Source organism: Siniperca chuatsi, linkage group LG21 (assembly GCF_020085105.1).
Source record: "Siniperca chuatsi isolate FFG_IHB_CAS linkage group LG21, ASM2008510v1, whole genome shotgun sequence".
NCBI classification, from domain to species: domain Eukaryota; kingdom Metazoa; phylum Chordata; class Actinopteri; order Centrarchiformes; family Sinipercidae; genus Siniperca; species Siniperca chuatsi.
The window spans coordinates 20,356,889-20,605,432 of record NC_058062.1 but is presented as its reverse complement, the minus strand read 5'-3'; the positions used below and the strand labels follow the sequence as shown (position 1 = coordinate 20,605,432).

The 248,544-nt window shown below is 40.1% G+C and overlaps 11 protein-coding genes and 3 long non-coding RNA genes across 21 annotated transcripts; 4 read left to right on the top strand and 10 right to left on the bottom strand.

Annotated features, from left to right (window-relative positions):
• Positions 1-7,489: 7,489 nt before the first annotated feature.
• LOC122869520 (macrophage mannose receptor 1-like) lies at positions 7,490-13,885 on the bottom strand. The gene is made up of 5 exons (XM_044182628.1): positions 13,672-13,885; positions 12,604-12,990; positions 11,306-11,644; positions 11,065-11,156; positions 7,490-7,630 (listed from the first exon to the last, which is right to left on the bottom strand). Exons 1-5 carry the CDS (start codon positions 13,784-13,786, stop codon positions 7,490-7,492), a joined length of 1,074 nt encoding a protein of 357 aa, XP_044038563.1. The 5' UTR covers positions 13,787-13,885.
• Positions 13,886-20,052: 6,167 nt separating this feature from the next.
• LOC122869247 (all-trans-retinol 13,14-reductase-like) lies at positions 20,053-34,693 on the bottom strand. Its single transcript, XM_044182043.1, has 12 exons — positions 33,932-34,693; positions 32,884-33,066; positions 29,959-30,097; positions 29,369-29,471; positions 27,665-27,860; positions 27,388-27,585; positions 26,287-26,406; positions 26,043-26,181; positions 25,603-25,712; positions 23,568-23,734; positions 22,242-22,401; positions 20,053-22,150 (listed from the first exon to the last, which is right to left on the bottom strand). The coding sequence occupies exons 1-12, from the start codon at positions 34,095-34,097 to the stop codon at positions 22,008-22,010; spliced, it is 1,824 nt and encodes a 607-aa protein (XP_044037978.1). The 5' UTR covers positions 34,098-34,693; the 3' UTR covers positions 20,053-22,007.
• A 4,371-nt stretch (positions 34,694-39,064) lies between these two features.
• Positions 39,065-54,216, bottom strand: mpp2a (MAGUK p55 scaffold protein 2a). Of its 3 annotated transcripts, none has more exons than XM_044182059.1 (14): positions 54,108-54,216; positions 50,509-50,557; positions 49,650-49,750; positions 49,325-49,480; positions 48,921-49,091; positions 47,169-47,276; positions 46,322-46,441; positions 45,994-46,125; positions 45,722-45,824; positions 44,716-44,784; positions 44,366-44,527; positions 43,971-44,173; positions 42,810-42,938; positions 39,065-42,646 (listed from the first exon to the last, which is right to left on the bottom strand). In XM_044182059.1, the coding sequence occupies exons 2-14, from the start codon at positions 50,537-50,539 to the stop codon at positions 42,470-42,472; spliced, it is 1,662 nt and encodes a 553-aa protein (XP_044037994.1). In that variant the 5' UTR covers positions 50,540-50,557; positions 54,108-54,216; the 3' UTR covers positions 39,065-42,469. The 3 variants fall into 3 exon arrangements, with proteins under 3 accessions (XP_044037994.1, XP_044037995.1, XP_044037996.1); XM_044182060.1 differs by lacking the exon at positions 54,108-54,216 and adding an exon at positions 53,901-54,075; XM_044182061.1 differs by lacking the exon at positions 50,509-50,557 and having other exon boundaries at positions 54,108-54,180.
• Positions 54,217-62,292: 8,076 nt separating this feature from the next.
• LOC122869288 lies at positions 62,293-62,899 on the bottom strand. Its single transcript, XR_006376281.1, has 3 exons — positions 62,807-62,899; positions 62,608-62,704; positions 62,293-62,445 (listed from the first exon to the last, which is right to left on the bottom strand). It is a non-coding gene; the product is annotated as an uncharacterized LOC122869288 (long non-coding RNA).
• Positions 62,900-64,100: 1,201 nt separating this feature from the next.
• LOC122869286 lies at positions 64,101-65,728 on the bottom strand. The gene is made up of 2 exons (XR_006376279.1): positions 65,409-65,728; positions 64,101-65,110 (listed from the first exon to the last, which is right to left on the bottom strand). It is a non-coding gene; the product is annotated as an uncharacterized LOC122869286 (long non-coding RNA).
• A 1,290-nt stretch (positions 65,729-67,018) lies between these two features.
• pyya (peptide YYa) lies at positions 67,019-75,224 on the bottom strand. The gene is made up of 4 exons (XM_044182111.1): positions 75,073-75,224; positions 72,458-72,645; positions 67,521-67,601; positions 67,019-67,429 (listed from the first exon to the last, which is right to left on the bottom strand). The coding sequence occupies exons 2-4, from the start codon at positions 72,643-72,645 to the stop codon at positions 67,405-67,407; spliced, it is 294 nt and encodes a 97-aa protein (XP_044038046.1). The 5' UTR covers positions 75,073-75,224; the 3' UTR covers positions 67,019-67,404.
• Positions 75,225-93,048: 17,824 nt separating this feature from the next.
• On the bottom strand, positions 93,049-95,047 carry hspb9 (heat shock protein, alpha-crystallin-related, 9). The gene is made up of 2 exons (XM_044182099.1): positions 94,625-95,047; positions 93,049-93,793 (listed from the first exon to the last, which is right to left on the bottom strand). The coding sequence occupies exons 1-2, from the start codon at positions 94,846-94,848 to the stop codon at positions 93,337-93,339; spliced, it is 681 nt and encodes a 226-aa protein (XP_044038034.1). The 5' UTR covers positions 94,849-95,047; the 3' UTR covers positions 93,049-93,336.
• Positions 95,048-97,445: 2,398 nt separating this feature from the next.
• Positions 97,446-112,446, bottom strand: LOC122869245. Of its 2 annotated transcripts, XM_044182041.1 has the most exons (8): positions 112,314-112,446; positions 112,051-112,086; positions 111,637-111,945; positions 108,110-108,403; positions 106,246-106,551; positions 103,181-103,504; positions 99,350-99,484; positions 97,446-99,187 (listed from the first exon to the last, which is right to left on the bottom strand). In XM_044182041.1, exons 1-8 carry the CDS (start codon positions 112,351-112,353, stop codon positions 98,664-98,666), a joined length of 1,968 nt encoding a protein of 655 aa, XP_044037976.1. In that variant the 5' UTR covers positions 112,354-112,446; the 3' UTR covers positions 97,446-98,663. The 2 variants fall into 2 exon arrangements, with proteins under 2 accessions (XP_044037976.1, XP_044037977.1); XM_044182042.1 differs by lacking the exon at positions 106,246-106,551.
• Positions 112,447-124,671: 12,225 nt separating this feature from the next.
• Positions 124,672-136,959, bottom strand: LOC122869244 (deleted in malignant brain tumors 1 protein-like). Of its 3 annotated transcripts, XM_044182039.1 has the most exons (10): positions 136,412-136,959; positions 135,642-136,210; positions 135,498-135,533; positions 135,075-135,389; positions 134,163-134,471; positions 132,789-133,085; positions 129,586-129,873; positions 127,829-128,152; positions 125,368-125,502; positions 124,672-125,256 (listed from the first exon to the last, which is right to left on the bottom strand). In XM_044182039.1, exons 2-10 carry the CDS (start codon positions 135,682-135,684, stop codon positions 124,937-124,939), a joined length of 2,067 nt encoding a protein of 688 aa, XP_044037974.1. In that variant the 5' UTR covers positions 135,685-136,210; positions 136,412-136,959; the 3' UTR covers positions 124,672-124,936. The 3 variants fall into 3 exon arrangements, with proteins under 3 accessions (XP_044037974.1, XP_044037973.1, XP_044037975.1); XM_044182038.1 differs by having other exon boundaries at positions 135,642-136,959; XM_044182040.1 differs by having other exon boundaries at positions 125,126-125,256; positions 125,341-125,502; positions 135,642-136,959.
• A 3,573-nt stretch (positions 136,960-140,532) lies between these two features.
• On the top strand, positions 140,533-142,539 carry LOC122869279 (protein IQ-DOMAIN 14-like). Its single transcript, XM_044182104.1, has 2 exons — positions 140,533-140,555; positions 141,217-142,539. Exons 1-2 carry the CDS (start codon positions 140,553-140,555, stop codon positions 141,844-141,846), a joined length of 633 nt encoding a protein of 210 aa, XP_044038039.1. The 5' UTR covers positions 140,533-140,552; the 3' UTR covers positions 141,847-142,539.
• Positions 142,540-142,683: 144 nt separating this feature from the next.
• On the top strand, positions 142,684-144,642 carry LOC122869276. The gene is made up of 2 exons (XM_044182098.1): positions 142,684-143,471; positions 144,141-144,642. Exons 1-2 carry the CDS (start codon positions 143,039-143,041, stop codon positions 144,398-144,400), a joined length of 693 nt encoding a protein of 230 aa, XP_044038033.1. The 5' UTR covers positions 142,684-143,038; the 3' UTR covers positions 144,401-144,642.
• A 22,727-nt stretch (positions 144,643-167,369) lies between these two features.
• Positions 167,370-174,568, bottom strand: LOC122869278 (deleted in malignant brain tumors 1 protein-like). Of its 3 annotated transcripts, XM_044182100.1 has the most exons (5): positions 174,495-174,567; positions 174,263-174,298; positions 173,922-174,047; positions 167,955-168,089; positions 167,370-167,783 (listed from the first exon to the last, which is right to left on the bottom strand). In XM_044182100.1, the coding sequence occupies exons 1-5, from the start codon at positions 174,535-174,537 to the stop codon at positions 167,470-167,472; spliced, it is 654 nt and encodes a 217-aa protein (XP_044038035.1). In that variant the 5' UTR covers positions 174,538-174,567; the 3' UTR covers positions 167,370-167,469. The 3 variants fall into 3 exon arrangements, with proteins under 3 accessions (XP_044038035.1, XP_044038038.1, XP_044038036.1); XM_044182103.1 differs by lacking the exon at positions 167,955-168,089 and having other exon boundaries at positions 174,495-174,568; XM_044182101.1 differs by lacking the exon at positions 174,263-174,298 and having other exon boundaries at positions 174,495-174,552.
• Positions 168,096-172,618, top strand: LOC122869287. The gene is made up of 2 exons (XR_006376280.1): positions 168,096-172,451; positions 172,538-172,618. It is a non-coding gene; the product is annotated as an uncharacterized LOC122869287 (long non-coding RNA).
• A 44,209-nt stretch (positions 174,569-218,777) lies between the features above and the next one.
• On the top strand, positions 218,778-237,223 carry LOC122869255 (retinoic acid receptor alpha-B-like). Its single transcript, XM_044182064.1, has 9 exons — positions 218,778-220,099; positions 229,551-229,705; positions 230,195-230,336; positions 231,670-231,830; positions 232,009-232,185; positions 232,351-232,555; positions 232,799-232,866; positions 233,940-234,030; positions 235,732-237,223. The coding sequence occupies exons 1-9, from the start codon at positions 219,901-219,903 to the stop codon at positions 235,995-235,997; spliced, it is 1,464 nt and encodes a 487-aa protein (XP_044037999.1). The 5' UTR covers positions 218,778-219,900; the 3' UTR covers positions 235,998-237,223.
• The last annotated feature ends 11,321 nt before the right edge of the window (positions 237,224-248,544 follow it).

The following is a 248,544-nucleotide window of genomic DNA, read 5'->3' as shown; positions in this document are numbered from 1 at the left end:
ATTTCTAGGCATGTACAATATGAAGCATCATATGCGATCTTCAGTATCTTTTTTATACATTTGAAAATGAAATTGCTGAAGTATTTTAATAAAAGTAAAGTTTGCAAAAGTAATCCCCTTTGTTTTTTATTATGGCAACTTCTTTATTTAAGCAAAAATGTAAAGCTACACTGCAAATTATTTATTATTATTATTCACTGTACATTTACAGTAAATTTCTGGCTACTAGTTGCATTACTTTCACAGGAAGTTACCGTATGTACATTTATAGTAAATTCCTGGCAACTGGTTGCATTACTTGAACAGTAAGTTACTGTATAATTTTTACAGTAAATTATTGTGAAATGACAGCTTTAATGTTCATCAGATTACTGTGATTTAGCAGTATGCTGCTGTAGAATTACAGTGTAAACTGTAATAGTAATACTGTAACTATTAACTCAGTAACCAGTGATGTGCTGTAAATTTGTAAAATACTGTAAATTTGATGTTTTCATCATTTTAATCAGTTAATCCATCAAAAACCTAAAACACTGAAAAGAAAATATAGCTGCAAGTGGCAATTCCGCGGTCCAAGCCAACACAGACCGTTACAAGTTTAAAGATTTTGATCTGGACCTGGTCAAATCTGGCCTTGACGTGAAAAAAGCTGTGAAATCTCCCTTTTTTGCATTTTCACAAATACAATGAAGAAAACAAACAATTTCTGATCCATAGTCTGATTTGTCTCATGCCACGAACATTTTTTGCCCTTGTAGCTCCCCCTAGCAGTTGATTTGAAGGAAACGTTAAGGGCATGTTTCAGGTTCTTATGTGGACATATCCTGGAAGTTTTGTGATGAATGGACAAACAATGCCTGATTTATAGTCTGATTTGTGTTATGCCACACCCAATCTTTTGCATTTGTAGCTTCTCCTAGTGGTCAATTTGAATGAAACTATCAGGGTATGTTTCAGGTACTTATGTGGACATATCCTGTAAGGTTTGTGATGATTGGCCAAGCTATATCAAGCTTTATACAACTTTTGATAAGCTCAAAGCTCATGGCGAAACATTGACTTTTCGTGTCGTTTGCTGTTGCCAGTAGGAGGTGCTATGACTATGAGTGAATTTTTGCATGCAGGGTGGGACTCTTATCAATCATGTGAAGTTTGGAGCAGATTTGTCCATCTACAGTGAAGTTACAGCAACTTCCTTTTTCATGGTGAAACATCAAAGTTCGACACCACGTCACCTACATGCTCTTCAACGAAAACTCACAGTTAGCACAACTTTTCATCGCGAAGGTCTTTAGATTGCACTGCGAAAATTTGAAGTTGATCGAATTAATTCTCTACGAGGAGTTTGTTAAAGTACGGAGCCTGTAAATGGCGAAAAATGGCAAAAAAGTGCACATTCAATTCAAAATGGCTGACTTCCTGTTGGGTTTAGGGTATGGCTCCAAGAGGATTTTTTTTTTGCATGTTTTTAGGGTGATACATGTACCTCCATGTTTCCTACCCGTAGGTGAAACGTAGGCTGGGGACTGCTGTTTCAATTTTGTATGGGGCGCAATGTACGCCCATGTGCAAGACCCACAAAATACGTAAATGTTGGCCATGAGCCAATGTTTGGTTTGTCCGTTCTGGGCTACTGTAGAAACATGGTGCTCCCTCTGTAGATATTAAGGGCTTATTCTGAGGTAATGAAAACACAACGATTCTTATTTTCAGCGGATAATACTGTTGGAATAATGCACATAAGTTATCTCATATTTTCTATATAACTTTCTTATGTTTTCTACTATTGATGTGTGTGTGTACAAGAGACTGTCTGTGCAGGACCACAGCTGCGTTGTGCTACCCTGCAAGAGGAAGTTGCACTCTGTCTGACACATGCACCCTGTCTGACACATGAATATAAAGAAGTTGTTGCTGACAAATAACAATATAAGAGGTTGTTGTTGAAAGTTGTGAGACCAAGCTCGTGTGCAAAGTTGTTGCTGTTTGCTTCCTCTTCCTTATGGCAGCAACAACCATGTAACCTAGGGAACGCCCTGAATGCAATAAAATAGAGGAGGCGGCTGGATGTTTCTCAGAGCGGTAGGAGATTGTGACTGAAAAGCATCTCAGTCCGTTCTCCTCATGAGCAAATGATAATTATCGACTCTTGTCTTTCTTCCTTTGTGTATGGTTTAAATGTTTTAGGTGTCTTGAACCTGACAAATACACTAAAGAAAACACTTTTAATAATATTCCATTTCTGCCATAATCTACAAAAAGAGCCCCATAAATCTAACACACTGCTCCTGTAGCATTAGATGAGAAGATCAATACCACTCTCTGTCTATATGTTGAATATGAAGCTACAGCCAGTAGCTGATTAGCTTAGCATAAAGACTTGAAACAGGGGAAAACAGCTAGCTTGGCTCTGTGTTAAAGAAACAAGTGTGTTAAACTGGCACATTGTTGTTTTATGTTCTGGACTATTTCAGCTTCATATTTACCCTACAGTCTCAGACATGAGATTGTTATAGATCTTCTCATGTAAATCTCTGCAAGAAAGTGTATTTTTCAAAATGTCAAACTCCAAATGTCTAAATATTCCCTCAATATAGGCTGTTTTATACTGTATCAGTATGTTTACTACCATAACATTATTACTATTTTAAAATTCTAGGTAGTATTTGCATTGTGCTCCCCCCCCCCTTTCCTCTCAGCCAACCCCTTCTCTCTCTCTCTCTCTCTCTCAAAACCTCTCTCTCTGTCTCTCTCTCCCGCTCTAAACCTCTCTCTCAAAATGTCTTTCTCTGTCTCTGTCTCTCTCTCTCTCTGCCTCTCTCTCAAAAATCTCTCTCTCAAAACCTAACACGGCAGCGGCGGATGGCCGCCCACCTTTGAGTCTGGTTCTGCTCGAGGTTTCGGCCTCTCAAAAGGAAGTCTTTCATTGCCACTGTTGCCAAGCGCTTGCTCATGATGGGATTTGTTGGGTCTCTGTAAATAATATTATAAAGAGTACGGTCTAGACCTGCTCCATAGGAAAAGTGCAATGAGATAACTTCTGTTATGAATTGGTGCAATATAAATAAAATTGAATCCCAATTCAAACAAATCCCACCATGAGCAAGCACTTGGCGACAGTGGCAAGAAAACACAATGTGGTGCATACACACTGCTTACACACTACATTGACATCCATTTAAAGTCGATGAGTTTGGTTGATATGTCCTCTCTGCCTCTTTGACTTTGTGCCTGTCTCTGGATTAATGCACAAGAAGCACCTATAAGCAAAAAGGCTGAGAGAAAAGCTAGTTTCATTCAGTGGGATGAAAAAGATGTAAATTCCCAGTCACCACCGCTTTCAGTGAATCACTGCTGTTGCAGTACAGAGCATGTTTGAGGATTTATGTATATTATTTCATGTTTTATTTTGAAAGACTCTACTATCTCTCATTTTTCTTCGTGTCTTTGTTTGCTTTTCCCACCAGTTTTGATTGTTTGCTCTGCCCTGATTAGTCTCACCTGTGTCTCATTGTCTCCCTTCACCTGAGTGTATTTAGTCTGTTTGCTTCCCTTGTTTCTTTGCCAGGTCGTCAGCATTTCCATGTCAAGCGTCCCTGTCTTTGTTTCGTGAGTTTTCTTTTGGATTCATCTTCTGTTTCTCCTGAACCTTACCTGGACTTTGGATTTGGACTTAGCTTGCTACCTGTTGGATGTGTTTGCCATTGTTTGGACTACTACTCTTATTTTGACCCCTGCCTGCCCGACATCGGTGTAAGCTTTTGTATTTGATTAAATCATTGAACTGCACCTCCTCTGCCTCAGTGTCTGCATTTTCTGTTCTACCACTGTTTTCCTGGTTCACCTGCTTGACAACCATAACAGTTAGCTCAGTTTGAACAAGGTGACATTACTGTGGTTCAGTTACACAGCAACCATTTAAATAACAGCAACTGAAAAACATTTCCATCATAAACGCAGTGCAGTTTTAAATACATTCAAGAAAATGACATATCTTGGGATATTTGTTTAACCTAACTACCTAGTTGTGCAGTTAACACTTTTACTTAACATCAAGAAGGTTCCAGGTTTCTGGAGACGAAGGTCACTGTGCGCTGGATTCAAATTGCCTACCTGCACACAGGGGATTCAGAGGAAACTCTGCAGCATGTAATCCAGTTTTAACTGTTTGTAATTTTATCTCACTAATATCAGCCTCACTGTTTACTGCTGAATCTCCTACAGATGTATCAGAGCTGGATTAAAGTTGTAAAGAATTTCACTGCTGGTTAATTTGGCGACACTACTGCAAGGGTAGTTTAATACTAAAGACTAAAGACTAAATACTTCCTTGAGCGGCTACTTTTTCCAAAAAACAAAACAAAACAGAAAAGCACCTGGTGTGTCTATCTATAGTGCAGCCAAACAAACATATTTGTTTTAATACGTAAGGAAGTCAGTCAATAATTGCAACCATGAACTGATTTTTAAGCTGTGCACAGTGCCAGAAGTTGTCCATATGTCAAATTGTATTCTGGCCATAGTTAGTTGACCTGCTGTACACTGGCTGAAAGACTCTAGGTTACAGTATGTGAACTTATTACTTAGTTGGAATTTATGGTAACACTTTATTTGAAGGTGGCTTCATAAGTCTGACATGACACCGTCATGAATATGAAAAAGTCTTTATGAAGGTTAGTTTGTCATTCGGTCAACTATGTCACTTTTAATGCAAAGTTGACATTGTTTGACATGTCTTTAAGACAACTTGCTATTAATCGTGACAAAAATGTCTGTCATGCCAACTTGGGATTAACCAAGAAAACATAACCTGTCAAACATGTAATAGCAGGACTAGTTATCAAACTTAAACTATTTAGCTTTGTGTTAACATTACACTGTCATATGTGCTTGGTTTTGACAACTGTCATGAGACCATTATAAGTGTGTCATGACCTTGACCAAAGTGGAACCATTTGGTTCCTCATAACGTCAGTAATGTTATGAGGGTGGTTTGATGACAGAGTACAGTACCAAGATGATTTATGGAGTTTCCTGATAGACAGATAGCTTTACTTGTTGCTAATGTAACGTTAGCTAACCTAACCACATTGGTGGTGGTAGTTGAGGTGAGTTTCCCCTCTTCACTGTGAAGCACGTTGGGTATCAAGATAAAACTCTAATGTTACATAAATGTAATCCAGTGTCAGTCTTTTGAACCCACCTTCAAATAAAGTGTTAAAGAAGTAATCAAATGGACATGTACCAATCAAACACTGTCTCTATGTTACCTGCAACTGGTGCTAAATGACATAGTTCTTCAAAGGAACCGTCCAAGGAAATTATTAGGAATTTACAGACCCAAGTGTTACTAAATTATCCATTACATTAATTACATTACTTTAGCTGTCGCTTTTATCCAAAGCGTCTTACAATAAGTGCATTTCAACCATGTGGATACAATCCAAAAACTGCAAGAATCATGCAAGTACATCAACTTCATCATAAATGCATGAAATGCTTAAAGTACTACATTTAGAAACAATAAGAGGTTGAGAAAGGTTTTTCAAATGATCTCTTAAAAAGGCAATACAAAATCAAAAGTACATAAATAACTCATTGTTCATTGACATTGTTGCAAACACAATATAGTAGCATTGTTTTCTCTGCCTGCATCATGTTTTTACTCTGTTACCATTAGTTCACTTAATAAATGTTTTTGATTTTATTTAAATATGTACAATATCTCTATGTTTCAATTTCCCTACCTGCTTTATACTTAATTGCTCTGTAAAACCTCTCATAGTGATAGTGTCACAACAGGGTCATGTAAGATGAAGAGTTCTCATTCTATATTCTGAGTAAATGAAAGTAGCCAACAACACCTTCCTTTTTTCCATTTCCAAGAAATAAAATCATGAGAATGAATGGAATGTGGTGTGGACACAGTGTCTTCTTATAGTACATTATTATTCTCAGGGACTTGTTTTTTCTTTGATTGCTTTTTGACACTGTGTAACTCTCATCAGCAGGCATGCATTATCCAGTTATTAAAGTTTACAGTCACAGGACTTTAACACCAGAGACCGGGATCTACTTCCTGAGTCTTGCTTGTGGTTAGGTTTAGACAACAAAAGGACTTCAGTTAAGGTTAGGGAGAGATCATGGTTTCGGGTAACGGTTAAAGGAGTACTCCACCGATTTAGTATTGCACTCCTATAACACTGTCAGACTCAGAATAGACAGTAAAAAAAGGATGAAAATCATTGCAGCAGAAGAGATGTCATCTTTTTATTACATGCATTTTATTTCTTTGTCAAAACCTGCTGCCTACATTACCATAATGCAACTTGACCGTTGACAGTTCGGTCGGAGATTCTGTTGCTAATTTAAGCTGCTAATGTGGCCTTGAGCCTCTAGCCTCAAGTGAAGATAAGGATCTACAGAGGTCTGGTAATGTCACTTCTTTCTAACTCCACACCCCCAGATTTTTTTCATTTTCAAACTTAGTCTTCAGCCCCAACCGACGCTGACTCAAGTGACATCACTTGGGGCAAAGATTTCACACAGTTCCCTCTGGAGCCACTAAAGACTTTATACAACTTTTTTCACACATGCAGTAGAACTCATCAAGAGCTGTAAACAGACTTTGATGTGTAAAATCAGTGGAATTCCCCTTTAAGGACTATGCTTCCTGAGACCAAGAAAAACCCAACAGAAACTTAACAAAAAACAGACAATAAATAAATTAAAACCAAACAGTCCCAAAAAAGTGGGTAAGCCGCACAGTTAACCGAGCTCCTTACTGTTATTTTCATTTAAACTGGTGTATTTCCTGCCTCAGATTTCACATACATAATTAAATAGTTGCAAATGACTAATATATGCACAAGTTATTTATGCAAGGGCACAAATTACTGACTTGAGCGCACAAATTACCAGAACCTTACCCCTGATACTAGCTATGCAGAAATGTTATTCAAGCTTAATGTAATAAATATGAGTTTCAAAAGTGTCATGTCTGTCTTAAAGGGGCAGTTCACCCCTAAATCAAAAACACATATTTTTCCTCTTACCTGTAGTGCTATTTATCCATCTAGATTGTTTTGGTGTGAGTTGCTGAGTTTTGGAGATATCAGCCGTAGAGATGTCTGCGTTTTTTGAATATATGGCACTCGCCTTGTGGTGCTTAAAGCGGTTTCCAGAAACCATGACCTGGTTACTCAAGATAATCCACAGACCTTGTTGTGAGCAGTTTCATATAGGAACAATTTTATTTCTACTGAAAGTTCCAGAAAAATCCATACATCTCTACGGCCGATACCTCCCACCACTCGGCAACTCACAACAAAACAATCTACAGTAGATGGATAAATAGCACTACAGGTAAGAGGAAAAATATGTATTTTTAATTTTGGGTTGAACTGTCCCTTTAAGTAGGAAATGTGACAAGTTGTATCTCTAAATTCAGTAAAAATTCCACACAAAATTGACCAAATAAAAAATAAAATCATTTCAGGTTGTAGCTGATCTCCTTTTTCTCCTTCCTCTCCTCTTTTTCTTCCAAGTAGAAGATCTTTCCATCAGGTTGCTTCCTCCATGTCAGCTTCAGGTCTTCACTCGGGGCGTGGTCCTTCAGTGTCTGACGGAACTGAGAAACACAGACATTCTTTATTTATTCATTATTACAAAAACGAGCAGAGGGGAGAGAGAGAGAGCTACAGTGAGTATATTATGCTCAGTGCAAGGTACACTGAATATTTTTCCCTTCTGTGGTTTTGAAAGATGTCTGTTACTGTTACTTACTGTAGCCTAATTTAGAATTATGTACAGTAAATGATGGCAGGCTCCCACTTGACCTCTATGATGAACCCATTTTACTCTAGTTACCTTTCCTGAGAAGTGCAGAAGTCTTTAGAGTTTACTGGCCAGATTGCATTGTGTGTGCTACAGTACCACCTACTGACTGAAGGGGGATTTGAAACCTATTTACCAAATCTGAATCCTCCAATATTACGCATTTAAAAAAATATTTGTGTGTCCATTTATTTATGCATAAAATGTATATACAAATTATTTATAGTCACGGGTGTCATAAATCTGCAATGCTAGTTGTAAGCAGCTCACTTTGTGCAATATTGGTGGCAGTGGCTTAGAGGTAGAGCAGGTTGTCTAGTAACTGGAAGATCAGCGGTCGATCCTGGCCTTGTACTGATTGGCAGTTGGCACCTGTCACCTGTGTATGAATGTGTGTGAATGGGGTGAATGACATATAGTGTAAAGTGCTTTGAGTGGTTGGAAGACTAGAAAGCGCTATACAAGTATAGTCCATTTACCACACCACGCCCACATTTTATTTGTCTTCTTATAATGTACCTTTTTCAATTCTCATTTCAACTTTTTGTCATTGTAACATTTTCTATTTTTATTATTCAAATTATTTTCTGTATGTTTTTTTTCACATACATCACTGCACACAGACATAGCCACAAACCAGATACCTATCCGTACCTGTACTTATCAGATCATTGGTCAGAGACTGATACATAAGAGCAGCCATTGCTGTGCTCTCAATTTACTTAATTCGTGCTGTTGAATTAATCATTTGTGGTGGTAACCACAGTGTGGTTAACATTTATAACAGGCTAGGCTACACAGTGGTATATGTGCACCTGATAGCAACTACAACTGGCCGATATTGCTGAAACAATGCCCAATGCAGCGTCACAACAGTGACTAACAATCTGCAACGTAAATCAATTAACTTTTAAATTCTGGTTCAGTTGTGGGTGAATTCAACAACTATGGTGCCATGTTTTGTTCTCAACTGTAATGACGTCTTTGAAATTTGCTACTGCTGATTCGCGCCTCTGACTGGTCTCTTCTGCAGGGCAACAGCGGCCGAGGCATATGGGTATTGTAGTATTCAGAGTCCATTGTGCCAAAATGACAGACGAAACATGATTTCTCTGAACTTAAGTTGAAATATTTGAAACTGGTGGCCACAACATAAACCTATATGATCCTTACATCATTGATAATGTGATTAACATTGATATACTGTATGTACTGTAGTCAATGTTTGAATTGTGCCATAAATTACACGTTTGTCAATTTAATAGATCATTTTACATGTCAAGAGAGTCACAGTTTGTTATAAAACTGTTGTTGCAAGTATAAGACTGTGAAAATACATAATTAAAAGGACTACACACCCAAAAGTGACGTCATGACTTTCTCTCTCCACAAGCGTCCAGAGCTGCTGAAGCTGCGATTCCTGTGTGTTTTGTACATGGATGTATAAAGTACCATATTTAGTCACACGAGCAACAGATCTTGCTCGTTCTTTCACTTCCCGGCTGATAAAAGGACCAGGAGTCGCAGGATAAAACACATCAGGTAAGCTAACGTTACACGGGACGGCCATGTTGTTGTTGGTGACGTATATTGTACGAGCGAGAGATGTGGTTCACTGAGCGGTTTCACACAAAACTAAATCGTACTATGAAAAACCTATGACATACAGACTTTCTTGACTAGCAAAATTATCTTTTAAATTGACAAACATCATATGTGTAGTTCATGGCACAATTCAAACGGGATAAAAACATTTTTTGTCTCTCACCATTGACTACCGTACATATTTTTTCTGAAATAAGGTCCCATGGGGGACACCGGAAGGGGAGGGACTTCACCTCTAAATTGTTTAAATAAAACATTGAAATGGGAAGTCAGAATGGGGAAGAACACTCCCAGAACCCGCGGCCCCTTCCACCTTGCAATTCTATTCATTCCTTCAATTTTGCTTCCTAAACAACATTAGCTGTGTCTCAGTTCAGGGGCCGCATCCTTCAAAGGCCGCATTTGAAGACTGTCACAGCGGCACGACTAGGCTGTCCCATTTCAAAGGCTCCTTCAAATGCCATCGACAAATGCGGGCTTCCACCTGCTGGATCCTTCTCAGCCCACGCTATCCCAAGATGCATTGCGTACTGGTGATGAATATGGCGTCCCCAAATGTAATGTTGACAGCGGCTGAGGAGGATTACACTTTTGAATGTAAGTAATGGGTTTCATCTCACTCAATAATATGTAACAATACAAATGTTAAAAAAAAAAAAAAAGAGACCGAGAGATAAAACCACAAATTTTATAAATAAATTTATAATATAAATTATTATAAATTATAAGTTACGTGACACTGCACTTACTACAGCTCAGTTTCCCACAGCTGAACTAAGTTAGAGCCTTTGAAACCTTTAAAGCCTTCACTTGTAAACTTAAGAAGTTTGGAGGTTGACTTTTATATATTTATAGATAGATTGATTGTGGCATAATTTATGAGTAATATTACGTACTAAAATGGACCAATGTGGTTGTGAACCCTGGTGTTCAGAGAGTTGAGTATCACTTTCAAAGTTCAGTAACTTACCAACGCTGGGATTGATTACAGGGCTAACCTGAACCTGGTTATTTTGCTACTTAAGCTGCTTTCGTTTGGCGTTTGAAGCAAAACTTACTCTAACATGTCGTTTTGTTTTAGAAAACAAGTTTATTAAAATTTGCTGCCGTTGTTGTGAATTGCCATGACTGATTTTCTCTGCCTTACAATTGCAAGTGTCCAGGGTCAGGAGAGGGCGCGAGTGGGAAACAGCGGAGGATGACCAGGAGGAGGAGGAGGAGGAGGAAAGACAACAGACCAGTTAAGATTTAGAGAGGATGAGCTTCTTCAGCTCTTGAACATGAATTTCTACTATTACTGTTGCTGAGAAGTTCACCTGCCATCTGCTGGGGTTGTAGTTGCGACACTGATTCAATAAGCAACTGTACAGTGGATGCCTGAAATGGGTGTTTTCCTTGGATACCTGTCTAGGACCGTCACTTGGTCACATGTTCCATATCAGTGAATACATACATAAAAACTACTATCTGATGCTACATCTTTTCTCCTTGCTCTTGTTTTTCACCTGTGTACCTCTGATGATAAAGGAATGTTAACTAATCCACCTGTTTGTGGTTGAATTGCTAACTAGAATATCTAATTATTATTATTATTTTTTTTTTTACTAAACTCGTCATTATTACCTGCTGCAAGAGGGCTTCCGCTGCATCCTCCAGGTTCACAGAGGAACCGTTTTTAGTTATTTTCACCATCACCAACTGCTGCTTCACTGGCACTTTTAAAGGAGGAAATATATGCATTTAGAAATCTTGCAATACATGTAAACATTTAAGCTAGTGAGCAAAAAATGTCTCTGAAGTACTGTATTCAGATATTAAAAACAATGTGACACATTGTATCTCAAATTTGTAGCTTAAAGCTCACCAATATGACAGACAAAGTGTAATGTCTTATTACATTCGTGGTCTTCCCATTTCCCTTCATGTAAACACACACAGGGAGTATTGATGTTGCCATTTGGTTCATTATAATTCCAATTTCTGATTGAAGTGGGGCTCCCATCTGACCATTTCCACGAGTCTCTGTAGAGGCCGAGCCATATGGGTTGGTTCTGGGTCATCGTCTTCACCTTGTCATTCTCAGATTGGTTCCTCACACTGGCCAGGTCAGTGTAGTGCTCCCTGCAGTAGCTCTGAGCCTCGCTCCAGATCTTGTACTCATTCACAAAGAAGAAGCTGGAAGAGGTCACTGTCTCCACATTCCCTAAGAATATGTTTCAGTAAAATTGAAAAACGTTAGCCATGAACATGAACAAATATCTAAACGATGCTACTTCTGAAAATATTTGCCATTTTGGTTTACATCCATTCAGTAACATCAACTGTCTTCTTACCATCAGCAAATTAGGTTGACACATTAGAAATCACTTAAGGCTGCACTAAACAATATTTATATATTTTAGTTGGCGTTGCATCATTGTTTGGTTTTCAGGCCTGCAACTCTGCTTTCATCAACCTCATTTCCAGTTGTCTTCCACAAAAAAGCTCTGATAAACCCAGCAACAAACAACGGACAGACAAAGTTGGACACTAGCAGGTGAACACAGTGGAGCATTTAGCAGCCAAAGAGTCAGATGTTCCTCTCAGGAGCTGATGGAGACCAAAGCAGAGCTAAAAGATGGGTGGAATCAAACATGCATTTGTCGGGGGGCCAGAAGCACAACTTCTAAATTCTAATGTGGCTGAATGTCTGTTGTATTACTGCTGAGCAGAGTGACATAGACACTGTGTATTGCTTTTTCAGCTAAACTAACCATGGTAACTGTACACAACAAAGATGGCAACAGCTGTAGCCTCAAATGCTTATGACATAAAAATAAAAATGCAAGACAAAAATAAGACTAAAATTTCATTTCACTGACAACGACTAAAATGTGTTTAGTTTTTTTTTACTAAAACTAACAAAAATCAAATGACTCAAATTTGACTAAAACTAAAGACTAAAACTAAATGATGTGCTCAAATGAACACAAACCTAACAACTTTATATGGTGATAATAATAAATATGTCAGTGATGTGTTGTAAATGTAAAGACACTGTATGGTGTGAGGATGAGCCAAGTGTTCCTGAACTTTACTTTTGTGTAGAAGTAAACATATCATGCAGCTAGCAGCAGGTAGCCACTGATGTTATTGTAGTATTTGCCAGTGTGTTTTTCTTACCATTGTAGCAGACAAACTGTTTTGTAAGTGTGCAAGGCAAATCATTCCATAAGCCATCAGCAGTCATTTCTGCACAGGTCTCATATCCCCCAAAGTTATTGGGTTCACCACTATTCCACATCCTGAACTCTGCCTCTCCTTCACCATAATAACCCTCCTTCTTCAGTGACCACCTCCAACTGTTAATGTCATCGTACAGTCCTATCCAGACCTGACCATTGTAATGTTCTTGTGCAGCGGCAACCAGCTTATCCAACTCTTCCTTGTTTTCAACCGTGGCCAGGTCGGTGTACTTCCACCTGCAGTAGCTCTGGGCTTCAGCCCAGGTCTTTGCCTTTTCAACAATGACGTAGATACGGGCAAAGCAGTCAGGTAGGAAAACCAGTCCTGTGGTAATGAAAAAAGATATTTGATGGCTTTAGCACTGAATGTATGAATGTAAGGGGAAAACATCTCTTTAGTCACATTAAACAAGACTGTAAGACATAAAGGCACAAAAGTGGAGGCCTGATTAATTTTACTCCCATGTATGTCAGCCACAGTAACAAAGTCATTATCAAATTGTTGATTAATTTATCTATTTGTTTAATCTGTCTCTCCATAGTTTTCTTCATTGACTTTTTAACACATTGAATGTTGTGTGTTTTTCAATTTGTTATTGATTTGAATTTATTCTAGGGTAGGTAATGTTGGAGAAGCTAGCAAGAGACAGCTAGATTTTGAAAGTATCCAACTGAAAAAAATCCCACCACCTCAGGCCTCCCTCCAAAGCCACTCGCCAAAACACTTGTTCATGCACAATGAGTGCATGGGCAGAGTGCAGGTAGGCAGGTAGACAGCCAGGCAGGCGACAGCCACAGGCACTGGATTTTTTTTTTTTTTTCCCCAAGAGCATTTGATTCATTGATTGCTGTAATAAAGTGTAATGTAAACTACAGCAAATAGCCTACTGATGTTATACTCCTTCTTCAAATTTGCGGGCAAGACAGTTTTCTTGACTTTAGACATTGATATCTCCACAGTGGCTCAACGTATGTCAGAAAAATACCAATATTAAATTGCACTAACCTGATAAGACCACAAAAATAAAAGTCTTCCCCTCCATGGCAATGCTTGTGCTGCTTCCTTTCACTGTTGTATTGTTACGCTGTGAGAGAAATATAACAGCATGATTCATTGACATAAGTTTCTGTGTTTACTAAAGCCATGTCCACTGGTCCACACTAACCCCAAAGAGATGGGTTGTTTCTGATGTGCCACACAGGCGTCCCAGTGGCCTAACTGTCTCTACTGTACGTTAGAACCAGTAAAGTAAAGATAAATGGAAGATTAAGTTATCATTTTAAGGTAGATTGGAAATATTAGACTAGAATTTGGAACACATTTTCTCAAAAGCAAAACTGTTGATAAGATTGTGAAACTGATCTACACATTGTAATAATTACAAGAAAGACCTTGAGATAAGTTAGTATAAGGTGATAGAAAATGGCTGTATCTTCTTCCTTTTCTTTCTGTTAGAAAACAACACACCTGTGCATCACAGCTCTTGTGAGAAATCTGACAGAAAAAGTCCAGTTCCTCCGCTTAAAGGTGGGCTATGCGATTCTGGAGAAATCCAATTCCATGACAAATATCATGATATAGAGCGAACAACGACACAGCAAGTAATGTAACTAACGTTAGCTAGGTTGTGGGTTAGCAAACTGTCCCTACTGTTGCTGCTGCGAAGCTAACAGCCGGAGAGGACGAGACGGTTTCCCAGAGCCAGCACAGCAGCTCCAGACAGCGACGCTCACAACTCTCCTGCTACTATGGCTAACATCACAACAGCATATCTTACCAAACTAGAAAGTAAGCTGAATGTCCTTGGGCAAGTCACTTAACGTTACCTGACACACAAATCATGGCTGGAATGGCTGAAATAGTGTTGTGAGGCCCGGTCCGAGCCACTTTGTTTATTTCCCATTTACTGAGCCAGGGCTGTGTACAAACACCAGAGGGTTTTTTTTCAGCGCACAAACAGAACAGACAGCTAGTGGACCATGAGGAGATATTTGCTGAATTTGACAAAAAGACGTGTATAGGATTGGAATCGCATACCCCACCTTTAAGCTTGGAACAAGATGGTTTCCACCAACTTGTACAGATTTGTTTGGTCTTTGACAGTAGCATAAACCTTACAACTGAATAAATACACCAGACAACACACTGAACCACTGGTCAGTAACAACTGGAGATCTGGAGTTAGACAACCTCGCAAGAACGTCGATTGTCACATGGACAGCAACCAGCAGCTTGCACTGTTTATATGTAAAACTAATCATATTCATAATCGGCTCAACAGACACAATATGTGTCCCTGCCTCCTGTCTTAAACTTTTCACCAAGACAAACAGTAAGACAAACTGAGCTGATTTTTGGAAAAAGCCTTGGTTTCCCTGTCTATCATTTTGGGTTGTAAATTTTTTTATGACTGGAGAGCCAAAACAGGGAGGAAAAGCAAGCACAGTTTACAATATAAAACACAGGCTAGTCCACAAACATCTTTCAGTCAGCACACATATATACACATATGTATGTGTGTATATATATATATACACACACACACACACACACACACACCTCATGAAAACTTAAAAGGAAATGGCGTTCCAACAACCTGGAGGAATCTCGTTTAGTCTGGCAAGATAGTCTTAAAACATATAGGAAAGCCCTTCGTAATGCCAGAGCAGCTTACTACTCATCATTAATAGAAGAAAATGAAAACAACCCCAGGTTTCTTTTCAGCACTGTAGCCAGGCAGACAGAGAGTCATAGCTCTACTGAACCATGTATTCCTATAGCCCTCAGTAATAACGACTTCATGAGTTTCTTCAATAATAAAATTCTAACTATTAGAGAAAAAATTCATCAAGTCCTGCCTTCAACCGGCACCGACTTATCTTTAAACACAGGAACCTTAGAAACAACTGTAAAACCTGATATATATTTTTACTGCTTTGCTCCCATCGACCTTCTTGATCCCATTGGACCGATTCTATTCACCTTTTATATGCTTCCTTTAAGCAATATTATTAGGAAACACTCCATAAACTTTAATTGTTATGCAGATGATACCCAATTATATCGACCTCCGGAGCTGCAGAGTCTGTATCTGTGGCTGCTCCTGTGTTCCTGCTCGACAACTGCTACTACAGTTGTTATTATTAGTCTTATTACTATTATTATCAATATTATTCCTATCACTATCATTCCTATTATCATTACTTTATTAATGTTAATATTACCACTACCATTTCATTATTATTATTTAAATATTCTAGGTGGAATTTGCATTGTGCTTTCCTCCCCCCATCTCTCTCTCATCCCAACCGGCAGTGGCAGTTGGCCGCCCACCATTGTGTCTGGTTCTGCCCGAGGTTTCTGCCTCTTAAAGGAAGTTTTTCCTTGCCACTGTCGCCAAGTGCTTGCTCATGGTGGGATTTGTTGGGTCTCTGTAAATAATATTATAAACAGTACGGTCTAGAACTGCACAATAGGAATAGTGCAATGCAATAACGTTTGCTATGAATTGGCGCTATATAAATAAAATTGAATTGAATTGAATTATCATTTTCACGTCTGATGGTAAAACCATTAAATGGGTGCCCTCATAACATACTTAGGTATATTGATGGGTGATAAGCTTTTATTTAATGTACAAATTGCTAATCTAGTTAGAAACCTCAAAGTCAAGAGGGGGGGGCTGTTATTTTAGAAATCAATTTTGCTTCACTTTCAATGCCAAGACGAATCTTGTGGAAGCTACTTTTCTGTCTGTGATTGATTACGGTGACATATTGTATATGCATGCAGCCTCCTCTATTTTACGGAGCCTTGATTCAGTATACTATGCATGTTTACGTTTCATTACAAATGCAAAGTCCCTTACTCACCATTGCATTCTTTATGATTTGGTAGGTTGGACATCACTGACCACTCGCAGACACAGCACTGGTACTGGGTAAACTTCCAGCTTACCTCTGTTCTCTGTCCCAGCTATGCTCCTCCAAGAGGTTGCTTTTTAATGTATCCTGGGGGAAAACTGTATTGTCCTACTATGCACCGTGGGCATGGAATGATTTCCAAAAAGATCTAAAGTTAGACAGATTTATGTCCATTGATGAATTTAAGGACATCATAAAGAATGATGTGATGGAGGCATGTGGTTGTTTTTCTTGAGAGGCCACTGTGTTTGCTGATAGCTGTTCTTTTGTTTTATTGTGGATTTTGGATCTATATGTCATGTTGTATATGTTGCTACCGTGGCCAGGTCTCTCTTGTGAAAGAGATTTTACAAGAGACTTCCTGGTAAATAAAGTTGAATTAAAAATAAAATAAAATATTTGTAGAATAGAGTTCTATGAAATTAATTTGATGTCTTTTTTTTTTTTTTTTTTTTTTTTTTTTTTTTTAGGAGCTTTGCTTAATCTTAATCAGCTGGTAAATACACCTCAATGGCTATGAATTGACAACCTCAGAATATTTATGTTATACACAACATACAATACTTTTAGCAATTTTAATTTTCTATACAAAACTTCACTTTGTCAGTATTAAGAATTTCCATGATATTATCAGTAGCTGAGTCAAATAAAATCCAGGTTTCGAATATTTTTTCAAAGAAGTGATGTCTTACCTGTGATGGGAGAGCAAACGCAACCACAGACAAAGTAAATGTCAAGTACAGACATAAGTGCAGTGATGTTCTGCTGATATATTCAGTGTAACTTTAAATTTAGCCACAAATTTATCTTAATCCCCAATTTGCATTCTATGCAAAATCATGAATGAACATATTATTTGCATTGTGCCTCAAAGAGTGGGGTTGACTGGGGTTGGGCCCAGGTCTTTAGTAGATTTCCTTTTTTAAGTCAGCATTTGTTTATAGTTTGTGAACCTTGTTGACCATTGTCATTCCCTGTCACATTACCTCCACTGTACTTACCTATAAAAAGGCATAAAATACCCAAATGATTTACTTAAATACTTACTAATAAACAGTTCAATCATTTGCTATTTGAAGTAATAATAATGTTTTCTGTGGAGCAACCTTTTGGAAAAATGCCACCAACATTTGCACACCCAGAATCTAATTTGAATTAAAGCATAAAGCAGAAGTGTACCTGATTAGCATGTGATTGGCGTGACCAAGGTGATAATACACTCTGATAGACTTTGGGCAGATTGAATCTCAGACCACCATTTCTGTTCAAAGAGGGGTTCTCTTTTTTCACAAAAATGGCTTCCTTGACACCCCGTTCAAACTCTTCTCTCTACTTAGAATCTTCACCTCGCTGTCTTCGAATGTGTGGTTTGTAGCTTTTAGATGCAAATGCACGGCGCTCTGTAATCCTGAGTTAGCATGTCGTCTGTGCTGATAAAGTCTTTTGTGAAGTGGCTGTTTGGTCTCACCTATGTACCGTTCTTTGCAGTTTTCCTCACTGCACTGAATGGAGTAGACAACATTGCTCTGTTTCTGTGTGGGTAACTTGTCCTTAGGGTGAACGAGTTTCTGTCTTAAAGTGTTCTGTATTGTTGAAACTGTGTGAAACTGAAACTGTGTTGTACAAATTTCACATGACTTATACTGGTATTACCTTTCATGCCATGAGTGCAAATATGCATACATGTCCTGGTTTAGTATGAGGCTCTGATCATTAGTTCACTGGAAAATCTCAAACTCTCAATACATCTACAAAACCAGCCTGTTTATGTGTGTGTGTTCATGAGCATAATGTTGAACTGTAAGAAGTGTAAATTTGGTCGGTCAGTATCAATAGTTACTGCCTATGGGAGGATGGTTTACCTTGGCTTAGCAGAAATGGCAAATTAAATCAATATTCAAATATTTTCATTGCTTCTATTGTTTATAATTGAGCAATATTGTCAGTTCATATAACTGTATTATTAACAAATAATAACAATATTATGATAGATAAATACTGCAAGTTCCAATCTCTAAATTCTATTTTAGGTCAATGCAAGTCAATTTTCATTTCAAGTCTGCTAATGTTTAACCAAACATGTCTGTCATTTAGTTTCCTTGTAGCACTTTGGAGTGGAACATCCAGATATGATGGTTCTTAACATGACAAAATCACACAAGGCCAGATATGAAGATTAAAACTGTGGTTAGCAAATGTTTCCAATTTATGTAATACATGTGCCAGTAAGTCTGCTGACTTCAGGTCGGATTATCTTTATTAACTTTGTTAACTTAAACATCATATCTAAAACGGTGGAATAATTTATTTTGAAAAACTACCATTTATGTAAGAAGACCTAATCACTTTTGACAATTCCACTTAATCTGAAGATATCCATTCAAGGAAATTCTTCTACAGAACAATTTCCCAGTTCAGAAATGAGTCAATATCACATTTTCCGAAAGGTTAACATCGACTGATATCTTAAAGGTGAACCTCATCCTTTCCCTGGTGAAGTATTCCAACCAGCAACCAGTAAAAATTTGTGAAATATCCACTTTCAGTGAAATCAGGGAACTTGCCAAGTCCACTCCCAGAGGTAGCAGAGGGTAAGCATTAATAATGATGAATAAACAACAAAACAACAGTGCTTTTGCTAGTTATGAACTGTATGTGGTAGGCTCAAATGGTGGAGGAGATTCTTGTAGTTGGATGAATTCCAAATGAAACAAACTATAATGAATATATGAAGATGTGATTGGATCAAATCCAAATATACAGACAGAAAACAATATAAGTGAAAGAGAAAGATAGAGGCTTCAAGATGACATGCCAATGATTGTTGTATCTAAGCTCTGCTCACCCCATTTATGAAACAAGACTAAGGCCCTGTTTACACCTGGCATTAACATGTGTCTTGGGTGATCCGATCACAGGTGGTCAGCTCCAAGTATGTCAGTTCACACCTGGCATCAGAATGTGCCTCCACATGGGTTTAGATCAGGGCTATTCAATTACAAAATTCAGTTGGGCCAGATTTTAAAACCAGGAAATGTAGATGGGCCAGACATTTTCAGCAGCCTATTTAAAACCTTTTTTTTTTGTTTTTGGTAATGACAAATTTTAAACAAATGCAAATGAATGTAATAAAAAATAGCAGGCATTTGAAGATAAATAAAATAAACAAATACTTGCCAGTCCAGGCAGGGTTAAACTGACGGTTTTCATTGTTAAATTTACATTTCAGGGTTGACAGAGACATATGTTCAGTAGAGCACTTCCCTACTTGTGACTGTCAATAGCCAGATGTTTTGAAAAACTACTAAGCGTGGTCGGAATTCACATGAGAAAACGTGGATTTGTGAAAGATATGATTGGCGGCGGTGCTACATCCGTAAACATCCTTCCCCATCCAGACTGCGCATGTGGAACTCTCAACAGAGATGAGAAGGAAGCGAGATGGTTCACTTGTTAGCTACTTCCATACACTATATATGTAGTTTACTTATTTTGTCATATATCAGATTTATGTATGCTGGGCCACTCGGAGGTTGCTTCTGGGCCGGATGTGGCCCGCGGGCCGCCAGTTGAATGGGCCTGGTTTAGAGTGACCACTTGTGATCTCACTTCCTCGCTCTATATGCAAATAAACACATACATCATTTCCATTTCCAAAGACCAAATACATTGTTGTTTTTAACCTGAATGTACTTTTTATTAGACCACAAATGAGACAGGAATTAGGTTGGAAAAACGATACACACTGTTTCTGTGTTTCTGGGAGCAGGGCCTCAATGATTACTACAACTTACAACTTTATTCACTGATTTTGATGAAACTGGATCATATTTTAATGGAGAAAATATTTTCTGGTTTCCCTCTGATGTCCTCTGGCAGCTCTGCCTCAACTCTCTGTGATTTACAGAGTTTCCTGATGGACAGAAAGCTTTACTTGTTGCATTTTAACTGGTGATTTTAACATACATGCAGATAATCTGGCAGATACCAGAGCCAAATAGTTTTTAGAATTTTTGGAATGTATGGCTTTTAAACAGCATGTTAACATACCGACTCACAAACATGGACGCACACTTGGATTATATCATGTGGTCTGAACATCAATACATCTTCTGTCTTTCTCTGCCAAGTACTACAGAACATAATGTCAAAAATGTCTTACCGTCATCCTGTGAAGACTTAGTTCATGATTTTAATGATAAAATGAAAACAGTGCTTGACGCAATAACTACAAAAAAGGTTGTCCCATGCAAAAATAGTCAAACCATGAAACTAAAAAGAGACTGCAGAATTGCCGAGTGGTAAATCCCACAACTAACTACAGTATCAAGCTTCCATGTTCTAAATGTACAAAGTTTGCTGGCTACTTCAGGGAAAAAATAATCAACATTAGATCTGGTATCTGCCAGCAGAACAAGCACACTGCACTTTTACCTATAACCTGTGTACAGAGTGATGTCACATCATGACCTGGTTGAAAATAGTAACAGAACTGAAACCCTCTACGTGTTCACTTGACCTGATTCCTACCTCCCTTTATAAAACTATTTTTAATTCTGTATCTGAAGACATCCTTGCCATAGTAAATCACTTCCTACAGCTTGGTGTCTTCCCCACTTATTTTAAAACTGCTTTAGTAAAACCTCTTTTAAAGAAAGGGAACCTGGATATTTTAACACCCAGCAATTTTGGACCAATGTCAAATCTCACATTTTTAAGAAAAGTTTAGAGAAACTAGTTTTTAATCAGCTAAGTACTTTTTTAAACTCAAACATTAAATTGGAAATGTTTCAATCAGGATTTAGGACACATCGCAGGACAGAGACAGCCCTGCTAAAAGTAGTGAACGATATCAGAACAAATCTTGACAACAACAAGCTTTCAGTTCTGGTGCCACTTGACCTGAGTGGTGCCTTGGATACTGTGGACCACCAGCTTCTTTTAAATAGATTAAGTGAGCATGCTGGCCTGTCTGGAATTGCTTTTAACTGGTTTACCTTATTTCTTTACAGAAGAAAATCTTTTGTATCTATAGATGACCACTCCTTCAAACACTATGAGGTTACCTGTGGGGTACCACAAGGATCAATTTTAGGAGCGTTACTTTTTAATTTGTACATGCTACCCCTGGGCAGTATCATCAGGAGGCACGGTATGTCTTTCCACAGCTATGCTGATGACACTCAGCTTTATGTGGCCGTGTCTCCTCATGACACTGGGTTAACAGAATACAATGGTACTAACATGAGGATACAGTGTTCCAACAGAGAACAAAACAAATTTACAACAGGAACTGTGCGAGAGAGCACAGTTTGAATGCACTATTGTGTAAACGCTATTTATATTTATACGAATTTGATGGCAGGTAAACAATGTTTACACGCATTTACACTCCACTACAGCCCTGTCGCTACCAGGTCAGTTATGACTGGTCTGTTTGTGTTTGAGGCGGGTCTTCAGGGCTAGAAGGTCAATGTAGAGGATCTGATTGAGGACGGCAGAAGCGCAGAGCAATCCACCATGCAGTGCCCCAGCCATGCCGTTACAGAATACATCCTGACCTGCACACACACAAACACACACACATTAAGCAGGTGTGTCAGTATCAGTCTCTGTAGAAATCAGACCAGATGAGACTGTCAGTCAGGTCACCTGTTAGGTAGAGTCCGTTGATTGGTGTCTGTGGTCGTGTCCTAGCAACCGTTTCTGGGGTGAAGCGCTCCAAGTTGTGTTCAGCGCCGTACATCTCACCTCTTGAAGCCCCCAAATAGTGAACATTAGTTAGTGGAGTGGCTGCATCCACCATCACCACCTGAACACATACACATTCCATTTGTAGACAAAAGTACAATCAACAGTAGATAATGTCTAATATAAAAGTGTATAAAAGCCATTTTGCAGTTACAAAATATTTTGGAGGCACAGCAATATTTTGGACTGGCAGTATGTAAGTACAGGCAGATTATATAGCAAATACTTCTGTTATACATCTGTGAAAAAATACTTTCGCCGTATCCCACTACTTTCTACACAACATTGACATATTATCACCCTATGAAGATGATTTAGTGAACGTGTTAGCAAACAGTTAACAGCAAACAGCCTATTTACACATTCAGCAGACACAGAGCAACATTAGCATTTATTTTAGGACATGTTTCTGGTCACCTGAGGATTTTCAGTCCAGTTTCTTTTAACTCTGTTTTGGTCTTTACCAACTTCAGAGAAACATATCTGGCCCTTTAGCTACTTGATGCTCACCTATGTTTACTAGCTTTGTCTGTCTGCTGTTTGATGCTGGGCAGGTAGTGTACAGTTGGTTTATCAGAGCTTTTTTTTTTGCCTAAAACAGCTGCTCTCTACTGCTGGAAATGAGATTGATTAGTTTACAAAATAGGCTAAATGCTGTGTAAAGCTGAGGTGAACTGCAGGCTAGATTTCTCTTTGGGTTTGTCACTATGAGCAAACCCTTTCACATTAGTCATTAAATCCATTGTTGATTTCAAAGTGTAATTTCTGCTCTATCTAAACAAGCTAATTAAGCTAAATACTCAGCAAGCTAATTTAACAAAGCAACCAATTTTAATGTGAACATGCAACTACAAACAACTACCTTTGACCCCATAAATCTAGGTTACCTTGTAAACAGATAAACAATGCTATGTTTAGATATAGATTTGACATTATTGAACTCACTCACAAACTAAATTCTAATAATTCTCATGGAAACACTACTCTGTTTAGAAATGCAGCCATATCTAATATAGCCACCACATGAGAGATACGTACGGTACCTGAAAGCTGACAATATTGGTTGGAGGCTGCTCATATTTGTTGTTACTGGTGACTTTTAATCAGGTGTAATCAAGTGTAAGCTACATCTACTGTTCTGCTGAGTGTTGTCATGGATATGTGAAATCACATAAATGATACAATGTAACTAACTGTATAACTGTATAAATGCACAAGCAAACAAACCTTGTCTCGCAATTGAGGGAAGATTGTTAGTGCCCAGTCCAGAAGCTCTTGGGCGATGCTGTTTTTCAGATCCAGGTAGTCCTGTCCCCTCTTGCCAAGCTTTGTCCGCTCCCATTCCTCGAACCACTCATAGCGAGCCATGGTTAGCAACGTCATACAGGACTTTCCTGCAGAAAGATAAGAAGGGGAATGAAGAGAGAGAGTAATACAAATGTTTCCGTTCATTAAACTTCTCATCTTCTACTACTGGGTTATCCAGAAAAAAAGTTGATTATGTCACAGTTTGCTCCTCAGTCCCTCTCTTCAGCCCACGTGGCAACCTCTGGGGCTGAAAAATGAAGCCAACTCTGAAGTGCCAAAAACTGCAGTTCATCGAATAGCCACTTGAGGCTGGCTCAAAAGGAAGTCAATCCCCATAAACCCCCTGGTTAAAATGCCCAACTTTACAGCAAAAATAAACATGTTTACAGCCTGGTACAAAAAAATGGTTTTGGTCTATATAGTTAATTTCCCCCTTCATGACAACTGTGAGGGGGGTGAATTTTTTTCTAACTCACCCACTTAAATTATATTAAGGCTTAAAGTTCTGCATAATTAAGGGCGGGCTGCTTTGAGTGACAGGTGGAGGGTGCCAATGCTGTCACTGCAACGGTCTGCTGTCTGCTAGCCCCCTGTCACGGGTCACCGAACTTGACCTCTCTGCCGTGTTAGTGCCTTTTTTTCATGAAAATATCTGAAGAATAATATGGCTTGCTATGTGGTTAATTGTACCAACCGACCGTCCAAGAAGTCTGTGCTCCAGTTTTTTCAGTGAGTGAAATTCTAGAATTTTATTTATATGTTAGCAATAATTAGCAGGTATCGGTGTCTGCTCTCACCATAATGTTACATGGCATGTTAGTTTATTAGCTAATTAATTAGCCTTTGGTTAGCCTTCGAGCAAGACGTTCAGCTGTGCTAACGATGCTAACTTAACGTTAGGGCAGAGTGATAGCGACGGCTGGCGGCGCCCATTTTGAGCTTCAAAACAGCTCCTATAGGTGATGTCACAGACACTACGTCCATGTTTTATACACCACACCAGTGCGGCCCATTTCATGTTTTTGGCACAACGCTATTTTCAGTCAGGACACAGAGAAAGATTAGGGAACCACTGATTGTCCAAAGCCACCAGAGAACACCGTTTTATACCAAATTGCAACCAATGGGGACTGCACAACTTCTGTGGCCATTTGTTCAAAATGTTTATGCGTAACATTAGTTTCACAGAGTGATTGGGCAAGCTATATCACAACCCAGTCATATGATGGTATTTGAGTTCCATATATTGTACGATGCCAGCAATATATTACTGGAATAACATCAACTACAGTGGCTAGGGCACATCATCGGGATCCAAGACAAACCACCCTTTTAGATCTGTAACAGGCATCTGAACCCTGCAATTCATTAGCTTAGCAACTGTAACTATGCACAGCTTGCTATGGATATGATTACCATCAGAATGCTGACTTTTTCCCGGGAACATCCAGCTTCATCCTCACACTTTTAATATTTTATCATGTATGTAGCCATCATGTGCATATGTAAGACCTATTTTACTGGGTTGTTGTTTTAAGTGAGTCAGCTGGAGAGCGTTAGCATTAGCCTACACAATCTAGCTACAGCTGATAAAATCTGCTAGTGACAGTCATTTCAGCTTTGAAAATCAATGGTTGTTGTCTAGAAATGAAAAGCTGCTTTTTTTTACTTCGAAGATCCATTGTTTAAAAACATTACTGCCAATTTCGAGTGGTAAATCCAAAGCTGTCATTGTGAACTGTGTATGTGCCATGCTAGAATGGATAGCTTGACTTAGCATCCCACCCAAGAACTTGGAATTCACTGTTGCTGATCACATGATTGCATATCTGCCAGAATAGAGTACAGAGGCTTGAGGAGGACAGATCAAAGATAGCAAAGGGGTCACTGAAGTGGAAGGCGGTATCCCATTTGATGGCAAGTATACATTTGCATACATGTGACTGTGTGTTACCTGGGTATCTGATGGTGGCTGTAGGATCTTTAGCGGATGGGAAGGTGATGAACATCATGGGAATGTTCCCCAATACCTGCTCTCTGCTCAGTGAAGAGTATCGCTCCATACTGCATGCAGAGTTGTATGTACACAAACACACAAACTTATTAAGCAGAACATCAGCTACTAAATCTATAAAATAAAAAATTCAATAAAATGGAGACAGGGATGTGTAAGATTTACAGATGATGTGTTGTTAAACTGACATGGAAATTGAATGATGAAGAAATTGAAATGAAGAACAAGTTAACTCTTTGAGATTGAGTTAAATTTGGCAATAAAACTCAGTGAAAGTCAGTGAAACGAAGATGAAGAGAACAATGATACAAAGAGAGGAAGAAAGAAAATATAAATATAATATGAAACCTACATAAATATAAAAAATATAAAAAACCTACAGTGAGTCCAAGTCATTGTCTTTATACATCCAGAAGTTGGTTGAAACAATGCCCAGCTCCTCTTTGGTTCCATCCAGACCAACAAAAACCAAGAAGGAACCCATACCATGACGCACCATACGCAACAGTGACCGGATCTCTACACACAAACATGTTACAGGAAATATGCAGTCGAAAAAGATGGCAAATGAGAAATGTAAAGTTTAGTGGCTGCAGTCAAATGATAGTCCACATATTATGTTACCTTGGTTTTCCTGTACGTGCTGAGGCAGAAACTTCTGGAAGGTGTTGAAGATTCCAGCGTTGGAAATGACAACAGGGGCATGGACCTCAATCTCTTCTTGTCCCTTAAGTACTGTCACACCTGAGACACACACACACACACACACACACACACACACACACACACACAGTGTTCATCCCAAGGAAATATCCAGCATTGCTTGGTAGGAAGCCACATTTGATATTAAAAGCACACATAGAAGGTCTAAGGTCTATAAGGTCTTGTCGACAAAGTTTACCACTCCAAACCCATGCCTGAACAGAAACATCTCATCACAGCCATCCAAACTTCAGTCAATGTTTGTTCTCATTACTGAAAATTAGTGTGTCTACTCAGGTGTCATGTTTACATCACTGCCGATTGAAGCTGAAGCCGATAAATACCCGTGTCTACTGCAGAGTTATTTGACCAATTGGATCCTTTCACACTGACAAGTTGTCATTTATTCCTATTGATTGGTTGTCAACCATCAAGAAATTCAGGTCTTACCTAATATGAGCCTGTCGGAGGGCAGATAGAGAAGTGAGAGAGGAAGAGGAAAGATGAACACAAGAAAGGTGGCTTTGCCGCAGATAGCAATGTGTCTATATGTTAACGTAAATTAACTAAAAAAACTGAGCTCAGTGCACGGTTAAAGACAAAAGAAGACGACTGAAGCTGCCGGCTTCTTGTTGTTTGCAACCAAAGGTATTCAGTGTATGTTGTGGCCTTTTTAGTAGCTGGTACAGCCATAAGGCTTAGCGGTAACTGATTCGCCTAGACCTAACAACAAATCATTTTACCAGTACCTGTGCCATGACACTATTAACACAGGTTTGAAAGGGAAATGTTCAAATGCCGTGTCATTTCACTGGTCAGTTTTTAGAGACCTGGAAGACATGCAAATGTGTATGAAGGCTTCTGACTTGGACTTGCCCCAAAAGACTCAATAGCTCTTCTTGAAGGGCTAAATAGGGAAAGAGTGTCTCACTGTGGACGTCCACCATGAACAGAACAAGCTGTGCACACTTGCATGGAAAAGGTCACTACATCACAGAATCAGTCTCCCCCTCTCTTTCTCACCGCAGGCCTTCCCTTGCTGGTTGAGCAGGATGCGTTGTACAGGAGCCCTGACCAACACAGCACCACCTGCCTGCTGAATGACAGGGATGATGTGAAAGGCAAATTCACTGGAGCCCCCCCGTGGGTAGTAAGCACCACGCTTGTAGTGGTGAAGAAGGAGAGCATTGATGAGAAAGCTGGACTCTTTAGGAGGCACACCTAAAATGACATAGAGCATTGAAGAGGAAATACAGAATGTGTGGGATCTATGATGCAAGTGAGTGTGTATGTCCATCACCGTAAAACAGGTAGGAGGACAGTGCCTGCAGGTCCTTGTTCTGTGTGAGGCTGGACATAATTTCTGAATGGTTGGTTGCTGCTAGGCGGAACACTGAAGATATGCGATCTAGTAGGCCAGTCTGAACCAGGAAGTTAACCAGCCAATACGGTATCATCTTCAATATGGCGATAAGCGGTGTTCGCCGTGAGGCTAGCTGCAAGAGGAGGACACACATGCACATTTATTAATTACAGTCAACAAAACACTTTACTTATAAAGCACCTTTGAGAATTGCAATTTAAGTGTTTTGCACTAAAAGGTGCTTTCAGACAGGTTGTGGCTGCCACGGCCCTGAACTTGCCCAACTCTTTGACGCTGCATTCGAGTTTATGATGGTTCAACTTTTTCAACTTGCTGCAGAGGCTCGTTGCGTGACCATGGCAACCACAAAAAGCACAATGAAGGAAACGATACAGGAGCTGATTTTACTGGCATCTGAGTTTCCTGTATGTCACCTCTTCATCAGCAGAGAACAAACATCAATGAAGAGAGCCAGTATTGGAAGAACATCCACTTCAAAGTCTGATTATCCAATCTGGGACAACAAACTATGTTTATGATACTAGTTAGCAAAACTTTCTGTATTAATTGTGTCATATTGCTATCTATGTTAAATTACAACCCGCTCTATTTAGCTGAGTGATGATTATACTAGGTGAATAGCAGCAGCTTATGGTGTACAAGCTGGTATGATCGGAGGTAAATGGGAGCCACAGCAGATTCAAAACACAGAACAATAACACAGCAGTGGCCGCGGTGGCAAATGCTCAAATGCTTTAATGTCTGAAAGCAACTTAAGGAAAAACAACATCAAAATAATTAGAAAGGGATTGTACATTTAATATTTACGTGGACCGTAGAGTCAAACTCAAAGAGAAAAATTGGCGCTAAATACAAGTTCTCTCTTTCTTTCCCCCTGATGCAGTTGGATGAAGTGCATTTTTCAAGTCAGTAAAGTGGGCCAAGATCATCAGGAGCAACAGCTACAGCTGCATAGCAGTGAAAACCAATGCTGCGTTTGCAAATGACCACTAGTGGTAGCATGAAAAGTCAAAAAGTAGTGGATTCAGGCATGAGCCTTGTGGCACTCCAAAAGTTAATTTTGTCAAAAGAAAGTTTGCCAAAGATTTAAAGGTGCTATTGATAACATCTAGCCACTAGATGACGCACTCTCCCTCCCCCTTTCCATTCTATTGGTTGCCAGTTTGTTGCACAACCTGCATATTTCATGGTCGAGTGGAGTGAGAGTGAATCTTTCGTGACAGAGTAATGAATTCATTTAGCAACGTATAGCTATACATTAGCTATAGATTTAGGTTACTTTGTGTGGTGGTGTTTCATGTAATGTTATCTATGGTAATCTTAGGATATGGCTCGCTAGCTTTAGGTAAACCTTTTTTCCCCATCATTTAAAAATAATAGGGGGCCTATATTGCAACACTTACTGTAAAATTACATTTTAGTCATCCTTACACTATAAGACATTAGGTATTTATATACATTTTAATCCAATCAAAGAGTACAGTACAGTGTTATCAATATAACCTTTAACTTTACAACCTTATTCATTTATTAAACTCTGTCTACTGCCTTGTTTCATACCTTCTTCCCCTTCTCATCCATCATTCAATCATGATTATCATTACTTCCCTCCCTCTCTACCTTCATCAATCTCATGAACTCATCAATGGCCTCCTCTTCTCCTGGGAACTGCTTCTTCAGGCTAGCTGCCATCTCAGTCTTCCCTGCATGGATATGGTACTCCCTGAGAATGACAGAGAAGTACGGTAGATCAGAGATGGTGGGAAATGTTGTTTTGATTAGTTCAAAGCCAGGTAGGATACTCTGTGGAAGATAGGATATTATGTGGAAATATAAAAACATAAAAAAAAAATACAGGCTTGCTTAATATTAAGTGGTGCAGACAACCGAGGAAAAAATAACAAGGCATTCCGTCTTCAGATTAAATAATATAAATGTATTCTTCGAGCATATAGGCAATCAAACAGACCAATGCGTATCGACTCTAGGTCTTCAAAACATTTAAATATGGATGAATTATGAGCCTTGAAAAGTATTAGTAAGAAATATACAGTAGTTCATTGTCCGGCTTTGTTTGTTGTTTACTCCTGGTAATGAGCTAATAGTGCTATGCAGAGCAAATAAAGAAACCTCCTGCAGAAGAAAGAGTAGAAAAAATAAAGAAAGCATTTAACTGTACAATGATTATGATGTAATAAGACGTGCCCTACCTGCGCTGGTCAAGCTGACCCAGGACCAGTGTGTCAAAGTGCTGCTCCAGCCGTGTGAACTGCAGCTGTCCTTCTGTGATCTGATCCAGAGCAACCCTCAGCAAGCTGTTCTCATGAAGCTGGCCCAAGTAATGAATACCTGGTGGTGGCAGTGGTGGGGTTAAATCAACTTAATTTATATAATGCTTTAAAATGTAAAACATAAAATAACTTTGTCCCAAAGTGCATAGCACTAGAAATCATTCTTACACATGGAGAGGACTAAGTATTTAAAAGTGAAGCAGTACTCTGGTATTTAAATAATCACACACATTACATTGTATCAATTTCCCCTCACGTGTCTAATATGGCATCTGTCCTTCTGCTTTCTTCATTGTCCATTTTTACCAACATTCCTAAATAATATTTGTGTTTTGTTTTTAAATATAGCAGATAAGCTGTTGTAACTGTCTGATGTGTAATGACAGGAGAAACACTATTAGTCATGCTCTTGAATTGGACTTGATTTTTACCTTTAAAGATGTTTTGATTTGCCCTAACCACTGGTACTTACAATGTACGACAGCCAATCACAATGCTGATTTTGCCATGAGAGTGGGTTCACTGGGAGATTTGCTTAGGGTTCTTTAACTTTTGCTGACAGCTGTGAACTATTAATTATGGATAGATCCAGAAAACAAAAAAAATCTGCCACTTTTTTTTGGACTGCTGAAAAAAAACCAAACAGCTGGATAACATCAACAACACTAGAACTTTAGATAACAAATGCAGCAGTGGAGAAATCAGTGATATCATATCATATTCTGATCAATACTGTATTGAAGCAGAGGGAAGTGAGGATGAGGATTACTAATTTATGGAGCCCAGCAGGTGTCATGAAGGAAAAAGAGCTAATACCTTAATAAACCATGCTCTCAAATAACAAAAAAAGTTTAGTTTTAGGTTATTGCATTGAATACATTAGTCTTTTTTTCTACAATTCTTTTTGATAATTTTTTTTTTTTGCTATACGATAGGACTCAATTTCATATTCAGGATCATGCATTTTATTTTACCTAGCCTCACCAAGAAAGTAATCCTCAATATGGGTGAAAAGACGACCATGACCCAGAATCCCAACTTTAGGTATGACGACTGGGGTCTGACATTTGCCTATATGTATGTTGCCTCTTATAGTTTGGGCTGGCTTCGGTGAGTCCTGAACCATCCCTTATTTATGCTGCTATAGGCCTAGACTGCTGGAAGACTTCCCATGATTCACCTCTTTCCTACCTAACCTAAACCTAACACGGCAGCTGCGGATGGCCGCCCACAATTGAGTCTGGTTCTGTCCAAGGTTTCTGCCTCTTGAAGGAAGTTTTTCCTTGCCACTGTTGCCAAATGCTTACTCATGGTGGGATTTTTTGGGTCTCTGTAATTAATATTATAAAGAGTACGGTCTAGACCTGCTCTATAGGAAAACTGCAATGAGATAACTTCTGTTATGAATTGGCGCTATATAAATAAAACTGAATTGAATTGAATTTCCTCTCTCCTTCTCTTCCTCTCTGTCTGTATGCATTTTTATCCCATTACTGCATGTTACTAAACTCGACATCTTCTCTCTCCCGTAGTTTTGTGCTTTCTTGTTTCTCTCCTCTCTCCTTCTGTCGCTTTCAGCAGGGATTTCTACCTCCGGAGCTGCAGAGACTGGATCTGTGGTTGTGGGCCACCTGCTGCCCCCGTGTTCCTGCTCGGCAACTGCTACTGCAGTTGTTGTTGGCTCTGTTGCTATTATTGTCATTATTATTCCTATGACTATCATTCCTATTATTAATATTACCACTACCATTATATTATTGCTATTTTAGACCTGCTCTATAGGAAAAGTGCAATGAGATAACTTCTGTTAACTTAATTGAATTAATACAGTTGTGATTCTATTTTAATGAAACTTTGTTTCAGTAGTACTACATATACATACTAGACATACTACTGTGTTGCCTAATGTTAACGTAATGTTAATGGCCAATCTAATTATCTACTATAAATGAGCTACTTGGACATATTGCAGTGTTGTTGATATGTACCTCAGATTTTGCCTGTTTGCCTGCTGAACAATGTTGTATCTTTGCCTCTAACATGTCAAATATCATTTAACATTATGTTCTGTTGTGTACACAAATGAAGTACTTAAAGAGCATACATTAGTGATTTGAGCCCATGAATTATTCATTTGAGAGCACATTTTTTTATTTACCTGCTGGACTATACTAATTAATAAGCATGAATTATGAACCAATCACCACTGAAAGGGTTCTGTAAATTGGTGTTTCAAAACCATGTTGCTAAAAACAAGTCATTAATCCTAAAAAGCAACTTACAAATCAGATAGCTCAATTGTATAGATATCCACACCCAGCCAACTGCTGCAGTTGATTAGAAGCTGTACTCATGTTTTAACAAACACAGCTCTGTGTGACTGTTACAGCTCAGTCCGATTTGGTTCAGACAGAAACAGGGTGGCTTTGTTTGACATTAGCTTTGCCATTACAAATAGATGAAAGTACATGAAATCGTTGGACATGATAGTGGGAGCACATATTTGTGGCTGATCAACTATGCCATGGTCTTCCAAAGCATTCATCACAATTATGGTTCATTATGCTCAGATATAACTCACCACAATGGTGTATTTGTTCATGTTCAGTTTCTCTTTTAGTTAATGATGCTTTGAGAAAATAGACTTAATGTACTGAATACATTCATTTTATTCACCTTTTTCAATGTGAAGCTATGGCTGGGCTTAATATTCAAACAATGAATCTCTATATAAAAACATTTTAATGATCTTTAACCAGTTGGAAGAAAATCAGAAACTGCGAGTGAATAGAAAGGTAGAAAGAACATGCACCTGTGCTGGTGTGTGTTTGTTCCTATTCTTACCCACGTCAAACTCAAATCCCTTATTCTGAAAGGTGTGTGTGCAGCCTCCAGCCTGATCATGTTGCTCCAGAACTACAACCCTCTTCCCAGCTTTGGACAAAAGCGCTGCTACTGTCAAACCTCCCACACCGCTGCCAATCACCACCGCATCCAGAGCAGGGGGAACGCGGCCCACACGAAACCCTGTAGAGAGAAAGCATTGCATTTTCGAGAACACTTTCTTGGCATCTTGAACATAGATATAGAGGTGGCTATGTACAGATACTGAGTCCAGGTCACATCAGCCTGTAAATCTGTGAAATCTGGAAAGTATTTCTAAAAACAAATATGTACCTGTGCACAAAATTGAAAGAAATAAAATGTCCCAATATGGTTATGAGAAGGAGGCATGATCAAAAAATGGATCTTTGCGTGTAGTAAATACTAAGCTTTCTACTGTGAGCATGCACATGCAGTGATACAATGGGCCCTTGGGGGACAGAAACACAATTGCAGAGAGGCTGTCTAAACCTTAGTGAGGCTTTCTGCCACAGCAAATCAGCATATTATACACAACACTATACATTAATTTATTTAATTAAATGTAGGCTTATTGTACCCTACATTTGCACTGTGCAGCTGTGTTATATTGTAAACAAAACAAAACAAATATAGCTAAAATAAGACGAAGGTCTACAGCCATGCTAGTGGCCTTGCTACTTAGACACAGCAGGGCTTTGACCTAAATGCTAACATCAGCATGTTAACATGCTCAAAGTGACACTAAACACAAAGTGCAGCTGAGGCTGATGGGAAAGTCATTAGTTTTGCGGGTATTTGGTCATAAACCAAAGTATTGGACAAACAATACTACCAACAATAATTCAAAGGATTACACTTGGTTGTCAAACATCTTGTGATTTGGTCAAAACTCTTAATTAGATGGATGTTGAAGGATAATACAAAGCTCTGGTAGACAGTACAGCATAGGCCAACATACAGTATTTGCCAATCATCAAGAGACACACAGACAGATTCAAGAGCTTGTATCAGAAACATCCTTTCTTACCTCTCTTCAGCCTGTCGTCCCTCTGTCTGCTGTCGGTGACCAACGGTCCTGGTGGCCTCAGACACTTCTCGCTGAATACCTTGTAGCGTTGCCCAGTGGTCAGGAAGAAGATGACGACCACCACCAGCAGCCCGCAGCTCAATACACCTAGCAGCCACCACCACATTGCAGAGGAAAGCTAAGTGCCTACTATACAGCACTGAACACAGAAGCAAACACTGAGGTAGACTGAGAGAATAATCCAAATAGAGAAGGGATGAGGAGAAAAGTGGGTAAGAGAAGAAAGATAAAAAGCTATCCTCCAACAAGGCGTTCCCTCACAAAGAGCACTAAACTGCAGAGGAGATGGTTAAAGTGAGGGGTGGAGAGAAGGAAAAGGAGGATAGATGCTTATTAAGGTTAAGGGATCAAGTAAACGGACATATAACATGTGACATTTTGGAAATTCTGACTACACAAAGAGCAGAAAACATTCTCTGCTCCAAGGACATGAGACTAGCGGAGAAGAGAGAGCTGATTGTTTATCACCTCATCAGACTTCATGCACTGGGGGTTCACACCCAGCCCCAATTTGTTGCTCGTTACCAAACTGCCTTTAGGATGAATATTTTTTTACAAAAATCATACTGTATAGCCCTAATCATCGTAGTTCCACTAAATGATTGTGAACAAAGATGCTTTCAAAGCTGAGATGCTGTGAATGGGATACATTTGGGCCACTTGGCTTTCTGGGCCAATGGGCTGAGGTGCATGTATGTGTTAGTAAAGGTTTATGACTATGTTCATTCAACATGTGCAGTGAAATGCAGTGTGGCATACTCTTGATGCTGTGCTACAAAGACAATAAAGAATAATAATTACCATAAAAGTTAGAACAAAAATTAGAAAAAGTATAATATGTAGGATAGAAATTCAAAGATAAAAAGTTATATATATGTACTGTAATGACTCAGAAAATGCAGGTTTAGACCCAAAAGCACAGCCCAAAGACCAAGCAGATAAATATAAAAGTTTGTCTTCACTCGATGTCACAAAACAGGCAGGGAACCAGGCAGGCAAACAAAGAAAAGCAAACTTAACCAGGCAAGGGGCAGGCAAAAAGGCAGAAGATCTAGCTGGCGGGGAACAGGCAGGCAGATGAAATTACTATTTACTTAATTTTTCTTAACAGTAAATGATTCTATTGTTATTGTCTTTGGATACGAGACTTGCATTGGCTAATGTCTGATATGACTTCCCTGTCCCCTTCCCTAACTTTTTTGTCACTCATTTTCAGTGCCCATCTAGCCTCGTTTCAGTTTTTTGCCAGTAGTTTTTTTCTATTTTCATTTGTAGTATAATCTGTGGTTTTTGGTATATATTTGTCTCATTTTAAGGATGTTTTCATCAGTTGCCGATGTGTGGTGTTCAAGATATGGCTTTTCTTTTATTGGTGCGAAAACAAAACCGTAGTGACTTTACAGATAGATAGGTAAGTGATTGATTAACATCTGTAAAATGAATGTACTTGCATCCAGGAGTTGCTACCATGATTACAAGATATTTTTTTCCAATCTTGGACCTGCGGTGGGAGATTGTTGTCTGTTGTGAGTGGCTATGAGTTTGAGTTGACAATGGGGTCAGTTGCAAAATTTTGTTTGAAATGCTGATTTTTCCATTTAGACAGTGTTTCAGTTGTGAATATTACAAGAAGCTGTTACCATCGATAGTATATCTTTGTTTTAGTGTTTCATAAGGTATCAGTGAGCCGTCGTCAAATACTAAACTTGATAAAAACTCTGATAATTCAGATAAAAATTCTGAATAAGGACCAGGAGCGCAGTACACTATAACAAATAGAATTTGCTGTTGTGTTTTCCAGGTCGGTTGTGAAAGACTTTCGAATTAGTTATAATTTAGTTTAGGTTTAGGGTTGATGAATAGGCTTGAGTCGAAGATGGCTGCAACTAATTAATATGACTGGGCGGAGTGGATTCATTTAGGCTAACATATTCTTCATGAGCCAGCCAGGTTTCAGTTAGACAAAATAAGTCAATATGATACTCTGGTATTAAATTGTTCCCTAGTACAGCTTTAGATGACAGAGATCTTATGTTTAAGGGTCCACATTTAATTCTCCTATTTTGTTGTGCTATTTCAGCGTTTTGTTTAGGTTTTAAGTATGACTCCTCTTCTGTTAACTTTTGATTTTATTAATTTAAGTGGTCGGGGGGCAGACACCGTCACTAAGGAGTTTTTGGAGGGTAACTGCTCTGGAAGCGCAGAGAAGCGTGTAGGACTGCAACTCTGCCTCCTGGTCTTAACTCTGGTTTTGGTCCATTAATAAACTCAGCCAGATTTCTAGATATGAGAGCTGCTCCATCCAAAGTGGGATGAATGCCATCTCTCCTAATCAGACCAGGTCTTCCCCAAAAAGTCCGCCAATTATCTACAAAGCCCACATCGTTTGCTGGACAGCACCTCGACAGCCAGTGGCGGAATGAAGACATGCTGCTAAACATGTCATCACTGGTCAGGTTTGGCAGGGGCCCAGAGAAAACTATGGAGTCCGACACATGTACAAGGTCAAGAACAAATGTGCACATATGCAGGGCAGTGCAAAGGATTGACAATGGATAATGTGGCAGAGGATATGTAGAGTTAAGAAGACAGAGTTCACCATGCTGATGATCCTGAAAGAAGCCTTTTTCCCCAAGTCTCTCTGTGTTGGACTACAAAGGATTTTCCTTGAGTATAGAAGCTGAACTAGTTAGGGCTGAGTATTGGTACTCGATACCTTTAAGGACTGAAACAACCCAGTACCAAGTAGTATTGAAACATCTCCAGTGAAACGATACCTAATTTTTTATCCTTTTGTATGGTTTTGCTTGCAGCTAATCACTGCAAGCGTTCTTCGATTTAATGCGACGTGTTATTGACCCACTACTGCACCAGCTACATACAGGGGGCTGCCCCTCCACACACACTGAGCACTTCCTCGCCCCGTTCTCTGGCGGGCTGTATTCGGACCCAGCTCCAGATCAGTGTGTGGAGTGCTGGCAGAGTGTGCCAGTGTGTGGCAACCTGCCCTGCGGACACCCGGCCTCCACTCTGCCTAGCCCAGAGATACTCCAGCAACAAAGTGGGCTCCGGAGGAGAAGTGACTGCAAAAGGAGCAGCAGGTAGGGACTGTGACAGCCAAAGAAATAGGTGTGTTTACTGGAGAAACTACTACTGATATAGCTCACAATCCACTGTATCAGCACAATGTTCGTCTGCAATTTTCTGTAGTGATCCCAGTAATATTTGTTCTTAAGGTGTACTGAAGTAGCATATCACACGAGACAAGCAACGTTTGAGTAAATTAAAATTGTATAAATGCAGCCGCAAGAAAAATACTTTCCACTCATCTTAGGCCCATCTCCAACCTTTCCTTCATTTCCAAAACTCTTGACCGGCCGGTTGCCACTCAACTTCAGTCCCTTGACTCAAACAACCTCCATAAACCCTTCAAATCTGGTTTCCGCCAACACAGAAACAACTCTGGACTGCTCGCCATCCTTATCCTCCTTGACCTCACCTCCCACCCACTACTCCTGCAGCACCTGGCTGACATTGGGATCACTGGTGTTGCACTCTCGTGGTTCTGTCAACCTTGAACAGTATGTCCAATTGTGGAACCACAGGTGAAGTGTGTTCTGCTGTTCCACTGGGTGTCCCCCAAGGGTCATTACTGGGCCCACTCCTATTCATCATTAACCTCCTTCCCCTGGGCACAATCCTCCGTCACCATGGTGTCAATTCGACCACATCACCCCCACTCTCATCCAACTAACCTGTCCAATACCGGATTGACTATAAAAACCTTCTGCTCACCTTCAAAGCCCTCCACAACCTAGTCCCCACTTGTCTTTCTGACCTCCTTCAGGAGTACACCCCCTCCCACTCCCTGTGCTCATCCTCAGCTGGTCTCAGCTGGTCTGACCATCCCCATCTCTCGTCTCAGCACCATGGATGCTAGGGCTTTTAGCTGCACTGGTCCCAGGCTTTGGAACTCCCTGCCCCCACACATTCGACAGTCTGACACCATAACAGCAGTCAAATCCCACCTCAATACTCACCTGTTCAAACTGGCCTTCTCACTATAATAATCATTGTACTGTGCATTTACCTTATATCCTTACAGTGTCACTGTTTTATCCCCCCACCTACACGTGTCTGCCCACTTTGTCTCCTGTTTTGTTTTGTCTACGTTGGTGTTTTGCCATGTTTTGCTGTTTTTATCTGTATGAGTTCTGGTTCTTTTTATGCCTTGTAAGGCGACTTTGAGTGTCTTCAAAAGGCGCCCACAAAAAAAGTATTATTATTTGTTATTATTAAAATGTTTGAGTTGAAAGAGAACTTATTCTAATTCTAACTATTCTAATTATCTCTTTACTCCCTGTGCTCTTTCATTCATTTCTATCTGCAGAATATATCTCATTTTTCAATGACTCACTATGTATTGACTGTTTTGTCAGAGTGATTGTTATTTGGGGCCTCTGGGTGCATGGAGAGCTGTTTTCTCTCCCACTCTGCTGGACTGTTACAATGCGTAACCATCGTCTCCATTTCTCACAGCAGTAGGTTTTATGTTCCCTCATGGTGAATATCAGGTAGCCTTTTGTGCTGTCTGTGCCATCTGTGCGCATATCGGAATTTAGAAGTCCTCGTAATTTATTACCAAGCATTCGAACAAACTTTGCCACCTATTTCATCTACGTCAGAACGTCCACATATCTTTCCACAGCTTTGTTGGCAGGGCAGCCAGAGCGAATTTTGACGCTCAGTAACTGCCTGTGGCAATTAGCACTGGTGTTTGTGAATTGGACTGTTTTTTTCAGTGAAGCTCTTTTGCACAGAAAGGGGCCAATTTTGCACCAAATGTGTGCATATTACCTAATTTAAATATGTGCAAATTGCTCTGGAGCACCGAGACGCTTATTTGCTTGGCAGTGCAGTTAGGGGTTCAATTTCACCCTTTGCAGGTGGTTTGAGAATTACACGGTTTCTTTTTGTCATTGTAAAGGTTTATTGGCCGCAAAAGCCATGCAATCCTTTTGTGAATTCGCCCCTCAGTCTACAGAACCCCCTCCCACAGAAAATCACAAATGATTTCAATCAAATCAATACTTTATTCAGTATAGACAGAAGCATGAACAATGTCTGATTACACAATCATCAGTCCTACAGCAAAATTACAAGGTTCAAGCTTGACTCACTGTCCATTGTCTAGAGCCATGTGTGACTGCAGAGATTTTGTTTAAGGATTTTATTTGAGTATTTGAGTTATCGGAGAGATGCTAGTGAGTTGCATAATGGGAAATGTAGGATTCAGGGTTTTTGGGAGTTTGACCATACAGCTAATACAAGTCAGGATATCTTGTCCAATGCTGCTTCAATTTTGACCAGTCTTCTTTTGTAACATGTCTCTTGTGAGTTTCCCAACTTTATGGAAGTGCAATACTAAATCACTGGAGTACCCCTTTAATTTAACTTTTTATTATCTAAAATTAAATACTAGTTATGTATCATTTTGGAATGAAACGCTTCAATAATGAGTGTTCTTTAGGAGCTGAATAAAAATTGGTAAAGCCAAATTACCAGTTACGGTTGTACTTAGATGTACACTATTAAGTAAAGATACAGTGACAAAAATGGTTTTATTGCATTCATGAGATTTCATAGAAAAAGGACACAGTGAGGTTTTGGAATGTCCTCGAGAGAGCAACAAATGTGGTGTATCTCAAGACCAAACACTCCAGAGATCCAAATATAGCTGCCAGACAAATATCTGCTATTTTCAAGCCACTTTTAAAAACTAGAGCATAAATATAAATGTAATTTTTCAAAGAATGAGCCACTAAAAATAACTCCTCTAATACAACTATTTTTCTAATTTATCGCTGAACAATTAATTGTGCATCAAAAGTATTCAGTAGCTGCCACAATAAAAGATCTGAGTACAAACAAGCTGCTCAAGGAGCTTTCTGCAGTTGGCACCATGAACAGTGTTACATGTACAGTGGCCCAAGAGTGCACAACACAACATTTTAAGATAAATGTTTCAAATATGTTGAAATTTAAAATGTCTTCATATGTTCACACTTTTATTTTGAAGTGCTTTGGTTTTGTCCGGTTTCTGCCGCTTTTTTGTTGTGTTGTTCACTCATAGACTACTGCATTCATGTCTTTACTGATGACATTCTGAAAGTTATCACTAAAGTGTCACATACTGTAAATACTAGGCAGGAATACCTACTACATCAGTATCTATTATATCATCGTGTATCTACATGCTATCTACAAACTGTTTACAACTGAGTTCATAAATACAACACAGGTTTTATTTTAAATTATAAATACTACCAAACAAAAAGTGCAAATTAGGAATGACATTATGAGTGTTGAACAGAATTACCCATTCTTATGAAATACAATGAACAACGTTTTCTATGTGTGTGTGTGTATGTGTGTTTACATGTCCAGGGGTTTCAAACTATGTAATGCCTCTTCTGTCAACCATATTAGGAATCTTTAGCTCTTGGGTGACACTGGCTATGTTCATGATCAGTGTCTGACTGACCTTTTTTCAACTAATATTTGACTGATTTTGTGTAAATATTCCAAGCTTGTAAGTTGCTACATAACGTCAGCATCAACTGTTCCACATCTGATAGGTAGTTTTGTTTCAACATGTTGTTGTTTGATTGCTTCATAATAACAGACATTTTTCTGATTGACGCTGTGATTGACTGCTCAGCATCAATAACATAACAAGGATGCTGGTGGAAGGCAAATGCCATGTGAAGTTACTATTACTTAGGAGAAAACTTTGTATTCCATGAGTTACTCTCTAATATACATTCCATACGTGAAGCCTTTGCTAACAGTCAATTAGCAAACTCTTGGCCTAGCTTGTTAGTCTAGCTCAGTCGCTAACAGGACAATAACCCCCTAACAGACCCTCCGATTTGTCTTTTAACCCCTTATGGGGTCCTGACCCACAGGTTGGGAACCGCTGGCCTAAGGGATGGGTTGGCTATAACGGTGTCAACTAATCATCACTGTCATCAGCACATTTAATTTACACATTAGTTGACATATTTAGCTGGAGGTAGCTGTAGTAGTTGCTGTTGGCTAGTAGTTGAATATCACTCAGTTGTTATTATTAAATATTTTGAGCTAGCTAGCTAACAATGCAAAAACTGACTAAATCTGCAAATAACTCAGCCTAAGTAGACTTTCACACTGATTTAATTATAAGTCTGATTTTCTCAGGTCCTCCACTGTGGCCTGGTTGTTACATGTGATGACAGTACTTACATAAAACCAATTCTCCATTGGACCCCCAAGATGATTCTAGATGTGGCTTTTTCTTTCTTAAACTACTAAGATGGCATATATTAATGTGCATAATGTACGGCTTTCTGTGAGTGTTTGTAACAACAATAAATAAAGAACAAGATAAGAAAGGCGGTCTATGCAACACACACAGACAACAGATGGACTGTGAGGTTTGCTTGCCGTTGTCGGCCCTCGATCACACATAATTTGTCAAGTATAACATTCTCCAATAAAAAACGAATTTGACATGAGGAAATCTGTGGCTTCTGCATTATTGAGCTTTACACAGCAACTCTACAGTTGCATGTGTTAATCAATCATAAATTAATTAATTAATGACAATAATAGAAATTGCTTGCCTTTTTCATTTCATGTTATTGTAAATTGAAAACCGTTGGGTTTTGGACTGCCAGACAAACAAATAAGCAGTTTTAAGATATCTGTTTGGTCTCTTGTAAGTTGTGATGGGTGTTTGTCATTATTTCCAACATTTTAGGTTACATTTTTGGTCAATTAAACGAAAAAATATCAACAGAGCAGGTTTTGCTAATACGTTTTATGACCCCTCATAGCTTGCAGATTAAATGTAACCATCAGTACTGATCTCTCGGATCATGAAATGTAAACAATGACGTCTGCTGATGATCATCAGTAATGGCACAAATCATTCAAAAACATATAAGTCTTTGCTCTAAAATCCATGCACAAACAGAGACACATATACACACCTGCGCACGCGCGCGCACACACACACACACACACACACACACACACACACAGTCCTTGATGTGTCCAGGTAAAATCTGTGAATTTGTGACATTCAGGATTTCTGAATGTCTTTTCCCCCTCCTTCTTTTTTCTTTCTATTCCCTCCTTCCTGTCCTCACTGCACAGGAAAATATAATCTTGTTAAAATAATAGATGTCTTATTCACACACTTTCAAGATAATATCCTGTAAGTAATGTAATTTATCCTGCAAAGCTGTTACTTTAGCAAGAAAATACTTTTCTGATGCTAAGATATTGCTAAAGTCAGATTTAATCTCTGTGGAAACTTCACAAGAGAGTCTAAATAAGAACTTCCATTATTTATACACCATTATATTTTCAGTGCCTTTGTTTTCTTTCTTCATCCTTACGTTCCCTCCCTCATCTGCCCTCCACAGCCTTGTTCTAGAAAACCCAGGTGACAGGGACCCACTGGGGGTTTTTAGAAACCGTTTCCAGGGCGGCCTTAACGGTGCGGTAGGTCTCGTCCAGGTTGTCGTTGATGATGCTGAGGTCAAAGTAGTGACCGTAGGCTGCCTGGATTTTAGCGCTCTCGTCGAACGTCCTCTGCAGCTCTTCATCCTGAGATGGAAAACATGTGACTTGGTTTTGCATGTTCTTATTGGATTCTTATTGGAATCACACGACCTCTTTGAACTATTTCCAATTTATACTAAGATCTACGCTGCTTCCTGAGCTGAAAAATGTTATTTTTCTCTACATGTGTATGAAAAGTGTTTCTTACCGTCAGTGTCTTAGTAACTACCCCTGCCTCTACAGCTGAGTGGTTCATCGCCTTGAGCACCTCGAAGTCTGGTGACTGAAGGAACACCACATAGGGCAAGAACTCGGAGGTCCTCAGCAGTTTGAGAGACTAGAATGCAATATGAAAACACAAATACATTCGATTTGGAAGAGTGTCTTAGAGAGTTTACACAACTGGGTTTAGATTCACCAAGTGCCATGATAAATCATTTTTTTAAAAAGAACAAACTCATTTCTTAACACTGCATGCACTAATCAATATTTTATATTAAAAATTGATCAAATGGCTATGTGGAATGTCTATAGTGATGAACCCACAAAGAATTATCATCCAACTCTCCAGTTCCCCTCAGCCTTATGAAGCATTTAAACCTTTTTGAGCCTCATGTTTTTCTTTTATGGCCCACAGCTTTACTGTTTTGGTTCAGTCTCACTGCTCTCACAGCCTTGTTTTCGCCCACAGCAGGCAGCTGCTTTCAGTGAAAAACCACTTTACGCTACCTGCTCAGCAGCTAACAGCAGACAGATACAGTTAGCGACTAGCTGGTGAACACAGTGGAACATTCAGCAGCTAAAGAGTCAGATATGTCCCTCAGGAGTTGGTAGAGACCAAAACAGAGCTAAAAGGAGAGTGAATATTGGACTTATATTTGCTTTATAGTAGCCTTTTTACACATCTGCTGGATGTGTAAAAAGGCAACTGTTTGCTAACAAGTCCACCATAACGACTTCATATGCTGATAATATGTCAATGTTGTGTTTATAAATGTAAATATAAATGCAGCTTTAAAGACATATATGTAGAATTTTAAAGTGTTCAACTTTAGTGCCTTTGTCTTATATCTTAAAGAGTAATTTAACACTTGATCCACTTTTTCAAGTTAGTAAATTATGTGTACAGTTTTTTTATTACATTGTAGCATTTGTTACAACAGAAGTTATTTTCATTTTTCCAGAGAGCAATGATCTGACAGTGCTGTGAAGGGGGTGGGAGTGTCAGCGGTTGTGGGGTAACTGCAGTGGTGGGCATGTTTGAGTCTGGGTTTGAATGCATTTTTTTAAATTGTGTATGGGGCGTGGTCATGCTAAAACAGGGTGTTAAGTTGCTTCTTAATGTGTTTGTGGTGGTACTTGTGTGTACCTGAGGGTCGGCGTCCAGAATGCAGATGCGTCCTGCCTCCACCACCTCATGTATGGAGTCGATCTTGATTCCGTACAGGTTGCCGTCGTACTCGCCATGCTCAAGATAGCGCCCATTCTTGATGTCGGTCTCCATCTTGCCGCGGCTGGTAAAGGCGTACATCCGACTCTCACGATCTGCCTTTTTAGGCTTTCTGGAGGTGTCTGGACGGACACAAAAACCCAGTCATGTATGTACACAAATGCATTTCCCCATCCCTTTTGGTTTCTCTTAAGAAGCTTTTAGTTTGTTAAAATACTTTCAGAATCACACTTATTATCTGTATCAGCTTGTTCCTGCTCTCAATTAATTAATGTGCCTAGCAACAGACTACTTTAATATATCAGATTTCATACATGGAATGGTGGTGCCGAAGAGAAGTGGATCCCTCAGCAGAAGCTTGTTCTTCAGTCTCCGCCGCCCCACACCCTGGGCACCAATCAAAATTAGAGTTTTCCTCTTGAAAGGCGGGACCTTGGCCACCTCCTCGTAGAGCAATATCTCATGTCTGTCGAACTCTGAGAGAGGAAGAAAGAGAGGAAGAAATAAAGGATGGAAAGTAGGGACGAGGGGAAGACAGATGTGAAAGAAAAGAAGAAAACAAGGGAGGAAATAAGAAGGGAGCAAGAAGTGTTTCACAGAGGAAAAATGGAATAAGGACTATATTTAAATAAGGACATATGTTTTACAGGACAGGCTTTCTTACCTGCATTTTTGGTGGTCACATACATCATTTTCTTCTTCTTCTTCCCTCCAACACCAGTACAAAGATTTCCTATCACATAAATGGAGCATAGTGTTTGTTCAGGCACAGAAGTCAGACTTGCATTATGATTGTGACTGATTGTCATCATTCATGCTTCCCAATCACTGTCTCATTCATCAGCTGTTTGGCTACCAGTTGACTAGTAACGGCCCTTCATATTCATGGAGGGGTAGCTCACACGTCTCACCATTTCTCTGCTCATTCCACCAGCCCAACCTCCTCCCTATGTGCAAAGCTTTTGGTATTGTTGATTTAACTAAGATTTAATGTTCATGTATGTGCTTATTAGGGAGAATTAGTTCTACCAGCAGAATCTTTGTTGCTGCTCAGATTTTTTTAAGAGCTCCTTTAAAGAGTGGAGCCTTTTCTGCCAAATCTAACTGTATAACCATTTGCTGTAAATCGTCGCTTCTTTGACATAAGGGCCTCTGAATGAAACAGAGATTCATGGAAAAGTCTAAGGTTATTAAAGTAAAAGTTCAACATTTTGAGAAAAATACATGCATTCGCTTTCTTTCCGAGAGCTTAGCAAAAAGACATTTCTATAACCCTTGGGTTTATTTAAGCTGACATTTATTTGCAGACCTGGTATTTCACCACCAGATGGCAGTGTAAAACAGCAGAAGACTGAAGATGGCAACAATGGCACATAACGTACAGTAAGGAAGGTATTACAGTAATAGAACATAGACAATTGCTAAAGACATAAGCAACACCTTTGACTCTGAAGTGAACCAATTTGCCCAAAAATCCCACTTAAAGCTGTAAAGGGCTTGTCATGTATCACTCATGCATGAAATCAAGAATTACAAGGGTTTACTTCCTTTATACTGCAATCTGCTGCCATTATGTGCTTTTTCACTTTTATTTTTATTCATTAATAATTATTCTTTCATTGATCTTCACCATCTTTTCTTTGTTCTCATTATTCTTTTGTTCCAGTTACCTGCAGGCGCCAGTTCCACATCTCTCTTGACAAACGCTTTCCTCTTCTCCTCCAGCATCTGACTGGGGATCAGCCCCGCGCTACCACCCTCCACATGACGGGCCTGTATAACACACACACACACACACACACACACACACACACACAGAATATATACATTCATAACAAAACCTACTCATGGTCCTGTGGCAAAAATCTGAATTTGGACTGTCTGCTATAGAATCAGCAGAACACAAAGAAGTGAAATTTTATGTACACATGCAGTACTCCACCTGCCACCAGTTGACGTCATCCTGGTTGACTATCTGCAGGATGTCTCCTGTCTCAAACCTTAAGCCTGCCTCCTTACAGGGAATCAGGTTGTCATTGGCTGGGTCGTAGTCATAGTGACACTTAAAGAACACCTAGAGAAACACAGATGTAGACACAGGTCTTATGCACTTTTATCTGTTTTTGTGTCCTCAGTGATGATTTTGACAAGGTATGCTGTTGATTTAATATTATTTCTGGCCATTTCATAATCCACAGCAACCAACAACACTTATTACTGGTAGTATGACCACTTGTGTCTACTCTGCGTGTAGTGTTTGTATCTGTCACCTGTCTTGGCCGTATGGTTTCATGGTAACTAGGCAGTATCTTCAGAACTACACTTCCACTGGCTGCTTGCAGTTCCTCCTGCAGCACTCTGGGGTCCTGGCCCACCTCTCGTCCATTCACCTGACACGACATTGGATAAAGGAAGTCTCTCAACTGACACATTAAGATCATTTGTGGCAACTTTAATGGAAGATGATCATGTTACCAAGGAGTTCACAAATATTATAAGAGCTTGGTGAGCCAAAAACATTAAAATAGAGGACCCAGAACAGAGCCTTGAGGCAGGGTTCAACAATAAGGATTGTACGATTTCCCGCGGTGAGTAAAATGCCACGTCGGGCTAGTAAATCTAGCAACTCACTTGCCCGATTGCAGTTTGCCGCAAGTTTGAGAGCAAGGCAGATAAAACGGGGTCGTTTTTCAAAGGCATGTCAAAATTGATAACTGCTAATAAATAAAACAATTTGTATAGAGGCTGGACAAGGATAAGCAATTATGTTTTTGTTTTTTTTAACCTTTGGAAAGAGCCAGGCTGTTTCCCGCTGCTTCCAGTGCTTTTTTGCTAAGCTAAGTTGCTGGCAGTAGCTTCATATTTAGGGTACAGACATAAGAATGTTATTGATCTGCAGAAAGCGAATAAGCATATGTCCGCAAAAAAATAACTATTCCTTTAATGAACACTTTAGTTAGGAACATATAGTTATTCTGGAGAGATCAAAACTTTCAAAAAAGTTTAAAAAGTCAAGGAACAACTATTTCCCAACTGGAATTTCACAGCAATCCCACTATAAATCAAAAGAATGGAAGGGGTCAGTAAATGTCATACTTATTTAGTGGTCTACCTTACCTCTTTGATGATATCTCCGACGTGCAGCAGTCCTTGCTGATCTATCATCCCTCCATGGAGGATGCGGGCTATAATCAGCTCACCACCCTCCACCTTGAACGTCACACCCTGAAATTTTTTTTATGTAGGTTATTGTTTCATCAATGATAATAAGACCAGAATCTACAGTAGTAAGTAAAGCCAAACTACACATGACCTACTGTTCTGTACTGTTTTACTAAAAGGACAACAGGGCTGGGGCAATTCATTGACGTGATCGACGTCATTGATTACGGAAACAAGTCGATCTGCATGTCAGTGCGTCGCAATGAAGTATGGCTGCACCTGGTCAAAGAATGAATTCCCCAGGAGAGCAAGCTGCAAACCCCCCTCGCTCTACCCCTCCCGTGCAGTCTACTGACAGTCGCAGGAGAGAGAAAGACAACACAGCTCCAAGAGAGAGAGATGCCGTTGTTTTGTAAAAACTAGTAAATGCACCTGTTGGTGCCGATGTCATTCGGTACCACTAGGATTGGACGATGTCTACCAAATAGGCATATGATGATGTCCTACAGTGAAACATCGTGGACGATGACATTGTTGTTGCATTTGAGCCCATTCACAGCCCATTCTCACCTACTCACTCGGTCTTTCTTTACTTTTCCTCCCTAGTTGTTATAAAAGTAGTGTGGCTCCTTAAAGGAACGAGGCAGTGCCTAGTGAGTGTGTGGACGAGCGAGAGAGAGTGACGGTGACTGCACTCAGAGCAGACAGGTGTTGGCGATCAGAGCAGAGGGAAAGGTTAGCAGTGATGTTGCCCAGTGGCAGTAAATGTACAGTGTAGGTTACATGAATAAACGCAGCAGCTTCTCAATACCCAAGACATTCCTGTGTCTTGCTTCCCAGCTGCTGGGTAAAAGTGAAGGTTGGTAGCCCCGAGGTTAGCATAAACTTCAGCCCTGGAGGAAAACAAAGCGTTCCCTGTGCTTTCACTTACCACTTTCGGTAGGCTACCTCATTAACAACAGGCCTCCTCCACATGCCGCGGCCCACCTGCTGCTGTGAAAATGGAATCGCGAGTGAAAAAACCCCAAACACGAGTTGTGGTTTTTGGGCCAACAGTGAAAAGAGCAGGCACAGAGACAGAAAGAGGTGGGGCGGGGCAAGCCGATGTGTGTGGAGGTGTAGGTGTGTGCGTGGGAAAAAGAGAACTGAAGGGAAAAGCAAGGTGAGCAGATTAAAGTAATTTGTGAGTAAACACTAAAATAAGGTGAAGAATTAAGTAGAATTATAATGGTGAAATGTATTCTTTCAAATATTATAATATTTTCAATAGACAAATATATGTGCGGTGCATACTTTGTTTTTTGTTACATTTGTTTGTTTTTAAATTAGAATTATTATTGAATAAAATATTGAAATAGTAATGAGACAAAGTTTTGATATTTATTTTTGGTAAATTAATTGTTAATTGATCGAGTAATAAAAAATAATTTTTAGAATAATCGATAAATTAGTCGTTAGATTAATCGACTAATCAAAGAAATAATCGATAGATTAATCGATAAAAAAGTAATCGTTAGGTGCAGCCCTAGAGTACAACATTCAGAAATGAGGAACTGGTGCTCCGTTTTTTTAATACAATATCAATATTTTCACTGCATCTTAGAATCACTGATTAAATGCCTTTATAACTAACACTAAGAGAGCTTGGAGCAGAAAATGGAATGAACTCAGCCGTGTCAACTGTGTTTATGCTTTAATGTTACCTACCAGATGCTCCCCCGCCACTTTGCGTATGCCCACCATGCGGATTGCGTCAGGTGGCGGGTGCAGGTTGTGTTTGTGGCCGTCCTCCGGCTCATGATCCACAAAATCACATGGGCTGGGGGGTGGGCTATCACATGCCTGGGACGCCACTGAATCATGAGTCTCCAGTAGAGACTGACAAGCCAAAAAGGAAAAAATTCCATGTTAGACATAAAATATCAAAATATGTAACACTATTTGCTTTTTTGTCAATTTCTGATTCCCTGTTTAACAAAATTTCAGTTTTTTCATTTTCAGCAAAACAACCAAGATAAAGTTATGGTTTTATCATACAATCAAAATTAAAGACATTTTGACAGTGGACTATATTTTTCACTGTTTTACATGTGTATGTCATTGTTCTACACCTGGAAGTGAGGCTGTGTGAGTATGAGGGCGAGCTCAGCTGCAGTGTCGGAGCGGTTTGTGAAGGGATCCAGGTCTCTGAGGATCTCCTGCAGGAGCTCCACGTTGTTCTCCCTTACTGGCGACAGACGCGGCTCCTTCAGGCTCTCCTCTTGCTCCTAACGCACAAAGACACATACAGACACATAAGAAATGGATACACATACACACAACAACATGATAGGGATGCGTCTTTACAAGTGTGTGCACATAAACAGATGCACATACACATAGGTCTATTTTAATCATCGATGTAATTAAAAGTGCGTGCGTCTATGTATACCACACCAGAGGGCTCTCCATGATGCCTTTGAGGTAGATGAGGTCCAGGTCATTGGCAGTAGTGGAACTGGTAGTGCTGTCACTCATTGCGTCCAACACCTGGGGCACTATTAGCACACACACAAACACAGACACATACACACACACAAACACAGAAGAGAGACAGAGGGATAATAAGAGGGAGAAACAAGGAAAAGTGACGTACGAGACAGAGCCTTTCTGGCTGTAACTTTAGGACTGATTTAAAGGAATACCTAGCATGGTACATATGAATCTTTTTGGCTTTATTTATACTCTATGATATAGCTGTTTGGCCTCTGGTCATTATAGGGGGAGTCATCATTGTGATGAAGCCACTGTGTGTAAAATTTGTATGTGATTATAGCATTTTCTACATTATTCTGATGACATGTCTGCCACTCTTTTTTGATGCTACCACTGGGATGTTCCGGAGTCAATTTCAATTTTCAAAACCTACACATAGGGGCTTTAACTAACTTGTTTTTTTGTAAAAAAAAAAAAAAAAACCATTCTGTGTATTCTGTAGCTAGATACTTTTGAAATGCCAAAAAAAAAAAGAAGCAAAGAGTATCCTGCTGAAATGCTGTTATTGCAGTCAAAACAGCGATATCTGCAGCCACTATTACACGGGTAGTTCTCAACAGAAACCCTACTCTATTTCAGTATTATTTAAGTGAAACATTATTTTTACTTGAATCAGATATTCTTGTACTCGTATTGCTGTTTCTACCCATTGAAGAGCCCTTTTGTAAATTGCATGTGAAGGGAGGACACAAATAAAGAAAACATGGAGAATTGCCATATGGTGATGGGAGCTAATGGGGTGGAAGGTGTCTGGTCTCACCAGGCTCTGTTCTGGTGGAGGCCACAGGCATGGTAGAACTTCAGTCAATCTGAGAGAGAAAGAAAGAGAGAGAGAGAGAGAGAGGGAGTGAAGAAAATAGTCCATCTTTTACAGTGTGTCCAAATACAGAAGGAGAGGGAAGTTCTTAGTTTTAGCAACCGAAAAGGTGACATTTTCGAAATACAAGGATTTAGTAACCATGTTAAGTCAAAGTCACACTCGTTTGGTGAAACTAAAGGAATAGTTCGACATTTTGCTTATTTGCTTTCTTGCTGAGAGAAATTAAGGAAAGAAACACTGTCACAGACCCTTCCCTGAACTGTAGAGGTGCTCTTAAGCAAGACGCTTAACCCTCACACTGCTTTAGTACAGCTATAGCACCCAACAATAGAAGGCTGTGGTTGCAAAAAAAAACAACCCAATTTTGAAGGAAACACAGTTAAGCGAGTGGTTTGTTCAAAGAAGTTGAAGAAATAGTTCGACATTTCTGGAAATGCGCTTATTTGCTTAGATGAGAAGATTGATACCACTCTTGAGACTGTACCGTAAAAATGAAGCTACAGTCAGAGGCCGGCAGTGTGTGTGTTTGTATTATTGCCCTACAGCAATCATATGCAAACTCCTCCTTTTTCCATCACAACCCGGCACAACAAACACACACATACACATACACAGCAGCCAAGTGACGTCAGCAAGGGAGGGCGGAGCTCCAGCGATTGTTCTGGAATTGAGCATCAATACCAAAAGAGCAAGAGAGAGAGACGAGCGAAAAAAGTAAAGAGCGAAAGAGAGAGAGAGCGGGGAGGGGAATATGGGCGTAACTAATCTATACATTGCCATGACAACCGACACAATACAATGGCAATTTGGGGAGTGAGAGGAGAACAAAGAGGCACACACACCCTTTAACTATATATGCAATCACTTCTACATCTGCATAGTTAACACTATCTATCTATCTATCTATCTATCTATCTATCTATCTATCTATCTATCTATCTATCTATCTATCTATCTATCTATCTATCTATCTATCTATCTCAGTGTGTTGCTATGACAAAGCTGCTGCTACAGCCCATGGCTGCCATGGATACCTGCCCTTCAGTTTTTCCTTTACACACACTTCCATTGCTGTTTATGCTAGAGTAGGCATTACACAACACCTCAGGCAAGAGCAGCAGAGAGTGGAAGAGAAAATGACGTAAAAAGAAAAGCTGTAAAGACTTACTAACGTGAAGAGGAGGCGAAGATGGAGGGATGACTGGATGTAAATCAAGACATCTGAAAAATGGGATTTTCATCCACCCACTATTATTTATCTTTTTCACTGATTTTTATGCAAGCTGATGACAGCAAATGTGACTGGAAACACTACAAGATACTAATTCTGGGTACAAGTCCAATCCAGTTGTAGAAAGATGTGAGAAATGTTTTTTTTTTCAGAATCAAGGAAACTTGATCAAAGAGATGCAACCTGACACAGGACAGGAGGAGGAAGCTGGCCAAAACAGGATATTTCAAGACATTACCAATATCAATATAAGAGTTTAACAGTTTTATAGAGAAAAATATACTTGTAAGTGCTTTATGGTTAACACTGTTTCTGAATTACCTCAAACATATCTTAAGAATTTCTGTACTGCAATTTCTTACATATGAAAAACACGTAAAACATATATTAATTAAAACATTAAAACATATTGTGTCTAGCAATTCAGGGTATTAACCTTGATAAGAATATTTCTTGGTCTAGTCAAATGGTTGGAGCAATATCTGCTATTTAAAGGTGTCACGCATGTCTCTCCCACAACATAGAAATAAAACTTTAAAGAAAACTGTTCTGTACAGGGCAGCTATTCAGTAGAATAATTTACCATAATTTATCAGAAAGTCCCTGAATAAGATCACTGAATAGCGGAAGAGAGTTCTAATGGGGCTATTCGGACTGACACAGGGTTTTGACAAAACTTACAGAAATATAATACAGAATGTACTGTTCTTTATTGCGGATCTTAATTGTACATTTGATTGCAATGTGTATGCTGCAGTACTGCTGATTATATTACAGACTAGTACAGTAGATTGTTTTATTTTATTTAATTACCTGTTTTATGTGTATGCATATATGTATTTATATGCACATGTATATGCATATGTATCTAATACTATTTTCACTTAAGTTTGATTTACATAATTAAATGAAAGTGTTGTAGTGGGTCCCAGGAAGAGTAGCTGTTGCACTGCTAACAGTTAAGGGCGACCCAAATAAATAAACAAATAAACAATTCACTGTTGGTGAAAATGATATACAGAGTAGAGAGAAATAGATAAGAATAAAAAAGCTAGCTCAGCTACTGTTCACATCAACTACAAAACAGCCAAATATACATACACTAATTACTGATCTCACACTGCTGTGAACTCCATCTGCAACCCTCTTCCTCCTCACCTTGCTTCTCTGGCTCTCATGCCTTTCTCCCTACATCCTCATAACCCCCTCCTCATCTCTCCTCACTGTTTTTTCCACTTGTCTCCTCCTTTTCTCATCCTCGACCTCATCAACTCCCCCCATTGTCCCTCACTCACATGCCCCCTAATGTTCCCTCCTTACTCTCCTCTCCTTCTCCTGACAGCCTCCACTCTATTACTCCCTTATTTATTCCCCCCCCCCTCCTACATCACTGCCCTCCTCCCTCCGTCTCCCACCATCATCCATCTGCTCAGCTGCGCCAATATGTAAAGAAACAAATGTTGCCAGGTGCACACACACACACACACACACACACACCAATACATACATAAAACGTGTTCTTGGAGTGTCTTGTAAACATAATAACCTGGTTTTAACTGAGTTGTTGCCCTCTATGTATTAAACTTATTTTGAAATGATTTATGAATTAAGTTGCCTTAATTTGAAGATGCTGTTCTTTTTTCCCCCCATATCTTCTGACATTGTTACATGATTTCAAAAGAAAATGTCCCCAAATCTATAATACAATATCATATTCCATCTTTCAGTGATGTACCATAATCTTAATCGTTATGCCCGAATGAGTGTAATAGGTAGGGTTTGTGTTTGTATGAGAGGGTGGAGGTTGTCCAGTGCGTGGTCACGGTTTTAGACGTCACCTGAACCCCATCAGCACTGTTTGTGAGTGTGTTTCATAGGCCCTTCTCTTTATTAAACCTTTTTAAATGTTAGCTTTTGTATCATTATCATAACTCAAAGTGTATCCCTCACCCAACACACATTAACACACAACACGGTACGCACACAAACGCAGAAGGGTCTTCTTATTAGTCACAGGGGTCACATATAACAAAGCATAATGACAGACATACGCGCGCGCACACAAAATGCTCACACAACAGCACAGTTTGGCTAACGTTACCTTAAATACTGTCCGGGTAGCGCTACTATGATCGTTTTATTACAACCATTACGAGCGCACACGCACGCAATTTATCAAGCCAGCTCTCTTTCGGTAAATCAGCATCAGTGGGAGGAGAAAGAGAAAAAGAAGCACAACATGCTCAACAGTAACTGTAGATGTGAATAAAGCCGCAAGTTTGTGTTGAATTAAAAGCCGTCCACCAACCTTTCAACACAATGAGACAGGCTTCCCGCTATCTGTGATGTCTCGTGCGCTTCTTGTTGTCGTCTGGCTCCTTTTAGCCGTCATCGATACGTGATAGTGTCAAGTAAGCAGGAAAAATGCATGTGACTTCCGGGAACATTTCTGAATAAAACCATATTGGCAAATATATATGACGTTTCAATGACAAACGAAAGTTAAACTCTTATTGTTGTCATGCACGAAATAAAATCAACCTTTTTTACCTAAACTATACGGTATACACTATGACGTAGGTGAGAGTCTACCACTTTTAACATTTAAACTTAATTTTGAAGGCAGTTTTGACATATTTCCGGTTAAATTCAACCTATTCCTGGGCTCTTGACATCTATCGATGCGGTATCTAGTATTAAGTAGTATTAAAGGGCCAGTGCGTTGTTTTTGTTTGTTGTGTTTCCTCTGCCTTAAAAAAATTAACCCCTTAAAGTAACCAGAGTTGAAACTGTGGCAGCTATAACACAGAGTCACAGACTGGACTGATGGCTGGTTGACCACAACCCAGAGAACTGAGTTATAAAACAATAACCTGTCAAAATGAGATCCAAGGCATTAACACTTCCTATCTGTGTCATCCAGACCAGCAGGTTAGATTAGACTCTCTTATGTGACAGGCCTGTGCTAAAATAAAAGTCCAAAGTTTCATGTATGTTCCTCCATTTCTAGCTGTCAGTTGACCCTAAACCCTAAACAAAATGATCAGGAAAAATGACCGTGAAACTCCAAAGTTCTCTTGCAGCGCTGTAGCTGGAAGGATGCTGTAGCAGTAGACATAGGCCTACCACATGTAAAAACAGTGCAACAGCAGCAGGCAGTGGAGAGATTTGAGTATTACACCCGGATTTAGTCAACTTGTATGTCAACTGTGGTGATTTGATGGGGTGAACAGTGATGGGTACATGAGGTTTATTTTCTGTATTTATAATAAGAATCAGAAATACTTTATTGATCCCAGAGGGGAAACTCTTTTGTTAAAGCTGCTCACTATCACGTCAATGCACACAGGAATAGCAGTACTAATGGGGCAAAATATGAAGATAACAATGTATAAAAACATCTCAGGGTAATAATAGGGTAGATGTTATCATATCATGTTAACATTGTGGTAATATTTGTATTTTTACAGAAAATAAACCCTAACATTACCAAGAGATTACCCGGTTATTACTGCTGTAATTACCATATTTAAACCCACTATTACCCTTGCTGATGTAAGATGTAAGACATGTCCCTATTGGCCAGCCTCGATCGGAGTGACAGCTTGGCAACATCCACTGTTAGCAGACAGGAGACAGAGTGAAGAAGACAGAAAATCCTTGCACAGGTATGTTTACACATAACCTCCGTCTTAGTAATAGCAAGAATGTTAGATTGATTTTATTTAATGATCTGTGATATTATAACTGTAATGGGTTAAAAAAATACATATTTTGTCAGGCAGTAAGTTAGCTGTTAGCTTAGCTCAATAAGCTAGTCACTACCGTTATATGCCCAGGCTGCTTATTAGCCAGCATTACGTTGTGCATGTCGTAACTATTCAGTAGAGAGTGAGGCACAATGCTGATACCACCTAGATTTTTTTTTAATAGTAGAATTGTAGTTGTAGTGTTAATATTAATAAATTAATAATAGTAGGAATGACAGCTATAGGAAAAATAATGTCAGTAGGCTATTAGTAACAAAGCCAATAACAACAACTGTAGTAGTTGTTGAGCAGAAACACGTGGGCAGCAGGTGTCCCACCACCACAGATCCAGTCTCTGCAGCTCCGGAGGCAGAAATACCTGCTGAAAGCAACAGAAGGAGAGGGGAGAGAAACGAGAAAGCACACAACTATGGGAGAGAGAAGATGTCGAGTTAGTAACATGCAGTAATGGGATAAAAATGCACACTGATGGAGAGGGAGAGAGGAGCTCAGTGCATCATGGGAAGTCTCCCGGCAGTCTAGGCCTATAGCAGCATAACTAAGGGATGGTTCAGGACTCACCCAAGCAAACCCTAACTATAAGCTTTATCAAAGAGGAAAGTCTTAAGCCTACTCTTAAATGTGGAGATGGTGTCTGCCTCCCGAACCCACATTGGGATGCGATTCCACAGGAGAGGAGCTTGACAACTGAGGCTCTGGCTCCCATTCTACTTTTGGAGACTCTAGGAGCCACAAGTAACCCTGCATTCTGGGAGCGCAGTGTTCTAGTTGGATAATAAGGTATTTTGAGAACTTTAAGATACGATGGTGTCTGACCATTAAGAGCTTTGTAGGTGAGGAGAAGGATTTTAAATTCTATTCTGGATTTTACAGGGAGCCAGTGCAGAGAAGCTAATATTGGAGAAACATGATCTCTTTTCCTAGTTCTTGTCAGTACATGTGCCGCAGCATTCTGGATCAACTGGAGAGTCTTAAGGGACTTATTCGGGCAGCCGGATAATAAAGAATTGCAGTAGTCCAACCTAGAAGTAACAAATGCATGCACAAATTTTTTGGATTTTTGTTTCATGGTGGAGTTATAGGACAAATCCTGATCAAAGATAACTCAGAGGTTCCTTACGGTGCTGCTGGAGGCCAGGGCAATGCCATCTAGAGTAACTATATCTTTAGATAATGTGTCTCGGAGGTGTTTGGGGCCAAGTAAAATAACTTTACTTTAGTTTTGTCTGAGTTTAACATCAGAAAGTTGCAGGTCATCCAGGACTTTATGTCCTTAAGGCATGCTTGAAGTTTAGTTATTAGGTTAGTTTCATCTTGCTTGATCGATAGATATAATTGGGTATCATCTGCATAACAATGAAAGTTTATGGAGTGTTTCCTAATAATATTGCCTAGAGGAAGCATATATGAGGTGAATAGAATCGGTCCAAGCACAGAACCTTGTGGAACTCCGTGACTAACGTGCGTGCACAGAGGACTCATCGTTAACATGTACAAACTGAGATCAATCTGATAGACAGGATTCAAACCAGCTTAGTGCAGCTCCTTTAATGCCAATTACATGTTCCAGTCTCTGTAATAGGATGTGATGGTCAATGGTGTCGAACGCAGCACTAAGATCTAACAAGACAAGTACAGAGACAAGACCATTGTCTGATGCAAGTAAAAGGTCATTTGTAATTTTCACCAGTGCTGTCTCTGTGCTATGATGCACTCTAAATCCTGACTGAAAATCCTCAAATAAACTGTTGTTATTTAGAAAGTCACACAACTGATTGGCGACTGCTTTCCCAAAGATCATAGAAAGAAAGGGAAGGTTAGATATAGGTCTACAGTTGGCTAAAACCCCAGGATCAAGAGTGGGCTTTTTAAGAAGAACTCTCTGTCAGCCTGGCTACAGTGCTGCAAAGAAACCTAGGGTTGTTTTTATTTTCCTCTATTAATGATGAGTAGTAAGCTGCTCTGGCATTACGGAGGGCCTTCATGGGCCTAACTAGTTAACTAGAACACTAGGCTATTTGTGTTCAACGATCTAAGGTTAGTTAATGTTATATTTGTGATGTGCTGTATCATTTTATCAGTATCCATCTTAAAGTTACTCTCTTGTCTTGTGTCACGCTAGCTGAGCTGTCTGGGTTCCATCCACCTGTTTTTATGTGCATTTTTAATAATAGTGGCAGACCTGTGACATGTCAGATCTGTGTGGAGCGATGAGGAGATTGTTTTGTGTATTAATGTGAGGAAGGTTACATTTCCATTGTGTTTTCTACATAGTTTTTTTTCACTGTTTGAGGTTTGATTGACACTCACTCAATTACGTCAACATGTTGTGCCCTCTTATAATGGAAAATTGGCGCCACCTACTGCTTATCTCGATGAACCAACTCCCAATAATAACATTTCGGTACTGGATGGAAACGAAGCATTCAGTCGCATTTTCTTTTGCTGGTTTTTGGCCAACCAACCAAAATCTTACCTTTAGGAATATGGCTTTATGGTTACTTAGCTTTATAAGTATGGGAATGTGTAGTGATACTGTATTATTGATGGTACTGGTGAGAGATAAAATATTACTTGTTGTCCAGCATTGTCCTGCAGAATTTTACAGCTTGTGCATGACCGTAATCATTTGTTAATAACATTCATTGTTTGTTCTGTATGATCACATTACAATGTTCTGCACCTCAATATAAGCACATTGTTTAAAAAAATTATTGATGAAATTTCTTGAAGTCAAATCAAGTTTTATGTCTTTACTGTAGATTGTTTTCGAAGTTGGCACAGAGCCTAATCATTTGAATGGATCATCATGTGTAGCAGACAAAGTTCTATACAGTGCATCCGGAAAGTATTCATAGCGCTTAACTTTTTCCACATTTTGTTATGTTAGAGCCTTATTCCAAAATGGATTAAATTCATTATTTTCTTGAAAATTCTACAAACAATACCCTATAATAACAACATGAAAGAAGTTTGTTTGGAATCTTTGCAAATTTATTAAAAACAAAAAACGAAAAAAATCACATGTATATAAGTATTCACAGCCTTTGCCGTGACACTAAAAATTGAGTTCAGGTGCATCCTTTTTCCACTGATCATACTTGAGATGATTCTACAACTTGATTGGAGTCCACCTGTGGTAAATTCAGTTGATTGGACATGATTTGGAAAGGCACACACCTGTCTATATAAGGTCCCACAGCTAACAGTGCATGTCAGAGCACAAACCAAGCAATGAAGTCCAAGGAATTGACTGTAGAACTCCGAGACAGGATTGTATTGAGGCACAGATCAGGGGAAGGGTACAAGAAAATTTCTGCAGCATTGAAGGTCTCAATGAGCACAGTGGCTTCCATCATCCGTAAATGGATGAAGTATGGAACCACCAGGACTCTTTCTAGAGCTGGCCGCCTGGCCAAACTGAGTGATCGGGGGAGAAGGGCCTTTGTCAGGGAGGTGACCAAGAACCCCGATGGTCACTCTGACAGAGCTCCAGCATTTCTCTGTGGAGAGAGGAGAACCTTCCAGAAGAACAACCATCTCTGCAGCACTCCACCAATCAGGCCTGTATGGTGGAGTGGCCAGACGGAAGCCACTCCTCAGTAAAAGGCACATGACAGCCCGCCTGGAGTTTGCCAAAAGGCACCTGAAGACTCTCAGACCATGAAAAACAAAATTTTCTGGTCTGATGAAACAAAGATTGAGTTCTTTAGCCTGAATGGCAAGCATCATGTCTGGAAGAAACCAGGCACCGCTCATCACCCGGCCAATACCATCCCTACAGTGAAGCATGGTGGTGGCAGCATCATGCAGTGGGGATGTTTTTCAGCAGCAGGAACTGGGAGACTAGTCAAGATCGAGGGAAAGAGCAATGAGACGTCCTTGATGAAAACCTGCTCCTGAGCGCTCTGGATCTCAGACTGGGGCAAAGGTTCATCTTCCAACAGGACAACGACCCTAAGCACACAGCCAAGATAACAAAGGAGTGGCTACGGGACTCTGAATGTCCTTGAGTGGCTCAGCCAGAGCCCAGACTTGAACCCAATTGAACATCTCTGGAGAGATCTGAACATGGAAGTGCACCAACGCTCCCCATCCAACCTGATGGAGCTTGAGAGGTCCTGCAAAGAATAATGGGAGAAACTAGGTGTGCCAAGCTTGTAGCATCATACTCAAAAAGACTTGAGGCTGTAACTGGCGCCAAAGGTACTTCAACAAAGTATTGAGCAAAGGCTGTGAATACTCATGTACATGTGATTCTTTTAAATTAATTTTATTTGCAAAGAAAAACCACAACACAGTTCAGCAAAGAAGATGCTCTGAAAACACAAGCCATAGCTCAGCTTCAAATTCTTAATCAGAAGAGTGAAAGAGTATCATATTTGGGACAACACTCTTCCTCTAACTTTGTCCGGGACAGTCAACCAGCTGTGGACCAACTGCTGCTTGAAAAGCCACATACCAGTTGCTTAGAGTATGAATGTGTTACTGTTAAATGTTGTAGCCACTAATGAGTGATCCTTTAGACAGTGGTGGAATGTCACTAAGTACATTTACTCAGGTACTTAAGTTTTGACATACTTTACGCAAGTATTTCCATTTAATGCTACTAGACACTTCTACCCCACTACATTTCAAAAGGCAAATATTGTACTTTTTAATTCCACTAAATATAATTGACATAAACATGATATGCTGCATATACTCAGTGGTATACAAAGTATCTAAAATTGTTTCCACATTGATGAACTACACCATTAAAATGTATACATTTGTGTTAGTGATAAAAACAGAATATAATATTCTATAATAAAACATGTGCCATTCTGCATACTGAATAATTTTACTTTTGATACGTCAAGTAAATGTTTCTGATAATGCTTCTGTACTTTTAATAATTTTGAATTCAGGACTTTTATTAGTAGTATTGTTAGACTATGGTATTTCTACTTTTACTTAAGTAAAGATTTTGAGTACTTCCTCCACCACTGTCTTTAGATACACAAAAAGTATGAATTCATGTTTGATATGTGTTGACTGATATGATCAACTGTAGGTTAATATAACTAGTGAGCTGAATGCTCATTAGGCCAAGAGCATTTAGTTAGTGCATTTTACCCATTTGTTTACAACTGTATTATATGTAGTTCTGCAGTAATACAAAAATACAGTAACTATACAATTGTGTGTATACATAGAACTTGCCAAGAACAGTCACTCATGTGAGCTAAAATAATAGTTTTAATATTTGTTTCTACATTGTTTAACAAGACCCATTCCAATGACAATTATCTATTTGCTAATACACTTAAAACCCCAAAATATGTCTCTTGGAATTAATTACATGTATAAATATTTACACATATAGGCTCCTAGATATACAGGTAAGATATGTGACATGTATAGGAGACAACTGACCTTGAACCTGCCAGTAAAATGTATGATTTTTTTTGCCTGGTCAGTCACACATTTTCAATTCAATTTTATTTCTATAGCGCGAATAGGAGGGATTCAAGGGCCAAGCGGAAGATCTCAGGCGGACGGGCCAAGGGCAGGACCGGTGTGGAGCTGGGAACCTCAGGCCGATGGTAGGATAGAAGAGCAAAGCAACTCATGAGGTCCGCGACAAAGGCGAACCCTTCCAGAGGCCAGCAGAGTGGCCAGAGAACAAGATCGGGGTCCGGCGACAGGGCAGCAGGCCAGCGACTGAGAGACTGGCAGAGGAAGCCGGTGGAACCGGTGATGCCAGGGAGTCCAGGGGGCTGCTGCGGCCCAACAGAACAGGGGAAGGCTGCCGTGGCCCAACAGGAACGGGGGGGATTTCCAACGCAGGAGGTAGGCATGCAGGGATATCAGCTGTGAACTAGCATGCTGGGAACTAGCAAGCTGGGGTACAGGCAGATGAGCAGCAGGCTGGGGGTTAGCGGGGCAGATAGCAGGCTGGGAACCAAGCTGATAGCTGCAAGGACCCCCAAAAGCCAGGCATGGGTTCGGAGCTGGCACTGGCTCAGGACAGGCAGGTTGCAGGCTAAAGTACCCAAGCCTGACTGACGGAGGGCTAGCAGACAGGGATGCAGGCTGGCGCCTAGCATGTTGGTTGCTTGCAGGCCAGGAATCAGGTTGGTTGCTAGCAGACTGGAGTGATGGCTGGAGGCTTTGCTTGAGGTGGCCAATGACTGCTAAATTCTCTTCCAAAAAGGGGAAAGTGCAAGAGCCAAGGCCTAGACAAAATTGTTCTCTATTAGAGAATAAATGAAAAGTCTACACTGAATGTCCACAGAGCCTTTAATGGATGTACTAAGTCTCTCAATGCTGAGGTCACCTCCCTAAATTCCTCCGTGAAAGATTGAATGTCTCCTGGGTCCATGCTGGTCAGTTCTTACTGTTGTATGGGTGTCACGCAGGGAAACAGGGAGCACGAGGTAATAGGACCCAAACACAGATTTAGGCAGATGCAGTTCAGTAATTTAATGAAAACATGAAAGGTTTACATGGATGTCAGGCAGTCTAACAGAGGTAAACCAATACAGACAAGGAGCAGTCAAAACCAAAAAAACAAGTCCGGTGAAAAACGGTGAGCAGGGAAATCCAAAATCCGCAGCACGACAAACCATGATGCGTGACATGTATACAATGACGAACTGACACTGAACAAAGGAAAAACTAAATATACTTAGGGGAGACAAAGAGACACAGGTGCAACTAATTAGGGTGGGGCAAACAATCAAAACTGGAGGGAAAAGCAAACAAAGACAAGAAGTAAAACAACAAGACATGAGGAGAGGAGAACACTTCAAAATAAAACAGGAAATAACAGGACAAAAACCCCAAACCATGACACCGCAAGGGACAACATTGATGAGTCAAGGAGGGATCCTGAAACAAATTAAGCATAAAAAACCCATAAATGTTGAAAGGACAGGTTATTAAATTCATCGTCCTTTGCACTTTTCTTGCAAGTTCAAATTGGTAACATACAACAATATGATCATGAATACACAGCCAACAGTATGACAGTACAATAATAATTACCATTACCTGTGTATGCTTGATCGAGTATTGATTTGCATATGCTCCTGGCAGATAATTTTGGTTTCTTCACCACCAAGTCCTGAATAGGCTCTGCACAGATCCCCTGAAAATGATATGAACAAGCAGCCATGATAGTAGTAATGTCTTGCTTTAATATATCATCAGTTATTGTCATAGGGTTTTACACAATGTTGCACAAAGTTACCTGTGTCTGTGGCCGATGCCATGTTTGTAGAGTGCTTGTGCAGGCCATAGTGGGTGGTAATTCCTTTACCTGTATCATACTGTAATGGGCACTCTGAAACAGCAGGGCCACATGATGGATGTATAGAACTTTGCAAATACATAAAATACATAAAACTAGATTTAACTACAAGAAATTTCATCGATCATTTTAATAATATTAAAATTTAAAATGTGCATAAAAACAGGTGGATGGAACCCAGACAGCTCAGCTAGCGTGACACAAGACGAGAAAGTGACTAACGTCAAGATATAGGCTGATAAAATAATCCAGCACATCACAAATTTAACATTAATTAACCATAGATCGTTGAACATATATAGTCCTGTTAACTAGCAGCGACATGCAAAACTTAATGCTGGCTAATAAGCAGCCTGGGCATGTAACGGTAGTGACTAGCTTATTGAGCTAAGCTAGCAGCGAACTTACTGCCTGACAAAATATGTATTTTTATAACCCATTACAGTTACAATATCAATCAATAAACAAAATCAACGTAAGTGCACCAGTTCAAACATACCTTTCTTGTTATTACTAAGACGGAAGTTATGTGTAAACATACCTGTGCAAGGATTTTCTGTCTTCTCCGCTCAGTCTCCTGTCTGCTTACAGTGGATGTTGCCAAGCTGTCACTCCGATCGAGGCTGGCCAATAGGGACGTGTCTTACATTTTTCAGCGTAGGTCCCGCCCACGAAAGTCAGTTAACAAGCAAAATCTTTCATTTCAAATGCAAAGCTTTTCGTTTCAGAAGCAAAACCTTTGGTTTCAATTTCTATTCTATTTTTGATTGCATAATAAAGACACAGTGAAGTACCCTCATACATACTCCCTAATTATTTTATCACTGAGCTCTAATGTAAAGTGCCACAGAACAATGACTGTAGTACTTTTATAACAAATAAAAATACATATATTTGTGGTCCAATGCACATTCTAGAAAAAAATATGAACTCATTGCGTCCAGTGATTTATAACAGTTCTCATAGTGACAATCTCTGCACATGTATGTCTTTGGCATACTGAATCTCTACCTCTGAAAACAAAACACAAACAAAAGACCTAACTGGCTTATCTGAAAGAGAACTTCACCAAAACTAATACAGAGATGGCACCGACCAATAATCCTAGTGTTTCTAGACAAAAATTAACTGCATGTGTGGAAAGTGGAAAGGGTATCCCAACTTAGCTAACCTCCTCACCCCTCCCACTACATACATTTTCCTATATTCTTGAGTTGCTCTAACAGTACAACAAGAGTTCAGACAGGGTAAGAGCAGAGAACAAAAGAGTGAACTCTGCATGCTCCTTTTATTGAGTGCCTCAAATGATGATAGGCCAGCCTGAAGTCAGAGGAAACCAATGAACAGCAAGACTGGGCTGCACAGGTGGAAACTAATCAGGTTGTTAGCACCTGGAGAGAAGACAGGTGAGGGGGGATGAGAGAGAAGCAGGAACAAAATAAAAATAAAATACCACAAACACGTTGCCCCTGCCTGGCGTGTAATAGTTAAATACATTCATTTTGTTTGCTAAAGCCATTCACTGACAAGGAAATGTACTGTATGTTATCCTACATTGTGATGTTACTAATGTTATGTTGCTTGTGAACAAACTTGTAAAATTCCAATAATGTGAATCCAAATACACTTTAGGATTTGGACTTGATAGTGCTGCATTTAAAAAAAATAAAATAACCCCCCCCCCCCCATTGTATTTAGCCATGTTTTACAGCTGGAATGTCTTAGACCCCAAACACAATGTCATTCTGTAGCAGACTTCTGAAACAGTCAACAAAATCGTGTTTTAGAATTCCCATAAAATTTAATTTAGTTTTAAAAGCTGATAAAACAATTATCAAGTTTGAGGTGGCAAAGAGGGCCCAGGGTCTCCAGGACCACAAAAATCATTGGTTATACGCTCTGGAAAAATATTGACCATGAGGGTATTTGAGGTTGCTTCTGTTCACAAATCTAGAGACCCAAAAGCAGGACATGGAGTAAGATTTGGAAGGTGAGAAAAAAAAAAAAAAAAATTGATTTAAAGTTCTGAGCAAAAACAAGTCCAGATCTGAATGTCTGGGTGCGAGGGACAGTTGACAATGTCAGAATGGTGGCAAACAGAGGAGATTAACAGGCTGGGCTCCTGTGAGAGCAGAGACGAGGCTTCAGGCTCAGCATGGTCTGCAGAAAGTGTGGAGACAGGCGGTTTAAGACTGGCAAGGAGCTGGTTGGTTAACTGGTTGAGATCCCAAGCAGAGAGCAAACCTGCAAGACAGGCAGAAACAGGGTCAGGCAGGTAAACAAGCAAAACATGGAATCAAGAACTTAAACTTGGCCTTATGGCAAGGACTGGAAAGGAGAGCTGGGTTGATATGCTGCATGGTCTTAATTGGTGATGAGCAGCAGGTGTGCCAGTGATCAGCAACAGGAGGAAAAACCAGAGTGCCATACCCAGACCAGTACACACAGGTAGACAAAAAACACTTAACAAATGAGAGGTACAACTGAATCCTGACATCTTCTGTCTCAGTAATGTTAATTGTTGTGTTTGATTTCTCATTACCCCCCAACATCTCTTCCTCCCTGAAGAACCTAAACATACTGGAACTGATCCATCAGCCTTCGCTTTTACTGTATCAGTTTTGCAGATATAAGCGAGGACACGGTGGCTGCAATCGGGGGTTTCAGGCAGGCAGTGGTCAAAACCAGTGAATAATTCCAACACAGCAAACAAATCCGACAGGGACCAGGCAAAGTTCAAAAATCCATAATCCAGGCAAGGTCCAAGGGAACAAAGAATCAATAAAACAAAACTCAGACAAGAAATACTGGGATGCTTGACACAGGGACAAAGCACAACCAACAATGCACACGACAATAACAACAACCCAGCAATGAACAAAGGAAAAGACCCGGACTAAATACACTGAGGTAGGTGAGACAACGAGACACAGGTGCAATCAATCAAGGTGGGGCCAACAATCTAAACTGGAGGGAAAGCAAACAAAGACAGGAAGTAAACCCACAAGACACACGAGGAGACGAGAACACTACAAAATAAAACAGGAAACCCCAAACTATGACAAAACCCTCATAGCTTGTCCACTGTTTGCTCTGGAAGAAGAGCGCACCTTTTCTTTTATATCCTTGAAAATAACCCAGCAGATGTTCCTGTAGATGCAACACGATGGGTCACAATGTGAAATGCAAGTTGCCCGTAGAGGCTGCCAGTCCTTTCAACAATAATCATGAGTCTCACCTAATGTGGTGATGAATTATTAACAAAGAGGAATGCCTTTTATGTTTTTGAACTGTGAAGCAATATCCCTTCATGCCATAAAACAATCCTGATAAAGTTGCAACCACCACTGTGTTTTGTTCTCATTTATATTCTATATTTTTCTTGTCAACAAAACCCATTATTCCTCTGTGCCGTAGAGCTCCATTGTCCAAAAACTATTAAAAACACATCAATGAGCCACACTGTTGCACTGGGTGACATGTTCCTTCATCACCAGGAACACACACACACACTGTAGTTTATTTTTACTCAATCCCGCATAAACTGTCCTGCTGCCCCAAATACTCTCTAGAGCACCAAATAAGGATTAGTTCGCCACTGAAAATAGTTCCCAACAAATGTGCTATTTCCTCCTGTTTAAGTAACATTTGCTAAAAACTACATTGATCAGCTTTTTTAGGAAGTTTTTCAAAAATGAACCTACATATTTGTGAGCTGAAGAATTACTGCATGTATATTTGTGAACCAGTTTTAATTATTTATGTCTTCAGTAGGAACCAATAGACTGGGATCTGAGTGACACAGACAGGGTAGAGAGATCAGAAAGTGTTGAGAGAAGAACTAACACGTTGTTGGTTTTGGTCTTTTCATGGGATTTGTTGACAGTAAGAAAATTATAAAATAACACCAGCATTATCGTTTAATACATACAGTATGTAAAGTAAGAGTGCCCTTTGTTTTTAATCATACTCTAAATTATAGTCTAAAAACTGCTGTATTAATCATCAGCTGATATTAGTGTGGCATGTTGTAACTTTAATGATCCATTATCCAGAGGGGTACAGATGTAAGATGAGTAAACTCTACATCATGACATTAATCCCCCCCCCCAAAACATTCAGATTCATCAACAAATTTTAATCACACAGAAATGTTTTTATTAATTTATTCTGATGTTACTTTTTTACAGTAGCAACAGTAAAACAAGAATTTCCTCCTCTAAACAGTGTTGGACAGTAGAGGGACGTTAATGCTCACACATACACACAGACACAGTTCCACCTTCTGATTAGTAGCTCTGATCTCATATATATATATATTTTATTTCAATAATAAATTATGTACAATTTTGTTGTAATGAGAGAGATGTGAGACAGTGACAAGAGAGACAGAGAAAGCTTGTGTTCCGATCAGTGATGGTCATTGGTTGGGGTCGGGTTCAGGGGTCAGAGGTGAGAGGCACATGTCGGCCCCTCCAGGTGCATTGTGGGATGCACCCAGAGGGAATGCCTGATGAGGAGGATGAGGGGTGGCGGAGTCACCACATGTAGGAGTCGTCGTATCTGTGAAAGAACACAAGGAAGAACAATGATTAACATTCATTTATCTTCATTACAAATCACTCCTTCAGCTTATGTGTGTGAAGCTCTTTACCTTGATCTCTGGTCTCTGTTGCTGTCGCCACCAAACAGCAGCTCTGCAACCACATCCTCCTGAGTTGAACGTTTTCCATACCTGGGAGAGAGATAAGGAGAGCAGTTTTTAGCTATGCTAGAGGGAAAATTTCTTGACAACTATTAGATGGATTGCCATGAAATTTAGTGCCCTGAAGATTAATCCTACTGACTTTCGTGATCCTCCGACTTTTCATCTAGTGCCACCAGTAGTCAAATTTTTCAGTTATCCAATGAAATATCTCAACATCTGCTTGGATGGATGGATTGGCACAAAATGTTGTACATTCATGGTTCCCAGAGGATGAATCCTAATGACTCTGACGATCCTCTGGCTTTTCCTCTAGCATCACCATGAGGTTGACATTTGTGGTTTTGAGAAAAATGTCTCAACAATTATTGGACGGATTGCCATGAAATTGGGCACACACATTCATGTCCCCCTCAGGATGAATTGTAATAACTTTGGTGCTCACTTTTCATCTAGTGCCACAATCAGGTCAAAATTTAAATTTGTCCAATACTCTGGTTTATGACCAAATACCTGCAAAACTAATGACACTCCAATCAGCCTTAGCTGTACTTTGTGTTTAGCGCTAATTAGCAAATGTTAGCATGCTAACACGCTAAACCAAGATGGTGAACATGGTAAACATTATACCTGTCATTTTAGCATGTTAGCATACTGATGTTATCACCGCTGTGCTTAAGTACAGTATCAGAGAGCTGCCAGACTCTTAGTCTTGTTAAAATGTTGTTACATGTTACATCCCATTTCAGTTCAATAACATCTTAAACAGTATCATCCCAACACAATATAAAATTGGGGGACTCATAAGAGACAGATTAAAAAAAATAGAGAGGTCAAGATATCTTGGATCTTACTCTAATATGGGTCAAACACTGGATCCTACATTTCCCATAATGCAATTAGATACTATCTTTTGATTAGATCTTTCTGTTATAAATTGGTAGTTGCTAAGCCCAAACTGAGATAACCCTGATGACATCATTATGACATTATACAACTGTTTTTACAGGCTGAGTAGAACTCCTCATGACTAATAAACTGAACTTTATGTGTAAAATCAGTTCCTCTTTAAACAAACGACGAGTCTTTGGTTGAGACAAATAAAGCAACACTGGTTTTCAAAACCAAGACTTCTTTTCCCATTAACAAAAAGAACAACACAAGCCTCTTCTTTTTTTTTTGGTGGTCGTGGTGGTTTACAATGTGCAATGAAGCACAGAGATTATGTTAGATATTCTGAGAAATTCAAGACAAATGTGTCTTTTTGCCTTCTTGTCTCTATCCATTGTCTGTGTCCTCTTATCTCTGTCTGCCTTTTAACATATTGGTTCACTCCCACTTACTTTTTTCCAAATGCATTAATTTCACAGCCAGATTCAGAGTGACTGTGTGTTTTAACGCTGGAGTGTGTAAGAGGGTGTCATTTCCAAGTCCGGATGAGTCATATCATTCGCTTGATAAGGGAACCAGGGGTCCAAGAGAGATGGAAATGTAAAACCACAGAGCCGTTTAACAGAAACTTTACTTGGCAGTGTGTGTGTGCTTATGTGTGTGTATATGTGTGAAACAGCACTATTCAACACAACCCCTGCAGAGCGACCTGCGGTTCCTCTGTTTTTCCATCAACCACCTGTTCCACCTCCCCCTATGACCCCAGCACCCAATCTTATGCTTCGTTACACACACAGGAGGTGTGTGTGTCTTGCCCTGCAGGAAAGCAATCAAACAGCTCACATGCTCTGTCTCAGCTGTCACACAGTGCGACACATCAGGATGTAAAATGTTTTCCCCTCTGATAATGACCCATCTGCACCCATATATCTCCCTGAGTCTCCCTAGTTGGTTCTGCTCTTATTTCCTGTCCTACCATCTTTCTCCCCATTTGTCTATCTTCCCTCATCTCTCTGCTTTATATCTGCTTTATCTGTTCATGTCCTTTTCTGTCTTTCTTTCTTTCTCGCTCTCTCTATCCTTTGGTCAGTCTTGCTCTCTCCAATGTACTAATCTGTATCATGGTTTTTAGAAATATAACCTCAGTTTGTGCTTCTCCTGTATTGCCATTACATCAGAGTCACAAAGCTAAGCATCCGATTAAAAAAAAAAAAAAAAAATATATATATATATATATATACCTGGCCATCTTTGCAAACCCAGAGGGAAGCTTAACAACACTTATTGCTGTTCTAAAGGTATTTCCAGAATCCCCAAAGTCGTTTCTAACCATCTGGCTCATTAAATATTCCATATGTGGCACTTCCTATCCAGGCAGCCAGGAATGACATATGTCCTTGCTCTTTTTGTAAAACACAAGTTCAGTATTATTTATGTAAAATATTATTTAAAATATTGGAAAGTTACATCAATATATACCAATACAACTGATAATGAAATTGTTGATTTTGGTGAAGGAAATCTGTCATTAATGGATATAATCTTTGTTTGAATTAGGAAAACGACTTGGGAAATGGGTTAAGAATCTTTTTTTTTATCGTGACACAAACTTTTCATTCAGATGGTTAGAAGAGTCTTTGAGGATTCTGGAATGAACAGTGGTAAGTTTTGTTAAAAGACCTTAAAGTCTTTTTAGGTTCTTTTTAGTTTTTCTTTTAAAACCGGATTATTCTTAGACATTCTTAGTCAAATATAAAAGTAATATATGAGGCACAAACTAGGGGCTATAGAAATTCTAATAAACCTCTAAAATGTTTTTAATTATTTGGATTTTTCATAGTTAGCAGTTATGTTTTCTGCTAATTTTCTGCACAACTAAACTCTAACAAAAATAACTGTCTCAGAACATTGTCGCTCTTTTCTTAATAATTAGTACCACATTACATAGTTCTTTCCAGGAAACTTCCTACAAAATTATTGGTAAATTAGAAATGTACCTCTTTAAATTTCAGTGTGCATGCTAACACTGAAAATAACAGGAGCAAGTAATGTAAAATGTTAAATGTTTGCACGCGAGATGTTGAATGGGAGTTAAAGCAGTTGAAGTGTTAGTTGAAGTTGAAGCACTGTAAGGGTTTTAAGTTTCTTTTGAAGTGTTTGAAGTGTAAGAGCTGAAATCAGTTGAAATTGTGTTGGCAAATTATTGAATCCTGGTAGACTTGAATACTGGGGTACTAGAATACTAGAATCAGCCTTAAAAATGTAAACTGTACAATTTAAACTCCCCTGGGTTGCTAAACCTCCCCACCCTGAAATTTCCAGAAAGAATACAGAGGACATGATCTCAATGGTGGCTACAAATCAGATTTTCATGTCTTTAGTAAAGACCCCAGTATATTTGTCCAGTTATACAATGCTATGAACTGCCGTATATAGCAATACACCAAAGGCACCTGACTGGCCAGATCCATAAATTTTAGTGCCCAGCCTAAAGCACACAGCTATCACATTCCCCAGCATATATTTGATACAGCAAAATGAAAGGACCTTTATTACATCTGATATGTCTTCATCTACAGCTCTCCAGCGAAATGTTAAAACTTTTAACTTGAAACAAATTGACTTTCTATGGCACTAGGAGTCTTTAAACCAAGTACCTAAATATCAATGACCTATTTGGCTTTCATGAATAAGAACAGATAGCTCATGAGCCAGACTGCTTCAAATCAAAAAATATGCCATCTGACAATTTTGTACTGGTGACTTTTATACCTGAGAGCAGCAGGCCTCGGCTCAGGCCCCACTAACTGGATTTGGGATTCTTTCTTGGGTCCATCTGTGTTGATTTTATTGCTCTGGTCCCGTTGATTTGGAGGCCTGGAGGTTTTGGAGAGTGGCCAGTAATCTAATCTACTGAGCTGCTGTTGGATGCGGGTGAAGGGTTGGGGGGGGGGGGCATCACACATCGACAGAGCTCGGGGCTGCTTAAGTATGAGTGGGAAACTCATAGAACTCGGTCGCTATAATGACTTGAATCAAACAAAATGACATCTGGACTAAAGGAGCGAACGGGGAGAAGCAAAAAGGGCTAACTCAGTTCAGCTGCTGTTACACTTTTATTAGCATTACACCTGAAAATTACTTCAGGGAAGGGTTCGTATAATTTTTGGGGATCCACATATGGTCCATTACGCAGAAGGAAGATGCATAAACATACCTTCTTCTATCTTCCTGAAGTCCCTCCATAATTAAGATTTATCCTTAAAGACTGTAGGAAAATGATTAAGGGGGAGGGCTGAACAGGAAAGGAGGGTGGTCTGGCTTGGAGAGCAGGGGAGGGATTATTATTTTTCTAACCCCTAGATTTATATTTTATTGCTGCCTTCTTCAAATCTTGTCAGATTTGTCAGGGAGACAAAAAAGGTTGCCGTGGATCATAAAAGTGCCCGGTTTATTCATTCATATTTATTAATCCTTTATTCAAAAATGAAAAAGCGTCTGAAATATTCACCATTGTGTTTGCCATTAACCTGTAATGTGTCCATGGGTGGCTACTTTGAAAATTCTTAATCAGTTTAGATATTGAGATATATAATGGGTACACACATCTTAAATTTACTATTTTCCTTGATTTGGTATTCTTGGTAATGAAACATTTGGAGGGTCAAAACAATTATTCACATAGTCTGTGGAGGTCCTTTATGAAAAAATATTGTAGTATAATAATATAATAATATAATTACAAAATAGAATATTAAATATAGATTCATTCCTCTTCTCTACTCCAATAATTTTTATACAGTCCCTAATCTAAACCTAACCTAAAAGCTACATCCTTTTTAAGGCAGTTTCCTCACTTTGGACGGTTTTCCTCTGTCCTTATGAGCTCATTGGGCAAAAATACAGAAAAACAAAACTAAACAACAATTGTGTATGTAGCACAAACACCTGCGCCATGTTCTGTGTATGTGCTGTATGTATGTGTGTGTGCATACCTCTGCCTGGTGATCAGATTAATGTAGTGTCTCAGGGCGGTGTAGTACTTTGCCAGCTCTTCGGGTGGGGCGTCTTCACCAGGGTTTTCAGGTTTTGGGGGGTAGGCGTCTGCCAGCGTTCCCAGACACACCAGCACACACAGCACTACGGCCACCAGCACCGTCCATGGTTTCAGCATCACGGCCATCTGTAACGGGAGTTGTGGAAATTAAAGGTCCGAGTTTTTGGATTAACTCCAATACAATAATTACCAGTTTGGATTTCTTTAAAAAATAAATCTCTTGAATATTTGATAGAATTTTTAATGCATTTTTTTTCTATTAATGGTTGATTGTGGTAATTGTAGTTTTATTTTCAATTGTAACAGTGGTCAAAAAGATGAAAAAGTTGGCAATGACAAAGATGAAAAATCTATTATCTGTCTTGGTTTATTAAAAAAATCAATAACTATCCCAAATCTTCTCCTCTTATCACAGACATTTGATTGAATGAATCCCAGGACACTTCAGAAAATTCTGAAGGAAACTGAGAGTGATGGAGGCAAAAGGGCTGATAAAAACATTTTCTCTTTCTTTTCTAATGAGAAAAACGTTTGGTGCGTGTCAAAGCTCTCCTGAGGGGCGCGGGGTGGAAAAACGGTGTCATTTGTTTTCCTAGGAAACATCTGCTCAGGCTAAATTGGCTGACGAGTAAGGAGAGGTGTGTGAAAAAACTGTATGTAAATGTATCATGTAAAGAAAGAAAAAGTCTTCAGGCTGTAGACTGACTTATTGTCAGACTCCGCCGGCTGAGTGTTGTTTAGTTCCTGAGGAGGATGAAGGAAATGGAGTGACTCCAGTGGAGGACATTTCACACATCAGGGAGGCTGTGGGTTTGATGGTGGTTAGAAAATGGACAAAATGTATTTAATAAGCTGCAGCAGCTTATATTCCATTCTAGTTTACTGGGAGGAAGTTACATCTTTTCTTTTATGTTAGCTTTAAGGCAATTATTATTATTATTATTAAGGCTACTACAACTAATAATAATTTTCAGGAATTAAATATTTGTCGCCTGCTGAAATCTTAGTTGTGTTGACTTGCGGGAGGTAGTGGGTCTCACTTTCAGTTAAACGATGCAGAGTAAAGGTTGCTGAGGAGGGCAGGGGGCAATAAAACCCCTGATTTGACATATCTCCAAACCAAAAACACATAACACTCAACTGAAAAAAATCAACTTAAAGAGAATATCATATTCACTGGGCTGACTGCTCTGTGGTTGCAAAAAAACAACATTAAAAATACATAAAAACAGAAATAAAATCAAAGCTTTCAAACTTGACAGTGGATTATAAAAGCACAGTTCATAAAACCAGCTGATGTTATTGTCTGGAAGCTGCCACAACAATAAACTACACATAAACTACACCTCTATGTTCCATGGCTCTCAGTGCTTTACGCCATTCGATCAATTGCTATAATGCTAACTTTGCTGGCTTTTGTTGTCTTAGCCATTTAACTTAACTGAATCTAATTTGATTTGATATAGTGTGATCGCTAAACTAGACAGCTAATGATAAAATGAACACTTGAGTGTCCTTATGTCCATTATTTTAACATTTTGACTACCTAACATTTGCACTTGCACTGCCCACATGCACAACATATATATCTTGCATTATTCCAGTGCACTTTGTCGCATCCTGCTTCAACATGTTTTCCCCTTTTAAGGCTAAAAACGAGAGACGACCCTTTTCATTTCTTTCATTTCTTTTTGCTCTCCGTTTTGTGTGCAGTAATGTCAGAATTCAGCAGGTTGGTCAGGTCAGGTCACAGTGGGGCTGGAGCTGTTTGGGGAGGCGCTCAGTCGCCTGTGCGCTCACCGCGCAGCGCGCAGCGCGCAGCTCCACACGGTGCCTGCAGACCGGGATTTCTCCCGCTCCTCCCGCCACCAGTTACCCAATCAACATTACAATCCGAGTGACAGTGAGCAACAGGTCTACTTCATTGCATTGCTGCCCATCTGCTCTAATGCGCCCTCACAATAATTTCCATTCTTCTATATTAGAGCTGTGCAGGTTCACAGGATAGGATGCCTTTGCGCTCCTGCTGCCTGTGATGTTTGAAATACGAAATGAGGCTCATCTGACTCTGAAGAAGAGCAAGTCAGCTACTGTATATGTCTGCAATAATGCAATGTCAATATTAAACAAGCAGAAAGGACTATCAAGATTGTGTACGCGGATGTGTTTGGATCAGGTTAGAACCCCCGCGGCGCTGTCCATTTATCAAGGCTTTTCATAGTTTGGCTCACCTGAGTTTTGTTTAAGTTTCCTACGCAACAAGCATTTTCTTTTTAGGATAAAGGAATTGGCTAAAGAAACCATTTTGCTCCCAAAAGTTGAAAATGGTCATATTATTTTGTCTGCATGAATTTCTCTACAAAAAACAATACAAAAAACAGTGTTATGAGATAATTGGTTCCAATGTAATTTAACTTCTATTAGGATTTTGCAGCAGATCACCCTATATATCAGTGTCAGCATTAGTCATTAAAACATCCTTATTCGTATAGAAAAATTATAAAAATGGGATTGTTAATATGTAAATGAATAATGAGAGGTGTGAAGACTTACTTTGAGAAGACTTTGGAAGTTACAGGTAGAAGTCGGAACCACAGGTGGTTTCTCACAGCAGCAGAGGTCTTTGTGACTTCGAGGATTATTTTTTTTCTTCTCTCGATCAGTTTGTACACTGCGGGTCGCTGCACCTTGGTTTCCAACTCCGACAGAGGTGATTTATATAGTTTAGCAGCACCGGAGGAGGGAGGGGTTACACCACAGTGCGTGCGTGCTTTCGCGCGCGTATGTGTGTGTGTGTGTGTGAAGCAAAACGGTGGGTGAAGAGGCCGAATGCGTCAGATGGTGATGATGATGGAGACATTACTAACGCGCCGGTCACGCAGTCAGTCTTGTGTTTTTGTTAACAGATGACATTTTGGACCATGACACTCAGAAGTTGCATCAGTGGAGAGAAAAAAAAGAAAAGAAAGAAAGAATGTTTACTGTGATTTCCATCTGCTCCCTCCAGAAAACCTAAACCCAAACTGGGCTTCCGGCCATCATCCACCACGCTGAATTGTCCTATACAGCAAGGCTGCAAATTCCTACCACCCCTGACAGCATCTTGACCTATGACCTCCCTAGTAACAGAGGAGAAAGAGCAAAAAATGTATATGAAAAATCAATGAAATATCACTTTTATCCAAATCAAGCTGAAGATGTCTAAAAAAAGAAATAATAATGTTTTGTTCCTCCATGTTGCATCTGCATGCATCTGTATTTGCTGAGTTGGTGTGTTTTTGGGCAGCACTGCAGCAGGGATGCAGTGGGCAGCAGCTGTATGGAATGAATTATTATCATGTGTTTGTATGCTCAGCTTGATGAAATGTCTTTTTATGAGAAAAATGATTTATTTTTCATTTGATTAGATTGATATGTGGAGACATTCGCTGTATATAGGTGCCTGATTCGTCACATAAGTATGCTAATTGTGTTGAGGTGACATTTATTTTCTGTCACACTCCTAATTGTGCAGACTTATTTTAAAGAAATGATTAAACAGGGTGCGGCAAGCTGGTCTGGTTCCTGCCACTAGGTGGAGCTCTGGTCTTTATGTGGCAATAGTGAGGCTGACAAACAGACAGACAGACATGAAGGCATTTCATTGGAAACTAGTTGTGTCACTGCCAATAAGGTAGTGTGATGACGCAGTGTCTCGGCTCTCCAAAGCTTTGACGCACAAACACACTATATGGTTTCACACATCACATTGTTTCTATCCAGCCTCCGGCAGGTATCCGTCTACCTCCTCCGTCAGTGTGTAGCTGCTCTGATCATCCTCTCTGGTTGCAGGCCTACAGCAGCTTCATGTCCAGCCTGTGTCTGCAGCTCAAAGCCAGATCTGGTGCCACGTGTCACCCCGGAAGGTCACCTCTAAAATCGAATCTGTGATGTTCACCTGGTCGACAAACACTTAGTACAGTAAGTTAATCCACTGGAACCGTCCAACTCTGTAACATCGTTTGACTTCACGCCATCCGGCTCAACCTCAAGGGCGCTTGGGAGACGGGCTTAGTGTCCTAGAGCATGGGGGTCGCGAAGGAATGACACATAAATAAAAAAAAAAGTAAAGTTAATTTATCCAAATGAGGGTCTGAGCCCCAAATGGATCTGCCCCGTCCTGAAGGTCAAGGTGGGTTACATGGCACCCCTCCCAACTGGCCAGCCCCCCAAAGGGTCTGGGCGCAGCCACAGGGACTACTGTGCCTGAGTCCTCCTAAGGAAAGGAGAAATAATAAATTGATAATTGGCTAAGCCCTGCCCCCTTAGTTACTGTTACTATGACTATGATTTCAGATATAGATAAAACAGCTTCTTATTTCTAACTGGCGAATGTCGATTTTGAAACAACAACCGTCTTGGGCAGATTTTATTATCTGTAGCTAGCTATCTAATTAACGTTAGCTCCATGAGTTGATTGAAAACGCTGTCTGCTTTTGGCTCTTGATGTTTACAGCTGACTTGTCTTAAAACGAGAACCATGTTAAAGGGTTTTAAATATGCACTAGATGGCTACATACATTATTTTGTGCTAAAAGACTGAAGCTAAAGCTGCATATCCCAGGCTAAAAGTCAGTATCCTCACCATCTGAAATAAAGAAACAGCATTGATCTCGTATTGTAGAACAACCCTGTTAAGCTGCTTACATACTTGGACAAGTCACACAGAGGTTATATTTAAGCTTCATTGTTTGTATTTTAAAACAGTATGTTTCACCTTTAACGTTACATGACAAAAATGGTTTATGTGTTTGGCGAATGTAACACTATCTCAGGTAATGAGTTCAGCTGTAATTGCTGGAGTGTAAACTACCCAAAAGAGCAGGACAGAGTTGTTAATAATCTGTAACCCTACAAAATAAAGTTAGTTAATGAAATGCTCCTTGGCCATGGAAGTAACGCTGGGTTTCCACTGTAGACAGTAAGCTAGTTACACTTTTGCTCTTCTGTTTTTGGTTTTGGAAAAGCTAAAAAAACCCACCACCCTCCAATCTCTTTATATACGGAGTATCTCTCTTATTGCAGTCCCATGTACACTGCTTCAACATGTGGAGAAATCCAAAGCTTGACATCCCTGCTGTGCCTCGTTACAGTTGCTAAGCTATTATTGGACCCCTGGTAATTATTCTAAGATGAGATAAAGCAAAAATGGAGAAATGCTGGAGAAAAATAGATAACAATAAAAAGACCTTCCTGTCCGGGCCCCCTCTTTGGATCCAGAGAGCGGGAACACCCTTTCTCCACCTCTTCCCTTCACCCTATTTTTTTCTTTCTACAATGTTTTTTTGTTGTTTTGTCTTTCCCTACTACACCTTTTTACTACTTTCTCTTCTTTCCTTTCTTTATCTCTACTCAGACAGCTACATCTCTCACACACTCTACTTTGAATGGTATCACAATAGAATAGAAAACAATGCAATGTCTGCAGCATTGTATCAGAAGGTCTGAACAAGTAACACGGTAGTTGTTGGTTTGAATCCAATCTGCAATTTTCATACTTCCGTACATAGGCTACCACTCAACAAAATTTAAAAAATACAGCAAAGTAATCCAAAGACTTTGAGGTTTCGGGTGTAACTGATAGCAAATACTGGCTTACAACAGCATCATAACCAATAAGTAACACGGCCTAAAATTAATAAAACCACATCAAACCTTTACTGAAAGTACATTTACTCAGTGTTTACTCAAGTCACTAGCTTTTCTGATTTCATATGGATCAAGGTTCAAAACTTACTATGTGACTTATTTACGAAAGATTATAACCAATGAGCAACAACTTACAATAGCAATAGTCAATCATATGTAGACTGACAGCAAAATACACCAATCACTTCACACATAAACTAACATACTCAACTAAGATCCTGTGCCTGAATACGGCCCCACAGAGTTATTGGATGGATTGGCCCAAAAGTTAGACATTCCTGGTCCCCAGAGGATGAATGAACTGACTTTGTTGATCCCCTGACGTTCCCTCTAGGTGAGATGAGGTTGACATTTGTGATTTTGAGTGAAATGTCTCAACACTATTGGATGGATTGCCATGACGTTTAGTACAGACAGCCACTTTCATGTAGCACCCCAATCAGGTCAAATTCTAATTTGTCCAATACTTTATACCTTGAAAACTAATTACATTCCCATCAGCCTCAGCTGTACTTCGTGTTTAGTGCGAATTAGCATATGTTGACATGATAACAAGCTGAACTAAGATGGTGAACATGGCAAACATTATACCTGCTAAACATCAACATGTTAGCATTGTCATTGTGAGCATGTTAGCACACTGACATTAGCATCTAGCCCAAAGCACTGCTGTTACAGCCTCACAGAGCTGCTAGCATGGCTGTGGACTCTTAGTCCTGTTTTTAACTGTTGGGAATACTGGCATTTGGACATTTTCCTGGGTAGGACTGCTAATGAAGAGCATCCATTAGTCTTCCATCTAAATGCGGTCATATTGTTTGAGCAGTTGAAGCTGAAGTTGCAGTTCCCAGATATCCTTTTAGTCAACTTCCATTCAACTCGTAGCTAGTGAGAATAATGTTACACAGACACCTGCTATAAAGGCTGGTACAGTTAGCATAGTTTTCTATCAGGATTGATTGCAATTTGTAATAGTAGTGAGCTATCATATATCTGCACAATATAACTAATATGAAGGATATTAATGATCAAAACCCACCACTCATTTATTATGTAATATGTAATCATCATCTCTTATTGTCATTACTGTGTGGGAATAACATAAAGCTATGGTCTATAAAAGCAAGCACACACACAGACGGTAGATGTGTAAAACTTGACATATGTAACACAACACTGTTCCAATATTAGTAGAGAAAAATGCAATCAGATATCAATTTCCACTGCAAAGCGAGAAATGTAATCATATAAATGTAATTATTCTGCTAGATTATCACACAGCTTTGAAAGAAAATACATACATAAAGGAGATTATTTGCTCACTGTGATGGATAACCTATAAGAAAATTTAAAGTATCTGCAATTTGATTTTCATGCTGTGTTTGTATGAACTGAAACTAGTGGCTGCCTGTAAGGTGAGAAATTCATCTTAAATGTTCTGGTGTTCTTTAGAAAGTAGAGATGTAGCAAATACACAGTCTGTAGTTAAATGGTGAAAACATGCCAACCACAGTATGCTTCTCTAATTAGAGAAATGTTTTTAAATTGTAAAGCTGTATGATGTTAGTGAGCCAGATCAAAGTGAAAAGTGTGACGCTAAAATTTTAACATTAACAATTTTAAATTCAACATCTCAACAAATCAGCAGTCTTTCCCTCTCATTCTGCTCCTCTTTCCCTGAGACACACACAAACACACACACACGAGAAAGATGCAGGCTTGACTTTTTACTAAAAAATAGCTATATAATACTTAATATTTCTTATTTGTTTCAAAGAATCATCCATTCATCCAGCGTAATCTCTCTCTCTTTGGTTGTCTCTTTCTCTCTCTGTATTACACACACTGAAAGTCAATAAAAGTAGTACAAACATGTCTGAGATTAGCGCTCAACCATAGTCTATTCCCTGAGCAAACACAGGAGCCAACTGCACCGCTGTGTGTGTCTGTGTGTGTGTGTGTACTTGGTGGGGAATGTAGGTGTGTTTGTAGAAGCCAACTCACCATAGTTCCTTCCACAAATACTTTTACCTGTGATAATGCTTTAGTAAAAGGGCAATTACTGACTATGGTGTGTGTGTATGTCTGTGTTTGTGTGTGTGTGACTGTCTATCCAAGAAGCCGAGTTTATGACCCTTTTCACTGAGATCCAGCTTAATCTATGAAATGAGACAAATGAAAACGATGGAAACAGATTAGATTTCAGTGGCAGTAAAGAAAAGGGAATTGAATGACACTGAACAGAATAAAACTGAAATGACCTGGAAAATTATATTGAGATGAAAATATACAGAGGGACCTACAAACATACATACAACGTTATTGGCAAAAAGAAGAAGAGCCCATTTTATGGTGAGTGTAATATTGAGCCTGATGAACCGGCTGCTCAAACTGAATGGACCTTTTCCATAAGCTGATATTGATTGACAAGCTAATATTGAATGTTTGCTGATCCTTAGAGTTAAGGTTAGCTGGATGCTAATCAATTCTAATTAAAGTGGCTATAATCAATATTTTTATATTAACAATGGATCACATGACTACTTGAATATGAAAAAAGGTCACTCATAGTGATGAACCGCTCTGTGGAGTGTATTATAATCTTTCAGTTCATTGTTTTGGTTTTAAGTACCACAACTTTACTGCTTTGGTTCAGTCTCACAGCTCTCATCGCATCGTTTTTGGTCGCAGCAGGCAGCTGTTTTCACCTGAAAAAACAAACAAAAAAACTGACTGTACGCTAACTGCCTTCAGTAAATGGCAGACATATAAAGTAAGCGATGAGCTGGTGCCGCAATAGCAGGTATTTAGCAGTTGGTGGAGATAAAAAAGAGTGAGTATTGGATTTACATTCATCAGGTTGTCAGAAATATGTATCCAAATGAATGCTAATGTTGCTCTTTGTCTGCTGAAGGTGTAACTAGGCAAGTGTTTGCAAACACATTAGCTCTATCAACTTTGAAATGTGATAATATGTCGATGTTGTGTTTACGCCTTGTGTCTGCTGCCCCCAAGTGGCCAAAAAAATCTGTAAATGCAGATTTAAACGCGGCTAGGTTATAATAAAATTTGTGTTTACACACTGTCTAGTGAAAGCAATATGGTCAATATGATGCATATCATGCAACTCTAAAGTCATTTAATATAAACATTGTCAACTACCTTTCACAATTACTACCCAGTAGAGTCTTTGGCCACTAGTAGCAATATGGAGCAATGTTTCTATGAGTTTTGTTTGTATCATGCACACGCACTATAGTATGCGGGCAACGTGTTACACATCCCTGCCACTAGTTTAATGCTATTCTGCTGATCAACAGTGTTGGTTTTGGTAACATGCAAAGAAACATAGGAATGCGCTAACAAAGGCTCCAGAATGCTACTGAGCAAACAAGGAATGTAAATAATGCATGATTTAAAAAATTCAAAAACTCTCACTTAGCAATTTTTTTATGAGGAAAGAAATGCATTCAACATGTTTGTTAGACCTCAAGGATACACACAATGAGTTTAGGTAAGAAACAATGAACGTGAACTAATAACTTTTGTTTGTTTTTAAGAAAACTCCACAGGGCATCTTTAATGTTAAAGTATTTTGCATATATCCAAAAAGGTGGCTTTAATATTATAAAGACTATCTATTAAAAACTAAATGATTTTCCTAAATTTTATGAACACCTTTTAAAGTGATAAATAGGACACTTGCCTGGTCAGTTTGTGTAATTAACTTAATGGCCCTTTGCTCTGGTGCATAATCATAAAGTAAATCAGTGCATTTTTAATGTTTCAACTGGCTGCTTATTAATCATTCTAACAGGCAGCAGAAAAAGAATCCATTGAAAATTGTGAGAAAATGGCATATGCAGCGAGAAGTCTCAGTCTCAGTCAGTGGGAGTGACCAGCAATCAACCGATTTTATGATCCAAGGCAGTAAGAATCTGCCTCTGAGCAAACTCCAAGACTGTGATGTCATTGAAAGCTCTGGAAAAAAAGATTATAAGTAGACCTTGAGTTAAGTTTTTTTTGTCAAAGTAAGAAAATTATCTACTGCTCCATTAAGGATGATGCCAATGCATAGTGCTATCACTAACAAATGAATAAAGAAACAAAGATAGAGGCTAACAGCATGGAAATATTGGGGAAATACTGAATCATTTCTTTATTTATTAAAATAACATATTTATTTTGTGAATTAATGTTGAAATCAGTCTTTAAAGGAATAGTTTGACATTTTCTGAAACACACTTATTTGCTTTCTGGTGGAGAATTAAGTGAGGAGATTGGTACCACTTACAAGCCTTAAACATAAGACTACAGCCAGGAGCTGGTTAGCTTAATTTAGCACAAAGAGTGGAAACAGGAGGAAACAGCTAGCCTGGCTCTGTCCAAAGGTAACAAAATCCACCTGCCAGCACCTCCAAAGCTCATTAATTAACATCTCTCGTTTGTTTAATCTGTAGAAAAACCAAAGTGTGAAAACAACAATTAACTATTTTACAGGGGGTTATATGCTATGCTATTTCTTGGCTGGGAGCAGTAACTTCCTGGAGTCTCCACTGGTTGCCTGGCAACTGCTCACAATTGCTAAAATCTCCAAATTTCCTGGAAGATATGAGGAAGCTCCAGCCCTGCTTAAGTATCAAAAATGAAATTGTTTGAGTTCCGATTCACTGTCTTGATAGATGTTGATATCAGTTTTGGTTAACCTGGGTTATATGGAACTCTGATAGTTTCCTCCAGTCCCTCTCCTTTTCCCTTTTGCCTCTATATGTTCATGAAGTGGAGTCATAAAGCCTACAGATAAGCTTAAAAAGTTATATTTTCAACTCATGCAGACCTGTCTTTGCCTAAATTTGAGTGTGTATCATTTTGCACCCACTCAGATCTTTCCATTGACTTTCTATGCAATTCATTTTGCACTCAGTATGAACACGGTAACACCAGAATGTGGCACAGTGAAATTTATTTGGCTGTCCTTGCGAAATATGTGGTGCTGGAAGTTTGGTGACGTAGTGACTATTTGCGCTCTAATCAGAAAGTAAATTACCGCAGAAGTTAAACTTTGTGAAAACTCAGTGTGGATTTACTTGCCTCTGGGAGATAATCCACTGCTTATGGCGATCCCACTGAAATGATTCGATTTCAGTCCAAAATGTTGCTATATAGTTCACAATTCTGAATTCTGAACTAAATTCACAGTACCAAAAAATTAACTAGTTCACGTTAATTTCTTCTGTTTTTTTTTTTTACAAAATGCTGTGAGTTTGACTTGGGTAGAGGAACTTTGCAGCTGTTGGCTTATCTTACCCTGTTTATAATGATTTCTTGTGGTCATCATTCACTCGCAGATACTGTATTTCCCAAGACTAGTCAGATGCTTCAGCTTGCTGTGTCGTTTCAAAAATCTGTGACCCATCAGATTCTGTGGACCAGCACATGGGCATGCCGGGTGCTGTAAAACACAGTGCGTGAGCTTTGTTGAGTTAGCGACGCGTTAACTTAGTTGCAAACGGATATGTACGGTTCACCTTTTACCAAAAACACGAGGGTGTACAATGAACGCCGCTCTTTTAGCATGTTCATGCACAACACTGCATATTTGCCTGTGTACTGTGTGTGTTACCGGAGGATTACACCAGAGTGTGTGCGTATGTGCATCTTGCATTGGTGTGTTTTCTCACAGCAGAGGATGAGGCAGAGTGCCGTCCTTTGTGGGTCTGGATGCAGATTAAAGGTGACAGCTCTTTCTTAATCTTTCTCTCTCTCTCTCTCTCACTGCCCTGAGCTGTCTTGTCTGTGTGTTGTGCAGCACCTGCTGCAGGTCAGCCCCAAGGCAACACACAGACACACACACACACACACACACACACACACACACACACACACACTGTGATGTTTCAAAAAATCACAGACCTACAATTATTCCCTGATGACTATCTAATAAGAAACCATTTTACAGTAACTTTTGATGAATAACTAGTGTGAAAAAGCATGGCAATTGAATACACCTTTACTCTGAATGAATACTGAACTGATTTAGTTAATTGTGTCACTTAAAAATTAAGTTGACCCATTTTCTAAAACTTGGTGTAATTGTTTAAAGGGTCAGTCAGTTCACCAAAATTACAAAAAAAAAAAGATATTTTCTAACTATGCAGACAGTTTATTTGTTCAGGTTTTATATATCTATCTCTGGGATTTCTGCGTCCACCCGAATATAATCGAGGTGAATGGAGTGTAGTTTGTTGAGCTCACAGCACTGAAAAAATACATTTTATTAAGACTAAGAGTCTATAGCCATGCTAGCGGCTCTGTGAGGCTACACTTAGGCACAGCTGTGGTTTGAGAACAATGCTAATGGAAGGGGCGCCTATATCGCACCTTTACTGCACGTCATTCTCTCTCTCTCTCGCCTTTCCTGTCTTTCACTATCAAATGAATGCCCCCAAAAATAATCTTAAAAAAAGCTAACGTGTTCATATTAACAATGCTAACATGCTGATCTTTAGCAGGTATGTTACCATGTTCACCATCTTAGTTTAGCGTGTTAGCATGCTAACGTTTGCTAATTTGCACTAAACACAAAGTACAGCTGAGGCTGATGGGAATGTCATTAGTTCTGCAGGTATTTGATCACAAACCAGCAGCAGCCTTGTAAAGGTTAGAGTCGCCGAAAGCGGGTAGGAAGAGTGGCAGGAAACATTTAACCAGTGCTGATAAAACACACAGTGCTGTCGCTGTCACTGCACGTCACTCAGCATTGCCTCACACACATCCACACACACTCACGTATACACATAGAGCTAACAGGAACTATAAATTCAGGTATCTTGCCACATTAGTAAGCATGTGTACTCACAAAACCAAACACACACACACACACACACACACACACAAATGCTTTTAAAGCCCATCTCGTGTCTTGATGTTCAGGAGCCTTTCGGTGTTTATTTAAGTCTGTGATTCTTGTATCTGTATCTCCGCTCTGTCAGGACAATATGACAGCCAGACTTCACTGATAACCAGCCGTATCAGCACCAAAAACAACACATCACTCTAATGGAGCCTGCTGTGAGTGTGTGTGTGTGTGTGTGTGCCTGTGTGTGTGTGCTCTCACTTTGCCACTTATTGTATATTTTTGCATGCATGTGATTGCCTGATGTGTGTATCTGTCTCGCTCAGTTCCTTCTCTGCACGTCTCTGTTCCTACTGCAGTGATAGGAGCATATTCTAAGTCTAAATCCCAATAATGTGTCAAAAACATGCCTCAACCCCTTTATTAAATATAACTACAGTTAATATCATTGCTAAAATTAATGAGCTCAAATTTCATAGCCATATTATTACACTTTTGTTTTCCTTTTCGTGGAAATGAAATTCTATCTCGCTGCTAACTACATTATCTGTTCCTGGTGATTAAAAATGTGATGTTATCACAGTCTCTCATAGCCTCTCTTAATATCAGCATCTCAACAATTAGCAGCACATGCTCTAAATGAAAAGTACTATACATACTATGGACAGGAAAATTAAAAGAAAACATTCTTCATGTACTGTTTTGACATTAATGCACATGCAAGTTTGGATTACACATTAAACAGAAACTGGTTGTTTCTATCTTACTCAAATAACTATTTCAAAGACCTGTTAATGGACCTCTTTTGAACCCAAATGCCAGTTAACAGCATCCTAATCTGATGATCAGACAAAGGGACTGTTTTTGGTACTGTAAAGGATATGACTGGTGTTAGTCTATATTTTTCTTATTGTCAACCAATCCAATGAAAAGACCAAAACTAACAATGTCCGTCTCTCAATAATTTTGGACTTCCCTACCCTGTCTGTGGCACTCAGACCTGGGACCAGTTGAAGACCCAAATCTTTAAAAATGGAACACAAATATAAAGATTAATTTAAAAAAAAAAAGCTCTAAAACAGCTGGACACTGTAGCTTTTAGCAAATGGAAAGAGGAGTAAATAGTGCCTTTGATAGGAACTATTTTCATCTGTGGAATAATAAACAGATGTGGTGCTCTAGTGAGTATTCATGGTACCAGGATAGTGTACGTGGGGGTGGCTCAAATCACAGTGCCCATGTTTCATTTAATGAAAGAACACACCAAAGCCCATGCCTTTGCCTGTTGTCCGCTTAACAGTGCATCCAACCTCAATTCCTGCCCTGTGGATGGCCGGCCCACATGGTGACGGTTCCATTTTATTTCGCCGGACTGAGCCGGACTGAGCCCAACTCATCAGGGATCTCACTTACAAGGACTAGCACCAGGAGGGGGCCGCGGGATCCCTAATCCAGGTGAGGCTGTTTCATCCAAAGATCCTGGTTCACTCTGGGTTGGGAGTTAAGGCGCTAGTATACTCCAACACAAGTGCTTGACGGATGGTCAGACAGCATCTGAAACCACCTTCCCCACACCTTCCTGGTGTTGGGATTAACACAATTACTTCTGTCACTTTTTGTGCGTACAAATGAGAGAAACAGCTTTAACGCTGTCTTGGAAAGCCAGGTGTCTGTGTATTTGTGTGTTTGCAAAAGAATGGTGAAGACTGAAGAGGCCCAAGGGTCCTTACAGGTTAGTTGTTGTCGGTTGGATGGTGAGAAATACCTGGGAAAAAATTGGTATACAGCAGAGAGAGATCAAATAAACAGAGACGAGGTAGGAATTAATAAAGGCAGGTAACACGTAAAACAAGGCAGAAAAGAACTTGTCAAAAATAAAAGACAGAAACAAGAGAGAAATGAGAGAGGGGTAAAGAAGTGCATAAGGAGCCCCAGGGCTTCACCGTTTGGTAAGCTTTCTTCCGATCAATAAAGCTCATTTCAACCATCGATCTTCCCACATCCTGCACACACCTGTTGGCCTCTTTGAGAAATAAATAAATAAAAAGCCAGACAAGAACAACAACACTTTAAAGACAACAAAAGAAGCAACGGAATAGAGCAGAGGACAGTAAAATACAGGAAGGGGAAGAGAGAAAGGAAAGGAGAAGAATAAGAAATACATTATTAATCCCTCTATGGATTATATAGTCAGGCACCCCGAGCAGTTAGGGGTTCGGTGTCTTGCTTAAGGGCACCTCGGCAGTGCCCAGGAGATGGCCACCCTCCGGTTCCCAAGCAAAGTCCCCACAGACTGAGCTGCTGCCACCACAAGAGACAACTCATGTTCATGGTGTTTTTCTGCCTTCTACCCATTGCATTCTGGGATAGACTCATAGACACAAAGAGAATGTTGGTTTCATGCACAGTATTAGAATAAATGGCTCCTGTTTTGCAGTGTAAAACAGCCCCACACAGTAAAAAGTAAAATGCAGCTTTGATGCCGGTGGAAGCAAACTTTCTTGTTTACATTTTTTCTACTAATGTGGCAAAAGTGACAGTACATGATGCTACATTTGTCACCTTTGATGAATCAGTTGCCAGCATGTCATAGCTCTAATGCCATTTGGTGGACATCTTGATCCAAAATGACTCACAATAGCTGACAAAAGCCCATCCACTTTGGTGGATGGCCCAGTGGGAATCAAATAGATAACCCTGGCAGTGTTAGAGTATCTTACTCTTCCCACACAGTCCTGCAAATAAAACAGCATCTAACCAGACCAGCACTGTGGAATTATCATTCATGAGAAATGAAATCTGTCAAAACTAAGATTAATATTAGTAGTCTGTTTGATTGATTGATCAGGGTACATAAGTAGTCTGTAATAAGTTGTTTTACAGTGAAGTCTGAAGTCTTTCCTCCAGGCTAGCTAAGCTGATCTAATGTTTATTTAAGTCATCAATCAGATTTTGGCAATTTGTGGTGGAGCAACACACACACACACACTGATGTAAGAGTTAGAGTGATGACCTGCTTGTCTTATTGTGATACCTGGAGAGAGAGGAAGAGATCATAAAATTAAGGCTGCAGGACGGATCACTTACCACTACATACACCAATGCTGTTGTGACGTTAGTGCATTAGTCAGGTGGGATACAGCTGCAGGAAGTGTTGTGGCATTAAAACGTAACAGCCCAGAGCTACGCAATATCTGTTGATGAAGAAAAATGTTCGTCAACAACCATGACGAAGACGAGACGTTGATGAGCTAAACATAGATGTTTGACGATAAAAACTATGACGGAATGTATGTTTTGTTTTCGTTGATGAGATGAGGAGGGACTAACATGTCATTCACAAAATGCACGATATTTTCCCCCAATTGTACGCCTAGTCTGTCTGTCATAATGTAAACAATGCATCCCTGTCATTGATTGACGTGTGGTGCAGATTGATGTGACGTGTGCAGATGCTGTCCCAAACCAACAGCGAGTTAAAGAGGTACTGCACACTTAAAGATGTTTTTGAGCTGTAACCTAAATTAAATGACTGTACTGTGTTGAAACACATCAATGCCGGTGTGAATATTGACATTCTTGCCAAATTTATGCAAATCTGCATTTCATGGGTGGAAAATGGCTCAACACGCCATCTACCACCCTGAACCTTGCAAGGCCAATGCTGACATAGAGTCGATCGTTTGGGACAAATTTACGTCATGGCGTTTAAATTTAAAAAAAAAGAGTGTAACACCCTCTAATCAGAGGTAGCCGACCCACCTCCCCCTGCCTTTGACTGTAGTCTGTGAAACAGCTCTCATTTTCAAATATATGCAGATCGAGATGCATCATTCACAAGAGTTTATGCTAGTTTTTGTTAGCCCTTTACTTAGTATTTTTCAATTTTGGTGCAATGATTCGGAGTTTTGACAGCTGTAGAAGCAACACCGGACTTCATTCTTTCCCTTGATGATGATCCCATGATAAACGGCAGGGCTATGGCTACGTACTGACACTCCCCCACAGACACACACTCCCCGGAGAGCCTCTTTGCCTCTCTGAGTCGCTAACGGTTGCTCAGCTACAACACAGGTACCACACAGAAACTTTTACAAAGGAAGCCATGAATGTGCTTCTGACTGTCAAAGCTCCAGTGTGTTTCCAGCGTGGACATGGAGAGTCTGACAGCAGTTGCTCATGGCTGGTTAGCTGTCTGTTGCTCACTCTGGTTGGTGTCTCCTTACGTTACACATGCCCCCTAAAGTGTTTGTCCTGCAGTCCTCTGCTGCATTTTTTAAACATGCTAGAGGGAGGGAGCTAGCAGAATTTGGGGGTGCAGTTACTGATTACTGACAACAACATCGGAATGAAAGAATAGCTCTATGGACACACTTTATTTATAATTTGTCAGAAAGGAAAACACAATGCACTGTTGTAACGGGAGATGGAGAGACGCCCTGTGGCTACAAATTAGGTGGGAAGAAAACAACCAACCTGAAGAGACACTTGAAGTCGCTAACTGTAAGTCCTTATGTTAACTAAGCATATACATTTGCTAACGTTAAGTCAGTGTTACTGGACAGTCTGTTGTGTCAACTTGTGGCAAATTTGCTAGCAAGCCACATTAGCTTAGCCTGTTTTTCTCACAAAAAACGTTTTCAGTTTGCGGTAATAAATGAATGAATTAACCTGACTTCCAAGCTAACGTTGGCTGGGTTAATGTGTTAGCTAACATCAGTTCGCTAGCTTCAAAGCTTGTAAGTGAAACATGCAACGCTTGACAATTAATGTTATAATTTGTCCGAGACAAGTAGACTTTTTGGTTGGACAAGTGAAATGCTTTATCATATATTGTCCTGTTGTTCGAGTGAAACATAGAGAAGACACTTGCAACTAAAAGTTGACTAAAATTTGACTAAACTGTAATGACTTTTCGTCGACAAACGTTTGGAGTTGTCATCGACTAAAACTATGAAGGATAAAAATGTGACAAAAACTAATAAGCATTTTCGTCCAAAGACAAAGACTAAATCTAAAATAGCTGCCATAATTAACACTGGCACATACAGCATGCAGTTTATAATGATGACTGTGGCAGTTCTCAACATTTTTAGTCATTTTTGAAATAATAGAGCTTCACTTTCACATAGAAGTAAATGAAAGGAGGCTCTCATTTCTAGTTGAAGGCTGCCTATTTTGACAACTGGAATGAGGCAAGGAGATTTTTTGAGCACGAGGGAAAGGTTCGTTCGGCCATTCACTCCAGCACAAAGGGCTTTGACATGACCTAACTTGAGATATATTTATGAAATAAATAAGCAAAACAATGGGCCTACAAATTGTCCACTCCTTCGTCACAGTACAGCTCTGCAATGACAATCATTTTCTTTTCGGTAATGATCACATCTCTTGAACATACAACAGATGGCATTTATCAGGTTGAAATGAGGAATTTCTGACAAGTTTGTGCTGTTAAGAGAGTTTGCTGAATCCGACTTGGAACACTCGTACAAACAAACCTCACGGAAAAAAGAAAGACATTTCGGATATGAATAGGAAATTGTTGTTACACAAGCCAATGACTCGCCACTGCTCCTACCCATTATAGATGTCACCAAAATGAAAATAATAGGTATAAATTGGGTAGGCCTTGTGATATCAACCACTTTCTGTAGTTACAACTAACAACATATAAGCCTGTTTTTTTCTTACATATTTGCCAGTATGCCCTTGCTGCTCACATCACTGTCAGCAAAGAGGGTTTTTCACATTTGGTGGGAAATCAACCAAAGGAAATGCTCAGACTGGAGCACACACGAGCACATATCAAATTATTGAGAGTTTTTTTATGTTTAGAGTGAACTGGCTGCCAGTGTAAACAGCGTCCTCCCCCTGTGTAAACAGGAAGTCTGTGTCCAAGAAAAACAAAGTTACCATCTCACTGGGCTTTAGAATCCATCATCATTATGACCTCATAACTGTCACCATGGAAAATGTGCAGTCATTTCCCGCAAGGTGTGTGTGTGTGTGTGTGTGTGCTGAAGTGTTGGTGATGGTGTTGGGGGGCCCAAATCATCACAGCGATGCCAAGGGATCATCAACTGCAAGTCTTGCACGCTTTTCTCCACACCCACACACACACACACACACACACACACACACACTTCTGTATTACTCATTTGACAGTAAAAAGCCCTCACTCTGGAGGACGTCATTCTACATGCATGAGCACATTTGGTCCTTACGACTGTAGCAATGCAAGAACAACACAAATACATGCACAGTCACAATCACATACACCTACACACAACAAACCCCTGTAGAGCCTGTGAAGACATTTCATTCTGGGAGGACAATTACGAAAAGGAAGGAGCAACAGTGGGAGTGAGAAAGAAAACTTCAATCGAAATAAAAAATTTGTGATAATAACATAGAAACAAAAGGGTTTTGAGTGTGAAAAAAGTCCTTCAAGAGTCGATGAATGACATTAATGCATCTCAAAGAATTGGCAAAACTATATAAAATACAATAAAATCATATAAGAATGTATTTGCATCAGAGAAAGAAATACCACATATATTTTCTTCATTTTATGGCAGCCAGTGAGCTGTATTTAGAGCCAGATTTACGAGCAGTCTCAAAAGAGAACAATGAAAAGAACTGCTCATGAAGATAAAACATTAATATATCTTCGGAAAAACAGTTTTGCTATGTTGGTAAATTTGATATTGGCAGCAGGTCCATAGGTGGATGTGACAACTGTAAGTCATTGCAAAATGGCCTATGGCTCCAACTGTAGCCATAGGCTACTCTTACAGCATATAAGATAATTGGCCAAGACAGTGTGGTCACCCTACGATCGCAGTCGGTGGCTGTCGCTGCAGCTGGTGTTTGGCCCTGCTGGTCTAATGATTAGTATTTTCTAATGTACTGGTTTATACATTAGTGTTAGGTTACGGAGTTGTGACACGCAACTTCCCATTCTTCCTATTACTGCAACAGCAAAAGGGGAAAACTTCCTTAAGTTTACCCAAATTACAACAAAACAAAACAAGAAAGCAACAAAAAGAGACAAAAAGCCCCCAAAAACTTTTATTTTAACTTATTTTAACTTAATAATAATTTTAACTTATGTGGTGAGTGGTATTTAGAAATGCAGATAGCTTTGGCTTTATTTACTCATGGTTTTTTTTTATATCTGTTTCGGAGATTTCTGCAATGCAATGGATATCAGTGGAATTGTGTTTGTGGTGCTAACTACACTGAAAATATTTTAATAAATGAATAAAAAAAGGCAGCAATGTCTAGCAATGTTGCTGTTACAGTGGATAACTCACAGAATATACTGTTAACAGCTTTCATAAGGACTAGTTCTCTCTAAAGAAATACGTGCCTATTAAAACTTTTAACAGCATGTTCTGTCAACTATCCAGAGAAACAGGGACACTTGAAAATGGTGCTGCTGTTGAATTTTTTAAACACAGTTTTTCTGTATGTTGAGCGGCACAAACTAAATTCCATTTCCCCCAACTGGCATACCAGCAGATAAAACCAAAACTATTTACACGGCTAGATACCACTAGTGATACGTTTTTATTCTTTTGTAATCTGGGTGAACTAAGTCTTTAAAAACGGTCTAAAGGTTCTCTTCTCTTCTCCTGGCATCTCCCCTTCTTTTCTCCTAATACCTTTATTTCTTCTCTCCTCTGTCGTGACACCCTCAGGGCAGGACTCATAAAACATTAAACTGCTGCTTTAGTTTGTCACCTGCGCGCCAGCAAATAACCTCTCCCCAGGAAATCAAATGTCACTGGAACCTTTTAAAGTTACTAATTTAGTCACCCGAGGGGAGTTAAACGTAATGCTAGCATTCAGGACTCTTCTCTTTTTCTTCTTTCTTTTCTTTCTCTTTCTGTCTACCTCACTCTCTCTCTCCTCCTTGTCCGTCCTCTGTGTAAGTTGGTTGATGGCACCATCGTGTGGTCACAAAAGTCCATAACAAAAGTAGTTATCTGTTTATTTAATAAATCCCTGCACCATGCAGACATCACTGTACGAATAGAATGTAATTTTCTGAAAATCAAACACTTTATTTCAACAGTTCATACAAATTGCAAATAATTATAAAATAAATATTCTCTTCATTTAGTAATGGTAAACTTTACTCATTAAAGACTGTGTGACTGTGAAAGTCTGTGTGTGTGTGTGTGTGGGCATAAAAACATATAATTATTTATTAAAAAATGTGTTTTCATTCAGACAGTATGTGTGGAGTGTGTGTCATGTGTGGATTAGTCTGTGTGTTCCTCCTCTGTCTTGGTAACGGGAAATTCCAGTGATGTCCTGAATCGAATGGGCACCTGGCGCTCCTCACTGATTGGCTGCTTGGCCACAGGGGCATGGATGCGGAGCTGTCCATCATCCATCAGGGAACAGGAGAGGCCGGACAGATCCACGTGAGCGGGCAGGTCGATCTTCTGGACGAATCCCATCTGAGAGGAGGCCGAGGAGCAGGAGGAGGCGCAGGAGGAGGTGGAGGAGCAGGACTGGCTTTCTTCTGCTCCGGCCTGCTTCATGGCCACCACGGCCAGGCTCCGCCCTTCCAGTTTGACAGTGATGTCATTGGGGGCGTAACCGCGAGCATCTAGGGTCACCAGGAGGTCGCCGTTGTTTTCTGTGGCCTGCTGAGCTACCTTGTGCAGCTCTGTGCTGGGAGTCTCTCTTTGCTGCTCTTTACCATCACTCAGCCTGAAAGAGAATCAGAATCTGGATCAGAATCAGCTCGATGACATATATCTGACTATATCTGATATCTGACTTTTACTTCCTAATACACTCTGCAGATACAGATTTCCAAAGTGTGTGAACAGCAAGAAGACTAGCTCATTACCCATTTTGATGGGTAGGAGTATGAGAATATATAATATATAGAATATTTAATTTTATACTTATACCCACTTGGTACTTAATTTATTTTCTGACCTGTATTATAGTGTATTATATTTTTGCTTAGTACTTCTATTCCTGTGTGCACTGACGTGATAGTGAGCTGCTCTAACAAAAGAGTTTCCCCTCGGGGATCAATAAAGTATTTCTGAATCTGATTCTGAATATCTGGGATGATAGTGAAAAGAACTGATGGCATTACTGTTAAATGACTGTTCTCAACACTTGATTTCATTCGTTTGTGGTGGGAACGTGTTCCGACCTCAATCTCAGTTGCTGGCAGCTAGCTGGAGAATGAATCGAGGTCTGATCTGGACTAGAAACAAAGTACATTGCCTTCTCAATATTTGGGCAGAACCTTCTTCGGGATATTCTTCCTGTATTTACTTTCTCGCTGCCGCCGCAGACACGTCTAACCGTCCATCATCTAACGAGCTGAGAGAACATTCTCAGAAGACATTTAGTGATGCATTTTGGTTCGCTTGAAGAAACCGAACCATGGGGAAAACGCATCAACTTTACCAAGTCTTCCCCTCATTCGGACCAGATCAAACCAACTCTAGGTTTGAAAATGCCCTAAAACATAGCCAATCAGGTGTGTCCACTATAAGATAACACAGTTACTGTACATACCTCGCCAAAGTGGAGGAAATTAGGGGCAACTGGCGAAGTTTGAGCAGGTGGGGCCCATCGTGGAGGTCCCTCAGGAGGCTGTTGGCCAGCTTGGCTCTCTGGTTGAAGAAGTCTTGCTGCAGTGAGGAGAGGGCCTCGTGACGCAGTGGCCAGAGCAGCCGCTCCTGGCTGAAGAAAGGGTCATCGCCGAACAAGCTGGTCAAGGCTGCATGCTGGGACATCATGTCAGCGTCAGAGGGTTCCTTGACAAAAACTTGATTTTGTTTATAAGGCGTGTGAGTGATGTGTATCGTAGCCTCTTTGTTTCTTGGTTGCAGATTCCCTCTCTCAGGCTTGATTCCTTTGAAGAGTGAAGAGTGAGAAAGAAGAGTTTCTTCTTCGTGGTAGTGTTCTATCAGGTAGTTTGGGATATTACACAGGACGTCTCTCCTTTATATACCCCAGCTGTCCTGCTCCGTCCCTCCCACCGTGCTATTTACACCCCATGAGCTCACTGCTGTTTGTTAGTGTGTGCAAGCGAGGTCAGGAATGCCCTGCAACTCATCAAAAGACTAAAGACAGCTCATGGTCATATCCTGTTTGGAGTTGTGTGCATGTGGCCGTGTTCACACCGCAGTCATATATCTGACTTTTACTTCCTAATACATGATGCAGATACAGTGTGTGAACAGCAAGAAGATTAGCTCATAACCCATTTTCATGTAGGAGAATATCTGGGATAACAGTGAAAAGAACTGATGGTGTGTGAAATGACTGTTCTTAACACACAAATTTAATGTCACTCTCTTTGTTGCTGCAAGCAAAAACCACTTGAGTGAGAGTAAAAACTGGAAATAAGGAAAATAAAAATGCATCTTAATCCCCTCAGGCTATCCACTGTTATGGACATCAACTATTTAGTGGTTTGAGCCACCAGAAATTTGACTTCTGCCTAGTAACTAGACTCTAACTCACCATTTAATGTCAAGTTTTGACTTACTGGATAAAAAAACCCAAAATATACATATCAATCAACATCGGGTAGAATAATGGGATAATGGTTAATGAAGTTAGGACAATCATTTTTATCATAAAAAATGTTTTGTAAATGAACTGTACTCATATAGCGCCTTTCTAGTCTTTTCCGACTACACAAAGAGCTTCAACTACATATCACATTCAGCCCATTCACACACATTCATACACTGATGGCAGGTGCCAACTGCTCAAAAATGTAACTGAGCTAGCCTTCAGGCCACATCTTCTACATGCGCAACCTTTGCCACAGTCAAAATCTCCTGATCCAGTCGATTTGAACAATTTTGGCTCAACCATTTAAATCAAATCCAATCAGACATCATTCAATGATGTTTCAGCAATAAACTATTTAAAACAAAAATGTAGCAAGTTTGATGGAGCTACCAGCCGCCGCATCTACATGTGCAGCAACGGCCATAGCAACACACGGTTTTTGTATGGATAAAACAAAACAAAAGTGATATAATCATTGATTATTATTTAGTTTTTGAGGTGCTGATAGGTGGATCTTGTTACGTTTGTACAGAGCTAGGCCAGCTGTTTCCAGTCATTATGCTAAGCTAGGCTAACCAACCGCTGACAGCTTTACATTTAACGTACAGACATGAGAGTGGTATCAGTCTTTTCGTGTAGTGTATTTCCCAAAATGTCAAGCTATTCCTTTAAAGCATATGCCGTGACAGCTAGAAGACTGAACAATTAGACAAAATAACTGACATTCACTATTGCTAGTTAATGAGTGCCATAATTAATTGAAAATTGACATACTGTAACTAAAATGTGTTTATATCAAGTGGGAAAAGTGTAAGTATTAGAACAGATGGGTGATCTGCCTTTTCATTGTTTATGTGCCATATGTACACACATACAATATTTTCCTTGAACAAATATAAACTGACAACCGAGAATCAGACTTCAGCAGCTGTTCAGAACTGAGCAAGTAGACCAGTAGTTTGAACAACACTCGTCTTGTCTCAGGTTACAAGGCTTCATCGGTGCTTCTTCGAGGGATGAGCTCAGGGCGCTAACATTACCCAGAGTCTGTCTGCATGTGTGTGTGTGTGTGTGTGAAACCAGTGTGCTAACATTACAAGGAGCCTGTGTCATATCTATTTGTGGCTGTTTAGGCGTCATATTATAAAACTGCCTTCGCATCATTGGCTCAAACAGTGAACTGGCTCGCATGTGATTGGCTGAGAACAGCTGCTTCAATGTGTTATTTCCCACTTCTTAATTGTGTGCTGAGACAAAATAGACACCATTACATCAATCTATTATTCTGGTTATTTATGTATTTGTTTTGTAATTTTATTAACAGTGTTAGTATTGATGAATTTAATGTAATCCAATACAATCTCCAAGCATTTAATACTACTCTTAAGTGTGTTCCGTTTTTGTTGACAGTTTCACAGAGGTGATTCAACTGTGGTCACTTTTAGGCTTTGTGCTTTTGTTGTATTGGATTACATTATGTGCTTATGGTGATTTGGATACACACATTTGGACTGAAGTTGGGTAGATTAAGACATTATCAGACTGAAGAAAAGACAGATAGTAACCCTTACGTCATCTCCAAAAATAAATAAGTGTGCCAGTGAACCAGGGGATGCCAGGGACAGGAATAGAAAGGGAGATTCAAGATGGCTGCCGATTCCTCAGCTCCAAATTACTGGGTTATTATTACACAACCCAGCCCGGTCTGGTCATTATTTATGGTTGTATGAGACCATCCAGCTTAAGACTCCCCATGGTCATATCTGGGTTAAGTGTGCATGTGCAAAAAGATGGGCAAGAATACTTAAAATAAATTCTGTAAGACATTTATTTGAATAAAATATAAGTATGTAAAAGTAGGGTGTATTTTTGACATGAAACACATTTTGCCTTTAAAACAACATTTCAGAATAAATGTACAATTTATTTATATACATTTAGATTTCAATTGCTTTTAAAATAACAACAAATACATTCCCCAACAAAAATTTAAAAACATTTACCTCCAGATGCCTGAACACCTGAACCTGAAACCCTAATAATCACATGCCTCTATCATTTTTGGACATGTACCATATATTTTTGTTGTGTTTTATTCTCACTGAAAATAAAAAATATTGGTCATTATAATAATTTTGTCAATAACAGAGAGGAATAGTTCAACATTTTAGGAAATATGCTTATTTGGTTTCTTGCTGAGAGTTAGATCTGAAGATAGATACCACTGTCATATCTGAATGGTTAATATGGAGCAGCAGGTTAGCTTAGCTTAGCACAAAGACCTGAAACAGGAGGAAACAGCTTCAGCTCTAGCCAAAGGTAACAAAATTTGCCTACTAACACCTTTAAAGCTCACTAATAAACAATATATTAATTAATATCTCATTTGGCTAGCTGTTTCCGCCTGTTTGCAGGTTTTGTGCTAAGCTAGCTGGCAGTAGCTTTATATTATGCATTCACAAATGAGACTTGCCACGTTGCAGCTTCATTGGTGATCCAGCCTTGACTGTACATAAATACTGCACATACAAATGTTTTACATAAACCAACCATCAAAATTGTTATCCACAGACAGATGGGAAATTACACAATGATTTTGAAAATTATGGCATTCTATATGAAAAATGCTAAGGAGTCACAACAGCCCAAAAAGTATTTTTCCCAGTGTTAAAAAATAACAAGACTAAGAGTCTGGGAGCAACACGAGCGGCTCTGTGAGGCTGCTTTGAAGTAAATGCTAACCTTAGCATACCAACATGCTTACAATGACATTGTTAACATGCTCAAAACCAAATGGATTATTTTTTTCTTGTCTAAGTATTTTAAATATTAAGTAACAAACATGATCTACAACAGTGCATGGTAGTTTATGTAGGAAAATGTCAAACCTCAGAAGGTAGAAACCAACTGACTGATCCTACGCATAGCATCTTTCCCTCAATGCCCCAGTCACTGCGAAACATGAACTCTGACAACTTTGGTCATCTTTCTGCTTGAATGCTTTAGGTGACTCATGCCTACATTTACGCTATACTAAATTTACATCCTCATGTTGTCCGTAAATGTCCACAATTTGTTCATCAAATGACTGGGTTACATTTACATAGTCTTTTTCATCATCACTGCTTTCTTCTTCTTCATCATCATCATCATTATCTGGATGGGTTACATTTTCATAGTCTTCTTCATCATCACTGCTTTCTTCTTCTTCATCATCATCATCATTATCTGGATGGGTTACATTTTCATAGTCATCTTCATCATCACTGCTTCCTTTTTCACCATCTTCTTCTTCTTCCCTGTTGTCTACACTGAAACAGACCTCCTTGCCATTTATAAAATTGGCATCGGGGCCCGCTTCCTCATAATCATGATCTTCGTCACTCTCTGGCTCCTCATAATCATTACTCTCCTCTTCTTCCACTCTCCCTGCTTCATCTTTGAGTTTCTTCTTGGTGTATACTGGATCATCAGTATAGTCCTCCTCCTCCTCCTCCTCCTCCTCCTCATCATCCTCGTCATAGTGATAATCGTTCGTGGCTCTGACAGTCACTGAAACATAAGCATCAGGACAAAATGTTGCATGAATATCAGAATCAATTTTTTTTGCAAGCCTTCAAATGCAAATATTGGATGAAAGTTTAGTTTTGAAAAACAAAACAGTAACAGCTAGTCTATTCATGTCATGTACTACGAGTCCTGGTGAGCACACACAGTGAGTTTGGATGAAAGCTCCAGGCTGCTCAGCTCGTCGTCTTCTTCTGAGGACCAGACAGACCACCAGCAAGACCAGCAGGAGCAGCAGCAGACCCCCACCTGCTACTGAGGAGACCAGCAGCAACAAAAGAACTAGGAGAGAAAAATATTTAACAGTTTATTCTGAAGATTGTGTCCATTTTCCTATTGGGATAAATAATATACTCTAATCTATATTTAGATCAATTCTCTCTCAGTGTAGCAGAGTAGCAGTTATTTTTTTACAGCATTTATTCAGTATAAAATAAATTCCTGCTAAGCCAGCCTAAACCTTTTTATATTATTGGATACCTATGAGGAGAACTGGTTCAGGCTCATGTGCACACTTATGTACACAAATGGCTGAGGGGTCTGGGAAACTGCATTAATGTGTGAAATTCATGTGACTGACATTTAACAGAAACATGTCATTACTATTTTTGCAGTTTTATTTTGGAAAAATGTCATTTCTGCAAAGGTTTTATTATATTGCTGGTATTTGAGTGATAAATAATGTGGATATATACATTTATTGTCTACATTGTATCTGCTTAGGCTAAACTACAATGGCAGTGTTACTAAACTTTTCTCAATGCATCTCTTGAACAAAATAACATGACTTTAAACTTGCATTTTCACCAGACGAATTTCACTCATAATACAGCGAACCTGGATTCAAGTATAACAGAGACATTTTCTCAATCAATGTTAAACCCCAGTGAGGCTTTCCTTGGATATCTTCTCAGCTTCCCAAATCAGCAGAATAAACACAGACATGAGCTGGCAGACAGACGAAGCAACCCCCGTTGATGAAAATTCCAGCACTCCTATACCAGGCAAAACAGGCCACCTTGGAACACCGGGAAAAACTAAACAAACTTGAGATTTTGAAAACTGCCAACAGAAGTTGCCAACCTGAAAAACACGGTTACACCGAAACTGAGGGCTGAAAAAAGTTGTTGCTGAATTACAAACTGAAGTGACCAACGTTAAAGAAGAGAACCTTCCTCTGAAGGTTCACTGCTAGATCTACAGTGGGTACGGAAAGTATTCGGACCCCTTTAAATTTTTCACTCTTTGTTTCATTGCTGCCATTTGCTAAAATCAAAAAAGGTAATTTTATTTCTCATTAATGTGCACTCAGCACCCCATCTTGACAGAAAAAAAACAGAAATGTAGAAATTTTTGCTAATTTATTAAAAAAAGAAAAACTGAAATATCACATGGTCATAAGTATTCAGACCCTTTGCTGTGACACTCATATTTAACTCACATGCTGTCCATTTCTTCTGATCCTCCTTGAGATGGTTGTACTCCTTCAATGGAGTCCAGCTGTGTTTAATTAAACTGATTGGACTTGATTAGGAATGCACACTCCTGTCTATATAAGACCGTACAGCTCACAGTCAGAGCAAATGAGAATCATGAGATTGAAGGAACTGCCCAAGGAGCTCAGACACTGAATTGTGGCAAGGCACGGATCTGGCCAAGGTTACAAAAGAATTTCTGCAGCACTCAAGGTTCCTAAGAGCACAGTGGCCTCCATAATCCTTAAATGGAAGAAGTTTGGGACGACCAGAACTCTTCCTAGACCTGGCCGTCCAGCTAAACTGAGCAAGAGCGTGGGAGAAGAGCCTTGGTGAAAGAGGTAAAGAAGAACACAAAGATCACTGTGGCTGAGCTCCAGAGATGCAGTAGGGAGATGGGAGAAAATTCCAGAAAGTCAACTATCACTGCAGCCCTCAACCAGTCGTGGCCCGACGGAAGCCTCTCCTCAGTGCAAGACATATGAAAGCCCATGGTGGTGGCAGCATCATGCTATGGGGGTGTTTTTCAGCTGCAGGGACAGGACGACTGGTTGCAATTGAAGGAAAGATGAATGCGGCCAAGTACAGAGAGATCCTGGAAGAAAACCTCTTCCAGAGTGCTCAGGACCTCAGATTGGCTGACTGACGGTTCACCTTCCAACAAGACAATGACCCTAAGCACACAGCTAAAATAACAAAGGAGTGGCTTCGGAACAACTCTGTGACCATTCTTGACTCGCCCAGCCAGAGCCCTGACCTAAACCCAATTGAGCCTCTCTGGAGAGACCTGAAGATGGCTGTCCACCAACGTTCACCATCCAACCTGACGGAACTGGAAAGGATCTGCAAGGAAGAATGGCAGAGGATCCCCAAATCCAGGTGTGAAACTTGTTGCATCATTCCCAAGAAGACTCATGGCTGTACTAGCTCAAAAGGGTGCTTCTACTCAATACTGAACAAAGGGTCTGAATACTTATGACCATGTGATATTTCAGTTTTTCTTTAATAAATTTGCAAAAATTTCTACTTTTTTTTTTTCTGTCAAGATGGGGTGCTGAGTGTACTTTAATGAGAAATATAACTTTTTTGATTTTAGCAAATGGCTGCAATGAAACAGTGAAAAATTTAAAGGGGTCTGAATACTTTCCGTACCCACTGTACAAACCAGTTCAAAGAGAGACAACCTAATATTCAAGGGAATCTGAGAGAACAATGAAAGGAGGGGAAAAAAACAACTCAGTATCCCAGAGGAGACTGTGAGGTCCATTCAGTTCAAGAAAACGTACATTATTGCACTGCAAATCCCAACAGGATCCACCAGACCCAAGTTTGAACATTTTAAGCAGAAACAATACGTCAGAACTACCCTTATATTGTTTCTATGTTGAGAGTCACTGCATACACTTATATTCTAAAGAATGGAATACAAAATCTCCATAAAACTTGGGTTTGAGATGGACTGTTTTCTACTACTCTCTTCTCACCATCACTCAGAGCTGTGGGAAGTGTGTACATACATACATGTACATACTGGACCTTTAAGTTGTGGGTGCTGTAGTGGGAGATGGATTTTTTGCATGTTGCATGTAGCTCCAAACTCTTAACTCTTAACCCCCAACAGATGCCATCCTGAGAGACCTCTTAAAAATCAAAAGAATGAGCTTGACTAACAAACAAAATAGAATACGTTTTGAAATTCCGTCAGCAACATTTTGAGCTTGATTAAAAAAACTGGCAAGATACTAGCAAACCAACTGAAACAGAATAATCACATCAAGCAGATTCTTCTGGTAACATTATACATGATCACAATACAATAAATACATGTTTTAAAATCTTTCTATTCCAATCTCTACACTGACCATTACTTCACACCAGAAGAAGCTGAAGATTTTCTCAGGAATGTCTCCCGACCAAAATGAACTACAACAGACAGACAACTTGACAAACCTTTCACCTTGGAAGAGCTTTTTCTTATGCCAAATAATCAGTGAACAGGTCCAGACGGCTACCCAGCAGAATTTTATAAACAATTTTGACATCTTCTGTCACAATTATCTTGTCTGTGTGACTGAAACATGTCATCACTCATAGTATTTCAGTCATTTGCTTGTTTTTGCTCCCAAATGTGATTATAAAATTGAATGGACAAACTAAACTGCAGTTGCTTTGTTTGTGGCCATTTATATTTTGCCACAGCATGCTTATTGTGACTTGTTTTGTCTGGAGGTCGATCTCAACTGATATGAAATAATATTATGTTATGCTGTGATAAGGTTCACAATATCTCTATTATGGCTGGCACATGCACAACCCACGCAGCTCATTATTTCTCTATCCACTGCTGTTTTGCTACTCCTGGCTTTACTGGTCATCCCACTGTCTGTCAATAAGCGGTTGTGCTGCTGATGCAGCCATATGCAGTAAGTAGTAGCCTACATATCATGTAGCTATTGTTCATAAATTATAGCAACATTTAGTTTAAATTCTACATTGTACTTACTTTTAATGACGACACTAATCGGTGCAGTCATGGGAGAGGTGTATTTCCGTGTAGACCATGTGACTTCATACACACAGCTGTAGTTGCCCTGGTGTTCATACTCAGCTACAGGGAAGTTAAAGGAGGCCGAGTGGTTGACTGCTGGCTTGGTGTCGGTGATGTTGGAGCCAGAGAAGATGAGAATGAAAACACCAGTGGGATAGTGGGAGGAAGTGGAGCAGGTGATGACAAAGCTGTAACCCCTGGTGACCTCTGCACCTTCAGGACTCCAAGCCAGCCCTCTGTTAGGAGATGTCAGGGAGATGCTGGGCTGCTGCAGTCTCACTGGGTAAAAAAGGCAATATAAAATTCCTAGATTTGTAAATCAGCAAAGATGAGATCAAGATGGATTCCGCACATACCAAAGATACTAATGCACATCAAAAATAATCAGCATTCAAAATTTTCTATCCAGAAAAAAATGTTAGAATAAAGAATTTCAGAGAGAACAAGATTTGATACAATTATTTTGAATTAATCAAAATGTACAGTCAGTGAATGTTAAATCCAAACATTATACACAAGTGTGGAAGTGAAAATAAAAGCAGTATGATTCTCATTGTTTGTATCCTTGAGTCTAACAAACATGTTGAGTGCATTTCCTTCATAAAACATTTTCAAAGCTGAATTTTAAATATTTAAATCCTGTTTACTTCCATGTTTGCTAGGTAGCAGTTTTCTTCTTTCTCTGCCTATGTTGGTGCATTGCTGTGTTTGATGGTGCGTTATGTAACTGCCTAGAGTAGCGTGAAACCACGGCAGGATATACTGTAAATCATGCTGCCTGCGTGCACAAGATGCAAACAACACAGGGGCAGGAAAAGATTTCTCCATAGCGCTAGTGGTGGTCAAAAACTGCACAGGGTACCTTTAATCGATTACTATTTTTCCTGCAACTAGGTCTGCTCTAATTACAAAAAGGTCTGCATAGCAAAACCAGGATTTTAGAAATACTGAGTCCAAATGTTTCCAGCACAACCACACCACATAAATGTTTGACTAGACAACAAAAAACCTTTTTCCACAATATATTTATTGTTTATTTTTAACTGCTTCATCATGATTTCTGTAAATATCTCCCACCATAGTGGTGTAAATGCTGTCTAAAAACAACATTTAAAGACACTGGGCTCTGTTTTAATCGCACAAACACAACGGCAAGTGCAAATGGTAGGTCTCGAGAGCACTGTGTGGGCGTCTCTGGGACACCTGCTATTTTGATGAATTTCTCTGAAACAGCTGAGCCAATCGCAGTGATGCATGACTACAATATCGAAACAAATAAAGTTTCTCCAGGGAATCCTATTGTTATCTGGTGCAGTGCGGCACAATGTGAACACCACAAATCTGCAGCCAGAAGCAGATGGTGTTTTTAACAGTTCATCAGTAAAATAACAACAGAAAGAAATTGTTTTAAAAATTGCTTGGTGAAGCTGTGTGTATGATCGTATCAGTCCAACAATTTTCAGTCTTGTACTTGTACTGCATCTCATGTTGTAAATTATCACATTATATTGTAACTGAGAAACAGCAGCGTTTCTACTGTAATGCATTTACAGAGTAAAACATGACATGCCACCTTTGCTAAAATAATAATAAAAATAACAATGATAATAATAAAGAATAAATAATAATAGAATAGAAATAAAAATGGATTAATGAGCCCCAGTAATCCGACATCTCCTGCATAAACAGCAAAATACTGAGTTATAATGGACCAGTCTGATGTGAGCAGAGGTGCGTGTGCTTATTCTGGCACAGCCTTGCTGTGATTTGCACGTGATTCAATCAAGATAAACACAGTGGATGTCACGACTTCAGCCAGTTCTTAATATTCATTCATTCAAAGACAGGAACCTTAGAAACAGCTGTAAAACCTGACATATTTAGACTGCTTTTCTCCTATCAACCTGTCTCTTAGACCCCATCCCAACTAGCTGCTTAAAGACGTTGGGTCTCTGTAAATAATATTATAAAGAGCACGGTCTGGACTTGCTCTATAGGAAAAATGCAATCAAATAACTTCTGTTATGAATTGGCGCTATATAAATAAGTGTTGAATTCTGTTGCCTGCTTTGTTCACTCTGCCATTTACTAACTCTCCCTGTCATTTCAGATCCTGCCACTCCTTTCTGCCCTGCAGTAACCCCTTTCCCACCATTCCCCTCACCTGACCATCCCCGCTCACTCACCTGCTTGCCATTTCCCTAATCAGCTTTGCAGTACATATACCGTCCCATCACCACTCATTCTCTGCCAGATTGTCTGGTTTGCATCTGCCTAGCTTTCCAGCCTTTGTTGCCGCCTGCCAAACTCCTGCCTGACCCCCATCTGGATGAGAATACCTCTGTTTGGCTGTCTTTCTGGTGTTGACCCTAGCCTGCTTCTGACATCAGAATCATTTGTCCTGTTCTGAGCCCTTACAGTGGACGTAATGCACTTCTCCAATCAGAGGCGGCAGATTTGTCAACATATGTGTCCCGCTGCCTTCAGATGTCTGCAGAGATTTAATGAACAGAAAGAGAAGCTTTTCATATAGTATAAAGCAGCTGTGGACAACAGATACTGTCAGAGTCAAATATCACTCATATATTTATAGTATTTATAAGTGGCAGCAGAGAGATGTTGCACCAGAAACAGACATGGTTCTGCGACATCTATTCTCAGCGCCAAGTCTAAGACCCATTTTCCACCGAAATACCAGCAACTCACTTTGTACTGCCTCATGTGAATGAACCTCCCACCTGCACACACTCTGTGCTGGGCACCAAAATTCCACATAGACAGGGAAAGTGAATTTCAAGGTTAGGTTGGAGCGCTGCTGGAGCTGGTTGTTGGTGCCCACTGGCTGTAATCATCTGAATCTGCCTTTAAAAACCTATCTTGTGGGCAGTATGACCTCTCCTGCTAGATTTAATGGTCTTGCTATATTACTGTACTGTGTTTCTTTCTGTTTTCTTCTTATTACTTTTGCTATTCTGGGTTATCTGTTATATTGTCTTATTTCATTTATTTAAAAGTCTTACCAGTAACAGAGAGTCTGGCAGAGTCACTTCGGGGGGAGCTGAAGTCTCTCGAAACTTGAAGACTTGAAACCTTTGTCTGATACTGACACTGGTACGATCCCTCATTATCAAAGTTGACTTTAGGCATGTTGAAGGTAGCAGAGTTGGTACTTGATGTTTGGGTCTTTCTGAATGAGCCTGAGGTCTGCTGCAGGATGAATGTTCCACCTAAATGCTCAGTTGAGATCGAACAAGTGATGCCGACGTTCTGACCCCAGGTAACCTCACCAGCAGGATTCATGGACAGGCTGGGCTTTGGGAGGGTCACTGAAAAATAACACCATCAGGGTGGTAAACGGATTGACTTTGAACTGAGTTTTTTTTTCTTCTGTTTTTTGTAGTTTGCTAAATTTCCTTTTATGTCAAAAGAATAGTTCACCATTTTGGGAAATAAGCTTTTTCGGCTTCTTGCCGAGAGTTAGGTGAGTAAATTGATACCCTTTACTGCCACCAGATGTATGACCTTTCCTGCTAGATTTAATTGTCTTGCTATATAACTGTACTGTGTTTCTTTCTGTTTTCTTCTTATTGCTATTGCCATTCTGGGTTATCTGTTATGTTGTCTTATTTCATTTATTTAAAAGTCTTACCAGTAACAGAGAGTCTGACAGAGTCACTTCGGGGGGAGCTGAAGTCTCGACTTGAAACCCTTAACTGATACTGACACTGGTACGATCCCTCATTATCAAAGTTGACTTTAGGCATGTTGAAGGTGGCAGAGTTGGTACTTGATGTTTGGGTCTTTCTGAATGAGCCTGAGGTCTGCTGCAGGATGAATGTTCCACCTAAATGCTCAGTTGAGATCGAACAAGTGATGCCGACGTTCTGACCCCAGGTAACCTCACCAGCAGGATTCATGGACAGGCTGGGCTTTGGGAGGGTCACTGAAAAATAACACCATCAGGGTGGTAAACGGATTGACTTTGAACTGAGTTTTTTTTTTCTTCTGTTTTTTTGTAGTTTGCTAAATTTCCTTTTATGTCAAAAGAATAGTTCACCATTTTGGGAAATAAGCTTTTTCGGCTTCTTGCCGAGAGTTAGGTGAGTAAATTGATACCCTTTACTGCCACCAGATGTATGACCTTTCCTGCTAGATTTAATTGTCTTGCTATATAACTGTACTGTGTTTCTTTCTGTTTTCTTCTTATTGTATATTGCCATTCTGGGTTATCTGTTATGTTGTCTTATTTCATTTATTTAAAAGTCTTACCAGTAACAGAGAGTCTGACAGAGTCACTTCGGGAGCTGAAGTCTCGACTTGAAACCCTTAACTGATACTGACACTGGTACGATCCTCATTATCAAAGTTGACTTTAGGCATGTTGAAGGTGGCAGAGTTGGTACTTGATGTTTGGGTCTTTCTGAATGAGCCTGAGGTCTGCTGCAGGATGAATGTTCCACCTAAATGCTCAGTTGAGATCGAACAAGTGATGCCGACGTTCTGACCCCAGGTAACCTCACCAGCAGGATTCATGGACAGGCTGGGCTTTGGGAGGGTCACTGAAAAATAACACCATCAGGGTGGTAAACGGATTGACTTTGAACTGAGTTTTTTTTTTCTTCTGTTTTTTTGTAGTTTGCTAAATTTCCTTTTATGTCAAAAGAATAGTTCACCATTTTGGGAAATAAGCTTTTTCGGCTTCTTGCCGAGAGTTAGGTGAGTAAATTGATACCCTTTACTGCCACCAGATGTATGACCTTTCCTGCTAGATTTAATTGTCTTGCTATATAACTGTACTGTGTTTCTTTCTGTTTTCTTCTTATTGCTATTGCCATTCTGGGTTATCTGTTATGTTGTCTTATTTCATTTATTTAAAAGTCTTACCAGTAACAGAGAGTCTGGCAGAGTCACTTCGGGGGGAGCTGAAGTCTCGACTTGAAACCCTTAACTGATACTGACACTGGTACGATCCCTCATTATCAAAGTTGACTTTAGGCATGTTGAAGGTGGCAGAGTTGGTACTTGATGTTTGGGTCTTTCTGAATGAGCCTGAGGTCTGCTGCAGGATGAATGTTCCACCTAAATGCTCAGTTGAGATCGAACAAGTGATGCCGACGTTCTGACCCCAGGTAACCTCACCAGCAGGATTCATGGACAGGCTGGGCTTTGGGAGGGTCACTGAAAAATAACACAATATCAGGGTGGTAAACGGATTGACTTTGAACTGAGGTATTTTTTCCATCTCGTTATTTTTAGTTTGTTTTCTGTCTTTTTTTCGACAAGCATGTAGTGGTGAGGCAGTATAATGGGAACTCTGATGGAGCATCCATACATATTTACAATAATATTCTATTATTGTAAATATGTATATACATGACACTCCTTTCCCTTTTGGCGTTGTGCCCCTTTACAGAGTTTGACTAAAGGAGTAGTGTTCTTTTGTTTTTAGAGAGTGACTGTAAGAAGGATGTGTTTATGTTCCAATGGGCCTTTCTTTCTTTAATTATACTTTTTTGGAATTACACAACCTTTTCAGTTTCACATGCTTGTTTTTCAAATCTCATTTCTCTGCAGGAGGGGGTCATTAACACTGCGAGAATGAAGAGAGAGAAGTGAAACAGAAACGGAACTTTGTTTGGTAATCACGTAACATAATTCAGTGTAAATCAATGGGGTGTATGGACCTGCATAAACAAACTGCTAAAATTGACAGCCAGGGTTTAATCTGTTACAGTTGTCTCATATGAATGGGTCCAACAAATGTTGAATGCACATTCAGTAGTATACCCCCATAATATCCGAGTCTCCTGTATGAAGGACCTGTATAAGGTGTGCAGGTTTTGTTTCCATTTAAGTCAAGAGATTGGCTCTCTTAGGGCAATTTACTTGTATGATGTAAATAAAATGTTGATGCAAAATAAAGAAAAGAAACAACAGTATGAGATAGTGATGGGCAAAGCACTTCTTTTCAGTGTACTAGAATCATTAGAATCGTTGATTAAAATGATTTGTTCAAAAGATTCGGCCACCGAATCATTCAGTGCTTGACCGGAGCTCCGACTGCGTAGTCCCACTCACTGAACTGAAACACGGCTGAGCTACAAACTGGTCGTTTATAAAGGATAAGCAAGTGAGCTGAGAATTTAGTTGGATAAAGATACTGTTTGCAAACTATCATGTACAGTATGTATATTTTCACGACACCTAATTATTAAATAAAATATTTAGTCCTCCTTCAAGACATGAGAGGGAGGAAGAGGGAGAGGGGCTCATGTTCACTGTGTAGTATGTTCAGTGAACATGCACCGTTCCCTCGTGGTTGAAAGGATCTGAGACAGTCTGACTTTTTCATATTGCAGGTTTCACCACCCATTGTAAACTGTAGTGACACACATACACACACGGGTCGCTGTTTCTACCAGAAAAGGTCCCCAAGGGGTAACAAAAACATGCACAGACAAACACACACACAGTTCAGTGACTGTATCCTTCTAGCTGTCGTCTTTTCAAAACAGTAAGGTTATGTGTGTGTGTTAAACGTTAGCCTATGCATATAATATAAATCTAGATAATGTTATATATTGCAGTCCAATTCCGATGTTGTTAAATTATTGCAGCTAAATGTTAGCAACCTGAATCCCGTGTGTGTTAGCTGTCTTGAACACACCCAATTTCTCCAGCGAACGAATGACTCGAATCACTAACTCTGAGTGTATCCATGCACGCATTGCTCGCATGACTGAGAGGTCAGCTGAGCTGAGAATAGATCGTTTCAGGAAGTGATTTGATTCAGTTCGATCACCCAGAAGATTCGTTCTTTTGAACAAAACGTTTGCGAATGACCCAACACTAGCATGGGAGTAGAAGAGCTGCAAATGCAAACAAAGAGCCTCCTTCTTTCTTTTTTTTTTTTGTATTTGCTTTCTGTTTTGAATGTCTTATTTGGAGCACAGTTCTCTTTCTTGTATTTCTTGTAAGTCTGTGTCCTTCCTTTGTTCTTTGTCAGTTCGTTCCCATTGCTATGTTGGCTCTGGCGGTTGGGCTGGCAGGCTACCAGCCTACCAGTCTACATTCCTGTATCTGCCAGTAAGCTTTCAATAAACCACTCAAGTCATCGTTCTGCTTCTTCTGTCCTTATAGACATGGGTCATTGCAAGTGCTTGAATTTATATATTGTGCAAGCATATAAATAGAAGTTCTTTTATTTTTTTTTAAACTTTTTTAAACTTAAAGTAACATCACTGTAACACAGTCAAGCCACTCTCTATTTTTAATTGTTGGCTGTGAGCTTCTGTAAAGCCTGCTAGTTCTCATTATAAAAATTCTCAGTGTTGACCTTCATCCGTTCCTCAAACCATGCCGTGTTGGGTCCTTAAATTTGAGGGAATTGGGGCTGGAAAGTCCTTGAATTTCCTTCATTTGAAGTTTATTATCTAGAAACAAGAATTACACTAATCTTAAGTAATGTTAATCTTAAGTAATTTAAACTCCTATTATTGAGTATTAATTTGCTTGTAATTGAATTCATTACACCTAACAAGAAGAGACAAACATTTTTTAATTCACCCAATGAAATATCTCTACATCTACTAGAAGGATTGGCAACAGTTTTGTGCACACATTCACATTTCCCAGAGGATAAATCTTAGCACCTTTGGTGATCCCCTGACTTTCCTTCTAGCACGACCAGCATGTTGACATTTGTGGTTCAGACTGAGATGTCTCGACAACTGTTGGATGGATTACCATGCAATTTGGTGTAGCCATTTATGTTCTTTATGAACTTTGTTGAGCCCTTAACTTTTCATCTGGTGCCATCATCAAGTCAAAATTCCTATTTGTCAAAGACTTTGGTTTATCTGTCAGACAGTTTGTTTTTCTTTATAATGAGCATTACAGCCTCACAGAGACTCTTAGTCTTTTAAAGATTTGGTGGGTGTCAGTGTATTCCATTGTGTGGCAATCACCACGTCTCTGGATTTGGAGTGCATTTCCTCTTATTTTGCCTTCATGCGCAACTTTCCTAGGAATGAAATCCAGTTCTTATTATACATCCATGATCAGCATAATTTGAGCCATGTGTTCCTTTTGGCCCCAAAACAGTCACTTTAATGTGAGGTGTAGTAAGTTATGACAATGTGTCCCTCTCTGTTGATCCCACACCCCATACCAGAAGGGGACAAAAAGTCAGTAAAAGAGAAAAAGCTCTAAAACTGAGCAAAACATTTTTTATAACACACAGTCCCAAAAAAGGCTAGTTGTGATTGCCAATTGGGCTGTTGTTGTTGTTGTTGTTGATATTCTGATGATTATTATGATGATGATGATTATTATTAATAGTAGTAGTGGCAGAATTACTGCTATTTACTTAGTAATAACTACATATCAGAGAAATCATTACAAAACTTTACCTGAACAGATCACACCAGCGTCCTCACTGTGTTCACAGTTGTGTCTCCCAAATCCTCTGTGCTGACACTCAGTTAGAGACCTTTCACTTCCTGAACAGGCCACATCATCAAGCCAGATTTTTCCGGTTCCTTCACCAAAGTGGGCCAACTGAGGGGCACCCAGTGCCGTACCACAGCCCCACTGTCTGCACACCACCTCAGCATCACTTAAGTCCCAGTTGTCATCACAGACTGTTCCCCAGGCACCGTTGTAAAAGATTTCAACTCTTCCAGAGCACCGTGTAGACCCAGCTAGTCTGATCCGACCACCTATCAGACAAATAAGACATAACTTACAATGTTTTATTATCTTACACAGAAAGTAAACTGAAAACAATTTTTTTTTAAATGTATGACACAGGAGAATGGACTGACCTTCAACAGGTGACGGTGAGGTCAAGAAGAAAGAGACTATAGAAGAGAAGAAAATGGCATGGCTTGTTACATTCAGTAAGCTGGAAAGTGCAGAAATAAAAGTTGTTTCTGTTTTAGATTCCCTTGTTTATTTCAATGACGAGAAGGATCTTTGAATGAAAAAACATGGTCTGAAGAGACTTCCTTTCTATACAATACAATGAAACTGCTATATTATACAAAAAAGCTGCTTTCCAAATTAAATGTTGTAATGTCTGTCTTACCCAGGGTCAAATAGCAAAGGTTTCTCTGTATGCTTCCCATCGCTTAAACACAAAGTCTGCTCTTTATCATTAATCTGCGACAGCACTGACAGAATACTGAACTAAAAACCGCTGTAAAACACTGAGCTTGCCCCTCCTGGGACACTTCCTCTTTCTCTTTGTGGTGTGTCTTATGCAGCTCTAAACCACCAACCACAGTACAAAAGCTGCAGAACTCAAGACACTCACTAAGTCTTGCTATTAAATTGCTGTTGATCAAGAGAAAGTTCAACAGCTCTATCAGTTTTATCTCTTCCAGATATTTTTCCATTTTTGTGCGACTTTAGCTATTTATTGTTCTGTATTATGTCATCCAATTATTTTCAGAAAATTTAATTAAAGGAGACATTCACTGCCACTAAATGTTGCACTAGAGTACCAGCATCTCAGACCAAAACAAATGAGCGCTACAGCGCACCAGACTCCATTGAGGAAAAACAGTCATTTTTACCTCCTTGTAAAACACGCTTCATTCAACTGGACAGAAATGAACAGAAAATAAAACTCACCAAACCCGTCTTTGTTAGTATTTCCACAGCTCCTACAGTCACCAACTCTGGTTTGTTCAAAATAAATCCTTAATTCACCGAAATATTCTGTCTCTTAGCCTCCGAGGGCAGCCACGAAACGGGCTGCAATGGCTGCTGTGGACAAAAAGTATGACCACTTAAAGAGCTGATAAACTATCTGATATTATTATAGAAAGGATCACTACAGAGCTAGACCTTTTTGTTAAACAGTAAGATCCTTTTTATTTAACCAGAAACTCTCTCGCTCTTGTTTACAACCAGACTCCATTGAAAAAAACAATAATTTTACCTCACAGACCATACCACTGTCCACATACCCCTTACATTTAGAGAAGGGTACAATAATACATAGTGAATCCTAAAATAACCACTAGGCAACCACTTGCTTTAAAATATCAGTGCAGCAAGGTTTGGGTTAACTAGTTCCTACATTAAGTGACCTACAATGAGGTGGTCAGAATCAGATACCTGGTTGAAAGTGAAATGCTGTGAACATCCATGCATTATATACTAAATGAAAACACAAAATGGCACGTACATTCAGCACTTAGAAGTTTATTTATGTAGGCCTTTTACTTGAATGAGTATATGTACACATCACTACACATTATACCACAACTGTGATTTTGAGAGAGGCTATAAGTCTACAGAAAGCATGATTTTGACCGATGTTGCTCTTCATTAAGTACGGGTAAGCCTTCTTCCATTTGGTGAGATACTTGCACAAACCTTTTATGGCAAACCATTTTAACAATTATTAGCTAAATTTGACTATCTGGAATTAACATTCTGACTAGTCAGAATTCTTATTCGAGATATCTATAATGTCATTCTGACTAGTCAAAACGACAGTTAGAGATATCTGTAATTCAGCTTTGACTTGTCAAAATTGGAGGGTTGAGGAGGAGGATGTGGGCTGGTGCATTATCACAGTTGGCCAACGAGAATAGGAATTAGGAATTATTATATAGGAATTATAGTGATAGGAATAATAATGATAATAATAGTAATAAGAATAATAATAATAAATGTAGCAGCGGTCGTTGAGCAGGGGGGGCAGCATGTGGCCCACAATCATAGATCCAGACTCTGTAGCTTCGGAGGCAGAAATACCTGCTGAAAGTGACAGAAAGAGAGAAGAGAGAGACGAGAAAGCACAAAACTACGAGAGAGAGAAGATATCGAGTTAGTAACATGCATTAATGGGATAAAAATGCATACAGATGGAGGGAGAGAAGGAGAGAGGAAAGAGGTGCATCATGGGAAGTCTCCCAGCAGTCTAGGCCTATAGCAGCAAAACTAAGGGATGGTTCAGGACTTACCTGAGCCAGCTCTAACTATAAGCTTTATCAAAGAGGAAAGTCTTCAGCCTACTCTTAAATGTGGAGATGGTGTCTGCCTCCCGAACCCAAACTGGGACCTGATTCCACAGGAGAGGAGCTTGATAACTGAAGGCTCTGGCTCCCATTCTACTTTTGGAGACTCTAGGAGCCACAAGTAACCCTGCATTCTGGGAGCGCAGTGTTCTAGTGGGGTACATGTAGTTTACATTAGCTAGCTACACTCATAAAATCTGCTAGTGAGAGTCATTTTAGCAGACAAAATCCACGTTGTCAGCTAGAAATGAGAAGAATGCTTTTGTTTGCTCTGTGGAATCAGCAGAATGGCGGTTGTTGTTGTGGATAAAATAGTTACAAAATGCCATGAAATAGAAAAGGCTTATCATCAAGGAATTCGTGCATAGCCATAAACAATAGTATGTTTGAATAGCAAGCTGCTCCCAAGTCCCCACCTCCCACTTGGCGTAGCTTCTGACATAATTACTGATATCTGCAACGTCATTTCACCTAGTCAAAACTATAATTCAAGATATCTGTAATTACATTTTGACTAGGCAGAATGAAAGTTAAAGATATCTCCCATATGAGATATCTCAAATCAAAATTCATTTTAAGATATCTATTATTTGATAATAGATATCTACATTAAATTACGACTATTCCTAATTCCAGTTTGAAATATCTACATCATTCTGACTAGTCATAATTCCAGCTCAAGATATCAACAATCATTCTGACAACTTAAAACTTAATTGAAGATATCTTAAAAGGACAATACAGATATCTTGAATTGAGGGGAATTAAAGAGATCTTGAACGGGAATTATGACTAGTCATAATTAAACTGTAGATATCTGAAACTGGAATTACAACTAGTCATAATTCATTTGCAGATATCTGCAATTCACATTGTGGATATCTGCAGCTGAATTGTAGATATCTGTAATGAGAAACCCCATACACAAGAATAGCAAACGTTTTTTGAATCTTATTAGTCAAAATTTGATTACAGATATCTAAAATTAGAGTTTTGACTAGTCAAAATATAATTACTGATATCTTGAATTAGAGTTTTGACTAGGCAGAATGACGTTGTAGATATCAGTATAAATGAACATCCAGTCCAGCTAATAAGTGTTACACATCTTGCCATAAACCTTTAGCCTTTTTGGCAGGTAATCCCTCTCACATTCATCTATCCTTGAGTCCTTGTGCTGCTGTTGTTCTTCTTTTCTTCTTGTTGTATTGGTGTGTGCCGTTTGATCAAAGATACTCTATAACAACAATAAACCGTCTTTGGTTTGATTGAATGACTTCTTGTCACAAGATGTTACAGCTAATGTTCTACATATACTGCCACCTGCTTTACCGGAGGGGATTGTAGCAAATTACATCAAACAGGCCCGGCGGTAATGCCTACCGTCAACGTTTTTTTATTTGTTTTTTTTTAAGGAAGTCGCACTTTGTCGGAAACCTGCTGAAGTATAACACAGTGAAAATACATAATTAGAAAGACTACACACCTAAAAGTCACGCAAGTACCGTCATGACTTTCTCTCTCCACAAACGGCCAGAAGCCGCTGAAGCTACAATTCCTGTGTGTTTTGTACATGGATGTATAAAGGACAGCGTACAGTGGATTTATCAGAGCCTTTTTGCTAGCAACCGGTGTTCTGGTTTAACTAGTGGTGAATTAACTGGTGATATTCCCAATCATGAGGCAGATGTGTACAGTAGAACTACTGGCTGCATTTTAGACCTTGCATCATTTAGACTCACCAAAATCAAATCTTTGACAGGCAACAGGCCAGCTCTGGTGTAAAACAACATTAACAGAGTTATTCCCCTGTGTGAGGCTGTTGTTGCAAATGACAAAGTAGTAGTTAAAACACTGCATACGTCAATAAATCATTTACATGTTCTCGCTGTCTTTGTATCATATGTAGATATTAATCTGATATCAAATCAATTAGACAACTGTTTAAACTTTCAAATAGTCTGCAAGTTAAACATACAAGTCTGTAGTAGTTTATATTTAAACCCAGCTCGAATGCAGCGTGGAGTTGGCGTGATCGCTCAGATTAACTTGTGATACAACATCTGTATCTACCATAGATCATGTTTTATATTAAAAGAAACAGACGTTTATCTCCTTCATCACAATATTCTACACAATTGAGCAGACTATTTTGTTTTATATTTACCCTTTATTTAACCAAGATATCTTTTACAAGGGGGGCCTGGCCAAGAATAGCAGCAACACAGAGTTTCAACAGTAAATTCACAGATTTGAGTAAAATGATCAGATAAAACATTTGCACACAGACAACTTGGACTCAATAGATTTCAACATAGCTTTAAAATGGTTCAGGGTTACTAATTAATCCAGATCAGACATGACTGTTTCTCAATTTGCAAATATGCAATGACACTGGGTAACTACGCACAGGTGTAGCCTTCTAAAATCATTAGGGGTTGGAATAGTCTGTATAAGTGTGATCCACATGTTACAACTTTATTTGTGTGGGTTTGGGAAGAGTTTGGACAGTGATTAGAAAGCAATTAGACAGCATTTAGACAGTGAGAATAAGAAATAGTGTGAAATATAGTTATACTGCATGATAGTGTGTGATTGTGACAGAGTGGCTGTCCTTGTGAGTGATAGAGGGTGAGTGCTTGTGTGTATTAGAGAGAGGCAGTTATAGTATTTGTTTGTTGTATCTGTTTGTGTCTTGCCGTGTGGTTTGTGTACATTTGTTCTTTTCCTTGTGTATCTGGTTGTATTTGTGTGTGTAGAGAAGAGGGTTAGTGGGTAGACAGAGGTAGGAGTAGACAGGAGCAGTAGTAGGTAGGTGGAGGTAGGTGCAGAAAAAGGGTAAATTGAAGGGTTAACCAGCAAGGAGAAACATTTGGTGAAAAGAAGAGCTGACACTTTCAGGATAAAGGGTAAGGATGCATGCCATGTGGACCTGAGAAAACAATCAAATGTTATGGTAAAACACTCAATAAATCTAATATTATTACATTTAAACATCAGATGGAGACCTGTACTACATGTGCAGGTGCAAAAAAAACAGGTTTGTCCACTGCAGAAGAGGCCAAATCAATCTTTGAGGAGTTTCACTGCAGTCATTTTGGTAGACACTATGGAGTGGAGAAAACCCACAGTGCCATCATACTCCATTACTATTGGCTTGGCATGGAGAATGACATTTACAATTGGGTGAGTTGGTTTCTTCAAACTAATGAGGTGGAATACACATTCAGGTTCAATGAATGTAATGTGTATTTTGGCTTTGTCTTTGGATGTAACACTGAACTAATGGTCTGCAGCTGTCCTGGGCAGTTTAATGCTGATATGCGTGCTGATATTGTATGGTTATAGGCCTACTATAAGTTTTCAATATGGAGTTTTCAAGTTTTCAATAATTTGCACAACATTTGTCATAATTGTGAATTTTTGTTTGTTTAGATTGCTCAGTGTACACAGTGTCAATTCAAGAAGTCCAATATTAAAGAAAAGAAAAACAATATCCACACTGACCCCCTGGATGGAAACCGGGGTCACTGGTGCCTTGGCCCTTCGTAGGTCTACAACCAGCTCCTTAGACGTTGTCGCATTGAGCTGCAGATGGTTCTCCTCACACCAAAAGACAAAGTTACCCACCACAGCCCTGTATTCAGTCTCATCACCACCGCTGATACTTCCCTCCATAGCAGAGTCATGAGAAAACTTCTGAAGGTGGCAGGACTCCGTGTGGTAGCTGAAGTCTGTGGTGTAGATGGTGAAGAGGAAGGGAGAAAGGACAGTCCCCTGAGGAGCCCCAGTGTTGCTGACCACACTGTCTGACACACAGTATTGCAGACGCACATGCTGTGGTCTGCCAACCAGGTAGTCAACAATCCAGGACACGAGGGGGGCATCCACCTGCATCGCTGCCAGCTTCTCACCCAGCAGGGCTTGCCGGATGGTGTTGAAAGCACTGGAGCACAGGCTTTTAGTACCCCGGGGCAAACACCATCAGGGCCTGCAGCCTTGTTTGAATGGAGTTTCATCAGCTGTCCTCTCACCTGGTCAGTAGTCAGGCACACAGCAGAGATTACAGGCGGGGGAGGGGGGGGAGTCATCAGTCTGGAGAGGGCCATTAGCCTGAGAGCCAGTTGAGGGGGAATTAGGACTCTCCCAGGAAGATGGAGGAGGGTGGAGCAGTGGACTTAGAGGAGTCTGAGGGCAGACAGCAGCTGAGTTAGAGGGGGAATGAGCAGGGGCCAGTGTCGAATCTGTTAAAGAAGAGATTAAGTTCGCTGGCCCTGTCCAAGCTGCCTTCAACTCCTCTGCTGCCAGTTGGTTTGAAGCCAGTGATGCTCTTCATGCCGCTCCAGACCTCTCTCATGTTGTTCTGCTGGAGTTTCCACTCCAGCTTCCTCCTGTACTTCTCCTTGGCCTCCCTGATCTTCACCTTCAGGTCAGCCTGGATTGCCCTCACCTTCTCTCTATTACCGTCGGTAAAGACCCTCCTCTTGGCATTCGGGATGTCTTTGATGTCCTTTGTTACTCACGGTTTGTTATTTGGATAGCAATGGACTATCTTAGGTTGAGTGTCCTCTAGTAGGACAACTCACATACTTGGTGAAATTAGTCAGTGTTGTTGAAACAATGACATGGTTGAAGTCAACCGAGATTAATATGAGTGCACTCGGGTGTTGAGTCTGGAGTTGTGCTATGGCGGTGTGAATGCCGTTGCATGCCGATGTTAGCGGGGGGGGGGGGTAAACAGCCACAACAATGGTATGTGAGAATTCACGTGACAGATAATATGGCCGGAGTCCCACAGCTAACAGTTCAATGTCCGGGCTACAGATACTCTGCTTAATAGTAATGTGACCAGGGTTACACCATCTGTTGTTGACCAGCACAGCAAGCCCACCGCCTTTCCGCTTACCACTCCCGGTGTGATCCCTAACAAGGTGAGTGAAATATCAGCCTTAATGTGTACATTAGACAGAGATTTATTTGTTGGATAATATTTAAGGAGCAACACAGAGCACATTGTTGTCTTTATGACGTATGCTAACACAAACTTGTCCGTTTGTTAAGTCATTTAACATGATTCAAATGATAATGAATCGTAAAAGGTCTTACATGAGCATCTGTTACAATCAGCAAACTGTAAACAATCTGTTCTGTGTGTAAAGCGCTAATCCGCAAAAAGTGTCCAGCCATTGGGGGATGGGCATGCTCCACGATTGCCCATTCCAAACAGCAGGACGCAACATCTTGTGGTGTTTGTTTGCAAGGTACAATTAAGTTAACTTTTGTACATGTGATGTTACTGATGCGTTTTCATTAATGTTTTATTGTTGTGATGTGTTTTCATCTGTTAAATAGGTCAATTTGGTAGCCACATGCTAAGTTGATGTTAGTGATGTTCACAGACACAGGGTCTTGCATGCAACTAACTATCCTCTTTTCTAACTTGAAAGATCACTTCGATTTGGCCTTAAACACAAACCACACTGCGGGGAGTAACGTTAAAGCTCCCACTTCACATGTTCCTTTGTTTCTGACCACGTGGGTTCATGCTTGTGGCCGTGAGACATATGGCATCAGAACAAAGAAATATACACACATTCCGGCAAAAACACTGGCAACTGCATCTGGAAAAACAGCTGCTGACAGGAAATCGTAAAACCGAAACAATGAGCCGAAAGAGGCTAAAAAAGCTCCGTAGTGCTGAGGGAACTGTAGAGTTTGTGATCATTCTCTGTGGGTTTGTTGATATGAGGAATAACTGTGACATTGTAGTCTATTTTAATTTTTTTCCATTATTCACCATGGTGGGTGCAACAAGCATATTAAGCAATATAAATGAAATAGCTTGACACTAAACAAAATAAACTACACAGCAACTCCAGGCCACAAACGCACATATTGAAGCAAAGGAGAGACTGCACAGTTTGTGCTCGCCGCAGAGCACACACACACAATATGCTTTGTTGCTAGGCAGAGCAGTGGTTGCTGGTGCTCTCATGTGGAAAGTGACTTATAATTATCATTGAGTTTGGTGGTGTTCAATTCTCTGCTTGTTCATTCTCAGTCCATATTATAACCAGTCCACTCAGCCTCTCTGGACCCACTGCACTCCTTAAAGTTTTCAAACATTTTGAACTGAAGGTAGAAGGTCATAATAGGACGCAAAAGGCTCCTGGAGAATCCAGCATTTAGCCAAACCAAGCATGCACCTACTGCACAGGTCACACAACATCATGGGTGTGTTTGATTTGGGTCACTTGGAGTGCTCACTTGTTGGTGCATTAAAGTGGTCATATTATGCAAATTTTTAAGGTTTATAATTTTATTTTGGGTTTGTACCAGAAAGATTTACATGGTTTAATTTTTAAAAAACTTTCAAAAAGTTTTAGCTACCGACTGAGGCATCTCACTTCCAGTCGATGTTTGTTGGGAGTTGCACATGCGCATTACCTAGGTAAGGACTATTAGCCAGTCAGAAGCAGAGTAGGGCAGTTCCTGACAAGGAAGATAGTGTGATCCAAAACAAAGCTGCTTCAGTGAGTAGGGTATCTCTGCAGACTGGAGACTTGGAATGGGAGGGGTAACTGTCAATCTCTTTTTAATTTGGCTAATCAGAGGCTTACAATCCTCTGTCAATCAAAAACTAATTTCACCAATACGCTGCATGAACCAGTTGTCAATCACTTTTTAATTCGACTAATTATCTGTCTCATGGGAGAAGGGGGGAGTTCCACATGAAGCAACAAACTTAACTCATTTCTCAATGTTTAGATATTTTATATTACTACAACACATAAATCACTTAACTGGCTCCCAGAGCAATAAAGAATGAACTTCAAAGTCCATTATTAGCCTGTATCACTTAATGTTTTGGCTCCCTCGTAGCTTTCCTACCGGCTAACAGACAACAATCCAATCACAACTCAGACTTAAAATCAGAACTTTACATTTTTTTCATGTTTATGATTGGTTATCCTGAGTGTGTGTGTGTATTATTTTATTATGGATCCATTTTCATGTATTTGCAATATTCTATATATGTTACTTGTCGCTATATGTGGTTTAATGTAAAGCATATTAAGTTTACTTGTAAATGTGCTACATATGCTGTATAACATTTCCTTGCCTTGCTTAGTCTTCAACATCATTCATTAAAAACACAGAAATCTGCCCAAGATGTTTGACAGTTGTTACTTAAATTCAATAAAATTTAATTTATATAGTGTCAGTTCATAACAGAAGTTATCTCATTGCACTTTTCCTATAGAACAAGTCTAGACTGTACTCTTTATGATATTATTTACAGAGACCCAACAAATCCCACCATGAGCAAGCACTTGGCGACAGTGGCAAGGAAAAACTTCCTTTTAAGAGGCAGAAACCAGACTCAATGGTGGGCGGCCTCCGCCGGTGCCATGTTGGGTTTTGGGGGAGAGAGAGAGAGAGAGAGAGAAGGGGGAGGGGAGGGGAGAGGGGAGAGGGAAGCTCAATGCAAATGCCACCTAGAATTTTAAAATAGCAATAATGTAATGGTAGTGGTACTATTAATAATAATAAGTTAATAATAATAGGAATGACATTCATAGGAATGATAACAACAATAATAGTAACAAAGCCAATAACAACAACAGTTGTTGTAGCAGTTGTTGAGCAGGAACACAGGGTCAGCAGGTGGCCCACAACCACAGATCCAGTCTCTGCAGCTCCGGAGGTAGAAATAACTGCTGAAAGAAGGAGGAGAGAGGAGAGAAACGAGAAAGCACAAAACTACAGGAGAGAGAAGATGCGAGAGAAGAGAGAGAGAGAGAAATGCTTGCTCATGGTACGATTTGTTGGGTCTCTGTAAATAATATTATAAAGAGTAAAGTCTAGACCTGCTCTATAGGAAAAGTGCAACTGTTATGAATTGGTGTTATATAAATAAAATTGAATTGAATTGAAGATGTCAAGTTAGTAACATGCAGTAATGGGATAAAAATGCATACAGATGAAGAGGGAGAGGAGGAGAGAGGAAAGAGGTGCATCATGGGAAGTCTCCCGACAGTCTAGGCCTATAGCAGCATAACTAAGGGATGGTTCAGGACTCACCCAAGCCAGCCCAAACTACAAGCTTTATCAAAGAAGAAATTCTTAACCCTATTCTTAAATGTGATGGTGTCTGCCTCCCGAACCCAAACTGGGACCTGATTCTACAGAAGAGGAGCTTGATAACTGAAGGCTCTGGCTCCCATTCTAATTTTTGGGAGACTGTAGGAACCACAAGTAACCCTGCATTCTGGGAGCGCAGTGTTCTAGTCGGGTAATAAGGTATTATGAGATCTTTAAGATATGTTAGTGCCTGACCATTAAGAGCATTGTAGGTGAGGAGAAGGATTTTAAATTCTATTCTGGATTTTACAGGGAGCCAGTGTGGAGAAGCTAATGTTGGAGAAATATGATCTCTTTTCCTAGTTCTTGTCAGTACACGTGCCGCAGCATTCTAGATCAACAAGTCTTAAGGGACTTATTCAGGCAGCCTGATAATAAGGAATTGCAATAGTCCAACCTAGAAATAACAAATGCATGGACTAGTTTTTCGGCATCATTTTGAGACAAGATGTGCCTGATTTTTGCAATGTTATGTAGGTGAAAGAAGGCTGTCCTTGAAGTTTGTTTCATGTGAGAGTTAAAGGATAAATCCTGATCAAAGATAACTCAGAGGTTCCTTACGGTGGTGCTGGAGGCCAGGGCAATGCCATCTAGAGCAGCTATGTCTTTAGATAATGTGTCTCAGAGGTGTTTGGGGCCAAGTACAATAACTTTTAGTTTTGTCAGAGTTTAACATCAGAAAATTGCAGATCATCCAGGTTTTTATGTCCTTAAGGCATGCTTGAAGTTTAGCTAAATGGCTAGTTTCATCTGGCTTGATCGATAGATATAATTGGGTATCATCATCAATGAAAGTTTATGGAGTGGTTCCTAATAGTATTAGTATTGCCTAGAGGAAGCATATATAAGGTGAATAGAATCACAGAACCTTGTGGAGCTCCGTGACTAACTTTGGCGTGCATGGAGGACTCACCGTTAACATGTACAAACTGACATCGATCGGATAGATAGGATTTAAACCAGCTTAGTGCGGTTACTTTAATGCCAATTGAATGTTCCAGCCTCTGTAATAGGATGTGATGGTCAATGATGTCGAATGCAGCACTAAGATCTAACAACACAAGTACAGAGACATGTCCATTGTCTGTTGCAATTTAAAGGTCATTTGTAATTTTCTGTGCTATGATGCACTCTAAATCCTGAAAATCCTCAAATAAACTATTGCTATTTAGAAAGTCACACAACTGATTGGCGACTGCTTTCTCAAGGATCTTAGAGAGAAAGGGAAGGTTAGATATAGGTCTATAGTTGGCAGAAACCCCTGGAAAAACACTCTCGTTTTTTTTAAGAAGAGGTATAATTACAGATACTTTAAAGGACTGTGGTACATAGCCTGTTTGTACAGGCTACCACCACCAGAAGCAGCCTTGTTGGAATGCGGTCTAAGAGACAGGTTGATGGCTTAGATGAATTAATCGTCAAAGTTACTTGAAGAAGGTCGATAGGAGCAAAGCAGTCAAAATATATATCTGGTTTTACAGTTGTTTCTAAGGTTCCTGTGTTTGAAGATAAATTTGTACCAGTTGAGGGCAGGACGTGATGAATTTTTTCTCTAATAGTTCATGAAGTCATTAACTACTGAGGGCTATAGGAATACATGGCTCAATAGAGCTGTGATTCTGTCAGCCTGGCTACAGTGCTGAAAAGAAACCTGGAGGTGTTTTTATTTTCCTCTATTAATGATGAGTTGTAGGTTGCACTGGTTTTAAGATTATTTAGATCTTGCCAGACTAAACAAGATTCTTCCAGGTTGTTGGAACACCATTTCCTTTCAAGTTTTTGAGATGTTTGCTTTAATTTGTGTGTTTGGGGGTTATACCATGGAGCTAACCTTCTTTGTTTTATTATCTTCTTTTTTAGACGGGCGATAGAATCGAGTGTCGTTCGCAGTGAGCCTGCAGCACTATCAATAAGATGGTCAATTTGGGAGGGGCTGAAATTAGCATAGGAGTCCTCTGTTATATCGAGACATATCATAGAATTAAATGCAGATGGGATCGCTTCCTTAAATTTAGCTACAGCACTATCAGATAGACATCTAGAGTAGGAGTTTTTGCCTATTTGCCTGTTTATGGCATTTAGACCAGTAATAGGAACTCAAAAGTTATTAAATAATGGTCCAATAATGAAGGATTTTGTGGAAAGACTATTAAATGTTCAATTTCAACTGGTCAGGTTTGGCAGGGGCCCAGAGAAAACTACGGAGTCCGACATTGTCTTTGCATATGTACACACCGACTCAACATTAAAGATTTCCATGCCATACACTATACTACACTATATATTTACTTTGTAACATTACATATTAGCAAAGAATATTTGACCACATGTACAGTAAAGACATAATTGTGTGAAAGGATGGAGCCTCTGAGTTCTGTCTGCAGGCTGAAATTATTCAAAATAATGGATGTTGTAAATTGTTAAACTGATTAATTGACCGTATCACAGTTTATAAAAAATGTTTTTGGCAGTTGGTCAATAGTTGAGAACTTTATCCATGATAATCAATGTGACACTGATGGCCAGTAGAAACTTAAATGTTTTGATAAATATCCTCATTTTCTCCATAAATGTCCACAGTTTGTTCAATAAATGGCTGGATTTCATTTACATAGTCTTCTTCATCATCACTGCTTTCTTCTTCATCTACTTGTTCCTCTCTGTTGTCCTCTATATTAAGAAAAAATTCTGCAGCATTTATGGACTTGTCTGCAATATCCGCTTCCTCATAATCATGATCACTGTCCTCCACTCCTCCTACTTGCTCTGTCTGTGTCCTCATGGTGCCCATTGGCTCAGCATTCACATAGTCCCTCTCGTCCTCGTCATCTTCATAACTGTTCCTGACAGTCACTGAAACATAAGCATCAGAACAAATTTGTCATAAATATTAACTCAAATCTCTAAAAATGTGCAACAGTTAGTCTTATAATGTACTAGTATAATGTCCTGGTCAGCACACACAGTGAGTTTGGACGAAAGCTCCAGGCTGCTTGGCTCGTCGTCTTCTTCTGAGGACTAGACAGACCACCAGCAAGACCAGCAGGAGCAGCAGCAGGCCCCCACCTGCTACTGAGGAGACCAGCAGTAACAAAGGCGCTAGGAGAGAAAAACATTTAACAGTTTATCCTTAAAAATAGCCATCATTTCATCATACTTTGGCTGGTGTAATGAGGAAATGCCAAGAAGCAAAAAATGAGCCCCATATTTTGCACGAGGTACCCTTTAGCGTCTGTATGAGCAATGTGTTGTCATTCCCAGGGAGTCAAATACCGACGTTTTGTCACGCCCCTCAGCGTCGTATAAACACACACAAGGTGCCCTATGGCGTTAGAGGGAGACGCCTTTAGAAATGATATAACGTCACTTAAAAGTATGGTTAGGTTTAGCCTAACCTAGGTTTAGCTGGTATGAGATGCACCGGGCTTTCATTTAACTCCAATGTAAAATTATTCGCTGCAATATTCTACGCTCAGAGGAACTGCTCCAGTCGTCCATTCACTCCAATATTAACCTGACCGCGGCACTATACGACACTGTGAGGCTAATTTCTTGTTCACTCATCTGCTCTTTGGCACTTCCTCTTTGACTTAAACACAAAACTGAATTAGAAACAGCAGACTCTATCTACAGGAGCACACTATATTCACACTACATAATCGTCACACATACCTATCTCCATAGAGGTACCTGCAAAGACCTCCTCTAAACTTTTCCTGTCTGACTCATCTGTTTGTTAAAAATGCATGCAACAGACATCATTTGGACTGTCTGACATAAACATCAAAAAATTGTCGTATTCATTAAATTCATGATGTATAGTCCCACCTTGACATAGGCTAATACATATGCGGTGTATTATGCAACATACATTGCCATTCATTCTATTTATTGTAATGCAACAATAAATAACTTGAATGAAGTAGTCCAACCTGATTAGATGAATGGTGTATTGTGCTCTAATTTACTTCACAGTCACACAATAACATTCAAAAGTGAAGCTCTGATTGGATCTTTGCTGGTTTCTGCTCCCTACTCCTTCATCCTTTCCCTTTCTTGTTCAGAGCCATGTTCACCTGTAGAGTAAGTACTAAGTAAATAATTTGTATTGCCGGGCTGGCTATCAAACATTAGGCCTTATAGGCTATAATGCAAAAAATAATTGATGAGTAGCCTAGAAGAAAATTACCAAATTACATATTTATTTTACCCATTTACAGTTGAAGTTGACCATTTTTTAAAACACTTTATTTAGCATAAACTTCTCTAAATGTTTGTGCACTAAGTTTGAATAGTTAAACCTTGGAAATGGTCAAACCTGCATTGGGAATCTAGCATTGAAACCCCAAGGTTAACAAAAACATTTTTTTAGTTTGTTAGTTAATTTGGCTAGTTCACAGCACACGTATGACAAAGTAAGTATGACAAAGCACCTGTTCACTGCTCACTCCTCTTTGATGTTTCTGCCCCTTCGCCCCTGTCCTCATCATCACCTGCAGACTGCTTATATAAATCTTAGCACACCTTTTTCTGATTTGGGCACACCTTCTCTGCACTGCTGGCCACAGGATTTCTCTTTCTATCCATGTTTCGGCAACAAGTGCTACATACTTTTAACGAGTGCTAGATACTTTCAGTTTCAGTTGTGACGGCAACTGCTACCTTTCATTAAGGAATGTACCAGCAGTGTCGCTGCAACTAAGGTGACCTATTGAATATCTGTATAGGCTGTATAATGCCAGTGTTGGGGGAAAAAAAGACCATTTCAGCAACCTTAGATAGAACAGGAAGCATGCTTACAGGCCTTTACTGTAATTAACAACCTCAGTTAGATCCCTAGATTTCAATATACCAACAATTACAACTGATTTGCTGTACCTGCCAGGGCCAGTTATGTATTTGGCTGTTACATTGATCTGAATAGTTCTGCACTGTTTTTCTTGATTAAGAGAGAAATATGAAGAAAATTAGGATTATGAAATAAAAAAAACACTTATTTATATTATGTTATTATCTCTTATTAATATATCTAATATTGAACCCTTTGGGTCTGCATACTGTTTAAAGTAGATTCTAGACAGAAACTAGATTTTGATTTAGGTTTAGACTCTGGCCACTATCTTGATTGTGCACAGATGGCGGATAATAACCCAGTACTATGTTTTCACTCAGGCAGTCACAATATTTCCCTTTGGATCACTGTCCAGGGGGTGTACGCTCGGCCAAATGTGACATTCGCTCTGGAGGCTGAAGAATCTCAGTGGTGAACTAAAACTTAACTGATCTGCAATAACATTCTGTGAAGTGTGTAAAAGTTTACAGTATCAGTAGCTTATATGACGTTAACCATGTTGCCATCAGTCTTGTGGCCTTCAGCTATTGTCCACAAATTAGAACGTTGCTTAAAAATGTACAGTCTACTTACATTTAATGACAACACTAACTGGTGCTGTTTCGGTAGAAGTGAATTTCCTTGAGGACAGTGTGACTTCATACACACAGCTGTAGTTGCCCTGGTGTTCATGCTCAGCTACAGGGAAGTTAAAGGAGGCCGAGTGGCTGACTGCTGGCTTTGTGTCGGTGATGTTGGAACCAGAGAAGATGAGAAAGAAACGGCCTTCAGGATAGCTGGAGGTAATGGAGCAGGTGAAGACAAAGCTGTAACCCCTGGTGACCTCTGCACCTTCAGAGCTCCAGACCAGCCCTCTGTTAGGAGATGTCAGGGAGATGCTGGGTTGCTGCAGTGGCACTGAGAGAAAACAAGATAAAGAAGCTAGACTTTTCTGAAAAACAGTGCACACCAAGTCTAATCTTCATACACAATGTAATCAATTAACATTAAAAGAACATGTCTAATTTAGAATAGAGAAGCTACGTGATGAAATGTATTTGGAGTTGGAGTTAAAAGTGTGCCACAAGAGTAACTGTGGGTAATTATCATTAACTAAGCAATAAATTAAATGATTATTAAAAGAACTATAAATTCAGCTTCATTAATCTGGTTTACAAGGATGAAATGAAAAAAAATATGAAAAAGACATTTTAATTAATGGGGATGGGGTGGAAATATCCCTCTCACTTTCCAAATGTTCTTTTTGTCCCCCTCACTTTTATTGTTTCAGGTCGATTATTCTTATAAAGTCTCTCTAACTGTCCTGCCATCATTAGTCCAAATGAGAGAAGATCTGCGCTGATACATTACAAGTCGCCTTGAGTTATTACCGTGCGCTCACAGCAGTAGTGTAGTGTGGAGAGTGCTCTGAGTCCTCTCAGGCTATAGAGACTGCCCTACCTTATTGGTAAAGGTTGTTTGGGGCTGTACGCAGCCTGAAAGGAATACCTGTAGAAATTAATCAGTAATGGGTAACTATTGTTAAGTAAATGATATATGAATTAAAAACTGTGTATAAAGTGATTGCTAAATGTTTTCAGCTATGCAATGAAACATTAGTAAAGTATTTTAAAATAATGATTAAAATAACTATGCAAGAATTCAGCTTCATTAGTCTGGTTAAGGAGAATGAAGTGGGGAAAAAATAATAAAATTTAATGAAAAATAACTTTTAAACAAATTCAAAGTGACTCAGGTGAAAAAGGGTTAAAATTTTTCTATTTTGTGATTTACTAATTTTGTGTTCCTATCATATATTTACAATACATTTGTTTTCTGCTTGAATATGAACTTTTTTCTGTTCTATCCTTTTCAATTCCAGCCAGTCTGTCTATATGTGCTTATTTAATTTGCTTTACATGATGACTGAAGTCAAGTTGTGGGCTGGCGTTGGCACAGAATCTTAAAAGCACAAACATTTCAGTTGAGAAATTAACTTACCAGTAGTGTAAAAGAGAAAAAGGCATTCATAATTAGGAAAGTCACTCAGTTTCCAGAGTGAAAGTAAAACACTTGTACACCCTTACATTCACTGCGACCTGCTTCCTGTGACCTTCTCACTGTGCTAAAAGGAATGTTACACTACTTCCTGCTTTGACACTGAAACACTGTTGTTTCAAGCAGTTTGGACAAACATCCATGCTGTCGTTTTAATTGAATATTGTTATAATAAGGACACCAGCTACACTAAAGCAGGTACTCTGTCAACAGATGTAAAACCTTTCAAGCCTGGTTTTAAAGTGCAAGTTTTAAAGCTACACTACTGTTGTGTTCTTATTTACTTTTCTTACCAGTAACAGAGAGTTTGACAGAATCACTTAGGGGCGAGCTGACGTGTTGAGAATACTGACACTGATACAATCCCTCGTTATAAAAGTCCACTTTAAGGATGCTGAAGGGGGCAGAGTTGGTACTTGATGTTTGGTTCTGACTGAATGAGCCTGAGGTCTGGTTCAGAGTGAATGTTCCATGTAAAAGCTGTTGAGTTGGAGTTGAGATTGAACAAGTGATGCTGACATTCTGACCCCAGGCAACCTCACCAACAGGATTTATGTAGATGCTGGGCTTTGGGAGGATTGCTGAAAAAAAAAAAAACAAATCAGTGAAACAAGTTGTGATTTTATTCATCTTGTACAACCACAATAATAATGACACCAGCACACCCCAAACAAGCAGGCAGGTACACAGGCAACAAATGGGTACAGGCAGAGGGGACGATACAGTCCAGGTGGCCAAAACACAAGGCAGAAACCAGCATTGCAACTAGGATGAACTGGCAATGGAGCAAAGGAATCACACAGACTAAATTCACAAGTGAGGAAAGGATAACTAGACACAGGTGAAACTAATCAGGTGGGCAGACAATCACACAGGCAGGAAAACACACATTGGTTGGAAGTAAAGTAACACAAGACACATGAGGAAGGAATTATAGTTGCTCTCAATCACTTATGTATAGGTCATAATGTTTACAAGAGTGTTGCTTGAAGTTGAATACTGTGATAAGTACACTGGCAATGTGTGAAGTCAACTGCTATGAATGTATTTTGTGGAAAAGTGGAAAACAACTAGACTCATGGACATTTTATGCATTTAAGTGTCCATTATGGGCTGAAATCCATAAGGTAACTTTAGATGCAGTCTAGAAGATGTCTTCATTGCTGCTGAGCCTGACCTGTATTCTCTAGGATTTCTTTATTGTTGCTGAGGTACCAACCCTGGGACCCGTAACCAGTAGGCGATTTGAGGGGGCGAAATGACCAAAATCCATCTCCCTTGTTAACCTGCTCAACACATTGTTGCTTTTAATAATCGCCATGGTCTCAGAACATATGAGACATACTGGTTTTGAACTGCCTGTGGGAAGACTGAACATGTAGGGGTCTGTCCATTCTTGATTAAAAGCTCTGTTTCCACTGTCTACTTTTCTCTTTTTAGAGCACGCCATGTGAAATTATTTCTCTATTCGCAATGCACATCAGAAATTTTGAGGTTTGATTGGCTGAGTAGCATCGCGTGAGATGATTTAAAGTGCATGCAATTGGTCTGTGAGTTTCCTGGGCCGCTAAACCAGTGCCGGAAAGGCTAGAAAAGCTGCGCTGGTTAAAATAGAAAAGCTCCGTCAAAATAATAATAATAATAATAAAACTTTATTTATAGAGCACTTATCAAAACAAAGTACAAAGTGCTTCACAACAAGAAAAATAAAATAACACAGTGAATGACGAAATATAAAGAAATAAAACACATGAAATACAGAAAAGCAATAAAATAAACAGTAAAATAAACAGCCAGTTCACGTAAAATCAGGATATGCTTTCAGATAAAAATGTGTTTTGAGACGAGATTTAAACGAAGACACTGACTCAGACAACCTAATTTCTTCGGGCAAGTTGTTCCAGAGCCTCGGGGCCCTGATAGCAAAAGCTCTGTCCCCTTAGTTTTCATCCTGGACTCAGGAACAGACAGGAGACCCCTGCCCGAAGATCTCAAACTACGTGAAGGTTCATAAGGGATTACAAGGTCTAAAATATAATCTGGGGCCAGGCCATGAAGAGCCTTAAAAGTAATCAACAAGATCTTAAAATCAATCCTAAAACAAACAGGAGCCAATGTAAAGAGGCTAAAACAGGTGTGATGTGGTCATACTTCTTGGTCCTGGTTAACAGCCTAGCAGCTGAGTTTTGTACAGTCTGCAGTCGTGTCAGAGCTTTTGATTAAGACAAGTGAACAGGCTGTTACAATAATCAAGGCGTGAGGAGATAAAAGCATGCACAACAGTTTCTGCATCACTAAGATTTAAAATAGATCGTATTTTTGCAATGTTTCTGAGGTGATAGAAACATGATTGGACAAGCTTAGTGATATGTTGCTCAAAACATAAATTGCTATCAAACAGGACACCAAGATTTCGTGCAACAGGCTTGATATGTTGTGACAGGTTACCAGTGGATGGCAGTATTTGTTTAGTGATGTGTTGGGGCCCAATAACAAGGATTTCAGTTTTATTTGAGTTGAGCTGAAGAAAATTTATCGACATCCAATTTTTTATGTCAGACAGGCAGTCCTGCAGAGAACTCAGCATACTAAGGTCAGTGGGCTTGACAGGGAGGTACAACTGTGTGTCATCCGCATAACAATGAAAAGAAATACCATGTCTGCGGATGACATCACCCAAGGGAAGCATGTATAAGGAGAACAATATTGGTCCCAGAATTGAACCATTGAAAATGTAATAGTTCTCAATAATTCATTGATATTCATTGATATTCTCTTCAGCAGACAGGGGGAAGAGAAATTGCGGCGGCAGCATGACAGAGGCCGGGTCAGAAATGATCAGAGCTTGAATCACAAGTGCCCTTGAATGCTCAGAAACTTGTTTTTTTTTTTTTTTTGCTGTTCTCACTATTTTTCAAATAAAACAAATCTTTGTGCCACAAATTGATTGTTTATTTGACAATATAATGTAATAATTATACATTACTATTATTATGTATATTTCAGAGTTTAGTAAATGCCCCTAAAAATCAGTTCAAGGGGCAAAAAATACGTGTGTGTGTGTGTGTGTGTGTGTGTGTGTGTGTGTGTGTGTCCCGGCCTGGGCAGAGGCACACCTGAAGTTCATCATCCAATCAGTCTCCACAGTATATCTACCTGGCTCTACCTCACAACCAGCGCCAGATCGTCTCCGTACTCCTGTACGACACAGCTCTCGTCTCTCGTCTCAGTTAAATTTATTGTTATTCAATGTTGTCATATCCCAGTGTAACCCTGTCTGTCTCTGCCACAGAGTCATTCCATGCCAGTGATCGCAGCTCAATACTGTGTAGACCTTTTGAATGACTTGCACACAAAAGTTAGCGCTTTTTGTCTCTATACAGATTCATCTCAAGCGATCAGCGTTGTCGTATGCCTGTAATTATTATTATCATCATTACTGGAATCATTAATGCTTATTATATAAAACAGAAGAGCAATCAAAACGTTTTCTCACCTGAACAGACCACAACAGCTTTCTTACTGTGTGAACAGCCGTGATTCCCAAATCCTCCGTGCTGACACTCAGTTAGAGACCTTTCGCTTCCTGAACAGTCCACATCACTGAGCCAGATTTGTTTGGGTGTTTTAGCAAAGTGGAAACTCAGTGCCGTCCTACAGCCCAACTCTCTGCAAACCACCTCAGCATCTTTTTGGTCCCAGCCATCACCACAGACTGTTCCCCAGGTGTTGTTGTAGTAGATTTCAACTCTTCCAGAGCACAAAGTAGGCCCAACTAATCTGATCGGCACACCTAGGCACAGTAAACAAAGAAAATATGGTAAGACATACCATTTTTGGATGGACCATGTGTTTTTCATGTTTTCCATTAGTTTATGACAGCAACTGTGTCAACAATCATTCTTTTGCATACTTTGCTTCACTCAAACAGACTAGCCACAGATTGTAAAGTAGGTCCACACTTGCTACCTTGAGTATGCTACAGATCTTTCCATGGTAGGCTAAAGGCTGGGTAAAGTGACATTTCACCCTTGGAATTCTGTCCTTTTAATACTAAAAGCATGATGAAAGTCTTTTTCAGTGGTAACCCTGAACTGCAATGTCAAATAGTGCTGGCTAAAAATGAACAAATAAAACTTTTCTAGTGATATTTTTTCAAGTTTGGCATGTACCGACCTGCTAGAGCACGTACCATATCAAATAAAAATGATTGTGATCATGTTAAACATTATAACTGCATGTAAGCATTGTCACTGTGTGCATGTTAGCAAGCTGATATTAGAATTTAGCTTGAAGCTCCGCTGTTTCTAAGTACAGCCTCACAGAGCTGCTGGCATGGCTGTAGAGTCTAAGTGTTGTAGTTTATTTACTGGAAAACAATACAAGACGAATCAACACAGCTGTAACGGTTAGTAAAACACATGATTTTACAAGTCATCAGTTAAATGTGGCCAACAACTAAATAGTTTCAACTTCAACTTTAATTATCCCGAAGTTAATTTGCTTTGCAGGCAGACATTAAGCACAAAGGTCACAGGAATACACTGATGACAATGAGCATGTAGTCAAGGACATACAACCAATATAACATATCTAAAAAAATGTCAGAATATAATTTGCTTTACTTCCACTCGAGCACAACCTGTTAGAGTACCTTACACTTCTGTGGACTATAAAGTGCACAATGACTATGTCTCAAAAACCTGAACATTAATACATTTGGAAGTCCTCAATCAATACATACAGATGCAACGTAAGATTGCGCAAGACACACATCGCAAGGGACAATGACTTGATGATATAGCTGTAAAGACGTAGTAAAAAAGTTTACTTTTTTGACAAACTGTAAGTGATCCAACATTTCTCTCACCTGAACAGACCACACCAGCGTTGTCACTGTGGGAACAGTTGTGTGTCCCAAATCCTCCGTGCTGACACTCAGTTAGAGAACTTTCATGTCCTGAACAGTCCACATCACCGAGCCAGATTTGTTTGGGTCCTTCACCAAAAAGGGCTGATTTAGAGGCACTCAGAGCCGTCCCACTGCCCAACTGTCTGCACACCACCTCAGCATCATTTAAGTCCCAGCTGTTATCACACACTGTTCCCCAGGTGTTGTTATAATAGATTTCAACTCTTCCAGAGGACTGAGTAGACCCAGCCAATCTGATCGGCACACCTAGGCACAGAACACAGAAGGCAGTTTTTGGATAGAACATGTGTGTTTTGTTTGTCATGGGTTCATGATGGCAACTATTTCTACATTTTTGTAAGACACATTCACTACACGTTTCATGAATTTATATAATAAACTTCACTCAAACAGACAGTTGAGGAAATAAATGACTAAGGCCACAGTAAGAAATCGGCCCACACTGGCAGTATGAATGCGATAGACCTAAAGACCTGTATTATAGTGTATTATATTTTTTGCTTAGTACGTCTATCTCTGTGTGCACTGACGTGATAGTGAGCTGCTGTAACAAAAGAGTTTCCCCTCGGGGATCAATAAAGTATAGCCAGCGTCACAATAGGATGCACAATGGATATATTTCTCTTTAGATTACAGTTATATTCATGGTGGATTAAGCAACATTTCATAATTGAAATTCTGTTCTTCAAATCTGAAATCATGCTGCAGAGTGTGGTTACCATACCAGCTCTAACCCTGAATTGCAGTGCCAAACATACACTGACAAATCTAGACTGATAAAGCTGAAAAAACAAAAACAAAAAGTTGTCGAGAAAAAAGGGTTGAATTCACAGTATTTGACATTCTCACCTGAACAGATCACACCAGCGTCCTCACTGTGTCCACAGTTGTGTGTCCCAAATCCTTCATGTTGACACTCGGTTAGAGAACTTTCACTTCCTGAACAGTCTATCTCATCAAGCCAGATTTGTCCAGTTCCTTCACCAAAGTGGGCTGACGGAGGGGCACCCAGTGGCGTACCACAGCCCAACTGTCTGCAGAGCACCTTGGCATCATTTAAGTCCCAGTTGTCATCACACACTGTTCCCCAGGTGGTGTTGTGATAGATTTCAACTCTTCCAGAGCACAGAGTAGACCCAAATCCAGCTAATCTGACCTGACCGTCTAACAAAAGAAAAAATGTAATGTACAATATTTGCATATTATTATTTACACAGAACTTTATAATGTAAAACTACAAGAATTTTACAGCACACAGAAAATATCACTGACCTGAAGCAGATGAATATAAAGTAAAAAGAAGGGAGACTGTAGGAGAGAAAAAGATGGCATGGCTCATTATATGCTGTAACCTGGAACATGCTGAAAAATGTAAATGAGAGAAATAATTGCTGAATTTCAGAAAATGCTTCTCACCTATGATCAAATGGAACAAGTTTCTCTGTTGTGTGCTCCCCATGGCCGAGACAAAATGGAAGCTCTGTATGAGATTTTACAGGCTAGAGCAGAGGGTAGAAAACTGTTGTGTGCATAGAAACACTGCATTTTTTTCCTGAAACACTTCCTCCTTTCTTGGGTTTATTCAAATGTCAAGGAACAATTCTATCACATATGCAGGGCACTAGAAGTGATATAGATCAACAGCAACTTCAACAACTCTCATCTCCACACAGATCTAGTATATTAAATTATGTGCTTTAAAAAATCTTTTTAAGGCAAAACTGTGCTTCTGCAATATCATACTTGGAAATTTATATTTTATTTAATGTAATGTAAACTGCGACTGGTGTGTCATGCACAACCTTTGTGCTGAAACATGAGCATTTACAAAAGAAACACATGCAAGTGTAGTTCAGTGTCTCTATGGAACTGCAGTTCATACAGAAGAAATGGCAGAATTACATAGTCACGTTCTCTGCATGTTACAACATCATTTATTTATATTTTGGTTCCCATCTTCAGTCCAACACACCCTCAAGTCTCCACTACGGGGAACAAAAAAGTTGCATTGTATTGTATTAAACAGTAATCCCATAAAATTTAGTAATAAAAAAAAAGACAGTAATACTAAAAAACAGCAATGCTGAGTTGTTATATGAATTTTTATCCTTAACATTCACCTATGGTAGGAAAATTCTATAGGTAATTAATGTAACTTGCCAAAATACCAAACTGTCTGTACTTACCGTAGCACCGTTACATAAACAGGGACTTTTTATTTATTTTCTGTGGCAGCAAACACAACACACAGCCGTCCAGTAACTATTATACTGCAGCCTGAGCTCAGCTACACACTTTATGATTGACTAAAGTAAGGTAAAGGCTCACTTTCACAACAACACTGCTGGTTACCCACAAGGCCACCTTCCTTAAAGGGAAGGCTCGGCCGGTAACGTAGGTGCAGTTAAGGTGCGGAGGTTGAAGAAGTATTCAGGTACATTACTTAAGCAAAAGTACTAATACTAACCCCACTGTGAAAATAATAATACAAGTACAAATTCTGCAAGTACTCATTGTGCAATAAAATGGTCCCTGTCAGTCCCTCAGCCCACATGTCCATATAGGTACAGTCCATAGCAAAGACAGAGAGAAGCACACACACTGTGGAGGCCCGGCCCTGTGAAGCGAAGGAAGAGGAACTTGTCATTTCACACCCCAACCTCAGAGTTTTTGACACAGACACTAGTGGCTGATTTACATACAGCTAAGAAAGGTATGACTCAAACCAACACTGGTTCCTAATCGAACATTACAACCTAATTGGCGCATATATTAACACAATCCTCAGCTCTCAGGAGAAACAATATTTTACCACATTTTACAACAATTAAAGGGTTTTGAACTGATTTTATTTTTCTTCTAAACTCTAAATTTGTAGGGTACTTTGGATTTTTGTTTAAAAATGGTACAAAGAACATATGCTGTGCATGTTTCAGTTTATACGTGTTATTCAGTCTGTATACCCAGACAAGATAAGAAGTTAATATCTCACTGCAACCACATTGGTTTATATGTGTGCATTGGTATGTATGTTCACATGCCAAATGTACAAATATTATTTATCGTGGTTATTGATCAACAGCAACTTCAACAACGCTGTCAGCTCTCATCTCAAATTTTCAAATACAAATGCCTTTCTTAGATTTATAATTTAAGATTGTTTTAATTATGATTTTAGATGAGAACATGCAGGTTATTGTAAAATGATCTGTTGGTGTAATTATCACAATTAAATGCTCATAATGAAGATTTACCTACGTATATTTGCTGTGTACCTGATAACATTTACCAAATAATAAACTAAATAAAAGTTTGTAAACTAACAATAACCAAAAAGCACTTTAAACAAACAGCTTCCCCATTCAATATGATTTCATTTTAATGAAGTACCAAGACTTGAAAACAGGAAACACAGTGCTGAGGAAATGAACTAGATAGTTGTGCTCCACTAAACATGCCTGCAAGCTTCATGCTTGTAAGAGGGAAGGGAGAGCCAGCTACTTTTAGTCCATATATGTGAACACAGATTTTTGACAAAATCAAGAAAGACTTTAACTGTAGTCCAAATTACTAGCAAATGTCAAACTTGAACTTTAGCCTTTTAAATTTGTCATGGTCACAGGTTGTAATTTGTTGTCATTCTCGAGAATAATATGACAGTAGAGAGATGGATGCTTGAGTGTAGCGTCTTGCAGATGAACTCAGAGAGCAACTTTTCATTGAGACCGTGACAATGAATGACAACCCTCTCCCCTGAAGTATTTTGGTTTAGTTTCTGTCTGTGTCTATTTGTTAATCTAGATTAACTGAAACCAACAATGCTCCAAAGAGAACTGGAGCAGACCTGATCAGGGCTGGCCCGGTCACGCAGTCGAGTGGAGGACACCACAGGGAGCTAATGGAGTGGCGGCGGAAAGCTGGCCACACTCACGTGCTGTTCAGGAGACCTGCATCCTTTTCTTGTTAAGTGGCCACCAAAGCATTTCACATATGGATGACCTGTTAGTAATAAATTGAATTAATGAATTAAATGAATTTTCATCCTTTACATTTACCTATAGGAAAATTCTATAGGTAATGTGAATGGCGTAACTTGCCAAAACACCAAACTGAAACTTTAATCTGTTGTCTGGTTAATGCGCTCTCTGTAAGCCGGTGTCTGTACTTGACCAAAGATTCAATTCAATTCAATTCAATTTTATTTATATAGCGCCAATTCATAACAGAAGTTATCTCATTGCGCTTTTCCTATAGAGCAGGTCTAGACCGTACTCTTTATAATATTAATTACAGGGACCCAACAAATCCCACCATGAGCAAGCATTTGGCAACAGTGGCAAGTAAAAACTTCCTTTAATAGGGCAGAAACCTTGGACTGAACCAGACTCAATGGTGCTTGGCCATCCTCCGCTGCCGTGTTAGGTTTTGAGAGAGAGAGAGAGAGAGAGAGAGAGAGAGAGAGAGAGAGAGAGAGAGAGAGGGGAGGGGTTTCGGGGAAGGGGATAGGGTTAGGGAGGCACAATGCAAAGACCACGTGGATGACACCTTTGTGAAGATCAAGAAACAAGACTTGGAAGCGTTCTCAATACAATATCAATACTGTGGACCCCAACATAAAGTTCACACGAGAGGATGCCAAAGAGAACTGCCTGGCCTTTCTTGATTGTGCTACACTCTGAGGAGAGGATGGAAAGCTCCAGATAGAAGTGTACAGGAAACCAACACATACGGATCAATACTTGCTCTTTGACTCACACCATCCATTACAGCACAAGCTGGGTGTAATCCAGACATTACAACATAGAGCCCAAGAAGTGCCCACCGGCTCAGAGGGTAAGAAGAAAGAGGAAAGGCATGTCCAGAATGCACTCTCAGCCTGTGGTTATCCTACATGGGCTCTCAACAAAGTTAAAAGAGACAGGACAAAAGGGAAACAGAACCAAGAAGGAACTGTGTCTCCATCCCTTATGTATATGGACTGTCTGAAAAACTACATAGGATCTTTAGACAGCACGATGTTCTTGTTTTCTTTAAACCAGGCAACACTTTAAGACAGAAACTCGTTCATCCTAAGGACAAGATGCCCACACAAAAACAAAGCAATGTAGTTTACTCAATTCAATGCAGTGAGGAAAACTGCAAAGAACGGTACATAGGTGAGACTAAACAGCCACTTCACAAAAGACTTTATCAGCACAGACGACATGCTAACTCAGGATTGCAGAGTGCCGTGCATTTGCATCTAAAAGCTACAAACCACACATTTGAAGACAGTGAGGTGAAGATTCTAAGTAGAGAGAAGAGTTGGTTTGAAAGAGGTGTCAAAGAAGCCATTTTTGTGAAAAAAGAAAACCCCTCTTTGAACAGAAATGATCTGTTCTGGTCTGAGATTCAATCTGCCCAACGTTTACCACAGTGTATTATCACCTTGGTCACGCCAATCATATGCAAATCAGGTACTTAACAGTGATGAGGGAGGTGCAGCCAGAAAACAATAGGCCTGATTACTGATTAATGGGCCATCATGGAAACAATTAAGTCAGTTTCAGGTGAAACTAGGCAGAGTAATTAGCAGATACTCAGGAAGCCTCCTTCCTGAGGGCAGGGCTTAAGTAACAAAGAGTAGCTTAAATTTCTGGAAATTAAATTTCTGGACGAGTTCCCCGTCTATTTTTCACAATTGAGAATGACTTCTGGATGGGAGCCGAAACGTCTTGATTCTGAAAACAGTGTCCAGATGACTACGACTGAAACCTTTTCTACGATAGAACACTCCTGGACGAATGAGGGACTACACCGTCTTAACAACTGTAGTAGCAGTTGTCGAGCAGGAACACGGGGGCAGGAGGTGGCCCACAACCACAGACCCAGACCCCGCAGCTCCGGAGGCAGAAATACCTGCTGAAAGTGACAGAAGGAGAGAGAAGAGAAATGAGAAAGCACAGAACTGCGGGAGAGAGAAGATGTTGAGTTAGTAACATGCAGTAATGGGATAAAAATGCATACAGATGGAGAGGGAGAGAAGGAGAGAGGAAATAGGTGCATCATGTGAAGTCTCCGGGCAGTCTAGGCCTATAGCAGCATAACTAAGGGATGGTTCAGGACTCACCCAAGCCAGCCCTATAATTAGGGCTTTATCAAAGAGGAAAGTCTTTAGCCTACTCTTAAATGTGGAGATTGTGTCTGCCGCCCAAACCCAAACTGGGACCTGATTCCACAGAAGAGGTGCTTGATAACTGAAGGCTCTGGCTCCCATTCTACTTTTGGAGACTCTAGGAACCGCAAGTAACCCTGCATCATGGGAGCGCAGTGTTCTAGTTGGGTAATATGGTATGATGAGATCTTTAAGATATGATGGTGCCTGACCATTAAGAGCTTTGTAAGTTAGGAGAATGATTTTAAATTCTATTCTAAATTTTACAGGGAGCCAGTGCAGAAAAGCTAATATTGGAGAGATATGATCTCTTTTCCTTGTTTTTGTTAGTACACGTGCCGCAGCATTCTGGATCAACTGGAGAGTCTTAAGGGACTTATTCGGGCAGCCGGATAATAAGGAATTGCAATAGTCCAGCCTAGAAGTAACAAATGCATGCACTAATCTTTCGGCATCATTTTGAGACAGGATGCACCTGATTTTTGCAATATTACGTAGGTGAAAAAAGGCAGTCATTGAAGTTTCATGTGGGAGTTAAAGGATAAATCCTGATCAAAGATAACTCTGAGGTTCATTTGGGTGCTGCTGCAGGCCAGGGCAATGCCATCTAGAGTAACTATATCCAAGATCATTTTTGTGAGGTAAAAAAAGGCACCACTCTGTAACCATCGCGAGTGGAGTAGGGCTGGGCGATATATCGAATAAATATACCACATTTTACAACAATTACAGACTTTTGAACTGATTTTATTTTTTCTCTATTATCAAAATGTGTAGGAACTGTCTAGGATTTTTGTTTTAAAAATGGTACAAATGGTTCTCGTCTCCGGCCTCCAGAGGGTTCTCACCTCTGGCTTCCAGAGGTCCCCAGCTCCACGCCTGTCCAGTCCCCGGTTCGTCCACCTGAGGTCCCCAGCTCCGCGCCTGTCCAGTCCCCAGTTCGTCCGCCGGAGGTCCCCAGCTCCGCGCCTGTCCAGTCCCCGGTTCGTCCACCTGAGGTCCCCAGCTCCGCACCTGTCCAGTCCCCAGTTCGTCCGCCGGAGGTCCCCAGCTCCGCGCCTGTCCAGTCCCCGGGCCGTCCGCCCGAGGCTCCCAACCCCATACCTGTCCTGGTTCCGGTTAGTCCGTCCGAGGCTCCCAACTCCACAACTGTCCAGGTTCCGGGTCGTCCATCCGAGGCTCCCAACTCCACAACTGTCCAGGTTCCACCCGAAGTTCCCAGCTCCACACATGCCCAAACTCCGGCCGTCCGCCTGGATCATCCCGCTCCCTGTGGTGGAGGACGACCACCACGTCAGCAGGGTTTTTCGGCCCTCGGGAGCTGGTCGTCAAGGATACGCCATGCTCCACCCTCTACTAATCATCCACACCTGCTCCCAATCACACTCTTGCTCCACATTAGATCCCAATCACAGCCAGCATAAAAGCCCTGCATTCACCTCAGTATGTGTCCGACCTCGTTTGTGACTAGGACTCTCCATGATACTCGGCCTATTCTCCCTTCTCCAGCGCTCTCCTTTCCCCAGCGCTCAACCGTCTCCAGTGATCTCCGGTCTCCAGCGAATCTTCCCTCCTACGGACTTCCCTATCAATAAACCAGTACTGTCGGGCTGTTCTCCAATAACGAACATTCTATATCTATCTTGGTGTCCCCTGCCTGTCTGTTCCGTAACAGTCATGGTGCCAGAAAAGTTAACATCTCACTGCAACCACATGGGTTTATGTGTGTGCATGGGTATGTATGTTTACATGCCCAATGCACGATTATTCCTGTGATTTGGTATCAAAAATGTTTGACATTTTGAGATTTCTGTAAGAATTGCATTTTTCAGCGATTGGCGGGCGAGCACTTCTGTTCTGGAAATTGCTCAGAAACCCCCTTATTGTCAATATACCTAGGCAAGCCATCGGTTTATAGCCACCCTCTGAATGTACTAGGTCTCTAGTTTGGGGTTGTAAAGTTTAATGAGGCTGTGATTATTACAGGTCACAGTAGGTCATTTTGTACAGTCACGTTTTAAAAAAATGGTCTTACTACGATGAAATGGCTACTATGAGGACTAACATCATCCCACATGAATACAATTGGGCTCAGTGAATCCACAAGATTCTGCGACCTCTACTGGTCGTAGTAATTTGTCATAGTATAAAGAGCGAGAAAGTCCGCTTCTGGAGATTTTGGGGCGGATGGCACAAACAAACAAATGTCTTTCACCCAGGGGAGCAGGGTTTGTGTCCCGTGTGAAACCAAAAGTCAGTGGTGACTTATTTAAAGTTTAAGTTACATAACAGCTCAAGGTTCTGGAAAAAAAAAACACATTTTTAGTGGAGGGGGCTTTAACTTTGAAAGTCAGTAACATAACTAGAACACATTTCAGTCAATTATAAACCTATCAAAAGTTAAAAGATTCTGATGAAACTGGTTTATGTATTCATATCAAACCTGTTAGACTATGGTAAAGCCCTCTTTGATGGATTACGCAAACAAACAATAGGAGAGATCTAGTTTATTCAAAACGAGTCCTTACGCGTACTTGCAAAGCCTAACACATAAATCAATTCAATTTAATTCAATTCAATGGGGCTTTATTTGTGGTAGTCAGCCACCTGTCTTCCCCTTCCCTTGTGTTTCTTGTTTGTCCCTGGTTTGTCTTGGGATATGTGTATGTGTGTGTGTGTATGTCTCCTGTTCTGGCTCCATGATTCTCCACCTGCTGCTGATCACCGGCACACATGTCTCCTATCTACTCATCAGTCTCCACAGCTTATATGGCTCTCCCATTACACCAATGCCAGATCGTCCCTGTATATTGTACGACCACTACGTCAAGTCTCTTCTAAAGCTTACTCAGCTAAGTACCTTTTTTGCAAGTGTTTTTTCTGGCCTTGTGTTTTGAGTCTGTCTTCTGCTCTGCCTGAAGAATTATCCTGTGCTGGTGATCACAGCTCCTGTCATTGCCTGGATTCCTGTCAGCCTGCCTCTCCAGCCAACTTCACCTCGCCTGTCTTCAACAGTTCCACCATGTCTGTCCTCCACCTCGGAGCCAGACCCTTGACATCTTACCTGCTCTGTGATCTTGGTGATCCACGTGGTACCATTATTTATTTATATATATATATATATATATATATATATATATATATATATATATATATATATATATATATATATATATATATATATATATATATATATATATATATATATATATATATATAAATATAAAATAATAAATAGCTAGCTAGCTAGCCAGTTTGTGGTTCCTGAGCCTGTACTTGGTTAGGATCTGTCTCTGCTTTCTATCTCCTTTACGTTGTATTATAATTTGGTTTATTCTTATTGGTGTTTAGAAAGCAGTGTTGTGTGTCTGAGAGGGGACAGTAAGTCTCGCACCAACTGACATAGGGGACTCTTTGCTGGGCTCATAATTGTGTGAAAGGATGGAGCCTCGGAGTTCTGTCTCCAGGCTGAAATTATTCAAAATAATGAATGTTGTAAATTGTATAACTGGCATAGTTAGCCACTATGCCCCCCTGATCCCCTTGTGTGTCTGTGTTCTGAGCTGGCTTCCTGATCTCCGGTCTGCGACTGATTACTGGCACACCTGATTCTCATTAGTTGTCACAGTTTATCTACCGGGCTCATCCACGCTACCGGCGCCAGATCGTCTTCGTACCTGTGTACGCACTCCACGAAACGGCCTCAGCATCACGTAAACGAATTGCTAAAGTGTTGCCTTTGATAATTCCGTCTGTCTCAGATTCACGTTCTGACGGATCCCCGAGACTCTCATCCTACGCCAACTACCACTACATCCTCGTTCCCCTGCCAACGGAACCAAGCGCTAGGATCCACGGGTCCACCGCCTGGCCAGCCCAGCCTTCCAGTACACTTGCAGGCCAGAACCAGCTCACCTCATCTCCGCTCGGAGCGCCGCAATCAACCCGCCCTGGTCGAGTCCACGGGGCGGCCACGAACTACGCCGGATCCTCAGTATTCCCCTGTCGATCTGTGCAGTAAAACTGTTCCAAACTTATTCTGCTCTGTCCGTGTCCTGCATTTGGGTTCCAAGCTCGGCCTCACGACAAAAACGAAACTGAAAATATCAGTTTATTTATCAATAAAATGTTGGCAGTCGGTCAATAATTGAGTCATTTATCCACAATAATCTTACACTGACCAGTAGAAACTTAAATGTGTTGAATATTCTCATTTTCTCCATAAATGTCCACAATTTGTTCAATAAATGGCTGGGTTACATTTTCATAGTCTTCATTAGTTTCTTCTACTTGTTCCTCTCTTTTCTATAGAGGAGAAAGCTCTGCAGCATCTATATAGTTGTCTGCAATCTCATCTTCATCATGATCACTGTCCTCCACTCCTCCTACTTCTGTTTCCTCATGGTGCCCACTGGCTCAACATTCACACAGTCCCCTCTCCTCTTCATCGTCATAACAGTTCCTGACAGTCACTGAAACATAAGCAAAAGAACAAATTTGTCAAATAGGAACTTAAATCTCTAAAAGTAACTTAATTCCTTACAAACTATAAAAAAAACCCCACCCCATTTAGATATAACTGTGGTGAAAATATGAAACAGCAACAGTTAGCTTATAATATCATGTATTGTGTCCTGGTGAGCAGACATTGAGTTAAATGGGGGCTCCAGGCTGCTTGGCTCGTCGTCCTCTCCTGAGGACTAGACAGACCACCAATAGGAGAGGCAACAGCAGACCCCCACCTGCCACTGAGGAGACCAGCAGCAACAAAGGAACTAGAAGAGGAAAAACATTTAACAGTTTATACTAAAATTCTATCATGCATTGTCTGGTGTAAAGTGCCATGGAGATGTGTATGGAAAGTCATGTTGCATGAGCTATTAGCACTTCCTGTTTGCACTGTTACCATGGATATACAGACAACAATCATCAGATTACTAAATATGATTAGGTGGAAAGATGTAAAGTTATAAGACAGTTTTTCTGATTTTTAAGCACTGATGGATATTTCTCCTTGATGGACATTTCTATCACTGGAAAGAGCATGTTGAGGTGATTCCATCAGTGTGCATTACAATTTAACCAGCCCAGTATCCATGGGAATTACATCCAATTTACATTTTACATCAGACTTTACGTCCAATGGCAACATTAAGTACTGTGTTTATGTAGTGAAGTGGAAAGTAAAGGACAAGAGGGGTGGGGAAGGGATCAAAGTTGTTGATAGATATCTATTTATCTAGCTGCCTAACCCTAACTACACCTTAAACATATTTAATTAGCCATGAGCACCATCTTTCCCTAACTTTAACTATACTGTCGTTGCCAGGCACAGATATTTTAGAAAGCGCAAATTTTAAAAACTATTGCAAAAGTAAAAAAAAAAAAAAAACATTGTCGCTGAACTTCATCTGCAATTGTGCAGACTTGTCCAATATCAATGATGAGCGAACATGAAGTTACCAGCGATAAAATCCTAATTAAGTCACAGTAAAGTGCAGACAGAGACGATTTGACCTTCATCTAAGAAATGCCACCATAACACAATGAGAATCACTCCCATGATCCTTGAAGCTGTGATGTCAGCAGCAATAGCTCCCAGGGACACCTAAGGCAAATTTATCCCAGGTAAGGGGTCAGACTAAGAGAGAGTCTAAAACTGTTTTGGAATGGTGACTTCTGAAAGAAACTACCTTACCCTGAATAGTGAGATTTGTGCACTCTCCTGAACACAGGCCTGGAAGAGGAGCTCGCTGGTGAGGCCTACGCCTATGGGGCCAGGTTAGGTTCAGCCAGAAGGGATGACATGGGGCCGGCACCTTGTGGGCCTACCAATTGTAAGGCTGGACATAACCGATTACATGCCAGTTATGCAATTTGTGGACTTCTGCGCAAGACTTCTGTGTCAGTCATGGATTGTCCAAGAAAATTGAACATTTAATTAAAGTTCAAAGGTAAGCATATTCCATGGTCAGTTTTGGAGGAGATACATCTGTCATAAAAACAATCAGAACTATGGACAGCTTCAGCGGGAGGGGGAGAGACAGAGACTCTTTATTAGGCTATTGTCACCTCTAATACAAAATGTCACAAAGAGAAATAAAAAACTTACACTCACCACTTACTGAGAAGTTTAGGCCTGTTTCTACATAACCAATTTGTCACTGCTTGAAAAAATTGCTATGGAAAGCTGTTTCCTACATGCATTCTATTCCAAAATCATGTTTGTGTGGCTGACATAAAGGACTATCCTGCTTCACAAAGGTGTGAGATCGGGAATGGCAGTAAAGTCTTCACTGCATGCTGATGGACAGAGAAATACTCACGGCAGAAATAATGAGAGAGAGGCTGCTGAACTGAATGTGCTGCCAGGAGGTGCGATCCAGTGGCCAACACTGCACAACTGCCACTTCTCATTGAGTGCAACACAATGAATGCCTTTGAGGAGAGACTGTCTGTAAATGCGGGCCATCATCGGACAGCTTTTCACCCTGTCTTCAAGTCTGTTTCGGAACAACTACAAACACTTTTGATTTCCAACGTGTTCGGACAACATGTGATCATAACTTGTTGATCGAGCATAACCCGACCCTTAAATTCTCTTCATCCCTCTTAATCATTCTCACACTTAGCGGTTTTTTGTTTACTTTTAATTTGGTGAAAACTGTTAATGAAGCATTTCAAAGTTGCTGTCTAGATTGACATTTGATAAAAAATAAACTATGAGTCTGAATCTGAACCACTAAAATTAAAAAAATTAATAAAAAATAATTTGTAAAAAGAAGTGAAATATATCTCTTCTACTTTTCAAAACATTGCAAACAAGAAAGCAAGATAAAAATAATCTGACTACTGTGCCTTCATTTTCCTATCATTTCTTTTACCAGCCTTTGTTCTCGCTCTCTGGTCAACAACGTCCTCACATGTTTAATAATTATTAAATATGGTTAAATTAAGGAAACAAAAACTGAAATGAGAACTATGAGGAATTTCAAACTGAGCACTAATTCTCAAAGTCCTCCTTCCTGTACTATCTGAATACAAAAAACACCAAAGAAGTTTGAATTTCAGAAAATGCTTTTCAAATAGAACAAGTTTCTCTGTCGTATGGTCCCCATGGCTGAGACAGAAAGGAAGCTCTTAGTGAAAACTGAACTAAAAGCTGTGATACAGAGACATTTCACACTGCTGTTCTTCCTGAAACACTTCTTCTTTTCTGGTGTTTTTTCAACTCTAGCTGAAAAGTTCTATACCTCAGTATTTAAACTATGGAGTGCTGCAGTACAAGCAATATTCTATTTGTTGTAGATTAAGTGCTTTCAGAGAAATTTACTTTTAACACATGACTGTGGTTTCTTTGGAACCTGTATGGAAGTTCAGTTAATGTGAATTCAGCATGAATGAGGTTGCAACTTTCTAGCCAAATTATAAAATATTCCATTTAAGTGTCCAAATTGACACAAGGGACACCTGGTCGACCTCCTGACCTTTGAGCAGGTCTTTGAGCACCTTAGCATGCCCCCAGGACCACCAAATTCACATCAGCTCTTCACTGCAACCCAACTTTCGTCTGGAAAAGGTTGCAACTTTCTAGCCAAATGATAAAATATTAAATTTTATAAACAGGAGAGGAGTTTTCGGCCATGTATTGGCGAGAGAGGGCATCCGGTTTGGTGTTTCTTGAACCTGGCCTGTAAGTGAGGGAAAAGTTGAAACGGCCAAAGCACAGGGCCCACTGGGCCTGTCGAGGGTTGAGCCTCTTAGCAGATTGGATGTAGGCCAGGTTCTTGTGGTCAGTCCGCACTACAAATGGTAATTCCAACCCCTCTAACTAGTGTCTCCATTCCTCTAGTGCCAGCTTGACCGCGAAGAGCTCTCTGTTACCCACATCATAGTTGCGTTCATTCTCAGAAACAATAGAGAGGACCTGACCTCAATGGATGTATGACCCTTCCAGATAGATTTAATGGTCTTGCTATATTACTGTACTGTGCATCTTTGTTTTCGTATTATTGCTATTCCTCTCATCTTATTCTTATTTTATTTATTTATTCATTTGACTTACCAGTAACAGAAAGTCTAACAGAGTCGCTTAGGGGGGAGCTGAAGTCTCGACTTGAACCCTTTGTCTGAAACTGACATTGGTACAATCCTTCGTTGTCAAAATCCACTTGGAGGATATGGAAGCAGAGCTGGTACTTGATGTTTGGGTTTTTCTGAATGAGCCTGAGTTTTTCTTCAGAGTGAATGCTCCACCTAAATGATCAGATGAGCTCAAACAAGTGATGCCAACGTTCTGACCCTAGGTAACCTCACCAGCAGGATTCATGAAGATACTGGGCTTTGGGAGGATCACTGAAAAATAACATAATATTCGAGTGGTAAACAGATTGACTTTGAGGTATTTTCTTTTCAGTTTTTTTTGTTTGCTAAATTTCAAAAGGAATAGTCCATCATTAGTTGGGTGAGTAAATTGATACCCCTCACTGAGAGCAGTGAATTCCTGGAGTCTCCGCTGGTTGCTGTTTCCCTGTTTCCAGTCTTTATGCTAAGCGATGGCATCTTTCATTGGCCCAACCCTAAATGTATCACAATATAATTTGACTTCCACGCTGACTTCAGCGTTGGGAGAAAATGGTTAAAATCCAGAAATACAGTAATGCAAATAACAAAACAAAAGGTGAAAGCATGAATAGAAAGTAAAGAGACTCATCAGTTCACACAGAAACACTGTTGCAGGCACGTGTACACTCATCCACATAGACACCTGGGTCGGACACTTCCTGGATTTGGTGACCAGGCATCTCCATTAAGGATGGAAATTAAATTAACATTAGGGAAAGAGAGACAGACAGAGAAAAAGAAATAAAAAAGAGGGTACTGGCAATATGACAGAGAGAGAGAGAAGTGAAACAAACAAAACTTTATTTGGTAATCATGTAATGTCATTTATCAGTGAAGTGTATACAACTACATGCACAAACTGCTAAAAGTGACAGCCAGAGTTTAACCTGTCTCATATGAATTGACTTTTCAGCTACTGCCATTAGGTCAAAACATTAATTTATCCCGTGAAACATCTTTACATCTACAAGGATTGGTAACAGTTTTGTACTGACGTTCATGTTTTCCAGAGGATAAATCTTCTTCTGCATCTTTGGTGATCCCCTGACTTTCCTTCTAGCAGTGCCATGGCCATAGCCACCAGGTCACAGAGGTAATTATTTCTGCTCCGGTTACATGGCCTACCGCTCGAAGCAAGATTGGTCAATGAAATGAATGATAGGCCTGGCTGAAGCCTTCCATAGACTGTTTTCCCCCTAACCTACATGCTTGAAACAAGTAACTACGAGTTATGCCACAGGAACAGAAGCAGCAACTGTATTCAAGATCTAAACTCACAAACTATTAACCCATATGCTTTCAAAATGTGACATGTACGGACACAGAATCAATGCTCAATGTGTATGCTCTGACATTTTCAGTGGCAAAAAATATTTACAGTGGGAATAGGCTAATGCATTAGAATAAAGTTACACTGCATGGCAGTACCTACCTTGCTGCAGTCACGCTGTCTGTTATCGCCTACTCCAAAATTATTATTCTTTTTATTTTATTGCAAATAAGAATCACATTTACAATATTTTATTTCTTATTTTAAAGAATATTATGTATTGGTAGCCTATATAGTTAATTTAAAGACATATCTATCTTTTCAACAATTTTATATAACTGCCTTGAATCTGTGGAACATATTTTTTTTTTTGCAAAGAAATAAGTTTGAATCAAAATTTTCCAAGTCAAACATTTTCCAGCACCTCTTTCTTCCCTTGTATTGAATACGCCATTTGTGGGTGTTGCAACCACCAAATTAAAAATTATTTCTGTCCCTGCCTGGCTTCCCCGCAACCGTGCAAGATGCAGTCATGAAACTTTACAGGTGTGTAGTTGAGCTCAACATCAAGGCCAAGTTCAAAGATGGATGTGATCCGAGCAAGAGCGCCGGAAGTAGGGGGGTAGGAAGCAAGGAAGGGGCCACTGAGCCCCACACTTCACACCCCTGGTCTCTTGCCAATAATAACACAGTCTACATTCATGACTAACCATGTTTAATGTTGTACATTCCTTGAATCAAACCAGGGAATATTTCAGCAAAACACATAATTATGTCAAAACTAACATAAGTTAAAAGTTGACCCTGCGAAGACGATTAGGCATATTGCACAGTTCACCTGTTTCACCAACTCACTTCTCTCATGTCATGTGTTCCATTGCACCATACACACCGCTGTTGTGATCCCATCGTAAGATGGTCTCTAGTTATTTAAATAAATTAAAAGAATTTTTTTGTTGCATTTTTATGCTGTGGTTGGGTTGAGGTGGTCCTGGCCGTAGCAGTCATAAATCTGTCACTGCCTCGGCCGTGTCATCAGTGTTTTCTCTTCCCCCCTCCCCTGTGTCTCCTGTCCTGTCAGTCTCTGTGTTTGGTTATGAGACGTGGGCGTGCCTTCCTCCTGGCGTTCTCCCGGCTCTCTCCTGATTACAAGATTCAACACACCTGCTCCGACATACACAACTGCCAGCCATTAGCTCATCTACTCTGGTCTTTAATCCACTCATCGCCAGATCGTTGTTTCAACTACAGTTGGATCACCACTCTCCTGTTTCCCTGCCTGTCTGCCTGCCTGCCTACTACACCCGCTCAGCCTGTTCAGTGTGCTTGCCTGCTTGTTATGCTCAGGATTGTTTCCAGCCAGCCACATCCATGCCATTAATCATCTTCCCTGCTCATTGCCCCTTGCCATCATCCCTCATCATCATTCCCCTGAACTTTGCAGTTTAAGAAAACTCTCTTGTCTGAGTCTGTATTTGGGTCCAGACTCACTGATTGTAACAATATATTTAAGCTAAAGCTTCTCCCTTTGTTCTACTGTATACACACATTTTTCTCTGTCATGCCATGTGTAACTTTGTGTAACTAGATTATGGCTTATTGTTTGGATGAATTTGAGTAATGAGTGTTAGAACACTTGTCATGTAATTTAGGCCAAAATCTGAAAGATACTGCAGTTGTGCGCCTCTGCAAAAACATTTTGACAGTGAAAGTGATTTAAATGCAATAAGAAACTGAAATGAAAATTACCAAAGGCACATATGGCCAAAATTGACTTATCTTGTGTTGGATTTTCATGTGTGGGCACTGACTGTCATAATGCACGATCTAAGAACCCAATTGCAGAACACAAGGAAGTGGTACTTGCATTGTGGTAGGAACAGTTCTTATTATAACACTGCAAGCAATTACAGGTGGATATGTGCTCTTCCAGAGCGGCGAATCCGGTGTAGTCCACTGTAGCCAGAGAGGACGAAGTAGGCCCGGTCCTAGGAGAAACGGATAGACTCCGGGGACGGAGATGGTGAGTGTAGGTTCTGGCTTGGCTCGTGTAGCGTGATGGACAGAACCGGCAAGGCAGCTTACTCGTGTGGTGAGGCAGGCCGGACAGGAAAGGCAGCTGGCTCTTATAGGGAGGCAGGTAGGACAGGAAAGGCAGCTGGATTGGGTAGCGTGGCAGGCAGAACAGGCAGGCAGCCTTGCAGAGATCAGAGAGGATACCGTGGCTGTGATCACCGGCAGGGAATAGCTCTGTGGCAGAGACAGACAAAAGAGACAACAATAGCAAATAATTACACCTTAACTTTGGTCGAGGTCAGAGCTGTGACGAAGGTATCGTACAAGTGTACCGAGACAATCTGGCGCTGGTAGAGCCTGGTAGATATACTGTGGAGACTAGTTGGATGATGTGGCTAACTATGACACTAACAATATTTCCTACGTGATTATTGTTACTCTTGAAATGCATTAAAATGCATATATTTATACTATACAAACCCCCCTAGCAGGGTTAGGACTCATGACTTCTGTATTTCTAAAATCCTGGTTATGGCCCTGAGCAGGGCCCCAACAACCACGACAACGCATCCCTCTCTGTTGATCCCACACCCCATACCAGAAGGGGACAAAAAGTCAGTAAAAGAGAAATAAGCTCTGAAACTGAACAAAAAGTTTTTTGTAACACACAGTCCCAAACAAGGCTATTATTGTTATTGTTATTATTATTAGTAGTAGTAGTTGTGGTAGTAGCAGCAGCATTACTGCTATTTACTTATTAATAACTACATATAAGATAAATCTTTACCTAAGTTTTCTCACCTGAACAGACCACACCAGCATCCACAGTTGTGTATCCCAAATCCTCTGTGTTGACAATCAGTTAGAGACCTTTCACTTCCTGAACAGGCCACATCATTAAGCCAGATTTGTCTGGTTCCTTCACCAAAGTGGGCCAACCGAGGGGCACTCTGTGCTGTACCATAGCCCAATAATAATAATAATAATAATGAAACTTTTTTTATAGAGCATTTATCAAAGCAAAGTACAAAGTGCTTCACAACAAGAGAAATAAAATACCACAGTGAATGATGAAATATAAAGAAATAAAATACATAAAATACACAAAAGCAATAAAATATACAGCCAGTTCAGGTAAAATCAGGATATGCTTTCCGACAAAAATGTGTTTTGAGAAGAGACTTAAATGAAGACACTGACTCAGACAACTTAATTTTTTCGGACAAGTTGTTCCAGAGCCTCGGGGCCCTGACTGCAAAAGCTCTGTCCCCCTTAGTTTTCATCCTGGACTCAGGAACAGACAGAAGACCCTTACCCGAAGATCACAAACTAGGTTCATAAGGGATTACAAGGTCTAAAATATAATCTGGTGCCAGGCCATGAAGAGCCTTAAAAGTAATCAATACACTCTTAACATCAATCCTAAAACAAACAGGCAGCCAATATAAAGAGGTTAAAACAGGTGTGATATGATCGTACCTCTTGGTCGTGGTTAACAGCCTAGCAGCTGAGTTTTGTACAGTCTGCAGTCGTTTCAAAGTTTTTTGATTAAGACAAGTGAACAGGCTGTTACAATAATCGAGGCATGAGGAGATAAAAGCATGTACAACAGTTTCTGCATCACTAAGATTTAAAATAAATCGGATTTTTGCAATGTTTCTGAGGTGATAAAAACATGATTGGACAAGCTTAGTGATAAATTACAAAACATAAATTGCTATCAAACAGGACACCAAGATTTCTTGCAACAGGCTTGATATGTTTTGACAGGTTACCAGTAGATGGCAGTATTTGTTTTGTGATGTGTTGGGGCCCAATAACAAGGATTTCAGTTTTATTTGAGTTTAGAAAATGTATCGACATCCAATTTTTTATGACAGGCAGGCAGTCCTGCAGAGAACTCAGCATACTAAGGTCAGCGGGCTTGACAGGGAGGTACAACTGTGTGTCATCCGCATAACAATGAAAAGAAATACCAGGTCTGCGGATGACATCACCCAAGGGAAGCATGTATGAGGAGAACAGTATTGGTCCCAGAATTGAACCTTGAGGCACACCGTACTTGATATGGGAAAAGGATGACAGTGCCAGATATGCCCACCCAGTGCCTCAGTCTATCTAAAAGAATGCCATGATCAATTGTGTCAAAGGCAGCACTTAAGTCCAGCAGCACAAGACTTGAACACATGCCTGCGTCTGCATTCATTAAAAGGTCATTAATGACTTTGAGAAGGGCTGTCTCAGTGCTGTGGTGTTGACGAAAGCCAGATTGAAACTTTTCAAAGGTATTATTGTTTTTCACAGCATCAAGAAGCTGCTTAGATACAAGTTTTTCGAGAATCTTCTAAATAAAAGGCAGTTTGGAGATTGGGCGATAGTTATCCGGGAGGGTGGGATCAAGCCCAGGTTTTTTTTAGGACTGGCTGGACACAAGCAGTTTTAAAGTAATCTGGGACACAGCCAGTAGAAAAATAAGCCTAATTAGCAAAAGGGGCACAATACAATCCATAACTTCCAATAAAAACCTAGTTGGGATTTTGTCCAGAAGGCTGGAGGATACTCTCATAAGAGACATGATGTCTGCGAGTTCAGGCAGAGTAACAACAGAAAAATTGCTCAAAGAATCCCTGAGCGAGTGATCCACATCTAAAAAGGCAGGGTTGGGGGTGATACCAGATCCTATTAACTCCACCTTTCCAGCAAAGTGCAAAAGAAACATTTCACAATCAGCATCCCAATCGGCAGGGGCACAAGGAGAGACTAACTGATCCACAGACTTAATTAGGAATCTGGGGTTGTGATGATGGGCAGAAATAAGTGCAGATAAATTACATGTTCTTGCATCCTCACCATCCTATTATAAGATTTCTTCCATTTGCGTTCTGCTCTTCTGCAGTTCCTTTTACAGCTTCAAATACATTTAACCGTGGCTGTTTTCTAGTCTTTGAGTTTGGTCTATATTTCAGAGGAGCTATAAGATCTAAGGTTGAAGAACACAGGTAGTTGAGAGAATCAACCAAATTGTTGGTGTTAGATGAATCGGGAAACACATTGCCAGGAAAATTTAACAGTGCACAGAATTTTGAGGCACAATGCTCATTAAGGACGCGTGTGTACTTAGAGTGGGATAAGACAGTACTAGCAGCCTGTAATTCACAGTTAAAACAATACAACAATGCACTTCTTATGAGGTCGCTCCTGTCAGGTGTCCACTGTGCCAGATATAATCTGCACAGCAAGTTTGGTAAGTGCAAATCATACCAACCTAAAAACAAAAAGAAATGTTTCAGGCCAACCACACTTCACAATTTCTGCTGCAATAGTTCAATTAAAATGAAGGCATGGCTCATTACCAGGTCTGGCAATTCCATGACTCTATAAAAATCTTTTCCTGTTTTTTCTGACATAATCTGGAAGTGTTAGGGTTAGCTGCATTTAATTTACTGCCACAAGAGTGAGTGAGACAAAACTTACAGAACTGGAAGGTTCCTGCTGCAGGTTTAATGGACCACCAAAGTAATTTGGAGCTTATGGTTCCATCTCCTTAACAGAAGATTGGGAAAATTCCTGCTTTAAACTAAGTACTCTGACTGCCTCTGACACTGACTGCTTCACTTCCACTTTATATCTTTGGATTTGCTTAGCATTACAGTAGTTAACATGTTGACATCTCAGGATGTGTTTCCAGTCCTAGTTTGATAGCAAATATACATTTAAAAATAGAGCGAGTAAATAACATATGTGACAGATCAACCCTGTGGTCTTTCTAATGGCACAGTTTAACATATTTAAAGGATGAAACAATTAACAACAGGAAACAGAAACCCTATTAGATTTCCTCATAGACAAAAATAAAGCAAACGGATGTGTACTGGAAGCCCCACCGAGTTTGGTGGTCTATGTGTCAAAAGTGAAAAAACACAACAAAATTAAATTACATAGGGCTGTACGTTGGCTAACAAATAGCAAGCTGAGTTTTGTATACAATGAGCACAGTTATACTTAGTTAAGTAAGATTCTTGAGGTGGGTAATCACAAATAATCTTGGAAGACATGGATTTAGCTGATGCTGATTTTGTGTCTCTCTGCTACTGTTTCTTTTTAGGAGTGGCCATCCGCATCTCTCTCCACCCATCGGAAATGAAATTTATTGCCTTTAATTTAACTAATACTAACCTGATTACATATATTACTTACATGTATATATGTTATTTTCATGTAGCTATTTCATTGTCTCTGTTTTGTTCTATTAACTAATATTGTTAATCACATTATTTTTGTTAATTTCATTCTTTTCATTCATTGTCTATCATAATCATAATTGTGCTTTGGTAACACATGTCAAATGTCATGCCAATAAAGCCTATTGAATTGAAAGAAAGATAAAGAATTGAATGACAATACTTACTTGGAGAGAGAGAGAGAGAGAGAGAGAGAGAGAGAGAGATATGTCTTTATACAGGAGGTATACAGTGGGTGGAGGTAACAGGGATAAAGGTGGTGGGTAACAGTAGGAGCTGTTGGACAAAGGAAAAGATAACTGGGATGCTGTTCTTGCATGAATTCAATTTATCGTTTAGCCAATAATAATTCTTATTACTGCAAACTTGTGACAGTGTTATGAACTTGTTGCAGAAATGCGTAAAATAGGAGAACACTATTTTTTTTTTTGCACATGCACTTATTTACTGTTTAACAACCTATTGCCATTAATATACAGTCACTGCAGCCTGCTGTGATTAATTAATTTACCAATTATGAAACTTCAGTACAGACCACAATCCACACACTCACATATAATGTTAGAACAACGTTAGGATTTATTTTTAAATGACCCCATCTGAGGAAAAATTATAGCTTAAAATGTGACTCAACCAGGACCCGACCTGGCGGGTTCCGATGGATCCCGGCGGGTCAAAGCACTGACCTGTCTGTAATATGTTGATGTTTTATTGCTACAACACTGGTCAGACCCATAGGTCAGACCTAACATCTCCCCAGGCTTAGCTTAACGTTACGCAACTTTAGCAAACATTAATTTTAAGCTAGCCTTTCAGCTAGCTGTAAAGTTGGTAAACACTTTAAAGTTAAATGTTCAAAGAGCTCCTTCAGTTTCACCTAACGTTAATAACCTTCGGCTCTCTAATAGTTAATGAAATGTAATGAACATGACAGCACTCCTAGGCAATCTAAAATATTTTAAACAAAAGACATTAATAAATAAAAAACAAATCGGTTCATGTTCATCTTACCTGGCGAGGAACAGGAAGGAGGAATGTACTGTGTGTTTCTCTTTGGTCCTTGGGGAGTTGTTGGTATTGAGTAAATTATCGGCCCCTGCTGGCACTGCACCTTCATACACGTGTGTAATGAACATGCCTAGGCGAAGCAAAACGTGACACTAACACGGTAACCAATTCATCATAGTTTTTTATAATGCAGCACAGTGAGGATACAGACTAGGTTACTAACATTAGGTTTCATGATCAGAGAAAGTTTATATTTTTATATCACGTAGACACTTCTGTCCACATTCACACGCTCCTCTCTCTCTGCTGCGACTCTGCATCACACTTTTTTATCAATTGACTGTAGCATAATGATGGTTTTAGGGGGTGCTGCAGCTTGGGTTCTTGTCTTATTAGTTCGCTAATTTATCAAACTTTCTTACCTCAGATCAGTCGTCCTTCTCTTCTCAGAAGCTCACTACAGCTATGCGGTATTGGCACACCAGGGTGAGTTTGATTGGTTGGCCGGTGCTAGATTTGTTTTCAAACTTTGGCCATAAATAGTCTGGTTTTCCAGCGGTTCATACCAGGTTCGAAATCGAACCCATCACTGGTAATGTGTGCAGCATTTCACTTGATGTTGCGCAATAAGTATTCAGAATATCAACAAAAGACACTGGTGTCTAAAAACTGTATTGACAGGCGTGGCATCAAGACCACTGCGCCGTATGGCATATTTTTTGAGGGGCAGAGGGCCAAACTGAAAACCAAATAATTAAACTTGAACAATTAACAGATTAACACATGCAGTCAGGGGTCACCAGAGTCAAGGGTCAGCAGAGTCAGCCAAGTAAGGAGTCAGGAGTTCAGTTTGGGACTGTTTACAGAAGTCTTGTTGAAAGTGTTTTAACTGAAACAAAAACCCCGACAAATTGTCACTGATCCTGTTCATCCCCTTATTAAAGAATTCATAAAACTGCCCTTGGGAAGACGCTATAGAACCGCTGCAACAACCAAGAATATTTACAAAAAGTCTTTCATATCAAATGCAATAACGTTGCTAAATTATATATATATATATATATAAAACCATTTACACTGAAACCAATTGTCTGTTATTGTTGTCTGTACTGTGCATGTTGTGTAATTTATTAATGCATGTATTGTGATTTACTAGGATATCTTTTTAAACCAGCCTGTGAAGCCGAAGGCACATTTTCACATTTGTGGACAATAAAGATTATTATATGTGGAGGTGGGCGTGGTTTAGAGTCAGCTGCAGAGAGGGAGAGGTGGGGGTGTGGCTCAGGTGAGCAGTGCCAGGGAGAGCAAATTGAGTACTGTCGGTTCAGGAAGATGAGGCTGGGGCCTGCCAATCGCCCCTTCATCTATGCGCAGCAGCTGAAGGACGCAGCAACGAGGTGGCTGCAGCCGGGAGTCCGCCAGCGAGGGGCGAATGCTGGAGAGTGTGGTTTTGGAGCAATTTAAGGGGGGACTCCTGGTTGGGGCTTCAGAGTGGGTGAAACGTCACCGCTCCGCAGACCTGGCAGCCAAGCGGAGGACTACCTCGCCATCAACCCCAGGTGCCTGGTGCCCGAGGACCGACCCCCTACAGCCGCTTGTCCGACCCCGGCTCCACGGAAAAGGGACATCAGTCCTCAGTACTCAGCACCCACTCACCCCCTTCCTATTCCCCGTTCCAATCCTCCCTCTGCTCTTTCTCCACCTCAGGTTCCAGCTGTTACGGGCACTGCTCACAACCCTCAGGGGGATCCTCCCACCCCAGGGGCAGGAGTGCTGGAGGTGCAGGCAGCCCGGCCATTGCTGTCACGAGTGTCCGCTCATGGAGGTCGGTCAGGTGATTTGGGTTGCTGGCTCTCTGGCACCCTCCCCTAATTCACGAGGGACGAGGACGAGGGAAGAATCCAAGGGGGTATACATCAGGCAATGGTGGGTTCACCACAGCCTGGATCGACTTGGGGCTTTGGTGGATGAATCATGGGTGAATATTAAATGTGAGCATGGGGACGTTCACAGATACCCTATAGTGCCAGTGGAAATTCGATATCAGGGAAAAAACATAGTATTAAGGCTGTGGTTAGCTCCCGCCTGATAAACCCTCTGATTTTGGGTTTAATAGGTTAGTGGGGGTAGTGTGTGGGGGTGCGTTCACGACTGAGGGGGACATGGGGTATGTGTGCTGTGCTCAGCAGTGACGCAAGGTCGTCTGACGCTGCAGCTAGGGAGGGGGAACTGGCGGCACCTCCGCGAGAGGTACTTCAAAGCATGGAAAGGCGGAGTCTGTCTCTCTGGTGAGCACGGTGCAAGAGAGAGATGAGTTGGGGCCCAAGCTTCCAAAATATAAAGCACATAGAGCACCACATTGAAACTTGCCCGGGCGTTCAGTTGCCTGAACACAAAAGAAAAGTGGTTCAGGAGGAATTAAAGGCAATGCTGGAAATGGAGGTAATAGAAGAGTCCAACAGTGCCTGGTGTAGCCAGACTATACGAAGAACTATACGGTTCTGTGTGGACTACCCCAAGGTTATCGACGTCATGCCTCAATGCCTACCCAATGCCCCGTGTCAACGAACTCCTGGATCGGCTAGGCACTGCTAATTTTTTCACTGGATTTAACCAAGGGCTACTGGCAGATTCCCTTGTCTCCAGAGTGTAAGGAAAAAAATGGCCTTCTCCACTCTGTATGGGTTGTACCAATTTGTCACACTTCCGTTCGGGTTGTTCGGGGCCCCAGCCACCTTTCAACGCCTCATGGACCGGGTGCTGCGTCCACACGCTGCATATGCTGCCACCTACTTGGAGTTATCATTCACAGCAACACCTGTGCGGTTGGACTGAGGGAGGTACAGTATCTGGGGTACAACTTACGGGCGGAGGCCAGGTGCATCTTCAGGCAGTCAAAACAGCCAAAGTCCAAAAAGGAGGTTGGGGCTGGCAGGCTATTACCGGCAGTTTATCCCTAACTTCGCTGAGCTGACCAGCCCCCTGACCGATCTTACCCGCAAAGGTGCTTCAGATCCGGTCCAGTGGACAGAGCAGTGTCAGCTGGCGTTCAAGAGGGTGAAACAAGCCCTCTGTGGGGAGCCTCTTCCCCACACACCTAACTTTTCTCTCCCTTTTGTCCTGCAGACTGACACGTCAAACATGAGGCTCAGGGCCATTCTGTCTCAGCAGGTGCAGGGAGTCCAGTGGCTCCACCACATGAAGAATACCAATGATCTGTTTTAAAATTAGTGACATTTGTTTTTTTGCAGGTTTGCCCAGTCTGTCTTGCATCTTACCCAATTGATGTCCTCCCATCTCATGCAAGCACATGTGATGGGTAAGAAGTTTATGACTAATAGATTCAGGTAAAAGATAGAAGGTAAGGACATGTTCTGAGTGAGGTGAATAACATATGTCTCAGTGTGAGTTTCACCATCGTGTTCAATGTAGGTGACACAGAGAAGATTCCAGGCTCAAGAGAGTTGGTAATTAAAGGCTTTTGACTTGACAATTCATTTGACAATTTTGGCTAAGAACATACGTTTCAGTTTTCCACATTAGAAATAGACAACAAAAGTGAGAGAAGGAAACAAGACAAGTCACAGACAGGAGACGGTACGTTGCCAGAAAAGCGGAATCTATAATCTGAATATTTAATTACCACATGTGTATTCATGTGTATAAAAGGGTGTGTATATTCAAATGCATATGTTGGATGGATGGGATTTTTCATTATAGCTAATGTTTAATAGGAAGGGTTCCAGGGCATCTGTGCACAGTTTAGGGCCTCTTTATGTGATTAAAACTCCATCATGGATTTTTTTGGCAGCAGCACAAGCTGAAAACACAACATCTGAGATATAAAGTTGATATAACTAAAGTGTTTGCGAAGAGCCTATTTACATATCCAGCTGATATGGAACAACATTAGCAATTATACAGTATATCTAGCTGCTAAATGCTCTATAATGTTCACCAGCTAGTCACTAACTTTGTCTGCCTGCCATTTGGTGGTGGGCAGGTAGTGTGCAGTGGATTTATTTTTATTTTTTGCTAGCAACCAGCAGCTGCTTCTGAAAACATGGTTGATGAGAGCTAATCGTAAAACCAAAACAATGAGCTAAAAGAGGTTAAAAAGCTCTGTAGAGCTGAGGGAAACTGTAGAGTTTGCATTCATTCTCTGTGGGTTTGTCGCTATGAGCACTTTCACAGTACAGTAATTTTTTCCATAGTTAATATAAATATTTTAGTGCAGACTCGTGCTGCAGCTAATTGCACCATTATAGAGTTTTAAAATGAACCTCCAATTACTCGCTTGTCTCAAAACAACATTGAGACAAACATAGAGACTTGTGTCATTAACTGCCTTCCAATGTGTGTAATGATAAGGTGTGAAGAGGGCATTTTTCCCGCCAAATGGGCAATTGTTTCCGGTAAATTGTTGTCATTTCGACATGCCCCATTCATCCTCTTCGTCCCACGGTGAGAACCATCATTCCTTCCTTAAATACAATGAAGCCACTTTCCACCATTGTGAGACTTACTGCGGTCAATGTCTCCATTCCAGACCATGCTCTCTTCGACTCCAGGTCAGCCGGCAACTTCATCTCTGGTGCCCTCTGCCGCCAGCTCAAGCTCAAGACCAAAACTACACATCCATATACCAAATACATTCTGTGACAGGTCAACCCCTCAGCCGTAAGCGTTTCCAGTGGAGGTCATACTTCAGGTTGGATTATTACACGTGGAACATTTACATTTTCTGGTTCTGGAGGATTCCACCACTGATGTGATCCTAGGGCGCCCATGGTTGGAGCAGCATAATCCCATCATTTCTTGGACCACTGGCGAAATCCTGAAGTGGGGCGACTTCTGTTTCCCAGACTGTTTCCCACACCGACCTCAGCCTCCCACTTCTTGCTCTGAGACGCTTCTGGTGTACCCCACCTCCATCGAGAGCCCGGTTGAGAAGCAGTCAGTGGACATTCCGTCATGTTACACCCCCTTCAGTGATGTTTTCTGCCCGAAGAAAGCCTCTAAGCTGCCTCAACACCGGCCATGGGACTGTGCTATTGACCTACTGCCGGGTGAGCCAGTGCCCCGCGGGAAAATATACCCGTTCCATCCCAGAGCAGAAGGCCATGGAGGAGTACATCAAGGAAGCATTACAGCAAGGCTACATCCGCCCTTCTACTTGCCCTGCTGCTTCAAGCTTTTTCTTCATGGCCAAAAAGGACCGAGGCTTGCGGCCTTGTGTTGACTACTGTCTCAACAGAATAACCGTCAAGTTCCAGTACCCTCTTCCCCTCGTCACAGCAGTTTTTACCAAGTTGGACCTCCACAGTGCTTACAACCTCATTCGGCTAAGTGAGGGGGACGAGTGGAAGACAGCCTTTGTGACACCTACAGGGCACTACGAGTACTGAGTAATGCCTGAGTAACACCCCCTCCGTATTCCAGGATTTCATCCATGAGGTGCTCCGGGAGTTCCTCCACAAGTTTGTCCTAGTGTACATTGATGATATCCTGATCTACTCCCGGAGCATGGGCGAACATCGCCACCACATTGCAGAGGTCCTGCAATGCCTGAGGGATTTCCATCTCTTCCTCAAAGCCAAGAAATGTTCCTTCCATCAACCTTCAGTGCAGTTCCTTGAATACATCATCAGCAGCAATGGCATCCAGATGGACGAGGGGAAGGTAGAAAGCATAAGGACTTGGCCCACTCCATCCACCATCAAGGAACTCCAACAATTCCTTGGATTTGGCAACTTCTACCGAAGATTCATCCACGATTATCGCTCCATAGTATATCCGCTCACCAATCTCCTACGTAACAAGCCCATGTCTCTGTCCCGGTCACCAGCTGCCGACGAGGCCTTCAACACGTTGAAAGAAGCATTCACCAGCGTTCACCCAGATCCAGAGAAGCCTTTCATCGTGGAAGTAGATGCCTCAATCACAGGGGTAGGAGCGGTGCTCTCTCAGCAGCAGGGGAATCCAGCCTGACTCCATCCATGTGCCTTCTTCTCCCGCAAACTCAGCCCGGCGGAGAGGAACTACGACATTGGCAACAGGGAACTTCTGGCCATTAAACTGGCCCTGGAAGAGTGGAGGCATTGGCTGGAGGGTGCTAAGCACCCCTTTACAGTACTCACCGACCACAAGAATCTGGAATACCTCAGAGATGCATAAACCCATGCCAAGCCCGTTGTGCGTTATTCTTTACCCGTTTCCATTTCCGTATCACCTACCGTCCTGGTCCCAAAAATGCGCAAGCAGATGCATTATCTCACCTACACTCATCCGAGGAGATCAATGAAGACCCTGAGCCCATCATCCCTAGTAAAGTTATCGTCAGTCCCATACAATGGTCTGAAACTTCGGTGCCCTCCTCCAATGCCTCTGCCAACTCTCCACCGAGCTGTCCCCCAGGCTTGCAATATGTCCACAGAACTCAACGCACTCCACTCATTCACTCCTCCCACACATCTCTGGGAACTGTCCACCCAGGGGCCAATGAAACCCTCTCGCTGCTTAGGGAGCACTTCTGGTGGCTAAACATGGCTAGAGACATGAGAAGGTACGTACAGGGATGTCAGTAATGCGCCATCTCAAAGAGCCCTCGCCACCTTCCCGCCAACAAGCTACTTCCTCTGCCCATTCCCAACAGACCCTGGTCACACCTGGGAGTGGATTTCATCACCGACTTGCCTGCCTCTGGCAATAATACCTGCATCCTGGTGGTGGTCGACCGATTCTCAAAATCCTGCAGACTGATACCCCTTAAGGGATTACCCACAGCCATGGAGACTGCTGAACTGCTGTTCAACCACGTGTTCCTGAAGACATAGTGTCTGACCGGGAACCCAGTTCACTTCACAAGTATGGAGAGCCTTCTTCTCCCTCCTAGGTGTGAACGTGAACCTCTCATCAGGATACAGTCGAATGGGCAGACGGAGAGGAAGCTCCAAGAGATTGGCCGGTTCCTACATGCCTTCTGCCATGGCCACCAGGACTCTTGGAACCAGTTCCTGGGTTGGACCGAGTACGCCCAGAACTCCCTCCGTCAATCTACCACTGGACTCACTCCCTTCCAGTGCGTACTTGGCTACCAACCCCCTCTCTTCCCGTGGTCAGGAGAACCATCAGAGCTACCTGCAGTAGACTACTGGTTCTGAGAGAGTGAGAGAGTCTGGGACGCAGCTCACCATCAGCTGCAACGAACTCTTCGCAGATGCAGGATGACGGCCAATCTGATACGATCCACTGCTCCAGTCTATCAACCTGGTCAGAAGGTCTGGCTGTCGATCGGGGACATCAGAATGTGTCTGCCCTGCAAGAAGCTAAGTCCCCAGATACATTCGTCCCTTCACTATCACCAAGCAGATCAACTCCTAGTCACTTACCAGTTCCAGTTACCATCTCAGTACAGAATTCACCCAACTTTCCATGTGTCCCTCCTCAAACCTCACCACCCTTCTGTTTCCACAGAATCAGAAATACTTTATTGATCCCCGAAGGGAAACTCTTTGTCACAGCAGCTCACCTTTACGTCAGTGCACACAGGAGAAAGTACTAGCAAAAAAATAATACACTATAAAAACACTATAAAAACAGGTCAGAAAATAAATTAAGTACCAGGTGGGTATAAGTATAAGATAAAATAAGTGTGAAGTACCAAGTGGGTTTACCGGTTGATGATGATAATACAGTATAATACAATGTAATAAAATATGTAATAAGCAGTGGTGCATGTACTGTCGAGTTAAGTGTAGCTTCTTGAGATTATTAAGATATTGCACAGTTTTATTTCAGTAATGGAGGTATATAATATCAATATCCATAAATAGGAAAAACTAACAAATGGAAAACTAAATATTGCATGGGAGTAGTACACAGAATTTTGCATAATTATTCAAGTATGGCAGAGATGTAATGATCAATGTCCAGTTTAGTGACCTAGGGTCATAGAGCCTGGTGTAACAGCTGAACACCCCTTCCTCTCATCCTGGAGGACGGAGCGGCGTACCTGGTCAACGTGATCCTGGACTCCTGGCGCCGTGGTGGTTTCCCTACGGGGATCAATAAAGTATTTCTGATACTCGAATACCTGGTAGACTGGGCGGGCTATGGTCCTGAGGAGCGCTCATGGGTACCTCGAAACGGCATTCTTGAACCCTCTCTGTTTGACGCCTTGAACGCCACTCACCCGGATCGACCAACCCAGTGGAAGAGGGGGGTACTGTCACAGATACGCCAGGCTCCACCATCAGCCAGTCACAGCGCACTCCCTCACCAGAGTACTAATTACACACCTGCTCCCTATCACACACCTGCTCCCCATCAGTACCTCATCACTACTAGGATAAAAGCACACCACTCACCTCAGCCAGTTTTCCAGTCTCGTTTGAACATTTAAATTCAATTCTCAATTTTATTTATTTATATAGCGCCAATTCATAACAGAAGTTATCTCATTGCGCTTTTCCATTGCGCATTCTACTCCAGCGTTTACCTCTCTACTCTACTCCAGTGTGTTCTCCCCATCTCTGTGCTTCATCTAGTCATCAACAGTATACGGAACAGTAAGACTAAGGACAGTAGCAATAGCCAGTATTCAGCCTATTACGAATCCATATCCTCACCATTTACCTGCACACCTGTTTACTCCGTGCTGTAATCCAATAAACCATCATCTGTTTCCTAATTGGTTTCTCCTGTCTATCTGTCCGTAACACATTCCTTGGAACTTTTTATTTGATGCTCCCACTTGGTACCATTAGAAGGAAACATACAATATATACAATGCTGTCAAAACACAGTTGTACATTTCTTTCCTTTGGTGATCTAAATCCTATAAACAAGTTATATAACTGGATATCACCCTCCAGACATGTTTGAAGATTTATAAAAATCCATTGCTTTGAATAATAATAATTTGAATAAGAATTGATATGGTTGTTCCACAAAAACCTACCTTATGTTGTTAAAAAATCTTGGAAAATTCAGAATCTGTGAATATTTTTCATTTCAAAAGTTTAATTGTGGACACAAGGTATCTCCTACTTCAGATGAATTCAGCAGATGAATGTGAAAGCAAACATAACACATTTTTAGTGGATGGGGGCTGTAACTTTGAAAGTCAGTAACATAACTAGAACACATTTCAGTCAATTATATACCTATCAAAAGTTAAAAGATTCAGATCTCAATCTGATTCTGGCTTATGGCTTTATGTATTCATATCAAAACGGTTAGACTATGGTAAAGCCCTCTTTGATGGATTACCCAAACAAACAATAGGAGGGCTCTAGTTTATTCAAAACAAGTCCTTACACATAGACGCAATTCAATTTAATTCAGTGGATCTTTATTGGCATGGGAAACATTTGTTTACATTGCCAAAGCAAGTGTGAAATAAAAACATGTACATAAACAGAAGAATTGTGCTATTAAAAAATATATGTATACAGTAAAATAAGATAATATAAAATAATATTAATACAAAATTTAGACTTATACTACAAATACAAATGAGTGAGAACTATATAAACACTGCAACATGTGAATGCATGCGTGTGCTGTGTGTGTCTCACTTACTGTCCCTCAGGTTGTGGCATGTTGGGCAGCAACATATGCCCTGTGTCCTATTTTTAATTTTGAGAGGTGATTTAGCTCTTTGAAATCTGAGATTACACAGTTGAACTTAGTAAAGTGAACTAAAGTAAATGTTCCTTCTTTCATTGAATGTTTTACATTATAGGAGGAAGTGCATCTTTGTCTCAACCTCAACCTCACCTGTTGAACAGTTACCACATATTCTGTTTTCTTGTGGTTGATTTTTTTGTGTCTTCCTTTTTCGATTGCCATTTTGTGGTTCCTGAGCCTGTACTTGGTTAGGATCTGTCTCTGCATTCTACCTCTTTACATTGTGTTATAATTTGGTTTACTCTGATTGGTGTTTGGAAAGCAGTGTTGTTGTGAGACTGGTCAGAGTGTGTCTGAGAGGGGGCAGTTAGTCTCAGCACCAACTGACATAGGGGACTCTTTGCTGGGCTCAGCTCTTGGGTTTGGAGGGTGTAAATCACTTCACTGGCTCCCAGTGCAATAAAGAATCAAAGTCAAACTTCTAATATTAGTCTGTATCACTTAATGTTTTGGCTCCCTCGTAGCTTTCCTACCAGCTAACAGACTACAATCCAATCACAACTCAGACTTAAAATCAGAACGTTTCTGTTTTTTCATGTTTATGATTGGTTACCCTGTGTGTGTGTGTGTGTGTGTGTGTGTGTGTGTGTGTGTGTGTGTGTGTAATGGATGTTGTAAACTGTAAAACTGATCAATTGACAATATCACAGTTTATTTAAAAAAATGTTGGCAGTCGGTCAATAGTTGAGTCCTTTATCCACAATAATCAATGTGACACTGTTGACCAGTAGAAACTTAAATGTTTTGATAAATATTCTCATTTTCTCCATAAATGTCCACAATTTGTTCAATACATGGCTGGGTTACATTTACATAGTCTTCTTCATCATCACTGGTTTCTCCTTCATCTACATGTTCCTCTGTGTTGTCCTCTATAGTAACAAAAACTGCAGGATTTATATACTTGTCTGCAATCTCCTCTTCCTCATAATCATGATCACTGTCCTCTTCCTCCTCTCGTTCTACTTGCTCCGTCATGGGGTCCACTGGCTCAACGTTCACATAGCCCCTCTCTTCCTCGTCATCTTCACAACTGTTCCTGACAGTCACTGAAACACAAGCATCAGAACAAATTTGTCATAAATATTAACTTAAATCTCTAAAAGCCACTTAATTCCTTATATACATTTAGATATAACTGTCGTGTGTGGTGAAAACACTAAAAGCCAACAGCAACAGTTATCCATAATATCATGTACTGTGTCCTGGTGAGCACAGACATTGAGTTAAGATGGGGGCTCCAGGCTGCTTGGCTCGTCGTCTTCTCCTGAGGACTAGACAGACCACCAATAGGAGCAGCAGAAGCAGCAGCAGACCCCCACCTGCCACTGAGGAGACCAGCGGCAACAAAGGAACTAGGAGAGAAAAACATTTAACAGTAAATACTTAATATACAATATACAAAATTCCATCATTCCATTATGCTTTGGTGTAAAGAGGATGTGTCATGGAGGAGATGTATATGGAAAGTCATGTTACATGAGCTATTAGCACTTGCACTGTTACCATGGATATACAGACAACAGTCATCAAATTACTAAATATGACGATTGGGTGGCAAGATGTAAAGTTATGAGAAAGACAGTTTTTCTATGATTTCTAAGCACACTGATGGATATTTCTCCTTGATGGACATTTCTATCACTGGAAAGAGCATGTTGAGGTGATTCCACCAGGGGGTGCATTACAATTTAACCAGCCCAGTATCCATGGGAATTACATCCAATTTACATTTTACATCAGACTTTACGTCCAATGGCAACATTCAGTGTTGTTGTGCAGTTGTGTTTATGTAGTGGAAAGTAAATGAGGACGAGAGGGGTGGGGAAGGGATCAAAGTCATCCTATAAAGTCATATCTATCTATCTATCTATCTATCTATCTATCTATCTATCTATCTATCTATCTATCTATCTATCTATCTATCTATCTATCTATCTATCTATCTATCTATCTATCTATCTATCTATCTACTTGCCTGGTACTTGCCTAACCCTAACTACACCTACATACTGTCGTTGCCAGGCACAGATATTTTAGAAAGCCACTGAACTTAATCTGCAATTGTGCAGACTTGTCCAATATCAATGCTGAGCGAACCTGAAGAAGTTACCAGAGAAACGTGTTGTTCGTTGCTAATTAAGTCACAGTAAAGTGCAGACAGTCATTTGACCTTCATCTGAGAATTGCCACCTTAACGCAATAATGAGACTCACTCCCATGATCCTTGAAGCAATGATGTCAGGAGCAATAGCTCTCAGGGACACCTGAGGCAAATTAGTCCCAGGTAAGGGGTCAGACTAAGAGAGAGTCTAAAACTGTTTTGGAATGGTGACTTCTGAAAGAAGCTAGGCTGAGGAGAAAGAGGAGCTCGCTGGTGAGGCCTACGCCTATGGGACCAGGTTAGGTTCAGCCAGAAGGGATGACATGGGGCCGGCACCTTGTGGGCCTACCACTTGAAAGGCTGGACATAACCGATTACATGCCAGTTATGCAATTTGTGGACTTCTGCGCAAAACAAACACCATGTTGGAGCATAAGGTGGTTCATAAGTGTACCTAGTATAGAACACCATAGGTGTCAATGATTTTCTTTGTAGTAATTTCATCAGATCAGATCAGCTGTAAGTTTTGGGGTGAAGGACGGTGTCAAGCTGAAGAAGGAGTCTCTAGTGAGTGAGAGCACAGCTTCTCCTTACAGCAAAAATGTGTCTCAATTTTCAAATACTCAAATGTTCAGGGATGGAAACCGACTTTAGATGTTCAGAGGCTAGTGGTGTTAGTTTCTGTTTTAGTTTTAATTCAATTCAATTCAATTCAATTTTATTTATATAGCGCCAATTCATGACAGAAGTTATCTCATTGCGCTTTTCCTATAGAGCAGGTCTAGACCGTACTCTTTATAATATTAATTACAGAGACTGGCAGATTTATTGCACTCTGGCTTTCAGGGGAGGTACAGTACAAATAAGCATTTAATTAAAGTTCAAAGGTAAGCATATTCCATGGTCAGTTTTGGAGGAGATACATCTGTCATAAAAACAATCAGAACTATGGACAGCTTCAGCAGAGAGACAGAGACTCTTTATTAGGCTACCGTCACCTCTAATACAAAATATCACAAAGAGAAATAAAAAACTTACACTCACCACTTACTGAGAAGTTTAGGCCTGTTTCTACATAACCAATTTGTCACTGCTTGAAAAAATTGCTATGGAAAGCTGTTTCCTACATGCATTCTATTCCAAAATCATGTTTGTGTGGCTGACATAAAGGACTATCCTGCTTCACAAAGGTGTGAGATCGGGAATGGTCTTCACTGCATGCTGATGGACAGAGAAATACTCACGGCAGAAATAATGAGAGAGAGGCTGCTGAACTGAATGTGCTGCTTTGGAGGTGCGATCCAGTGGCCAACACTGCACAACTGCCACTTCTCATGTAAACAACTGAGTGCAACACAATGAATGCCTTTGAGGAGAGACTGTCTGTAAATGCGGGCCATCATCAGCCAGCTTTTCACCCTGTCTTCAAGTCTGTTTCAGAACAACTACAAACACTTTTAAATTCTAACGCGTTCGGACGACAGATCATTCTAACTTGTTGATCGAGCATAACCCGACCCTTAAATTCTCTTCATCCCTCTTAATCATTCTCACACTTAGCGGTTTTTTGTTTCCTTTCAATTTGGTTCTGAAGCATTGCTGAGAGAGAGAGTTGCTGTCTTGATTGGCATTTGATAAGAACCATGTTTTGGCAATACACATCAGGCCATCAGTCACACATCTCTGCTAATACCTCATATGCAGTCTCTAGGTTTAGTCATAAACCAGAAAAAGAGTTGTCTCACTAGCAGTCAAAACGTTTGTGTTCTTGGTCTGGAATTGGATTCCATCAGCAGCTAAGAGCAGTTATTACTATCCCATTCAGTTAAACTCTATCGCTATTTCAGTTGAATCGCATTGTTCTTCTCTGTCACTGCCAACACCTGCTGGGATTTATGGCCTTTATGATACCAGCAGTGCTTCTCAGCATGCTGATGAAAGTTTCAGAACTGGTTTCATACCAGATTAAATTAAATATGACAACCTTTTGTCGCCTCTAACCTTCTTTGATATCACTCATTTTAAATGGCAGTATAGCCAATCTCACATCACACCTGCTGTCATTCACCTGTATTGTTGCATATTTTGAATGATGATGTTGTGATCATAAAATAATGATTTTATCTGCAGCTCAGCAGCTTGGTAATGACTGCTGGTCAACGTAGCATTTATGAGTGGCGATCAAGTTTCAAACTTTTTTGTGTTGTCTGACAACAGAAACAGTCAAAATACGTAAATGAGATCAACGCACTGAATTTGGCTGCATTAAAACACTGAGATGGTTATCACAGAGAGCCTCTCTGTGATCACACCCTCTCTCTCTCTCTCTCTCTCTCTCTCTCTCTCTCTCTCTCTCTCTCTCTCGCTCTCACTAGTTTTGCTATGTATGTGTGAAGATAAAGTCAACTGCCAGAAAATAAATGCATTAATATACGTTTACAAATTTTTCAGAGATATGAACTGCTCCAGCAAAAATAGACTCAGAGCATAAAGATAGCGGAGCGGGGAAATGAGCAGAGTGTGAGACGCTTCAGACGCAACTGACATTTGACTGGAAAATACCCAGCTCTCATGCTCTTATTTTACGCAAAGTGCAGGAGGGAAGGAGCAGTCGATTTTAGTGGGGAGAAAGCGGGGCCCAGCAGCTGTCCTTTTCTCCGTGAAGAAAACGGTAAATCCATGTTTCTTCCTTCTGCAGGCAAAGAATGTTGTGTGGAGTCAACAATCGGGTTCCAAAGAGTGTTTCAGCAAAGACAAAGCAGTCTGTTGCTCATCCAGCGAATTGAGACTGTACTAGGAAAATAAAAGTTCAACACTGAGTGTCTCCTGCAGCAACCGCGGTCACAATGGAAAGCAGCATTCCTTCTCGAGGTCCTGACTTCTTGGAGGCGATGACGTCATAGCTGTGTGCCGGGATTTCATGTGCTGTATTGAACGTCTCGTCCAATAAGAATCCAGTGTTTAGATTCAACTGAGATCTCAAGTTGGCTTTGACCGGGATCTTGCATCAATCTTACACCAAAGTGTGAATTAACGGCTGGTGGAGACCAGGCGCCATTTCACTGTCTGGCCTTTGTTTCCCATTCAGGCCTTGGGTCAAGACTTTGCCTTTCCCAGCTAGGCCGCTGTCTTTTGTTCTCTGTATAACTGAAAATGACTTAATGATGTCACGAATATGAAAATTAGCACATGGCGTAATCCAGTGACATCTAGTGGCTTTAACTACTTTCCATTGAAAATAGTTGGCAACACTGAAGTCAATGCTGTTCTTAGACATAGACTATAACTGCTGTACATATTTCTTTCAATTAATAAGTTCTATAATTTCCTTACATATTATTTCTGTCGTTTTAACATGTTTTTTGTTATGTTTGTTTAAATTAATTCATGCATATTGAGTGCTTATGTTAAGTAGGAACTAAAGTACATATGCGTTACACACGGACATTTTTGGAAGATGCAACAGGAAAATCACGGACTTTTGGTGAGAAGTTAATATCTTTGCATGAGAATTTAAAGTTGTAAGGAAGTTGCAAAGAAGAAAGATGTTTTTTGTATTTTGATCGGGGTATTTCAAGAACTCATTCCCTCTTGGTTATATGCAGCCAGCGAGGTATGTAAAGTATTCCCGAGTGTATTTGTATAGAGTTTTTTGCAATATATGTGAATGTGTTTATGTTTTACATTGTCATACTGTAGTTTGACGGTGGATTTCATTGACGGTGAACGTGATAGCGGAGAAAAGAATGAGAAAGGCAATAAATCCATCAGTATCCAGAACCATGGCGTCGTTTATTTCCCGGAGAGAGTGATATAGACACTGCCTATTACAGTATTGTATAATCAGTCTACAATCAATGCCTTTTTTCACAATAGACAGAGAACAGATAGAGAACAATACCTGAACCAACTGTACACATCAAAGATGGTGACAGCCTCAGAATGCTTAGAGGACATGGAGATTCAAAATGCATAATGAAAATGAGGCTAAAATTTTGCTGATAAAAACTAGATGAAAATGTCTTTAGTTTTCGTTTACTACAAATAGACTAAAAGTAAAATCAAATGACTCAAAAGTCATTTTCATCAAGAAACTAAAATTAAATCAAAATCAGGTGCTAAAAATAACACTGCTGCTGAGCAATGGCACATGCATAGCTATCACTTTTGTCAGTGGGTTAGAGAGGTTTTAAGGAAGCAGACTGAAAAGCCACTTCATTTAAAGGTTTTTGTTATTTGCTTACTAAACTCTACATCTTCCCTCTCTCATAGTTTTGTGCTTTCTCGTTTCTCTCCTCTCTCCTTCTGTCGCTTTCAGCAGGTATTTCTACCTCCGGAGCTGCAGAGACTGGATCTTTGGTTGTGGGCCACATTATCATTATCCTCATTATTATTCCTATGACTATCATTCTTGTTATTATTACTTTATTAATGTTAATATTACCACTACCATTACATTATTGCTATTTTAAAATTCTAGGTGGAATTTGCATTGTGCTTCCCCCCTTCTCTCTCTCTCTCTCAAAACCTAACACGGCAGCGGCAGATGGCCGCCCACCATTTAGTCTGGTTCTGCCCAAGGTTTCTGCCTGTTAAAAGGAAGTTTTTTCTTGCCACTGCTAATCTGACTGGTATGACCAGGCACAGAACACAGAGAATGTTCAATTTTTGTATCATGTGTGGTTTTAGTGTTTGTCATTAGATTGCAAAATTAACTGTTTACAGTTTTGTAAGATATATTGTGTAGAAGTTATTAACAAAGGAACAAATGACTATACCCACCAACCAAAAACATTGTAGAAGTATCCTAACCATAGTCAACTATTACATTTATTCTCTTTAGATTACGGTTCCATTTATGGTGGATCAAACAACATTTTCCCATTTAGACATTCTCCTCTTCAATTCTGAACACAGATGCTGCAAGTAGTGGCTACCCATTGTTTCCCAGTACTAAACCTCAACTTCAGTGCCAAACATGCACTGACAGACATCACAGGCCACACTGACTGAATGATAGAAATGTAAAACAGTAGAGCAAATGTTTACATTTATTTGATATTCTAAAAATGAGTTTTCTCACCTGAACAGACCACACCAGCGTCACTGTGTGAACAGTTGTGTGTCCCAAATCCTCCGTGCTCACACTCAGTTAGAGACCTTTCACGTCCTGAACAGTCCACATCACCGAGCCAGATTTGTTTGGGTCCTTCACCAAAAAGGGCTGATTTAGAGGTACTCAGAGCCCACAGCAAAACTGTCTGCACACCACCTCAGCATCATTTAAGTCCCAGCTGTTATCACACACTGTTCCCCAGGTACTGTTGTAATATATTTCAACTCAACTTAACATACAACATTTCAAAATGTACACAGCGCATAAATGAAAAACTACAAGGATTTTACGCAAAGGAATGGACTGACCTGCAGCAGGTAAAGATAAGGTCAAGAGAAGAGAGACTGCAGGAGATAAAAAAAAATGCCATGTATCATTGTATAAGTTGAAACATGCTAAAATATCAGACATCCTTCTTAAATTAGCTTCCTAAATTAATTAAATGAAATGAGAACTATGAGGATTTTCAAACTGAACGAAACTAAAGTCATCCTTCCTGTACTATCTGTATACAAAAACAATTCAGAAAATGTTTCTCACCTATGATCAAACAGAATAAGTTTCTGTGTCGTGTGCTCCCCATGGCCGAGACAGAAAGGAAGCTCTCAGTGGCAGAGCTGTGGTACAGAAACACTTCACACTGCTGTTCTTCCTGAAACACGTCTTCTTTTCAACTAAGTTCAATAACTCAGTATTTTAAAACTATACTCTTTAAAAATATTCTCTTTGCTGTAGATTAACAAGTTCAACAACTATAAAAAAGTAAATATTTAAAAAATATTAAATAAGTAATATTTTTAAAAATATTTAAAATTTGTCATTTTGTGCTTTGAGAAATTTATTTTTAACACATGACTATAGTTTGTTGGCACTTGTATAGAAGTTCAGTTAATGCGAATTCAGCATGAACGTTTAGTAAGAGGTGGATCATTTTTTCAACTTCAAGAGCCCCAAATGCATCCAACATAAAATGTAATATTCCACACGACACTCATATTTTCTGAATTTGAATCCATCCTGCACTCTTAAGTAATTTTAACAACTGAAAACTGTTGTTTGCTTCTGTTAGATAAAATGGCAGAAGTTCATGAAATTTCAACAAAAACTAAATATTTAAACCTACATCACCAGGACACATTCTAGGTATGGTCACATTTGATTTCCGTCCTTCAAATATTCACTCCATTTCCCATCCACTTCTATTGAACATGTAGTGTAAAGAACAACGGAAGAATTCTAAAGTATGTTTACAGTTTCGCTGCGATCTCCAGCTGGCTCCGGCAGATTGTGAGTGCAGGTAAATTTCGTTGAACGGAAATGAAATATGACTTAAGTCTCTCTGTCCCGCAGGTCCTTTCATTTCTGTAAAACTTTCCTGCCTTTCTAAGGCTGTGTTCCGTTTGGAACTGGGATGTTGACAATTGTGACATTGGGTGAAGGTTGGACAAAGTACCTTTTGTCTGCCTTCCCTTAAACACGACACCCAGACTTGGCCACATTCTCATGGTATAACTTTGATGTATTTTGAGCTTCAAGATTCATTGATTACCTTGGAAATAGTTGTTTGACAAAGAAAAACTTTTCTGGCGGTTTCAGCTACATCCCAAGTATGGAATTTCAGTCGATGTATATGAGGGGATGATGGTAACCCCTGTCTCTGTTCAAAGATGATCACTGGTATGAATGTCCTCCTTGAAATTCTCTTCCACTGATTCCTGGTTGATGACCTCTGACCTCTTCCCAGTCTATGATCATTGAGTCTCTTGTCCAGGGTTCAAACGAGATATATTTCATATATTCTTTCCATCTTCAGTCCTAAAGACCCCTCAGCATATCCATCATTGCAAGCACATAATAAGCAGCATTTATGTTATGACTACTTGACAAGGAGCAGGTAGTAGACAGCAAGGTCACTGTGCTGCCCTACAAACTTTCCCATCGGCCTCAGCTGTACTTTGTGTTTAGTGCTAATTTGCAAATGTTAAACTAGGATGGTGAACGTGGTCAACATTACACCTGCTTAACATCGCGCATGTTAGCATGCTGATGTTAGCATTTAGCTCAAAGCACTCCTGTGCCTACAGTCCCACAGAGCTGCCAGCATGGCGAAGTCTCTTAGTCGTAGTTGCTCTACACTAGAGCAGTCTTGTATTGTGCAGTAATACTGTGAATGTCATTTGTTACATTAATCCCGGAAGAACAATAATGCTGATAGAGAGGTTATGTCATTAAAGGTACATCATTAAAATACAGTATGAGAGGGACTTTTAGGTGAAACCTGTCAATGCCATTTGCCTTTGTCATCTGGCATCAAGTCTACAAAGTGTTTCATGACTTTTGCAGGAGAATCACACCCTCACAGGAGAGTTAGATAGAGTATAGACAGGGAGGGTCACACATACTGTGCACATACTAAACAGCAAAGGACATAATAAGGAAGTTGTAGGCAGTAGCGTTTAACAGTCCAACCTCAATGTTTCACTGACAGTCTCTTAAAGCCACAGAACCACTTACACGGCTGAGAAAAAGTATGATGGGAAGTAACACTGGTTCCTGCTCAAATATTACAAACTTATCTATGCATTTATTAACTCAAACACAAGTTTATAAAAACTACTTGTGCATGTTCGACAGTTAAAATCTTTTTTAAATCGTTTTCTGAACTAGCAATGAACTCAATAGTTCTCAGTATTGGATTTGAACATTGAAGAACATGGGCAGTGCATGTTTCTCTTCTACATATTGCAAACAGGTTGAAATTATGATTCCAAATACTGAGCATACCAAATACAGTTACCCTGTAAAAATCAATAAATATTTCAGACAAGAATATAAGAGAGAAAAGGAAACAAATTCACAGACAGATGATGGGCGTTTTGCCAGAAAGTAAGAAGTTGATATCTGGATATGTATATGCAACCATATGTGTATGCTGTGTACATGCAGTCCGTTTAACATTTAACCATGACAAATATGGTAAATGTTAAATGGACTGCATGGAAAGGCAACTATGTAGTGTTCACATGACCAAGGACCTTTTCTCATTTCTTGAAAACATAAGATTTATGTAACATGAGAGTCTCTTGCAGGAGGCAACTAGTTGCTACCCTGTGGGGATGACTGATGGCAGCTGGTGTTCTCTCATAGGAAGCCACTGGCTGCTACACTGAAATTTTCAGTTTCAGTTTTCATCATGCATGTTCAGCCCCATAAAAAAGTGGGCATTCACAAACAACTGCATTTCTGTGTGAACTACTAATCTGGGAAATCACTGAGGTGGTATGGCCTGGCCCATAATAAATTGAAGCCATCCATCTCCTAATTTTCAAGGTTGGAAGGGAAAACTGAGGAACTGAAGAACAACGTACCACCACTGGTTACCTCTCAGGCTGCTTACTTCCCTTGACTGCTGAATTTACCCCACCAATGGATATTGACAAGGAGATGTCATATTGGAATAGTATGTACTTCTTGGTGTACCAGTCATCTGCGGCACCATGGCTTGATTTGGTGTGGCTCGACGGTCATGATGTCCGATAGACCCTGTTTACTCTGGAGAAGATGTATTAACAGTTATTAGGCTACCTATCTTAGACTGTAACAAGCTTTGCACCGCAAAGATGGACATATTTCCACAAATTACATTTGATTTAAATTATGAATGGTCGTCAGAGGACGAAGAGAAGGAAAGAAGCCTGGATACTTCAGCGCAAAGCTCCTCGACAAATTAGAGAAGAGCAAAAATGAAGCCAGCACTGTAAGGCAAAAAACATGGGCTTTGAAATGCTTTCAAACTTGGTCTAGTCTAAACAATTTAACCATCAATATTCAGTCCGTTAATAAGACTGAGCTGAATAGAATCTTGAGGCAGTTTACCTCTCTGCCCGGTAGCATCACTCGAAAAATAAGAAACTGTCTGATGCAGAACTCGAGGCGAGGGAGCTCATGGCAATGAGTGGGCACAGAGGTGATGCTTTATATCAACATACAAAAACTATGCTATGAATTGGGATTTATAACCTAATGAGTCGTGGAACATAAAAAATGTAAACAAAAAACCTGTTTGTCTTGCAGCTCGCTAAAAAGTTACTGGAGACCATCAATAGAGAGCAGGATCCGATGGAGCAACATACTGTCTGATCAAGCTGTTAACTCACTGGAATCACACATGCCACCAAAGCGACTGTCAACAGACTCTTATTTCACTGGTTGCACAATAAATTGAAACATTAAGATAAATGTACATGATACAAAGTAGCTGGCCTGCTCTAACCTGTAAAGGCACAAAGTAGCAAGCTAGTGTGAAGGAAAATGTTTATGTGTTGCTTGGCAACACGGTTCACTTGTGGAACTATTTGTGTTATCTTCGGCACTCAGCCTGCAGCCTCGTACCTACGAATCACAGTCGTGCTGATATCCAGTACAACAGCACTTCCTCTCCTGTGATATTGATTTATTATACCATGATTAGTCTCTTTCCTTATTAAATCTTAGAAGTAAAGGAGACAGCCAACTGAGCACAATTTCCTAAACCCTGACTTATATATGACACTGAAATTGCATTTTGATGACAGTTATTATCAGTATCTAGAAAAGTATTTCAGTCATAGTTAATATCTGTTCTTTACTGCAGTCTTTTGGTTTGAAAGGGAGAATTTGGAAACCTATGTCACGTCTGATTTGTTGAAGACTTTTAAGATAACCAATGATTGGCTGATACTGAGATGCTGCATCATGTGACAATGTACAGCTGTGTTATTACATAACAAGACAGGGGGCTGCATCTATTTCACAGCAAATGAGATAAAATCAAAGATGTCCCCTAAAGAAAGACAAGCCACTTTTTTGATGTGGGGGTGAAACCTTTTCACAGGAATATCTTTGATTAATCATTACTCTCTGCCTGCAGACAATTCAACCCACTTCCAGCTCGAAGTGTTTGGGTTTGGGGCAGGGACTGAGAATGTGTCCCCTCATTTCACACCCCTGGTCTTCATGCTGTAGCTAGACAATTGTAGATTAAAAACTGAAATCCAACTCTGGTATGCAGATGTTTGTACCACACAATGTAACACAAATATGAGTCAGTCCTCTCAAGCTGGCCCTGTGCCCTCCACAAGCATAAACACATGCATAAACATTCAAAAATACATCAAGTCACTATACGGATATCCTGTAGAATGCTCGAGAGAATTAGTCCTCCACAGTGACTCGGTGTGAGAGTTTGGAATTAAACACAAAGAGTCTATAGTCTGAACACACAATTACTGAATCCAGCACATATGGAAACAAGTCAGGTGTGTGGGTTTATATCATTATACATTCTCCTTTATTAAGCAGAGCAGAATTGAAATAACAATAACTATAAAAAGTTTCCTTCAAAATAAGTGAAAACACAAAATAATAATGTGGCGAAAAAGGAGAAAATTTGTAAAAAAAAACAAACAAACAAAACAAGATCTTACAGGGTTAACTGACTATATTATAAATTTACTAGACAAAATAGAATCTGGAGATCCATAACACATTTGATGCTTTGTCACCTCCCAGAATGACATCATCTATTGACTTGATGTACAGAAATCACAAACAAAGACAGATCAACACATTTTATCAATGCTACACTACAAACGTTTTATATTGTGTATAAATCATATGTCTGCATGTTTTAGCAAGGAAATATACACAATCACTTACTTACATTAGTACATATGTACAGCAATGTGCTCAGCATATCTGCATCATTAAAACCAGGTTACGGCTGAATAAGACAGCCCATGGTTTTAGTTGTTACCATGTATATTTGACCCACTGGTTCAAGCACACTTCTCTTCTGCATTATAAAAATGTAAAAGCCCTGACTGAGCTGATAGATGGTTGTGAGAAATCCATCTGGATGTGGCATAAGGTCAGAGGAGGTCCTGCTCCTGGGCTCCTTCCTCCTTAGCAGGCTCAGCAGCTCTGACAGCATCAAGGTTATAATAATCCACCTCAGTCGTCTCCTGTTTGCCTGCCTTCTGCCTACTCGTGGCCTGGAGAGACATGACAGAAGATGTGATTTGTAGGTGTGGAAGATTTGGAGTTGTCTAAAGGCACCTGAGTAACGAAAGTTAAGTACCAAGTAATGTATCGCGTTACTTTTGCTGATGAGTAATTAGTAAAGTAATGTAATTACTGGTTCAATGAGTAATGTGTAATGAGTAATTCATAACAGTTTTCAAGTAACTTCCCAACAATGTCTGTGTGTGTGTATATATATGTATACAGTGGTGGAATGTAACTAAGTACATTTACTCAAGTACTGTACTTAAGTACAAATGTGATGTACTTGTACTTTACTTGAGTCTTTTCTTTTCATGGCACTTTTTACTTCTGCTCCACTACATCTCAGAGGAAAATATTCATTGCATTCACTACATTTATCTGACAGCTTTAGTTTACTTTGCAAATTAAGATTTTTTTTGCATACAAAACCTATGAAGAGTTTATAAAATATGATGTTTTGTTATAATTAAACTACCCAACAGTTTATGCAAGTACAAGTGAAACGATTAGTCGATTAATCAATTAGTCGATTGACAGAAAATTAATTGGCAACTATTTTTAGAATTGTTTGAGTCATATTTAATGCACAAACATTTCATGGTTCCATCTTCTCAAATGTGAGGGTTTTCTGCTTTTGCTTTTAATTTATATTATTTTGTGTTTAAATTTATTTTAATGCATTCATTTTGAGGTTTGGACAGTTGGTTGGACAAAACAAGCATTGTGAAGACGTCACTTTAGGCTCTGGGTAACTGTGAAGGCATTTAACTATTTTCAGAATTTTTACAAACCAAACAATCAGTCAATTATCACAATCAGAATCAGAAATACTTTATTGATCCCCGAGGGGTAACTCTTTTGTTACAGCTGCTCACTATCACGTCAGTGCACACAGAGATGAAGTACTAAGCAAATCAGAATATAATACACTATAATACAGGCAAGATAAATTAAGTACCAAGTGAATATAAGTATAAAATTAAAACAAGTGTAAAGTACAATTAATGGGGAAATTAATCCATAATGGACTGCGCGCACTCTGCCCTTGCACTCATTGCACATGAAAATGTGTTTTGAGGGAGTGGCAGGAAGCCTGAAGAGAGGGGGTGGGCTTTTTCGGTTGGATACTATAAAAATCTAGTTGTCTCTTGCTAGATTTTCCAAAGTTACTTCCTCCAACTTTCTAGCCCCACTCTGCACTCTTCTAATTTACACACAGTTTGAAAAGCCAAATGCCTTCTAGTGCTGGCAGCAAATATGAGAAACTCGATTAAATACAGAGAAAAAAAGAGCAAATGTAAAAGGGAGGGAATTAGACAAACAAAAAGGTAACTTTATATCTAAATTGTTAATTTTCCTTTTACAATTTTGTTTTCCAATGTCCTTCATCAGTCTCCTTCTCTTTCCCCACATTTGGCTGATAATCCTTGAATAGTATAGTATAGCACATATTTATTTGCCATGTTCCCTTTTAATTTTAATTCTGGGTAAACTTATCCTCCATAGTTTGAATTAAAAAAGTCAAACATGGACCTTAGCAGTCACTACCTCTACCTCTCTTCACCACTGTTCCAGCTTTAAACGTGACATTCAGGATTTGAATGCATGTGTAAACGGTGCAAGAAGACAAACTATAGAAACACTACTACAAGCAACGGATTCTGTAAAACTTTATGTGTAATGTTAGTGGGTAAAGCATGGTATATAATAATACAAACTGGAAGAGTGGCTCCAGCACATTTCAGGAAGAACATATGAAGTCTCTGTCCAGAAAAGTGCAGTTCTAGGAACAGCTAAGATACTGTGCAGAACCCTCAAATTCCTAGGTCTCTGGTAGAGGACCCGAGATAGAGGATGACACCCCACAGGGATACGAGTATTAGGGCCAGAGTTATGTAAAAAAAAAATAAAAAATCTGAGATTTTGAGAATAAAGTGGTAATATTTGAGGAAAAAATAGTAATGTTATTTGAATAAAACTGTAGCTATGTAACTTCAGTGCCCCTTGGCAACATGACTTTTGTGACAAGACAGTTGTATGAGGCCATGGTGTCCTATAGAGAGCTCAGCATGGAGGGGTCAGTGGACCTAACATCTAGGTAACAATCAGCATAACAATGAAAAGAGATGCCATGTCGATGAATGATGTACCCCTGGGGAAATGTGTATAAGAAAAAATAGAAATTGTTTCCAAAATTGACCCTTGACACCATACTGCATGAGTTGCACACAGTGTCAATTTGAACCATTCATTTTGTGGATCTGTGGCTTTAAAAAAACTAGTCTGTGTCAAACACACTGAGGACTGGGTGTTAAGTGCTACCACCTACAACTTCCTCTTCATAGCTTTGATGTACAGTATTCACAGTATGAGTGTACAGCAAAAAGCTTTGCCATAGAATCAGCTGTCGTACTAGTATATTGTGCAGTAAGGGAACATTAATGCTCTGCAGGTATCTGACTAACCTCAGTCTGACAGCCACCTCTATGTACTTTTGTGTCTTTATTACGCAATCAAAAATAGATCTGACAGCAAAATTATCGATACTGCAATCAAAAAATTCTTTATTGCAAGTAAAATTAATTTGTTAAATCACAAATTAAATGTATTAATGAAAAACGGAAAGCTTTGCTTTTGAAACGAAAAGCTTTGCTTGCTGTTAGCTGTCCCTCATTAGGGGGACCTACACTAAAAGATGTAAGACACTTCCCTATTGGCCAGCCTCGATCAGACAGCTTGGTAACATCCACTGTTAGCAGACAGAGTTTTGAAGTCCATGGAGAAGACGGAGCAGAGCAGAAAGAAGACAGATAATCAGTGCACAGGTATGTTTACACATGACTTCCATCTTAGCGATAGCAAGAATGTTATGCTTGAACTGGTGCACGTCGATTGAATTTGTTTAACAATCTGTGATATTGTAATGGGTTGAAAAAAATACAGGTTTTTAAGTTTTTAAGCCATGTTTCTAAGCGTGGTGGCTGAGTGTTTATCTTGTCACCTTACCTTCTCAAAGCTGAAGAAAAGTATCGCTTGTCTGAAAGCCGAGCTCAGAGAAGAAGACAAGCTCATCCTGGAGTTCTTCACTGTCGCCTCGGTCCAGGGAAAACACCTCACAGTCCTCAGCTCCTCTGGCTGTGGCAACCAGAATGTGACCATCCCATCTCACTCCCCTGACTGCTCCACTCCAGTACTAGTTAATGATCCCACTCTTCCACTCTTCACTCAAGGGCATTATGAGTCTTCTAATGCCCTTGCTGCTGATTTTTTTTTATCACTAACTCTTTTAACTTTCAGTAACATGTGTCTGGCCAAACTCATTCCTGTGGCCACACCTTAGATCTAGTCTTGAGAATACCATCTGTGGAAATCAGGGACGTGTTTGTATCTGATCACCTATGCATTGTTTTTAACTGTGAATTACAGGCTGCTAGTACTGAATTATCCCACTCTAAGTACACATGTGCCCTTGAAGAACATAGTGCCTCAAAATTCTGTACACTGTTCAATTCTCCTGGCAATGTGTTTCCTGACTCCTCCAACACCAACGATTTGGTTTATTCTTTTAACTACCTGTGTTCTTGAACCTTAAACCTAACATGGCAGCGGCGGATGGCCGCCCACCATTGAGTCTGGTTCTGTCCAAGGTTTCTGCCTCGTAAAGGAAGTTTTTTCCTGCCACTGTCACCAAATGCTTGCTCATGGTGGGATTTGTTGGGTCTCTGTAAGTAATATTATAAACAGTACGGTCTAGACCTGCTCTATAGGAAAAGTGCAATGAGATAACTTCTGTTATGAATTGGCGCTATATAAATAAATTAAATTGAATTAGATCTCATAGCTCCTCTGAAAAATTGACCAAATTCAAAGACTAGAAAACAGCCATGGTTAAATGACTGTAAAAGCTGTAAAAGTAAATGCAGAAGAGCAAAACGCAGATGGAAGAAATCAGGTCTCCAGGTCCACTTTGTGGCTATGAAAGAGTTATTACTCCTTTATAATGAATGAAGGATGCAAGAACATGTAATTTCTCTGCACTTATTTCTGCCCATCAGCACAACCCCAAATTCCTATTTAAGACTGTGGATCCAGTTAACCCAGCCTATCCTTGTGCCTCTGATTGTGAAAAGTTTCTTTTGCACTTTGCAGGAAAGGTGAGGTTAATAAGATCCGGTATTACTGCCAATCCTGCCTTTTTAGATGTGGATCACCCACTCAGGGATTCTTTGAGCAATTTTTCTGCTGTTACTCTGCCTGAACTAACAGACATCATCGTAGAAAAGGTTTCAGTCGTAGTCATTTGGAAACTGTTTTCAGAATCAAGACATTTCGACTCCCATCCGGAAGTCATTCTCAATTGTGAAAATGGTCTGAGAACTCAGAAATTTAAGCTACTCTGTGTTGCTTAGGCCCTGCCCTCAGGGAGGAGTCTTCCTGAATGTCTGCTGTTTACCCTGCCTAGTTTCACCTGAAACTGACCTTCTTTTGTTTCCATGATGGCCTAAGCAACACAGTAGCTTAAATTTCTGAGTTCTCAGACCATTTTCACAATTGAGAATGACTTCCGGATGGGAGCCGAAACGTCTTGATTCTGAAAACAGTGTCCAGATGACTACAACTGAAACCTTTTCTACAATAGAACACTTCTGGACGAATGAGGGACTACACCGTCTAACAGACATCATGTCTCTTATGAGAGTATCCTCCAGCCCTCTGGATAAAATCCCAACTAGGTTTTTTTTTTGGAAGTTATGGATTGTATTGCACCCCATTTGCTAACAATTTTTAACCGCTCACTGTCTACTGGCTGCATCCTAGATTACTTTAAAACTGCTTGTGTCCAACCAGTCCTAAAAAAACCTGGGCTTGATCCTACCCTCCTGGATAACTATCATCCAATCTCCAAACTGCCTTTTATTTCCAAGGTTCTTGAAAAACTTGTATCTAAGCAGCTTCTTGATGCTGTGGAAAACAATAATACCTTTGAAAAGTTTCAATCTGGCTTTCGTCAGCACCATAGCACTGAGACAGCCCTTCTCAAAGTCACTAATGACCTTTTAATGAATGAAGACACAGGCATGTGCTCAGTTCTTCTGCTGCTGGACTTAAGTGCTGCCTTTGACACAATTGATCATGGCATTCTTTTAGATAGACTGAGGCACTGGGTGGGCATATCTGGCACTGCACTAGACTCATTCTCATCTAATTTGTCCAATAGGAAATTCTGTGTCACCATTAATAACTTCATGTCATCCTTTTCCCATATCAACTATGGTGTGCCTCAAGGTTCAATTCTGGGACCAATACTGTTCTCCTTATATATGCTCCCCTTGGGTGATGTCATCCGCAGACATAGTATCTCTTTTCATTGTTATGCGGATGACACACAGTTGTACCTCCCTGTCAAGCACCTTAGTACACTGAGTTCTTCGTTCGTTCAAAATTGTATGTCAATACATTTTCAGCTCAACTGAATAATAATAAAATTGAAATCTTTGTTATTGGACCCCAACACATCACTAAACAAATACTGCTGTCTACTGGTAACTTGTCACAACATATCAAGCCTGTTGCAAGAAATCTTGGTGTCCTGTTTGATAGCAATTTATGTTTTGAGCAACATATAACTAAGCTTGTCCAATCATGTTTTTATCACCTCAGAAACATTGCAAAAATCCGATCTCTTTTAAATCTTAAAAGAAACTGTTGTACATGCTTTTATCTCCTCACGCCTCGATTATTGTAACAGCCTGTTCACTTGTCTTAATCAAAAAACTTTGAAAAGACTGCAGACTGTACAAAACTCAGCTGCTAGGCTGTTAACCAGGACCAAGAGGTACGATCATATCACACCTGTTTTAGTCTCTTTACATTGGCTCCCTGTTTGTTTTAGGATTGATTTTAAGAGCGTATTGATTACTTTTAAGGCTCTTCATGGCCTGGCACCAGATTATATTTTAGACCTTTTAGTCCCTTATGAACCTTTATGTAGTTTGAGATCTTCAGGCAGGGGTCTTCTGTCTGTTCCGGAGTCCAGGATGAAAACTAAGGGGGACAGAGCTTTTGCCATCAGGGCCCAGAGGCTCTGGAACAACTTGTCCGAAGAAAGTAGGCTGTCTGAGTTATTGACTTCTCAATTGTTATCAGAAAGCTTATCCTGATTTTACCTGAGCTGTCTGTTTATTTTATTGTTTTTTTATGTATTTTATCATTCACTGTGGTATTTTATTTCTCTCTCTGTGAAGCACTTTGTACTTTGTTTTGATAAGTGCTCTATAAATTAAGTTTTATTATTATTTATTGTAAGAGCAGTCTCAGTGTCCATTATGGAAGAAATGTGCCAGCCCAGAGTAACAGCCAGTAGGTTCTATGAGATTTGCCATGGGCGAGGGAGTACAACAAACTAGTGCAATGAAAAGGGTTCTTGAGCGTGAACCTCAGGTGCTGGAACAATACTCAGAACTGTTTAATGTAAATGTCTCACCCTGTGGGTTTGTCATACATCCCAATGCTCCTCACCTTGGTGCCAGCCCAGATGCAAAGGTTTATGACCCTAATGTGTAGCTTGTTGTTTTGGGCTTGCAGACTTTAAATGCCCAGACATCTGTAATATTTCTGAGGCGGGGCATGTCAAATTTGTGACTGGCCAGGCAAAACTGAAAAGAAATCATAAATTTTACTGGCAGGTTCAAGGTCAACTAGCAATAACTAGATTGAGATGGTGCAATTTCATTACTAACATTGAGGAGGACATAACAGTTGAAATAGTCTGGAGGTATGATGAAATCATAACAGATAAAAGAAAAGGTGGACCTTTACTTTTTTGGTACATATATGGATGTGTATCTCCAGACAGCTAAATGTTAACTGTAACACCAGTAACTTTTTGTCTCCTATACTTGTCAGATATCTTACCTATATATCTAGGAGCCTATATGTGTAAATATTTATACATGTAATAAATTCCAAGAGACATGTTTTGGGGTTTTAAGTATTTTAGCAAATTGATAATTGTCATTGGAACTGGTCTTGTTAAATAATGTAGAAACAAATATTAAAACTATTATTTTAGCTCACATGAGTGACTGTTCTTGGCAAGTTATATATATATACACAATTGTATAGTTACTGTATTTTTGTATTTGTAATACTGCAGAACTACATAAGATAGTTGTAAACAAATGGGTAAAATGCACTAACTAAATGCTCCTGGCCTAATGAGCTCACTATAGTTATATTAACCTACAGTTGATAATATCAGTCAACACATATCAAACATGAATTCATGCTTTTTGTGTATCTAAAGACAGTGGTGGAGGAAGTACTCAAAACCTTTACTTAAGTAAAAGTAGAAATACCATAGTCAAACAATACTACTAATAATAAAAGTTCTGCATTCAAAATTATTAAAAGTACAGAAGCATTATCAGAAACATTTACTTGAAGTATCAAAAGTAAAAGTACTCAGTATGCAGAATGGCACATGTTGTTTTATTATAGAATATTATATTATTCTGTTTATATCACTAACAGAATATTATATACTAAGAATATTTTAATGTTGTTGTAGTTCATCAATGTGGAGCAAATTCTAGATACTTTGTATACCACTGGGTAGATTAGTAGCACAGTACTGCATCATATCACATCAGCATATCATGTTTTTTATGTCAGTTAAATTTAGTGGAATAAAAAGTACAATATTTGCCTCTGAAATGTAGTGGGGTAGAAGTATCAAGTAGCATTAAATAGAAATACTCGAGTAAAGTATATAAAGTAGTAACTAAAATACTTAAGTACCTGAGTAAATGTACTTAGTTACATTCCACCACTGTCTAAAGGATCATTCATTAGTGGCTACAACATTTAACAATAACACATTCATACTCTAAGCAACAGGTCTGTGGCCTTTCAAATCAAGTGGTCCCTGAATGTTGGTCACCAAGTAGCAGTTGGTCCACAGCTGGTTGACTGTCCCAGACAAGGTTAGAGGAAGAGTGTTGTCCCAGATATGATAGTCTTTCACTCTTCTGATTGCTCTTTCAACAAGAATTTGAAGCTGAGCTATGGCTTGTGTTTTCAGAGCTTCTTTGCTGAACTGTACTGTGATTTTAAAGGGAGGTATGATCAGCTTTTCCCCACGGTCAGCCAGTGTCTTCTCAATAGTGAACCCTTTATCTGCCAAGCAGCCATCGCCCGGCTCCAGTAGGTCAAGTATTCCACACCGTTCAGTGAGCTCTCGATCAGTCATCCTGAGAATGATACAAACAAAACAGCCATGATAGTAGTAATGTCTTGCTTTAATTTATCAGTTATTGTCATAGGGTTTTACACACAAAGCATAAATGTTATTAACAACTGATTCCATTCAAGCACAAGCTGTACAATACTGGACAACAAGTAATATTTTATCTCTCACCAGTAACATCAATAATACCGTGTCACTAGACATTCCCATACTTATAAAGCTAAGTAACCATAAAGCCATATTCCCAAAGGTAATTTTGGTTGGTTGGCCAAAAACCGGCAAAAGAAAATGCAAATAAATGCTTTGTTTCCATCCACTACCGTAATGTGATTATTAGGAGTTCGTTCATCGTGATAAGCAGTAGGTGGCGCCAATTTTCCATTATAAGAGAGCACAACAAGATGAAAACGTAATTGAATGAGCGTCAATCAAACCTCAAATGGTGAAAAAAACAATGTAGAAAACACGATGGAAATGTGACATTTTGTTGTGTTTGTTTCATGTATTAATGTGAAGAAGGCTACAATCTCCTCATCGCTCCACACAGATCTGACAGGTCACAGGTCTGCCGCTATTATTAAAATGAAACAGGTGGATAGAAGCCTAACTAACGTTAAGCTGGCTACAGGCTGATAAAATAATACAACACATCACGAATATAGAATTAACTAACGTTAGATTGTTGAACCTATATAGTCCTGTTAACTAGTAGCTACATGCACAACGTCATGCAGGCTAATAGGCAGCCTTATTAGCTTATTGTGCTAAGCTAGCATCTACAGGCTGACAAAGTAATGTATTATTTTTAATCCATTACAATATCACAGATTGTTAAACAAAATCAATCGAAATGCACCAGTTCAAACATAACATTCTTGCTATCACTAAGATGGAAGTCATGTGTAAACCTGTGCACTAATTTTCTGTCTTCTCTCTGTTCCCACTCCGTCTTCTGTCTGCTAACAGTGGATGTTGCCAAGCTGTCACTCTGATCAAGGCTGGCCAATAGCGGCATGTCTTACATCTTTCAGAGTAGGTCCCACCCACTTTCAGTTTCAAAAGCAAAACTTTCGGTTTCAAAAGCAAAACTTTCAGTTTCAAAGCAAAGCTTTCAGTTTCAAAAGTAAAACTTTAGATTTCAAAAACAAAACTTTACACCAATCGTCAGACTATTTTTTTTAAAGCCACAGAGCCACTTCAGTCTGTGGCTGCAGCTGGGAAAATGAATGGTTCAAATTGACACTCTATGCAATTCATGCAGTATGGTGTGCCTCAAGGGTCAGTTTCTATTTTTCATATACACGCTTCCCCACGGGTACATCATTCATCGACATGGCATCTCTTTTCATTGTTATGCTGACACCCAGATGTACCTCCCTGTTAGGCCCACTTACCCTGCCATGCTGAGTTCTCTACAGTACTGCTTATGTGTCAAATTTTTTCTTTAGCTTAATTTCAGTAAAACAGCACACCTGCCAACACTCCTGTTTTCCCCGGGTTTCTCATTTATGGACTAAATTCATCTACAGTCCAATTGAAAACTTGACAAGAAGTAAGAACAAAATGGCTGGGACAAACTACATGCAGACTACACTAAAATGCTGGGCAGCATCCTGGCATTTATAAAGGTAAGCTAACGTTACGTTCAGTGTTCGTGTTGCTATTGGTAGGAATAATTACAAGATCAATGATGTCTGTCAACCATAATTTTCCTTCAGATATTTGCCTAAAAAATATTACTACGTTAATTTTATCTGATGTTTTAGCTGCTCGTCCCAAGCTGAACTCAGGGTTAAAACTAAATCAAAATCAGGTGCCAAAATTAAGCCTGCTGTACAGAACTCAGCTGCCAGGCTTTAAACAGAACCAGGAGCCATGACCAAGTCACACCTGTTTAAACCTAACACTGGCTCCCAATATGTTTTGAATTGGCTTTTCATGGGCTTGCCCCTCGCTATATATCTGAACTCTTAGTAACATATGAGCCCATAAATCAGTATCATCCTTTAAATCTCCTCTTCTTCAAACATACTTTTATAGCATTTAAAGCATATCCTGATTTTTATTTTATTTTACCTTGTCGTTTTTCTTTTATCTTACATTACTAGAATTGTTTTATTATAAAATCTAATTATGTTATAATTTGCTGATTTAAAATTTGCTGCCATGTGTGAATCACTGTGTGACTTGGGTTTGAAAAGTTTAAATAGAGATTGGTATTACATACACATAATGCTGCAGATATTATGTGGACACTATTTGGCCTTATGAAAACCTGATCCAGTTCACAGTTTACTTCTCCTCTCTGATCTGCAGACCTGTTGCAGTATCCAGTACGAGCCACTAGAGGCCATTACAGTACAGGTTTTCAATAAAAGAGCAAGTCCACTCTATCATTACCTACAGTCCTCCCATAACAGGATGTTTTTTAGGTACAGTGGCTGCATGAACCACATCTTTTGTTCATTGTAGTTATTTTGGTTACATTTTTAGTCCTAAGTGCACAGTGCTGTGATGTTTTCTTCAGCTCAGCTTCAAGGAAAACACTATGTACAGTGTGTTTGTGTAATGTCAAGCTGGAAATGTAAAAAGGTTTATTCTCAAGCAAAAATCTACCTGTGTAGGAAAGAAAATGTAAAAACTTTCGTGAAATTAATATAACTGAAGCTTTCATGAAGAGATAATGCACACTCATATGTGCATACTGAGCGATACTGACAGCTCAGTGAGCCTCATAGCGTGAGAAGGCTGAGGAAGTGACTGGCGTGAGAACGCTGCCACCGCAGCCCTGTGGCATCTCAGCCTGAAGCCTGCGGTAGTCTCACGAGTCACCCTCCCGTCCTCTGAACCCCACTTCAACCTGCTTTCAACTTCCTCAGTCATTGTGCCCCTGCATTTCTACAGAAATGATGCAAACCATGCACGGATTACAGAAAAATGTTTCTCTCTGGCAGTTTCTCTATCTTGTTCTTTATAGTGTTATTATTTTTTTTTTTTTTTAGTTCTGTCTTACAAATCTTCAATCATGTAATTTCTTATTTTTCAAGAAATGTAACAGAACTTTTTTGTTTTGTAGTTTCTTTCTGCTCTAACAAATTTCTACATTTGTCAAATAAGAACAAAATATCCATGACCACTATTTTTTTTTTAGACAGGTTATGATAACAATAAGTAATTTTGGTTAAGATGAAATGACATATAAAATAACATGATCTGATTGGTCTAAAAATGTTGATGAATGTCACATGATTGACAGACTTCCATTTTTGTACAGATAAGTACAAATTTCCAAAGAAGCTGCTGACACATTGTGAACCTTAACAGTTATACCAGGAAATACTACATGAATATGCAGCTATTGTGACTGTATTCCTAATTATTATTCTTGGTTGTTTGGAATGGTGACTTGCTGTTTTTTGTACTGTGAGATTCTCTGTAATTCATCCTGGAGAGCATCATGCCTGAACTGTAAATGCACTAGTGGTGTGTGAGGGAGCGTAATGCTCACTGACCGATATATTCTTCTGCTGCTGGAGCTCTAAAACACACAGACACGCAAACACACACTCGTATGTTCGGGGATTTGATGTAAAAATGTTGGTTTTGGTAGCATGATGCTGCATTTAAGTGAATAGTTGTAGGGTTTTTGTCTCATACTTTCTTGATCTCTTTCTCAGTCTGTACACACACACACACACACACACAAACAGAGCAAGAGGCTGCCCATAAAGGTTACCAGAGGTCTTGTCTGAGCAGCAGAACTGAAAAACAGGAAGAAATTTGAGGTGTTAGGATGGCAGCGAAGTGTGTCTGGTGTGTGCATGTGTGTGTGTTTAGCTGAGTGAAGCATGAGAAGAGCAAGTGGTTGGTTAAACATGCATCTTGTGCAATGCAAGAGAGCCCATGAGACAGAGATGGGAGGTCTGTGTGTGTGTGTGTGTGTGTGTGTGTGTGTGTTTTGGAGGTAAGAGGCAGCAATGGCAGAGTAGGGAAAGACAGAAATTCCTTCATTTTGTTTTACAGCACTGGGGCTGTGTTCCTAGACACACACGCACACACACACACACACACACACACACACACACACGCACACATACACACACAGAGTGCCCAACAACTGAATGTAATTCGGACCGACAGCTAGCCTTCACGCTCTGACGCACCTCGCCTCCCAAAATGGACGCAGTAGGACCGTTTTACACACGCATGCACATGCACACACATAGTATCCAAATGGGCTTTCTGTCCACAGCAGCTGAAAACCCAAAACATTAAGTGGTGGTGGAGGTGGGGATGAATAGTTGAGGGGGGGATTAGGAGGATGGATGATCAGGGTGGCCAACAGACAGACAGACGGAGAGCAGAGAGACACACAGGCAGGCTGACAGACAGGCACCGAAGTGGTAAGAGACATACTGACAAATCAGGAATGCTGACATATTCATAAGTTGCGAAACAAGACAGTCAGACCAGCAGGTGGTACAGAGCAAAATGGCTGTAAGGTAAATATACTCAGCCCATTTACTGACACTTTTATCCAGAGCAACAGAATAATGAGCTTCACATGCCTTCAGTTACTGTCAGAAATACGTGTGGACAGATCAGCACAATGAGTGTGAAAAAATGTGAAAATCAAAATTGAGTAGCTGAGATAAGACATTTAGGGAACAGCTGCATGACTGACTGACACAAAGCAGTTTCTGTTTCACACACAATTAAAGGGTCAGTCCAAAAATTTAGTATTGCACTTCCATAAAGTTAGGGGACTTGTGTCTCCAGAGGGAGCTGTGTGAAGTCTGATTAATGATTGAATGAGAACGAGTGGAATAAAAAACACTGCTGCATCAATTTTTATCCTTTTGTTAAACTGTCCATCATGAGTCCAACAATGTTATAGAAGTGTGATGTTAAATCTGTGGTGTACTCTCAGTAGCATCTTTGTTAGACCTTCCCTAGCTGGTAAATGCCTAAATCTACCCATCTCATCAACTCCACACTGCCAATTTGTAACACAGGCTTTGTGTATATACTGTGTGTTTGTAGTCCACCACAGAGCTAGTGAGACATTAGTCTAGTGTCCATACAAATTTAGTGCAAAATTTTAACAGAATTTCCAAAAAATCAACAAAAGAAAATGTAAATTAATATGCATTTCCATCCACTACTGTGATGTGAATATCAGGAGTTGCGATCAACAGCTAGTGGTGCTAATTCTCCAGTCGGGTGCCATTAAACCACAGCAGAAGAAGAGGGCGCAATGAGCTTGTAATTAAAAGAGCGCAAGTCAAACCTCAAACAAATGAAAACCACGTAGAAAACATGATGTAAATATGACATTTCTGTTTGATTCATGTATTAAAGTGAGGAAGGTTACAGTCTCCTCGTCGCTCCACACAGATCCGATGTGTTTGTCTGCCGCTATTTTCCCTCTTTTTAGTGAAAACGTGAGTAATGTAAGTCACTTGCTTTGTGTACATCATGATTTATTTGATATGTCTGTTTTCATTACACTTTATTGCATTTTGTTTTAACTCAGCCAAGTGTAACTATCTTTTTTGCCATATTTAGATTTTTATTTTATTTCCGATGTTTCCACTCAGGATTTTTTATGTGCAAATTGAAGATGTGCATAAAAACAGGTGGATGGAGACACACTTATTGTACAACTGTTTTCAGCCTGTGCAGCACTTCTTGTGACAAGTATACTGATTTTCATATACAAAATTGGTGCAGTGCACCTTAAACACACAAACTTCATGTCAAAATTATATTATACAGTATCTCTTTTATTTTCACATAGCACACACTTTTAGTGTAAGTTATGACACAGCTTGTCTTATAATAGGACTGCATGGATTTTAGTTGAACCTTCCCTGACAGACAGACACACTGCATTGAGAGAGTTCACAATATTCAGAATCAGAATCAGAAATACTTTATTGATCCCCGAAGGGAAACTCTTTGTTTGTCACAGACACGCCAGGCTCCACCTCATCTCAACCACACCGTTCCTCCTCACCAGAATACTAATCACCAGCACCTGTCACCCATCACACACCTGCACATAATCAGCCACTCTACTCCCTACATAACCCAGCTCCTCACCTCAGTCAGTGTCCGGTCTCGTTCGCTAGAAGGACAGAGCTACACTTCCTACCTTCAAGTTTACCACGGACTCTACTACGCCGCTAATCATCGTTTCCAGTCTTCCTAGAGCTGCAAAACCTTCACTCGACTCCAGGCTCCTGTGGACAACAGTGTTCACCCGGCTCCGGAGTGTCTTCCGTCACCAGTGTGGTGAATCCTGTTCCCGTCGCCTCGTGGGCAGCTATCCAGCACCTGCGCTTCACTATCATCAGTGATCCAAGGGACGGTATCTTCTCTGCTCTCCTCAGATCTCGTATTATCCCTGTTATCAATAAACCTTCGAAATCACCTTACCTGTGTCTCCGGGTTGGTCTGTTCCGTAACATTGTTACAGCAGCTCTCCTTTACGTCAGTGTACACAGGAGAAAGTACTAGCAAAAAAAAAAACACAATACACTATAAAAACTATAAAAACAGGTCAGAAAATAAATTAAGTACCAAGTGGGTAAAAGTATAAAATAAAATAAGTGTGAAGTACCAAGTGTGTTTACCGGTATAATAATGCAATGTAATAATTAGTATTGCAACAGCAGTAATGGAGGGATGAATAATAAATAGGAAAAAGCTAAATATTGCACATGAGTATTACACGGATATTGCACAATTATTCAAGTATTGCAGAGATGTAATGATCAATGTCCAGTTTAGTGACCTAGGGTCATACAGACTAACACTTAGAGGGAGGAGTTAAAGAGTTTGATGGCCACAGGCAGGAATGACTTCCTGTGGTGCATTTTGGGGGGATGAGTCTTCTGCTGAAGGTACTCCTCTGTTTGACCAGCACGTCATGGAGCGGGTGGGAGACACTGTCCAAGATGGCGTGTAGTTTGGCCAGCATCCTCCTCTCTGACACCACCGCCAGAGAGTCCAGCTCCACCCCCACAATGTCACTGGCCTTACGGATCAGTTTGTTGAGTCTGTTAGCGTCCGCTACCCTCATTGGTCAGAGTTTATATGTACACATGTCTATCTAGCTATCTAGCTATCTAGCAAAGACAGTCCTAATGCTGTGAACGAGTTAGCTAAACCCCAAAGATATGATTAATAAAATGTTTATGGCAAAACATGAACAAAACTGTGAAAATGTTTATAAATTATAGGATAATAGAAATTAATACAGATTCTTGATGTTCCTTTCTACATTTGGCGTGTGTGCGTTTGTGTGTGTTAAGTCACTTAAAGACACATTTAAATGCCTCCAATCTGAGCTCACAACCTCACAACAAAGTGTTTTTTAAATTCTTCACAGTGTTATGTTGTCACCACTGTCAAACACAGGCCTGTTTCAACCTGCCATGAAGAGAAAAAGTTAGAAAAGTGTTTATGATTCACAAGAGAAAAGTGGGATCCAGCGAAGTAGAGGAGAAAAGGAACGTAGAGGGGAAAGTGATTTAGAGAGCGGTTGAGGTATGTAATAGAGACAGTGAGCTGTGATTTAGGGCTGAGAGGAAAATGGAGGAGTGGGGGTGCGTTCTTGGCAAAGATTGAGTGTCATTTAATGTGGGAGTGAGTGGAGAAATTATTGCATGGCTGCTACACTAGCTGACTATAGATGTGACACATCGCTCATACGGCTGCTATCCCAGCTGAATGGGAATTACCCCATTAACGCAAGCTGAATGCTAACTGCTACAGCACATATTGGGCTGGCAGCAAAGAGCTGAGCTGGCTAATGACTGTATGTCACTGTAATGGTGTGTCTCTATCAAGTGGCTCTGCCTCTGCGGGACGCTTAGCTCTTCATCGCTCCGCCTGACCTCGACTCTTCTTCATCCTGCCGCAGGATGACCTTCCAACTGCAGCTTAAGATGAAAAAGCGATCCCTGCGAGAGGTTCCTCACATCACACATTCTTCACCGCATCACACGTACATTTAATACATCTTCATCTTATGCTTTTAAGCTACCTCACTTGCGGACAGATGGGATTTTTTTTAAGCTATACTAACAGTCTCATCCAAGTATAGAAAGATTCTGATTACCCCTTTCACACGACTTGGGGACAATCTGCTCTAATGATCCAGGTGCTTCCCATATAGAAAGCAATTCTTCCCAGACATCCTTCACTGGAATGTCTTAAGAGCTGTCACCGTATAGAAACATAGATCTGTTTATATTTTGGATTCCATACGATGCTCCAGACATGAATTTTCAAACCATGCACAGCAGAATTTGATCCAGCCCTCAGTCCTGATCTTGATTGGGGTCATTTTTGCGAGGTCAACATACCCAGGAGGAAGCTTTCACACTGGAAGCTATTTGTGAAAAGGGATATCAAGTTCAGAATATGAAATAAAATGCCTTTGATACCAGCTGTTGGGGAGAGAGTGCAGGGCCCTACGGTGTAAGGGAACTCATTTAGGTAATTTAGAATAAGTTTCGTTATGTCTCGGCATTGGTTTCCAACCCTATTACCAGACAGAATGTGGATATGACGATTCAACAAAACCCCAGATTACGTTCCATGACAACATTTTTAAAGTTATTTAGGTCTGTAAGGTCTTTGAAAAAGTAATTTCTCCTGATAGCCTAATTAGAGAAGATCAGGAGAGATTGTAACATGTGTTAGAAACTAAGCTTAAGTTTAAGTTTGTTTAGCTCCCACAGACTCCCCCCAAGAATCCTGAGACTGTCCTCCCAAGAAGAACAACAGCATCAGTCGTTTCATCCAGTGACCCAAAACAACACGTTTACGTTCAAATGACAGCACCCTCTAGTGGCCTTAGTGATTATTATGGGGGCAAAAGAGGATGTGAGGTGAAGTTTTTATAGCGCAGCAAAACATCAGACTTGAACACAGGAGACTGCTGGTCGTTTATTGCTCCCAACTGACAGTCAACATTGGGGTCCTTTTAGCGTGACCACAATCATTCCCTAACCGTAACCAAGTGTTTATTATCGTCACCATGATGACGAAACTCCCCTAACCTAGCAAAGTAGTCATTTTAACCCAAACTACGATGTTTCCCTAAATCTAACCAAGTCGTTTTTGTGCCTAAACCTAACCAAACCTTAACCATAGCGTTGTCACATCATGAAACTGATTTATTTTCAAACAGTGATTTGTAACAGTTTGTAACAGACAAATTATGTCATCCTGCCAATGGGGGCGTCAGATCAGAGAACACTTCTGTGTGTCGTTGTAGAGGGCATTAAACAAACAACATATTTTGTAGTTTAATTTGGAGGACGCAGCGCAAGACCTTAGTTTTTCTGCTGTAATGTAATTGCGGCACGACAATCACGTCCACTGTACGCAGTGTGACTGGATTAAGTAAAAATACTTGTGCCTTTAGACGGGGTCGGGCAATAATGAACATTTAATCATGGTCATTTTTTGCTTAAGTTACATTATTGTCACATCATGGTGCAAATGTAACCAGGGATTGTTTTGCTTGGTGGTATGCCTGTCTAGCTTGTTAGATGAGTTTCACTGAATGCATCACCAAGCGAGAAGCTTTCAAAATGCTTGGAAATATACTAAGCAATGATAACTATAAAATATTTAAAGGTGACTGCATGTTCCTTGTGCAAGCTTTCCTTCTGTACCTCAAACAAGTTTCAATTCTCTGCGGGTTCATTTTCATCTCATACTGAAATTAACTGAATACCAGTAGTTGTGAAATCAACCTAAAAAGATATGGTTGTGTAGGTATGTTTTGGAAAATGGCCAGCAGTAATGCTAAGGTTATGGTTATTTATTTATTTAGTATTTATTTATTTAAAGTACTTCAACGAATGGCTGGTTGGTTTCTGCACAAACTCTTGTGCTACCCAGAGTGCAAGTGAGTGATTTTTATCTGGCATTTGGCTGTACATTTTACCCACTTACATCACCTTCATCTTTATATCTAATCACAATAAAGATGGTTCCTCTGGGTATTATTGCTATATTCATGGGGACTGGACTTCCTAGTTGTTCCCCTGAGACTATCTATCTATTCTTGATACAGAGCGTGAGTCTGAAAGCAGTAGGCTATCTGTCATTCATGCTATTAGTTCATGGTTATCATCAGCGGTGGCCAAGGCCATTAGCCCAAAGACATTAGCAGCAGCCATCAGCAAAGCCATTAACTCCTCTCCCTGCTAAAAGGCTACTGTCCCTCACAAAGACTCATTAAGGAGAGGTAGGGAGAGATGGGCATGGAGACAGACAAAGAGATGGAGAGACAGAGGGAAAAGGAAGAAAGAAAGAGGTGGGTGAGAACAAGAAATACAGAAAGACCGAAGGAGAGAGAACGCAATAAGGAAGGGAAGACTTAGATCATTTTAATTGTTCACTGTGTCATTTCCCTCTACTCCCAATCTGTGGTTGGTGTAGGATGTTCACACATAGTGTAACTGTAGTGTTTCTACATTGTCCTGGACGTGGATTGGTAAGGTTGGAAAGAGTAAAACTGCCGACTTTTAACTGAAGACAGGGGTTTCTTTGGGAATCTTGAATGTAAAAAATGTGTATCTCTACAAAATGATGAGATACCTAAAACAGAAAACTCAAGGTAACTGTTAAACTGGCTAATTATCACTTGAATATAACTTTGATGATTTTCCTTCTCTTCTTCTGCTTGGTTTTATGAGTCACAGGTGCTGGAAACCATCGCAGCACGCACTGGGTGGACAGCAATATAATGCTGGAAAGGTCACCAGTCCTTCACAGGGCAAACACTCACACACACACATTTATACATCATGAAGCAGTGTTTCTGCTTCAGACAGACAGTGCAACAACGTTATGGTTAAGACCGTAGGTATGGCAAATAAACTATGGTTAAGGTATGATTAGGTTTAGCTAAAACAGTTTGTTATGGTGGTTATGATTCACAAAAAGCCAAACATCAGTTGCAGGTCTGTGGCGGGACAGGCGGGAAACATAAAGGGCATACTATTTCCTGCATTGACAGTGAATGTTTGCCTTGGGCGGAAACTGGGAGTTACAGAATCGTCTAAATGGACGAAATCATTAACCATCAACCCTTTATTTCCCCAACTGTACCCTCCCACTCTCATGCTGGAAACAGTGCTACAGAATTATTGACTTTGGAACACATAGTTTGAGAGTGGTTAGGGTATTTATGGTGTTTAATATCAGAGACATTCATGTCTAAAATGGTTGTGAAGCTGGTTAATTAAAAGCCTTTGTAGATCATTATCTTTACCCTTTCTGAATAATACTTCCCATGATACCTGATGTATGGTGCAGTGATTGGCTACATGAAATGTACATAATCAGCATGTAATTCTGATACAAGATGTAACAAATAAACAAAAAAAAAAGCATGTTACCATTAACTGCTGCATGGCTGGACTGTGAGAGGAAACTCTAGAACTGAAACACAGAGAGGTCAATGTGCCATTATAAGACACCCATGTGTTAACATTTTTAAGCAGCATTTTGTAAGAAAACCTTCCAGTTTCAGGCAGTCCCAACTACACAATCGGCAAAAAGCAGAGATGCAATCCTGAGGTCACCAAAACTAACCTTGGCAGCGTTGCCAGATAGCGAGTCATAATCAGCAGAACGAAAATGCGTAAATGTGTAATTTTACAAAAACACTTTTAAACAGATTTCTTCTTAGGATTTCCTCTCCTTTCCTTATCTCTTTTTTCCTTTCTCTTGAAAGTTTGTACAATAAATGTTTTTCCTGCCAGTTGTGAACAGTGTAGGGCGGTAATGTGATTACTTCTTTTCAGTAACGAGTAGCGTAAGGGATAAAAATGTTGAAATTCAGTAATTACATTACAGTTACTTATTCCGGTGACATTCCGTTACTCAGACAGTTTTGGCGTTAGCTTGATTGCTGTCTTACCGGGAGGTAGATGGAGGGCTGACATCAGTTTGGTCTCTGAGTGTTCAGTGGACAGACTGGTCCAAGACGTGCTAGCTTGGTGCAGGAGCTGGAGGTGTGCGGGACAGTCAGCTTTAACCAAAAGAGGAGAAACGCGAAAATGTCTTATTTACACGTTATGTCTTCTTAGCTGGCTTGCTAACGTTACCGACTGGTAAGCCTACATTCAGGATTTACTGGTTTAGTTCAGAGTTGATGGCTGTTTGACCCTGCAGCTTCCCTGTGAGGACGGTACTTCTGGAGTACTGTGTGCATGTCCCTAGGGCTAACGTAAGATAACTGTTGATGGTCAGTAAATACTTCCAAAAATGTAGGCTGGCTACTGGCTACTAAAATATAATGTCTCCTTTCTACACTTGTTTAAATTACCGAAGCTGTGACTTGTGGGATTGGAGGCTTTCGTGTTGTTTCAAGGCACCTTTGATGGATCTGTGCTAACGAGAGTAATGTAACAAGTGACTACAGTTGAGTAGGCCTAATTAGTAAAATAACGCTGCTTACTTTTTCAATGAGTAATATCTAATGAGTATTGGAATACTTAGGCTAACTGTCCAAACGCTGCTTATGAAGCACATAAGGAGAGTAAAACAGAAGGTTTACGAGAGAACTTCAGCCTGAGCATGCATGAGAGAGAGATGTAAGAGAGGGATGCACGGAAGTAATGGAAGAAGAAAAAGGAAGGGGGAAAAAGGAGGGCAGTGAAAGAGAGAAAAATGAGGGAGGTGAGTTTACCCTTTGACCCAACGTTCCATTCTATCCCAGAATACTTTGGGGCCCCCTGACAGACGCTTAATGCCTCACATGGACGCACATGAATGTAAATTAGCTTGTGCGCACACACATGTACACACACACACACACACACACACTCCTGCAGCTAATCTCTGATGTGCTTATGGGGGTGGTTGATTTCATTAGTAGAGAGATCAGGGCGCCAAACCATTAACTCTCATCTCTGCCTCTTTGTACTTTTTCTACTACTTCTTCGCTCTTACTCTTTTTCTCCTTGCGTGCACATAGCCTCAAAGAGATGAAATGACATGTGAATGCACCCATGTACTTGCTCACACAAACAAAGGCAGACAGACAGCAGCGAGCTCGATGTCAATAGGTTTGTTTTGAAGCCAGGATCAGGTGGTTCGCTATATGTAGGTCAGAGGGAGAATAAAAGAAGAGAGAAGCCATGTGTGGGTATGCTCAATAATTAATCAATCCGTTTGCCTTCTCTGCCTCTCTCACCGACTGACACCGACATGAGAATAAATGGACAAGCTTGGTGGTAGTCAGGCAGACAAACATGGGCAGACGAAGAGACAGACAGTCAACCGCAAATCAAGCTGAGGAGTTTATTTGTCCTCAGGGAGCCTTTAGCTTGGATAATCACCTCAAGGAGCTTTTAGCAAGCTGTCATCGCCAGTGTGTCAAAGTTCAGATTACATGTTCAAATATCTCCATTTTTCATATGGATATTTTCTGTGAGGAAGGCTGCACCCACACCGCTGTGTTTGAGGAATGACATTGAGGTCGATCTGCAGTATCCTCATGCAATCTCAGAGAGAAAAGGGAGGAACCCACAAGGTTGGTGGATTTCAGAGAAGGCTGCTGCTGCCGAATGATGATGTCAACACCTGTTGCGCACACTTAGATGACCTCACACACACGCGCAGGCTGATGACACAGGATATCCTGCTGTAGGCGTCAGCCCAGGGAAGAAGAGGAAGTGTAATCTGCAGAGGCTCATGGGAGAGAAGCTTCAGTCTGAATTTCAAGATATGAGTATGGAAACACCACAAACAGACAGACAGAGGCATATGACATTTAATTAATAAGAAAAAGCTAAAAGTTTTAGGTGTAACTCACAGCATTAACAAAGGATCAGGTACATTGTATGCCTAGAAGCAACACCAATGACCCAGCAAACACAATACCAGGGACCCTGAACTAGCTAAATATGATGCAGCTATTATTAAAGGAATACTTTAATATTCTGGGACATGTATGGATTCATTTTGTTGCTAAGAGTTAGATTAGAAGATTTATACCACTCTCATATCATTCTGTTCATTATGAAGATACAGCAGCAGCTGGTTAGCTTAGCTTGATTGAAAAGGGGGAAACAGTTAACCTGACTCTGTCCAAGGGTGATGAAATAACAAAATCCAACTACCAGTAAGTTTAAAGCTCACTAATTAACACGTTATATCTAGTTTTTGTCTAATCTGTACTAAAACATAAGTTACTTCTAGTGGCACAGAAATAGTCCGGCACATAATCCCTCATTTTTACACTTCGGTTTTTGAATGGATTAAACAAACGAAATACAACGTGTTAATTAGTGAGCTTTAGAGGTGCCTGTAGGCAGATTTTGTTACCTTTGAACAGAGCCAGACTGTTTCCCCCATCTCCAGTCTTTGTGCTAAGCTAAGCTAGCCAGCTGATGTCTCCAGCTTCATATTTAGTGTACAGACATGACATTTTTGGCCACTTAGGGGCAGCTAAACAAGCTGTAAACACAACACTGACATATTATCGCCTTATAAAGTTGATATGGCTAACGTGTTAGCAAACAGTTATCTATTTACACATCCAGCAGATACAGAGCAACATTTGGAGTTGGGCTTCTGACCACCTGATGAATGAAAGTTCAATATTCACTCTACTTTTAGCTATTTTGGTCTCCAAAAAACCTTTAAGGGGGAAAATGGAAGAAACCTCAGAAAGAGCAACAGAGGAGGGATCCCTCTCCCAGGACATACAGACAGAATAGACCAATTATTATGAAATTACAGTATGGCAATCATGATGACAAAAGTATAAATAGATTGTAACATATATGAAGAATATACAGTGGGTTCATTATAGCTTTTTCACTGTAAACAGCTGCCTCCCACAGTGAGACTGAACCAAAACAGTAAAGTTGCGAGTTGTAAAACCAAAACAAAGATGCTAAAACACTTCATAGAGCTGAGGGGAACTGCAGAGTTGGGTGATAATTATTTGTTTCTTTGTCACTACAAGTGACCCCATTCACATTACACATAGTCATGTTTTCCATTGTTAAAATAAAAATATTGATTAGTGCAGCTTTAAGTTCAGTTTAATTTTTTTAAATTAAGGATATTGCACACATTTAAAACAAATAACAAAACTAAACAACTTTACTGTACAACTCTCACAGATGACAGTAATGAGAGATGTCTTTCAGTATTTACACATGTTAATAATATATTGGAAATATATAACACTTCAATAGGAAATTAACAGCCTTGACAGAGAAATACATCTCCATATTGTCACTGAAGGGACATTTTTGTGCAAAGTTGCAGAACTTTTTAATTATAATTTTTTTTATGTCTGATTTGAACGGTATGTGGGTGATGGTGTGAAGAGAAAAAAAGAGATGGCAAAACCAACAAGTCCTCTGAAGTAATGACAAATAATGTTACAAATATCGTGGTCATGGTTAACAGAAACCGATGTTGACTGTTGGTAGGAAATGGGATGCAAACAGCATTTCCTGTGTCAAAGTCACACTTTGTTGACCTGTCCTTCTACCGAGACCACCCCTCCCAAGAGGCTTTGCAGTGATATAACAATGTCACAACATTTGCACAGCCACTAGAGGTCCTTGTCAGGAAAACAAAAATTTAGTTTTAGGCATTTGAACAAACTACAAATGTTGTCGTTATTCTTGTGAAGAGAGTCTTGAAGAAATAGAAGGTAGGAAGCAAGGGAGGAGGCACAGGAAGTGAAGGGAGTAAGCAGGGAGGTAGCGATAGGGGCGGGGAGGGAGGGGAAGTTCGATGCCTGAAGCAGATGGGGAATAAAACAATGGGGGAGCTGTGACATGATGGGATTCCCCTACATTCCCCCGTTTGGCTGAGACAGAGAGGCCAGCAGTGACAGCAGTGTATTTACACACAGCCTGCTTGTCATGTGCAGGAATGAGAACCAAGGGGCACGCATGTTTGTGTCTGTACACAGAGGGTTTATTGTCACAGGACTTACGTCTATGAATCAATAAAATAAAATCCCCTGCAAAAAGAAAATTAGCAGCACGACCTTTTCACTGGATTAAAGATGCAGAAGCTATTCTTTCCTTTTATGGTTTTGAACGGATTGGGAACACGTAACTGCTGATGTGATGAGTGACTGCAGTTATGAACACATTGTGTAACTAGTTGCGCAGTGCAGAGCTGTCTGACCTTACACAACAGACCCAAATATTTCCACAGATACACACACACACACACATACACGCACACATTCAGGCATGTTTTCACCCACATTACTCCCACTGTAGTAATGGGGTCACAGAGAGCTAGCTGAGAGTTTTGCAGCTCTCCTTTGTCTGTTTGCCTTCCTTTTTTATATAGCTTCAGGTGTCTCTGTCAGGTCTCTGATTGGTTTATCCAGCTGTGTGTCTTTTTTATTTACCACCCTGGTCAGCTTTAGGTTTTTACCCTAGTGGAAAACGGCTCTCAGTAGTCAAAGTTGTCTACTTAAACATTTACACTTACAGTGAGGCTGCATGACTTCATTAACATACAGAAACAAGTGGAAAAAGGAGATCAACTGGAGGAAAATAACAGAGCGAACTGGTGTTCCATGGCTGTCCATATGTTGCTAACTAACTACAGTGATGTATGTACAGAGGTGAATAAACACAGACTGCGCAAACGAGAGCCCAGAGGTCAAATTTATTTAAAAGCAAGGTGAATATCTGCAAAATGCAAGTTGCAAAATGTTGACACTGACCCACAATATAAGCTCTTGTAATACATTATCCGCTTGTAGCAACTAAAGCTAAAGGTTAGGTAGAGATCGTGGTCTTGGTTTGATGTTGAAAAAGTCAAAAGTGACTTGAAGGACGAGAAACAACATGTTTACCTTATTTACATTTAACCGAAACCATCATATTTCCCTAGCCTTAACTAAAGCGCTTTTAAACTTTCCCACAGGCAGGACTCAGGGTGCAAACCCATGTCTCCAATGTCAAAGTGACACCTTGTAGTCCCAGTAACTACCCCAACCAACTCCCCTACGACTTCTCTGCTGTCCAAGAATTTAACTAATACATAAACATAATTTCTAGGTGACAGTGCAGACTGTACTGTGACATTTTCTACCTTGCATTTTCTGTTGATGAAGTTTGAGTGACAGTGGTCATCGTGGCACATATTAAATACCGGACCTGTGGACATGAGACTTGACTTGGACTTGGTCCAAAAGTCTTTACTGTTGCTGGAAGCTTACAGAACAGCAAAATCAAGCTTTTAAAATGTTAATAAGCATGTATGGCTACATGTTGTTCTAGTTACAGGGCTCCTGGCAGACAGTATGATGCATAATCTCAGCACTCCCTCCAACTGACTTCACAACAGACAAACCCATTATGTTCTATACTGTAAGCTGTGCTGTCCCCTGCTGTGCTCCCCAAGCCCACCAGTCACACACACATGCACAGGCAAGTTACATGCAAGCCCAGGAGTTGGCAGCATGTGTGTGTGTGTGTGTGTGTGTGTGTGTGTGTGTGTGTGTGTGTGTGTGTGCCCTCATGTTTAATTACTAAATTCAGCTTGATCTGTTATTCTACTCTACTCACGCAAGGAACACACAAACACACACACAGACACACACACACACACACACACAGTGCAAAGAAATGAAGAGGAGAAGCTTACTCTTAAGAGCATATGCACATATGTGTGTGTGTGTGTGTGTGTTTGTACAAACACAATGCATGCATGCATGATTTTGAAAATGTTAAGAGGCAGAGTATTTTTGTTCATTTTGTTTGCTGTATACAGTGCATGTCTATAAACATGTCCTTCATCACCTGTAGCTGTTATCCTGTGCAGGGTTGCAGTGTCCTTCTTTTTACTCCTTACTTACATACTTACAGCACTTTACAGTCACCAGATCTCAATCCAGTTTCACACCGATGGAAGATTTTGGACCAACGTGTAAGACAATGCTCTCCACCACCATCCTCACAAGATCAAATGATGCAATATAAACTTTCATCTTCAGATATCAAGCTCCTCTCCTGTGGAATCAGGTCCCAGTTTGGGTTCGGGAGGCAGACACCATCTCCGCATTTAAGAGTAGGCTTAAGACTTTCCTCTTTGATAAAGCTTATAGTTAGGGCTGGCTTGGGTGAGCCCTGAACCATCCCTTAGTTATGCTGCTATAGGCCTAGACTGCTGGGAGACTTCCCATGATGCACCTCTTTCCTCTCTCCTTCTCTCCCTCTCCGTCTGTATGCATTTTTATCCCATTACTGCATGTTACTAACTCAACATCTTCTCTCCCCCGTAGTTTTGTGCTTTCTCGTTTCTCTCCTCTCTCCTTCTGTCGCTTTCAGCAGGTATTTCTGCCTCCGGAGCTGCAGAGTCTGGATCTGTGGCTGCTCGACAACTGCTACTACAGTTGTTGTTATTGGCTCTGTTACTAATACTGACATTATTTTTCTTATAGCAGTCATTCCTATTATTACTAATCTATTAATATTAACACTACAATTACTACTCTACTATTTAAAAAAAAACATTCTACATGGTCTTTGCATTGTGCCTCCCTCTCTCACCTCCCTCCCCCAAACCCCTCCCCTCTCTCTCTCTCTCTCTCTCTCTCTCAAAACCTAACACGGCAGTGGCGGATGGCCGCCCACCATTGATTCTGCTTCTGTCCAAGGTTTCTGTCTGTTAAAAGGAAGTTTTTTCTTGCCACTGTCGCCAAATGCTTGCTCATGGTGGGATTTGTTGGGTCTCTGTAAATAATATTATAAAGAACTGCTCTATAGGAAAAGCACAATGAGATAACTTCTGTTATGAATTGGTGCTATATAAATAAAATTGAATTGAATAGATCTATTTAGTGATTGCTGTGACTGTCTCTGATGCTATGTGTCCTTTTGTTGTCTGACTATGTTTGTTTTTCTACAGTATCAGCTGTACTCAGGTCTCTCTTGCAAAAGAGATTTTGATCTCAATGAGATGACCTGATGAAATAAAGCTTGTATACATAAATGAGGGAATATCTTGTGGAGGAATGGTGTTCATCCCTCCAATAGAGTTCCACGGACTTGGCAAGGAGCACTGAAGCTGTTCTGGAGGCTCGTGGTGGCCTGACTCGATACTGAGACTCTTCATGTTGGTTTTTCCTTTAATTTGTAACCAATCCATTTCAATAAAAGTGTATCAGAAAGTCCTTTAAAGGCTGGCAACAAAAATGCAGTTGAGAAAACATGCAGATAATAGCTTGATCGGAAACAGATATTTGAAAGTGTGTTGTATATCCCCTTTGAGCAGAAAAATCTTTCCCCATTCCTCTAAAAGCTGCACTTCAAAATTATTAATTCATTTTATCCTTCTAATGAATTTCTAAGACTTTAAATGTACACACTAATTTTTGTCAGTTTACTAATACTAATATAATAGAGACAACAGATCATTTCTTCTTTTATTATACTATTACCCCACATTTTTGGTCTCACTTAAATGTCTGGATTAATACTAAAACCGAGCGCTTGTCACCTTTTACATTAGAAAATGTCAAATTTGGATTGCTTTTTAAGAACAGTGATATAAAAGAAAATTAATGCTGATTTTTCACAAATCTCTGTGATATACTTTAACTTTGGTCTTTTTATGTTATTTATTTACTTGTGTTGTCTCTTTGTGTATTTGTACATGACATGTTCTGGTAATGCTTTAGATTATGGCCTGCATCATACAGCGGAATGTTTCTCAATTTACAGTGTCATTTTTTGTACTAATGGTGTACCGGTACAGGACGTACCGATACATACATTTAGGTACAAGAGAGCAAGATGTGAAGTTAGAGAATAAGGGGGTAACAACCGTCCTTGAGAGCCACACAGAGGTCATAAACGTGTGTCTACCATTGACGTTTACTGGTGAAGTGAGTGTCAGCTGAGACTGTCTCCTGTGGAGCTGTTGTATGTTTTGTACAGTATAGATATTGCCTGTGGTTTTGGCATTAAGTCTGCTCGGTCGTGGATGGAAGTTGAAATTGTTTGAAGTTTACCGTTTACTCAGTAGAGACTGAGTGCTGAGTTTGAAATGATCCATAGCTCAACATATTTTATTTTCATTTTGTGCAATGTCTCTGAATAAAGTTTTTCAATGACTGAGTGTCCATGTCTTTTACTGTTCATAACAGCTGCACTCTGACACGACATGAAATCGATTCTTTTCTATAACTGCATTGGCTGTTAGACAGACACTCCTGGTTTTCAGTTCAGTTGTATTTACTGTAAAAACAGAAAAACGCTTTTCTACTTCCTGTATTCCATAACAACAATGAACAGCAACAACTGTGTAACAACAGTGTCAATCCACATAAACATGTACCACCTCACAAGCTGCACAAGTACCCTGTAAGTACAATGTTGTACCCCATACTGTAAGTAGGCATACTTTACAACATATACAGTAGCATATAGGCTATAGGCCTACAGTATATTCCTGACAATACTCTTTTCCTTTCTTGTCCTCTGTTTGTTCCAAAGTAAAACCACAACTGTACCCCGCACCTATTTAGTAATTACCCCAAACAAAACAAAAAGCAGCTGTGTAACCCAGTCTTGGTAAGTATAGGATAAGGTCATTTTGAAATAATTCAAAGCAGATTTATTAACTTCCAGTTTTGTTGCTCAGTTGATCACACAGTACCCTGTAATATTCGAACAGGTACACAGTAGTTAAAAAACTACTTATAAATTCTCACATTGTTACCCCTTGAGTCCCTAACTTCACATCTCGTTCGCTAAATGTTGCGGGCTGTAATCTAAAGCATTACCCATGTTTTTGTCCATCTGCTCAGTCATTTTGCTGGTGAAGAAGTGTTGTGTGTTGTAAGAATGTGGTTGCAATAAAGCAAAAAAATAAATAAATAATGCTGCTGTACTTCTGTGGTATTCTTCCTTGTCTATGTTCCCTTTAGCAGCAACAACTGCAATCAAGCGTTTGCGATAACTTGCAATGAGTCTTTTACAGCGCTGTGGAGGAATTTTGGCCCACTCATCTTTGCAGAATTGTTGTAATTCAGCCACATTGGAGGGTTTTCGAGCATGAACTGCCTCTTTAAGGTCATGCCACAGCATCTCAATAGGATTCAGGTCAGGACTTTGATTAGACTACTCCAAAGTCTTCATTTTGTTCTTCTTCAGCCACAGACAGGGGTGCCAGATCAGAAACACTTATATGGGTAGTTTTGGAAGGCAATCACAAATGACCTCCTTTGTCATTTAGTTTGGAGGACTTGTTGGCCAAGTCAAGCTTAGCATGTGTCACTGTGTTAACGGGTGTTCGGAGCACACACACACTTTTATAAATCCAGCGAAATGCTGTGGTAGCTCTCTAGTGTCTGATATTCTACGGTTGGGTCCACTGGATTAGTCTACTGCCCCAGCGTATGTCGCTGTGTCACCACTGTGCTTTTTTTTTTACAATAATCAAGTGGACCCACTCTTGTGCTATGAGTCGTAGACAGTTTGTAACTAGCGTTACTGGTTGAGTTTTGCGATAGAAACATTTTAAAATGATGCGTCACCAACAACAGCAAGTTTGATGAACTGACCTCTGTGTGTCATTAATTAATTGATGTCTTTTAACATCTTTAAATGTAAAAATTTTGTATGGATACATAAAGGTAAGAAGGATTGTGTTACTATATAAGCCATTAAATTTAAGACAATGAGATGATGGCTACACAATGTTTTTATATTTTTATATTTTTTTAAAAGGGAGTAAAAAAGGCATGTATTTTTAGTTACAGTGAGAGTGTATAAACATAATGTATATTAATATAATAATAATCATAATAAAGAGTACTAGACACTGGACATAAACAAAAGCTAACACATTAATTTACAGAGATCTTGATAAAACTATTGACAGTGTGTGACTTAAAGGTCATGTAAACGAGAATCCCAGTTTCTTCAACTGGGGTAAGGGGATAAAGAAACCTGATTTACTGCAGATCTCTTGGCCATGTATAGATAAAACCAAGCTTCATCAGCTTTTTACATGTACGTATATGCAGGACAGACTTCAAAATATTGCTGTGACAGCAGAGTGGCTCAGCTAATTATGGAAGACATCGCCAAATGATGTCAAACCATAAATGCCTGTACTGTACATGCATGTGTTCGTGTGTTTTCCTTCCATTGCGTGATCAGGCACATAGAATCACAGCGTTGTCAAATCAAGTTTGTTTGCCTTCTTTTAAACACTTTTTTTCCCTCTCTGCCTGTTTCAGTTTTCATCTCTATTTTTACATTTCTCTGTCTATCCACCCCTCTTTCCTCTGCCTCCCTCTCTCTCTCTTTATACCTGTCTCTGAATGTGTCTCTCACCTCTCCATCCTGTCTCTGTCACTCCGTGTGATTTTCTAATCTATCAATCCTCATTCACTTTATTTCTCTCATTATTGGGAACAGCCGAAAGGAAAAGAAGAAGATTATTCCTCTGCTCCAGCCCGTCTATATCCCCTGTCTCCCCTTCCTCATTTCTCTCTTTCTCTCTGAAAAGTGTAACCTACTTACAGCACAGCTGTCTGATGAATAATGGAGGAGAGACAGTTACTATCAGCGTCTCCATCAGCAGGATTCCGCCTTTGATCTCTGCTCCTCTCCCCTTCCCCCCTGCCTTTCCTCGCAACTTTTTTTCTAAGTTTCTCCTCACCTCCTTTCTCCTTTCAACTTCTCTCCTCTGTTTTTATTTCTCTTGACAGTTTGTACAAAAACAGTTAAGACTAAATTTACAGCCCAGTTGCCAGAAAAAAATGTATCATTTGTACGTTTCTGCAAACCACAGATACGTTTTATACCTATCTAATAGGTATAATATTAAAATTTCTACAATACGTATCATAGAGACCTAGATGGCATGTATAAGAACTGATTTTCTCACTTGGGGGAGGAGGGGTTGGATGGTGACGTGATCACTAGTCAGATGGCTGGAAGTTGCAAAAACACCAGAGATCCAGAGATCCTGTCTTGACCTGACCACAATTTGCAGCCATTTTTCTGGCGACAAAACCTTGTGTTTTAACCCCAATCAAGCTCTGTTCCTAAGCCTGACCAAGTGGTTTTTGTGCCTAAACCTAACCAGACTTTAGCCACAGCATTTGAAACATAGAGGTTAAACATTTGAAATGTACAGATTCCACATAGTTCCATGTGGTTTCCAGAAATGTACAATCTAAAATACATTTTATTCTGGCAATTGGGTTGAAATTTACCAACAAAACTGCTAATGAAAATGGTGATTTTGGCTTAACTGGCCAATTGTGAAATATAGTATTCTAATATTTAAACTTTAACAAGTATTGGGGTTTTATAAAATATACATTACACCAAATTCATTACAACTGTCATATAAATGGTTAATTTTCATACCAGTTTTGGAAAGCACATGTGGAATTTTACAATTTCTAAGTTTATTTTTTAAGCAAGACTATGTAACCTTTGCTGAACAGCGGCCACTGTGGCCACTAATGGCAATTACATGACACAAACTGGCATGTTATGTTTACTCATTGTTTTACTTTTGCGATGAAACCACTGAAACGTTTATCTGTGACATGCTAAAACGTAGTGTAACGCTAGCACAAGTGGAGAGGAGTCAAAAACGGACTTACACAGTTACACAGCAATGTCTATGTAAAGTTTGCAAACACTAGCTAACGTTAGCCATCATAAGCTGCTGGTCATACAAGACCAAGTAAGGCTGTGGCAGCAGTGTACTGAATTGATCAAGGGTGCGTTTTATTGCTTATGAATCCAAATTGTCTTTTGTAAGAGGAACATTATTACGTTATTTTTTCTTTTAAAAAGTTACTTAGGATCACGTTAAAGTAAACAACCCATAGAGAAATTACTAACTTTACTAAATCATATTGTAAATTATCAACTTCGTACTCATGAAAAAGTGCACTGTGCACACAAAAGTTGAACTAATTTGTTATCATATACAACACGTTCTCACTCGCAACTCGTCAAATACTGTCGCTTGGTTAGTGGCCCTTCGCTTCAAAATATGACCCTTTAGGTAGCCCTCTAGTGTCATTTCAGGACGCGCAGGGCTCCGCGGTCAAGTTAGCAATAATAAATATGCAACGTCCGATTAGGCTTTCAAAATAAAGCTGGCGTGGTTAACGTTGTGAAACGGTCTCACTTTGGTTAGGTTTAGGAACAAAATGTACTTGGTAACTTTGTTGTACCTTAGGTTACGTAAGTAGGTTACGTAAGTTCACTTACGTACATTACTCAAAGCAAATTATTTACTGTTGGTTTCACACAGGACTCAAACCCCAGTCTCACCTCCATATGTGGAGTTTTTCGCTCATTAAATTACAACACCTGACTCTGAAGATGGGTGCGTCCAGAAATGACGCTAGAGGGCTACCTACGGTGTCATATTTTGAATCAGAGGGACACTGACCAAGCTTGGGAGTGATACAAACTATTTAAAAGGTTACTCGGTTCAATTACAGCTGGGGACCTTTGTTGCATGTAATAACGTACTATCTATCTTTTCATGCATTTCCTATCTTTATCTGTACTCACTATCAAATGAAGGCAAAACGCCATAAAAATAACCAAATCTAAGCCGAGATGTACTGTTCACAAATAGTCTATAAGAAATAAAAGCCCATAGCTGGATGATAATTCACCGATATAATTTATGGACAGTGGAATCGTACCATGATAATATGATCATATTGTGTTATCATTATACAAAATTAATGGTTCCAAGAAAAATGGATCTGAAAACTAACAAAGAAAGTCATTTGTTTCCATTTTACATGCATGAACAGTTTTATCTGATCTGAAACACAGTTCATTGCATTTAATGTCAATTTTATTTTTTGTATTTTTTGTATTTTGCAGACATTTGCCATTTCAACAGATAAACATTTTAACCATATCGCCAAGCTGTATCTCACAGAGATGTTAAAATGCTGAATCATGCCGCCTCTTTCTGTAGGCTACAATTTTTTTCTGCAGTACACCTGATCACTGACAACGACTATTGTCACAAGCGTGAAAGCTCACCTCTTCCCAGAACCAGACTAAAAGACACAAATGTGACTGCAGTATATGCGGGACACCTGCACTGTGTCATGCAGGGAAGGGCAATCAGATTCTGTGATTTAGGCATGGCATCCAACACTACAGCAAAGGAAAAGCTGATTCATTTTTTTTTACCTTCATGAAATGTTATTAAAAGCCTATCATCCGCAGCGCTTTATCCAACCTGAAAATATATATAGATAGATTAAGAGTTAGTTTGCAAAAACAGATAAACGCCATTCTTAAAATGAATAAACCAACACCAATTTGAATGATATTCTCTGGAGTGCACAAAAAAAAACATGATTTAGGAAAATAAATAAAAAAACGGAGCCATTTGTTTTTGCAAATTAAATCTTCATATGTAGATACAAAATACAGAATATCACCAGACTGATGAATGCAGCTTTTTAGTTAAGTGAGAAAATGTGACCCGTCCATAACCGCTTATCCTCCTCTCCCCTCCATCCCTCATGCACTCCTCTTTTACACTCCGCTTTATCCTCCATCTCCTCCACACTTCACACCCCTCAGTCTCTTCTTTTTACTGCTAATGCAGTGTTGCTAGCCTTGTCCTGATTTCTGTTCTTTACAGCAATTTGATTTAATTCTTGTGTGCTCTTCCATGGTATCTAGATTTTATTCCTGCTTGACTTATTATCATTTGGATCTTTTTCAAATTTCTTTTCACGTTGGATGCCTGGTCACAATGTCATGTGTTACATCTATTTAAATGAGTACATTTAGTTTGAGGTAATATGCGTTGCTACTAACTGGCAACAACCAAAGCTGGGTGTGGAAGCACATGGCTGGATTAACCTGGTTGGGGGCCCCTGGACAAAAATGAGCTGCCGTGCCCCTATTAACCCCTTGCCCCCCCCCCCGTGTGCATTGTGTACAGTATTCCTATTACTGATTAAACACAAATGAATTAAAAAAATATGCACCATGTAAGCACAACATCATCGCAATCATCATCAAGAAAGGTCTTAAAATTAGATTTTGAAACAGGGACCCTGTTTTCACAACATGTGATGAGGCGAGAGGCTCCTACCATGTCAGTTGATAATGTGCTCTAGTAGCGCATATTCCTGTATTTCCAAACTAAATTACAATTAATCATATTACCACAAACCAACTGCCAAACAGTGTACTGGCTTTTGGGCCCTTGGTGGTCTTGGGGCCCCAGTTCAGTTGCTTGCTTTGCCCTGTTGGTAATCATTTTTAAGTGCTTAAAAATGCAGTTTACAGTAATCAACACGAATTGTCCACCATGTATTGAAATCAATAGGAAAAACTTCTCTCATACAAATTTAGTTCGTTTTTAGGGATGGCATTGTCGGTCGGTTGGTCGGCCCACCACGTTGTTCCAGGCTTAAATATCTCAACAACTATTTGTCAGATTGCCATGAGATTTTAGACACTTGGATGGTAATTCTCTGTAGATTCATCACTACGAGCGACCCCTTTCACATTGTAACATTGTCATCACATTGTCATTTGAAACATTGTTATAGCAAAAATATTGATTATAGCTGCTTTAGAGGAGGGTGTGTTTGAGGGTGTGGTCTGTAATTTGACTCGTGTCTCGGTTGCTGCTTGTCCCATCTTTCTTCCATCCAGGCTCCACTCTGTTGTTCCGTAAGATATTATGAAGGCTAAAAATGTTAACTGAGATCTACTATTTACTAACTGCTAACCCTGATAACTAACTGCTATCAACAGACTCATCTGGGGTTGGCTAGTTTATACTACTAATACTTTAGACTGCTTCATACCAAAACATCCTGTTCAGACTACACTTGACAGAGTCAAACATGTTGGTAAAAATCGTATTCGTATTGTCACCTTGTCCTTGTCTAGCCCCAATGCCCTACAGACTAAATAAACACGTAAAATGATAAAAATGCATTATTCAAATACATTGTTCTCATAACATACGTAAAAATACATCGTCTCCCTCCTCTCTCGCTCCTTCCCCCCTCATTCACACATTCCCTTTTCCAGTTTCAGTGAGTTGTACCACTGCTTAATGAGCTGAACAACAATACACATTAACCACAACAGCACAGTCTTTACTGCCTCTTTGTCATTCTATCTGTCAGGCTGTCTGTGTTTGCCTGGCTGTCGACCTGTTTATCTTTGTAGCTGCTGAGCTACAATGGTGGATTAAAGCAAAGAAATGAAAGACTCCAGGTTGAAGATGGTTTGACATGGAAGACATGGCAGTGGTGCCATACCTGCTACAGTTAGAGCTGTGTGTGTGTGTGTGTGTGTGTGTGTGTGTGTGTGTGTGTGTGTGTGAGAGAGAGAGAGAGAGAGAGAGAGAGTAGACAGTATGTCAAGTCTGTCAGAGGACTGCTGAGCTCAGTAATTCTTGAACTGTTTGTTTGGGCTATAGATATAAACCAGTATGTCAGCCATGATGGTTTGCTACTGCTACACACACATACACACACACACACACACACACACACACACACACACACACACCATTGCACATACTATTTACATAACAAGAAATATGTGAAAATGAGATGTTTGCATGCTAACATTTGCTAATTAGCACTAAACACAAAGTGTAGCTAAAGATGATGCGATTGTCATAAGTTTTGCAGGTATGTGGTCATAAACCAAAGTATTAGACACATTTTGACCTGATGATGGCGCTAGATGAAAAGTCAGAGGATCACCAGCGTTATTACAATTCATCCTGAGGCGGACGTGTATGTCTGTAACAAATTTCATGGCAATCCATCCAACAGATGTTGAAATATTTCAGTAAGGACCAAAGTGGTGGATCAATGACTGACGGTGGATCTGACATTGTTGTCATTGTTAAAGCCTCTCTGCTAGCATTGCTAACAAAAAAAAACAGGTTAAAATTCAGATTCACCGAGCCGTCGCTCCAAATTCAGTTTACCGATGAGTCCACTTATTCAGCTCCCAATGAAACAGATTAGTGCAGGAGCAACATCTGAGCAGTGTGGTAAAATAAGCTCTAGATTGTTTATTTATAAGAAATATACGAAATACGTCAGGTGTAATTGGTCACTGCGCAAACATTTTCCACCTCTTCCAGCTCACAGTTCATTTATTTCAGCATTGCCCGCTGCACTAACTGCCCATCTCTCAATACTATCTCATTTTGCTCCTTGTGAGGGATTTGGGAGAAAATGTGTTATGTATATTCATGCCTTTTGGTGTACCTACATTTTTCTCCTGCTGCTTTTACATTTAACCTATAACCCTCATCCTAATCTCTTCTTCACTTGCTCCTCCAAACCCATTTTCGCCTCTCTCCTGCTTCTGTGGTTTCCTTTAATTTAATGTCCTGTATTGATTAACAGGCAGCAATGAATGTGATGTGTTTCCCCTTTCTCTGCTCATATTTTAACCAGCAGCTGATCAATACAGGGAGGCCTCACAGCAAGGACGTAGGCTCACTTATAGCAAAGAATTTGAGCTGTGTGTGTGTTTATGTGTGTGTGTGTGTGTGGTTATGACTTACGTTACCATTGGAGACACATTTCAGACTCAAGACCAGTTAATTGGGGACTGCTTGCGCAATTGGGGACAAAAGCTGCATCCCCAATTTGGAAAAAGCTGATTTTTGGGTCAGTGGATATTGTTAGGGCTTGGGTAAGTCTCCAGGAAATGAATGTAAGTCTATGTAATCTACCCAAGCATGACATGAGTAAACGTGTGTGTGTGTGTGTGTGTGTGTGTGTGTGTGTGTGTGTGTGTGTGGCAGGGGGGTACTACACGTGTTAGAATGCATGAACGGGTGCTAATGTGCCTCTACATCTGCATGTGCAAAAATACATTCAAACACATTCACATTTTGAATACACTTGTACTACAAACACTCTGCAAGCTTCTATAAAAGCAGTCAGGTCACACTGGACAGGAAATCAAGCAGGTGAGACAACATTCCAAAGAATCGAATGGAAAAATACCAAACAATACCCAAATGCAATGCAAAATTCATTAACATTTTGTCCAAAGATTCTTACTTAAAGATTTATGTGATCACTTTTTCATAAATTACTAACCTCTATTTTTTTTAAACCAGGATTCTAGTTTACTCCTGAAGGATGTAATGATATATTTGACCATTCAGAAATATGATCTGTGGTGTACTGACACAACATTTTAGTGCTGCACATATATGCCTTTTATTTTCTCTCCCCTCCCAGAGAAACATTGACTGCAGTATTTTACTCCCTTCGCTTCCACATCTACCTCAAAATAGGGGAAATAGAAGACTTAAATCCAAAGGGAAGTTGCATTGTTACAGCAGCCAACTCACATCAATCTCAAAGCAAACAACATAAAGACAGTCAAAGAGGTAGACAACAAATAAAACAAAATATACCAAAAAACCTCAACTAAAATTATTAACTAAAAACTGAACTAAACTAAAACGAGGGCCATAACTGTTAATATATACATTGACATTGCCTGATGCCTTGTATTGATATGGCATGGTGCTTCATTCGAATTGCATAGATGAGTGTTGAGAATGCATTTTCAATGAATCTATACATACACAAATATGTCATAAGTGGTGGAGGACATATTTAGAGCCTTTACTTAAATAGAAGTAGAATACTACAGTTCCACAGAAATATTCCATGACAAGTAAAAGTCTTGTATTTAAAATCTTACTTAAGGGGTTTTATCCGCAAAAGGACTCTTTATACAGAATGGCGCCTGTCAGTGTTATGGTATTATATATTATAATGTTGGATAATTATTACAGATGCTTTATGTAAGCAGCATTTTAATATTGCACCTGATCAAAGTGGTGCTCATTGTAACCATTTTACATACTGTTGGGTAGTTCAATCAAAAACAATGTATCTTATTTTATGTTGATGATGCAGTTTGTACATCAAACCGTAGCTTGTAAAATAATTGATTAGTCAAATGAATTTAGTGGAGTAAAAAGCACAATATTCCCCAGTTAAATGTAGTGCAGTACAAGTGTAAAGTACCGTAAAATGTAAATACTTACAAGTACCTCAAAACTGTACTTAAATACAGGACTTGAGTAAATGTACTTAGTTACAACACAGCACATGTCATATACAGTTAGGTATGCAGAGGCCATGTACTCTATAGGTATATAGGCTATGTAAGTAGCCTATATAAGTACATATACAGTTATGTAATCATAATGATAGGGATATTTATGGCAATACAGTACTACCGAGATTAATAGACTATTGAGATAATAGTAGCAGTAAGTAATCATGACAATAGACATACAGATAGTAGGCTAGTAGTTACCTTAGTTGTGCACAGCAGCCTAGTCAATAGGAGTAACAACATTTTGAAAGTAGTCACAAAGCGTTTTGGAGCCACGCGCAGGGAAGGTAGGTGGAGCTCGTGCGCAGCTGGTGTCACTCATCAAACCAGAGAGAGAGAGAGAGAGAGAGAGCGAGAGAGAGAGAGAGAGAGCGAGAGAGAGAGAGAGCGAGGCCGTCGAGGACAGACCCGAGGTTACCACAGGACACTGCTGCCTGTACGGCTGCTGGACCTCAACAACTAGCAACAAGAGGCGCACAAGCCCCAACCGCTTCGGATACCTCTCTCGACCTACCTCACCGGCACCGCCGCCAATTTTACCTTTGGATATTCTGCTACTTGGACGTACAGCGGCAAGTTCAAAGTCATATAGCCTATCACAGCGCGTATTCAGCATTAATGTGTCAAGGCTGCGTTTTTCTGTCGTGAACGCTTGGACTCTGAGCCGGGGCAGCGCGTTTCCACCGACTGGACCTTTTTACTTTTCGGTGACGGCTAGGCTACATTCATTTACAGCATGCATGGATTTAAGGACAACCCGTACTTGTTGTGACATTAAGGAGTATAGTCTGTCAACGAAATGGACCGTTCGCCTGCTGGCTACAAGGATTAGCAAGCGATGAATTACATAATCATTTGAGCTACTATAAAAAATACAGCGAAAAAACTGCTAACGATAGCGACGTAGGACCTGTTTAAACCGCGACACAGGCTGTAGACGTTGAGGTCATTATAAACTCTTGAACATAATACACAACACATGTGGATTGGTGAAGTAATGTAATGTTACAGTGTTTCTTTGGCGTGGTTGCCCTCTTTTTAATCTTTGGTGCTACAAAGTAACAAGGGTTGCAACTCCACCAGCAGAGCAGTTAAGTTGGTGGCACTTGTAGCATTTCGACTGTAGAAACACGGTAAAGAAGACAACAGCGTATCATTTTGTCGTCTAAACTCGTTCCGGTCGTGCAAAAACGACACATCGGGCGCCAAAGACAGTAAGACAAAAGACAGTAAAACTGCCTGTGTTCCTCTAAGGGCTGAGAGGTCACCGGGACCGGTCATCTTTTTCTCTCCTCCCCCTCCACCTCCTTCTCCTCCTCCCATCAGTCTGTTATGAAGATGTGAACTCTTCTCTCCCTCCCTCCCTTCTTTCTCTCTTCGCCGTCCAGGACGCTTTGATCTTTTTTTTTTTTCTTTCTCTATTTGGTACAAAGAGATCAAACGCGACTCCAGCCTCTCGGGGATGTACGAAAGCGTGGATGTTGTGGGTTTTAGTCCCAGCCCCAGCAGCCCCAGTCCCGGCTCTTTTCTGAGTATGGACTACTACCACAGACCCCCGGGGCTCGGGCCGGAGAAGGGACTCCTGTCTGGTGTAGGAGGGCTCCAGCGTCCGTTCGGAGGCTCCCTGCTGACCGGCAGGCACTGGAGCGGATCCAGCCACTGTGAGTTCCATTGAAAAATGATTTGCCATTTCGGACTTGTAAACAAAATAACTGTAGGGCACACCACAATTAGTCAGTGTACATAATTTAATTTGTTGAAAAATGACATGGGTGCTGGCGGGTAAAGCCCTTGCTTATGCTTTTGATATTTGTTTTGAGCTTGGGGGGGTGAATGCATGAGTTCACTGGTTCCAGCTGGGACACACGCCAGCCTCTTCTTCTGTATCAGGTGCCTCAGCCTCTTTTTTTTGGTCTCAACTACATGGGAAATAAACACACCACTGTTCTATACAACATGTAGTGACATTCACTTTTACTTTACGAGCTTCCTCAGTATGTTTCCTCTCCTGCGCTCTCTGATTGTTGTATTTCCTTGCAGCATTTATGAGCTTGTTTTACATTAGCTAATGGTGTCTATACCATTTAAATCGAATTTTTACATGGAAAATGGTTTCTCTAGGTATGAACATTATGATTGACTGCTCTGTCAGAGGGCTTTGACAAAATAACATCAGTTTATTATAAAGACTTTAACTTTGAAGTCACTAAATCACCAGAGCAAACTGCTACAAAGGTGGATCATATTAAGTTGGCTTTATTCGGCACTGTATACAGTAGCCTACATGTAGGACCGATGTTGGTTAGTTTCAGCTTGTGACTGCTCTTCCTCTTTGCTGATACAGTTTGTATGTGATTGGCATATGTTGTCACGATTTGGCATACTTAATAGTTTGTCCCATGTTGATCGCTGTCCAAGTGCTGATTGCCAGACCCCTTATATCTGACAAATGCTGCGTTCAGTTCAAGATGATCTTTGTGGCAATGCTATGATGAGAATGAAAGTCCTTTTCCATCAGGCTATTAATTTAGCAGTATGTTGTCTAAACTGTGTGCTGTGCAACTTGAGGGTTTAGTTTATGTTTTCAATGGAGCCACTCGATTGACCTCAGTAGGTCAGCAGCTGCCTGCACTCATTTACCAAATCCAGCCCAGCTGACCTCAGGCTCAGTGCTTCTCAGTGGATGAGAATGAGCTCCAAGTGTTTACAGCTCGTCAACAGAAACTACACAGGCTTTTAATGTATGAATGGTTTAGAGCTGAAACATTTAGTTAATTAATGAATTAGTTGATTGAGAGAAAATTAATCTGCAACTAGTTTGATAATCAATTAATCCATCAAAGTCATTTCTGAAGCAACATTTCTAATCAATAAGGATGTTCTGCTTTTCTTTGTCCTACAGAATGTGATAGTAAACTGATTGTCTTTGGGTTTTGGACTGTCGGTCGGGCAAAACGAGACATCTGAAGACGTCATCATGGGCTTTAGCACGTTTAGCACGATCTGTATTTATTTCACTATTTTCAGACATTTTCTAGACCAAACTGTTGAGCGATTAATTTTGAAAGTAATCATCAGCTTAATCAATAATTAAAATGGTTGTTAGTTGCAACCCTAGAGGGGATGTGTCACAGATTCTGTGAGTTACTTACCATTTTCCATGGCATTGATGTATTCTTGTGTGTACTTCTAATTGAATGAACTAGGAATTAAGGTGCATACTTTACCACAAAAATGCTTATACTAAAAAATAACAATATTATTGATAATAATTATATAATTCTAATTATATTATATGATTTATGACCATTGAAGCCCCTTGTGTAGATTTGTTAGCTTATTATCGCACCTTCCAAATACTTCTGGTAGTTTAAGACAGTCCTGGTCAGAATTGGTGCAGTGCACGTGGTACAGACCATTTAGCTCAGTGTCCCTTAGTTGGAAAGTCAGAAATATTAAAATCCTACACATAGAAGCTTTAATAATAAAGATTATTTAAAGTATATGGCATTTTTGAACCAGACAATAAAAGTAGAGAAGGCGGGAAAACAACAGTACTAAGAAAAAAATTAATAGAAACACTAATTATTCCAATAACTAATACAAATATCAAAAACAGTGTTAAGCATACTTATTTATATTTTGGTAATCATTTGGCGTGTGGTGATCATTCCCTGGATTTTACACCTAAGCATGTTTTTACCTCACCAGTGTACCATGTAGGGTTAGGTGGTGGGGTTATCGTTTGAAAATACTATTACCAAAATAATACTCAAGTTTTGGTACGGATACCAAAACCATACGTTTAGCTGTATTTTGTCTGAGCAATATAAATGTTTTTCTACAAAAGCCCTTTTTTTAGTGAAAGAAGCCAAACTTGTCTAATCTTAAATGTTGCCTAATCACAAGCAGCAGTACAAGAACTTTGCCTAAATAAAAAAAAAGACTTATGATTTAAATCAGAAACTATCTGATAAATGAATGAGTAAACAGCACCAGGCCTTCAATGTCAGCTCTCGGTACTTGGCAGTACTTGACTGGATGCTATGAGTACGTTTTAGTCATTACAAAAAATTATTGAAGTTTGATACTTAGCCATGATGTAAGACACAGATCATTTCCAACCAGCCATTTTCTATACCTGCTTAACATATGCAGGATCGTGGGGGCTAGTGCCATTCCCAGCACGCATTGACCGAGAGGCATGCTGCACTTTGAACAGGTTGCCCGTCTATTACAAGACTAATACACATAAGCACACAAACACAGGACCTTCTTGCTGTGAGATGACCGTGCCGCCCCGCTCCAATGTCACATGTTAGAGACAGTCGGCTTCACAGTCAGACTGTAACCCAAGGGTGATGACGTGGTGATGTCACTGTGACACGGCCCTTGCACAACCAAGTTGAAGTCATAAAGAGAGAGAGTGCAAAGTGGACTCCGGCCAGCTGGTGAGAAACAGAGGGAAAGAGAGACATATAGACGCAAGAGGGGAGTGCTCGTAAATTCAAGCTGTAAAGACAGGGAGGATTGCCCTCAGTGTGTGTGTGTGGGTGTGTGTGGGTGTGCGTGCGTGCATGCATGTGTGACTGGAATGAAGAGTGTCAAAAAGGTTCAAAGGTCAAAGGCCGTACACAAACACAGGCATGCACACACATTCAGCCACTGCAGCAGTGACATGTTGCTGGGGGATAGTGATTCACTCTGTGTGTGTGTGTGTGTGTGTGTGTGTGTGTGTGTGTGTGTGTGGGTGTGATCCAGAGCAATGACTCACTGACAATTGGGAAGTGACCTACATCTCTCCCTTTCTTTATTTCTCCTTCTATCTGCCTCTTTCTTTCCTGTGTCAGCTGCCCAGTCATCACTTCCCCGCACTGAATGACCTCTCTTTCTGTCTGTTGGAGACACACACACACACACACACACACACACAGTGACGCACATACACATTCACTCACACTCACAGTTCGTCTGGGAATGTGAGGGTATACTGACCAAGTTTGACCTGAGTGTGAGTGTGTGAAAAAGGGAGGAGGTGGACGTCTGTGTGTCAGTATTTGTATCTACTAGATGTCTTCATTTCTGTGTGTGTGTGTGTGTGGGATTGCACTGCCATCAGATAAATGCTAAAAGAGTGGCAGTGGAAAGCTGGTTATTTATTCATTCGTTCCTGACAGAGTCCTCTGGCATGGCATGGCATGTCTTTGTCTGTATTTGACTATGTAGGAATTTCTTCTCTCATGTCACATCTTCACATCTTTTGGATTTATTAGAGACAGGATGAAGAAGGAAGAACAATATTAATCTTGACTGCTATTAAGTTGTATCAATGTCTAATTCTGATTATGTACACAGTGCTAGCATTACTAAAACATCAATACAGCATCAATAGAACAGCTCTGCAGAGATAAAGTTTGTTGTTGTTATTTTGGTGTACTTTGCACTTTTGGTGCATTTTCCTGTTTCCTCTTCTTATGTGTTAAAATCCGAAAGGATTCAGTAAACTCACTGTTGACGTGTCCAGGGGACGCACCATATTTTCCCCCCTGATAATGCTAAAGGACAGTGTGAACAAGTCCGTTAGTTATTGGTTTGATTAATGGTTTACAGTCTAATAATTTGTGTTTGTATTGATTACTGACGGTGGTGATCAGGCTCATTATCAGCTAATTGTACTCAGTTTCTAACGGCAGTATGCAGTAGTTGCCCTTTGTGTGTGTGTGTTTTTTAAACTACATTACTAATTAAACATGATATTCTTGATGGCGTTATGACTCCTGATGAAACTTGAAAGCTCAGCATTCTCGTTGCCCTTTAGCTTCCCTTTTTAACATTTATTCACCCAGAAAAAGCTAATATTTCTCTGTATAATATGACCTCTCTGTCAGCTGCTGTGTGTCTGCAGTGTAATAACCGATTTGGGATTTTATTTGTTTCATTTTAAGCTACATTTTCAACATACATGAATAACCATGATTATAACCATATAACATCAAACACGAGTTTAACACTACAATTCATCAAAAAACACAAATTTTATTGGGGACCCTCTAAATTTCCCAGGGACCCACTCAAATGACAGTGCTTTTTGACAATACCGGATTAACAGGATTGTTGCATCAGTGTGATGAAATACCTTGCTTTGTCCGGTATTATGTAATTTGATTAGCCAAAAACAGACATTCCCATCTGGTCATGTTATCTATAAATGGCCTCTCAATTGGATTTCCACTATAACCATACTATATCATGATACATATTGATATTGTGATAATATTACATATACCATGATAAAGGATTTTATCCATAGTGCCCACCCCGAGGTGAAGGTGAATGTGGAACAGGGGCTAGTCAAAGCTGCTTGTCTAAGAATGGTACTGTACGTGCGTTAGTTTGGTTAGCAGTGATAATGGATGTCAGTGGGGCTTAACAGTACGTCTACAAAAATCATGTTTAAGACCTTGTGTCTAAGTCGAGTTAACTGTCCGGGGAGGAGAATTCAGTACTGTGATTAGAGGCCGATCTGGACAGATAGAGCATGCTCTCTAGGCAGGAGCTGTTTTCTGGCAGAAAGCCAGGACTGCCTGCAGAGACCATTTAACGATATTTTACAACAGATTCGTTCAGCACTGGCTAACATTTAACATTGTCACTACTGGATTTGAACTGAACTGATCTGAGGACACAGATTGGCTGCCCTGCCCGGGAGCAAGACTGGCCCCAACTTTCAAAGGTTAACCGTGCATTATTTGTAGCCCAAGCCAGGGTAAACCCCAAGCTAATGATTAATGTTGGCAGATAATGTGTTGTTGATATTTACATTAGACTCTTAGACTGAATATGTATAGTTGCTTACAGCCACAGTCTTTCCCTTGTAAATGTAAGGCAGCTGCAGGTTTCACCATGATGTTTTTCTATTTTATATATTGTGTATTGTATTTTGTTTCATTGAAATGCTGCTATAATAGCATTTCATTGTGCATTCCTGTATTGTGTAATGACAATAAATCTGACCTTCCCTCTCACCTTGGGAAAGCTTAGAGAGGCGATCCTGGCGGTGATAACAGTAGCAGGAGGTGGCCACTGATTGAAGCCTGATACACCCAGCCGCAGCTAAACACGGGCTATCACAGCAAGCTGGCTGCTGATCTGACTGCAGGCTGCAATTCATTCATTTGTCATTTTTCTTAAATCATGACAAGCCACAAAACCTATATTTTCAAGTCATCATTCATTCTGGAAGTCTGAAATGAAATTTTAACCTGCTGGTCATTTACCGCATCATCGTTCATTAGGATACATCATCTGGGAACCATTAATGATGAGATGAATTTATATAAACGCTATTATCCTTGTCTGATTAAAACAGGAGGATATCCTCCTTGTGAGTCACATTTTTAAAGATGAGTCACCAATATTCCTCTCTGTTAAAATGCCTTATCCCTCATCTCAACAACAAGAAAAAAGTCTTTGTTCAAATCGAAACCCACAGCTAAAAGCTGTGCTTATTTCTTGTTTGTTTTTTTTGGACATGCCGTTTGCGTCATGTCCTGCACACTAAAGCAGAAGCGGGAAGCAATAGGAAGAGATTAACAAACAGACTGATGAAAACAGAGTAAGAGACACTTGTAAATAGGAGGAGAGAGAGGGGGGGGGGAGAAGAACAGAGAAGTTTAAAAGAGGTCAGACACTGCTGAAGGGAACTGTTGGCTAGTGTGTCAGTGAGAAGAGAGCAAAGACAAATAGGGGAGAGGGGAAGATGGAGGGATGGTATGATGGCTGAGGAGGAGGATGAAGACGATCTCTTCTGTTTATTTCTCTGTCCCTCTGTCTCTCTCCCGCTCTATGTAAACAGAGCGGACCAGTAGAGGGGAGTCAAATCTCCTCCATAGTGGAATGTCTGGTATGGCTACTAAAGCAGGGGGAGGGGAGGTGTGTGTGTGTGTGTGTGTGTGTGAGTGTGTGTGTGTGGAAGTGTGTGAGGTTAGAGGTTAGAGGAGGCAGAGGGAGAAGCAGAGGAGTTGTGGATGGTCCTGGTATCTTAAACTGAAGAGTCAGCACATTAAAATGTGTCACAGTCTGTCTTTGTTAGCTCTCTGAACAAAAATAAAACAACCACTTTGACGATATGAGCCCAGATGCAGAACAAGGAGTGGGATGTTACGGTTTACTTACATAGCTACTGATGTGCAGCTGACTCCTCCGCTGTTGCTTGGTCTGCCATCAGGAACAGGGCAAAGAAATCACAGAACATGAATGAATTCCATTTGAAAAGGTATAATCCAACCACCGTAGTTAATTTTACTGTGTCAATGAAAACAAAGTCTTGATGCCTTTGCTGAGTTTGTGAAGATTTTCAATGCAACATGCAAGGAGACCGTAGCTCAGACCAAGACCATCGTAACCTTGATTTTCACCACATCAAACCAATACGGGATTAAGAGGTTAGAGTTTAGATTGGATTTGATTCTACACAACATTATGCCAACATGGTATGGAGTACAAACAACATATTCAATACAGACAAAATTCCTACAAAAAGTAGGAATTAAGTGCAACAGAAATTCTTTCAACAAAGATAAAGCATTCTTTAAATAGTCACCTGTTTTTACATTCAACTTTTGGCTTATCCCGCTGTAGTAACAAATATAAACATCGATAGTTGAGCTGCACGATTAATCAAACTACGATTAATGACAGTCTCGATTCAGGTCTCTATCCGATCTCCTGTGTGTTGATCCACGAGACAAACTGCACAGGAAGAGAGGGGCAGAATATTGATGAAAATGTTTCAGAGTTGCAGAAGTCCAGCGATGGCGAGGAAGATGAAATATATTTATTACGGGTGTAACGGTACACAAAATTCACAGTTCGGTATGAACCTCAGTTTTAAGGTGACAGTTTGGTATGTTTTCGGTACAGCAGGAAAACAAAAAATCAGTTTTTGTAATTTATTTTGAAAAATGTAAACATTCAGCAGTGGCTCACTGGCCATGATTCGTGCTGTAACAGTTAGTGCACTAAAATATTGTCAATAAGAAAAAAATAAGTAACAAATAAATAACACAAATGTCAGTAATGCTCCATCGTAAACCTCTGACCTGTTGATAAATCCTGACACAGGGCAGGCACAACGGATGGACAGAAATGCACACGTGAAGGTACGCTGTAGCGGGACTCAAGCACTTTGGCCACATGCTTAAATTCTGTATTCTCTGCGGCCGAGTATGGTTGCACATCTGCAGCGATAAACACTCCTATAGCATTAGTTATTGATTTGGCACGGTCCGAATCTGCAGTAAGAGGCTGCCTGAACGCTGTGGGGAGTCTCTCTTTGTCTCGTTCCGCTAATCAATACCTCCGGGTGATGCCGTCGTAAATGACATGTTTGAAGTGTTTCAACAGACATACCCATCTTCAGCTGAACAAAGCCAGCATACAGTTTGACACTCATAACTGCCCATCGTAAGTAACCGGGAAACCATAATGCTCCCATACAGTGGATCTAAAAGTCAGGGTGGATCCTCCAGCTCTGGTCTCTCATGTGTTTGTACCATTCGCAGGCAGCGACAATAAGATTATGATTTATTGCCTAAGTGAGGCAAATATGTGGGTCTGGTCACCACTGCAAACCAAGAGATTAATGCTTTGTTCAACAAACACTGTTCCCCCGCCGCTGTTCTTCATGCTGTGCTACCTGCTCTAGCTTTACACTAATGTTAAGTGTCGGGCAGCACTCAAAGTAGGAATGTGAAAAATGCTGAACTATGGAATCATACATCAGCCTGATAGTTTGTTTTTACTAGTGATGACTTGATCATGCACAGTCTGAGCCTACACACTGAGGATCAAATGGTTTGCTAACAACAGATCAAACATTGTGTAAGTAATCTTCCTTCATCAGGGCCTCCATGCTGAGCTGTGGGTTAGTTACATTTTTAATCACACTGAAAAACATTCAGTGTTTTAAAGAGTAGACAACAGACATGATTGAATTTAGTGTTTCGTGCAGTTGCATATGAGCTGCCTGTTGTCCTTTAACAGTATCTAATGAATGATATTGCTTGCACTGTCTGCATAAGAACAATCTGTATTGGTCCTAAGAATGGTAGGAGAAAGCGTTATCCCAATTCTGAGTGGTAAAAATCAAATTTTGACCAGAATCGTGCCGCCGTATGGGGTACTTTTTTCTTATTTTTCCACTATGCTTGCATTATTTGCATTCAAAACAAATATGATACTGTCCAAGTAGGTTGTCATTATAAAGGTTACAGACAAACTCCTGTTTAAACTGGACATAAAAATCACACATTGACATACTTTGGATTTCTGCTCAACAGTTAATTTGATGTTGTCACATTTTTTCATGAGCCAGAGATATGACAAACAACAGTCATCTAATATCTGTTCTAAAAGCCATAGTGCCCCATACACCCCAGAGAGTTAGGCAAAAATAATCATACACTGAGTTCATTTCTTTCAGCCTCCACTTGAAACCAATAACTCTTTTTGATTGCAACACATAGTGGATATCTACAGTACCTACCTATTACTATAAGCCAACATGTTAAGTCCAATTTTACACCTACATTTGAAGGAGTAGTTTGACATTGTAGGAACATGCTTTTTCACAAAACCGTTGGTATGAAACTGTGTGTGTAATCTGTGTGTCTACACCTCCTTGATGTTGACTTTCCAGTCACTTTCTGGATACCAGTGAAGATAACAGCTATTACTTTGAGCTGGCTATCATGTTTGAGAAATAACAGGTTAAGTCAAAATAAGAAGCTGGCTTTTAGTAAGCTTATTCATGACCCAGTTTGTGTCCAAAACATACTCAACCTGAGTCAACTTTGATATGAAAAACACACAGTCTCGAAAAATCTTATATAGTATCATTTAATCTCAGCTAATTTATGGCAACTTGTGGAGACTTTTGTTTTACAGCATTTGGTACCAGAAATAGGGGACACTGTCACTTCCAATAAATAAATAAATACAGTTTAAATATTCCAAGTCTTAATACAGTTTAAGTCAAATACAAAGCAGAAAGATATTGAGGCATTTTAATTGCAGTCTCCCTGATTTTCCTCCCTCTGTCTCCTCCTGCAGCTATAGAGACTGAGAGCACGAGTTCAGGAGAGGACCTGCTTGTCCCCAGCCCCCCCACACCTCCACCTCCACCCCGCATCTACAAGCCCTGCTTCGTATGTCAGGACAAATCTTCAGGATACCACTATGGAGTCAGCGCCTGCGAGGGTTGCAAGGTAGGCATCTGAACATATGCCTGAGCTAAACTTCCACTGACCCAACAAACATACGCAGCATACGCTACAGCACTCACTCTGGGTGACTGGGCCATGTATGTGGACAGATGCAGTCTAAAGCTAGAAAATAGGAATTAAAAGTAGTTATGTGAGACTGCTGAGTATTTGCATAATGTGTAAGCAAAGAGGTCACGACCTTTGCACCTCCCCTAGGAGCTGTAAGCTTCTTTGCTTCATCTAATCCTACACACACACACACACACACACAAAGAATCTGTGCATGCAATTAGTATCTACATTGATATATGTGTGTGGGTTTTTGTGTGCTTGTGGTCAAGCTTATGTAAATGTAAGACCATGTACTGACCTGCTACCAGCTGTCCATCGACAATAAATAGTACACGCGTCACATTGCTGTTCACAATGCTGTGTTGTATCCTGTGCCCCTGCTTCTGTATTTCAGTCATTACCTCCATTTCTCCGTGTCAGGGTTTCTTTCGGAGGAGCATCCAGAAGAACATGGTGTACACGTGTCACCGAGACAAAGTCTGTGTCATAAACAAGGTGACGAGGAACCGGTGTCAGTCCTGTCGACTGCAGAAATGCCTCGATGTTGGCATGTCCAAGGAGTGTGAGTACAGTATATACTGTAGATGCAGTTCCATTGTGTCTGTAGAGTAAAGTGTGGAAAAGGGTGAGCATCTAAAGGCTTTACTGCAAAGGGATTGTTAATGTTTTAAATTTCTTTGTAGTCATGCAATAATAAAGCAGAACACAGCGCAGTAAGTGACTTCTACTCTTCAAGCAGGAGAGGCAATGCAGTTCAAGCTCTGTGCTCCTTTCAAGCAGCAGAGTGACGTGTTTTAACCTTAATGTTTGTCTCCCTCTGGTGGCCTTTTTCAGTTAATAATGCCCCACACAACCACCACTAGCTTATAACAACCAGCCTCTTGCATAATTATACCATCTGCTTTTTCAAAGGTTACCCCAGAGATTTACTGTTGTGCTTCCATATAAGAATGGTCAAATGGATGCACCATATGCTGAAATATTTTAAATTTTAATCCCATGTGTCAAGCTCCAAAAATGCTGCGTTCTTGATTTCCCATAATGTAACCTCTTTTCATTAGACCCTCGCTGCCTGGTAAATGCCATTGTCTTTCAGTTATTAGTTTGAAATTCAGGCTTTGTGTTTTAAATGTATAGTCTCCAAACCCAAGCTGAGATCACCCTGATTACATCATGAAGGGTTGTTTTCTCAGTCTGATCAAAGCTTCTCCAAAGCCAATCGCAGCCCCTGACCATAGTTCATGATGCAAACTCAGATGAGCTCTTTGTTTTTGATTGCTGTTACTTGACATGTTGCTTTTTAACTGAGCTATACATCAGCAACATCAACAACCACTGAGAGCGCTGTTTTGCACAGCTAGGTTCGCCCTATTAAATTTCTATGGGACACGAGATATTTGCTTCTAGGCTTCAAAACACCTGCACCTAATTTTGTCTATGTAAAATTCCACACGTCGATGGTGGAGTTTGACTGCCAGCCATCCTCAAGGTTGAGGAAGACAAGTGACGCATGGCTAAGCAGATACACTTGAAATCTGGGTACAGGCATAAAGACAGACATCTTTTTCATCCCATTTGAGTTTGCAGGCCTGTTTATACATCTGTTTTCACAGGCAGGGTAATACTCCCCATACCAAGTAAACTGACCTTTATGTGTAAAATTGGTGAAGTGTCTCTTTAAGAGGTGATTTAAAACTTCAGTCTAGAAAAGTGTAGAAAGAACTGCAGTTGGATTTACAAGAAAGTACAGGGGAAGCATAAACATACAAAACAAAAACCCCAACAAATTTTATTTATTACTCTAACAGGAGAACTTTGAAAGAGCAGCCTCCGTGTCCTTGATTGCTGCTTAAACTTCTAAACTAAATCTTCCCATCTTTTATTTCCACCATCAGTGGTGCGAAATGACAGAATGAAGAAGAAGAAGGAAGAGAAGAGGCAGGGGGAGGCAGTGATCTACGTCCTGTCGGCAGACACAGAGCAGATGATTGAACGAATTCGCCGGGCCCATCAGGACACATTTCCCTCCCTCTGTCAGCTGGGAAAATACACCACGGTACACACACCAACATTTTATTAACATACACAGACAGCAATATTCTAATCCAAAAATGCAGATCAAAATACTCTAAGTAACTCACAACTGAAACAAAATTTAACATACAGGTGTTGCTGTAATGCTGTAAAGGTGTTTTCTCTCTGCCTTCTATTCCTTGCCCTACCCCAACCTGCAGAGCAACAGCTCAGAGCACCGTGTCTCTCTGGATGTCAGTCTTTGGGACAAGTTCAGTGAATTGTCCACCAAATGCATCATTAAGACAGTGGAGTTCGCCAAGCAGCTGCCTGGCTTCACAACGTTAACCATTGCTGATCAGATCACCCTGCTCAAAGCTGCCTGCCTTGACATACTGGTGAGTTTATCACTTTTGTCACACATAAACACACACACAAGAGCAAGTTACACTAAACAGTTCCCTAACAAAGGCAAACTACCACACATGTACAGTTGTGGCACAGCAGAAAGTAAAATGATTCATCCTCCTTCCGTTTTCGGCCACTTCATCCCCTTTTCCTAGATTCTAAGGATCTGCACCCGCTACACCCCAGACCAGGACACCATGACCTTCTCCGACGGTTTGACTCTGAACCGCACCCAGATGCACAACGCCGGGTTCGGACCTCTCACGGACCTGGTGTTCTCGTTCGCCAACCAGCTGCTCCCGCTGGAGATGGACGATGCAGAGACGGGATTACTCAGCGCCATCTGCCTGCTCTGTGGAGGTACTGCATGACATTCCTCAGGAATATGAAATGAAATAATCAATGAAATGAAAAAATGCAGAGTTGCTTTAATGTTAGTGTTGCGGTGGGAAAAAAATGAAAAAATGAAAAATAAATTCCTGTTCTGAAATAAAATAAAATGAAAAATAAATTCCTGTTCTGTGTACTTACTGTTATAGTTTATAAATGTGTAATACAGCACGTTGCATTGACTGTGTATCATAATGCGTTTTGTGTGTGCAGACCGTCAGGATCTGGAGGAGTCCGATAAGGTGGATGTTCTTCAGGAGCCAATTGTCGAAGCCTTGAAGGTTTGACATCTGTTATTATAGTACTATATTGTTACTTGCAGTTTATAACCTTGCACTTCTATTCCAGACATCCTCCAGTTCCAGTACAAAGATATGTATAAGGCTTTGGTTGACAAAATGCAACACCTAAGGATAAGTCTGGTGTTATTCTATATTTTCTTATTGTCAACAAATTCCATGAGAAGACCCAAACCAACAATGTGTTCGTCCGTCTCTCAGTACTTTTTGACTTCCCTACCCTTTCTGTGGCACTCAGCTCAGGCCCAGTTATCCGTACTGAAGACAGATCCCAAATATAGAGTTTCATTTTTGAAAAAGGCATAGTAATTTCCTAAAACAGCTGCTCACTGTATTTTTTTAGCAAACGTTACTCAAACAGGACTAAATAGTGCATTTGCTGGGGACCATTTTCAGCAGGACATTTGGCGCGTTAGTGAGTATTTAGTGCAGCAGCACAGTGTATGTGGGATTGAGTCAAAATAAACTACAGCGTGTGTTCATGGTAATGAAGGAACATGTCACCCAGTGCAACAGTGTGGCTTTTAATAGTTTTTGGACAACAATGGAGCACTACGGCACAGAGGAATAAGATATATCAGGCTTTGGCTACAATAAAATAAATAAATGATTTAGAATATCACCAGCATTATCGCTTTAAATAAAAATAAAGGTGTTCAAAAATACCAACCTTATGTAGCAGAATTAGAAAAGAACACCAAAGATACTAATCCATTTTCATGTAATATTTCTTCCACTGTATTTTTATTTAGCAGTGATGTGGCAACCATAAGAAGACTGAGAATTAAACAAGAGCCAAATTAAGTTGGACACACACACATCAATCATTATTAATAGAAACATTGTACTTTGTCAAAAGAAAAATATATGAATCCACCGAACAAAGAGGAAGAGGAAACAAAAGTATCAGTACTCTCCAATATCAATAGTTAATAACATAATAGAGGGAATATTATAATATAGCAGATGAATAGCTGCTTTACCAAATATATATATCTATACATTTTCATACATATAAACAAATACTTTTTCTCCATGTCTTCGTGTGTGCATAGATCTATGTGAGGAGAAGGAGGCCTCATAAACCCTGTATGTTCCCCAAGATACTGATGAAGATTACTGACCTCAGAAGCATCAGTGTGAAGGGTGAGACACACACACACACACACACACACACACACACACACACACACACACACCAGTGGCATGTAGTCACAGGGATACTGTTGATTTAATAAGGACATCCCGTCACTCGCGCAAATACTATACATGGCACAATGGAGCTCAGATGATTTGTTGGAACAAATAAGCAGGATCAACCATACAGTATTACACTTACAATCAGACTTGCATTTCTTTCTAATTTCTCCGTTTTTAGTATATTTGATCATATTTTATTAAGAAGCCTCTCTTTTTTTCAGATCTGTTCCCGTTTTATTTGTTGTTAATACTGTTTGCTGTTAATGCAAACTTTGGGCACTGCTCAGGAGGTGATACTAAATCCAAGTTCCAGGTACTCTCGCAGGGAAGGAACACAACAGCCGGTTTGCAACATGGCAAACACCACAATTAATAACGTAGGACATGTGTGCAAGGAAGTTTGTTTCAATATGAAGGCGTTATTCTGATGTGTGCGTGTTTTGCTGCAATGTTCTGCATTTGTTCGTGCAAACTGTAGATTGTTTGCACGGTGTTGGGGAGTATGTTAAAAGTTTAATGACATTTCCCAGTAACTTTCAGGTAGCGTTGATAAAAAAACAAACATTCCCAGAATAAGCAATTTTTTCCATGAAGTAGCGCGAAGCAGGACCAAGTGCTGCATAGCTATATTTTCTCTTGAAGAGGAAAGAAAAGCTCACTCTGGAGTGACGTTTGTCCCGGTGTCATACAGTGCCGCCTCTCGAATGACATATATTTTAAACATTTTGGTTTGTAAAACACAACGGAAAATAAGGCAGAGCCTGGAACCTAGCCCTTACAGGTTCTTACAGGTTCAGGTTATGGGAAGCTCCAGGTTACGGGTCGCTAAGTTCCTGTAGTGGAAAAGGCCTACATGATGTCTTGATAAACTCAGTATAATGTAAATTCCACAGTACAATACCATTAGTACAATGACAGTCATGTCATCCTGACCACTCTGCTTCTTATTTGTTTATTATTTGAGCTATTTTTTTACTGTTTTTTTTTTGTTTTTGTTTTTGTTTTTTTATTCTGTTAAGCTACTGTCAATGAAACACACCATTTGCTGCAGATGTTTCACATGAAAAGCCTACCAGGAAGGGGAGGAAATATGCTAAGTCAAGTTAAGGATTTTAATGTGAAACATCTGTGCAGGAAGTGCTGAGTTTCATTGATGGAAGCTTAACAGTGATTGGAAAAAAAACAAGGTAAAATAGAGGCAACTCACTTTTTCTCTTACTCTGCCTTTATTAGCAAAGGGCCTTTATGTGTTTGTGTTGACTGCTATTGGCAGTTATTATTATTATCATGTTATTATTATTATTTAAGCACCATCTCTTCTTTTAGAATTTATGGTATAATCACTTTACAAGTGGGAGTAACACTTTCTGAGGATGTAAGGTCATGTTTAGAAACATACCACTTCCATCTTCATTTCACAAAATGGGAGGGAGGAAGGTTTTGAGTACATTTCAATGCAATTTAAATACTTGATAACGATAATAAATATTGAAATATTTATTTTATTGCAGTGATAGTTTCACCAAATTTCTTTGTCTTGTGAGAATGTGTTTCACAAAAGTCAAAATGTAGGTTAATGAGAAAAGGCCCCCACAAAATGACTTGTTTTCTTTTCCTGAACTTTCTCTCTCCGCCTCTTTTTCATAGGAGCAGAGCGAGTGATCACACTGAAAATGGAGATACCCGGCTCCATGCCTCCTCTCATCCAGGAGATGCTGGAGAACTCTGAGGGACTGGAGGGGCATGGAGCTGGGGGAGGGAAAGGAGGAGGAGGAAAGGGTAGAGGAGGAGGCAGAGAAGAGGATGAAACGGAGCTCGGAAGCTGTCATCCAAGTCCGTCGCCCAAATCAGTTCCCTCTCCCAGCCTGAGCCCTGCACCCTGCTCCTCTTCTTCTCCCTCCCCCTCCACCTGAAGTCCTGCACTCAGAACCTCTGCCCCACACAGCGGCACCCTGTGTGGTTCTGCAGGAAAACCACCCACAGCAGACTGAAAGCAGAAAAAAACTGCACCTAATAACAGACGATCTGGAGGACAAAAAAAAGTCTGAATGTGTGAACCAGTAAACTCTCTGGGTTACTACGGTGACATGTTTTGTCCATAAACTAAATATCTCTTAACAAGTGCAGCAGGTAGGTGGTGTGAGGTTGAATGAAAGCAGGTAAACTATGCTGTGAGGACTGATTTGTGTTCAGACATCATGGTTTTACACATTAAATGCAAAAAAACATGATTTCACATTTTTTTGTTATGTTTTTATAAAGCCTAGTTATTTGCAGTTTGTGTGAACCTAAATGAAGGACACTGAAATGTGGACAGACTGATAAAGAGGAATCACCCATTTCCTCTCTTATGAATAGCCAAGTATGGTATGCAAAATCATTGTGTGTAATATATTGTATATAAAAAAGGTTGTAAAAGAAGTTGTCGGACAGAGACGGACTGATACAAGAAATTATTTTCCTAAATGTACATGTGTATATACTTCATTTCCCCAATACAGCTGTAAAAAGTTCTTCCTTCACCCTTTTCCCACCGTCACCAATCCCCGCCCCACACTGTCCCCTCACAGACACATCAGGGAAAAATAATAATCACTCTTCCTTCACTGGAATCAGACATGTAAGCATAAATTGGAGTGTGTATTTGGTTTGTTTTCAGATGCAGCTTCAGCAACTCAAGTGACTTCACTTCAACAAACTGTGAAACAGGACATTTTCATTTTAAAGTAATACAGTGTCTGCCTGTAGGTGGACACGTTCAACCAAAGCAAACTGTGATAGCAGGAGTACAAACACCCCTCACAAGAATGTTCCCATCTGATATCAACCCCCACTGTGGCACTAGAGCTGTTGAGCTCTGCAGAATTCTAGTTTAATGAAGGTAATATGGAAGTCTCATCATCTGTGTTGACAGGTGCTGCCAAAACATGTCTCAAAATGTACAAGCTGTATTTTGTTTTTCTAATAGCACCACTAACTGTCTCTGTTTACACAGTGCTACTGCCTCACTACAACACCCCTACTGTCAGGTACAAATCTCCATTTTCAGTGTTGTTCTCTTTAATGTATGGTGAGCTAAAACTCATTGGAAAGTATGAAAATACAGGGAGTTTAATAAAGAAGTATGATTTTCTTCTTATATGTGCACTCTTTGATAAAACATGTACACTTCAGACCAAACTATCACGGATCGACCGGCAGTTGTAGGCTCCGCGCTGTACTGCTTTTTACAAAACATCAGAAATACCTGCAGACTCATTTCAATGAGGCGAAGGCGTCAGCTGCGGATATTTGCAATACGTATATGGACTGCCATTTTAGTCAATATTAAACACAGAAATCAATATGCATATGAAATGAATAAATATGGCTATGAAATAAATAAATGAGTCAATATGGTTCAATAAATAAATAAATAGGTTTTTATTTCATTGGACTTTTATTTCACAATGCCACATTAACATTTGTTATATTCAAATGAAGGGGCGTAGTTATCTCACAGAGCTGCATGACCGAGACAGAGGGCAGTTTGAAATTTTCTTAGGAAACTATCTGCTAACTAGGCAACAGGAGTTTTACGTTTATTACTGCCACCTAACCATGGATATATGCTTTCACCAAATGCATACTTGCAATGCATTGTGGGTGATATACACCTCTGAGTGACCATTGTTGTGGACTCGCTCCCTCAGCTCTCTCCCTTCGATGTCACTTCAGTTTTCAGACAAATGGAACAAGACTTATGGGATTCCCCCGAGGGCAAGTGGCGAGAATCGAGCCTTTTTCTGCATCAATTTAGAGATTTAAAAGTACTACAGTTTGTTCCTTGAAATGGCTTCCTTTCTGAAGCTTGAGGTTCTGTAAAAACACATTGCTCCATAATTTCAAGGAATGATAGGTTTGAGTTCAGGACAACTATGACTACATACAGACTCAAAATCAAGCATTTTTACTCTCTAAATTTAGAGAATATCAGTTAAAATCTCACATTTTTACCTTGAGATGACTTTAATTCTGAAACTTGGGGTGTTTTAAAAACACATTGCTCCATCATTTCTGACAATGACTGATATATTTTTCAGATCAGGGCATTCTGACTACACACTAACTTTGAAACTCTCTAAAATGATACAGTAAAAATGCTTGATTTTGGGTTAAAGTCTCACATTTGTACCTTGAAATGTCTGTCCATAAGTCAGTAAGTTAAAACTTAAGAAGTAATACAATATACACATACAATACAATAGTGTGATTGCAATCACTACTAGTAGTAAAAAAAAAATATAATAATAATAATATAAACCATATGAATGTGTCTCCGCGTCTCCTCCTGCCTGCGAGCCGGAAGTCGATCTCAGCGCGCCATCTTGAAGGACGTCTCAATTCCTAAAGTGCCTCTCGCGGAGAGAGGAGGCTCGCCGGAGGAGCCATGAGCGAGGATACACCGGTGTGTCCTCTTCGGCTCGTCTTGTACACGAGAGGCGTAACACACAGCTGGAATATACAAACCAAGGCGGGAGCAGGACTCCACAAGTGATCTTTTTGTATTCACAAGTTGTATTAATGTTTTAAGACGATCAAATGCGTGATCGAATTTTCTGCCCTTCTCCGTTTGTTTAGCGCTTCGTAAGGTGCGCTGCTCGAACCGCATTCCTTAATCACATTTCACCTTGATATTATAACAAAACAAAAGACAGATGCTGCAGCTGGGCCACACGTCGTATTTAATTGGCGTCGCTTTAAAATGACGACTCCGAAGCATGGATGTCTCATTTCGTTAAATTGCCTCACTCCTCTCTCCTCGAGTCTCGTCCTCGGCTCGCATCTCTGGTGGGAGGGACTACGAGGCGAGGAGATACAAACCGAGAAATGAGAAAGGCCTCCTGTCTGAGGACACACACTGGACCAATGGGGAGGGGTTTTAGAGGAGGGGCAAGACATTGTGCCACCAATCAATTCACCATGGCAACTAATGTCTCTAGGCTGGCCCCCAAAACTGGTACATATCCAGGAGTATTCCAGGCAGCAAACTCCCGGATACATCTGATTATCTGTGGATTATCCGGGAGTATTCCAGTATATATACACAGACATATAAAAAAAAAAAAACTTTGTCCTTCACCCTCCGCGGGTGGTCTCATCCTTCGAGCTCGGGTCCTCTACCAGAGGCCTGGGAGCTTGAGGGTTCTGCGCAGTATCTTTGCTGTTCCCAGTACTGCACTCTTCTGGACCGAGATGTCTGGTGTTCTTCCAGGGATCTGCTGTAGCCACTCCTCCAGTTTGGGGGTCACTGCCCCGACTGCTCCGATGACCACGGGCACCACTGTTGCCTTCACCTTCCAGGCCTTCTCCAGCTCTTCTCTGAGCCCTTGGTACTTCTCTAATTTCTCATGTTCCTTTTTCCTGATGTTGCCATCACTTGGTATTGCCACGTCAACCACAACGGCTTTCCTCTGCTGTTTGTCAACCACCACGATGTCAGGCTGGTTCGCCATTACCATTCTGTCAGTCTGGATCTGGAAGTCCCACAGGATCTTGGCTCGGTCATTCTCTACCACCTTTGGAGGTGTTTCCCACTTTGACCTCGGGGTTTCCAGTCCATACTCAGTGCAGATGTTCCTGTACACTATGCCAGCTACTTGGTTATGGCGCTCCATGTATGCTTTTCCTGCCAGCATCTTACAACCTGCAGTTATGTACTGGATTGTCTCAGGGGCCTCTTTGCACAGCCTACACCTTGGGTCTTGTCTGGTGTGGTAGATCTGGGCCTCTATTGCTCTGGTGCTCAGGGCCTGCTCCTGTGCAGCCATGATGAGTGCCTCTGTGCTGTCCTTCAATCCAGCCCGCTCTAGCCATTGGTAGGACTTCTTGATATCAGCCACTTCAGTTATGTTCCGGTGGTACATCCCGTGTAGGGGTTTGTCCTCCCATGATGGTCCTTCCTCCAGCACGTCTTCCTCTGTTCCCCATTGCCTGAGACATTCCCTGAGCACGTCATATATATATATATAATATATATATATATATATATATATATATAATGTATATATATGTATACACACGTTTTACACGTACACAGAATAAACACCACAAGTGCATGTAGAGCAGAATTGGGCAGATACCTACTGATAATTAACATTCAAAAGAGAGTGCTCAAATTTTTTAAATCACCTTAAATCCCGCCCCCTAGACACCCTCGTTTCCAACGCTCTCCAAACCCAAGAGCTGAGCCCAGCAAAGAGTCCCCTACGTCAGCTGGTGCTGAGACTAACTGCCCCCTCTCAGACACACTCTGACCAGCCTCACAACAACACTGCTTTCCAAACACCAATCAGAGTAAACCAAATTATAATGCCATGTAAAGAAACCTATGTGGAACACTGGAAAGAAGAAACTAAAATCCAAAGTAGATCAGAATGTTTCTGGCCCTAAAAAGAGATTACGAATTGGCAGAATATCTCTCTACTGTCAGAGATGGAAAGCAGAGACAGCTATATAAATAAAGAATCTGGAGAGGAGCTCATGAAGAGTCATGTCACAAAAATGATGAGCTATGGACTGCATGAGCACCACAGATCCATCACAGATATACTTGACTGGCCATTTCTTAATGTGTCTGGCATCTGGTGCAGTCTGTGATGAATGCTCCAAGAAAATATGAGATGGATGAAGTGGTGGAAGTCACGTGTGGCCACAGGGACAGGTGACCCGCCCTTCACAGGATGTCTGACAACCATCTCATAGATATAATATGGTGCACTTGCACCCTTTGCCATCTTTTGACGCTCCCTGTTGCATCCAAATACACAATGTCCTCCTTTGATCTCTCAGTGAAAACTTGTCTGCACAGATTAAAGAATAATACCTTTTGGGCGCAAGAGGACCTTTTGAATAATTTCTTAGACTCACTCTCTTCCTCAGTCATCGTTTGGAGGTTTATAATCTCATTATTGTCTCTTATTTGTTGCTTTCTAGCACTCCACGAAATTGTCTTAAATTGTCAACCCATAGTTGCTACCTCCACCCGGCAACCAGACTCCTCCACCTTCTCCTCCAGCTCATTGAGGTTGTCACGGTACAAGGCACGTGGCAGTTTGGAAGTCAGTCTTTTAGCAATGACATCCCTTTCATTTGCTCAAATTGGCCTCCTTTTTAATTGCTCATGGTTATTCCTGACATAGTCTCCCTGGAAGCTCACCATTGCTCTCAGCGAAGATTCACTCTCCACTTCACCTCCACACAGATAAGGCAGTCATCAAACATACAGTGGCCAAGACAGGTGAACAGTGGGGTGTTTCTTCTGGAAGCAATGGGTTGTCTTTTGAAGGCAAAACTTCAAAAAGGATGTACAGTCCGAATCCTTTTTGAAATGACATTTGTCCATTGCAATGATTTTAACCGATATTTCCAGTGCTCTTCAGAAATTTAAAAAAATGCATGGCTGCTCTGGCAGTTTGTGAGTAAAATAGTTCTTGAGAAAAAGAAAATCCTGCACACTGCTCTTGCATCACAATTTATTGATCATACTAACGTTTCGGTCCCTCTGGTCAAGAGTGTTTTAAACAATTCTTAAAACATTGATCTTGAATAGATAATGCTCCGCCCACTCTGTGTGGACAGATGTGGGACAATTATTCTCCTGTGGGAGTGTCTCTCAATAATTGACAGTGACAAGTGTACAGTTTTTCACATTATATTACACATATACAACAAAAACGAAGAAAGAGAAAAGAAAGACAGAAAAAAAATGAAACTCTCCGACGCTCCGGTCAGGTCTATTTACAGGAATCAGGAATCACATCTGATGAATAACAACACTGTCCTTGCAGCTTTCACAAGTCATTATGACCAAGACTCACGACAAAGACACGGTAACGTTACCAAGGTGCTCTTCTTGCGGGGTTTTACTCCTGGCACCCCGGGACTTATTGCATTTTCATTTTTTTAAATTTAAAATGGAAATTGAACAGTTTTGAAGACACTAGACAAATCACCCTGTTACATACAAAATTTGAATACACACTTCGTGCTAAGTTAGTCTGCATCCTTGAAGTTTTTTCTCTTGGTAAACCGAGAAACACTTTTTGAAAACACTTCAGATAAAGCATAAATCTCACCTTTGTGTTGCTTGTCGAAATTTGTTTTTCTGTTGTGGAATGAATGGGCTCGTTGTTGCCCTCTGTGGCACACACTACAAATGTGGCTCTCACCAGCCGCCAAGTACCCGTGGGTGTCTCTGCCCTCCGGCCTCAGGGGGCTGTAATGAGCCCATGGGCTTGGTGGACCACAAGGAGGAGAAGAAGACACAGCACTGCCAAAACTTACTAAGACAAGTGACAGAAGGGTAAGATTTATGCTTTATTGGAACTATTTTCAAAGACTATTTTTCAGTTTTACAAGAGAAAAGACCTAAAGGATGAAGACTAACTGGTTGGTTTGGCAAAGGTATGTCTGGTTAACTTCCCCACCTCTGATAAAGAGCAACAGAGCCGCCTCTATTTTCTGAGGAGGCTGAGGTCCTTCAACATCTGCCGGACAATGCTGAAGATGTGGCCTGTGATGGCCAGTGCTATCCTGTATGCTGTTGCATGCTGGGGCAGCAGGTTAAGGGTAGCGGACGCCAACAGACTCAACAAACTGATCCGCAAGGCCAGTGACATTGTGGGGGTGGAGCTGGACTCTCTGGCGGTGGTGTCAGAGAGGAGGATGCTGGCCAAACTTCATGCCATCTTGGACAGTGTCTCCCATCCACTCCATGACGTGCTGGTCAAGCAAAGGAGCACCTTCAGCGGAAGACTGATTCCCCCAAAATGCACCACAGAGCGCCACAGGAAGTCATTCCTGCCTGTGGCCATCAAACTCTTTAACTCCTCCCTCTAAGTGTTAGTCTGTATGACCATAGGTCACTAAACTGGACATTGATCATTACATCTCTGCAATACTTGAATAACTGCAATATCCGTGTAATACTCATGTGCAATATTTAGTTGTTGTTTTTTTTCCTATTTATGGATATTCATACCTGCTGCTGCAATACTACTTATTATTTATATTATTACATTGCATTTATACCGTATTATCATCATCAACTGGTAATTCCACTTAGTACTCCACACTTGTTTTATTTTATACTTATACCCACTTGGTACTTAATTTATTTTCTGACCTGTTTTTTATAGTTTTTATAGTGTATTGTATTATATATATTTTTTGCTAGTACTTTCTCCTGTGTGAACAAAGAGTTTCCCTTCGGGGATCAATAAAGTATTTCTGATTCTGATTCTGAACACACAGCTGCTTCCCTGAGCTTTTCTATGGACTGTCTCCCAATGGATGAGAGGAGACAGTCCTGCTGGCAGTTGGTCAATCCTCATTTTAAGTTATTTTAGATTTTAGCTCTGCATTTGATACCGTTAATCATTCCACTTCAATTTAAGATCTTAAAAAGTTGGTTGGAAACTTACTGTCTGTCTGTCTGACAATTTATATCGTCAAAATTGTATTTTTTTTTTTGGTGACTCAAGTCTTTCAACTGTGTCTTCAGCATGTGGAGTTTCCCGAGTTTGAAACTTTGGCCAATAATGTTCTATGATTATATGCCACCTGATTTGTATTTATATGCAGATGATACCTAGCTGTATTTTTCCTTTGACCCTTTACATAGCAACTTGGCTTGAGGTTTCAAACCTCCTTTTTAAAATTAATCAGGAACAACTCAGAGGTCACTGTTATTGGCCCAGGCACCTCTAGTGAATAACATGACTCAGGCATAAATTTGTGCTGCAGAAACCTAGGGATTATATTTGATATGTTTGGCATTCAAGAGATTAGTCATTTGAAAGTAACATTTGGAGCTCCATTGGAATACCTATTACATCTGTTAATGTAAAGTACACTAAATCTACCTTCACATCTGTACTCTCCCAACATGTTAAATTAATTAACAAAAAATACAAACCACAAGTTAGACATGAAGTTTAGAGTTGAGATAAAAATGTTTTATAGGATATATAATGGATATTTACATTTTTCAGTAACGTGTGATGAGGTACAGTAATAGACTTCTATCCAATTTTGTGTGTAATGGTAATAATGCTAACACTTAAGCTCTCTCAAAAACAAGAAGATATCATCTGCATATTGATAGCATTTTGCCAACCAGCATATTGCTTGGCTCGTTGTAATTTAAAATTTTTCATACAATCCTACTAACATAATGAATCCAGTGCTGGTTTCTTTCATACAGAACTATGATAGAAAAAAGATTAAGATAATCACCTGGTTTGAAGGGAAACTTCAAACCTCATTCTGATAGAAGTTATTGGTGCTATAACTTACTTATATGCCTGTATACATTATTAGATATTATACATTCCTCACATTTATAGTTTACATAGTTTAACCAGTTGCAGTATTTTTATATAACTAATCTTGCTCTAATGTGAAAGCAGTCGACCCGTGCTGTCACGGTTCAAGGCTGCGATTGAATAGTCTTTTTTGCTTAGGAAGGTTCCTAACTGAGTGAAAGTGGCATCCATGATAAGAGCTGGTCAAATTCTCTAAATGCTAAGTTAAGGTGTTTCAAAGCTTCCTTTGTTATCTCCTTTAGCATAGGGTACATTGGACCATCCTTTACGAAAGGAAAGGAGATAATGCCGTCCCACAATTCCTTGCAACAGAAACATTTAACTGTTGTTGTTTCACCACGGCAGACCCACGTAAATGTAGAAACAACAGAGCACCTATTTTATGCTTGTGACATGATCTTAACTTATGGAAATCCTTGAATGATTGGCTGAGCTCCAAATCGATATAGATTTATTTTCTTTCAAATCTATCCAGTTAGGAGTAATCTTTAAAAAATCTCAAAAGCGCCTATTCCAGGATACTCTATATACTTATGTCCTTTTATGTTATTATATTATTTCAACATTTCAATCCTGTTGAATCCTGTTTTTGTTTTTATTTTCAACAGTATCTATTTTGTTGTTACTTCCTATAAGTAATTGATGGCTAAATGTACCCTATGTATAAAGTGAAAACATCCTTCACGTACAACATTGAGTTTGTCACTGTACTTATCTTCCATGTGTTGGTTTTAAAAAAAGTCTAGTGTAAGTGCAGTCAGATTCTCTCAGCAATGTGGTTGTCTTTTCCTAAGTCCTTATAAATTCTCCTTCACATTTTTCCTTGACCTCATGACGTTTTCCATCAAGGTCAAGGAAAAGTGTTTAGGAGAAGACATAGGATGTCATTTTTAGTGTTTTTCCACTGTACCACACAGTAATGTAAAGTAGTGAAGCAGAGAGCTTTCCACCAAAGTGCCCTGTGTTTTACTACAGACTGGAGGGGAGGTTTGAATGATGGCAGGAAGAGCAATGGTGGAAATGGAGTCGAAATTGGAAATGAGGACTCGAGAGGATATGAAAATAAAAAGAAAAGGAAGAAGAGCAATTCAAGTGAATCCAGTGAGACAATGAAGAAAGAGCAGAAGTTTCATGTTGGGATGGTAGCTGTGACACAAACAGACGGCATTTTCAAGGATCCACATAAGGTTGGAAAGTTTGTAGGACGAAAGCGTGGAGATGTAAGATTGGTCAGGATAACAAGAAGTGGGATGGTTATCATTGAATGCGTATCAAAGCGTCAGAGAGATAGAGCCTTGAAGATTTGTGCATTTAGAGATCATAGCAGTGTAAATTGCTTCCCACTTGGATAAGACGTGAAGAAGAAGGGAGTAGTAAGCGGTGTGCCACTGACGGTAGAGGCCAAGTCATTTCGGGAGGTTTAAGATGTGTGTGAGGCAAGAAGGCTGACAAGATTCCGAAATTGGGAGAAGGAGGAGAGTAACTCGGTGTGTTTGACGTTTGAGGGGGAATTGCAGGAAAGAGTGTATCTAGATTATGTGTGTTACAAGGTGAGGCCATATGAGAGCGTTTCTGCTGTCAGGAATATGGACATGTTGCTGCAGTATGTAGAGGAGGCAGAACATGCGGGATATCTGGGAAGGATAACTTTAGTGTGGAGAAGTGCAAAGTGGAGAAAGAGCAAGGAAAGTGCCTGCACTGCGAGGGAAACCACCATACGGGATCAGCACAGTGCCCAAAAAGAATTAAAGAAGTAAAAGTGAATACAATCAGAGCAGAAAAGGAAATGTCATACGTTGAAGCTGGTAAGAGAATGGAGAGAAACAGTGAAATGGTGGAAGTGCAAAAGAAAAAGGAGCAGAAAGGGAATGGAGATGATCAGAGCATCAGTATGGACAAGAAACGATTTCTGGCATTTATTGCCATGGTTATAAATTGTGCTGCTGAAATAAAGGGGAAGTCAGAAAGGTTATTAACAAAGATTAATATGGTGCTGTATGCTGCAAAAAGGTTCTTGAATGTTGTGGACATATCTGGAGAGGATCTAGATGTTACATTGAGGGAAGGAGTTGCACCAGCTCAGACAATTGGGTCTGGGCTATAGAATGTCATGGGATCATTTTGGGTGGACACTGTAAACAGTTTACACTGTGAAGCTGTTACAATCCAGCACACTTATGGATGCCAACCGCCATAAAATTCAACAGAAGAAGAAGAAAAAGAACGTAAAGTAGTTTGACTTGATGATGTGTTGGAGGTGTGCTGGTCACAAACCACAGTAAAGAGCCTGTCGCCTGCAGCCCTTTTGAGCTCACTGTGGCTGTTAATGTTTTTACCACAACTCCCTGCAATATTTAAAACTAATCCAATGACCAAATAGTGTAGAATATGTCCATATCTGGTTGATTAAACCTGTTTTTATTGAAGAATAGCACCGCTAATGAAGCTCTGCACACTTGGTGACAAACACATTGCATTTCCTGTGACTTCTTCACAATAAAAGCATCCCATCGGTTCGCCGGTGGAAAGCTTTTATTGTGAAGCGGCAACAGCAGGAAATGTTCTGTTTCCCGGTCTGTGTACCCTAAATTCATGATTTCTTGTGATCATCCTTCACTTTCCAGATATTTCCCAAGACTGGTCGGGTGCTTCAGCTCGATGTGTCGTTTCAAAAATCTGTGACCTGTCAGATTCTGTGAACCAAACCACCAGCATGCCGGGTGCCATAAAACACAGTGAGTGAGCGTTGTTAACTCTCGCGGGACTTAACGGCGCTCACGTTCATTAGTTGCAAACAGATATGTTCAATTCAACGTTCACCAAAAACACGAGCGTGTTCAGTGAACGGCGTTCATTTAGTACGTTCATGCACAACACTGGTCATGGGTTTACCGTGGTTAGCCGTACTACCAAGCAGGACCGACCCGGGCCCATGAAATACCCTAAATCTCAGACTGTTTCCCATTTTCTTCCAACTTTGGCAGTCCATCACGCTGTACATTTTATTATAAAACTGGTCAGATATCTGCTAAAAATGATGGCGAGGTGATCACAAGCAGCAGTTGTCAACATACACAATGCAAAACATTCCCATTTCTGGTGCAGACAAGAAGTTAAAAGACAAATCAGTGGAGTCAGAGCACTTCCTTCTTGCTGAAACACAAAAAGTCAGTACATCCAGTTTACATTTGTTAAGTGACCCCACAACTCCTACATTTCTCCCAACTTGTATTTGAATAGATACAGGCAGCAGAAGACCACTAGTTAAAATGTGAAAACATTTTTAACCTCTCTCAATATACAGTATGAATGGTAACACTCATACTAAATAAACCTAATGAGCATTTCAAGAAATAATGACCCAAACCAATTTTTCCTGCTGAACATTTAGCCACAATAAATACACCCCTCCGCAGTAGGCGATTTGTTCATTTTTAACAGGGTGGATGCTTAAATCTGTGCATTCTGATTAGCATTGCATCTACCGGAGGCCACTCCGAGGTGATTCCGTGAAGGCAGTTGGTCACCGAGCTGATGAGGTCTCCTGGCCGGCCTGGCAGTCTCCTTTCAGGGAAAACAGCGAAGGTCTGGACCAAGGCACTGCTGCCACAGTTCTCTGGGAGATGCAGGATTCGAAGTTTCTTCAGCCCTAACCTTTGTTGTGTTAGAGCACAGATGTTGTCCAGGCTTCTTTTAGAAAGTTTTTGCTTTCAAAGTTGGCTGGCTTCCAGCAGCTTCTATAGTCTGTGACTCATGACTTGTCGAATAAAATATCTCTGGCTACACTAACTTCTTCAGCTAGGCTTGAGTAACTTTAAAAGGAAATAACGTTGCAAAAATCGCGAGGCTTAGTGGTGAAGTACAAAAGTTAACAAAAAGATAAAAGTCAAAAGGAACAACTCTTCAGTGTAATACTGAGGCATTAAAGACTCGCTTGGACAGTGATTGTGAACAGACTTTAGGCGATGAAAAGAGAACTTGAAGAAATACGTAATAAGAAAATAAAAGGAACAATAAAACAACCGTCACATACTCAAACGTCACTATGGCAGTCCAATCATTATTGGAGACATAAAAATAGGATTGTGGTTAT

Coding starts and splice junctions, on each gene's coding strand:
- LOC122869276 (XM_044182098.1), top strand. CDS start 143,039: ATGTGTATGTGTGTGTGTGTATGTCTCCTGTTCTGGCTCCATGATTCT. Junction 143,472..144,140: donor TGATCTTGGTGATCCACGTG/GTACCATTATTT, acceptor CGTCTGTCTCAG/ATTCACGTTCTGACGGATCC.
- LOC122869247 (XM_044182043.1), bottom strand. CDS start 34,097: ATGTGGTGGTGGCTGCTAGGTGTATTGAGCTGCGGGCTGCTGGTGGTG. Junction 29,472..29,958: donor GGTCAGCTTGACCAGCGCAG/GTAGGGCACGTC, acceptor TGTCATTCTCAG/GGAGTACCATATCCATGCAG. Junction 27,861..29,368: donor AGTTCATGAGATTGATGAAG/GTAGAGAGGGAG, acceptor CTCCTCTTGCAG/CTAGCCTCACGGCGAACACC.
- LOC122869244 (XM_044182038.1), bottom strand. CDS start 135,684: ATGGGGAGCACACAACAGAGAAACTTGTTCCATTTGATCATAG. Junction 125,503..127,828: donor AGTTAGTGTTGTCATTAAAT/GTAAGTAGACTG, acceptor TTTCTCTCCTAG/CGCCTTTGTTACTGCTGGTC. Junction 125,257..125,367: donor AGCTTTCGTCCAAACTCACT/GTGTGTGCTGAC, acceptor CTTATGTTTCAG/TGACTGTCAGGAACAGTTAT.
- LOC122869278 (XM_044182100.1), bottom strand. CDS start 174,537: ATGGGGAGCACACGACACAGAAACTTATTCTGTTTGATCATAG. Junction 174,299..174,494: donor CTTATTCTGTTTGATCATAG/GTGAGAAACATT, acceptor TATCTCCTGCAG/TCTCTCTTCTCTTGACCTTA. Junction 174,048..174,262: donor CTTATCTTTACCTGCTGCAG/GTCAGTCCATTC, acceptor TTTTTGGTGAAG/GACCCAAACAAATCTGGCTC.
- mpp2a (XM_044182059.1), bottom strand. CDS start 50,539: ATGCCTGTGGCCTCCACCAGAACAGAGCCTG. Junction 49,092..49,324: donor TCACACAGCCTCACTTCCAG/GTGTAGAACAAT, acceptor TTGGCTTGTCAG/TCTCTACTGGAGACTCATGA. Junction 44,785..45,721: donor TGTGGAACTGGCGCCTGCAG/GTAACTGGAACA, acceptor TTTATGTGATAG/GAAATCTTTGTACTGGTGTT.
- pyya (XM_044182111.1), bottom strand. CDS start 72,645: ATGGCCGTGATGCTGAAACCATGGACGGTGCTGGTGGCCGTAGTGCTG. Junction 67,602..72,457: donor AATCTGATCACCAGGCAGAG/GTATGCACACAC, acceptor TCTCTCTCCCAG/GTATGGAAAACGTTCAACTC. Junction 67,430..67,520: donor AACAGAGACCAGAGATCAAG/GTAAAGAGCTTC, acceptor GTTCTTTCACAG/ATACGACGACTCCTACATGT.
- LOC122869520 (XM_044182628.1), bottom strand. CDS start 13,786: ATGTCAATGAATCATGCTGTTATATTTCTCTCACAGCGTAACAATACA. Junction 11,645..12,603: donor ACAGTTTGTCTGCTACAATG/GTAAGAAAAACA, acceptor ACATATTCTTAG/GGAATGTGGAGACAGTGACC. Junction 11,157..11,305: donor ACACTTTGTCTGTCATATTG/GTGAGCTTTAAG, acceptor CTCCTTTAAAAG/TGCCAGTGAAGCAGCAGTTG.
- hspb9 (XM_044182099.1), bottom strand. CDS start 94,848: ATGATGTCCCAGCATGCAGCCTTGACCAGCTTGTTCGGCGATGACCCT. Junction 93,794..94,624: donor ATTTCCTCCACTTTGGCGAG/GTATGTACAGTA, acceptor ATTCTCTTTCAG/GCTGAGTGATGGTAAAGAGC.
- LOC122869255 (XM_044182064.1), top strand. CDS start 219,901: ATGTACGAAAGCGTGGATGTTGTGGGTTTTAGTCCCAGCCCCAGCAGC. Junction 232,186..232,350: donor CTGCCTGCCTTGACATACTG/GTGAGTTTATCA, acceptor CCCTTTTCCTAG/ATTCTAAGGATCTGCACCCG. Junction 232,867..233,939: donor CAATTGTCGAAGCCTTGAAG/GTTTGACATCTG, acceptor GTGTGTGCATAG/ATCTATGTGAGGAGAAGGAG.
- LOC122869245 (XM_044182041.1), bottom strand. CDS start 112,353: ATGGGAAGCATACAGAGAAACCTTTGCTATTTGACCCTGG. Junction 111,946..112,050: donor CTCACCGTCACCTGTTGAAG/GTCAGTCCATTC, acceptor TTTGTCTGATAG/GTGGTCGGATCAGACTAGCT. Junction 99,188..99,349: donor AGCTTTCATCCAAACTCACT/GTGTGTGCTCAC, acceptor CTTATGTTTCAG/TGACTGTCAGAGCCACGAAC.